At 44.7% G+C, this 217905-nt stretch overlaps 1 protein-coding gene across 2 annotated transcripts; it reads right to left on the bottom strand.

Moving 5' to 3' along the window:
- Window positions 1-4702: 4702 nt before the first annotated feature.
- Window positions 4703-200260, bottom strand: srgap3 (SLIT-ROBO Rho GTPase activating protein 3). 2 transcript variants are annotated; one of them, XM_055647783.1, is made up of 23 exons: window positions 199498-200260; window positions 198370-198950; window positions 117404-117599; window positions 98951-99113; window positions 78071-78133; window positions 75166-75351; window positions 69382-69510; window positions 64146-64367; window positions 57713-57814; window positions 55329-55526; window positions 54440-54524; window positions 51829-51856; window positions 48130-48232; window positions 39943-40003; window positions 37165-37242; window positions 34653-34787; window positions 28746-28851; window positions 27759-27986; window positions 26321-26400; window positions 24043-24223; window positions 19814-19963; window positions 17956-18283; window positions 4703-15948 (listed from the first exon to the last, which is right to left on the bottom strand). In XM_055647783.1, the coding sequence occupies exons 2-23, from the start codon at window positions 198434-198436 to the stop codon at window positions 15529-15531; spliced, it is 3309 nt and encodes a 1102-aa protein (XP_055503758.1). In that variant the 5' UTR covers window positions 198437-198950; window positions 199498-200260; the 3' UTR covers window positions 4703-15528. The 2 variants fall into 2 exon arrangements, with proteins under 2 accessions (XP_055503758.1, XP_055503760.1); XM_055647785.1 differs by lacking the exons at window positions 48130-48232; window positions 199498-200260 and adding an exon at window positions 44634-44664 and having other exon boundaries at window positions 198370-199083.
- Window positions 200261-217905: the final 17645 nt, after the last annotated feature.

The raw sequence follows: 217905 nt of genomic DNA, 5'->3' as shown, positions 1-217905 counted from the left end.
GCTCAGTCACTCAGGCCTGGTAGGCTGGCAGCTCAGTCACTCAGGGCTGGTGGGCTGGCAGTTCAGTCACTCAGGACTGGTGTGCTGGCAGTTCACCCACGGCTATTCCTTGAAATTCCATTTCAAGCAGAGTGCAGTCCACTAAATTCAATTTCAAGCAGAATGCAGGCCACCAAATTCAATTTCATAGCATTTCAAGCAGAGTGCAGGCCACCAAATTCAATTTCATAGCATTTCAAGTAGAGTGCAGGCCACCAAATTCAATTTCATAGCATTTCAAGCAGAGTGTAGGTCACCAAATTTAATTTTATAGCATTTCAAGCAGAGTGCAGGCCACCAAATTCAATTTCATAATTTCATAGCATTTCAAGCAGAGTGCAGGCCACCAAATTGCCAAACAACTCATTGCATTGTCATTAAGGGCTAATAAATCATTTATTGCAAGTAGATTAGATTAGATTTGTTTATTGTCATTCAGACCTTTCGGTCTGAACGAAATTTTGTTTCCTTGCAGTCATACATATAATTTAAAAAATGACAAAAACACACAATCAACACAAATTTATCATCCACCACAGTGAGTTCACCAAACACCTCCTTACTGTGGTGGAAGGCAAAATCTTAAAGTCTCTGTCTCTTCCCTCTTTGTTCTCCCTCTGCGCCGAGGCGATGGTTCAAACTCCGCGGGTGGTCACTGCCTCCGCCACAGCTCCGAGGCCGAGTCGGGTCTCCGCTACCGCTGCTGCCGCTGCTGCAGCCGCTGCCGCCGCCACAGCTCCAGGGCCAAGTCGGGTCTCCACTGCCGCTGCCTCCGCCACAGCTTTGGGGCCGAGTCAGGTCTCCGCTGCCTCCGCCACAGCTTCGGGGCCGAGTCGGGTCTCCGCTACTGCTGCTGCTGCCGCTGCCGCCGCCACAGCTCCAGGACTATTGCAGACTCGCAGTTCAGTTGATTCACAACTTAGAATCACAGTTGTAGACTCTCCCTCGTGATCTTCCATAGTGACTGACTCACGTCCAGGCATCCAGGGTTTTATAGTCCTGCCCCCCCCCCCTCCGGAAGGGGCGTACATTCATCGTGGTGATTGAGAGGCTATAGGACTAATCAGCTGATCTCAAGATTTTTTAAACACTCAGAACTTTTTTATTTTTCATCGATCAGAAATATCCTCAGGACTGCCTGAGCGGAGGAGGATTGTGAGTAAGATGGCTAAAAATCATAGCGATATATGGCAGCGCTTTTTCTAAAACCAATATACAGCGCAGACAGGAAGTGGTCAAGATGGGACTTTTTGTTATATAGATACACGCACACACATACACTGAACCTTTTTCGTTTATTGTAATTTTTACAAATTATTATATTTTCATATATGTTGTGCAGCTGCAAGCAAGAATATTATTATTCCGTTCGGGGAGATATGACAATAAAACAGTTTACTCTTCACCAGAGGCACATGCAGTTCAATAGTTGGCATGGATGAGCCACAGTAGTGCAGTTAGACAATGTCATGAAGGTGTTATTGCTGCTTTTAATACCTTGCTTTATGTGAAGTGAACACTGTCAGTAGTCCCAGAAAAGGTAGCAAGCCCACAATCTTGTGTTCTTTCCACAGCAATATGGAGGCTATTGATCAGTTTGATGAATCTATTCCAGACTGCACTGGAATCTTTATATTATTTTTCCTGACATTTGCCTTCAAGACAGAGGTGGAAAGGACCCATGGAAAATGGGGAACTCCTTAATCTGTTACTGAGCAAATAGAAGACTCAAGTCAGAAGGATATTGATCAGAAAGCTTTAATTTGTTGATGATTTTGCCTTACTACAAGAAACGAGTGATGGCCTTTGTCTTGCTCCCACCATCAGAGTAAAGGGACCAGTTGCATAAGGTCCACTTACTGTTCCAGTTAGGATTCCCCATTCAATACTTGACATGCATCCACTCCATCTTTCATGCCTTTAAATACACAGTTCAGAAGAACGGAGAAAAACACATGAACCTTTCATGGAAATCAGTCAGAAACTGGGTGAGGAACTGGTTGCATTATGGCTAGCTATGGCAATTCTAACACACAAGAACGCAAGTTGCAGTGAGTAGTGAACTCTGCTTGGCCACCATATGCACAGCCCTCCCCACCATTGAAAGCATCCACATGAAGTGCCCTCAAAAGGCATCATCTATCATCAAGGACTCTCACATGCCCTCTTCTCACTGCTACTGTCGGGCAGGAGATACAGAGCCTGAGGTCGTACACCACCAGAGCCCGAGGTCCTACACATACTTTCCCACAACTATCTGGTTTTGGAACCAACCTGCACAACTCTAATCCTACCTCGGCAAAGGAACACTATGGACTACCTCTTGCACTACCGACTTTTTCAATTGTGTATTTTTGCAATAATGTCTTGGTTTTATTTGCACACTTTCACAGTCTTGTAGAATTTACATGTATTTTTTGTATAATTTATGTTTTTGAGTGCTGTCCGAGTGTGATGATGCTGCAAACAAGATTTTCATTGTTCTGTACCTCACCGTTATTGTGTAAATGACAATAAACTCGACATGACTTGAACAGCTGCTACCATCTTCAGCATTGAACAAGTCCAAGCTCACTGTTAACACCAAGCATATTAGCGTACAAAACATAGGACTTTTCTGCATCATGAGACAAAATGAACAACTCATGAGCATTGAGAAGAAAGGGTAAATCATTCTACCTGCACTGCTTACATCAGATGTTCAATATCAAATGGTAGGGTTGGGTCGCTATCACAGTTCTTCAAAGAGCAAATTTACCGAGCATAACAGCCTTGAGTTTGAAGATTTTTGCAAAGCAATGAGATGTGGCCATGGAAGTCGGATTTGGTGAATATGTTATCAAAGATAAGAATGAAAAGAGACACCACTGAGGCAAGAGAGGCAGGCGGCCATCGTCAGAGACCAGAATAGAACTGCTGCACGGTTGTCATTCTTGGAACAGAGGTGGTAGTGAGTTCATGTCAAGTTCAAAACTGCAGGTGCTTGAAATTTAAAATTATAAAAATGCTGGAAATACTCAGCAAGTCAGCCCGCATCTGTGGGGAAATGGATATAGTCGAGGACTATCAAAACAGTTCTTATTGTGCATTTCCAGCATCAGAATGTCGGAACAGTTTTCATTTTAAAGTTCCGATTTTTTAATTTTAACAGATTGGAAGATGATTGCCTACCAAAGACTTGATCCATGAGAAGGTCGAGGGGGAGGTCTTTGACAAAGCAATCCACCCAAGACCTCAACGGTGGAACAGGCGGAGGATGATGGCTGACTTTAGTGGAGCGTCACAACGGCAGGGAAGGCGGATGAAGGCTGCAGCAGAAAAGGGTCACCGGTCGTCTTGGACTCCATGCCACTGGATCCTGACCCAGATCTGTCAAGGACCATGTGGTGGCTGTCTGTGCACCAGTCTCCCCACGTTAAACAAAGTCACGCACAGGCGTCCTCCATGAGAGGACAATCATACTCGTTTCGAGTGACCGCCGCCGATGATGATCAAAGATAGAAGAATATGAGGTTACGTAAGTTTTGCTTTAAGTATACATGCACGACATATGATACCAGCTGCGGTTGGATGGCCAATGGGAAACCCTTGCGAATGATTGGAACATGGATTGGAACAAGTGGCTTCATAATCTCCAGCATGGCACCAAAGTCATAGAGTAGGGAAACAAGCCCTTCTGCCCACTAAATCTGTGACAGCACCAAGATCAGCATCGGACCTAGGTCGTTGGAGCTGTGAGGCAGCAGCTCTACCAGTTGCACCACTGTACCCCCCCTCACCTCCTTAAAGTTCATTCAAAGTGCTAGAGAACATCAGATCTGTCCCCAGATGCTCTGTGACCCGCTACATTCCTTCAGCACTTTGTGTTTTGCTTGAGATTCCATCATCTGCAGTTTCTTGTGCACCCCTAAAGTTCAAGGCAGGAATTGGCTCTAGTAGCTTAATGAGAAAAGACCTGGAGGCTGCATGCAGCTTTTAAACTATCCAATTATCACACAGGCATTTGCAGCAACTGCTGTGGATAATACCGGTTTGTGATAGACTATTTGGCCGTGAAGAATCAATGTCTTAGGCTTCAATATTCTCTGTTTCCTTCAGTGTGCCAACAATATTCCAAAAATGGATGGAAAAGGTGGTAGTTGATCTTTTGTTAGGAGTGTTGTGTGGTAACAGTAGATGTTAAAGTATTATTGATCATTAATGTGTGTGGACATGGCTAATCCAGAAAGACTGGTACTTTTCATCATGGCACTTGAAAGTACAGGTACTTAGGAAGTAACCAATGTGACTAGAGCTGCAACATAAACACAGGGATTGTGTTTGTTAAATTAATTTTTTGAAAATTGTCAAAAAGGATTTGGTTTTACACATATTTTAAAGGCTTAGTTATACCTATCCCAATCTATTATGTTATGACGCAATCTACCCAGGTATGTGTGTGTACAGTGCTAGTCAATTTTATGGTGGTTTGGCTGAGGGATAAGAATTGACCAGGACATAACTCTTTTTGAAGATGTGTGTGATAGTGTTGTATTGGAATCTTTGAATAAACAGGTCTTATTCAGGCTTGAAGGATATATCTAGTGGAGTGCCTCAAAGATCAATTGTGGATTTATATATTAATGTCAGAAGGAATGGGTGAGGGGGGGGGGGGGGGGGGGGAATCACTGTTTGCTGATGACACAAAAATAGGTGGGAGGGCAAGAAGTGGTATTTGGACTCTGCAGCAGGAGTTAGAGAGGTGGGTGAAAACTTGGCAAATGGAGTTCACTGTAGGAAAGTGTGAGGTCATGCACTTTGGTAAGAGGATTAAAAAGCAGATTAATATCTAAATGGAGAGAGACTGCAAATGAATTAAGTACAGTGGGGCAGTAGTTTTTTGCAAGGGGTGAGATGTTTAGAAGAAGGGAAGAAGTATTACAAATGTGCAGAGCTTTGGTGACGGCACACATGGGGTATCGTTCAAGATTTTGGTTTGGAAATTGATATACTGACATTGGAGGCAGTCAAAAAGAGATTCACACAGTTAAGCTAATTCTGGGGATGAAAAGGTTGTCATGTCAAAAGTAGCCAAGGAAATTGAATTTATATTAATTGGAGTTTAGATGAATGAGAGGCAATCTTATTGAAACATAAGGGGATATGAGAAACTAGATGTGCAGAAGTTTCGACAAGTGCGAGAGGTTTGAATGAAGGGAAATAGTTACAAGTGGACGATCATTTAAACTTGAGGTGCATAGAATATGTTCTTGCAAAAGGTAGTGAATCTTTGCATTTTACTACTCCAGAGGGAGGTAGAGGCTATGCCACGAGAGGTGATACATTTTTTTAATGTGCAGAATTGAGGGATAGGCAGGTGGCAAAGAAGAGGAGATGAAATCTAGGACAGATCAGCCATGATCATATTGAATGGTGAGGCAGGCTTGATGGGCCAAGTGGCCTCTTGTTCCTGTTGTATTAGTGTGGATTCCTGCAAGTGAGATTCAAATTCAACCTTTGAACGAGGCACAAGTGTACTACCCAATGAGCCAAGGTTGAAACAGCTAATCTTACATAATCTTTAATCAAATCCAAGGTGCACACAAGACGTGATCCTGCAAACCAATTTCTTACATATTTTATACACAAACTATATTATCCTCGATCCAAGCCCTTCCTCATCTTCTTCCAACTTATATTGCAACAACACCTGCTTATTTGATAAAGCAGTTTTCAAAGTAAGAGCTGTGACCCTTAGATGAGTCATGGGGTAAGAACAGATAGGTCGCCACCTCCACTCCTTTCAATAAATGGTGGTGCTCCGACTGGGGAACTTGATTAATGGTTTACCCAGGGATAAAATGGTTTGGATAAAATGGGTCGCCTAAAAATAATTGGAAACCATAATTCTAAAGTATCAGATTACAAACTGTATCACTGCTGGGCTGTGGAAATAGATGGATATAGGAAACCAAATTCAAAGTTTTTTAGCTCAGCAGCTAGTTTTGATATTCTTCCTATCTTTTGACCCACACAGCTCCAAATTGTACGTTAAAAGGCATTTAGACAGGTACTTAAGGTTGGAAAGGTTTGGATACAAGCACAATGCAGGCAAATGGGATTGGCGCAGATAGGCATCGTGGATGAGATGACTGAAAGGACCTGTCTCTGCTGTACAGTTCTATGAATCCATTATGATCATAGCTGATGTTGGACATGTTGCACCCTGTTCATGTACCCAGCTTCTGTAAAGAAGCAGAGACACATGTAAAGATGGAGGGGCAGCAGTGATACTTAAGTGAGAAATTTAGAGATTCAGTCCAATTAGGAAGAGTTATCATTTTCCAGCTTTGTTAAACTGTAACATTGGTGAATGCACAGACTGCATTTATATCATAATTATGGATACATGAGCAACATAAGTTTATCTGTGATTGAAGACTCACATGGCACTGAAAGAGGGCATTCCATCCAATGTGCGGTGTCGGTTCTTTGTAAAAGCAATCCTAATTTCCATTCAAAGTTTCACTATTTCACCTCTTCAAGTATATGTATCCCGTTTGTAAGTACCCACTGAATCGGACTGTAGCACCCTTTCCAGATCATAGTAACTTGTTGCATAGAAAATAAATCTCATCTCCCGCTTGTTGCTCCTTCTGGGAATTATGTTAAATTTGGAGATCAAGTATTGGCAGCGGATAACAAGCATGTGCCATCAGTTTCATCTTCAGGCCAGCTCCCGCTGGAAGAGGAAACAAATACTCCATCTGGCGTCCTTAAAGTCCCGGGTTGATTTTTGCTTGATGTGTTAACATGAAATCAAAAGCAAGGCCAGTGTAAATACTTTGCATGCAACTGAGCTATCCACTTACGAATTGGCAAAGACAGGGAATGAGGGAATTGATGGAGATGTAAGACTGGGCAGCAAGGCATTCAGTAACTTTCAGGAGAATGAGAGACCCATCATACAAAGACTGGCTCACTAGAAGATTGTAATGTTTTTCCTTTCCGAGGGCAACTTCAAACATTCCTAGATTGGACATAACTTGTAGCATTCTCCCCACTTCAGTACCCCAGTCTCCCACTAGGTATGCACTTCATCTGGTTTTGAGACCAAAGTCTATGGAAAATTAATGGAGGTGGTCTAAACTTATGATTCAGAGAAGGAAATATTTGGAAGGGCCAGAAGGAAGTTACAAAGGTGTTGAGTGTAGGCGCTGTCCTGGTTCATTCATTGTCTTAGACAATAGACAATAGACAATAGGTGCAAGAGTAGGCCATTCAGCCCTTTGAGCCAGCACTGCCATTTAATGTGATCATGGCCATCTTCTGATTACTCAGTTGACTCAGAGAATTGGTCAAAAGATGCATACGGATGCCTCCACAAAGACTGTATCATTTTTCTACACTCAAAAAGAAAAGACTTTCAGTATATCTGACAGTGAATTTTATGCCCACACCAGGTGACTCACCAATCTTTCTTAGTGTTAATAATGTGCAGGCAAATGATTGATAGTGTGGAGGGAAGGATATGATTGCACAAGTTGACATGTGTTAGATTGTGGCCTGGTAAGGTCATGCACTCCGTCACCCACCAGTACAGCTACAGATTTCTTAGGCCATACGTCTTTGGCAGGGAAAAGGTTGAAACAAATGGCCAGACTGGGAATGTGAATGTGATGAACTTGGTGCTGAGAATGCTCGGTAAGTGGAGATTGTCTACTGCTAATTTGGTGGATTCTTTAGGAGTGTATCTTTAATGACTGGGGAACGAGAGGGGTGGGAAGTAGGCGAGGGTGTACTTGGGCAGGGGAATTATACTAGCATAAGGAGAGGCAAGGCTATGAGGGACGGGGACACTTCTGCAGAGATGTCTGAAGGAGAATAATGTTTGTTCCTTCCTGCCCTGCAGCTTCTGAGAAGATTGGTCCTCTCATTTTGAAGCTATGAAGTTCTTCATTCTGATGGTGTGATAGCTTGGAATGCCCAATAGACCTGCTGGCCACAGGCAGCTTTGAGTCAATATGTAGACCATGGGAACTCACTCTCCATGTGTTGGATCAGTGTGGGAAAGGAATAAGATTCATGATAAAACATTAATTACTCCCGTTTTCCCTTTGGCACCTTGATTTTGGTCGTGTCAGAGGCCAAGGTTGTCAATTAGCACTGTTGGAGTTGGGAAGGGATAGCAGAGAGGAATGAGTAAGCAAGTCTGTTTCACACAGTACAGAACAAGATTGACAACAAGACTTCTTTTATATATATATATATGTACATATATCTGTATAGCACATAATATGAACAATCATTGTGGGGAAAAAAGTGAACATCCATTCACAGTATCAAAATAAAATGTCATACGCCCAAAGGATACTTACAAAAATAATTAGAAACCAAAGGAGTTTAATTCAACACAGAAAGTGAGATTACTGTTAAACTCCACATACGTGGAGTAAAGTCACTCCATGAAGTTACTACATTATTTACTGTTAAGGATAACAAATTAGACATTTGCATTATAATTAAACATCAAGCTATTTAGCTATTGAGTGCAAAATCTCGGTGAGTGGATCAGGCTAATTCTATTTCATGTCAATTTGGAAAAAAATCTTGCTATATGTTTGACAGAATTTCCAGACTATCTGTGAAGATCTTGTACCAGAATGCAACAAGGCAGGAGGAGCTCAAAAGTAGCTGCCCCGTGAGAAGAAACGCTTGTTTGTGGAATATACTCCTTTGCTGGTAGTAACTCCTTTCCATTCCTTGCCATTGCCCCTGCCCCAGTCAGAGCTGAGGTTGGGGTAGAAGAGTGGGATATGATTCTGTTACTGGCAATAAAACAAATAAACTGGGAAAATGGTCCAGATAATTCCCCCGTGATAGTTTAATAATTGGATAAAAAGACAAAGTGCTGCTGTACCTCAGCGGATCTGGACAACATTTCCGGAGAACATGGATAGGCAACTTTTTAGGTAGATATCCTTCAGTCCCGATCCAAAATATTGCCTATCCATGTTCTCCAGAGATGCTGCATGACCTGTTGAGTTCCCCAGCACTTTGTGCTTTTTTTGTATGTCAGCATCTGCAATTCCTTGTGTCTACAATTTAATAATTCGATTAATTTCTTTTGTTTTTAATTGGTTTCCTTTAAATTGACTGAGTTACTGAAAAAAACACAAATCATTCATAGGGAAAGAAATTATGTTCTTACTCTCCCTGTCATAGATGACACTTGTCCAACAACTGCCTGAGTTGCTTTACAAGCCACCTAGCTGTATGAAACTGCTGTCACGACCACCATCTGAGGCAGCTAAGGCTATGCCAGGGATATCTGTCCTCCTGAGAATGTATTTAAAATATACAAATGTCAGCTACATTATATCCCTCACAGTCACATCGCTTGTAATTATTCATGATATGGAAGCAGATTTTATGGTTTGCAAAAGAAATGATCTGCCTGCAGCATCGAGGGCCACATGCATAGAACACGTCCAGATACTGACCACAGTTGATCTGCTTTTCGAAGTAATTTGAAATTGACAGATGGTTGTAGGATCTCAGCTCTATCATGAGGACACAAAGTCAACAATGTTTGTTTGCCTTGGAGTAGAGGAGGCTGTTTGCCTTGGAGTAGAGTGGTGAATCTCTGGAACTCTCTGCCACAGAGGGTAGTTGAGGCCAGTTCATTGGCTATATTTAAGAGGGAGTTAGATGTGGCCCTTGTGGCTAAGGGGATCAGGGGGTATGGAGAGAAGGCAGGTACGGGATACTGAGTTGGAAGATCAGCCATGATCATATTGAATGGCGGTGCAGGCTCGAAGGGCCGAATGGCCTACTCCTGCACCTAATTTCTATGTTTCTATGTTTCTGAGGGAATATTTGATAGACAAAATTGTAAGAGGAAGAACGGGGCATTTTTCCCCATAAAAGAGTCGTCAATAACACAAAGACGTGTTTAGAATGAGGAAGCAGGAGTTTAGTGGGCATCGAGGACTTTTTATTTTACCCAGAGGGTGATTGGAATCTGGAAGGCATTGCCTAAGATGGTAGTGGAGACAGAGACTCACAGAACATTTAACATGTACCAAGCCAAGCACTTAAACTGCCAAACTTTAGAAGGGCATGGACAAAATGCTGGTAAATTGGAATTAGTTTAGGTGGCAATTGATAGTGGGCACATACATGGTGGGTTGACGGGCCTGTTTCTATGCTATATGACACAGGAGAGTTCTTTGTGCTCGTGCCCATAATTCTCATCCATCCCCACAACCCTCCACTCTCCCTTTTCACCCAGTTCAGCAAACTAACTACATCCACAGTCCAAACACACATTGGATTCCAGACTCAGAGCAACAAGTTTCATTTAAAGGAACCAGTTTTGCCTTCATACCTTCTTTGACGATTGTTAAATCTATTTCTTGTTACTGATCCTCCCAATTTAGGAGACAAAAGCTGGTAACTTTAATGCCTACAAGACTAAGGGGGACCCGTTGGGGGGGGGCGGCGGCTGGGCCACGTAACTCGCAGCTCATGGCTGCGCGTTGAAAACTCTGCGCAGCTGGCCGCGAGGAGCAAAGGTATTGTGACGTCATCAGCTCGCTTCAGCAGTTAGATTTTAAAAAGATGTCAGATTGTAAAAAAAACTCGGAAAATAATTAATCAAATTTTCAGATGAGGGGATTTTCGAAATCACGAGGTAAATCTCTACCGGAATATGTAAAATTTTTACCGTTACCGTGTCGTGTTTTTGAGGAGATGTGAATCACATATGAAAAGACACACACACGCACACACACAAATCCAAGATCAGAGTTTTATAAGTTATATGATATGATGGCCATGTCAGCTGAGAGAGCAGTCTCTCTGAATTGGAAGGTTGTGGGCTCAATCCAACTCTGTGGCCTTATCAGTAGAGTCAAGGCTGCTCCTCCTGCACACCGCTGCACATGGTGGCACTATTCCAGTTGCAGTCCATATCCCAAAGGGAAACAGTGGATGGGTCAGGTAGAAAGAAGCTCAATGGAAAAATAAACCCGCTTCGTCCGTTCCAGTATATACCAGAACACAGCCCTGAGGCGTAGCCTGAGCGATCTGATGATTTGTTCATGCACTTCTTAAATGGAGCTTTTTATGTATGTTGCTGCATGTCAAGCTCATTGACATGTCCTGAGAAGTAATGGAAGATATTCACCTACAGGAAATGTGTCAGTGACAGGAAGGGCTTCTTTACAGGAAGACCACATTCTGTTTTAAACAGGTTTACCTGAATGTTCCCTTCTGTTCCCGTTGCCTATGGGAGAAATTCAGGTAAACGTGTATATAGCAAAAAATGGCTTTCCTGTCACAAACCCATTTCCTGCATTTTCCTCTAGCATTCTTTCCCCAGTTCAGCACTTGCTGAGAGGCTGTTCATGTTAAAGGTTTCCAGCTCTGAGGACAGGTCCTCGGTCCGAAACACAGTCTGTCTCTGTGCAGGGACACTGCCGGATTTGCCAACCTTTGCCTGTTTCTCTCTTGTTTCAGATTTCCAGAGGATTCTAATGTTGCAACTGGATCAAGTCACCCAATACAATCATTTAAAGTACCTGATGTGAATTTTGTGCTTATCAACTAGGATGGTTAGGGAACTGAAGACATTGGCACTTTTATAAGCCAACTGTTTTAAGCAAGCAGGTGGGGCCCATGCTACGCAGACATACAGCGGATCTCCAACTGTCCTCAGAGCAGCTTCAAATATTACAGCAATCTCTCTCACAGTCATCTAATGGTTCACTTGCTCACTTGCATCAATACGCTCTCTTTCTACATATCCACCCTTCAGGCTCTCTGGGAAAGCAAACAACAAATTGCTGAAGCCTCCAACAGTTTACTTTTTGCTCCAAATCTCAGTGTCTGCAGTCTCAGAATATGATTACTCATTGAGCACAGCTAAAGGCAGGTTTGCTCTTTCATAACCCTTCCTCCTGCCAAATTTCAGTTTCCACGGACCCAAGGAAACATTGGATCTAATGCATGGACAATCCTTACATCCCGTGGCCTTTAGAGATGGCAGTCCAGCTTGGATCAGGCCTGTGACCCTGCTACGTAGGGTAGAGCCCAGCTTACCCCTTATCTTGTACCAGCCAGACCAGTAACCTCTCCAGTGTAATGCCTGAACTGCTATCCCTGGCCACAAGGCTAGTCAAACCTGTAACCCTGCAGCCAGGCCTGGATTCCACCTAGCACAGACCAACCAGGCCACCGGGAAATCGGTTCATGGAAAAATAATGTGCTTTTTATTCTTATTCATTATGAAATGGGGTTTTAGGGTTGTCCTGGACTCTTGAGGATTGACTATTAAGACTCTGATGTCAGCAAACCTGGGACATGAAAAAAGTTTGTTCTTCCATAGTTTTTCAAGAAAGCTGCTGTGAGGTAGAATCATCAAAACTCCCGACATATCTGCAGCCAGTGTTAACAACCCTATGGGCAGCACATTTCTTTGACCTCCCTTACAATTCACAGGATTAAAGATAGTCAGGATGACCGTTTCCAGTTTGCCTTGCCTGCCCCATCTCTTTGTGCTCCATTAAAATTAAAATTAAATTCTTGCCGTAACAAAGCATATTGGATTAAAACCAATGCCCCTTCATGACTTACAATGTCATACTTCATCTGAAAACAACATGCAAACTGTCTCTGGATTTTGTATTAGACATCCAACTTACAAATGTACTACACACAGAGCACAGTGGTGCAAATATAGAACTGCTGTCTCATGGTTCCAGCGACCCAGATTTAAACCTTTGGTGCTGTCTGTATGGAGTTTGCATGTTTTCCCTGTAAACGTGTGTTTCCCCCCAAAATGTGCAGGTTGGTAGGTCAATTGACCTCTGTAAATTGCCCCTGCTGTGCAGGTGAGTGGTACAATTTGGGGGAGAGTTGTTGGGAATGTGTGGTGAATAAAATAGGATAAGCGTAAATGGGTGGTTGACGGACGGCACGGACTGGGACTGAAGGACCTGTTTCCCGACTGTATGAGTCTATGAGAATACAAGTTGCTATTGTACAGGTCTGTGTAGTGACATCATCATGTTTGGGATCGGCTTTGCCCAAGACAGATGTAGCCAAATCCATCACACAGACCAGACCTCCCACCATTGACTCCATCTACAATTCATGCTGCCTCAGGAAAGCAGCCAACATAACCAGACTTTTCCCACCCTGGTCATGTCATCTCCTCTCCTTATAAAAGCATGAAAGCGCATACCACCAGCTTCTTCCCCTGTTTTCAGGCTTCAAAACGTGAGCAAGAAAGAGCTCCAGCTCCTCCATCGAGGTTAGTGGCAGTGGTGTTGGGACTTTAGAAATTCCTCTTGACTTGTTTGCAAAGCAGAATAAACAACACTGGCCTTTCATGTTATATAGGCCATCATTTTAAACATCTTGACAGGACGCAGGGAGGCAAGGCAGTGAAGAAGGCTTTTGGCATGCTTGCCTTCATCGGTCAGTGCATTGAGTACAGGAATTAGAACATCATTGCTGTACAAGGCATAGTAAGACTGCACTAGGAGTACTGTAAGATGTCATTAAGCTGGAACGGGTGCAGAAAAAATTCATGAAAATATTGCTGGGACTGGAGCGCATGAGTCATAAGGAGAGGCTTGATGGGTTAGGTTTTGTTTTCACAGGAGTGCTGAAAGCTGAGGCCTGACCTAATAGAGGTATATAAAATCGTAAGGGATGTAGATAATGTGATTGGTCACAGTCTTTTCCCCAGGGTAGGGAAGTCAAAAACTAGAGGGCATACATTTAAGGTGAGAGGGGAACATTTTCAACAGGGAGAGTGGTGGGCGCTAGAAGCTGCCATGAATAGGAAAGGTTTAGAAGCATATGGACCAAATGTGGGCAAATTGGACTACCTTACATGCCGAAGGTCCTGTTTCCATGTTGTATGGTAGAGGTAGGTACATAACAACACCTAAAAGACATTTTCACAGAGAGGAGAGGACGACAAAATCTCAGTCCTGTTTGCCAAGAATGGGAAATGGGTAGCCCTGCCTAAATCTAGCTGCAGTGACCAGAAGAGGCTCATCTCCTTACATGGGTTATAATCTAATACATTGCAAACCTTAATGTTCTCCAAATGGTAAAGGTTATAACAACATCTAAAATACATTTGGACATGGATAGGAAGGATTTAGAGGCGTATGGAATAAATGCAAGCAAATGTGATGCTTAGGTAGACATCTTACTTGGCATGGACTAGTTGGGCTGAAGGGCCTGTCTCTGCTTTATTAATCAGGATGGCTTGTCAGTAGGTTGATGAACTTTCTCAACATGGCTTTGGGAACGGCATCAACACTTGACTAAGCACACACTAAATGCCAGGAGTCTGGTTCTGTCCCTGTCCTGTGCTGAGTTATTAGAGCTCCCAGCTACAAAGCTTGTATTGCTGTCTTCAACAAATGAAGAGGCAGAGAGTACAGAATGTCCGCAGAAACCTCCATCTCTCAGGACCTGTTTCTAGGTGAATCTTTTCTGATGTGTATGATGGTGTTAACCATGCAGCACCCATCAATCCTCAGAGAACTTCCCCCACCCCTTCCAAACCCTAATGTAAACTCAAAGAACCTTCATGACAATGTGATGTCAAAGGAGATGATGAATTATCACATTAATTATCACGCAGTGCCTTTGCCTGTTTCAGTGACACTATGTACATTGAGAACATTTTCTTACAAAAGGAATACTACATTGATTAAATGTTTCACAAAAAGTAGGATAAGTTAATCTACATATTTTAAACACACACTCTTTGCCTAAATTCCATATTATTGTTACGTTATGCCGCATTAAGTACAATTGCGATATTAATTAATTAAACTTGTAATACTGTGCTACAATATTTATATGTCATCGCCCACACCCTCCTCCCATCCCCACCTTGCCCACTACAAGCAGGTGGAGCAAAGCGCTTGCCATTGTCATCTATTTATAGCGTCGATACTGGGTGCCAGAGAGTTGATTTGTGGTGTAACCTCAACAGTTGGGTGTGGGTAAGGGAGGGCAGCTTGGGGGGGGGGGGGGGGGGGGGGAAGAAACTGAAGGACGAACTCCCACAGGTTCTCAGTCAGTGCTGAGATGATGCGTGCTTTGTTGCTTCACTCCCCTCTCATTCCGTCGTTGACTTCCCACAGCACGTGGTCCTTGTTCCTCCTTATATTGCTTGGGTTGCCAGCTCTCCAGAGCATGCTCAGTACGTGCAGGGAGAGGGCCGTTCTCTTAGGGGACCTGCTCTGTGAATTGCCAGTGGTTCCCAGAGAGGTCCGTTTCACCGGGTGCGATTGTGACTGCACATCCATCCCCGTCTAGTTGATTAAAAGGATTGGAACGGAAGTACGATGCGGGAAGGCTTCCTTCCATTGGTCAGGTGGTGCTTCAGGCTGGGAATGAGCCCGGCGTCCGGTGCTCTCACCGGAAGTAGGCCCGAGCTGTGCCCTCGGAGCGGAGCTCCGGAGGCGGTCGGGGTCACATGGTGCCGGATTTGTCAGTGCCGCTGTTGGGGAAGACCTTCTCGGTGGGGGTGACGGCTGGGCTGCCCACCCCCGAGCTGCTGCCGCTGCTGCTGGAGCGGTGCTGGATGACTGGCCGAACCGGTCTCACAGGCGGGGGCCTGAGTTGGGAGCCGGCCAGCCGTGCCGACAGGGCCGGCTTGAAGGTGGTCATCATCTCGCTGGAGGAGCTGGAGCTGCGCCGCATGGCAGCGTCGGGGTCGCGGATGACAATGGTGTGCAGCGGGCTGGCCGGCTCAGAATTGGCAGCACCAGTCTGCGGGCTCTTCATCTGCTCCAGGGTGTCCAGCACCACGTCTGGCGCCTGCTTGGCCGTGTTCTGGCGCTCCAGCTCACGCAACTCGTTCAGCGCCGTGCTCATGGTCTTCTCTATGTCCTGGTCAGAGAGAAAACAGGAACATTAGCCCCAGAACTAAAGCCACGATAACGTGCTGGCTCGAGTCATTGAATTATAGCAGACAGAAATGAGCCCTTCGGCCCAACTCATCCATGCCAGCCAAGGTGCTTGTCCACACTAAGTACCGTCTACAGTCTGAAGAAGGGTCTCGACCCGTAACACCACCCATCACTTCTCTCCAGAATTACTCCAGCATTTTGTGTTTGCCTGTCTACACTAATCCCATTTGCCTGTGTTTACCCACACCCCTTCAAACATTTCTTCTCGGTGTACCTGCTATTTAAATGTTGTATCCATTTCTACCAGTTCTTCTGCCAGCTCACATACCTACCACCGTCTGTGTGAAAAGTGCGTCCCTCAGGTCCCTTAAAAATATTTTCCCTTAAACCTGATGCTTTTAGTTTTAGGCTCTACGCCAGAAAATTGTCTTTGATCACCCACCCAGTATATGGTCCTCGTAATTTTATAAATCTAATAAGGTCACTCTTGCCTCTTTTGCTCAAGGAAAATCACTCTGTGCTTATCTGGTCTCTCTTCATTGCTCAAGCCCTCAAGTCTAGAGAACATCATAGAACATCCTGCAACGGAAAACAAGACCTTCGGCCAACGTGCCCACACCTACCAACATGCCCCATCCACACTAAGTCCCATATGCCTGAGTTTGTTCCATATCCCTCTAAACCAATCCTATCCATGTATCTGTCCAAATTTATTTTAAACATAGAGATAGTACCTGCCTCAACTACCTCCTCCGGCAGCTCATTCCATACACCTACAACTCTTAGTTGCCCCTCAGGTTCTCATTAAATCATTGCCCCCTCACCTCAAGTTCCTCAAAGATTGATAAGGTCCCACATAGGAGATTAGTGGTCAAAATTAGGGCACATTGTATTGGAGGTAAAGTGCTAACATGAATAGAGAAGTGGTTGGCAGACAGGAAACATGAGTAGGGATTAACGGGTCCCTTTCAGGCAGGCAGTGACTAGTGGGGTACCGCAAGGCTCGGTGCTGGGACCGCAGCTATTTACAAATACATCAATGATTTGGATGAAGAGATTCAAAGTAACATTAGCAAATTTGCAGATGACACAAAGCTGGGTGGCAGTGTGAACTGTGAGGAGGATGCTATGAGAATGCAGGGTGACTTGGACAGGTTGAGGGAGTGGGCAGATGCATAGCAGATGAAGTTTAATGCAGATAAATGTGAGGTTATCCACTTTGGTAGCAAAAACAGGAAGGCAGATTACTATCTAAATGGCATCAAGTTGGGAAAGGGGGAAGTACAACGGTATCTGGGGGCCCTTGTACATCAGTCTATGAAAGTAAGCATGCAGGTACAGCAGGCAGTGAAGAAAGCGAATGGCATGTTGGCCTTTATAACAAGAGGAATCGAATGTAGGAGCAAAGAGGTCCTTCTGCAGTTGTACAGAACCCTAGTGAGACCACACCTGGAGTATTGTGTGCAGTTGTGGTCCCCTAATTTGAGAAAGGACATTCTTGCTATTGAGGGAGTGCAGCGTAGGTTTACAAGGTTAATTCCCGGGATGGCGGAACTGTCATATGCTGAGAGAATGGAGCTTGTACACTCTGGAGTTTAGAAGGATGAGAGGTTATCTCATTGAAACATATCAGATTGTTAAGGGTTTGGACACGCTAGAGGCAGGAAACGTGTTCCCGATGTTGGGAGAGTCCAGAACCAGGGGCCACAGTTTAAGAATAAGGAGTAAGCCATTTAGAACGGAGACGAGGAGACGAGTCTATTATCTATTGTCTATTGCATTTGTCAAGAGGAGTGGCCAAGGGCTTCGACAATGTGCAGTGGCTCTTCCTAGTCCTCACATCCATTGTCTGTGGACCCGGAGTGGGAACACTAACAGGTCGGAGAAGACTTTGAGCCGCAGAGCCGTGGTGTTGCCCCAGCTCATCCCTGAGGCAACCGCCTGCCTTGCCCCTTTGCAATGCCTCCCTCATCTACCATCCCCTTACCTCGGCCAGTGCCTCCGCCTCCAGGGCCTTGTGATCGCCGAGACTGCTGTGGCGGGTGGAGAGAGAGGTCTGCCGCATAGGAAGACCCTCTCCCAGATTCTTCCGATCGGGATAGTTGATGCTTCCGGCGCTGCCGAAGGCGGCCAGCCGCCTCTTCTCTGGGCTCTCCATCCGGCTCCGGTTGACGGAGATCTTGTGGGGGCTGCTGGGGCAGGCGGCAGCCCGTGGTGGGGTGTCAATGGCCGGTCCAGACCCCCTGACTGGGCTGTGTGCATCGCCACCGCTCCGACGGCGCTGGATGGCGGCACCGTCCGACCTTAGTCGCACCCTGAAACAGAAAGGCAGGCATTGGTATCATTCAGATCATTGTCTCCAGGGTCACAGACAATGGAGGACAATTGAAGTGTGTTTGTCATCAGAGATGAAGCAATGTTGGGGCACAACCGCCAACTGCAGTGACGTCCATTGAAGGCTTGGTCAGGACACTGCTTTTGTTCAAAATGGTGCCGACAGCACAGCGAGTAGAGCTGCTGCCGCACTGCAGAGACCCGGGTTTGATCCTAACCTCAGCTGCTTTCTATGTGAAGTTCTCCCTGTGACCAAGTGGCTTTCCCACAGTTTCTCTGGTTTTCTCACACGTGCGGGCAGGTTGGTTAATTGGATGTTGTTAGTTGTCCCAAGGGTGTAGATGAGTGGTAGAATCTGGGGTGAAATTGATGGGAATGTGGGGAGAATAGGTTGCAGAGAAAATTTGTGGGGGAATGGATTGTTCTGTGAGCCGGCATAAACTCGATGGGCTGAATGGCCTATGTCATAAGAAAATATGGATTTAAAAAAAAAAAAAGAATTATACAGCATAGAATCAGGCCCTTCGGCACACCAGGTACATACTGACCATCAAGCACAAATCCCATACTAATCCCATTTACTCTCCAAATGTTACCATCAACGTCTCCCAGCTTCTGCCACTCACCTATCTACCAGGGGCAATGTACAGAGCCTAATTAATCTACCAACCCACTTGATTTTGGGATGTGGGAGAGAACAGGAGCAACCGGAGGAAGCCCACGTGATCACAGCGAGAATTTGCAAACTCCACACTGGCACTGCCCGGTGTCAGGATCGAATCCTAAGATAGCTCTTTGGACTAACGGAATCAAGGGATATGGGGAGAAGCGGGAATGGGCTACTAATTTTGGATGATCAGCCATGATCATATTGAATGGCGGTGCCGGCTCGAAGGGCTAAATGACCTACTTCTGCACCTGTATTCTATGTTTCTGTTTCTAACTCAGGTTTCTGGAGGTGTCAAGCAGTGGCTCTACCTGCACCATTGTGCTGGCTTTACAATAATCTGAGCGGGCAAGGAAGTCTTGGTTTCATGTCTCAGTTTCGTGTCCTCCCAAGTGAAGGGTGACTAATCTTCCAACTGAGGTGGGAGATTATCAGGACGACCACTGATATTAAACTTGTTTGGGATGGGGAGGGGGGCGAGGCCAATGCAATGTGAGAGACTATCCCCACCTCTCCCATATACCTGATGCACCCAGAGCCCCAGGAAGTACAGCTTACTACTAGTTAGTTAAACGATATGAATGACTTTTTAAATCAAACCCTTCCCCTATTCCAAACAGAGCTTCAATGACTGACTGTCTAGTAAAGAACTGCAAATGCTGCTTTAAATCGAAGGTAGACACAAAATGCTGGAGTAACTCAGCATCCCTGGAGAGCATCTCTGGAGAGAAGGAATAGGCGACGTTTCGGGTCGAGACCCTTCTTCAAACTTCTCAATCCGAAACGCAGCCTCCGAGAGCCCACAACTGAATGGACATTGTGGGCGGAGAAAGGATGGCCATACCTGCCCAGGACGCCTCCGAAGGAAAACTCTGGCAAGTTGTCTGATGGGGACTGGAGATCGTTCTTCGACGAGGCCTTATCATCCAGGAGCGGCCCACTGCTGGCCTCACTGTCCGCTTTCTGGCTGAGGCTGTCTGAGAAAGCATCGTCCCTGAGGGAAGAACCAAGAGACAAGAGTTGAATTGTCTATGTACCTGAACTGGAACCAGAGGTTAATATTCCTCCATTTAAAAACTCACATATATAAAGCAGCTTTGTAGCATTATAGTCTGGGAAATGTATCCGCTTACTGATTCACTGATTACCAGATCATCTGTTTCAGTGATGCTGGGTGAAGTGAGAACCCTGGCTAAGAGAAGGAGAGGCAAAGCAGCTAAATGATAGAGGTGGGGGTAAAAGAGGATGGTGTGTTGCTTTATTGATTAAAGAGAATGTCACGGCAGTAATCTGAGATGACATCGTTCGTCCAGTGTGTCTGTATGGGTGGAGCTGAGACATAAAAAGGCGATGATCACCTTTTGTGGAGTATACTGCAGGCCCCCAAAAAGTCAATGTGAATTAGATGAGCAAATATGCCAGGAGATTGCAGGCAGCTACAGAACTAATAACGTTGTCATAGTATGGGATTTTAACTTTCCTAGTATCGAATGGGACTGTCATATTTTCACAGGATTAGACAAGGTTGATTTTATCAAATGTGTTCAAGAAAGTTTCCTTGGACAATATGTAGAGGGCTTTACACGGGAGAGGGCAAAGTTTGATCTACGCTTAGAAAATTGGGAAGGGAAAGAGACTGAAGTGTCAGTGAGTGAGCCCTTTGGGACCAGCGACCACTGTTCTATTAACTTTAAATTGGTTATGGAGAAAGGCAGACAGTCCCACAAGTTAAAATTCTGAAGTGAGGCAAGGCCAACATTGATGGTATTAGTCAGGAATTCGCTTGAGTTGATTGGAATAGATTGTTTGGGGGCAATGGAACGTCTGGAAAGCGGGATGGTATTAAAAGTGTGATCAGCAAGGGTTTGAGGCATGCACATCCCTGTTAGAGTGAAGGGAATGGCAGGTGGCAGTTAGGAACCATGGACTAAAGAGAAGTTGAGGCTCTGGTCAGGAAAAAGAAGGGGGCATGGGACAGGTATAGACAGCTAGGTTCAAGTGTATCCCTGGAGGAGTTCTGGGAACTGAGGAGCAAACTTAAAAAAGGAAATCAGGAGGGCAAACGGGACTGGAGATAGCTCTGGCAGATAATATTATGGAAAATCCAGAGATTTTATGTACATTAAGGGAAAGAGCGTAACTAAAGAGAGAATAGGGCCCCTCAGAAGCCCAATTGGTCATCTTTGTGTGGAGCCAGAGGAGATGGGCAAGGTCCTCAATGCGTATTTCTCCTCAGTTTCTATCATGAAGAAAGACATGAAGATTGGGGATATGGTGACAGTTAATTGAAATGTCTTGAGGACAGTCCGTAATATGGTCGAGGAAGTGTATTACGGTCGGACGTCTTAAAGCGTATGAAGGTAGATAAATCTCCTGGGCCTGATCAGATATATCCGAGGATACTGTGGGAAGAAATTTCAGTCGCCCTGGCTAAAATGTATAATTAGACACAGTGAAGTGAGAAAAGGCAATGTTGAATAAAGAAGGGCTGTAAGGAAAGCCTGGGGACTTCAGACCAGTGAGCCTAACGTCTGTGGTAGGTAAATTACTGGAGAGTATTCTGAGGGATAAGATATATATGGATTTGTATACACAGGGACTGTTGACGGATATTCAGCGTGGTTTTGTGCGAGGGACATCGTGTCTCACGAATCTGATTGAGTTTTTTGAAGAAGTGACCAGAAAGATTGACCAGGGCAAAACCGTAAACGCTGTCTATATGGACTTAATTTGAGGAAGGACATTCTTGCTATTGAGGGAGTGCAGCGTAGGTTTACAAGGTTAATTCCCGGAATGGCGGGACTGTCATATGCTGAGAGAATGGAGCAGCTGGGCTTGTACACTCTGTAGTTTAGAAGGATGAGGGGGATCTCATTGAAACATACAAGATTGTTAAGGGTTTGGACACACTAGAGGCAGGAAACATGTTCCCGATGTTGGGGGAGTCCAGAACCAGGGGCCACAGTTTAAGAATAAGAAGTAAGCCATTTAGAACGGAGACGAGGAGACACTTTTTCACACAGAGAGTGGTGAGTCTGTGGAATTCTCTGCCTCAGAGGGCAGTGGAGGCAGGTTCTCTGGATGCTTTCAAGAGAGAGCTAGGTAGGGCTCTTAAAAATAGTGGAGTCAGAGGATATGAGGAGTAGGCAGGAAAGGGGTACTGATTGGGGATGATCAGCCATGATCACATTGAATGGTGGTGCTGCTCGAGGGGCCGAATGGCCTCCTCCTGCACCTATTGTCTATTGTCTATTCACTTAATCAAAGCATTTGGTAAGTTTGGAGTTCGTCAGTCAGGGTATAGAAGTTGGGATGTTATGTTACAATTGTACAAGACATCCGTGAGGTCACATTTGGAGTATTGTGTTGAGTTTGCGTCACCTTGCTATAGGAAGGATGTTGTTAAGCTGGAAAGAGTGCCAGGAAGATTTACGAGGATGTTGCCAGGACGAGCGTTTGAGCTATAGGGGGAGGTTGGGCAGGCGAGGACTTAAGAGGGGTGATCTTATAGAGATGTATAAGATCATGAGGGGAATAGATAGGGTAAATGCACAGAGCCTTTTACCTACAATTCAGGAATCAGGGGACATGGGTTTAAGGTGAAGGGGAAAGATTTAATAGCAACCTGAAGGGTAACTTTTTTCAACAGAGGGTGACGGGTATATGGAATGAGCTGCTGGAGGAGGTAATTGAGGCAGGTACTGTAACAAAATTTAAAAGGCATTTATACAGATATTTAGATAGGAAAAGTTTAGAGGGACACGGGCTAAACACGGGCAGCTGGGACTGAAGCCTCTTGGTCGGCATGGGAAAGTTGGGCCAAAGGGCCTGTTTCCATGCTGTATGCTCTATGCTATGACTCTATAACTATCAGCCAAGGTGGCTCTATATTCTGAATGCTGGTTACAGGTTCACCCCTGATTTTCCCGCATCCTTGTTTGCAGAACCTTGCCCGATTATCAGTTTTGTGGGACTAACAGAGGTCATGGCCTCCGAGAGGAGTCCAACGGTATTGGTACTGTCCGCCTAAGCCACCGGGGAGCTGAGATACCGGCCCGCAAAGTCGGCCTCGGATGTTGGTTACGGGAAGGGAGAGTTCAGAGTCCAGTTTACCGGTCCATAGTTCCAGAGCCCCAGCCACAGGGGGACAAATTCAACCCGCTGATTGGAAGTCCGTCCGCAGCAGTCCTGATGAGGTCGAGAGCAGCCACCTCACCCAGTCTAGGTTCCACATTTTCGGGGTGGGGACTTTGAGGGGGATTTTAAATGCTCTCGTCCAGATTAAAGGAGGCGCTGGATCATCAGTTGCTGGAAAATTGGTGGAGGGCCTGTACTTTTCTCTTTGCAGTACCTGTTGTATTTGTGTATGGCTTGATTATACACATGTATGGTATGATTTGACTGGATAGCTCACAAATCAGGCTGTTCACTGTATATCAGTACACATGACAATAATACACCAAACAAGAGGACATAGTCACGAGATTAGAGGCGGGTGTGTGGGAGCAACTTTTCACAGAGTGTGGTGAATCTGGAATTCTCCCCCCAGGAGTCCTGTGGAAGTCAGATTGTTGGAATTATTGAAAGGGAGGTCAATAAATATTGGAAAGATCAGGAAATGGAAGATCAAAGGGAATTGGCACATTTCCTGAGGCCTGGGGCAGATCAGCCATGATCATACTGAATAACAGGGTAGTCGAAGAGCTGTAGCCTCAACCTGTTATTTCGCTGTGTATTTTCCTTGTGATCAGGTGTCAGAAGGCAGGAGAATGGAGTTAGCAGGGAGAGATAGATCAGCCATGACTGAATGGCGGTGTAGACTTGATGGGCTGAATGGCCTGTTCCTTATGACCATATGATCTCTTGGCCTAGGAGGCTCTCCTGTGGTGATCCTACCAGTCAGAAGGTGGCAGGGCTGAGAAGTATCCATGAAGGACATGAATCCTTATTGCTCAGGTGAAGTTCTGCGTGCAGATCTTTTTAAGATCAAGTTCCTTCTCCCGTTTTGCTGGTTGTGCAGCGAGGGATGTCCACCTCGAGGAGACCGCTCTTGCCCCGGGGAGAGACACTCACATGTCCTGCACCACAATGTACTGATGTGGAATCAGACCGTCCAGCCCGTTGTGCCTCCCCTCCCACCAGTCCTCCGAGGCTCGGTGGTACAGCAGCAGAGAGGCTCCTTTCTTGAACGACAGCTCCCGTGGTGTCCGGCCAACGTAATCGAACTTGGCGATAGCTTCAATCTGCTCTATCTCTACAGAGGTTAGAGACAGTATATGTTAAACATTATACTTTTAGAAGTTTAGTTCAGTTTAGAGATATAGCGCGGAAACAGGACCTTCAGCCCATTGAGTCAACGCTGACCAGTGCTCCCCACATACTAACACTCATCCTACACACACTAGGGGCAATTTACAACTTTACCAAGCCAATTAACCTATAAACTTGTACGTCTTTGGAATGTGGGAGGAAACTGTCTAATCCTGTGAGAATTCACGTGACATTTCATGGCACTGATTTAACTTCATAATAAATCTGTGCTTTAGAATCCTTTATGGAACAAAGAGTAGAATGTTCTCTGCATCACATGCAGATACCTCAAAGGCACAACACTGTGGAGGCTGGAATACCAAAGCACAGCTGGAGAGCCTGGGAGGGATGAGCAGATCTAGCTGCGCAGGTGAAATGTACAACAAATGCAAAAGCTTCATTTACCTGTTAGCTCTGATGAAAGGACAGCACTCTGAAAGACTAACTGTGCGAGTTCATTCAAGTGCTCTCCCGAGTTTAAAAAGAAATCAAACTCGTGGTAAGCACGTAGAATGAACGTAGCGGGTACGTCGGAGCTCGGGGACGTCTCTTAGTGGCTCGTAAAGCTAACGGCAGGTACTCGGGAAGACTCGCTAACGGCAGGTAAGCTCGGGAAGAATCGTGAAGATTTTTCAACATGTTGAAAATTGTCCACAAGAACCCCAAGTACTTACGAGCGGCCATTACCGTAAATCTCTGAGTTTGAATCAGGGCAAACTCGAGGAGAACTCTTGAATGAACTCGTGCAGTGGGACAGGGCTTTAAGACTCTACAGCAGGAACATCACACTACAGGAGCAGCACAGAATGCTGAAGGTGCAGTGTGTCAGACAGCTCACTAGAGGGAAGCACACACCAGCCACCTTGAAAGAAAGAATGGCTTGTGGAGATAGAATCACCCAGCACAGGAATAGGCCCTTTGGCCCACTGAGTGTGTAACACTGAGCGAGTGTGTGTGGGACAGTGTGTAACACTGGGAGAGTGTATGTGGGACAGTGTGTAACTAGGGATGCCAACTTTCTCACTCCCAAATAAGGGACCAAAGGTCAAAATACAGGACAAATTTCCGACGGCAATTTGTTGACCGACTCGGCCGTGGCTGGGCGAATGATGAGTTGGCCCGGGTGCTGGACTGCGCACAAAGCCCAGCCGTTGGGCCAGCTGAGGAATTTTGGCCCGCAAAGTCTGGCACCCCATCCAACTCATGAACCGATGATCAGCCATGAGAAGGAGGGGTGGTGGTGTCAGCGGTAAGCGAAGGTCCAAAGGTCGGACAGCTGGTTGGACTCCCGACCGACAGGGCCATGGACGAGGCGCTGCAGCTGCATTCCATGGGCTGCACTACGTTGGGACGGGTGAGGCGGGGCCGGTCGCGGCGCTCCGACCCGACAGTCCCCTCAACCCAAGTAGTAGCTGTCAAATACGGGACAAGGGCAGTCACATACGGGACCAACCAATTTAGCCCAAAATGGGGGATGACCCGGCTAATACGGGACAGTTGGCAACCCTATGTGTAACCCTGGGAGAGTGTATGAGGGGCAGTATGTAACACTGGGAGAGTGAATGTGAGACAGTGTGTTACACTGGGAGAGTGAATGTGAGACAGTGTGTTACCCTGGGAGAGTGTGTGTGTGGGACACTGTAACACTGGGAGAGTATGTGGGAGGCTGTGTGGGTTGGTGTGTAACACTGGGCAGATTTGGGATGGTGTGTAACTTTGGGAGGTGATGATGTGTAACTTTGGGAGGCTGAAACACTGGTTTGAGCGCCAGAATTCAAGGCAATATTGAGATTGTCACATTTTTGAGAAGCCGGTGATTGTAACATCTACTCTCCCATCCAGGGTGTGGATATGAAGTCTACAACCCAGGACATGTTGGATGGGCTGCGGGAAATGTCCCTGCAATCAGCCAGGCTGCTATGCAGTGCTGCCAGTTGTGTGTCTGCTCAGAGTTGACTCTGGGGAGGGAGGTACAGCTGCATCCCACCTCCTCCTGTCAGCGTCCATGCCGCTGTTCATGGAGTGGTGGTCCTTGACTTACCGTCATCGCTGGTGTGGGGCTCGGTGCTGTTGTCGTGGTCCACTTCGTCAATGGCCCCCGGCTCACTGTGGGGACTGTCACTGCAACAGAGGTAGAGGGGGTCAGCCGGGCTTCCTCTGCATGCACTGAGTCTCATTGAGGATTAGACATGCAGCCTGTCTGAGCATTCCCACCCGGAGTTGCCAACCGAGGCACCGCTGTTCCAGGGATCAGAGGGAAACCACATCTCGGGGAGGGAGGTGTTACCATCAAACGGAGTGAGCTCCTTTCCCAGGGAATGGGAGTGTGACTGATGAGTCGAAGGCCAGGATGATGGTGTTACCCGTTTAGACTTTTGACTTTAGAGATTTTGCCTGGCAGACATTGACGCAGAGACAACAACCTGGCTGCTCAACACTCGGCTTGAGATCTAACTATTCCTTTAAATTATTTGTCATTCGCAAGAAGAAGAAGAAGAAGAAGAAGAAGAAGAGATGCAGTGCGGAAACAGGCTCTTCAACCTATAGAGTCCACACCGAGCAGCAATCACCCCGTACACTAGCACTATCCGACACACTAGGGGCAATTTAAATTTTTTTATCAAGGCCAATTAACCTATAAACCTGTACGTCTTTGGAGCGTGGGAGGAAACTGGAGCACCACGCAGTCACAGGGAAAACAGACAGCACCCATAGTCATAATCGTATCCGGGTCTCTGGCTCTGCAAGGCAGCAACTGTACCGCTGCACCACTTTGCCGCCTTACAATTGTGTGACAGGGTGTGTTTTTTTCCCAATCACGTGAGGTGGGGGATTATCTCTCCAATTGTGTGACAGGGTGAGGTTTGTGTCTTGAGTTCTGTATTCGCTGAGCTCCAGCTTTCATAATTCTCACCCGATGTTGTGCTCACAGCTGAGGATTGTCCTCACAGTGAGGACTCTGCACCGGAGAGGAGGTGACACAACAGGCCGGCCCCCATGCAGCATGGCCCAGCTGCATCGTGGCATTCGCACGACGTGGTACTGAGCTGCGGAACAAAGGGTGGAAAGGCCCCGTGGGTCTGAAGGTGGAGACTGTTTCTGCCCATGGCCATGTACGGGTGTGACGGTAACCGAGAGGCAGATAGTGGAGATCAGGAATAAAACCGCCAACACAGCAGGTCCAATGAAAGGTTATTGACCTGAAACGTCAACTCTGTTTCTCTCTTCACAGATGCTGCCGACTCACTGATTGTTCCTGGCACTCTCAGCGTTTAGTTTGAATACAACTGCACTCGGTTCCACTGGGCCAGGGGTGGACAGTGCAGCCAGTGATGATGGGCCGATTACCCTGGGAGCCCCGTGCTGCCTGCGCAGGTTAACGTCAGGGCAATGGAGGGAGGACGAGAAGGAGATGGTGTCACAGGGTGAGTTTCCTCACTGTGGGTGGGTGAATGCGGCTGCTGGCAGCCATTCCCTACCAGTATTCCTCGCCTCCGGTCATGCACTTCTCGTACACTGGCCCGTCCAACTCCTTGTGGCTGGGGAAGATGCCCTCGTGGTTCATTATGATGCTTTTGATCACCTCGTTGACGTGGGCTTGGCAGGATACAGGGTCCTGGCTGTCAGGGATGGGCATTAAGGTTGGCCCAAAGCAGATGGCAAGGTTGTAGGGGTCCATCATGTTTTCGTCGCTGTACTGGGAGAGACTGCAGAACAAAGAAACACATCACCACAGCCCAATGCTAGCCCTGTCTGACCCCCACCCCAGGTACACTCCTGGCCTCTGAACACCACAGAAGCCATCTGTCCTGCACTAAATGCCAACACTGTGCTCCCCACATTGGGCCAAGGGGGAGTTTAGCCAGTCTCAGATCCTATTACTGACTTACTTCAGTGGTATCCCATTCACAGTGTTCGCAGGGAATGGGCAAGATCTCAAGACCAGGCTCGGCAGTAAATCACCCACAGGATGAACATTAGTAGGAGGAGCGGATGCTTGGTAGAAGGGAAGCAGCTGACACAGGAGAGTCATCTAGATGGGCTTTCGGACTGCTGAGTCCATACTAACCACCAAGCTCCCATTTACAATAATCCAACTTTATTCTCCCCACATTCCCTTCAACTTCCCCTCAGATTCTACCCATCACCAACACACTCGGGGCAATTTACAGCAGCCAATTAACCCACCAACCCTGACATATGTGAGTCGTGGGAGGAATCCGGTTCACCTGGGGGAAACTCGCTTGGTCACAGGGAGAACGTCCAAACTCCAGCAGCAGAGGATGGGATCGAACCTGGGCCTCTGGAGCTGTGAGGCAGCAGCACTAGCTGCTTTGCCCCACTTTTGAACTTTCCCCAGGGATGATAATGGAATGAAAGAAATATATGATGAACGATATTCAAAATCTATGCATCGATCGTAAGGAGCAGAGGGAGGGGTCTTGGAAGCAGGAGAAGGCACTCACTGGTTGAGGAAGGCAAAGAGGTATCTCATCACGATGATGACAGTCCGTGAGAGTGTCACGATGATCTGTTGGATGTGGTGGACCCGCTCAACCACGCTCTCAATCTCTGTGGGGTGAACAAGAGGGGAAAGCCTGAGTGTTTTATCTCTTAACCAGTCCCCACTCCCAACGGCGCAGGAAGAAGCTGCTCACATTTTCACTGCTTAACCCTGTGGGTCCATGTATGATATTGGGTAGTAGATTCAAATGTAAGCTATTAGTCGATTACCATTTCTGTTTAAGTCAACAGGTTGAAAAATGGAGACATACAAATCTTTTGCACCTCCCCCTATTCCAAAACATCTAGGTCCCTTGATTGCCTTTGGCCTTGCCTTTCGATTAAACACCACTGAACCCAGGTTTTCTCTGAGTTCTGCCTTCCTCCAGCATCTCTATATTTCTTGATGAGTGGGACCTAGCTTCAAGGACTCGGAGCTCGGTATGTTTGGGTTGAAGGTTGGCATGATTGCAGGACAAGAGATTGAGTACCCCAAATCCGTATTCTCGCAGTTTTAGTAGAATGAGGGGAGATGTCCCCCAACGTTATCAAATTCTCACAGGGCTCGACAGGCTGTGTGCAAGGAAGGTGGTTCACTTTGGCAGAGGAGTCTAGGACCAGGGGCACAGTCTTAAGATACCTGGCAAAACATGTAGAATTGGGATGAAGATACATTTATTTTGCAAATCTTGGTGAATCTTTGGCATACTCTGCCCTGGAGGGAGGGAGGTTGTGTCATTGTGTTTAAAGATCAATAGATTTCACAGAAGGCTGGGGAAGTTGTAAACCGGGGTTCAAGGACAGCCCGAGGGCAATGCAATCAGAGGCAGAATGGGTCACGGGTCACACAACCCAATGCAACATGAGGAGCACCGAGTCTTACAAACTTCCTAACTCTTTCCCACTGTTGAATGAACGGTTTCCGAAGCAACATTATGTCTGCTGGATATGACAGATGTCACATGGCAAGACCATATCCTGGCTGTCCTGAGATATTTATTTCCCAATACTGATTTTGTCCTTTTATTTCCTTGCTACTTGTGCAATCTTGTTGTGTGCAAATGGGATGCTAATCCAATGTTAGGTAACTCAGCGTGTCAGGCAGCATCTCTGGAGGGTGACGTTTCGGGCCGGGAGCCTTCTTCAGACTACAATTCCAAGTGTTAATTCAATGTGTTGGAAATGTTCATGGATGCCTGAGGTCATGGAAGATGGCAAATGATTGCATTTGTATTTTCTATAATCTATAATAATGATGATGGAAGTTGAAGGTATTTTCTTGCTGTATAAAGTTTAAGAGTACGCGGAGTTGTGAATAAGAAACATAAATGCAACCTTTTCACTCTTGGAACACAGAAACCTAGAACACTACAACACAGAAACAGGCCCTTCGGTTCTTGGCAGAACACAATGCCATGATAAACTAATCTCATTTGCCTACACATGATCCATATCCCGCAATCCCTCAAACCCTGCATATTAATGTGTCCATCGGAAAGCCTCTTAAACGTTGCTATTGTATCTGTCTCCATTGTCATCGCCGGCTGCTTTTTCCAGGCACTCATCATCTGGGTAAAAAACTTGCCCTGCATATTTCCTTTAAACTTTGCCCATCTCACCTGACAGCTACTCTTACCTTCTTTGACATTTCTACCCTAAGAAAAAGATTCTGACTATCTACCATATCTATGCCTCTCATAATTTTATGTACTTCTACCAGGTCTGCCCTCAACTTCCAGTGTTACAACAAAAACAATCAAACAATCCAAGTCTGTCCTACCGCTCCTAATGGAGAGAATGGGTGACATTTCGGGTCAAGACCCTTCTTCAGATTCGACCTGAAACGTCACCCGTTCCTACTCTCCATAGATGCTGCCTGTCCTGTTGAGTTAGTCAAGCATTTTGTGTCTATATTCGGTTTAACCAGCATCTGTAGATCCTTCCTACACCTCTACCAGATCTACCTCTCTTAATAGCTGATATCCTCTAATCCAGGCAACATGCTTAAAAATGCATTTGGAATTGGTCATTATTCTGACACTGGATGTCACGAATACGAACTGTCTGAAGAAGGGTCTTGACCCAAAACGTCACCCATTCCTTCTCTCCAGCGATGCTGCTTTCCCGCTGAGGTACGCCAGCATTTGTATCTAACAGGGTAAAACCTAGGCTTGGTTTCACCTACCATGTGGAGAGGCTGGGAAGAACATTGGTCAAGCTACACCCGGGGTACTGCGTTTAGTTCTGGTGCCATGCTGTAGAATTGGCATTGCTGGAAGGGTGCAAAGAAGATTGCATTGTTGCCTAGTTTGGAGAACTTCAACTGAGGGAAGAGATTGTATAGGCTGGGCTTGTTTCCTAAAGAATGATCAAGGCTGAGGGGTGACTGATGTATGTACATGAGTTTATAAGATATATAAAAAGGGTAGATGGTCAAAATCTTTTTGCATGGTAGGGGTATCAAAACAATAGGGCAAAGGTTTAAGGTGAATGGAAGAAGTTTCACAGGAGTTCTGAGGAGTAAGTGAGAATGTATAGTAAGGAACTGCAAATGCTGGTTTACACCGAAGATATTTGCAAAATGCTGGAGTAACAACGGATCAGGCAGCATCTCTGGAGAAAAGGAATAGGTGACGTTTCAGACTGAGAATGCGAATGGTTGATAATGCGCTTGAGAATGTGCTGCCAGAGGAGGAGGTGGAAGCAGATACAGTCACTAGCGTTAAGAGGTATTTATACAGACACTTAAATAGGCAAGGCATAGAGTATATGGACCTAAAGTAGGCAAATGAGGTTAGTGTAGATGGACAAAAATAATCGGCATGGACGTGGTGGGCTGAATGGCCCATTTCTGTGCCATACAACTGTCTGATTCTATGATAACAATGCAAATTTACAGATTATGTATACATGTTCAAGAGTGATACAGGAATAGGCAGATATGTAGATGTGTTAAATGCAGATTCCAATGGAGCACAAGCACCAGCAAAAAACAGCAAATGGCCTGCTTGTGTTGGGGAACGTTTTGTGTAACTCTGTGTCTTGCGATGAGAGGCTGTGCCTTGTGCCCACACAAGCAGTCTGACAACTCTGCAATCTGTTCAGAGTCTGCTCCTTGAAGCGCACAATGGGCTGATTGTGCCTGGGCTGCACCCGGACAATCGGAATAAAGTTTGCAGCTTAAAACTGGAGGACACACATGGCCCCTGCATACTGATTGCCCAACCTTCCATCTGTTTGATGACCTCCCCATTCTCTGAAGCCTTCCTCTTGTCGGGTTCATATTACCCTCCAAATTACTCAGCCCACTTTCATTGTTCGCATTACTCAGGGTCCCCCTTTGTGCAGTGACGAGTGTTATCCTCCCCTGGGAGTTAGGGACGGGCTGCTTCCTGAGATGGCAGCTGCCCCTTTCCCCCGTGGAGAAGGCAGAGTTAGCGAATGAGACACAGTGAGGGAAGTGGGGAAACGGTGGTAATTAAGGACAGACTGCAGCAAGTACCAGAATGTTTTGGAGACAGTGCAGAGGTGAATGGATGAGATTTAGGTAATGGTTCTGATGAAATATTTACCAGGTAATTCCTACAGCCTGCTGTCAATTACCACCCACCTGGTGAAAGCGGGGTGTTATAGTGGCGTTGGCATGGTCCCAGGATATGTGGGCAGGGAGGAGAGGCAGGCATTGCAGACACACCTGCCTCAGGTGCTTCACTGAGGATGCGGGTGTGGTATGTGGGCTGACAAAGATGATTGATCTCCCTCAGCTGATGAGCCATGTGTACAGAACTGTTGCTGTCACCTCTGCGTGTACATAAACACCTGTTCCTCTGCTACACTTCCTATCTCAACACCGTTTATGATTTGGAGCCCAGCTTGGAGTCAAAGTGGGAGGGACAGAGACAAAAACAGGAGTCCTGGTTTCAGTCTCTTGAGGAAATCAATTGAAAACAGTGAAGCATCATATTGGGCAGTAAATTCCGCTGCTGGACATGGGGGGCATGGTATGGTGGAGACACCCCTCAAATTAAATTAAGGAAAGGTATCCCACGCCAGGGGGCCACATGAGTGGCACGGGTGGGGGACATTTTTTGTGGAAATGAAAATGTCAGATGGAATTTTCGCACTGTGTAAACATTGTATATATTTATTACTTGGACAGGGGCCACAGAGTGGCACGGGTGGGGGACTGTTTGGTGAAATTCGACAAATGTAAAAAAATTGTATAGTCTCCGAAAATGTCGGATGAATTTTGTTTGTTTGAATGGTTCAGGAATTGTATATATTTATCAATTGAATAAAGTCTATTTTGAAATTTAAAAACAAAATACTGGTCAGTAAATAAACCAGGGGTCCAATCTTCCCCTGCTAGGTTGGTAAGGTCCCAGGAGATGTGGGCAGGGAGGGGAGGCAGATATTGCCCACACACTCTGCCTGTGTGGCTGCACTGAGCACATGGATGTGAGAGAGCTATTACAAGACACTGCCTCAAACACTGGGGCCCACACTCATCCCATCAACAAGCTCTTGACAAGATAGATGAGGCACAAGGAACTGCAGATACCGTTTGACCAAAAAAGACACAAGGTGCTGGAGTAACTCAGTGGGTCAGGCAGCATCTCTGGAGAACATAGATAGGTGATGTTTTGGTTTGGGACTCTTCTTCAGACTGATCATCTGTCTAGGGAAAGGTCCTGACAAAGCTACAAAATAAGGAACTAATTATTCAACAGAAAGGTGTGTATAAACGTGTTCTCTCAGAGGTGATGACCTGGAATTATCTGTCTCTGAGAGTGGTGGAGTCCAGATCATTAGATATATTTAAGGTGGAGATAGATAAATATTTTAAAGATCGGGAAAGTGAAGACTACGGGGAACTAGCGCAGAAGAGGAACTGTGGCCAGCAGAGATCAGCCAAGATCACACTGCATAACAGATAGACACAAAATGCTGGAGTAACTCAGCGGGACAGGCAGTATCTCTGGAGAGACGGAATGGGTGTCGTTTCGGGTCAAGACCTTTCTTCATTCAGATAACAGGGTAGTGGGCGGTACATAGATAAGGAAATGTATAGATAAGGAATTGTAAGGTGTGGAAACAGGACAAAAGGAATAGAGATCTAGGAACATGTAGAATAGATCATTGTTAGTTGGGACAAGGTAACAACAAAGCATGAGATAAATGTAGTCGGAGACAGTAAGACTGGTCAGAGAACTGGGAAGGGGGAGAGGATGGACAGAGAGACTGAAAGCAAGGGTTACTTGAAGTTAGATAAGTCAATGTTCATACCGCTGGGGTGTAAGCTGCCCAAGCAAAATATGAGGTGCTGTTCCTCCAATTTGCACTGGACCTCACTCTGACAATGGAGGAGCCCCAGGACAGAAAGGTCAGTGTGGGAATGGGAGGGGGAGTTAAAGTGTTTAGCACCTTCTCCCAACTAACAATGATCTATTCTACATTTTTCTTGATCTCTATTCCCTTTGTCCTGTTTTCACACCTTACACTTCCTTATCGATCTACTTCCGTATCTCTGTACCGCCCACTCCCTTGACAGTCTGAAAAAGGGTCTCGACCCGAAACGTCACCCATTCCTTCTCTCCAGAGATGCTGCCTGCCCCGCTGGGTTACTCCAACATTTTGTGTCTATCATCGATTTGAACCAGTATCTGTAGTTTCTTCCCACACACTGTATAACAGGGCAGGTTTGAGGGCCTAGTAGCCTATTCAAACGCCAATTTCCTTGTGTTCTCATAGCTATGCCCACCAGATGGAGACTCAAGTGTAAGGAGACCCCTTCAGCTTGTCAAAACCCTGAAACATTTGCCAACATCAGTAAACACAAAGTGTGAATGAAAACAATGTCCGGTACTTACTGATGGAACAAATCAAATCCAGGAATCTCTCCTTGGGGAAGATTGGATTTTCCAGGCCTCGGAAATACAGCTTCAGGACCCCAGCCACTGAGTTGATATCATGTTCGTTGTGATTTTCCACAAGAGGATCTTCTCCTAGTGTGAAAGTGAAAGGCTTTGTAAGTTGTACGGTTCAATAGGGAAGTTAGGGCTGGCTCTTGTAATGTGAATGGATGATTACAGCTCCAGTCCACAGCAAGAAAGTCCAGGCCTCTGCCAACCTAAACTAAGAACAGGTCCAAAGTCCGCTGCTCAGCTGGCAGCATTCTTGCCTATGGGTTTTGACCTACGAGAGGAGGGCTAATGCCTCGTGCTGCCCATTCTGGGTCTACTGGGGGTGAGACAGGACATGATACCCTCCACATCATGACCAAAGTCTGCAACACAGGACATCAGCACAAAGAGGCAAGCTGGATCAGAAAATATAGTCTGGATAAAGCAATTTCAGGATTTGTCAAAAGGGGTCCAGTTGGAGTTTGAATACATCATTACTTGTTCCATTGTAGCAAGCTAAAAGTAAAGTACCTAATAGGTGGTTGATGGTTGGCATGGACTCAGTATGTCAGAAGCCTCTTTCCATGCTGTATCTCTCTCTGATTATGACTCTATAACCTGGTGGTCCCAGGTTATAGAGATGGGTGAACCTCAGACCACAACTGAACAAGTTCTGATTTCACTTCCCATTCGATCTCCCAAGGGATTTATTCTAGGTGAGTGGCTAATTGAACCATTTGTCAAAAACGAATTTACTAACAAAAACCAAACACTCATTAAAACTCCATTAAGATGTGTGATCTCCCTTGATGTTGGATAATGAGCCATATGTGAAGTTTTACTTTTAAAACTGTTAGTGTCAGGGAAACAAAAGCTCTCCACGTACATTCAACGCAACACCACGGCACCTGCTATAGTTCCCACCTCGATCTTGATTCCGATTTGGTGCACAGATTATAATCATAGTGAAATAAACATTGATTTTACCCTAACATCTATTAATCACAGGGAATTCCACTGAAATGTGTGGGATGTCAAAGTAAGCTTGAAATAAAGCAGTAATCCCACCATACCTTTGTCAAGTCAGAAGCACTCGATTAGAATTACACCTTGGAATCATAATTCCTTATGTCACAGAATCAGGGCATTTTGCCCATCGAGTCTGTGCCACCTCACAAAGCCATCCCATTTCTATTTCCTGTAATCTCCCCACATTCCCATCAACCATTCAGATCCACAAACGTACACACTTGGAGCCATTTTCACTGGCCAGTTAACCTACCAGTACACATGTTTTTGCGATGCGAGAGGAAACCAGAGTACCCAGGGGAAACCCACACTGTTACTGGGAGAACGTCGATAAATGCACAATCAAATAAGATGAAATAGAGTAAGTTGTCCTACAACTTTAGGCTGTGCACGCCATACGCAAGAAGAAGAAGAAGACTGGGAGAACGTGCAAGTTCTGCACCGGGAACGCCCGAGGTCAGGATCGAACCTGGGTCACTGAAGCTTCTACCCAGGGCGACCTTAAGCCGATTGGACCAATTGCTCCCCTAAGGGGGGCCCGGCCAAGAGTAATCTACTCTCGGCTCAGGTAGATCTACCTAGGGTGGAGGGGGGAGAGAGGGGTAGAACGAGAGGGGGTGTGAGGGGGAATGGAGAAGGGGGAGAAGGGGTCGTTCCCTCATGGTCCTGGGGCAGCGCTACCGCCCTTCCAGTCGCCGTGCTTCACGCACAAAGTCCCACACCCTCTCTCTCACGCGGTGAACAATACAGGGAGGGCTGGGCCGGGGGTTGGTGCAACGTTTACAAACTCGGTCTCTGCTCACATCCAGACCCCGGCACCCGCTCCTGCCCTCTCCTTCCTTTCTCTCCTTCCCTTCTCTCCTCCCCTTCTATCCCCCCCTATCTTCTTCCCTTCCTCCCCTCCTTCCCTCCCTCTCTCTCTCTTCCCATACCAGACACAGACCACCTTGGCCAGGCTCTCATCACATTGCTACCATGAGGAAGAATTTACAGGAGCCTGAGAACCGTGATCTCCAGGTTCAAGAACAACGTCTTTACAGCAACCATCAGACTCTTGAACACTGCACAATCTAATCACAATCTTAACCCAGCAACTAAGATCTACCATGATCTTTGTTTTGGCTGTACTATGTACTTTGGTTTTGTGCTACTATAGTTTAGTTAGCTTCTATTACTTACTATTAATTAATTGTATTATTGATTATATTTTATATTTATTTGTTGTTATTGCATTAACAGGCCTATAAAGCTTCAGCGTAAGAACTTTATTGTTCCATTGCTGGTACATATGAGAATTATACATTGACTCTTGACTAAATGGCAGGAGTAAATATACATTACCACTGTGTATTTACCTGAACGTCACATTATAGAATCAACGGTACATTGAGATGTCCAGAACGCTTTAACAGAGTAAAGTCCCGGTAGGGACTAGGCATCTGAAACTAACCTCTCTCAAAAGCATTCTTGATGTCATTGACTTCACTCTGAGAACCTGGAACTCGGAAAATGCCTTGTTGTTGTAAACCTGAAAACAGAACAGACATTTCAACTCAGAAATCCAGAGGGTTTGCTACTATTAACCTGGTGGAACCTAAATTAAATTAATTTCATAACTGTATACAGTAACTTTTCTGGGATGGTGCAGGGTCTTTTTACAATAACTCCAACATCTTGGTAACCAGAGAAGATCAAAAACCATCAATTTGTCTTTATTGGAAGTGGATGGTTCTTACATCTATATTTCCCTATGAAATAGGCCATTTGATCCATCAACTCTATGCCAGCTCTCAGCAATCCTATTCTCCACTAGTTTTCCCTGTAACATATTCTCTCAAATTTCCATCTATAGTATAGTATAGTATAGTATATCTTTATTGTCATTTTCCCGAGTACTCACATACCCAGAGGAAACAAAAAAACGTTGCTCAACCAGTGTCCATTCAGTGTGCAGTAAAAAATAAATAGAAATAAAAATACATATATCATGAACAAATTAAACACTCTACTCTCTACTAAACATCAACAGGCGTTCCGATTGGCAGCGGCACGACAGTGGCTCTGCTGCAGTGTGTCCAGGTTGGTGGTTGGTGCACGATACTTTGGCAGGCGGCAAAGTCCGTTTATCAGTCTTATAGCTTGCGGGAAGAAGCTGAGGAGCATCCTGCTGGTTTTGCAGCTAATGCTCCTGTACCTCTTCCCAGACGCCAGGATGGAGAATATGTGATGCGATGGGTGGTAGGGGTCTTTGATGATGGAGATGGCTCTGCTGATACATCTCTTCCTGTATATGTCCAGCAGGAAAGGGAGTGGAGCACCAATAATCCTGCTGGCGGTCTTCACAATCCTGTCTAGTTGGTGCTGTTCGTACGCCTTGCAGCTCCCAAACCAGGAAGTGATGCCGTAGGTTAATGTGCTCTCGATTGTCCCCCTATTCTACCACCCTCTGCACTTGGGACAATGTACAGTGGCCAATTAACCTTATAACCCCTCAGTATAAAAGGACATACCTTTAGAAAGGAGGTGGAATTTCTTTAGTGAGAGGGTGGTGAATCTGTGGAATTCATTGCGACAGACGGCTGTGGAAGCCGTCATAGGGTGTTTTTTAAAGCGGAGATCGACAGATTCTTGATTAGTATGTGTGTCGAAGATATGGGAAGGAGGAACGCGAATGAGGTTGAGGGAAAGATAGATCAGCCATGATTAAATGGCAGTGTAGATTTGATGGGCTCAATCACCTAATTCTACTCCTATGACATGAACTTTTGGGATGTGGGAAGAAATCAGAGAACCTGTGGGAACCCCACATGGTCACAGTCAGCACCCCAGGTCTCTAATTGAACCCAGATCTCTGGCGCTGTGAGAATGTCTACCAGCTGCACAACTGTGCTTCTAAATACAAACTCTTTATTTAACAACAGCCATTTCTTTGCTATTGGCTGTTAAATAGTCTGATTCCATATCTCAGGGACCCATATTTATCTCTTCTAATGTCTTTCATTTTGCATCACATAAAGGATAGAAACAACATGATGGGAATTGTGGAGATCTAAAATGTTTGTGTGAAGTTTCAATTAATCAATATTCATAAAAAATAATTGGTACGAGAAGCTAACAAAGCACCAGGGCCTGATAGACAAATGGCACGTTTGTAAAAGTGTTTTGATCTTTCAGATTTTTTCTAAAATCTGGAATGATCCCCATGGATTGGAAGTGAACAAACTTAACCTTTATGATAGAGAGAATGGGAGAAGGTGTATATGTCGGTTAGCTTGACATTAAGTACAGGCGACTGCATATTACAGCTGTTTGGGCTACAGAAATCCGCCCTCGCAAAATTCACAAATCTCTACCCAAAGATTTGAGATACAGAATAAAACATACTCTCAGAAAATTTGTTAAAAAATAGAAACATATCATGAGAAAAAATGTATTTTAACATGCTGTTCTTGAATTTTGCACAGAAGACCCTGCTTCACTCTATAGGACTGTGATACGGGCTGTTTTCTGGGAACCCACCTCTTCCGTAATGCAGGGATTGCCTGTATTACAAGAATCTATTACTGAGGATGTGGTGCTTGTGCACCGAAAAATGAAGTTTTATGAAAGAGAAATTTTAATTGTTGAATCTAAAATCATTGTTCTAAGCCTAATTAATCAAATGGGCAAGGGAGAGCAAATGAATAATATATTTGATATATGATATATATGTGAATAATATATTTGAACTTTCAGTAGGTATTTTATAAGCTTCTAGATGAGTTTCTAGAACTCTAGAAATTCTAGTTGCCTTCCCTCACAGTGGGAAACGTTGATTCCGCTGTGTGGGGATGTTTATGTTAAATTCTATCGTGTGTTGTGTTCTTTTTTTATTCGTATGGTAACCCAAATTTCACTGTACCAATTGGTGCATGTGACAATAAATGTAAACTTGAATTAGAACTTAATCAAATGGGCAAGGGAGAGTAAATAAATAATATACTTGAACTTTCAGTAGGTATTTTATAAGCTTCTAGAGGAGTTTGGGATACATTCGTTGGATTAATACATCGATATGGTGGAGGATTAAGACGATGGATAGAAAGCAGGGAGCAGGAATAAATGGTCATTTTTCAGGATAGGTAAAGATAGAATATACCTTACATATGTGCGAGAGCCTTTGCCAATTACGATCTATGTCGAGGGCAGATCTATATCAAGAAAAGTTTTAGATTATGAATACACTTACCGTAAAGGTTGATGAATCGAATACAGCTCTCCACCACAAGTGGGATGGGTTGTCCAGAGTCCTTAAAAACAAATAGGGGTGATGTCAGAAATGTGGAGAACTTGCAGCAAGATCACAGACAGAGACAGAGCAGAAGCAGAGGGCAGGGGAGCACTGGGTCTCTCTGTGAACTTGACATGAGGACCTCTCTGGCTTATCAGTGCCAGGAAATTTGGTCCAAGAGCTGCCATCATACAAATATCACCATTGGTTCAGAAGTGTCCCATTCTCCAACCACAGAACCCACCAAGAGTGCTCCGTCAAACACATCCAGCTTTGGTGTAGCCGGAGCTATCGTCTCCACCAACTCGTCTAATAATTTGCTTCAATGTTACCATGGAGAATGTGCTGTTCTTTTCATTCGTTTTACTTGCCTGACATTTGCGGAGTGTGATTTTCCCACTGGGAGTTGTGTGTTAACAGACAACCAGAAACTTTCACTCCATCCACTCTCAAAGCACCTCACACTCGGGGAAAGTCAAATGAACAATCTTGCTTGGATGTGAACCAGGATTCTAGAGATGGAAAGGCAACTATTCTCCCTACTGTTGGTGCATTTAAAGTGAAGGCTTGGGAAAGGAACTGAAGGATACAGAGGCAGAGAGAGATGAAACAGTGTAGCCACACATTGATATGCAGCGTGAGCACCTACATGGAGCTGTTTGCCTGAGTGGACTGTTTTTGTGCTGCAAAGACAATGGAAACAGTGTTTCTCAGTGTAACTATTTTCTGAAGGAATAAAAGGCACTGCCATTTATAATGGGGCATTTCACATCCTTGTGTTGAAGGGTTTCCAAATCAGTAAATGACTTGTAGTCACTGCAGTTATCCAAAGACTATACATATTAGGAAGGTGCCTTCATTATGAATGCTATATTTAAGAGGGAGTTAGATGTTGCCCTTGTGGCTAAAGGGATCAGGGGGTATGGAGAGAAGGCAGGAACAGGATACTGAGTTGGATGGTCAGCCATGATCATATTGAATGGCGGTGCAGGCTCGAAGGGCCGAATGGCCTACTCCTGCACCTATATTCTATGTTTCTTTTATAAAACACCACAAATCAAATCATTGATTGAAGTGGCGAGGGATATTGAGGGGAGGTGAGTAGGTGAGGATACTACTGCGGAGCAGGGCACTGAGAACCGTACAGCACAGAAGGGACCATTCACACTGTACCACCTGTTCAAGTGCATCTGTGTGTCTCACACCGCTGTGCGGGAGTGTGCGTCCATGTCTGTGCAAGTTTGCGCATGTATCTGCATGCATGTTTGTCTATTCTATATTTGTGTGTGTGTGTGTGTGTGTGTGCTTGTATGTGTGTGCGTCTATGTGGGGGTTTGCATATGTGTGTGTGTGTGGTTGTATATATGTGTGTGTTTTATAGGTATGCATGCTTGCATCTGTGCGGGTGCTTGTATGTATGTGTGTATGCTTGTAGGTATGCATGTATTTGTGTGGTTCTATGAATGCGTGTGTGTGTGCTTGTAGGTATGCATGTATGTGTGTGGGGTTGTATGTATACATATGTGCGTGTAGGTATGCATGTATGTGTGAGTGGTGTGTATGCGTGTGTTTTGTATGTATACATGTGTGTTTGTATGTATGCACATGTGTTCACTTGTAGGTATGCATGTGTGTGCATGCGTGGTAGAGAATGAATTAATCTCTGCAATATTGGCTAAACGTCTGACATGAAATTTAAACTCTTGTTTGTTTGGAAAAAGTTCTGTTTACATTAAATCAATAAAATGGCTTTCGATTCCTTTGCATAATAAGCACGCTAATTAGGAGGATATGCAAAGCACGTTGAAATGAATGTTAATTAGCCCCTGGACATTTCAGCGACGGAGATGGCACAGCAAAACTGGGAATGAGATGAATCAGTTTAATTAAATGCGTTTCAGCCTAGTGGGTTTCCATGGTGCAGCGGGATGGTAATGAGTTCTGTCTGTGAGTTGTTCAGTGGGGCAGTTGCTGACGGGGATGGAAGATAATAGGGTTCCTGCAGACACAGCCAGTGGACACTGTGTCTATAGAGTACAGTCGCTCACCGCCCTGTCCCTGTCGGCCTTCATATGTCCCAGGTCAGATTTTGCTTTGATTTCAGCAGTCCGTTGCCAATGGCAACGGCGTTACTGCCTGCAATGTAGCCGGGCACTCGCTTCTGTTCAACAATCCCCACCCCCTGAGATGCAGAAATGGCTGCCTCTCACCTTCCTACAGACGCTCCTGCCCACCCAATTTGTTTCTGGGTACACAGCCCCCCACCATTCCTGATCGCTGCAGTTTTTGAATTAGCATGGAGGGGGTGGAGGGGAAGGGGGGGGGGGGGGGGGGGGGGGTGCTGGCAGGAGAGGCATGGTTATGATACAAAAGCCAATTGGTTCATTACTGACCAATGCTGAATTGTACTTACCCAACCTGGGCAACTCCCATATGGTTGACTCAACAGTCCACTTAAGCATCTTAACAAGGAACCCTGTTGTATCAAACTGTTACACAGGGCAACAACAGATAAGCAATAAATGCTGGTCTTGCCAGAAAACCCTCATCCCAAGAATTAATTTGAAAACCCCTGATTGAGTGGATGAATTTGCCCTGTGGTCTGGCATTAGGAGGCCCACGGCTGATACAGATCTCTGCTGTCAGCAACCTTCCCCTGGATTTTGTTACTATAGAGATACTGTTTTTTTAGTGAATCAAGCAAGGTAACAGGCAAAATCGCCCAAACACCGATAATTGAACAGATTGTCCATTGGTACTTTTAGCAGAGGCCAATTCAGAGGAAGAAGTCCGTGTGCTTTTTTAAATAGTGCGGTGGAATTTTGTTTAAATTCTCAGATTGCAACGAGGTCAAGCTGAGAGTCCCTGAACTCATGATATTCTGGCTGAACCAGTGAGAAAATGTTACAAATAACCAGGTCTGGCACCTTTGAAAAATAAACTTTGTTTGGACAAAGCTTGGTGTAGGGACAGCAGGAGTTGGACTAACGTTAACCGAAGACTCTGGATATTGAAGTACTCAGGTACCATTTGGCTATGGGAAAAGATCAACGGATGGGTTTTGCTCTGCAAAATGCCAGTACAATCTTAAATAACCTGTACTGTTCTAATGCTGTAAATCTTGCAACTTTACATTCATTCTTATACCACTCAACAATTTTGGGGCAGAAAGTTTAAAGGTCAGAGGAAAGCTGTGATGATCACCAATGTTACCTCTATGATTCCAGATGGAAGTTATAGATTCTGAAGTGCCATTTTGAAGGGGGAAAGTATTTCCCACCCAATAATTAAAAATGATTTATCTGGTCACTATCCCATAGTTTGTTGGTAGGAGCTTGCGAAGCATAAACAGGGAGCCATCCATCCACCCTTACTTTAGCAATGCTACTTTACAAGCCCATCAACGGATGACAAGTAGCTGGCAAAAGGGAATTATTGAAATCCAATCGGGTTCTCTTCCTTTGTGCCTCCCCACACAGAGGGTACCCTGCCAATTACCCTAACCCTTTTTAGTTTAGTTAAGATACAGCATGGAAATTTGCCCTTTGGTTTACTGAGTCAAAGCCAAATATCAATCACCCTTTCACACTAGTTCTACGTTATCCTACTATCTCATCCAATGCCTACAAACTGGGGACATTTTACAGAGGCCAATTAACCTATCAAGCACCTGACATCAGGATTGAACCCGGGTCTCTGGCGCTGTGATGCAGCAGCTCTAGCAGCTGCACTAGTGTGTTGCCTATACACAAGATACTGACCACCAAACTATCCTAGATAGGCCTGAGTTTACTCCTTACCTCCTAAATTATAGTACATCCCATTCTCCATGCTGACACTACTCATCGAAATGCAGACCTTATAATCTCCCCTTTCCTGAGGAGATCTAACCTATTGTACAGAGATTCCAGCCTGCCCCATAGTGGACCACTTCCACCATTGGTCAAAGCTCTCCAAATTCATTCGCGGGAGTTACAAATTTTCCTCACACCCTTTAAAGTGTAAATTGAGGAGGCATCCATTTTGTGTTGCACAAACCACAACATGAAGACATTGCATTTCCTTTAAGACAGAGATCTGTTGATGTTGTTGAACAGCGCTTTACTGCGGCCCAGAAGTAACGGGTGAAGCTCACATGTGGTGGGGGTGCTAAGGGGTTCCTTCTCATTCACACATTCCCATTCTCGCCTCAATCCTTCCTCCTGCTTCCTTCTTAGAAAGTGCTCCTGTTGAGGACAATCTTGCTTTTCAAAATGGCTTCCGAAGAGTTTGGGAAGATTTCCTCTCGACTGCATGGGCTGCCCAAACAGTCTCCCCACTCCTCCCATTTCAACATTATTACAATCAAATATTTACAACAGGTAAGAAAATAAAATTTTTACTTTAGTGCCCCAGTTTTTTTTAGTTGCTTGCCACATTGTCTCTAGGACTATCTTAGCTCCAGATTGAAGAGTGTGGAATAACGCTATGTTTCTCCTTTAGCACCTAACCACTACTTGAAAAGCCAGCTCTGTCCCAATCTCATCAGAAGGTTATAGCAGCACCGTGGAAGGCAGTCCTGTGGGACAATCGCCCTCCACCCACAACCACCCTCACCTCCCCCAAACACAGCCAACTCCTTGTCTCAGAAACTATCTCACGATGTATACCTGAATCCTTGTTCGGGCATTCCTTCTTCCTCTGTTAGCAGTAAAGCAAGAGAAAAAACATAGATGAAGCAGAGAATAAAAGTAAGTTTCTCACGATCCCATAGAGGCCTCAGGACAGGTTGGAGAAGCTGGAATGCAGTGGAAGCTTATTAGATCTGGGGCTGTTGATACTTCCAATGTACCCGGTACTGTAGTGTCAGTTCTTGGAAAAACAGTCACGTTGTCGTTAAAATCTAACTAAATCTAACTCTTGAATGAACACATTCTAAACCTGTCTGACCTATGAGAGGCGCCTGCCCCAACCTTAGCTGATCTTTAAATTCAGCTTCAAGGGCCTTGCAAAGTTCACCCAAGTGCCAAAGTGAGTAGTACATGCCATCTTGTCCATATCTCCAGATTGAATATTGATGTGAAAGATGCTTTATTTACAATTGAGTAAAACAAAATTAGCAGGTTGGTTTTATTTCAGTAGTGTGCTAGAATTGTTGATCCTAACTGGGGATATCTGTAATGGTCGGGGATGGGGAAGAGTGACTCACGACTCCTGGCTCCTCCATGCTAGCTCAATACTCCATCCCATTGCCATGAATGGTGCCCCCGGAGAGATGCCAGATTCTGAATGAATGGGCCAAGAGGCTCTTCCATTGTCATCTGGAGACAGGGAGTAGGTCAGGAAAAGACAACCCAAGAACAGATCCAGAAGGAAGAGGATTGCATCTGCAAGAAAGCTACTTTCAGTACTGCAGGGAAAGATAAATTGTTAGAGTGCAGGGAAGCAAAGAAAGAGGTGATGGCAGGACTGAGAGATCGGGTCCAAGAAGCAAAGTATCAAGCTTCTGAGTGCAATGCGAGGAATGCAAGTAGAATTAGCGATGGATCGGTAATGAGGAGGACATTCTATCTGGTTCCTCTTATCTTACCTTGTGAGAATTAGGTCTAGTCTGCTTTAGTATACAAAACAAAGTCCCTTAGTTTTTCTACCCTCACACTCAAAAAAGTTAAAAGATTTGCTGATTTACTTTTTAAGTGTCTCTTTTAAACAGAGCTAACATGAAATCTTGTTTATTTATTCACCCAGTATATCATTGGCAGGCAAACATACAGTAGGACGTATTTAGTTCCCTCTCATGGTCTCTGACTCTGGTGATAACAGTTCTTCGAGTACTCATCCAGGTATCTCCTGAATATAATGAGGGTGTCTGCCTCCACTATCCACTCCGGCAGTACTCCTGATCCTCGCTACTGAGGATAACTTCCCCCCGAACCCTTCCACCAACTGATTCAAATCTAGTTATTGAGCTGTCTACCAAGAAAAATTGGTCCTTCCTGTTCATCTCATCTCAGACTCCAGAGAAAATAACTCCAGCCCATCCGGTCTACCCTCACCACTTTAATTTTCCAACGCTGGCAACCTCCCCATAAATAACCTGTGTATATTCTCAGTGTGGTGACCATGAAGAGTATACATGATCTGTTTGTCGCCAGACTTAATGTTCAATCCACTTCTGGAAATATCCTCAGTCCTCTTCAATTCTGTGACTCAGCTGACAGCTCTGAAGCCTCTTTTCTACTGGACCATAGGGATTAGTGGTCCTGCACTCCACATTCTTGGTATCTAGCACTTGTTGTTCATTGATTGCCCTCCCATAATGCATTACCCTTCACATCTGCTACTTCAGTGTCCACTGACCAACCCATGGATATCTCCTTGCAGTCAACAATGACAACCACTCTGACCATATTGTTATCATTGACAAATTTCTCAATTATGGCTCCGACATTTAAACAAAGATACTAAGGGTGGTGGGGGGGGGGGGGGGGTAGTGAGATCTGTAAACACCCATTAACACCCAGCCCTCCTGTTGCTGAAGCTCCCATCAATCACTGATCTTTCTACTTGGTTGATAGGGGTTTTACATTCCTGATCGATTTGCCACTTCTTCAACTACATTGCTCATACCCAATGCTTAAACATCATTGACAAATTGAGTTAAGTCACCTGAAAAAATGCAAGCCCACAGGATCCAGGTTTGCTGCAGTGTAATCCCACTGGTGGACTCCAGAGTTTTGCCTGAGCACCTATTCCTCCACATGTGAACCTAATAGGGTGGACAGATGGGCTGCAGGTACTCTGGTTGGCATGGAAGCCAGCTTCAGCATAGCACAGAGTGGAGATTGAAGCTAAGATATTCCAGTCAGTGTGGATCAATATCACACTGAAACTAACTGCCCATGTTTGATGACAAGGTGGCACTGGTGCATAGTGACTCTTTGCTTGCTGGTCCCAAAGGAGGATCTATCATCATCCGATACAATCGCCCTCCCTTTTATATATCTTTATCTTTATCTGCACTACATATTCTACCTGAGTTTAACTTGTTGCATTCATGTATGGTATTACCTGATTTGATGGGATAACACGTAAAAAATACCGCTTCACTGTACTTCGGTACACTTGACAATAATGAAACTAAGCTTGAAATGTATGTGCCTTAGAAATCAGACAGTGCCAGTCCTGGGCAAGCTGGTGCAAACTATTTATTTAAAAGATATTACTATTCACAATATTGTATTAATCTTTGACTGAATGTTGAAATATTATTAATCTTTTATTGGGAGGGGAGGAAGGAGTGGGCTCGGACCCGGGTTTGAGTCCTACAGTTGAGAGGCCTGGTATTGGGCCTACCAGCCCGACCTCCATGTTCTTTCGGGGAAGGTCAATGGAGACTCAGCACCTCCTCGCAGAAGTGTACCTGCTTCCTGTGTCCGACCCTTCCTTGTTGGATAGCTCATTCAGATTGGGATTTGATGGGATGAGAATTGAACCACAAAACTGCACCATCCTTCCTTCACAACAACTTCTATTTCATCTATGTCATGGGCCGTCACTGGACCGCACATGTAGCAGATGAGTAGTTATCCTTTTCACCATAAATGAGATGTAAGCATGGTTGGCACAGCCAGCATTTATTACTCATCCTTAAATTTCCCGGAGGACATGAAAGGGAGCTTCCTTCTTCCACCCCTTGCACCGCTCGGTGTGAAATGGTCTTGTCTAGGTAATGTAAATCAAAATACCGCACATGCTAGAAATCTGAAATAAAATGCTAGAAACAGCAGACCAGGCAGCATCTGTGGAAAGAGAATCAGATTTATTGTTTCAGGTCAAAAAGCCGTTGTTTCAGACATGAAACATTCATTGTTTCTCCTTCATGGATGTTGCCTGACCTGCTGATTGTTTCCATCATTTCCCCAGTGTATCTAAGAAGTTCGAGGAATTGGCCCGAAGACTTTGAAGGAATTTTCCAGCCAGGTCGAGCATTTAATACCCAGTGACCCTGGATGCAAGGCCCGATTTGGGCAGTACCTCTCTACCAAGAGCACGAGAAGTGCACCGCAGACCCAGGTGAGACAGAACCAGCAAGGGTTTGAAGAGACACAGAAAGCCATCATTCCACTCAGCGGTTGTAATCTGCCAGCGCCTGCCACCAAGTACCTGTATGAACGTCTCCATATCGCCATTAAACAACTTATGATTATACTGTGAGCGAGGCCTAGGCTTCCTCATTTTCTGTGGCTTAGGGGGAAGCGATGGGGGCCTGAGAGAAACGGAACAAAATCAACACACAGAGAAAACAAGATCTTGGATCTGAGCAACAACAGTTAATCATCCATGCAATGGCATCATTAGTCATTGACCAGCATAGAGTCACAGGTTCATATGGCGTGGAAACTGGCCCTTCGGCCCAACTTGTCCACACCAACCAACATGTCCCATCTATACTAGTCCCACCTACTTGCGTGTGCCCATATCCCTCTAAACCTATCCTATCCACGTACCTGTTTAAATGTTTCTTAAATGTTGTATACTACCGGCCTCAACTACCTCTCCCGCAAGCTCGTTCCATACACAGCCACCCTTTGTGTAAAAAAGATACCTCTCAGGTTCCAATTAAATCTGTCCCCCCTCACTTTAAACAGCTGTCCTCTAGTTCTCGATTCCCCTACTCTGGGCAAGAGGCTGTGAGCATTTACCCATTCTATTCCATTCAGGAGCACTGTTTGAGCCTTCTCTTACTATAACCAAAATGGAATCATATGTTTGTTCTCCTGACTCCTAAGAGTAGTGCTGACACCCGCTCTCTCTCTCTGACACCATGGACACTAAGCAACCCTGGAGGCCCATTCATGTAATCTTTCATCAGCTGTGAGTTTGGTTAGCAAGTATCAGCAGGATATTCATCTTCTGTAAAGGGAGTATTATGGCCATGCCTGCTCATATATTTTCATCATGGCATGCAAGGAGGCCATTCAGTCCATTAATTCTATGCAAGCTCTCAGAGCAGTCCCATCACAAATTTCCCCTGTATCCTCTTCCCTCTCTCATGTCTATCAACTCTCCCCCTGGATTCTACCACTCACCTACATTGAGAGTTAATTTACAGGGCCAACCAACATATTTACAGCCAACCCACATATCTTTGGGATGCAGGAAGTCGGAGCACCTGGAGGAAACCCACGCAGTGAAAGTGAGAATGTGGAAACTCCGTACAGATGGCATTGTAGGTCAGGATTGAACCTGGGTCTCTGGAGCTGGGAGGCAGCTGCCCAGTGTACACTGCCAATGGGTGTGGAAACATAGTGGTGAGAGGCCTGGATATTGCTTTGCTTCAAGACAAGAATTCAAATCCTATCAAAAGCAATTGGACAGTTTAAATGATCATAACGTTCTGGAGTAAAGGGCCTATATTGATAATGGTGACCAGGAAATGCTCAGATTGCTGAAACGTGTTTTCAATGAAGGAATTCTAACCAATATGTTACTCTAGCCTTGCTAATATGGTTGACTGTTAACAGCTCTCTAAAATGACCCAGCAAGCCACTAATCTGAAGTGAAATTTGGGATGGGCAATGAATGCTAACCTTGCCTGAGATGTCCACATTCCATGAAGGAATGGAGCAAAACAATACCAGCAGAGGGGCTGGTGATCACGTGGCTGTCTGGATAGACCAGTCCACAGTTGTGTGGCAGTTCGTAGCATTGTGGACCCACTGGCTTAGATGGACAGGCTCAGCACAGAGCTGGCTTCTGTCTTGAGTTGCCTCCCACGTGGTAGCTGGATGGAAAAGGGGGGATGGTTTGTTTTGGACCCAAGCCCCAACAACCACCTCAACAATTCTTGTCCACTGCATCCCCTGATTGACTCAAGTAGGTCCACAGGCCAACAGTGGGCAACAGTATAGGGACCTGACTATCAGAAATGCCAACCAGCAGCAGTCGTTATCCTGATTACATTCACTCAGTAACTCAGTGAATTACTGTGTTGTGTTTCGACTTAATAACATCGGCCTTTCTCTGTATGAATGATCAGAAATACCAAGTATTAGTCTGTATCCTACAACTGTAAATCTTCAGCCCGATAGATTAGCACATGTGGTTTATTGATTACCTATCATTGCTGAAATACTAGCATGTGGACTGTTTTGGGGGCTAGGACTCAAGCAAGTGCTTACCATGTACCTCAGTAAACTGTCCCATCTATGCCGAAACAGCAGTGAGTCGTAAGGTTGAAAGGCAGAGTGTGAAGAGGTCAGAGAGCTTGGTTTGACAGAGTTGATGGGCAATCCTGGATAGTGACATTAATGCAGGATATATTATTGGGGGCAGGTTGCAGATGGATTAAGTCAAGTTTAAGAGGGTGGGTCCTAAGAAAAAAAGGGAAAGCCTTGAGATAAAAGGATGGAATGTTTTCTAGATATGTTGACATGAAGGTTATGTTTATGGAGATAGAGAGGGCTGTGGGGATGGATCTTAAGGCAACTGTGGTTAGTAGAATTTTGAGGGTGCTACAGAGGATGTTGGATAGTGGTACGGTTGCTATACAATGTCTGGTTGGAAAGGGAGTAGTAAGTTGCCCCTGGGCTGCAGTACATAGTGACATGGCTATCTGCTTTCATTGACCAGCATTTTGAACAAAACTATAGTAATGGACGGTCATTATGCAAGATCGACAATGAAAATGTCTGCCGGGCTGGAAGATAAGAGGAAGATAGTTGAATGAAAGTGGGTGGGAGGGGGAGATTGCAATATGATAATGGGAGTGGTGTGGAAGAGAAGAGATATTAATTTATTATCAGCACTCTTACAGAAAATATAACTGAATAAGTGACAGTTTTAATATTTGACCTTTTTGCAGTATGGTGGCCTTATTTTTAATGGCGGGGCAGGGCGGGAGGGGAGATGGGAGTCAAATCACTGTTGGATGTATACTCAGAACAAAGTAAACAGGTGACTCAACCAAGCAGCAAGGTGGAAGCAAGCCGTGCTGGAGCCAGAGGTGAATTAGTTGGATTGGAGAGCAATGTAAAACTGGCAGGATGCAGTGAAACAGTCGGGCTAGAACAACGTATAAATCACCCACCAGTCTGATACTGCAGAGCTCAGAGAACCAACTGAACTCCCAACCCTTATGTTATACCAAGGAGGACATTGGACTGAAATAAAGCAATGGGTGGCCTTCCTAATATGTTAGCCCAATGTGTGAATATTGTGGAAATCATTATACCATTATCCTGACTGCCCAGAAATGCCACACCTGGCAATAGTGATCAATGATGATAATTCTTCTAGTAATCCTATAGATTGTTAATATATATTAAATTAAGAATAAAATGATTTGTGTTTACTGAGTATGGAAAACACTATCAAATTTAGATTAATTAAGCAGTGTAGTGGACACTAACATATATGTTACCAAAATAAAGAGTTAAAATCTGCGTTTTGGTGCTTTTAGTATGAATCATAAAATTCATGAGAATTTTCCTTTGTATAAGGTATAATTTGAATCCTGCAGAAGTTTAAAGGGTTATGGACAGCTCAAGAGTGCTGAATGTTGGTCAGTGCTAATAGACCAGGCTAAAGCTGCAATGCGAGGTGAATGGACTATAGTGCCTCCAGTGCCCACCCATGCCTGACCTGGTAGAGGAGAGATGGTAAGTGGGTTCCTCCTTATTACTTCATGTGATAACTTCCACTAGAGAAAGAATATGGATTCTAACTGTTGCATCTGTAGAGACTTCCTGTGAGTGAGGAACTAATCTTAACCCTATGACATAGACCATCTTTTACTGTTTGACTTTCATGAACCTCTAATAGAACTTCACTGATTAAGGATGAAGGATGTTGGTGTCCTACCTTGAAGTACCACATTCGGCCTTTTCACCTGAAGGGGGAAATAAGATAATCAGCGCAAAATAGTCAGTGTTTATTTCCCCAACACTTCAAAAATCAATCCACATGGAAAAAAGCGCATCCGTAAATCTCAGATTATTTTAAGTCATATTAGGGGTATTTTGATAAGGTGCACAATCCACAAATCTGTGAAACATCTTCCCTGAATTTTGTTTCCAAATCTGCTGCGAGAGAATTTTATAGTCCTTATATACAGCTGAGATACTTTGCCCTTTGTTGCTTTGCTGAGGCAATTCTAAACCAATCCTACATCCCCTCTTGGTTGTCCCATCAAACATCCCCATAGCAGGGTGAGCAACTCTCTCCACACAATCCCCAAAACTGGTAACTTGCAATAACTCTTTGATTTCAAGCTGTGCTGTGTGCCACTTTAGGACCGTGGTTCCAATCCTAGACCCATGCTCCCATAATTTCCCACCAGCTGAGTGTAGAGAAAGTCATCTCTGGTATGAAATCCGGGAGGGGGCGCTGTCCTGTGCATGGCATTTTTAGTGTAAAGTGTTTTTCTTTTTAAAAACTGGAGGTCTAGACTTTTTTTCTGGGGGTGGGGGTTTTATGGGGGGGTGGGGGGGGGGGGGGGGGGGGGGGGGGGGGGGGGGGGGGGGGGGAAAACTATCTTTCAGGGTCCCTACCTGGTCGGAGAGGCAGCTTTTCTCTGGGCTGCAGTTTCGACCCGTCCTCGCGGCTTACCAGCGGGCCTGGAGCGGTGTTTCCTGTCGGGGACCGCCCAGCACCTCGGCTTCGGCGGCAGCACAGCGCTGGAGCGCTATTGCGGAGCGGGCGATGCCTTGCCTGGGTCGCCGCGCTGAAGCTCCGGTGAGCCGGGTAAAACATCGCGGAGCTACGGGACTGCGGAGTGGCCTGCTGCGGGCGGCGTTGAACTTAAACATCGGTAGCCTGGGATCTCTCGATGAGATCGCCAGTGGTGGAGCTCCAACCGGCGCGGCCTTGTTGGCTTCGGAAGCCGTGGTCTCCGGTGAGGGAAGCGGCTGTTCCAGGGTTCCCATGCTGCCGAGAGGATTCTCCCGACGTACAATCATCCTCCGAGAACAGCCTGGAACATCGGGCCTCCTTAAAGGCAACTGTGGAGGCCTCAAATAGGCCCAACTATGGGTGGACATGGGATGGGGACTGGACACTGTGCCTTCCCTCATAATGGGAACCATTGTGGGGGGATGTTTTTATGTTTAAATTTCTTTATTATTGTTATGTCTGTATTCTTTCTTTATGTGCTGCATGGCAAGGAGCATTTCACTACACCTAGGTTTATGTGATCAATAAAATTACCTTTGACCTTTGAAATGGCCTTGTGGATTCCAGTCTGCAGAGGACTGCAAAGGGCTTGCAAATGGCAGTCAACACTTTGGGATTACTTCAACATTTGGATTGATTCACATTATAGAAAATTGGATTATAAAGACAATTGTGTTAATGGGGAAAATGGGGATAGGGGGCAAACTCAATAATAACATTATTTTTCCTGCAAGATTTTCAAAAACAAAGATCTTTTTAATGTTTTTTTTGTAACTGCGTTAAAAAAACATGGAAGGCTGGGTGTCACGTTGCTCAATAGAGTATCATTGCACAAGTGTCAATAGTAGCGATTCTTATCAATTCCATGGGCTCCCACGGTGAAACAATGGCATCTGATTACTGTGGGGTGGTTACATGGAAACAGGTTTTTTTCACCAAGATTTTTTTCCCTAAAACACTATTTTTCTGCTTTTCAAAATCCAAAATAACTTTAAAGTGATCTCTGGTTCCCGAGCGGAATCAAGTTACAACCAATTCGGCCCCTGTAATACAAACAGTGTTCCATAATCTGTCAATCACATTATATGCAATTAGCATTGTGGAAAGATGCATTACAGCTGAATTACCTGTATTGCACTTTTAATAACAACGTTGAGGTCATCCCAAAGTGTTTCTCAAATAATAGAATGTTTCTGAAGTGTGCCTCTGTTATTTTTGGGGAATGTTGGCAGAGCATCAGGAGAAACCCTTGCTCAGCTTCAAACAGCATCATGTGGGCTAATGTTTCTGAAGGGATGTAAATGGGTTCTCAATGGTCGGTATGGACTCGGTGGCCCAAAGGGCCTGCTTCTGTGCCATGTGGCTCGATAACTCTAATCCTAAAAGGACTACTGTTGAGGCAAGATTGACAGCTAAGGCAACATCAAACCCAGATGGTTTTCATTACAATACTTGCAGGCCTCCCCACCCTTCACACCTGCTGAATTGAACAGACTACCTGTTTCATGATTACTGGGCCTCTATGAGTAGATTCTGAGATAATGATGAGCTGAGATTTAGAATCTTTCCCACTCCAGTCCCTCCTCATCAGTAAGTGAATAGAGCACCACAGGCAAACTGACCATCCTTCACTCTGTACGGCAAGTGGGAGGAAGAAAACCGACAACCAGGGTCTCTGTGATGGTGGGCCAAACCCAGACATTGGTCCGTGAAAGACTCTGCTAATTGTCACCATTTAGCAGATTTGCAGATCCCACCCTAAACTGTGTTCTTGCAATACGGCCACTTGGCTATGACTGACCTTCACCAAGAGTTTGCTTTAGAAGGTCGTGCTTGGCCTGAAGTTTTGTGATCAAGTTGCTCCCGTTCAAATATTTCTTAAATTTCTGAAAGAGAAACAAAGGTTTTTGTTAGCACTTTACAAGTCTGTTAAAGATTTAATTAGACAATCACGTGAACATTCAGGCACACTGTGTCGAGAGGCAGCAAGGGTCAAGTGGTCTATCAGTCCCACCCTCTACCTATCCACCTCGTTCAGGAGCCCAGGTTTGGTTGGGGCGGGAGGCTTTGTTTGCCGTGGTCCTGTTGCTGCTTTCAAAACTGCACAGCCTGTTCAATGTACATACACGTCTTAGCATTGTCCCAGCAATTGCATTACTGAATTAAATCAACCCAAATTTGTGAGTCATCTGGAAATTAAAGAGGAAATCCAGGTCGGATCAATAATAATGCCAATGCATTTGTTGAGCCCATCTTGCCACAGCTGACACCACATGTGTCAAACCAGGCGTGGAGCACATTGTCGGAACCCTTTATAACCCAGAAACCAAGTACAGGCTGTCCCCGGGTTATAAATGCCTAACTTAAGGACAATACTAAATACGACCCATCTCTCATAATATTCAATTCAAAAGTGCAATGTAAATATATATATTCCTTACTACAAATGGCAGACCAGTTTCTTTGTGCTCTCCGCTTTCAGTACTTGTTCTTTCCTATCAGTCTTTTGCGCTTCCGACACCATTCATTACCGTACTGCAGAGTTATTGTTACCACATCCAGTGATTTTTGTCCATTTTCCAACACGTATAAAATCATCACGGCCGTTTATTAAAATGGGAGCCGTTCTTTACCCTGGGCTGGCCTGTGTTTTATTTTAGCCACTCCCCACCGCCCGAAAGAGGACTCACGGTGAAATAGAACACCTCGGTCTCCTGCTGATTGGCTCTCCGCTTTGCGATGTTGAATTTGCTCATGTAGGTCTCGGAAGCGACGGATTTGACCGACTCTGTGGATCGGCTGTGGTGGAATGCATCGGACACGTCAAAGTCCTCCACGGTCAGCATGTCCTGCAGTGTTTGCATGGTGGCGTCCAGTGTCTTCCTGACCTGGGGGCAAGAATGTTAGAGGTGAGGAGCAGTACCTGGATGGGTGTGCAGTACATTTTGTACAGAAAACCCTTAAGCCACCGTATGACACACAGGCTGCACCATCTACAAAACGGTCCCAAATAAGGGAATGTGCATTTCATGCTATGCATGGGGAAACCGATCCATCAAAAGCTTGACATCATCCAGGCCTGGATAGTGTTGAGTTTCTCGGGTGTTGTTGGAGCTGAATTCATTCGTAAAATGGGGAGTGTCACCTCTCTAACCTGTGCATAGTGGATGATGGGAAGTGTCAGGAGATGCATCATTTTCCAAAGGGCACCCAGATTCTGACCTGCCCTCTCACCACAGAGACTACGTGGCTGATCCAGGACAGTTTCTGAACAGTGGTAACCCATGGCTTGGATGATGAAGGTCTCAGCGACAGTAAAGCAGTGAAGTCCAGGTGGTTGGACTCTCTACGGTAGCCATACAGCATTTACTGTTCGACACCAGTGGCTGTCTTGCAGCTTCGCAAGGCTGGCATCTCATCTGTTTCAAGTATCCCAACATAGCCTTGTTACCCATGCCCATGTTTAATCTGAACCATGAGACATCATGTGGCCTGGAGTCAATGTTGAGGACTACCTCCTGCCTGTATCCTGTTGTACCAACCCATCTGCTAGGTCAAAATGTACCCGGGGATTCCCATGGAGGAGGCTGGCACTTTGTCTGTGATGTATAGAGCATTGAGTGTGAATCTCAGTTTGCTGCTTGACCAGCCTGTGGGACACCTCTTCCAATTTAGACTCTGGTCCCAGATATTTGTCAGGAGGACCTTGCACGTGGGCTGGGAGTGACTTTGTAGCCTAAATCAATGGCAGCGTTGTCTGAGCTGTATTATTCTTCCTCTGCTTGAATGCAATGAAGCAGGGTATGTTTTTATAACAATCTAATATATGTACCAAGAGTGGCTAAGAAATGCCTGCATCATGATGATTGAAGATGGTAAAGTTGCCTGAAGCTGCCAGTTGGACCTTTCGGGGTTCCTGCAGCCAGCATTATTTTGACGGCACAGTATCGCAGCAGCAGAGTTGCTGCCCTACCACGAATGCAGTGCCAGAAACCCTGGTTCGATCCTGACTGCGGGTACTGTACGGAGTTTGTACGTTCTCCCCGTGACCTGTGTGGGTTTTCTTTGAGATCTTTGGTTCCTACACTCCAAAGATGTACAGGTATGCAGGTTAACTGGCTTGGTAAATGTAAAAATTGTCCCTAGTGTGTGTAGGATAGTGTTAATGTGCGGGGATCGCTGGTCGGCGCAGACCCGTTGGGCCGAAAGGGCCTGTTTCCGCGCTGTATCTCTAAACTAAACTAAACCCCATCCTTAGAGGCCGGCACTTTAACAGTTCCTGTCATTGTTCCCTAATGTGGAGTTCTGTCCTCTCCAGGCTCCCAGTGTTTCTGCAGGCTCCCCGGTCGCTCCCCTCCCTTTCCACATGTGAGGTCCAAGACCACAGTACCATTGATTGGAATGATAGGCAGGGCTGGGCATGCTGGCTAGTGCTGGTCATACGTGGACCACTCAGTACGGCCAGAAATGCATCCAGCTAATTCATCTCTCAGTCCATCCCACAATGGTTCTAATTGTGAATGCAATGCAGGAAGATTGATGGATATATAGGTTAAATTGGTATCAATGTTGGCACAGAAATCGTGGGCTGAAGGGCCTGTTCCTGTGCAGTACTGTTCTATGTTCTTAATTAGCGTCAATATCCCTCAAGTGGTGGTGGCTTGTCGGTAACGACGATGGCGGGTTGTGCAGTCTCAATTCTGGTGAGTTCTGACGTGGCTCACGAGTCCAATTCATGAACCGCACACTCAAGGGCAATGGAGGCAGATGAAGGTCATCGCTGGCGTGTTCTGGGCAGCAGCTTTCTCCTCTGCCTGGCTTTGGTAAGTTGCTCTATGCGATGCTCCTCGTAGCTGCTGGCTGCTGTTCGCCAGCGTGTTCTGTCGCTGGCACAGTCTTCCAGTTGCTTGGGCACTAGACCACAATAGTAGAGATGGTCCTTGACGCAATCTTTGTACCACTTCCTGGGACGCCCACGATTCCTTTGTCCCTCTCTCTTCTCACTCGATACCAAGCCCTCCTCCCCCCCCCCCCCCCCCCCTGTTATGTTTTCATGCTTTAGTTTGTGGCTCACCTCTTCATTCTCTATCCTCAGAGTGGACAGGCGGGACTGCAGCTGATGATACCTCATAAGCAGCTCAGTCTGCACTGGCTGCTGAGCGCTCACCTGACACACCTGAAACAGAGGTAAGGCATAGGGTCGATCATAGTTCAGCACAGGATCCCTGTTATTTAGCTCATTACCGATTGTCGCAGAGAGCAGAGTGGGACAACACAGTGGTGATGCTGCCTCACAGCTCAAGAGACCAGGTTTGATCCTAATGTGGAGATTGTATGTTCTCCCCCTGGACTGTTCGGGTTTCTCAAAGATGCACAGGATCGCTGGTTAATCAGCTGGAAATTATTAGGCTATCATTGGCTGCTGTGCATTACCGCCATGTGCAGGTGGGTGCTGTAATTTGTGAGAAAAACTGGTTCGAGGGAGAGTTAATAGGGAATTAGATTGTTAGGCTTATAGGACAAGTATCCTCCAGTTTTGACATAAGTAAATATGGAACGTGTCTCTATCTCCATTATGAAAATAAAAATATTATTCAATGATGGTGAGGGGAGAGTTCAAAATGTTCCACTGGTGTGGGACAATAACCCATCACTCTGCTGGTTTGCAGCCCCTGAGTAACATGGCAGCAGCTGTAAGCAATGGGCAGCTGGAATGGCAAACAAATCATGGAATGTAATTTCAGAGGCCAGCCTTAAACTGTCTGATTTAAGTGACTGCCCTTTGTAAAGAGTGTGTGGAAGCCAATAAACGTCCTACAAGATATATAATTAAAACCTGAAACCTAAGAGCCATTGTTTCAAAGGATATCATCACAAATAGTTCACAGGAAAAGCCAAGGGAGCATTAATCATGTCAGAGAGGGTGCCTGAGGAATCAGCACTTTATTGGGTTAAAGTCTATTCTGTATTTCATCACTTGTATTAATCTTATTCCAGGTAAAAGATAATAAAAAGAACCTGTGTTTATTTAAGGAAGTCCAGAGGCGGCACGCACACCCCCATCCACATTAATGGGACGGAGGTGGAACGTGTTTCTAGCTTCAGGTTCCTGGGAGTCAACATCTCCGATGACCTCTCTTGGACCCACAATACCTCTACTCTGATCAAGAAGGCTCATCAGCGTCTCTTCTTCCTGAGGAGACTGAAGAAGGTCCATCTGTCTCCTCAGATCCTGGTGAACTTCTACCGCTGCACCATCGAGAGCATCCTTACCAACTGCATCACAGTATGGTATGGCAACTGCTCTGTCTCCGACCGGAAGGCATTGCAGAGGGTGGTGAAAATTGCCCAACGCATCACCGGTTCCTCGCTCCCCTCCATTGAGTCTGTCCAAAGCAAGCTCTGTCTGCGGAGGGCGCTCAGCATCGCCAAGGACTGCTCTCACCCCAACCATGGACTGTTTACCCTCCTACCATCCGGGAGGCGCTACAGGTCTCTCCGTTGCCGAACCAGCAGGTCCAGGAACAGCTTCTTTCCGGCGGCTGTCACTCTACTCAACAACGTACCTCGGTGACTGCCAATCACCACCCCCCCCGGACACTTATTATTATTTATTCAAATCGTTTGCTATGTCGCTCTTCCAGGGAGATGCTAAATGCATTTCGTTGTCTCTGTACTGTACACTGACAATTAAAATTGAATCTGAATCTGAATCTGAATCTTAATGTTTTTTCCTTGGCTTATGATGTCTCAGAGAGCTTAGATGTCTCAGATGACCCGTAGCTATTGGTGTAATGTAGGAGATGTAACAGTGTCCTACAGGAAGCCTCCTCATCCTGCAATGGGATAACAGCCAGGTAACCTGCTCCAGTTCTGATGAAAGGTAATTTGCTCAATTTCTCTCTCCACAGATGCTGTCCAACCTACTGAGTGTTTCTAGTACTCCGTTTTTATAAACTATGTTAGGTGTTGTATGCAGAAAAGCGATTGATCTCTGCTTTCTGCACCAATGCTTTCACCCCGGCACCTTCTTGTGTGATGATCTGTGTGGTATGCTGGTTATACATTAATTGGGCCAACAGGACAGTTCCTGAACTGTCCACACAATGGACTTCCCTTTTAAATGACAGATTATTTGTTCAGCACGTCATTGGTGTTTGTTGGATCTTGCAGTGCACACACTGGTGTCTAAGCATCCTACAGCACAACAGTGGGCACAACTCGAATGCACTCATGAGTCATAGAGTCATAGAAACATAGTAAATAGGTGCAGGAGTAGGCCATTCGGCCCTTCATGCCTGCTCCGCCATTCAATATGATCATGGCTGATCATCCAACTCAGTATCCTGTACCTGCCTTCTCTCCATACCCCCTGATCCCTTTAGCCACAAGGGCCACATCTAACTCCCTCTTAAATATAGCCAATGAACTGGCCTCAACTACCTTCTGTGGCAGAGAGTTCCAGAGATTCACCACTCTCTGTGTGAAAAATGTTTTTCTCATCTCTGTCCTAAAAGATTTCCCCTTTATCCTTAAACTGTGACCCCTTGTCCTGGACTTCCCCAACATCAGGGACAATCTTCCTGCATCTAGCCTGTCCAACCCCTTAAGAATTTTGTAAGTTTCTATAAGATCCCCCCTCAATCTTCTAAATTCTAGCGAGTACAAGCCGGGTCTATCCAGTCTTTCTTCATGCAGCATGTAAACAGGCCCTTTGGCCCAATTTGCCCACACTGGCCAACATGTTCCATCTATCTGCCTGCATTTCTCCCATATCCTTTTAGACATATTATCCATGTACCTGTCCAAATGTTTCTTAAATGTTGCAACAGTACCTGGCTCAACAACTCCTCGGGCAGCTCGTTCCATACACCCACCACCCTTTGAGTAAAAAAGTTACCCCTCAGGTTCCTATTAAATCTGTCCCCCATACTTTAGACCTGTCCTCTGGTTCTTTATTACCCCACTCTGGTCAAGAGACTCTGTGCATTTACCCGACCTATTCCTCTCTTGATTTTGTTCACCTCTGCACTGTGTGAGGTCCCAAGGTTGTGCAAGAAGTAAGTAAATGCACTCCTTCATTTCTGAAAGCTGTGCAAGTCCTGAATGGGGGGGATTGGCAGCTGAGATCCTGAGACAGGGGTCAGGTGGATATTTGAGAGTTCTTGCCGGCTGAGGAGACGTGGCTGTGAACAATTTGCCGCGAGTCTGTTGCTCACTCCGATACAGGTGTGAGAAAAATCAGTCTATAAATATTTAATATTAATAACCAAAGCACATTAAGCAATAAAACCCTCCAGCATCTGTGCCTCCTTCCTGCTTTCATCATGCATGAGTGACTCCAGCTGAGAGTGCTTTAACAATCTGCCTTGTACTAATTAAAGGCACAGGATCTGAGGGCTACAATGGGAGGATCTGATTCAGGATCTAAGCTTAGAAATTTATTTTGAGATTTAAAATACATTTTCAACAATATTGTGCATTTATGCAGATCTTATGCTCTCCATGGCATTAGGACACATCTAAACACTTGACAGCCAAAGAAACACAGATGTGCAGAAAATGATGGGGTAAACATGGCTCTGAATTTGTTCATGCCAGGCATATGACCTCAAGTATTGGCAGAGGCATTAAAATTGGCCACAGTATTGGGGACAATGCCCTCTTCTTCTAAGCAGTTGGCTTGAGATCTTCTCTATTAACCATACAACCTGTACGTTCTCACTGGCAAGAGGGAAACCTCCAACAGTGTCTGATACTGCAGTACCGTATTCCAATGTACTGTATTGCAATATCGGTGAAATTTGAATGGTGTCTTGTGATTTAAGAGGCAAGAGAGCTTGATGGGGAAATAAATGGCCCAAGATGCTTCTGACTCTGAGCCCTAAAACATGAGGTGATTGTGAGCCCTGGTGTTGGGTCAGCTCGGGTTCAATCTCTGAGCTGTGATGGGCCATTAACTCAGGAAGCAGCTGTGACAACTGCCACAGTGCTTTGTCCTTGGAGAACAAGAAGGGAGGGGGGTGACTGAGCTTCAGCTTCTGATTATCCACCAATCTCTCCTAGACATGGGATGCTGCCAGATCGAGTGATGACGCTTGCAAACCCCTCCTCTTGGTTGTTCATGAACAAATGCATCCCAATGAGCATTGTTCACCCATGGTCACCGACAGGCATTAGCGAACCTGAATAGATGGCCTGTGATTCTGACCTTGGATCACCTCCTGCCTGTGTCCAATTGCAGCCGTTTTGCCTTTCCTGGCTTTCAACTGCACGCTACCTTGGTTGTTTTGCAGGAAACAGTGAGGTCAGGTCATGAGGCTTTACAGCAGGTGGGAGAGTGGCAGTGTGAGGGGAAGGCGTGAGTGAGTCAAGAGCCAGTGGTAAGGGGAGTGGGTTGGTGATTAGATGGGAGCAAGATGGAATAGAGGAGCAGACGGGGGTTGGAGGGTGGTGAGGGCCAGTGTGCAGACTGGAGATGGGTGAAGATGCACTGCACAAAGGGCAGACTTATGTCTATGTCTAATGATATGAAGTGTTTGAACTCCATGTGTTGTGCATTGTTTTGAAAATATGGAACCAATTACTCTGTCTCATAAAAAGTTCCATGGAAAGTTGTAAATAATGGTGTTGCAACATGGGTCAAATAATATGATAATTATCTCGAGGTGTGTTAACAAACCACGTGCAGCTGTTATAGACTAGATCAATCTTGCTGAACGATTACAGGAAGTGGCAAATTGCAGGGTGAATTATTTCACGGCGATGTTTTTTTTGTTCCCTTGTCAAAGGAAAGTCTTGGATTTGGATAGCACCTGAAACAACTCTCAGAAACAATAGTGTCACCTTCAAATATGTAGGCAAATTTGGCAAGTACCACAGTAAGCTACCAGCAACACACAAGCATTTGCAATGCAACCTATCTTTCTTTGTTGCATATAAAAACCAAACTTTTTGTGGACTTCTCCTTACACTTCTAGTTTCTAGTGTCTTTTTTAAATCAGTGTTTCCTAACTAGATTTTGTGTTATGTTTTGTTCTCTGAATGCTACCAACTTCTGCAAATGTATCGTAGAAATCATTCCATTGGGATGCATCTTAGCTTGGTTAGGCAAGACCTCTGCTCATGTAGATGTAGACCCCTCTATCACCCAGACCAGCCTCATCTCCAATTGACTCCATCTTCACTGACTTGGGGAAACAGGCAATATAGTTAAGGCCCATTTACACTACAGTTATTCTCTCTTCTCCCCTCTTCTGAAAAGCTTGAGACCAACCTATCTTATTGCAGCCCCTGAACGTTTCTTTTATCGACACTTTCTCTGTCATTGTAACACTATATTCAGCACTCTGGCATTTTTCTCTTTGCGTTACCTGTTGTACTAGTGTGGTTAGATTGTACTTACCTTTAGTATGATTTGACTAAATAGAACACAATGTACACGTGACAGTAATAGACCAATACCAAAACTCAGATTTAAAGGACTGGAGCTGTGGACCTATGGGGATGTTGTATAGACCACACATTTCTTACACTGCCCAAGACCAGTTGAATCGGTTCTCCTTTGGCATTGTGAGAGTCAAGTGCAAGCTGAGCTATCCCTTCAGTAAAGCACAGTATAGTTATAGTAAAGCACAGCTCTGACGTCAAGTTGCAGCCACAGTTTATGCAACAGAAGCCCTTTCTAGGAAAAACATCACTCAAGTACAACTGGTGGAACTATTTGCAGTTTATAGTGGTGGAAGCACTCTCGAGTTCAGTTTCTCGAGAGTGCTTCACCACCCATTGGACTGTTGTTGATATGTGTCTCAACTCCATTGAAGTTGCTCTGCTTCACATCCTGTAATATCCTAGGTAAAGCAATCTGCAGATACTGCAAATCTGAAATGAAAGCAAAAATTGCCAGAAACACTCAGCAGGCCAGGCAGCATATGTGGCAAGAGAAACATTTTCAAGTACAAGTTCTGACCCTTAGTCAGAACTTTGTCAGATGGACAGTTGCTCTTTCCCCAGATGTTGGCGTAATATCCATTACCTGGTGGAAATTTCTTGATCTCTAACTTGAAAGCTGCTATTGGTTCACCCTCCAACATCAAAACAAGAGGGTACTGGTTGAAAGGAGACACAAGGAACTGCAGATGCTGGAATCTTAAGCAAAACATAAAATACTGGAGAAAGATGAAGGAGTTTTAAAGTGGATTTGAGGGCTATCCAACACAGAAACAGGCCCTTAGGCTTAACTCATCGATGCCGATCAAGATGTTTGCCTGAGCTAGTTCCATTTGCTTATATTTGGCCCATGTCCCTCTTATCCTTTCCTATTCAGGTACATATATAAATATTTTTTGAATGTTGAAACTGTACCACCTCTATAACTTCTTCCGGCAGCTCATTCTACGTACATCACCATATTCTGTGTGAAAATGTTGTCCTCAACTACCCTTTAAATGATTTCCCTGTGTTAATCTCGCTTGAAACACCGCCGGACCTGATCAACAGCATCATACCTCATCCCCCATGTGCGGCTGGAATTCAAATTTGGTGGGTGGACAGAAGATTTGGTTGTACATGTCCATGACCTTGTGCTTGTCACTTCGAGCATCCAGGTTGTCCACGGCGTTCTCGATGATGTCCAGTCCTTCATGCCGCGATGTCTCCAGGTTATATTCTGCTGAGAGGAAAGTCCTGAAGGTGCGGGCCAGGCTGTTGTGGAATCCCAGGTCAGAGCACTGAGGAGAAAACACAGAGGTGGGAGGGTAAGGGAGGATTCGCCATCGAAGTCACTCAAGTGTGGAACATCAGTGAGAGCAATTGTAGAAGTAACAGTAGATTAAGCAATAAAATGACCCACAGGGCACGACCAGATATCTCTCACTCTTCACAAGAACATAACAATATCTTACATTCCTACAATGGCGGCACAGTGGCGTAACGGTGGAGTTGATTGAACGATGGAGTAAATTGCCCCTAGTGAGTAGGATGCAAAACTATGATAACTGAGAACAAGTATATAGGTGATTGCTGGTCGGCACGGACTTGGTGGGTCAAAGGGCCCGTTTCCATGCTGCATCTCTAAACTAAATTAATCTAAACAAAACTAAACCAAACTAAACCAATGCTGCATTGTAATGCTTATTCCCAACATTCCACCCCCCTCAGTAATCCTCCAAAGTGTCAACCTATGATACACACAATCCCTGATGGGGCCTGAATCAATTACTTATCTGAAAATAAATCCGATTGGAACAAAACCTATCGCGAGCTCCATTCTAAAGTCAAGCTGTTGTGTGGCCAATGGTTTAAAGTTGCATTGGTTATCTGCACTTCTCCACAGTTACTCTTCAAAAGATGTTTACATCCAAAGCCACACCAGATCAAGTTCAGGTGTGAATCTATAAAGATCTGTCTAGCGTTGATTTGAATTTGAAACCTGGATTGGTGTTAACCTCAAACACACATACTTCAATCTAAAAGCATTCTAAGCAAATTCAAACCACCTAGAGGAAGAATTACATAAATTGGGAAAATAGATAATTATCGCTAAACTCATGCACTGAACTGCAACACAAGGCTGTTCTTTGAAGCTGCCACACCTAAATAATCTCTGCTTGAAAAGGAACATACTGTAACAAACTCATAATTGATTTGGTGTTAAATTAACTTCCTGTTGTGCATTCCTGTTATGAACCCAACGACTTCAATGAAAATGGAAGGATGTTATATTGCCGTTGACTGTCGACCACATTGCTGCCCAGTCATTATTCCATATTTCTCTCATGACTTGGTCCATCAACTCAATACAGACTCTCAGTCCATGAGTCTCCGCCAGATCCCATTCTCCTACTTGTTACCTATTCCCTCCCACGCTCATTAATTACACACCCACCCACCTACACTGGGGGTCATTTACAGAGGCCAATTGCCAGCATGTTTTGGGGATATAGGAAGAAACCTGGCAATCGCAGGGAGAACATGCAAACTCCACGCAGATAGCACCTGATGCCAAGATTGAACCCAGGACACCGAAGCTGTGAGGCAATGGCTCTTCTAAGTATACCACTGTGCTGCCCATCTCTGCCCAAGTTGCCAGAATTGCGAGTACCAGATCCATATCACCTTCTTTACATAATCATCTTCAGCTATAACCACCTTTAATATTAAAAAGCAAAGTGCTGGAGGAACTCAGCGGGTCAAGCTGCAACTATGGAGGGGAATGGACAGACAATCTTGCCGGTCAGGACCCTTCTTCAGACTGACTGAAGAAGGGTCCCGACCTAAAGCGTCATCTTACAATAATACTGCCACAGATGCTGCCTGACTCCCTGAGTTCCTCCAGCACTTTCTTTTTTATTCAATATCTCAGCACCAGTAGTCTCTTTTGCCACCACCTCTGATGTCTCAAATGACTTGGTGAAAGTTTGTCGATGTCAAACATTATGCTTATCCAAAAGAGTTTGTGTAAAGACTCTTGCCATATGTGTGGAGTAGACCAAGATGAGTTTAGTTTAGTTTATTGTCACATGTACCGAGGTACAGTGAAAAGCTTTTGTTGTGTGCCAACCAGTCAGCGGAAAGTCAATACATGATTACGATCAAGCCATGCACAAAATACTGTACAAATACAAGATGGGACCCTGGGTGGAAATCCACTGCCTGCCCACAATGGTGATGAACAGGAGCTTAGCCCAACCTCTCCTCAGTGCTCTCTGATGCTTTTATTGCATCGGGGTATGTTTTCTATATGAAGCAAAGCTTCCCTCTTCCCCCAGTGAGGGTGACCTACTTTGGAACAGCTACTTAGGAATCCTGCTGCATTTTTAAATCTGCATGCGAAGAATGAAAGTGATTACGGATGACAAGTCCGCTCAGGTATGTGGAAAGCCAATGTGGTCAGAGCACGTTTCATTTCCAGCAAATTCTGCCCAAATTTTTCCAAACTAGTGAACTGAGTCCCTTGAATTCTGTTTTTCCGGGACTCTGCCATTGGATACTCATATCACGGGCACCAGAAGCAAGTCCGAGGAGCAACGCGGGGCAAACAAATTTCATGGGTCTGTAAATCAATTTTCCAACTAGTTAAAAAAAACATAATTTAAAAAAGGTCACAGAATTCTCAGCAGGATTTGATTTACATTTGCAACCCATCTGTACTGTGCAGACTAAGGGAGTGAGGTGTAAATTAACCCTGCTTCGCTGAAGTAAAGCTGCGATCATGAATAAAAGAGATTACTGAGGGGAATAGAGACACAAAGGGTGAATCGCCTTCTTTAGTAAAATTATTGCGTTGAATAAGCACGGTTTGATGGGGGAGGGGGAGAAGGAAAAGCTGGAGGGGAAGCATTGAAGCAGAACCATCCCCCCTTCTTGCATTGTCTTCTGCAACCATGCACTCATTGAGCAGAGTTTAACTCCAAGTAACCCATCATTCATTATGTAATGCTTTTTATAGAAAGTCACATTACTATGGTAACAGCTGCTAACATAGGTGTGTATGTGCTCCTATTCCTTGCATATATTCAAGGGTTGGTTCACCAGCAATGTCTGGCAGGATGGATCACACAATGCTGGGCTTGTGCTTCTGAGAACACCGGGACGGGACATGGAACGGGGTTGGGGGGGGGTTATAACTCTCAGAAGCCAAAGAGCAGACGACCATCTGGGACTCTCAGTCAGCAGAAGGAACAAGGAGGTGAAGTTGTGCATGTCATTGTGAGGGAGGCAGAGGCTGCGGGGAGGCAGGCAGCCACAGGCTGGGTGGCAAACTGCCAGTGACGAACAGTGGGACAGGACAAAGCCTGAAGTTCAGCCCAGTGTGATGGGGAGCATTTGAACCCAATCCAATTCAATACAATGAGCAGGGCCGGTAACCCAGCCAACCGCAAGCCCCACGGACCTGTGCTTGAATGTTAATCCTTCAGCCAGTGGTGATGGATGCAACAGTCTGTCACCAGCCGTCCATCTCTAGTGAGACTTGTTCAACAGGAAAGAGCGAGGATGTGCGTGGCCATACAGGGGGATGTGATCCCACTGGCTGGTCTTATCTACATTTGAATAAATCAAGTGTATTCAAGAGGTTTTTGTGGGCTGACTGAAGCCGCATCATAAGTGATTGCAGTGTCGCCTCTGGCATTGGCACTCAGTTTTGTTTCGTTTAGTTTAGAGATGCAGCGCGGAAACAGGCCTCTGGCGCTAGAAGGCAGAAACTTTACTGCTGTGCCACTGTGCGGCCCCAGTTAGCTCTGCTTCATTTCCAGTCGTTGCGAGATAGCAATGACCCCGTCCTCACATTCTTCCTCAAAGGAAATTCATGCCGCGAAACAACTGCTACTTCTCCCTTGCATCACTCAGGTAATCAGGAGGAATGACGTGCTCCTGCTTCATGCCACATCTCTGCTCCACTTTAGCCCCTCTTTCTGTCCTGAATGGCTTCACCAATACTGGCTGCAGATGCAGTAATGCAATCAGAAACCAAAGGATCTGAGTTTCTATCTCACCAAACCGAGGTGGTTATGGAATCTTTGGAATACTAGGTAGGATGAAACTGCGGATGCTGGCTTATACCGGTTAGACACGAAATGCTGGAGTAACTCAGCGGGTCAGGCAACATCTCTGGAGAAAATAAATAGGTGATGTTTCGGGTTTGAACCCTACTTCAGGCTGAATGATAGAGAAGGCCAGAACAAAATAGAGCTGGCAGAATTGGAATACTTCTGGATTTCAGAGGCGGAGGTAATTTCAGATGGCAGTTTAAAATGCTGATTCAAGAGGTGAGGTTGTTTTCACTTGAGGCCTTGTCAAACTTATCAGCCAGGATTACAATTCTTGAGCTAACCATCTTGGCTCAATGGCCATTATTTATTGGCTTCCCTTGTGAGGCTGAGGGACAACCTAATGGAAGTTTATAAAATGATGAGAGGCAAAGATAGACTAGATGGTCAGTCTTTTTCCCAGGTTGGAAATGTCAACTGCCAGGGGGCTTAGATTTAAGGTGAGAGGGTGAAAGTTTAAAGGAGATTTACAAGATAATTGCTTTTACACAGAGAGTGGTGTGTGCCCACAGCACGCTGCCAGTGGAAAGTGATGGAAGCAGATATGAGAGGAACATTTAAGAAGCATTTAGACAGTCCAGTGAACAGGAAGGGAATAGATGGATGTGGACCATGTGCAGGCAAATGGGATTATTTTAAATTTGCATCTTGGTCAGCATGGATGTCGTGGGCTGAAGGGCCTGCTGCTAAACTATGCTCCATTGTCCTGCTGCCACCCCAACCTCTCCACTCCTGCCCACTCAGCCATTGCTCATGGTGTTGAGGCATTCCATAGCCTGTGTCTCAGAATTAATTGATTAGTTGAAAAATACAGCATGGAAACAGACTCTTCGGCTCATCTAACCCACGCTGAACATTGTTCACATTAGTTCTATGTAATCACATTTCTTATCCACTCCCCACTCGTTAGGGACAATTTTACTGAGGCTAATTAACCTACAAACCCACACATCTTCGGAACATAGGGGGAAACTGGAGCACCCAGAGGAAACCCACACGGTCACGGGGAGAACGTAGGAAACCCCACACAGACAGTACCCGAGGTCAGGTTCAAACCCGGGTCACTAGCACGGTGAGACAGTAGTTGCACCAGCTGTGACCACTGTGCAGCCCCTAACTGGGAGGGCATTGTGCAACCACTAGGTGTCTCATCATAACAAGCGCAAAGATAACCAGAGAAGCAATGAATACTGACGTCAATCAGGTCAGAGACATCGTGGATGTAGTATTTGGCCACTGCAGCGTTGGTTGCTGCCAGGTTAAGCAGGTAGTCATTCCTTGCTTTGGTGCACTTCAGTTTGTTCTCAGAATACTTGGCTTGCCGCTGTGGAGGAAAATACAAGAATATTTACTACATTCCTCACAACATTAGGTTTCACTCTCACCACATGGTCATCCATTGTATAAAAGTTGCTCCCATCACATTGAATTTTGAACCTCTTACCATTTACTACTTTCATGTGCAGTTCCAATGGGACAAAGTTATTCACATGTACTCCTGTTATATGAATTTTACACCCACTTTGGGTGTAAATTATAACTTTGTTGGACCAAACCCCATTCACTCCTTTTCGCCTGACCCGCTGAGGTACTCCAGAATTTTGTGTCTATCTTCTGATGTAAACCAGCATCTGCAGTTTCTTCCTACACCAATATTTCACTTGGTGTTCATTTTAAGCTAAGCAAATGCGAGCTGACTGATTCTGATTTATCCATTCTTCTAATTATCATTTCCAAACATTTGTGGCCATGACTTAAATTCCATCATCACTGTCAGTTTTGACCTGCAAATATCCTGACAATTATATCCTATCTAATCCACACCATCAAAATGCAAGTTGAGATTTGCTCAAGCTGATTAGAAGGAGGACTCCTGTTTGAACTCAAGTCCTGATAATGCAGGTAATTCACCCACCCTTCCACCTACTATTTAAAAAAACCTTGGGACATACCAATGGCATGAAGCATAATTGAGTGAAAGGTAATTATTTTCCTGCAACAACAGGAACCAGATGGATGTACTCAGCTTAATGCAGGATCCAAGCGTGCGTCTCGCTGAACCAGAGTGAATCGAGCAATGAACCAGAGTAAATGTACCAAACCAATCAACTCTGATCGCGGTCTACACAACCTCAGATCAGATGGACCATCGTCTGACAAATGTAAGTGGTGTTGGCCAAAGCAGATTGGGTTTAACCCTCCCACAACAAAAGCAAGCGAGTGAGGTGATAATGTGAAGCGGGCAGAGGAATCTCTCTTTAGGAATTATCTCTGAGCTAATAATATTCCTGCAGTAGTCTCAAATTACTTAGTGTAAAGAAGAATAGAACATAGAACTGTATGGCACAGGGCCAGTTGCTTCAGTTCACAATGTCTGTGCTGAACATGATGCCAATTTAAACTCATCTCCTCTGCCTGCTCGTGTTCAATATTCCACCATTTCCAGAATGTGTCCATCTAAAAGCCGCATAAACGCCACTATCGTATCTGTTTCCACCACCACTTTTAGATAGGCACATGGATATGCCGGGAATGGGGGACATGAATAACATGTAGGCAGAGGATAATAGTTTAACTTGGCATCAAATTCTGCACAGATCTTGTGGGCTAAAGGGCCTGTTCTTATGCTGTACTGTTCTGTGTTCTACCGTCCCTGGAATCGTATTGCAGGAACCTAACACTCTCTGTATAAGGAAACTTGCTTCACTCATATGAAGCAACACAATGGTGTAGCTGATAGAGCTGCTGCTTCATAGTGCCAGAGACCCACTTTGGATCCTGCCCTCAGATGCTGTCTGTGTGGAGTTTTCATGTTCATCCTGTGATCACATGGGTTTTCTCCAGGTGCTCCGGTTTGCTCCCATATCCCAGACATTCGGGTTTGTAGGCTAATTGGCCTCTGTATATTGCACATATTGTGTACAGTAGATGAGAAAGTGGGTTGAGATAGAACTAGTGTGAATCGGTGATTAAAGTTTAGCATATCAGACAGACAGACATGACCCAGACTTGCTGTCTAATTCAGCAGACACTTCTGACAGTGCGGCATTTCTTCAGCACTGTGTTGGAGGTAGCAGCTGGGCTTAAAGCCCAATAGAACTGCCATGAACGTCCTCGGCTCATTGGGCATATTAAGAGAGCTACAGCTAAGAGCTGAAAAATCCTCACCCGTGCCTACGATTCTCCTTGCTGGGTAGTGGTTCAAAGGCTTGTATTTAACTCTGCAAACGCAAGTGCTGTCATCCACAGAGTAACATAGACGGTATATGTACAGGTTAAAAGTATTGCAGCCAAGACACAAAGGGAAACCCCCTCTGTGTAGTCACGTCAAACTGACTAGGCCAAGTTGCGGTTACTCTTGCCAGCAGATCTTACTTAATTAAATCCCACACACACTGTGATGCATGTAAGTCCGGGATATCGAGGCTGTGTTGTTGCTGAGTGAAGTGACTAACTGAGGTAGAACCACCACCACCAGCAAGTCCTTAATTAACAGCAGTGTCTGGTACAACAATGCATCAATGGTTGTGCGCATCATATACTGTTCAAAAAGAGACATCTCTCCAGATAAAGTTGCACTAGGTTGACCTGAGCCCATCTGGAATGATGGTGGGAACCTGTTCCTAAGCCTATTTACACAAAGGAAGCCCACCGGCGTTGGTCGAGTGGGGGGCATAATTTCACTGTCAGCTGTGGGACAAGACTTGCCTGCAGGCCCAGTGAAGGCCAGTGTAGTATTGTATCTAACTCTGACAGGTGGCAGCCACCAACCACTCACCAGCAGTGACCTTTGTTTCTAAAATCCCTTGAGAACCTAGTGAGTAGATATATTCTTCTGGGTCATTCAAAGACACCTTGGGCTCCCTCAGATAGCTTGTTTACATGGTATCCATGCATATAGTATAATTTTCATAACAAATGAATGTCAAAGTGATGTGTGCATTAAGATTGTACCATTTACGTAGATATTCAGTGGGCCTTGGGAACAGGTGGATCCTCCAGAGCCTTAAGCTGGCCCAATCGTTCGGATGGAGCACATCCAATATGTGTCTCAAACTTACAATGATAAGAGGTATAACATGGAAACAAGCCCTTCAGCACACTAAGTCTGTGCCAACCATCAACCACCTAGTTTAACATCAACATTCAGTGACCAAGTGCTCATCATGATGCAAGCATTCTCTGCTTGTTTGCCTACTGATTTTCCAACAAACTTACAAAAGGGTGACATTCACAGCCAAACCCAGCAAATGTGCATGTTTGGCCCGGTCATTAGAGTATTTAAAGAAAATCAAGATGACCTTTTGAAAGATCGGTTAATTGAGGGAGATGGAAACTGGCACGGAGCTGAGGTCAGGGGCAGATCAGCCGTGGTCGTATTGAATGCTGGGCAGGCTTGAGGGACTGATTGGCTTACTCCTCCTATTTGCTTGTGTTCTTATGTTGGGACAACACTGATAAATGCCTGCCGATACTACTTTGTATTTATTTGTTAATCATAATTGGTTGAGTTTCCAATTAGCATTTGGACCATACTGCTTGAAGCAAACATTTCTCATTTCATCAGAACTAGTATGAGGCAAATGCAGATTCGTTAATTGTAAAATTACAATAACATCCATTATTGCCGTGAGCTCTTGTCAATTCCCACACCAGGTTTGAGAGCCTTACAGATATTTGGTCTTCTTTATATTGGATTGCCCTGAGAACTGAGTTGAGGTGATCCCAAACACACGGCAGATAGATGAATCATCAGTCTCAGCACAGTTGGAACCCAGGTTCCTGATATTAGGTGACTGCATATTGCCCCAGGATTCATTCTTCACTGAGATTGTAAATTAACGTTTGCCTTGAGTCAGGGCCGGAGTTGTGCTTGATAATCTAACACTCCCAACTGGCACACTTTTGCAAATGGAGCACACCCGTTTCCATAGAAACTCATGCATTTGAACTGCTATAGAGCAAGAAACAGAACCTAAACAATACAGAAATCTTTGAGCAATAAAAGGAAAGCTGCTGGAGGAAGTTAGCGGATCAGGCAGCATCTGTGGAGGGAATAGACAGTAGATGCTTTGGGTTAAGACCCCTCATTTGGATCAACACAGAAACCTTTGACAATCATTCAGGCAGATGTTACATCCTCATCCCAGACAACCATTCCCTGACTAATATATTTCCCTTTCATGGTAGTCGTGAGTTTAAAAAGACCAACCAGAGACTCGCTAAGATACAACCAGCACTCCAATGAATACACTGAAATATTGTAGTTTTCAGATGTGTCGTCGTGCTTGCCCGCTCAGGGAGCACAGCAGGCAGCCCGAATAATAGAAGATTTCTCCAAGCATCCTGTTAATTACCCCCACTTTAATCAGCACCACCAAGAACTAATTAACCACTCCATTGGAAGGTCAGCAGTGTCCAATGATGATTGTACACTGATCAATTTCATTAAAGTCTCGTCTGCAAATGCAACAGCTCATACCTACACTCAGCAGGACTGAATCAACATTCAGGCACGTGCTGACAACTGGTTGGTAACAGATGCGCTGCAGTTGTGCCAGGCAATGACCATCTCCAGTACTAGAGAATCTAACCTTGACAGTTAATGGAACTGCCATCATTTAGTCACCCACTATCAACACAGGACCAGGACCTGAACTAGACCGGCCACATGAGTTGCATGGCTACAAGAGCAGGTCATAGATTGGGCATCCTGTGATGAATGACTCACCTCCTGACACCATGACACAAAGCCTTTTCCACAATGTGCAAGGCACAACTCAGGAGTGTGTTGGAGGAGACCACAGCTTCAACAACTCTCAAGACGTTTGACAGCATCCTGGACAACACAGTCTATCAACTGGCAGCCAGTATAACAATTCATTCCTCCTATACTGGCACACAATGGCTAGCAGGTATATTGTCGACAAAGTGCATTGGGGTTACTCATTCAGACTACACCAACACCACATCCAAACTCCCAACCTCAATGCCAGGAAGGAGAAGACAGCAGATGCAAACACCACCACCTGCAGGTTCCGGTCCAAGCTGCACACCATTCCTGACTTGGAAATGAATCACTGTTCCTTCTTTGTCACTGGATCTAAATGCTAAATCTTCCACCTATATAGTATAGTGGGAGTACTTTCATCAGAAGATGTGCAGTGGTACAAGGAGATGGCTCATTGCTTCTCGGGAACATTTTGGGATTGTCAATAAATGCTGACCTTGGCAGATAAACCCAGATCCGGAAACATTTCATATTATACTTTCTTACAACAGACCATTTAGCCCATTGAGTCTGTTCTGGCTCACAACGCAATCCCATCGCTCCAATGAATTTCCCTGCAACCTATTTTCCCCTATATAGAAATAAACTGTCAATCATAAGAAAGTAAGGTGGGGAATGAAATATATATCCCCCATCCCTGCACCCAATTCCTTTACCCTCCATCATCAGCCCATCACCCACCTCTCCTTCCTTTGGATCTTGCTTTGTTCTTCCACCACCCCATACCCAATTACCAAGTATCCTTCCCTCTGACTCTACATTTTACTTCCTACCTTCTTTTATCTGATCCCATCATTTGCACCCTTTTGTCCTCTCCACTTACTACTTCCAAACTTGGTTACTATCTCCACCCTTCTCTACCCCATCTACCAATCAACCCCTCCTCACCTGCATCCATCATCACTTGCTAGCTCTTGCCCCACCTCTTCCCCTTACCTTTCTACCAGCTATCTCTCCTCTACTACATCAGGCTGAAGAAGGGTCCTGATCTAAAACATTGTCTCTGTCCATTTCCCCCACAAATGCTGCCTGATCCGCTGAGGTCTTCCAGCATTTTGTGTTGTGGACTCAAGCTGGGGACGGCTCACTACCCCGTGACCTGGTGCTACGTGCGCACATCGTCTGCCCTGCTGATTCAGGAAGGGAAAGATGGCACAGTGGAGCTGTGTGATCCTCGGCTTGCCTCACCTTCTCCTTCATTTTCTCGATTTTGCGCACGGAGCTGCGGCGCTGCGGCCTGTCCTCGTGCCGAAGGAGGTTCACGCTGATGTCTCCCGATTTGCTGAACTGCTTCTCTTCCTGCTTCTCGGCATCCTTCAACTTGCTCTCCGCGCTGATGCTTTCTGCGTGGTACATGTGGTAGGTTTTCATCACCTAACAGAGGGAGAAGGCAGTTTAGTGGCACCTTCACCAATCCACCGCAGCAACCTCCAGTTAACCTATGCCTCCATCAACATCAGGCAACTCACAGGAGTGGTTCCTCACTAAATTACCGACACTGTTTCACAAAAGAAAATATTATTCATGATCATCCTGACAAGCGTCATGACAAGCGTCCGTTCCTGAAAACTGTTCGTAACCCAAACTGTTCGTAAGTTGGAAATGCACAGCAGCAACAGTGTGCGGGAGAGGATCGCAGATTCAGCCATGAAGGTAGTGAGCAGGAGTGGGAAGAGTGGTCGCCAGCCAGCCTCATTCTCTCAGTGAATGAGAGAGTTAGTCTGCTCAGTGCTTCCAGCTCTGTTCGGTTCACCCCATCCCCCGTTTAGTTTAGTTTGTAGATACAGTGTGGAAACCGGCCCTTCAGCCCAATGAGTCCATGCCAACTTTCACATCCTACACATTTAGGGGGAATTTACAGAAACCAATTAACCTACAAACCCGCGCATCTTTGGAACATGGGAGGAAACCGGAGCACCCGGAGAAATTCCACGCGTTCACGGGGAAAACATACAAACTCTACAGACAGCACCCGTTGTCACAATCGAACCATGTCTCTGTTGTTATGAGGCGGCAGCTCTACCACTGCGCCACTGTGCCGCACAAAATTTGCTGAGATCCTGGGGTGTGAGGGGAGAATGGATGCCCTGTTCCCACCTGTATAAGGTGCCTGCAGCCTCGCAGTAATCAGAAAATCCACTCCATCCATCCTACCGGCCTCCCAAACGCTTGATCATGTGAGAACCTGTACAAAGACTAGCTGTGTGTTTTTTTACTTATATTATTAAATGCAGAATTGAGCTCAGGTGTACAGATTACTGGTCCAGTAACCTATCCACTGCACCATCCCAACACCCCACCTTTGAAGATGAAGAGCAAGGGGGCGAGCTTTAGAGAGGAGACAATGGTGGAGGCAGCTGAAGGTACAACTCAACAGTCAAACCAAGGAAGGGAGGAATGTAAACTAGGATGAACAACTAACTTTCCATCTCAGTAGCAGACATTTTACACTGATCCCTTTCTTGGCACCACCATGCTCAACAAAAGTGGACTGGGTCAATCAATCAAATTAATATTCCATCTGAAAGTTTGGGATATCATTTCTGCTTGAAATGACAGCACTGGTGATTAATATGTTGCCCGGAAGGTTTTCATTTCAGGATATTCCTTTCAATTGACCCTGGACTAAGATTACTGCCCAACCTTGGCTCTGCTCCCTCAATCTATAGAGGTAACAGTTTCATTACAGTTCAGAACATTGGGCAATCACCTTCAAGGCTACGTACGTTAAATTGAAATAAAACTTCCCTGAATGGTGTATATGTTCACTGCAAGGTGACTTTTAAGGGTAGGCATCCATCACTGATTTACAGGATGGAGAGCCAAACTGAAATATTAAGGCCTGATTATTCACAAAAGGACTGTGGCAAGGATTGAAAGATTCAAATACCTTACTCAAATACCACAAGTTACAATGGTACAGGATGTTGTTGTGGCCCTACCTGGAGTATTGCATGCAGTTTTGGTGTCCTGACCTAAGAAAGGATATTGGAGGTAGTCCAAAGGAAACTAATTCTTGGGATGAGAGGCTTGGCTTGTCAAGAGAGGTTGATTGTTTGGCGTTTATAAGAATGAGGGGTAATCTGACTGAAACATGCATGAGGTAGATGACGACAGGGTAAATGTCAAGATACTTTCATTAGTGGATGAATCTTAGAAACATAGAAAATAGGTGCAGGAGTAGGCCATTCGACCCTTTGAGCCAGCACCACCATTCAATATGATCATGGCTGATCATCCAGAATCAGTACCCTGTTCCTGCTTTCTCCCCAGATCGCTTGATTCCGTTAGCCCTAAGATCTATATCTAACTCTCTTGAATTCATCCAGTGAATTGGCCTCCACTGCTTTCTGTGGAAGAGAATTCCACAGATTCATAACTCTCTGGGTGAAAACGTTTTTCCTCATTATTGTCTTGAATTAGGGAAGACAAGACAAGATAAAGGATAGGTCATTTAAAAGTGATGTACGTAGAAACCTCTTGCAGATGGTGGAGAATCTCTGAAACTCTCTATCCCAGGTCATTTAGTGGGAGTAGGTAAATCTTTGAAACCTGAGTATTGAGAGGAGTGGAGAACTGGTACAGAGTAGGAGTTGAAGCCTGAGATGGACTTACCATGATATGATAATGGTGTTTAAAATACTTTTGTATAGGTATATGGATTTGCAGGGAATGAAGGAATATGGATTATGGGCAGGCAGATTAGAGTTGGCTTGATAGCATGTTTGAAACATACATTGTGGGCTGAAGGGCCTGTTCTTATGCTGTACTGTTCAATCTTCAATACTGTATGGCAGGGCATCTTCAATACTGCATGGCAGGGCACCTTCAATACTGCATGGCAGGGCAGGCTTGAGGGGCCAAATGGCCTACTACTGCTGCTGTTTTCTTGTGGCAGTAAGTGGGAGTAGAGGCCATGGACAGGAATAAAAGAGAATGGGGCAATGTGGAGACTCCGTACTCTAGTGTCCCTACAATGATTGAGAAGGATTCATCAGAAGCCAGCAGAGGAAGCGGCTATAGAGGGAGACTAACACTGGAGACAAATACACAAATGGGTTTGGAGCTCACTGTACTGTCCGCCTATACTCACGGTGTACAGCTCGCTGGTGACTTTTAGCAGCTCCTCGTGCATCTGCTGGCCGATCTCCTTGCTCTGTAAACAATGAAAAGCAGATGTTAGGTCCACACAGGCCGCTCCATGACACTGCAGCCTGGACAAGCCCTGGCCTGGGAACTTGCCTGCAGGCATTTATTCCAAACACATCAAGATGTGTGTGTGTCACGGTGTCAAGCGAGAGGGCCAAGAGTCATGTGTCCCAGATAGAACAATTAAATTCTTACTTGCTGCAGCACAACAGAATATGTAAACATAGTTCACTGTAAACAATATGATAAACGAGAGAGAGAAAAAAAACCACATACCCACAAGTATACACATACATCTATGTATATAACTAAAAGTCTCATCTTGACCACTTTCTGTCTGCGCTGTGTATTGATTTTAGATAAAACGCTACTATATATCGCTATGATTTTTGGCCATCTTACTCACAGTTCTCCTCTGCTGAGGCAGCCCCGAGGATTTTTTCGATCGATGAAAAATAAAAATGTTATGTGTGTTGAGATCAGCCGATTGGTCCTCTCGCTTTACAATCACCACGATGAAGGTAACGCCCCTTCTGGGGAGTGGGCAGGACTATAAAACCCCGGATGCCTGGACGTGTGTCGGTTACTCCGGTTATTAGTGGCGGCGCTGTTGAACGGCTGCGGTTTGCCTGCAGTCCCTCTGTTTTTACTTTTTTTGCTGATTTTTTTGTCTTGTTTAGTTACATTTTTAGTTATTAGACTGTGTTATGTGTGGGGGGGCTGAAACAGGGCTTTCTGTCTCTCCCTTCAGGGGAATGCGACTTTTTCTTGCCGTATCCCCCTTCTCTGCCTCCGTCTGCGCTGAGGCCTAATGGCGGAGCTGGCGGCCTCCAACCTGCGACCGACCTCGAGGCTCCGGAGGCAGAGCCAGCCAGGACTCACCAACGCAAGGCTGGCCGTCTTCGAGCTGTCGCGGCGTTCAGGCGGCGGCGACCTGAATCTGGGGCTCGGCCGCGGGCCAGTGGACGACATCGTCGGGAGCTCGCAGGTCACAGGCTAGTGCCTGTTTCCGGAGCTCCCGCGGCAACAGCTGCGCCCGCTGGACTGGATGGCGGCAGCTTCGACCACCCCGGGCCGCGGAGCTTGAACCGGCCCGTTCGTGAAGCTCGGTGAGCCGCGGGACTGATTACCATCGCCCGGTGGGGTATCGCCTCAGTGCAGAGGGAGAAGAGGAGGGAAGAGACAGTAACCCTAAGATTTTTGCCTCCATCACAGTGAGGAGGTGCCTGTTGAACTCATTATGGTGGATGTTAATTTGTTGTTTATTATTACATGTATGGCTGCAGGCAATGACATTTCGTTCAGACCGAAAGTCTGAATGACAAATAAAGGATTTAAATCTAAAGATTGCGAGGGAGAGGCCACAACTGTCATTCTAAGCTGTGAATCAACTGAACTGTGAGTCTGCAATATAGTTGCAATAAATGATTTGTTAGCCCTTAATGACAATGCAATGAGTTGTTTGGCAATTTGCCCACCAGCCCTGAGCAACTGAGCTGCCAGCCCACCAGGCCTGAGTGACTGAGCTGCTAGCCTACCAGACCTGATCTTTTTCCACAGGTACTGCCTCACCTGACCAGCATTTTACAGCTCTTCTGTTGATTTAATTGTTTAAGAACATCCAGAGGCTATAAAATCCACATCATAAATACAAGCTTCCTCTAAGTTGTACGGGGCACATATCCTTCACGAAAAACGCACATACACACTCACTCACACTCACGCTCACACTCACAGTTCTCAATGGTAATCCCAGATCATTTTACATTGAATGGGCATTGAATTACATTGCATTTTACATTGAATATTAGATTATCCCTTGCCTCAACCATGCTCAACATAGTATAATTAAATTCCAATATATTATCTTGCAACCAAATTGAATCTTGGAGGCGCCAATGCAGGCTCATAACTACACAAACAGATTGCGGACTGAATCAGACCCTCAGTCACAAACAGTGCCATCATGGAGGAAGGGTTAAACAGAACCTTTGAGACCACTGCTGCTTGCTTGCTATCTATCTATCTATCTATCTATCTGTCTCTGTCTGTCTGTCTGTCTGTCTGTCTGTCTGTCTGTCTGTCTGTCTGTCTGTCTGTCTGTCTGTCTGTCCCTTATAACTATCTATCTATCATAGCTGTCCATCTATCCTCATAACTGTCTATCTATCCTTATAACTATTTATCTATCCTTATAACTATTTATCTATCCTTATAACTATAAAACTCTGATCTTGGATGTGTGTGTGTGTATTTATTTGTTTGTGTGCAATCACATCTACTCAAAGAAACGATGCGCTAACAGGAACATTTTTACAGGTAGAGATTTATCCCGTGAAATCAAAAATTGCCTTATCTGAAAATGTCATGCATGTTGGCCTTTATAACAAGAGGAATCAAATATAGGAGCAAATAGGACCTTCTGCAGTTGTACAGAGCCCTAGTGAGACCACACCTAGAGTATTGTGTGCAGTTTTGGTCCCCTAATTTGAGGAAGGACATTCTTGCTATTGAGGGAGTGCAGCGTAGGTTTACAAGGTTAATTCCCAGGATAATTCCCAAACCATAGTCGACAAATTGTCTCTAAATTTAAGCAAAACAAAGATTATGTTATTCGGAAAACATAAAACAAACCCTCAAGGACAATTGAAAATAGATAACATAAGTAGAGAAAGAGTATATGAAAATAAATTTCTTGGTGTGATCTTAGACCACAAAATCTGCTGGAAACCACATATAAACCACGTCAAAGCAAAACTGGCAAAGTCTATAGCAATATTGGGAAAATCAGGACACATTCTGGACCACAAATCATTACATGCTCTGTATAATACACTCATATTGCCATACCTGAGTTACTGTGTGGAGATATGGGGAAACACCTACAAAACCAACCTACAGCCGTTATGCACATTACAAAAAAGAGCAATAAGAATGATCAATAATATTGGATATCTTGAACATACCAATTTATTATTCTTAAAGTCACATACACTGAAGTTCACCGATCCGGTTAAATTTAAGACTGCGCAAATCATGTACAAAGCAAGAAATAATTTACTTCCAGGAAATATACAAAAACTGTTTATGGAAAGACAGGGTGGGTATAATTTGAGAGGGGAACATAATTAAAAAAAAACTCAATGTCAGAACAACTCTTAAAAATATGTGCATAGCAATCAGTGGGCTGAATTTGTGGAATGGTCTGGAACAGGAGATAAAACAGCACAAACATAATTCAGTTTAAGAAGTACAAAAACACTTTTTTTTTTAAAGGATATTGAGATGAAGATAGGTGATTCTGAGTGGGATATTTGTTGTACTGATTGTATTGGGAAGGATGATTATAGGGTGATGGGTTGTATATATGACTAAGATACTGTATAGTATATGAGGGGTTTTTCTTTTCTTCTCTCTTTTTTTGTATGGCTTTGTAAATATTTGATTAGTGTATAAATGTAAATAATTTGGTGTACATATAGCTGCTGGTGTACATATGGTGTACATATAGCTGCTAAATGTGTATAAGATAATTATAAGCAGTTGAATAAGGGGTGGGAATTAATAAGCTTTGGCTTCTTCCTGCTCCTTTTCGGACACATACGATTTCATTTATTTGTAGATATTGTTTATGACACTTTATAAATATTCTTGCTTTGTTTTTAGTTTTTTGTATGCTGTTTCACACTTGCTTTTTATTCTTTTATTCTGTTCGAAATAAAGTATTAATTAAATAAATAATTTGCCCTCCTAATTTCTTGCTTTACTTGTATGATAACGTCCAGTGATTCACGTAGAAGGACCAGCAACTCCCTCTGAACTCCAGCAATGTCCAACCTTGCCATTTAGAAAATGCACTGTGGTTAGATGACATCAAATGTTTCAACATTAGGTTCCATCAACCCATAGGCTTGCCCATTGCCCAGTCCCAAACCCTCTGAAGCCCCTCTGCATCCTCTTCACAGCCCCCACTGGCACCAGCATTGTATCCTCAGTCCCCTCGTCCTAATCATTGACATTGTGATTACATAGAAACATAGAAAATAGGTGCAGGAGTAGGCCATTCGGCCCTTCGAGCCTGCACCGCAATTCAATATGTTCATTTCACTGCACATCTCGTATGTGTATGTGACAAATAAACTTGACTTGACTTGACAATATGATCATGGCTGATCATCCAACTCAGTATCCTGTACCTGCTTTCTCTCCATACCCCCGATCCCTTTAGCCACAAGGGCCACATCTAACTCCCTCTTAAATATAGCCAATGAACTGGCCTCAACTACATTCTGTGGCAGAGAATTCCAGAGATTCAACACTCACTGTGTAAATAATGTTTTTCTCATCTCAGTCCTAAAAGATTTCTCCTTTACCCTTAAACTGTGACCCCTTGTTCTGGACTTCCCCAACATCGGGAACAATCTTCCTGCAACTAGCCTGTCCAACCCCTTAAGAATTTTGTAAGTTTCTATAAGATCCCCCCTCAATCTTCTAAATTCTAGCGAGTGCAAGCCGAGTCTATCCAGTCTTTCTTCATATGAATGTCCTGACATCCCAGGAATCAGTCTGATGAACCTTCTCTGTACTCCTTCTATGGCAAGAATGTCCTTCCTCAGATTAGGAGACCAAAACTGTACGCAATACACCAGGTGTGGTCTCACCAAGACCCTGTACAACTGCAGTAGAACCTCCCTGATTAGCTGAATCTCCAGCACCCTTTGCCTCCTCGCCTACGAGTTCACAATTCCTCACCTGTGTTTCCTGTCCATTAACAAACCATCCCCATGCCAGAATAATCCCCAGTCTTATGCTCTAATTTCACTAAATAACCACTTTTCAAAAACCAAATAAACCACGTTCATTAGTTCCTTTTTTAAAATTCTACTAGTTATACATAGAAACATAGAAATTAGGTGCAGGAGTAGGCCATTCGGCCCTTCGAGCCTGCACCGCCATTCAATATGATCATGGCTGATCATCCAACTCAGTATCCCGTACCTGCCTTCTCTCCATACCCCCTGATCCCCTTAGCCACAAGGGCCACATCTAACTCCCTCTTAAATATAGCCAATGAACTGGCCTCAACTACCCTCTGTGGCAGAGAGTTCCAGAGATTCACCACTCTCTGTGTGAAAACTCCTAACAGATTACAGGAACAGATTACATTTCAGGAAAACTCCTAACAGAATAATCAGTCATGATTCTACTTTCACGGGTCAATATAAACTCTGCCAGATCTGTTATTATTTTATGAGTGCCCTGTTACTACATTACCATTAATAAATTCCAGCATTTTTCAACTAATTATATATGCCAGGTTAACAAGGAACTGCAGATGCTGGCTAGTACACAAAAGTGCTGGTAATTCAGCAGATCAGACAGCGTCTCTGGAGAATATGGCTGTGACTTTTCTGATAGAGATCCTGAGAACCTTCTTCAGTGATTATTGGGGGGGCGAGGGAAGAAGAAAGCTAGAAGAGGGGAGAGGCAGGCCAAAGTGTGGTAGGTAATGGGTGGATGCAGGACAGGGGGGTTGATAGGCAGATGGTTGGAACAAAGGCTAGAGATAAATGCAGAAGGTCTGGGACAGGGTTGAAGAGCTGCAAATTGTGAAGCTAGAGGAAGGAAAGTAGTGGGGGGAGAGGAGAAATAAGTGGGAGTCTAGGGTGGGCACAGGGGAGGAGGGGGAGAGGGCGGAAGAACTGATCTGTAGTTTATTTCTCCCCCCCTTCTTAATAAATGGTTGCATCCGTTATCTTGCAATCTGAAACCTTTGGAATTTTGGAAGTCGACACGCATTGCATTCACTGTCACCACTAACAAAACCCAGCAGATTTATAATCCTCTGTCATTTTCGCCATCTCCATCGGGATCCCACTACTGGCCACATCTTCCCATCTCCACCGCTTTCTGCTTTCCGCAGAGACAGTTCCCACCGTAACTCCCTGGTCAATTCGTCCCTTCCCACCCAAACCACTTTCCCCTGCAACTGTAGGAGATGCAACACTTGTCCCTTTACCTCCCCCCTCGACTCCATCCAAGGACCCAATCAGACTTTCCAGGTGAGGCAGAGGTTCACCCGCACCTCGTGCAACCTCATCTACTGCATCCGCTGTTCCAGGTGTCAACTTCTCTACATCGGGGAGACCAAGCGCAGGCTCGGCAATTGTTTCGCTGAACACCTCCGCCCACTCCATTGTTACCAACCTGGTCTCCCGGTTGTTCAGCAATTCAACTCCCCCTCCCATTCCCAATCTGACCTTTCTGGTTTACACCCCAGCGGTATGAACATTGACCTCTAATTTCTGATAGCCTTTGCTTTCTCCTTCCTTCCCGTCCTCCTTCTCCTACAAGTCCTACTGTCTCCGCCCACTTTTTATCTTCCCCCCCTCCCCGACATCAGTCTGAAGAAGGGTCTCGACCCGAAACACCACCCATTCCTTCTCTGCAAAGATGCTGCCTCACTCGCTGAGTTACTCCAGCATTTTGTGTCTACCAGCAGATTTATTGCCTTCTCTCCCTGTTAGTTTTCCCCAAAATATATTTTTATTAATTCTGATTTTACAGATGAGGACTTGTTATCCTTCGTTTTGTGTATGTCCATTTGTGAAAATACAAAATATTTGTTTAATATCTTTGCCATTTTCTTATTCCACAGTATAATTTCTCGTGTCTCAGTCAGCAAGGGACCCATATTGGCTTTAATTAATATTTTCTATGTCATACAGAAGCTTTCACAGTCTGTTTCCATGTTTCTCTGCAGTCTTCTTTCCTACTATGTTTTATGCTATTCCACTTTCTCATCCACTCCCCCTTCACATTAGGATCAATTTTGCAGAAGCCAATTAACTTACAAACCTACACATCTTTGTGATGTGGAATGAAACTGGAGATTTGGAGGAATCCCACACGGTCATACAATACTGTGGTCTCTCCGATCTACAAGCTGCGGCAGCACTTTGGACCCTTGTAGTGTATTGAAGATAGCAACATTTCCTTTCCTGAGGTAGAGCCTAGATGAGGGTTCCCCAAAACTGTTCCACTCATAAACCTCCCACTTACAACACCCCCCCCCACCCCCCCCCACCTCGACCAGAAACAAGTCGCTAACTCTCTTCCAGACAATGGTTGTTCCTGCAAACTCCTGTTCCAAATGGAGCCATTGGGATGTGCAGCCCTTGAAACACAGACTACATTACAACAGCAAGATCACTTGAATCAGTCAACAGGTTCATTAGTGACCCTGGGGTGTACATTACCAACCCAAGTAGAGCAAAGCATGGTAATGAGACACCCTTGGGGACGGGAATTACCATAATACCTTGATAGAATAAGCTTCATTACTATCAGTGGCCTGAAGCAGTGTTTGTCAGCAAGCTGTCTGATGATGTTGAAACGACCTCCTCTCCGCTGAGCCCTTTTAAAGTTCTCAGTGGGTAAATCTTCAGGCAGCAAAGCTCAAAACATGCCGATCGGATAGGTTTCTGAGAGCTTTAATTGGCTGGGGCGAGGGTACATCGAATGAGTAAATGACATTCTCTGAATTTCACGGCAATAAACCATGAATGTAAATCGCAGGCTGGGCTGTTTACTTCTATTGAATTTTCTTCTAGCTGATGCTTTTCCTTAATTTCTCTACAAATGTTGTCCCCTCCCCCTCCCCCCACCTCCCTCTCTTTGAGCCTAACTCAGGCTCTGTTTTACTGTTTATTGTAAGAGCCCATATGGAGTGTTCTTGACCTAATGAGCAAAGCTGGGACCCACTTGCTCATAACTATTGCACATGGTCGGCATGGTGGCGCAGTAGTAGAGTTGCTGCCTTACAGATCCAGAGACCCGGGTTCACTCCTGACTATGAGTGCTGTCTGTGTGGAGTTTGTATGTTTTCCCCGTGACCGTGTGGGTTTTCCCCCAGGTGCTCCAGTTTCCTCCTACACTCCAAAGACGACCATGTTTGTAGGGTATTTGGCTTCTGTAAAGATTGTAAATTGTCCCCGGTGTATAGGATAGTGCTAGTGTTTGGGGATTGCTAGTCGGGGCAGACTTGTTAGTGGTGTTCGAAAATCCACGCTGCCTCCATGGTTGTGAAATACCCTTCCTAGGATTGTGGGAAGGAATTTGACTCCACAACACAGAGAGCTACAAGTCCCTTGGTGTTAACATTACCAATAATCTGTCATGGTACACTTGGCAATAATAAACCTATACCTAGATCATGGCTGAACCTGGACTCGTGTGAAGATACTACCCATCAACAAGTGGAGTCAAGGACACCTTCCCTGGTTGCACAGGCTCCAACATTAGGGGCGTCTTGGCCAAGAGGCTAAGGCACTGTTGACCAGGCAGAAAAATGTGTTTGAAGCTCAGACCATCGCACTTCTGGAATTCCTCCTGGAATGTACCTTTCAGACTTGATTGATCTGCATTCATGGTGGTGTGGAAGGTGGAGCTACATTGAACAAAAAATGTCACTGAACTGTGTCGACATTCTTATGCACGCTCAGGTAGATGCTTCTGACAATGCTGCCATTTACTACCCATCACTAATTGGCCTTGAACTGAGGATGCAGTTAAGACTGGAGTCACCTGTAAACCAGGTTGGATAAGCATGGCAGATTTCCTTCCACGGAGAGCACCAGACTGTTTTTTTTTGCACTTACAGTGCATTCAGAAAGGATTCAGACCCCTTCACCTTCTCCACATTTTGTTACGTTAAAATGATTTAAATTCATTTTTTTTATCATTATCTACACACAACACCTCATAATAAAAAAGCGAAAACAGGTGTTCAGAAATTTTTGTAAAGTAATTAAAAATATATAACAGAAATATCACATTTACATAAGTATTCAGACCCTTTGCCATGACACTCAAAATTGAGCTTCCGTGCATCCTGTTTCCATTGATTATCCTTGAGATGTTTCTACAACTTGATTGGTTCACAAGTGGTAAATTAAATTGATTGGACATGATTTGGAAAGTCACACACCTGTCTATATAAGGTCCCGTAGTTGACAGTGCATGTCAGAGCTAAAACCAAGCCATGAAGACAAAGGAATTGTCTGTAGACCTCCGAGACAGGATTGTGTCGAGACAGAGATCTGGGGAAGGGTATAAAACAATTTCTGTAGCATTGCAGGTCCCAAAGAGCAGTGGCCTCTGTCATTCTTAAATGGAAGAACTTTGAAAACACCAGGACTCTACATAGAGCTGGCCGCCTGGCCAAACTGAGCAATCGGGGGAGAAGGGTCTTGGTCAGGGAGGTGACCAAGAACCCGACCCGATGGTCACTCTGACAGAGCACCAGAGTTACTCTGTGGAGATGGGAGAAACTTCCAGAAGGATAACTATACCTGCAACACTCTACCAATCAGGTCTTTATGGTAGAGTGGCCAGACACAAGCCACTCCTCAGTAAAAGGCACACGACAGCCCGCTTGGAGTTTGTCAAAAGACACCTAAACAAGATCATCTGGTCTGATGAAACCAATATTGAACTCTTTGGCCTGAATGCCAAGCGTCACGTCTGGAGGAAATCAGGTACCGCTCATCACCTGGTCAAACCATACCTACGGTATATGAGCATGGTAGCGGCAGCAGCATGCTGTGGCGATGTTTTTTCAGCACAGACTAGAAGGGCAGGAACCGTGCTGAGACTAGGTCAGGATATGGTCAGGGGAAAAATCAGGCACCGCTCATCACACTGGTCAAACCATACCTAGGTGAAGCAAGTACAGAGAGATCCTTGATGAGAGAAAGTCACCTCGCTCCAGAGCATTCAGGACATTCAGACTCAGACTGGGCAGAGGTTCACCTTCCAACAGGACAACGACCCTATGCACACAGCCAAGACAGCGCAGGAGTGGCTTTGTGACAAGTTTGTGAATGTCCTTGAGTGGCCCAGCCGGAGCTTGGACTTGAACCCGATTGAATATCTCTGGAGCGACCTGCAAATAGCTGTGCATCGACGCTCCCCATCCAACCTGGTAGAGCTTGAGAGGATCTGCAGAGAAGAATGGGAGAAATTACCCAAATACAGGTGTGCCAAGCTTGTAGTGTCATACCCACGAAAACTTGAGGCTGTAATCGCTGCCAAAGGTGCCTCAAAAAAGTACTGAGTAAAGGGTCTGAATACTCATGCAAATGTGATATTTCAGTTATTTCTTTTTAATTACTTTGGGAAAATTTTTAAACACCTGTTTTCGCTTTTTTATTATGGGGTATTATGTATAGATTGATGATAAAAAAAAAAGAATTTAATCCATAGGAAGTAAGGCAGTAAAACAAAATGTGGAAAAAGTGAATACTTTCTGAATGCACTGTAAATGTTCAAGGGTCCAGTTACTGAGAGAGCCTCGGTGCAGTGTAATCAATATAGGACTCAGAAGGACTGAACCTACCTATCTATGTTGAGTTGTTTGGATGTCATCAATGGGCAAGCATATGCTTTCATCAAACCATAACATAGCCTTTTATGTCTTTGCTCACTGTAGCCACTCAAATGAAGACATTTAATGTACGAGGGAACAGACAGAGCCGATCCATTTCCAAGTTATTGCGATCCAGTTAGATTATGGCTTGTCTGCACATACACAATCTTGCATGGACGCAGGCATGTGGCGAAGTGGCAGCTGTTTTCACGACCAACATGGGACTTGGATCTGTTTCTCACACAAGACAACTCACTGGTCTTCAATTAGTCTAATACATCAGAAAAGGAAACTGGAGTACATCCTAATGCAGTCACAAAATGAATTTACTGAAATTGAGTACTGAATCCATTAATCAAATGATAGATCCTTCTGTAAAGGACCCTGCTGTGATATCGAACCACATGGACCAAGAATAACCATGTCCTGTTTCTGGTCTGTCCTCTGTTAATTCATCTCCCTACAGAGTAGATGGAGGAGTTGGTTTAATCACTGCAGGACAGCGACAGGCCACGGGTCCTTATCATCAACTCAGAGTCCTGCAGGACAACATGTGCACTCGGGCAACAAATAAGGACAAGTTTGATGTCAGCTATGATGTTGCATAGTCCCACCCACCATCAGTCCACACAGGGGGGGCATTTGGCCAACAGACTAGCCGATGAAAAATGCTTCAGGGAAATGACCTGGGGGAATGCAACTGCTGGGAAAGCTCTGGGAACCAGCACAGGCACTTTGGGCCAAATAACCTACTTCTATATTAAGATAATATGAGAAATAATAGTCAGTCTATTCAACATTATTCTTTAACACTACTGCTTAAGTTTAAGTGGCCCTCATGAAGGTATTTACTCATCCAGGTAGCAACGGCCAGTAGCATGACTATACAACAGGCAGTGGTGTAAATCTGCCTGTACATTAACAGTCCATTAACTACAGGTGGAAAATTGCTGCAGAATGCTTCACAAGAGGTGAAAAGAGCAAGTGAATGCCAAGTGACAGAAATAGAAGGTCTGTTGATCGAGAGGCTAGTCAAGGAGCTGCATTTGAAGCAGTTTTATAAAGTTAAATCCAGAACACAGCACCAGGGCAACTGAGAGCAGGTTTCCAGCGATGAACGGATGTTGGGGCATCGGAGAGTTTTGGGGAGTGGCATAGGGGTGCAGTGCTGAGATGATCGTGGATACTGGAAGGAACAAACCTGAGGCACAGCCATGCCTAACTACCAGAACAAACAGAACAGGAAACAGGCACAGAATATAAAATCATGGTACACGCAGAAATGCCAGGTTCCTGGGATAATTCAGTGCTTGGCCAAAGTTATTTCCATTAGCAAATCCAAGTAGGTCCCAGAATGCAACCTACCATGTAAAATTCCAGGAAATGGCACGTTATTCTCCAGCAATTAAACGTTTAAGACGGAAAACACCTGTGACAGAGTTTAAGACGGAAAACACCGAGCAACATCCAAAGAGCTTCAGCAACAACAATAGTCCATTCAGACCAACTGGCCTGCTTTTCCATTTATCCGTTGACCTGATTTTGCTCAATTTGTCTTGACAGGTATGTCAACAAAAGCATTTAACCCCCTAAATCCTGAAACCTCCGTTGTTCAACTCCTGGAATAGCATGTGAAAGGAAGAATGCAACAAAGGAGTTGGGGGAAACTCCATTCAGAAGTGGCTTCCAAAGGCCATTTGCTCTCCACCTTCATATGGATTTACCCGCCCCAAATGTATTCGTGGTGAGCTGCAGAACCTGTACCAAGTCCTTACATGGGCGGCACAGTGGCGCAGCAGTAGAGTTGCTGCCTTACAGCGCCAGAGACCTCGGTTCAATCCCGACTGCGGGTGCTGTCTGCACGGAGTGTGGACGTTCTCCCTGTGACCATGTGGGTTTTTTCCAGGTGCTCCGATTTCCTCCCACATTCCAAAGACATGCAGGTTATAGGGTTAATTGGCTTTTGTGAACTATCTCTAGCGTGTAGGAGAGAACTAGGGTATGGGTGATCGCTGGTCGGCACAGACTACATGCGCCGAAGGACCTGCTTCCATGCTGTATCATTAAACTAAACTAAATCTCCATTCCTCTTACAACATAGAAGGCCAGTTAGCCCATTTAATCTATGCCTGGTATAAATCCAATGTAATATATTCTCTCTCACGCCCATCAACTTCCTCCAGTTCTCACATTAAAACAGCATAGAAACCATGCTAACCGTTTTGTCCATCTACATTCAACTCATTTGCCTGCATTAGGACAATTCCCTTCTATGCCTATTTGTGCCCTGTCTAAATGCTTCTTAAACATAGTAATTATATCAGATTCACCACTCCCTCTGGCAGTAAATTCCAGAAATCAACCACTCTGTAAAAGACTCACCCCTCGGATTGCCTTTAAATCTCCCAACTCTCACCTTAAACCAATGCCCTTGTTTTCTCATCTCGACCATGAGAAGTGGATGTTGACCATCTACCCTCTCATTATCTTCCATACTTCTATCACTTCACCCTCAGTCTCTCCTAACACTACTAACACAAGGGGCAATTTGCGACAGCCAAATAGTTTTCCAATATGTCTTAGGATGTGGGAGGAAATAAATGCCTCTTCTAACAGACTCATATCAGTGCGCCTGTCCCCCCAGATGAAGTGTAGGATCTTCCAGAGGCATCTCTGGAGGTAGGAGTCGAGGACACTAGGGTGTCCGCTGTAGCTGGTCCATACCTCAACTAGCGTGGGAAGAAGAATAACTTTGCAGACCAGTAGCTCGGCCCTCACTTCGAGGTCGCAGTCTTCAAAGACTACGAAGCCCGGCAAAAGCCCCACTTGCATAGCAGTCGGTGATTGTCAAGGAAGGCTGCAATGAAGGTGGCAAACAGGAGTGAACTATAAAGCACCCTGGTGTGCAGGTGAGTGGTGGTAATTTGGAGGAGTTGATGGGAATGTGAGATTAATATAGGATTAATGTACTAAGTGGTTGATGGTGGAAGCAGACTTGATGTGTTGAAAGGCCAGTATATGTGTTGTATCACAGCAGTATTTGACAAAGTGTAATTCTTTTGTTGAAATCGCAGGGCAGAACATGGAAGAAGGATAATGAAGGCATCCAGAAACAGAGATTGAGACTGGGTCTGATGTATCTGTAGGGGGATTGGGGTGAAAACACAAATGCACAACATGGGTCCCCACTCAGCAAGAGTCAAACATGCTCTCCCGCTACATTGATCAGTATTTATCAGTGAGCTGAGTATCGAGGCTCTCCATCACCACAATGAATCTTATAACTGATGCCAACATCTTTCTACAGCTTCAGAGGTCATCAGGTAGCAACAGGGAGCTCTAACACTGTCCAATTCCAAGCTGCCTCTCGGTGCAGAGTGAGTGGCTGGGTGAATGGTGTGGGGGTAAGATCTCCCAAGGAACTGCAGTCAATGACTATCTGGGAGATACTAGCTTCATGTTCAGTGGTGGGGTCATGGTTCAGAGGAGGTGTCAGAGAGCTGGCTCTGGAGAGGAAGAATGCACAAGCCAATGTTCAGTTAGCAAAAGGCCAGATCAGGGATCAAACATGGGGCATTTATATCTGCACAACCCAGACATAAACGTGGTGGAATCAATACAGATTAGGAATTGGCCTGACTCCACTGGGTCTACAAAGCCCAGACATACATTGACTTGGATCAAAGCTGAGCACAGACTGCAAATCAAGCCTGGGGTATTTTGATTTGCTTGGCATTGACACATATATATAGTGGGATCAGAACTCAGGAACCAAATCTGGTACTGGGATTACAATATGCATACATATATTCAATCAGATCTAAAGGCAGCACAGACTAAATATCTGTGTCTTCAAGGTCCAGATATACGGAAATGGTGACCTGAACTAAGTACAGTCCAGACTGGGGATGCCCCAGGCACGTGTTTTTCAGTGTGCCACTGTCTTCTCTATCTGATAGTTTGGAAAGGAAACTGGAGTAAAAATAGCATCTTGCAATACCTCACCGTCCAAATGACTTTCAATACAAGTTGACTCAAGGGACGGATAGAGTTTGCAATCTGGGAGGTTGCCATTACAGTCTGATGTACAAATCGATTATCATACTGAATTTTATACCGTAAAACATAAATTAAGATCAATAGGTAGTGTTTGCTTTCTCCAGCTCATCGGCTGGGTCTATCAGTAGCTAGATAATCAGGTCTGCATGAGGCAAGGACAGGGAACTAAAAGTACATTTTCTGGTTGGCATGGGCAAGGCCTATGATAGGGGGGGCGAGGTGCAGGAAGTGCATCGTACCCAGGCCCAGAGTCCAAAAGGGGGCCCGGGAGCCAAAGGAGGGGGGCTGGGAATTTCCTGAAATCTCAGAAAATGTTTGCATATATTTTGTGAAGACTAGGGGGCACCTCTCATGTTTTGTAATCTGGATTTTGAAATTTGGTGAAAAAAAATCTATTAAAAATCTTCACGAGACAGTGAGGGTGAGACTGATGCTCGAGGGCACCGATTGGATGAGACGTTGGTCAGCAGGCGGGGGGGGGGGGGGGGGGGGGGGGAGGTCTGGCACTGGACATGATGATTCAGCGCACTGATTGGAGGAGGGAGGCTTCAGTCAAGCGATTTCCGCCCATGTGGATGTTGTACTTTTCTTGGGAGTGTGGCATTTACTGGTTCATCTCATCGAATTGGTGATTCAAACAATGGAAACTTTTTAGGACTCATTGAACTGCTGTCCTGGTGGGATACCATCCTTCAGGAACATGTGCTAAGTGTAGAGGAGTCACAGAAAAGGAGTGAGCGGCTTCAAGTTCATTACCTGTCCCCTGACTCACAAAATTAATTTATTGCAGTGCTCGAATCTTGTGAAACAACACATTTTCCTTGAGAGGCAATCTGCAAAGTACTTTGCAGCAATAGTAGATTTCACACCAGATTCCTCCCATATTGAGCAAACAACATTTCTTTTGAGATACATACTTTTAAAAGGAACGCAGTATGAGATTCAAGAAAGATTTCTCAAGTTTGCAACAAAAGAGGGGAGGAAATTACTTAGCTGATAAATGGCACATTGAAAAAACATGCTATTCCTCTCAGTGATTGTAGAGCTTGAGCCTACGATAATGGACAAATATGGCTGGAAAATACAATGGCGCATAAGCAAAAATACAAGAACAATGCTCAACAGCAATTTTTTCACCTTGCGGTTGCCACACACTCAACTTATGTGGAAATGATGCTGCTGAATAATAACCCTTTTCGGAACAATTCAAACTGTACCACCTGTTCAGTTCTAAGCGGTGGAAATTATTAAAAAAAAACGTACTGGTTGTTCTCTTCATGGTCTTTCTGAAACAAGATAGTCAGATCGTGTTATATGTGTAAAGCCTTTTTGAAGCTCACTTGCCTGGCATTAAATGAGCACTGTAAGACCTCCTAGAAGTAAATTTGACAGCCAAAACAAGAAATGACGTCCATGGAATTTTATTTTATGTGACGTCTTTTGCCTGTGTGTTAATGTCAGCTGTGTGGTACAAAATATTAGCTGGCATAGATATTTGCAAAAAGGTCATCCAAGCTAGAGATGCCACACTGGATGTTGAAATAGCAAACATAGAAAATCTCCTCAGAGATCTGACAAAACTTCGAAACAACTGGAAATCCATGTGGAATGAAGCTAAATAAGTTGCATCAAACCTAAAGATAGAAATAAAACTCTCCCTTAGATGTGGTGGAGTTAGGCGCAAGAGGGCAAGGCTGCATGATGACAGCACACCTGATGCTAACTTGGAGGAAATGAATGACACAGATGATATGCCAGAAGAGGCCTACTTCAGAAAGTGTTCTCTTATGTTTTGGTAGACAATGTTATAGCAGGAATAACTGTCCACTTCAATGCTGTTAAGCAGTTGGCAGAAAATTTTGATTTCTTGTGGAAATATCTCACCATGTCTGAAAGTGATGTGGAAAGAAAAGCTTTATCTGTTTGTATTCTCCACCCCGTCACTAGCCTACTGCACGCCACCACCCACCTCCCCTTCTGTGCCCCTCTTCCCCTTTAACTGCTTCTCCTTTAACTGTGACAGCCAAAATGCAAACTGTAAATGCTCACTGAAAACATTCAAGGCAAGGGTGCCTATTAACTGTACCACATTAATCAATTAATGAGATGCGGGGGGGTAACTCCGAGGAATACCTCCAACCGTGCGGAGACAGTGAAGGAGATGAAAGAGCGACTGATATCAGGCAGTGCCTGATCCTGGAACCTGTCAGTATTTCAATAAGGGATCCTTTGCATATTTTTGATCTTTAATCTCCCCATCACTGGTGAACAATTGAGCTAATGAGCAAATATGGTGATAAGCCTTCAGCCTCATATCATGACTCGGAAAGCTGCAGCTTCACGTCCCACTCCAACGTTCATCAAAGACCTGGGCTAACATAATTGGAAGACAACTGCAAGAGGTTGACTGATTTCAGATGAGATATAAAAGATCATCACTGACCCTGTAAAAGAATCTGCCACATCATTTTTGAAAAAGAGTAAGATCCCACGTTACTAAGATTACAGTCAGGTCTGTATTTTGAGAGTGCAATTAGCTGTAGACAATAGGTGCAGGAGTAGGCCATTTGGCCCTTCGAGCCAGCACCGCCATTCAATGTGATCATGGCTGATCATCCCCAATCAGTACCCCGTTCCTGCCTTCTCCCCATATCCCCTGACTCCGCTATTTCTAAGAACCCTATCTAGCTCTCTCTTGAAAGCATCCAGAGAACCTGCCTCCACAGCCCTCTGAGGCGGAGAATTCCACAGACTCACCACTCTCTGTGAGAAAAAGTGTTTCCTCGTCTCCGTTCTAAATGGCTTACTCCTTATTCTTAAACTGTGGCCCCTGGTTCTGGACTCCCCCAACATCGGGAACATGTTTCCTGCCTCTAGCGTGTTCAAGTCCTTAATAATCTTATATATTTCAATGAGATCCCCTCTCATCCTTCTGAACTCCAGAGTGTATAAGCCCAGCTGCTCCATTCTCTAAGCATATGACAGTCCCGCCATCCCGGGAATTAACCTTGTAAACCTACGCTGCACTCCCTCAATAGCAAGAATATGCTGAGGCCAGACCAGATATTTAGATGCCTTTTGCAAGGAGTTATGTGTTTTCAGGGAGTGATGAGAAAATTGTATGGTTTAAATTGGAGCCTTTTGCAAGTGTTTTCTGACAAACAGCTCTAACCCTGAAGTTAAAGTTGGCTTGTGCAACGGAGATACTTCAAGGCATGGGTGTGAATAACTCAGGTAGACACTGCGATAGGTGAGGTCCACAATACCTGGTGGAAACACCCAGAGACAGACAGATATCATTGCACATGAAATGAAGGGAGAGAGAAGCCAAACCAGCTATTAAAACGGTGCAACCTCCCCAATGATGCAATCTGATGGAACTATCATAATATGCATGGGCCGCGGAACCTGGGGGGCTGCAGCCCCCCACACCTTTTTGACTAGACATGTTTTAGTGTCTCTGGCTTTGGACGAGGCGCTGCTGTGCTCTGAGTAACCTGGTCGTGGTTGTTGGAGAGCCGGGGCTGAGGGAGGGATGGAAGCAGAAGCAGTGGTGGGGGCAGATGCGGACGGGGAGCCAGGGTTGGTGAGTGTTTGCGGAGCTGGCAAACCACTCGCTGCAGCTCCGACCATGGAACAACCTCAGTGCAAGAGTCCCGGGCCGTCGGAGGCGGCCAGGCCTCGGGGCAAAGAGGAAGAGTTGTGCCGCTGCCGTGAGAGTCTCTTCGCCAAATTTGTCCTGGTGACTGGCATGGACCAGGCTGCGGCTCGATACATCCTGGAGGACAACCAGTGGTTGCTGGAAGTAGGTACCAAGCACTGGGTAGAAGTGATGGAAGTTAGTGGCCTTCAAATGGGGATGTTTGGAGAAAGCATCCTGCTTGCCTGCTAGATTTTCATTCTCACTGTAAATGGAGGAAAAATGTTCCCAATCTTGGGGGAGTCCAGAACCAGGGGTCACAGTTTAAGAATAAGGGGTAGGACATTTAGGACTGAGATGAGGACAAACTTTCTTCACACAGAGAGTTGTGAATCTGTGGAATTCTCTGCCACAGAAGGCAGTGGAGGCCAATTCACTGGATGTTTTCTGGAGAGTTACATTTTGCCCTGAGGGCTAGCAAAATCAAGGGATATGGGGGAAGAACAGGAAAGGGGTACTGATTTTAGATGATCAGCCATGATCATATTGATTGGCAGTGCTGGCTCGAAGGGCCGAATTACCTATTTCTGCACCTATTTTCTATGTTTCTATGTAACTTGCTCATGCTTGAATCTCAACCACTTGATATTGAAGCATTCATGCATGGTGGAGGTATAATGTAGTCATAGAGTGATACAGGGTGAAAACAGGCCCTTCGACCCAACTTGCCCACACCCGCCAACATGTCCTAGCTACGCTACCTGATTTTGGTCCATATCCCTCCGAACCTGTCCTATCCATGTATCAGTCTAACTGTTTCTTAAATGTTGGGATAGTCCCTGCCTCAACTACCTCCTCTGGCAGCTTGTTCCATACACCCACCATACTTTGTGTGATAAAGTTACCCCTCAAATTCCTATGAAATCTTTTCCCCTTCATCTTAAATCTCTCCTCTGGTCCTCGATTCACCTACTCTGGGCAAGCATCTACAATGCATTTTACATTTCTCGAAAGTCTTACTTTTAAAAAAGTAATGTTTCCACCAACATATACCCCCTTTATTAAAGTCATGGTTTGATGATTCTTAATTCAAATCAAAATGAAATATACGTCAAAAGGAGAACGCCTACTTTCAAAATACTCCGATTTCTTCCCCGAGCAAAACATAATTTGTATGATTATGCAAAATCAGGAAATGTTATGATTATTTCTTGTCCCTTTTTCCAACTACAAAAAAAAATAGCACTTGAAATTATAACACATTTAAAAGTTTTTTTGTTAAATTTTCTGCACCGTGGAAGGCACTGGTGTCAATCCCGGGGGGGGGGGGGGGGGGGGGGGTGGGGTGGAATGGGGGATATATCCCTCCCATTGAGGTGCGGGTTGGCCAGTTTTTGGAGGTTGAGCAATAACAAAAAAAACTGCTCCTATCTCTCATGTAGGCCCAAAAATTGAAATCATACTTCTACAATGCATTAAAACCTGATTTTAATACATCAAATTTCAAAAAGTCCCTACCATGGGAGAGGGGGGGGGGGGGGGGGGACTCCCTCACCCTCCCCCCCGCTTGGTTGCTCCGCTCCCATGCCAGCTACCCCCGAGGCCAGTAATCAGTGATCACTCAGACCTCCCACTTTCAAAAATGCTCTGTGGGCCCTGATATGAGCTTGAGGGTCTATCACCAGAATACAGTATAATCCCCCAAAAAACACCTACATGAAAGGGTGGTATATCCTCAGATATCTTGCAGATTGCAAGTCAGACAGAGGCCTCAAAGACGTACATACATGTCAGTTCTCCGTCTACCAATAATGGAGAAAAGCTTGACTCCCTGAAGATCCCTACATCATCATCAACGGGGATTGTCGATGGTGTAATGCCTGACATGGTTGGAGCTCGGCATTATTAGGCCAGTGGAGTCAGCCTCATTGTTATCCCGACCATGGCTCCCGATAACTCATCCACCATGCTTAAGCTGCATCTCCATGTTCTGAGAGACACATTACATTTATTTGCATGATACTTAAAGCAGTCAGGAGATTGAATTTCCAGATGCTTGTCTCTTTGCAGCCAGTATAACTCATGGATCTAGTTGTTCTATATGTAGCCTCTAGATGTCACCACCAGTGGCTGGAGGACGGTCTGTAACTGCATGCAAAACACAAAGCGCTGGAGTAACTCAGCGGGTCAGGCAGCATTTGTGGAGGGAATGGATAGGCTCCATTTCAGATTGGGACCATTAAACATCGCCTATCAATTCCCTCCACAGATGCTGCCTGACCCCGCTGTGTTTCTCCAGCATTTTGTCTTTTTCTCCAGCATCTGCAGTTCCTTGTGTCTCCATTATAACTGCATGCAGTTGTGCAATGTGCAATCCCACTTGGGATGGAAACTCAGAAACTACTGAGTGTGATTTTCTGTTTCTTGGAACTTAAAGGTTGATAGCCAAATGATCATAAATACTACTATTTAATCTAAGTCGTATTATTAGTCACAAACACTTTGAACTGAAGTGAAAACAGAAAGTGCCGGGGATAATGATGAAAGTTCATTGACCTGAAATGTTATCTCTGTTTCTCTCTCCCCAGATGCTGCCTAACCTGCTGAGTATTTCCAGAAGTTTTTGTTTTTACCTCAGGTTTCTTGTGTTTTTTTGCATCTACAGTTCTTTCGGCATTTCGAAGTAGTAAACTGACCTTTTTAAAGAGCCGTATGACATCCTCACTGATCTGCGTTAGGCGGACGATTATGTTGTTGGTGTAGATGTCATTGAGGGTGGCATGGTCCTTGCTCTCCCGACGTGTCTGATTGAGCACCAAGTACCAGCAGTTCACAGGTGACAGCAGATGTTGGTCTTTCCTGAGAATCAAAGAGACACAGTCTTTGTCATTGTTTATTTCACTCAGCACTCCACCTTGCGATTCAACCAAGCCCCACTGGCCTCCGCTTCCATCTTTAACTAATATCAACTACACAGGCAGGGCACAGCACCTTCAAAATTCATTTTTTTCTTAGGTTCATGCAGGTATAATGACATATAAATATAAAAACATAGAAAATAGGTGCAGGAGTAGGCTATTCGGCCCTTCGAGCCAGCACCGCCATTCAATATGGGAGAGAGCAGATGCATTGCAGATGAAGTTTAATGTGGATAAATGAGATGTTATCCACTTTGGCACACTACAAAAAAGAGCTATTCGTATAGTAAACAATGTAGGATATCATGAACACACCAATATACTGTATTTAAAATTACACACCTTAAAGATTAAGTATCTGGTAGAATTTAAGACTGCACAAATAATTTATAAAGCAAAAAATAAACTGCTACCTGTAAACATACAAAAACTGTTCAAAGACAGAGTGGGGGATTATAACTTTAGAGGGAAACCAAACTTAAAACAGCATTATGCTTGGACCAATTTAAAAAGTATGTGTATTTCCATTTGTGGGGTGGTTTTGTGGAATGGTCTTGACGAATGGTGAAGAATGGGGGTAGGACTTGACAAGCATAGGCTTATTCCTATCCCTTTTCGAACAAGTCTAATGTGTATTATGTTGAAATTGGCTTTTGATTTTTTTAATTTATGTATGTACATATATGTTATGTATATGTGTATGTGTGTATATGTGTATATGTATGTATGTATATATGTACATGTATATGTATGTATGTGTGTATGTATTTATGTATATATATATATATGTATATATATAATTTTCCTTTTATTTATTCATTTTCATCTTTTCTTTTCTACTTTTTTTTTAAATCGTTCGAAATAAAGATATCATTCATTCATAAATATATCATTCATTCATTCATTCAGTTTTGGTCTCCTAATTTGAGGAAGGACATTCTTGCTATTGAGGGATTGGAGCTTAGGTTTACAAGGTTAATTCCCGGGATGGCGAGACTGTCATATGCTGAGAGAATGGAGCGGCTGGGCTTGTACACTCTGGAGTTTAGAAGGATGAGAGAGGATCTTATTGAAACATATAAGATTGTTAAGGGTTTGGACACACTAGAGGCAGGAAACATGTTCCGGACAGTTGGGGGAGTCCAGAATCAGGGCCACAGTTTAAGAATAAGGGGTAAGCCATTTAGAACGGAGATGAGGAAACACTTTCTTACAGAGAGTGGTGAGTCTGTGGAATTCTCTGCCTCAGAGGGCGATGGAGGCTGGTTCTCTTGATACTTTCAGGAGAGAGCTAGATAGGGCTCTTAAAGATAGCAAAGTCAGGGGATATGGGGAGAAGGCAGGAACGGGATACTGATTGGGGATGATCAGCCATAATCACATTGAATGGCGGTGCTGGCTCGAAGGACCGAATGGCCGACTCCTGCGGTTATTGTCAATATGATCAGGGCTGATCATCCAGAATCAGTACCCCGTTCCTGCTTTCTCCCCAAATCCCTTGATTCTGTTAGCCCTAAGTGCTTTATCCAACTCTCTCTTGAATACATCCAGTAATTTTACTTTGGAGTCACGTGAGTGACTACGTGAAGAACCCCGCCAGGACGCATGCGTGTCATATCGCTACACGCATTGCAACGAGTCACAGCAGGGGGAATGATGTTCCCCTTAGCGGCAAAAATTGAAAGCCGGGAACAGCAGGTAAGGAGACTCTGCGTTCCAGAATTTGAAAGTCGGGAACAGCAGGTAAGGAGACTCTGCGTTCCTTCCACTTACCTTACAGGTGGAGACATGGACCAGATCCACGAAGGCTGCGGGAAAGCTGGCGGGGGAGAACCGCGGAGTTGTGGGCAGTCGGCAGCAGCAGCCAACGGCACGCCAATCTCCCGTAATGGGAACAGCTGTGCCCGACTTCGCTCCCGCCCCGGCCACAGCCGGGCGGTAGAGCGAAGCAAAAAACCAACAGAGTCGTTGACTCCGATGAGTCCGACTCTGAATAGCCGCGAGCGGCCAGTGCCCGTGCGCATTGGGGCCGGTTGGAGCGGCTTTAGGAGCAGCCGCAAGCGACCAGTGCCCGTGCGCATTGGAGTCGGTTAGAGCGGCTGGGAGCGGGGAACAAAGCAGCCGCGACGGCCAGTGCCCGTGAGCATTGGAGCCGGTTGGAGCGGCTGCAGGAACTGGAGCAGGAGCGGCTTCAGGAGTAGAGGCTTCAGGAGCAGCTGCAACGGCCAGTGACCATGAGGTGGCCAGTGCCCGAGAGCATCGGAGCCAGCTGGAGCGGCTGTTGGAGCAGGTAAGTGGCAGGCTCCGGGAGATGGAGACTAGTCACAGGGGGCAGCTAGTAAGTCCTACAGCAGTACCTCTTGTGGGGCTGCATCAGAGGGGAGTATAGGGGGTCAATTCTGGGCTGAACCTGAAGAGGGGTGCAGAACATACCCCTAATGCACATGGGGTGCAAGAAAACCTATTGGAAGACACTTACCATCAGGGAACTGCAAAACACAGAAAGTTTGAAACAACAGAAAGTTCTGAAAGTCCTAACAGCGGGATTTACGGGTTTCGCCCGCACAATAAACAAAAAAGACATGACACAAGATCACCAGGATGTACTGGCTTTATTTTGCAATTACCAATACGAGTAAACAGCATTAGGAAGAAGTGCCATCCAACCGGCTTTAGACCCTAATTTGCAGGCCTATGCAAACCTGGAACCTCCAAACCACCAATATTACTATTTGGAGGCAACTTATCAAAACAGGTAAAAGAACTTGACAAAGAGGGTAAAACCCTGGGGCTCATTAAAGCAACGTCTAAAAACTACTTCCTGGGGAATGCGCTAACCCTCAACACCGACCCAACTACAGATCCAGACACCGGCACCTCAACATCCACGGAGGATGCCGAAAAAGTAACAAACCTACTAATAGTAACCATGGAGGAAGGTGGGTCTGGTTCCTTACGAGGTTGGTGGGAGATTACAATTCTATCTGGATGCATGGAATAAATTAACTACCAACACTTATATTTTCAGAAGTATAGGGTTATACCATAGAATTTATACAAAACAAAATCCTCCAGTTCAGCATGCACCGAACCGAATATTCGTGCTTACAGGCGAAGAAAAATAAATAAATAAATAAATCAAAAGCGCATACTGAACTACAGTGCCCATATAAAAAAGGAGCAATGGAGGATATCCAACACGAATCACAGGAATTCGTGTCCAAAATCTTTATCATAAAATAGATGGTGGTTGCCACATCATCATAGATTTGACTACTTTGAATACTTTCGTACTTTATATTCATTACTAGATGGGAACCTTTGTTACTGCTAAACAATTGATTCTTAGGTTACTACATGGCAAGCATCGTATTAAAAAATGCTTACTATACAGTACCCATTAGAGGTGACCACAGATGTTATTTAACACAATGGATCATCTGCGGTTCACCCTTAACACAGTTCATATGTCAGTGACTTTGCCGAAAGAAAAGGTTACAGCCTTAATGGAGGCTTGCAGCAAAACAAAACCATCCATCAGACTGGTAGCAAGAATAATTGGCATTATAGTGGCTGCGTTTCCAGCCACACAAATCGGACCTTTACATTATCAAAAATTACAGAGGGCAAACATTCGTGCACTCAAAAATTATGGGGGTCATTCTGACAGACCAATGAAGCTACCAACAGAGGCCACAATGGAACTAAAATGGTGGAAACATAACATTAGGCATTGTTCCGATCCAAACATTATCAGCTACCCGTCTATGGAACTACATACTGATGCCAGTGCACTTGGATGGGATGCTACCAATTCCATCTCCAGCTGTGGCGGAGATGGAATGCACAGGAGGCATCATTATTACAAACACTGGGCATAAACTACCTGGGAATGTTAAGTGCATTCCATGGCTTTAAGTCATATTGTTCTGGGTTATATCACCAGCATGTTAGACTACAAATTGACAACACCACCGTGGTAGCATATATCAACCATATGGGTGGAAACATATCGACATCATGTGACAATCTGGCCAACACAATTTGGCAATAGTGTATCCAGAGAGATATTTGGATATCAGCTACCTACTTACCAGGTAAACTGAATTTAGTGGCAGACAACAGGTAATGCTAATTCTATGAAAAACACTGAACGGATGTTGGATTAAAAAAATGTATTGCTGAAATTACAGCATGGTATGGAACACCAGATATCGACCTATTCGCACCCATGCTCTCACCAGTTATCGAATTATGTTCATGGGAACCAGAACCTGGGGCAGTGGCTACAGATGCATTTTCGCTGCATTGGCGGATTATTTATTTATGCATTCCCTCATTCTGCCTCATCAGTCGGGTATTTAGTAATATATAGTAGACTCCGCGTCTGATATTTTGATAGTACCCAATTGGCCTACTCAACCATGGGTCCCGGTGATACACAACGGTTTTAGAACCATGCATTACCATCCATCATAGACCTAATTTACTGGTTCTTCCCGCAACAAGGGGTAGTTACCCATGTCATAATTATATAAACCTATTAATTTATAGAGTTGAAAGCACCTCTACTACATCTGGGACTGACGGACCGAACAGTGGATATTGTTTCAGCGGCCCACAGACAGTCCACCAAAAAACAGTACTTGGTGTCTTCAAGAACAGAAGTACTGTCACAACAATAAACATCACCCACAGATCTATGAACATCCCGTCTGTTCTGGAATTCCTGGCAAGCCTCCATTACGATGAGAGGCTCAGTCAAAGTGCCATCAACTGCGCCAGAAGTGCTCTGTCAACATACCTGTGGCAAGGAACAGAGCGGCATTCTGTTGGGACACACCCTGGTAACCAAACTCATGAGGGGCATTTTAATGTTAATCCCCAAGAACCAGGTACTCCCAAATATGGGATGTGAGCATTGTACTGACCATGTTCAGAAACTGGTCTCCAGCTACAGCTCTGTCCCTACAGAAACTGACTATGAAAACAGTCATGCTGATGGCCTTGGTCATGGCACAAGGCTGGACAACATGATTATTTCATCTGGAAATTTAACTTTTCACATCAATGAAATAGTCAAACAGAACAGACAGGGGTCAGCAGGCCTAAAAACAGAATTCAGGGCCTACCCGACAGATGGTTGTCTCTGTATTGTAACACAACTTACTATTATATATGGAGTATACTAAGATCATCAGAGGGAAAGAAAAGTCACTTTAATCAGCTACAGCCACTCAAAACAGTGACAGTCCAGACCATCTCTAGATGGCTAAAACAGGTCCTAATAAAGGCTGGAGTAGACACTAGCATTTTAAATCTCACTCCACCAGGGCTGCAGCTACATCGGCAGCTATGAAGTTGGACGTTCCTATGGGCCAAATCCTCAAGACAGCAGGATGGTCAACGGAGGAAACTTTCCAACGACTTTATAACAAACAGTCATTGAACCTGGAACATTTGCAGAAACAAATTTAAGTTCTGTAATATAATTTACCCCATAAATAGGGGCAATAATTGGTGTTAATATATTTATTGTTGGGTTTCAATATCGTATTGATGTCCAATGATGTTAACTCTATTCTCCCCATAATCAAGGCAGATGTGATGCATGGACTCGTTTCCATGGCATGAAATCACAGAGCTTTAAAATCTTCACGTAGTCACTCACGTGACTCCGAAGTAAAATAGTAAGATTAAACGAGAACTTTCCAGTTTGAAGTTTGATCGTTATTTTATGAGGAGTAACATTGAGGGAATACGTGCCCTCCGCTCCCACCCTTGATCATATACTCAACTGGTATCTCTTCTCTAATCTTACTATGTTTAGTCATTACAGTTATCTGTGATTTCACACCGCTGCTTTGAAGAATGACACGCATGCGTCCTGGCGGGGTTCTTCACGTATTCCCTCAACGTTACTCCTCATAAAATAACGATCAAACTTCAAACTGGTAAGTTCTCGTTTAATCTTACTATTGTCCTCCACTGCCTTCTGTGGCAGATAATTCCATGGATTCACACCTCTCTGGGTGAAAATGACATAGGGTCTGAAAGAAAAACATACTAAAATAGCCCCAACTGACTGCAAACATGATGCATATATGTGCATTACCCTCACCCGCTGAGTTTCTCCAGCATTTTTATCTACCTTTGATAAACACAATTTATTTTTGGCGGCGCGACTCACCCGTTGCAGCGGCCCCTACAGCCTGTCTGTCTTTTTTTTAATTTTGTGTCTAGTTAAATGTAGTGTTGGTGTTTTTTAATACTGGTTTTAAATGTGTATATGTGGGGGGCGAGGGGGGAGGGGAAACCGTTTAAAATCTCTTCCCTGTCCAGGAGACCCGACTTTTTCCCTGTCGGGTCTCCGTTGTCGTTGGGGCCTAGCACCGTGGAGTGGCCTCCAGCCTGAACGACACGGGGGCTCGGGAGACTGCGGAGCTGCGGACTACTCACCATCCGGGGCTAGCCGGCCTCGGAGCGTGGGGAGCAGCGGTGACTCGCTGCTGCGACTCGACTCCTGGGGCTCGGAGGCTCCAGCAACGCAGCCGCAGATCCGGTCGACTGGGACATCGGGAGCTCGCGGATCCGGGGGGAGAGACCGCTTCCCGGAGCTCCCGCAACGCGACTTCTCCAGCCCGTGTCGCGGGGTTGGAACGACCCGGAGCGGGGACGTACATCGCCCGGCACGGCTTCATGGCCGTGGGACATTACAGCGCCCGCCTGTGACTTTTAGACCGGGAGCGGGGCCGTAAATCGCCTGGCACGGCCTAAAATGGCCGTGGGACTTATCATCGCCCGCCTGGGGCTTGGACATCGGGAGAGACATGGAGAACAGGGGAGAGAAAAGACTTTGCCTTCCATCACAGTAGGTTCACTGTGATGGATGTTTGTGTGAATTAAATTGTATGTATGTCTGTAGGAAATTGTCTTTGTTTGTAAGGCTGTGGAAACGGAATTTCGTTTGAGTCTCACTGAGGCTCAAATGACAATAAATATTGTATTGTATTGTATTGTATTGTATATTGTATTGTATTTTTCCAGCATCTGTAGTTCCTTCTTAAACATAATGCATCTGATAAGTATATAATTTTTTTCTCCCTTTTCCTAGTTCTTTCTTTACCTACCCATTTCCTAATCAAGGTACATATTTATCTTGCTATTTTTAATACATCTACTTTTTTCCCTATTGATGCAAAGCAGGTAAAGATTCATAATTATTCACTTGTACAGACCAAGAGCTAAACACAGCCCTGAAATGGTTTAATAAATAGAGATATCAAAGTGTATTTTGCTTCATTCACTTTCTCTGTGAGACTTTGGCAGAAATAGGTACTGTTCATACTTCACATAAACGAACACCATACAGGGTTTGCAGATCTTTACCTCGTATTCACTGTTAAACATTGTTAAGAGACAAATATAATTATTTGTGAACAATGCAGGCAATTTGCACTTTGCCTGCTCCTTTTCAGCACTCCCGTTAATTCCAGTGCCTTTGAAAGATGATGTGCCTTTGATTTTAAAGCAGGATGGCTTTGAAAGACAAGATAACCATCATAACGTCATAGAGCCTGTCAAAGTCCAAATGCAATCCTGATTTCTAGCCTGCCGAGTGATCTCAGTGTTATTTGCTCTCACTGCTCTCATTGCGAAGAGTACCCGTTCATGCCACTGCATAATTGATCATTCGTTCTCATTGGTCTCTGGTGTGATTGATGGGGGAGTGTAAAAGGAGCTCCCTTTCTGTCTAAACTAGTAAGGTACACTGAGTTGCTGCAGAGAGAGTTTTAATCTCATCTGTGTGTGAGCAGTTTAGCTATCTCTTTTCCAGGAGTTGGCTTACAGATACTGAAATACATATGTAACCTAGGCCAGTATCAACCAGACTCACCTCTGACCCAAACAGAACAGTTGAGTCTATCTTCGAAATATATTATTTCAGATCTAGTGACTGACATGAATTAATGAAGTCATAGTCATAGAGTCATACAGCACAAAATGTGTCTATACTGTCCAAGCTAGCATGATCTGCCCGCGTTTGGCCAATATCCCTCTAAATCTTTCCTATCCCATCCATGTAACTGTTCAAATGCTTTGTAAAGGCCAAAGTCATAAGTCAATTTATTTCATTAATGTATGGAACAGCGCTTATGATTACACTCATTTGATCGGTTTAAATGGAAGCTATTTTGGGAGAAAAAACACAATTTCAAGTACCCCCCCACCTCCTGTAACCCTCATCTCATCCACCCCCTCCGTTCTCATCTATCCATTTAACCCCCATCTGCATTGCCCACTCCCCTGCCTCCTTCACCCATTTCTATCCATTTGCTTATCTTCCACCCCCCCCCTGAGCATACCTTTCCCTTCCACTCATCACCCTATAATCCTGATCACCCACGTTTTGCTTTCCTCAATATGCTTCCATCCCCCTTCTCATCTCTAATGAAGCTCCATGCAACCTCCCTGCGTAAACTCCTATGTAACATCAACATCACCCATTATCAGTCCTGTCAGTCCAGCATGATTAACAGATTCAACTATTTCACTGGTTTGGCTACCATCATCCCATCTTCCACATCCAGCCCTCTGCAGATTCTCCACAAATCCTTCCCCATCTCCTAACTCACACAAGGTCTCATTCACTCATCACCCTTGATCTCCCTGACCTTCACTAGCTCACAGGCAATCAACAATTGGATGTTAAACTTCTCCTCCATGTTCAAGGCAGATCCTTCATCCTTTCTTACCTCAATAACCATCTTGAGCCCAGAAAATAACTTATCATAAATAGACACAAAATGTTGGAGTAAAATGCTGGAGAAAATGCTGTCCCGTTGACAGGCAACATTTCTGGATAGAAGGAATGAATGACGCTTCGGGTCGAGACCCTTCTTCAGACTCGAAACGCCACCCATTCCTTCTCTCCAGAGATGCTGCCTGTCCCGCTGAGTTACTCCAGAATTTTGTGTCTATCTTCGGTGTAAACCAGTATTTGCAGTTCCTTCCTACGCAATAACTTTGCCCTAATCAAATTCTGCCTTCTAGCCAGGGCCGTCTTAACGTATGGGCATGCTGAGCAGTTGCCCGGGGCCCCACGAGCATAGGAGCCCCATGTTAATCCATGTATTGTAGAATGTTATTGTAGAACATGAAAACGGAGAAGAACATCGCACATGCATGACGGCATATTTGACTCGGCATAAAGAAACTGGAAGTGTAGTGGCCCCAGTGCACTGCTTTGCCTGGGGGCCTATAACGCTGTTAAGACGGCCCTGCTTCTAGCATCACTCTACTTTCCTTCACCTCTCATGTCCTTTGCCATGAGCTCTTGAATTTCTTCTTCAAACCCCATCCTCCTCATCTCACATCCTTAAGGCAAACTCTATCCCTCTGACAAAGCTGCTCTAATATCTCATGAGGCACACTGGGATTACATTTTGTGTCTTCATTTCTGTGGACGGTTTGACCACCTCCTACAAACAATGTCTTAAGGAGCAGATAATGTAGTTCAGTAATGTTGGTTCACTGATATATTTTGGCCAGCATTCACATGCTTTTCAGCAAGATGGTTCCATCAGCCCATGATATGATGCCATTAAACTAAACAGCCTAATACCCTTAAAACATGAGCTGCAGTGCTGTTTGGCGGTCTCCTTTTCCCCTGCATCAAAAACAAATTAAGCAACCAAAGGTTTCCATCAAAAGGGAATGTAAGGGTTTGTTTGAGTTAATCTGCAATCAGAAACAGCTCAGGCAAAGGCAGTGTGGATTTGTTTCCCTGCTTCCAGATCGCCAGGTGCCTTACTGCACAAACACACACTCACAGCCCTCGCACGCATCAGGTCACGCTGGAGGGAGCCACTTCCTGCTCGCTGAGCCACGTGTCGCACCCTCAGCTGACCCCTGACCTGCACAGCTGCATCCAATTAGCCTTCCATTGGGTTTCCATTGGCTGCGGCAGCCGGGCTTGCCGCCCTACTGCACATAGACCACATGAAGATGGAGCTGAGCTGCCGATAGCTAATGTGTTCCAGGCGCTCCCCATTGCAGGGCACTGGGAAGTGGCCAGCCAAGCGGCAAACATCCAGAATGAATACTTAACACAATTACAGAGCGACCCAACTATCTTAGAATGCAGCAACTAAGATCATTCCTAATCTTTATTTTCTCTTTCCCATGTTTTTCCATCCTCCTGAGCATTGTATAGAGGCTGCATTTCAAAGGTGGGAGATGATAGCTAATCACTGCAGTCGTCTCTGAGCTGCAGAGCACAGAAGGTAACGAGAGACAGCACCAGATGCGATGCGGCTTGTTTTCTGCATTACATGCAGTGTGCGTGCTTGTTTTTCCTTTTATTAGTGCTGTTCCTGCAATGTCCTGAAGGCTTCCAGGTGTCAGTTGTGGCTGAGTGGTTAACATTCTTGCCTCCAATCAGGAGTCAAAAGCAAGGCAGGATTTCTGCAGTAAATGACAGGGCCCTGGGGAGTGTTGTGGAACAGAGAGACCTTGGGGTACAAGTGCATCATTCGCTGAAAGTGGTAACACAGGTAGTGAAAGGAGGCATATGGTACACTTGCCTTCATCAGGCAAAGCACTAAGTACAATCATTGAGTTTTGTTACAGCTGTATAGGACATTGTTGTATAGGATATTGATTAGACCACACCTGGAGTATTGTGCACAGCTTTGGTTGCCATGTGACTAAGGTAGAGGGGTGACAAAAAGGTTCACAATGATGTTGCTGGGACTGGAGGGCTTGAGTTATGAGGAATGAATGGATAGGATGATACTTTTTCCCTGGAGCAAAGGAGGCTGAGGGGTGATCTTATGGACATTTGCAAAATCATGATGAGCATATATAGGTTGAATGATGACAGCCTTTTTCCCAGGATTGAGGAGTCTTAAACTGGAGGGCATCAGAGGGGAAAGATTTAAAGGGGACCCGAGAGACAATTTGTGGGTATATGGGATGATCTGCCAGTGAAAGTACTAGAGGGGGGTACAGTTACAACTTGATAATTGATACTGTCTCTCAAAACGATTCCGACAATTTCCCAGTGAAGTCACGTCACTGGCCTGAAGTTACCCAGTTTCTCTTTTTCTGTGAAACAATTGCACTGTTAGCAATCTCCCAGTTCCCTGTCCTGCTGCCAGTAACCAGAGAGCATTCAAAGTGATCCTCAGAGTCTTTGCTATTTCCTCCCATGCTTCTAGGCTGAGGTAGCTGCACAATAACCTATCTACTTTGAAGCATAACAAACTAATATTCCCACTAAATGCATTTTTGTTCCTTTTTGTCTCCCTGTTCTTTCACTACAATTTTTGCAGTATCCCCTTTTTTGTGTAAACAGTATTTTTTTCAAATCACCTTCCCCCTCCACCACCCACATCTCCATGTGTTCCATCTGCACACACCGCAGGTTACCTGTTCAGCATTGTATATTGTACTTCTGAATAATCCTTTTACCCTTTACGTGTTATGTGGGTTTTCATTTCCTCCCTTGGCTTCCCCTATATTCTTTAAACATTTACTCTTGCACTTTTATACCTTCAGGCTTTCTACATTGTTGATCTCTTGGTATCTAGCATAGGCATTGGTTTTATCTTACCAAAAAGGTTGGCTTGGACCTGGTGGTCTGAAGGACCTGCTTCTGTGCTGAACAACTCTATAACTTTACAGTCTCTCCTCATATAAACCTGCCATCCCTGGAACCAGTGTGGTGTCTCTTCGCCGCATGCCCTCTATACAATACAATACAATACAATTTATTTGTCATTTGGACCCCTTGAAGTCCAAACAAAATGATAAGTACACTCTTTTTTTGAGTAAAGAATGCTTCAACGTACCTCTCCAATACCCCCTAATTTATGATACTTCTAACCCTGGATCTCTCCACCCTGACTCTGCAATCCCCTCCCTGCCAACCTCCTGCACTGTAACCATTCCCTCACACTTTCCATCCCATCCCTGTCCCCTCCAGCCAAGGGTGAGAGTCATTTTTTTTCTCTCTCCTGACCTCACCACCACACGAGGACCGGTGAAGTCTCTGATCCAGTAGGACCTGTGGCTAACCGAATGAGGCTAGGAGAGGAGGACAGTGCTGAACTTCTGATGTGCAATGCCAGATATCAGAAAGGCATTGATTGTAACTGAACAATGATGCAGCAAAACAATAAACAACGTGGTCTTTGTCCCATGGCATTCAGGACCACCCTTCATTCATAGACACGCACACTTCTCCCATTTGGAGGATGAATACAAGTATACTGATGCTCAGTACATTACAGCTGTGGAGGTCATGGGTGCATAAACTAGTTCAATCTTGCAAGGTTGGAGCCTGCTGAAACTCACTGTCAAACCTCTCAACGGGTAGTCAGGTCATGCATCACAGTGTTGATACCAATGGATCTATAAACTTTGGGTCAACGCTGACGAATATTGCACAGATTATTTGTAATGTTACGATGCCACATAATCTCATCGCCACATGTCACGGTCCAGATTCAGCAATGACTTCAAGGCAGTTATTGGGCTGCCACTTTTCATGCCTGTTTGATGAGGGGATCTTGAACTAATTTATATATTCATAGTTAAATTTGGCAGGCAGGGACTCAAATCCATCCCACACACGAACGGTGGGAACATTATTCAAGCCTGCAGCCAAGACTTACTGAAATGCCCGCATTAAATATCTCTCACATACGAATGAATCAGTATCAGAAAAGTGTGTCAATGGAAGGAAGTACAGGCTTTGGTCCTCTGCACTGCTACAAAGATTACAAGATGGACAGTGGTGGCATGCATAGCTTCACATTGGGTATTTCAGTATTCTAAATGCTAGGCCATGATAAAGCATGGCTGAATATTCGGGAGTCATAGTGGCAAGATTCAAGAGAGTTTTATTGTCATATATCCAAGATAGAACAATTAAATTCTTACTTGCTGCAGCACAAGAATATGTAAACATAGTACTGTAAACAATATAATAAACAAGCAAAAAAGTTCAGTATGTTTATATATACTCACATATACATATATAAATAAACAGGCACATACAATACATACAAAAATATACTAGACTATGTGGGACCCGTTGGGTCCCAGCATCACTCGGGATGGCTGGTCCCCCAACGCAATATTCCACCTCTCCACCAATTTCAATATTGGTGGCCAGTGGTGGGGGCTTTCTGGAGTGCTAGTATGGGTGTTGTGGGCTGAAGGGACTGGTTTCCAGAGGGCTAGTATGGACATTGTGGGCCAAATGGATTCTTGGGCCGGCAGCTCAGTCACTCAAACCTGTTGTGCTGGCAGCTCACTCACTCACGGCTGGTGGGCTGGCAGTTGATACACGGCTATTCCTTGAAATTCCATTTCAAGCAGGGTGCAAGGCCACCAAATTCAAGTGCAGTTTCTTACCACTTCAAGCAGGGTGCAAGGCCACTAAATTCAAGTGCAGTTACATACCATTTCAAGCAGGGTGCAAGGCCACTAAAGACAGCGAGTCGTGAACTCTCCCTCCTCCATCTTGCAGAGACTGAGCCATGCCCACACTTCTGGGTTTTATAGTCCCTACCCCCTCCCACCAGAAGGGGCGTGGCCTTCATGGCATGATTGACAGGAGAGAGAAACTCAACATTTTTTAAACACTAATAACTCTTTTATTTTTTATCGATGGGAAAAACCTTCGGCACCTGATGAGCAGAGGGGGACTCTCAGTAAGATGGACACAAATCACAGCCATACATGGTAGCGTTTTTTCTAAAATCAATATAAAGCGCAAACAGGAAGGGGTCAAGATTAGACTTTTAATTATATAGAAGGCAAGACAACTTTAATTAGGCAAGGCAACTTTAATTAGGCAACACAGCTTTAGCATTTCCAAATCAAAGGCAACACAGCTTTAGCATTTCCAAATCAAAGGCAACACAGCTTTAGCATTTCCAAACCAAAACGCTGCCACCTGCCAGTGCAGATGGAATAGATTTTTGTCAAAGTGGTTTATGTAAGGTTTAAAATGTGAATAACTTTCAAAATATACCTTCAATCTGAACGACACTTGATACACCACACCACACGACCATGGTGAGTAAAGTGGGCCAAAAATTGTAACACTCTCATGTACTGTTTTGGCTTAATTTCAGGATCACACTCCTCATAGACATAGAAACCATCTAGATGAGAGTTTTAGTAATATACTAGACCAAGTAGGACCCGTTGGGCACCGTTACTCCAACGCAATATTCCACCACTCACCCATAGCCCCTAATTGCGCAGGCGCGACTGACGGGTTCCCATTGTGACACCGTGATTCCCATTGTGACACGAGTCATGGCAACCCCCCCAACTGCTCCTCACCATCCCTCTTCCTACCCACATCCCCCCTGCATGCACTACCCCTCCTCTTCACCCTCCATCTTTCCCCTCTCCTCCTCCCCCCCACTCCTTCCCTCACCCCTACCTTCAGTCACTCCCTCCCTCCATAACCATTCTCCCCTCCCTATCCCCTCCTCTCCCGCTATCCCCCTCCTCACCTCTGCCCTATCCCACCGCCCCACTCTCCCTCCTGACCTCCCCCACTACCCTCCTCTCCCTCTATCATGCACTGCACTATCTCCCCCACTCCCCCTCCTCTCCAAGCCATCGCCATATTCCCTCCTCACCTCCCCCACTTTCCCCTCCATCTCCATCCCTACCCCATTTCTCTCCACCCTATCCCACCCCCACAATGAAAATGGCAATTTTTAAAAATGAACCCCCCACCCCCATATCCCAGACCCCCACAATGAAAATTGAGATTAAAATAAAAAGTTTTTTTAATGTAAATGAAATATGGGATCCCATTGTGATGTCATTGTGGGGGTGGAACATTGCTGACGGTGGAAAATAAAGTGTTTTTTATAAAGTTTAAAATGTCAATAACTTGTAAAATATACCATCAATGTGAACAAAACTTGTTTAATTGACAACACAGGGCAATGGTGAGTAAGGTGGTGCAAAAATAGTAGTGCTATCGTGTACCGGTTTTGTGCAAATATAGGTACAAACCAGTCTACAAACAAACATAGAAACAAGAGGATGGATGGATGGATGTGAATCGACCGGTTGATCAAATGGTGCCAGCACAACAACTTGGCTCTCAACATCAGTAAAACTAAGGAACTGATTTGTAGACTTTGGAAGGGGAAGGATGAGGACCCACAAACCTGTTCATATCAATGGATGGTGGAGAGGGTCAAAAACTTCAAATTCCTGGGTGTGCATATTTCCGAAGATCATTCCTGGACCCAGCACACTGATGCAATTATAAATCAGTGCCTCTACTCCCTGAGAAGACTACGGAGATTTGGTATGTCAAAGAGGATTCTCTTGAACTTCTGCAGGTGCACAGTAGAGAGCATACTGACTGGTTGCATCGTGGCCTGGTTCGGCAACTTGAACGTCCAGGAGCGGTAAAGACTGCAAGAGGTTGTGAACACTGCCCAGTGCTTCACCGACTCTGACTTCCCCACCATCGAACAGATCTATCGGTCGCTGACTCAGAAAGGCAGCCAACATCATCAAAGACTCACACCATCCTGGCCACCCACTCATTTCATCATTGCCATCGGGAAGAAGGTACAGGAGCCTGAAAACTGTAACATCCAGGTTCAGGAACAGCTTCTTCCCTATAGCCATCAGGCTTTTAAACGTGACAACAAATAATCCCTGAACTATAACAGACTATTGCACTATATTTGTTTATTTATTGAGTATACATGCATGTGTATATATACACACTGAATTTTTTTGCTCCCATTAAATACCATGTTTACATATTCTGTTGTGCTGCAGCAAGCAAGAATTTCAGTCCTATCTGGGACATATGGCAATAAAACACTCTTGAAATATATATATTGATCCGGCCAACAGACTGAAATACACACACACACACACACACACGTACAAATGCACGCATGCGCGCACGCACACACACACACACACACACACACATCGTATATATATATATATACACACACACACGTCCACATACAAAACAAACAATAATAGTGCAATAATAACAATAATAGTCTATGTAGTTCAGCGCTTATTTGAGGTTGTAGTGTTTAATAGCCTGATGGCTGTAAGGAAGAAGTTGTATCTGAACCCTGATGTTACAGTTTTCAGGTTCCTGTACCTTCTTCCGGATGACAGGGATGAAAATGAGTGTGTGGCCAGGGTGGTGTGGGTCTCTGATGACGCTGGCTGCCTTTTCAAGCTCCTGATCATGAGAATGTGGGGTCTACGAGCGAGAGTGGTGCCTGGCAGTGAACCTGGCCGCACAGCTTGTGGAATCCTGCAATTTGCCACGTGGTACTAGTCCCTCTGTGGTTAACTTCCTGCACTATTCTCAAAGCCACAAACTCTCACCACAATTTCCTAATGTAGTTTGGGACAGGAGGGGGATCAGTGTTTGATGCAGTAGATGAGAAGGGGTTGGTTAGTTGGGAATTCAGTTTGCAGATCATAGACCCAGAAAAACATGCAGCATGGAAACAGGCCTTTCAGCCCATCATGTCCATGCCATCTATCAAGTTACCCATTTGCACCTATCTTACACAAATCCTATTTTATTCTCCATACATTCCCAGATTCTAACATCCACTTACTTACTCAGGTCAATTTATAGTGCCTAACTAACCTTTGGCAAAATTAGCTTTGTTGCTCTGGTAAGATGATAGAAAGCCAGTTCCATATTATGAGCTGTTTATTCCTGATAACACGGTGCTGTTGTGCCTAGTGTCTTGTTTCTGCACTGTAGATATAATGTAGCAGCTGAGCCAGAGTCTACTCCCCAAACTGATAAAGGTGAAGTCAACAGCACAGATTACTGTGCTAATGATTTTATTGGGAACAGTGTGGAGGCACATATTGTGCTCTGTTGTAATCCAAGTCATAGAGTATTACAGCAGAGAAACAGGACCTGCAGACCAACACGTCCATGCCAAACAAGTTGCCTAACCGAGCTAGTCCCACTTAACTGTAACCCAGCCCATATCCCTGCAAACCTTTCCTCTCCAGGTCCAAGTGTTTTTTAAACATTGTAATTATACTCACCACAACCAATTCCTCTGGCACCTTGATCCATTTACCCACCAAGCTCCGCCAGTAACTTTTTCCCCCTAGGTCCTTTTTAAATCTTTCCCCTAATCATCTTTAACCTCTGTCCTCCAGTTTTAGACTCCCCTAACCTGGGGAAAAGACTGTGACCATTCTATCTATGCCCCTCTTGATTGTGTAAACTTCTGTAATGCCACCTCTCAGCCCCCTCCACTCCTACTGCAGGAACTGTCTGCAGTGCTGCCAAACTGCTTTACACGAAGCGTTAACAAAAAAGTGAGCCCTGGAAAGGCTGCTGCCTGGCTTTTTACTGCAGTGATATTTGAGAATGATCCATTTCACTCAGCACTAATATGTGTATCAAATGCTAGTTTTCAGCAGCATCCTTACTGCAATGGTCCAATCATTTCTGTCCCACCCCACCTCTGGTCAAACAGATCACGTTTAGCTCTACGTTCAAATGTGCACATCTGTAAGCACCTCTTTGGATGTTCTCCACTCACACCCAAGTCTTTCTTTACCCCTTTGTAATTGTTTGTGAATATATGTTCTCTGCTAGATTCTGTGGGAAATGGGAAGTGCTGTTGATTCATAAAGTTTTAGTACATGTTCACGTTATCGGAGTAGAATTAGGCCAATCGGCCCATCAAGTTTACTCTGCCATTCAATCATGGCTGCTCTCTGCCTCCTGATCCCAATTTCCTGCCTTATCCACATAACCCTTGACACCCGTTCTAATCAAGAATGTGTCTATATCCACTGACTTGGCCTCCACAGCCCTCTGTGATAATCAGTTCTGCAGATGAACTACCCTCTGACTATGTAAGGAAATACATAAATTTACTCCACTAGTTGTGAAATATGAAAATAGATTAACAAATCCCTGCTTTGTCTTGTTTTCCCTTCACAAGGACAATTGGATAATCTCTCAATCGTTCCAGTACCCGAATTCTCTAATCTCAGCCCCCAGTTACTGTAGGTACCAAGCTCACTGCTTATCTTGCCACCCCACCTTGTGTTTCAACTGTACAATCCTAAAGCTACCAACCTTAGATCTTTACCAAAGCTTGCAGAGATATGGCAGAAATGGTTTATCCGGAGGGCGGGTCCCCCAGAACAACTTACCTGAACTGTTGGTGCTCCTTGGAGCTGCGGATCTTGGCCGCAAACCTCTCCGCCAGCTTGTCCAGGCTCCGGGAATACTCCACCTCGATCTCCGCCTTCCTCCGGAAGAATTCCTGTAGGTCCTGCAGGAGCTGGAGACGGGATTCCGATTGTTGCTCCAGGCATTTCAGCTGCTCCGTCAACTGTGCTCGGATTTCTACAATGGAGATGAGAAATTATCCATTAACACTGGTAGTGGGGGGGGGGAGAGGGGGTGAAAGAAATGGAACAGTCTATGGCAACGTGCAACAACTCAGGATTCCCAAAATATGGTAATTTTTAAAGGAGAAGAAACACAACTTATTTATGCACAGCAAAACCCCACAAATAGTAACGCTATAAACGGCAAGATAATCTTATATATATATAAAGAGGTGAAGACTAAACAGAAGGAGTGTCCTGGCATTTCTTCCAATGATTGCAGTGAGATCTGTGTTCACTTTGCTCCCCAGGCAGCTTCAGCTTTGTACCTCAGAAAAGGAATGGCAGCCCAGACAGTGCATCAACCCCCTCGTTGGTGCACTGCGTCAGCCTGCATTATCAATCACATCTCTCAAGTGGGACTTGAATTTACAGACTTCTGACACACAAGCAAGAGTTCCAACCATTAAGTGCGGCTGTCTCCTTAGGCAGGAAGTGACTCTGTTGAACAGAGAAGCTTCACTTGATTTCCCCTGCACATCGGAGGTGCATCGGCTAACGACTGATAGAAATTTACCCTTGTTCTCCTTCCTGTTCTTGAACCTGTCAATTTTTCCCAGGTTCCGCTTCCACAGCCGCCAGCAGCCCACTGGGACCTCAGCCAAATGCCTGTCCCTCATGATGAGGGGTAGCAGGTTCGTTAACGATGAGCGGCAGCCCGCTAGTCAATGAGGAGAGGCAACAGGCTATTCAATGATGTGAGGCAGACGACTATTCGATGATGACAGGTGGCAGGCTAGTCAAAGATGAGAGGTAGCAGGTTATTCAACAAGGAAGCAAAAGGCCATTTGGTGATAAGAAGCAAAGAGGTTATTGACAATGAAAAGCAACAGGTTATTGAATTGAGAGAGTCGATGAGAGACAGGTTATTCAATGATCAAAGGCAGCAGGTTATTTGAACAAGTCTATAACACAGCCAAGCTCTATCTTCTTTCCTCTATCTTCAGTATATTGCGTTAGTAGGAAAGCCTCACTTCCCTGAGCCAACGGTGCGGAGCCCAAACGACAACGATGCTGGTGTAGCCCAGAATGCCTCGATGGATCCACTTGTGCCTTGCCTGTGAGACTCACCGCTGTTCCCAACGGAACAAACCTGCTCTGTGCAACCACATACAAGGATGGAGATGAATAAATTTGCCGAGTAAATGGCATGATGCATCATGGTCTTCCTCTTGACACGCAGTACAATGCATGTTACCATGGTAACGCCGCCCCCTTCTCACATTGCATTGCCACGTTTGTCGGTTGTATTCCGGAGGTGGGAATGGAAACCTGCATGCAATGAGCTGGAAGCCTAGCATTGGGGAGAGCGAGGAGCCATTGAACGGAACCAGACTACTGCTGCATGAAAACAAGTGTCTGGCACAGAAATGGAGAACCAGTGGTCTCAGAATGGTGACCATTAACGGACATTAAATTGGAGGGGATAGTAAAATCCTCCAGTCCTGATGGAAGCAAATGTGAAATTGACTCAGCTCCTTAACCCAAACATAAAAGCCCATGAAATCAGTTACTGGGACATCAATTATTCCATGTCTAAAGCAGACACCATATTGACCAATGTGGGGAGCTTCCACATTGGAGAATTCAGAAATGATGTGCCAAGCTCCATCTGTATCGCTAAAAAGGTGTCAAGTCAAACCAAATTTATACAGCGTTTAACTTAGCCAGCCTGGAATCTATGTGCAGATTATTGGATGCTGCTCTCTAACAAGTTATATTTGTTGAAAACTACAAAGCTGAATGTGTGCAAACCAGTCAGTTTGACCCTGGTGACTGGAACATTCTGGAAGCAATAATTAGCGACAGAATCTGCACTCGCTTGGACAAGTGTGAATAAATCGGAGAAAGCAGCATGGATTTCTTAAAGAAAAAAGAGAGTTTTTTGATGAACGGTGAGAGGGTTGATGAGGGAGCTCTAGTTGATCTAATATACTGTGGTGTTGAGAAAGCTGTCACATAATAGGCTTGCCATCTTGAAGGTCTTGAAATAAACGCGGCATGGATAAAAAAAAAGATTAAGTAGCAGCGAAGAGAGAGTAATGTTTTAAGATTGTTGTTTTTGGACAGTGGGGAAGTGTACAGTGAAAAACCCTAGGATTGGCACAAGGATCATTACTTGTTTATACATATTAGGGGGACTTGGGTGCAAAATCCCTAAATCTGCAGGTGATGCATAATTCGGAGGGGCCGCGAGCTGGGAAGACGGTAACAGCCCAAAAAGATATAGACAAGCTGGTGGATTGGCTAGTGGCTGGCAGAGGCAATATAAGGTTGAGAAAGATCAATTTGAAGTGTGGGAGGAAACCGGAGCACCAGGAAAAAACCCACGCGATCGAGGGAGAAAATACAAACTCTGTACAGACAGCACACGTAGTCAGGATTGAACCTGGGTCTCCGGCACTGTAAGACAGCAACTCTACCATGGCGCCACCATGCCACCAATACAAGATGTGCAAACGTATTTGCAGTAAGAGCTGCTGGTACAGTCAGCATTGGTTATAGCAGCTGCTAAAAACTCTCATGCAGGACTGTGGATTCCAACATCACAGTGACCCGATACTTTTAAAGTGGAGAGCTCTCCACCTCAGTGTCTAACATCAGAAGCATTACCTGTGCAAAGGCCTGTGCTGCAGGACTGCAGCAACAATTGCAGCCCATACCCAGCAAAAGAAGGAAAGGGTGATGTTTTGGATTGAGATCCTTTCTCACCCAAAACATCACCCTTTCCTTCTCTCTAGAGATGCTGCCTGCCCCGCTGAGTTACTCCAGCATTTTGTGTCTAATTCGTGTGAGGGATCAGGTTGGTGGTCAGGGCTACATTGGCAATCCTCAGTGTCACACTTGCCTCATGTGCAGCAGCTGTGATATAAACAAGTGCAAATTTATTACCAACCTAGTTTATGTTTGAATTGCTAACAAATGACAACAGACCGATAATGGTTTCCTTATTAAAAAGCAGTGAATTGAGATTTGCGATCTTGTTTATGACAGTTTAATTTGCTTGAAATCATTTCTAAGCTTTTATTAGTCCCGGTGACTCTTATTCAACATGGGCCTACATCCAAATAATTCACCATACATTTGATAATATTCACTGCTCAATATACTGAACAAATCTTAAAACAGAATAAGTTTGCATCTCTTTCCATCCAATACTGTACCCAGTTATTTTTTATTGATATTTTGGTCACTCTGACTCAAATTTCTAATCAGAAAAAAAATATTTTTAATTGTTTCGAAGTCAAATCTGTGAAAAGTAAGAACTTCCTGATTTGTGTATCTGTTAATCTGTGCACATAATCCCACCCCTGCCAGATTATGTTTTCATGTAGAAACAAGGAACTGCAGATGCTGGTTTAAACAAAGGGACATAATGTGCCATAGTAACTCAGCGGGTCAGGCTGCACCTCTGGGCAACATGGGTAGGTGATGTTTTGGGACGTCAGAAGAAGGGTCCTGACCTGTTCACCTATCCATGTTCTCCAGAGATGCTGCTTGACCCGCTGAGCTACCCCAGTACTTTGTGTCCTTTCAGATTATGTTTCATGTCCTTCAGTTCACAAATAATTTGAGTGAATGGACCGGCTAACTGGGTTACCACTGTTGTAATTAAAATCCAACCAGATGTTCAACCCCAGTGGTGCACGAGTAAACCAGAAGGTACAAGAGACTGCAGATGTTGGAATCTGGACTATGAAACAAACTGCTGGAGGATCTCAATGTGTCGACAGCATCTGTGGAGGGAAATGGACAGTCGGCATTTCGGATTGAGACTATTCATTTGGATTGAAAGATCGGAGGCGAGATGGCCATGTGATAAGGGAGAGAGATGGGTTAGGACCTGGTAATAGGTGGACTGAGGTGAGGGGTCAATTGTCAGTTGGAGCCAGGTGGGGGAGCAAAGGGTGGAGATAGCAACAGAGGATGGGAGGTGTTAAGTGGTGACAACAATATTAGGTGCTGTTCCTCTGGTTTGCACCCTGCAGTGAGGGAGGCCAGGTTGGTGTGGAAATGGGAAATGGAATTAAAATGGCTGGAAACTGGGTGATCCAGATGGCCACATCCAAACGTGAAGATCTGATGGGCAGATTATGGCATTTATGTCAGAAATAGAAGGAGCTTCCTCTCAGGGCCTTATTATTTTTGCCCAGTGTTTTCTTTTCACTGTCTTGTAGAATTTGTGTAAATGATGTACAATTTATGTTTTTGTGCATTGCCTGAGACTCTGTGCCTGCGATGCTGCCGCAAGCAAGATTTTCATTGTACATCTAAATCACTGTACTGGTGCATATGGCAATAAACGTAACTCGACTAACCCTGTAATGCTTAATTTTTTGCCTGGATCACATGCAGGACCGGCACTGGAGAGAAAATTGAGTTTAACGTAATTAGTCTATTGCTGCAGATTCTAGGTAATTATTTAGAAATGCTGAGCAAGCTAAGGACATCCTGCTATTGCTAAATTGTTAAATGATGTAAAGCTGAATGGTGCAGAAAAGCCACAGTGCCTTCACGCTGCACTAACGATGCAATGTTTGCATGCTGGCTGTTGGCAGGTTGATCCAAATTACAAGACGTGCAGTGACTCCATGGTCGGGGGGGTTGTCAAACTTCATAAAACAACTGTGGCTTAGGGAGTTAGGTAACAGTGCTGAAAGTTTGCCCTCCAGATGGAAGGAAGCAGAGCCGACCCATATGGCGTCCTGTCTACCCTGTGCTCGCAGTCACACTGGGGTGTCTGGGATGGATGGGCAGACGAAGGGCCTGGGGGAGGGAGGGTGTGGGAGCTGGGTGCTGTGTACACACACACACACACTGGGAGAGCTGTCTCAGTAATTCACTCAGTGATCCCCAATTGCAGGCGACCACTGTGCTGTGTGAAAAATATAGCCAACACATCTCACCGCCCTTAGGATATCGAGTAAATCCATCAGTGCGTGAGATGCCAGCTCCCTCCTTACCCTCTATTGAGGCTAACAAACCGGGGTAGCACAGAAATGGGCAACAAACTAATGCTCAATCTTCATGTAGAAGCAAAGAACTGCAGATGCTGGTTAATACACAAAAGGACACAAAGTGCTGGAGTAACTCAGCATATCTGAAGAACATGGATAGAAGACATTTCAGGTCAAGGTCATTCTTCAGACTGCACAAGAATACTCACTCTCAGCCAATCTTCATTTTTTGTGGAAGTTTATAGGTTCTTATCGTCCACCTCCTCCTCCTCCTCCATTAAAGGGATTGATTCAGGAGGCAGCTCGAATGTCGGCGAAACATCACTCCCTGAAGAGCTCAATGCGTTTTACGCACGCTTTGATAGAGAGAATACTGATGCGCCTTCCCGAGCCCCCATTCGCTGTGATGGTATTTCAGTCTCAGTCACAGAGGCTGACGTCAGGAAATCCTTCAGATGGGTAAACCCTCGAAAAGCGCTTGGACCTGATGGTATACCTGGTCGTGTTCTAAAAACCTATGCGGACCAACTGACTGGAGTTTTTACGGACATTTTCAACCTCTCACTACTGAGGTCTGAGGTTCCCACCTGCTTCAAAAGGGCATCAATTATACCAGTGCCCAAGAAGAGTAAGGTGACGTGCCTCAATGACTATCGACCTGTGGCACTAACGCCTGTGGTGATGAAGTGCTTCAAGAGGTTGATCATGGCGCAAATCAACTCCTACCTCGACAAAAACCTGGACCCACTGCAGTTCGCTTACCGCCACAACAGATCAACGGTGGATGCGATCTCGCTGGCCCTCCACTCCGCTCTGGACCATTTGGACAACAAAAACTCATATGTCAGGCTGTTATTCATTGATTACAGCTCGGCATTTAATACTATCATCCCCTCCAAGCTGGTTACCAAACTCGCAGAACTGGGTCTCTGCGCATCCCTCTGCAATTGGATCCTTGACTTCCTCATCCACAGACCACAGTCTGTTTGTATTGGTGGAAATGTGTCACCGACTCGATAACAATCAGCACGGGAGCACCTCAAGGCTGTGTGCTCAGCCCCCTGCTGTACTCACTGTATACTCTTGACTGCGTAGCCGGTCATAGTGCAAACTCCATTATCAAGTTCGCTGACGACACCACTATTGTGGGACGTATCACTGATGGGGATGAGTCTGAGTATAGAAGAGAGATCGAGCAACTGTCCATATGGTGCCAGCACAATAACCTGGCCCTCAACACCAGCAAAACCAAGGAACTGATTGTGGACTTTGGAAGGAGTAGGATGGGGACCCACAGTCCCGTTTATATCAATGGTTGAAAGGGTCAAGAGCTTCAAATTCCTGGGCGTGCACATCTCTGTAGATCTTTCCTGGTCCGAGAACACTGATGCAATTATCAAGAAAGCACATCAGCACCTCTACTTCCTGAGAAGATTACGGAGAGTCGGTTTGTCAAGGAGGACTGGCACCCCAAAATCCTGGACTCAACCTTAAGTCCCAAGTTCAAATCCTTTCATAATCATTTTTTAAATAGTGTACTGATGATAACAAAGCCACTGTATTTACTGACCTGGTTCTCAGATTTCTGGTGTCTGGCGCCTTCACCCAGCCAGACCTATCTGTGACTCCACACCACGGCAAGGTGGTTGACTACAATGTTGGAGTAAGCCGACAAAGGCCAAGCAAGGATAGGCAATACATTGTGACCTTTTGCTAGACTTGCCCACATTCTACAATAATTAAAAAATAATAATAATGATAATCAGCTCATTAATAATGCTCATGACAATATGCTCATTTCCTGACAATGAGCAGCTAACTGTGTTGAGGCATTGGTTGAGTGATAAAGGGTAGAACACCAGGTGAACTGGCCACTCCATCCCTGGGGAACTTCTACTCTGGCTTCATTGAGCAGGTGGGCTTTGGTTTAATGCCACTTCCCTCCAAAAACACCTCACACTGCGCTGATGTGCCATCTGGATCATGTAGTCCAGGCTCTTGAGTGAGACACAAACCCTCCTTTGTTTAAGGTGGAGAGATGGGCAGCACAAGGGGCTACAGGAGAACCACACTGACTTAGGAGGAATGTGCAAAACCTCTGACACACGGAGGTTAGTGTCTCCGAACATCCTTGGCAGTGAACTGCCTGCCCTTTGGAGCCCAACATTGTGGGGTCTAACACAAAAGTGTCACAGAGGCCATGCCTAAGTTATTTGCTAAGTACCCCCCTCCCCCCTCCCCAACTCAGTCCCCAGCATCCGTTCTCCGATTCACTTTTGCGGCACATCGCCTTAATTATCTGCTTGGATGGAAGCTTTTCTCCAGGCAGCCACAGCCACAATAACATGAGGCCCCAAACAGAAGCCGTAGACTCTCTCGCATCTTGACCTCCGACCCTGGGGAGCCGTGCAGCAGCTGCTAAACAGGCACCAATGTGTGATTCAGTGCGCACAAGACGCAGGCAGCCTATCCACTCCACTGTCGCAATTAAATCATCAGCGTTGTTCACGGAAGCCAAACATCTCCCGCCCCACATGGCTCGCCCCCCCCCCCACCGTGTCCTGAACTGAAATTCAAACCAGATGTGTACTGGCAAACCTCAGCACAAAGGCCAGTCAAAAGTGTTGGAGAAAGGCTGTGGGCAAATGGGTAAAACTTGGACAATTAAAGGGCCAGCTGCCTTCTTCAACTTCAAGAACCGCTTTCAGCTTTAATTTCATTCAGTCTGTTCATCCAGGGTAGAAACGACCTCTGGAAGATGGTTCTGTAGGGGAAAGGATTCAGAGCAGGAGCGTACATGCCTGTAACCATGGTGACAACGCCTGCATGTCAGTCCATGGCGGATCTTAAAAATTTATCTTTGATCCAAGATTTTCCGACTTTCCTTCTTCCCCAACAGATTGGGAAATGTTTAGACAGCTGTAAGTACAGCTTGCAGACCTGCTCTAACCCCCCCCCCCCCCCCCCCAATCCCCCCCCCCCCCCCCTCACACTGGAAGGTTTAATTCATCAATCTCAGCTCTACATTGCCAGTGGAGCCCCACCCATCATGGAATATTGCAGTGTAATGGTGTTCACACTCTTCACTCTTTCCAAATGACAATGTACCAGGTTCTACTCAACAACCTTCCAAAGCTCACATCCGCCCCATCCGAGCTCAGTCATGCCTGCTGACCTATACTGGGTCCCAGATTTTTAAATTCAGATCCCTCAGGGACTCATTCATCCATCGCTGGGGCTGTATTCCCAAGCACTAATGGGAAAAGGGAGAACGGATAATCCATTTGTGGTGCAGGAAAGAGCAGGACTGAGGGATGTTGGGGTCAGTCATGTCCATGACATGAGGCTGGGCTTAAGAAGGGACTGAGGGTAGTGGGTTCTGGACTGAGTGCCTGGTTTTGGGTCAAACTATTTCTGACAGAGGTGGACTGTTCTGGTCCATTGGTATCTGGATACACTGAGGAAGATCTGGGGGTTAGGTTAGGTAGGCCTGGCCAGGTCACTTGGTACGATTAAATCAGGTTGCAAATACCTGGGATATCACAAAGGTAGGATAGAGGCTGCACTAATTTATCATTTTACAAATGGGTGCAACGCACAATGGGAGAGAAAGCTCCAAGCAGCTGTCTGCTGTAGTGCCAAAAACCCTGATTTATACAGTTGGGTCGTACAGTACAGAAACATGAGGCACCTTTTCACACGAATCCAATGCTGAACCCTTTTATTCTGCCCCCATACGAAGGGAGAAGGTCATGGACTGGTCCCTAGTTCTGGGTGACAGTGAGGAATTGGGCTGGAAGGCACTTGGCACATAATGGTGGGTTGTAATGACATGGCAGAAGACAATGTTGTGGTCCAGGGGTATAGTTACAGGTAGGAAAGGGACAGAGGGGAAAGGCCCCAGTTGTGCACTGACCTTTTTAATAGAATCCAGAATAAGCCTTTCTAATTAAACATCAACGGGCCCCAGATTGCTGAGTAAATGGCAATTTGGCACAAGAGTGTCACAGCTGATGTGCTGCTACCTCACAACTCCCGCAACCTGGATTCAATCCTGACCTCAGGGGCTAATCTTGTGGCGTTTAAATGATCTCCCTGTGACAGTGTGGTTTTCCTCCGAATGCTCTGGTTTTCCTCCCATAATCCAAAGACGTGCGGGTCGGTGGAGCTATTGGAGGTTGATGCTGGCACATGTAACTGGGTCCTGAACTTTCTATCGCAACGGCAGCAGACAGTCAGGGTGGGCAGTAGGACATCAAAAACCATAGACATGAGCAATGGCTCGCCCCAAGGCTGTGTCCTAAGCCCCCTGCTGTTTAGTCTGCTTACACACGACTGTACTGCTAGACTCAACAACAACTTCATCAACAAGTTCGCTGATGACACAACAGTGGTGGGTCTCATCAGTGACAATGATGAGTCGGCGTACAGGATGGAGGTGGAGCTACTCACAGGATGGTGCAAATCCCACAACCTCATTCTCAACGTGGGAAAAACTAAGGAGATGGTGGTTGACTTCAGGAGGGCGGGAAAACAACACCATACACCTCTGCACATCGATGGAGCTGATGTGGAAAGGGTCAGCAGCGTGAAGTTCCTAGGACTACATCTGTCTGATGACCTGACGTCCACGACCAACACCACAGCACTGGTCAAGAGAGCCCAGCAGCGACTACACCCTCTCCGAAGACTACGTAAAGCAGGCCTCCCCACTACACACCTACGAACTTTTTATAGGGGGACAATCGAGAGCACACTAATCTATGGCATCACTTCCTGGTTCGGGAGCTGCAAGGCGTACGAACGGCACCAACTAGGCAGGATTGTGAAGACCGCCAGCAAGATTATTGGTGGTCCACTCCCTTTCCTGCTGGACATATACAGGAAGAGATGTATCAGCAGTGCCATCTCCATCATCAAAGACCCCTACCACCCATAGCATCACATATTCTCCATCCTGCCATCTGGGAAGAGGTACAGGAGCATTAGCTGCAAAACCAGCAGGATGCTCCTCAGCTTCTTCCCGCAGGCTATAAGACTGATAAACGGACTTTTCCCCCTGCCAAGTATCGCGCACCAACCATCAACCTGGACACACTGCAGCAGAGCCACTATCGTGCCACTGCCGATCGGAACGCCTGTTGATGTTTAGTAGAGAGTAGAGTGTTTAATTTGTTCATGATATATGTATTTTTATTTCGATTTATTTTTTACTGCACACTGAATGGACACTGGTTGAGGTAACGTTTTTTTGTTTCCTCTGGGTATGTGAATACTCAGGAAAATGACAATAAAGATATACTATACTATACTATCAATTGGCCACTGTAAAATGCCGCTAAGTGAGTGGGAGAATCTAGGGCGAGTTGATGGGAATATGGGGAGAATAAAATGGGATGAGTGTAAATGGGTGGTTTATGGTCATTTTGGTTAGGTGTATGAGTAATAGATGAAGGGGATGGTGAAGGGGGAAGGAACTGCATAATAGGGGCAATGGAAAAGGGTGGGGGGAGGTTAGGGGAGGGTGGAAGTAGCTGGACAGGTGGAAAAGGGTGGAGGGGTTACATGTTAGGGCGTGTTTCTTTGCTGTCTATTCTGCAGACAGAATCTTGAAGCTCTTTCTACCATTGTGCCCAGCACGCATCAGTACAACTAGAAATGACTGCAGTTTATATCCTGCCTTGGGATACTCCAGGCACCTGGAGTTTGTGTTGTTTTCCGCCCTGATTTAATGCTGCTGTTTCAAGCTGGACTCCACACTCGGGTCTCCCAAGGGTCTCTGTCTTTTCCTTTATTTCCAGCTGTACATCAGGTAGCTTACAGTCATTGTCCTAGTAACTCAGCACAGGAAAGGCTAGGCAGCCCTTCAAAATTAATTCAGCACACTCTCTTCCACCAAAACACGGACTAATCTATAAAATGTTTAAGAAGGAACTGTAGATGCTGGAAAATCGAAGGTACACAAAAAAGCTGGAGGAACTCAGCGGGTGCAGCAGCATCTATGGTGCGAAGGAAATAGGCAAGGTTTGGGTTTCGGCCCGAAACGTTGCCTATTTCCTTCGCACCATAGATGCTGCTGCACCCGCTGAGTTCCTCCAGCTTTTTTGTGTACCTTCGACTAATCTATAAAGTTTGGCATTCAGAAGCATGGGGGGGAGGGGGTTAGGGAGGGATGGGGACCCAGAATAGGGATGGGTGGGTGATTAGAAATGGAGGAGTGAGAAACTGGAGGATAAATAGAAATGTATGCATGGATGGTGGGCAGGGGGTCGGAGAGGGTGGGGGTGGGTGGGGTGTGGAGCAGAAGCTGGGTAGATGAAAAAGGGTGGAGGATTTACCTGAAATTGGATAAAGCATCTGCAAATGAAGATTGGATAGGGCAATGGTTGGGTAAAGACCTCAGATCCCATCTATCAGAGTTAGATGCTTGTCTCCTGGCTCAGGGACCTCAACAGTTCCTTTTGGATAAGGAGCAATAAAGGAAAACAACTACACCATCTCCCCCAGCTACAACTCGCAACTTCATCCAGAGTAAGTAATGAGGAGATATAAAAGTCAAATGTCAGGTTTACCTCTGGGACGTTGGGACTGAAACAGATCAATGGAATATTGTAGTGGGAGCCTTACTCTGTATATCTAACCCATGCACTGGCATCGTTTTTCAAACATGGAAAGGTACTGCACAGGAATTGGCCAAGGGGTCTACAATGTCTGTGCCAAACATAATACCGAGATAAACTAATCTCATCTGCCTGCACGTGATCTATATCCCTCCATTTCTTGCATATCCATCTGCCTATTGGAAAACCCCTTAAATGCCACCACCTGCTCTAAAAAGATTTTGGCCCAAATATCTCTTTCAACTTGTTTAAGAAGGAACTGCAGATGCTGGAAAATCGAAGGTACACAAAAATGCTGGAGAAACTCAGCGGGTGCAGCAGCATCTATGGAGCGAAGGAAATAGGCAACGTGTCGGGCCGAAACCCTTCTTCAACTCTTTCAACTTTGCCTCTTCACCTTGAAGCTATGTCCTCTGGTCTAGACTTTGACATTTCCACCCTTGGAAGAAGGTTCTGACTGTCTGCCCTATCTATGCCTTATAATCTTCATAGATTATAATCTTCCTAGGGACAGTGCAGAGAGCTTGACTCTGCATCTGACCTAAACTATGCCTTCCCTGGGACTGTTTGATGAGATAGTGTAAAGGGAGCTGTACATTATATGAAACCTGTGTTGTCCCTGCTCTGGGAACATTTGATAGGACAACATAGAGAGAGTTCTACCCTGTCTCAAACAGTGCCTAGGTTTGTTTGACAGAAAAAATAGAGAGAGCTTTACTTTTCTACCAAACTTTTATTTTTATATAACTTCATTCACATATTTATGACATTTACAACATATTTTAATTAAATTGCGAAGTCTGGGATACATTCCAGCTCCTGCAATACCCACCAGACCTAGCAGTCCTGGAGCAAACTAGCTGGGAGAGTGCAGGGGCATTTTTCTCTGCTTCTAGCCTGTACTGCACCTGACCAGGTACCATTGGACCCCGAGGTGGATATCGGAATGGAAACCATTCCATCAGCCAACGTTGACATTAATCAAGATTTGCAGGTGTGTCATTAAAAAGCAGAGACCGCAGAAGCTTATTCACAGGGAACGGATTTGGCTTGGAATTATGGAACCTCATTTCAGACACGCCAACTTTCACCAGCTCACCTGGGAAGTTGTAGATTTGTCAAGGAACATTAGTTGTGACCTATTTATACAGATACCATTTAAAAAAATAATGGACATATCGTATCTTGCAGGGGAATCAATCTGCTGCATTTGTACAAGATGTTCATGAAATAATATTTGACCCTCAAAATCAAAATCCAAATTAACCAGTTGGTAATTGCTGGTTAGCTTGATGATACGTGAATGAAGTGTTCGGCCGAGCTACACAGGGCTGATGATGCCGTGTGCAACCGCCAATGCTGTCCAACCCTGTCCATTGATACCTGTCTCAGTAATCTAGTACATAGATCAGTACAGCACGGGAACAGGCTCTTCAGCCCACAAAGTACACGTAGAATATGATGCCAAGTTAAACTAATCTTCTCTATCTGCTCAATATACACCCCCCCCCCCAACTCCTGCACATCCATGTGCCTACCTAAAAGCCTCTACAATGCCACTATTGTATCTGCTACCACCACCAACATCCAATTTAATTTGGGATGACCAGATCTGTAAAGTGAATAAAAAACTTCAAAAGAGCATAGAAACAGGAGTAGACTATTCAGCCCTCTGAGACTATCCCACTATTCAATACAGTCATGGTTATGTGGTGTTTTCTAGCTACGTGCACTTGTTTGTGAATCTCACACTTGTGGAAACAAGAGTCAAGAGAGTCGTATGTCCCAGATAGAACAATGAAATACTTACTTGCAGCAGCACAACAGAATATGTAAACAACATAATAAACAAGAAATAAAAGTTCAGTGTGTGTACATACATACACACACACACACATCTCTCCTGTCAAGTCCTCCTAATATCTTATATATTTGAATACAGTCACCACTAATTCCTCTAAACTACAAGGTTTCCAAACCCAAACTTTTCAGCCACTCTCGATAGGTTTTGAGCTTGAAGACAGTGCAGTGAAAGTACAACTTTCTTTCTCTACGTTGCTGTGTCGCAGCAATGTCAGGCTGCCAGCTGTATCCTTGCCTGCTCAGTTGAGGGAGCCAGATGACTGAGCTGATGGTCAGGGCGCCTGGCCTGATTGAGCACATCCTGCCATTGTCAAATGTGGCTTCCTTCCAGAGCTGTCACTGTAATCTATCACAGATGCCTCTCCAATCCAGCACACATACTCTCCAGGAATCAATTTCCAAACTCTCGAGAAAATCAAACGCATGTGAAAATGCAGGCATGCAGAGTCTGTAGCTGGGAAGGCAGAGGGATGAGACCGGGAATCAGGGTTGAGGGTGTGGTTGGGAATATTGGTGGAAGGGAGCAGGGAACAGTGATGCAGAGATTTTAGTTTAGTTTATTGTCACGTGTGCTGAGGTACAGCAAAAAGCTTTAGATTGCGTGCTATCCAGTCAGTGAAAAGACGAAACATGGTTACAATCGAGCTATTCATAGTGTACAGATACAGGATATAAGGGAATAACTTTTAGTGCAAGATAAAGTCCAGTAAAGTCCGATTAAAGATAGTCCGAGTGTCTCTGATGAGGTAGATGTAGCTCAGGGCTGCTCTCTAATTGGTGATAGGAGAGAGGGAAAAAAACTGCAGACGCTGGTAACATTGACCAGAGGACATAGCTTTAAGATCAGAGGGGAGAGTTTAAAGTGTGTGGGCCAGGTTTTTTTACACAGAGTGTGGTGGATGCCTGTAACACGTTGCCTGGGTGGTGGTGGAGGCAGATACGATAGTGGTGTTCAACAAGATTTTAGAAAGGCACATGGAAGTGCAGGGAATGAATGAATTGTGTGCCATCAGAGATTAGTTTGTCTTGACATCATGTTTGGCACAGATAATGTGGGCTGAAGGGCCTGTTCCTGTGCTGTACAGTTCTACGTTCTATATGACCAACATTTGCAGGAAGGTCAGGCAGTATCTGTGGAAAGCCAAAGCGTCAACGTTTCAGGTGTGAGACCTTCCATCAAAACTGAGACAGAGAGAGAAAGAAAGGTGTTAGTCTAAATGGCAGAGAAAGTGGGGGAGAGCAATGGGTGCATGCCGTGTTGCATTCATGCATGGTACGATCTGCCTGAATTGTTTACAACCGAACAGTAAGCACATTAAGCTCACCAATTTTAAGTAAAACTCCTCTTTCTCTCTTTCCAATGATCTCCCCCTCCACCGTGCACACTATCCTGCTCCTCCCTCTCTCTCCCCTGCCCCACCCCCCCCCTTCCACCTGTATTCCTCCGTCTAGTTTCATATTTCACTCTCTTTGTCTGACAACCTTTTATCTCTTTCTCATCTTTGGCTTTTGTCAACCCATTTGCCACAAACCCCCTTCACCTGGACCCATGTATCGCTTGTCAGGCTTTATTCCAGCCTCACCTCTTTTCCAGCCGTTCATCCCCCTAATACAGTGTCTGAAACGTTGCCTACCCTTTCCCTGCACCAGTTGAGCAACTTTGTGTTATGACCGGAAAAGACTCATGTTGTTCTATGTTCCCGTGAGGAAGGATGCGCTCTTTCCCTGGATGCAACACTGAGGATTAATACTGCCTTTGTGTACGTGGGTTCTGAGTACAGTTACATTACCTGGCTCAGCATCTTCCCAGGTTAGCATGACCATGTGTGTGTGTGTGCTACTCTGCACTCGCTTTAATGGTGCCCCTTGCTGGCAGGATTAACATCATCGCACTCTTGATGTCCTGCAATAGGTTTAGCGGATTCCTACATAAATACCATAATTTAATCTCTGACCCCGAGATAAAGGGTCCATTTGGTAAATCTGATCGAATTTCTTTATTCCAAACACTTAATCTTAACTGCACATGTTCCTTGAAAGGGTGGGAGTGGTAAAGTGATGGGTTTCTCTTACTCATTATCCATCACATGACTAGTCAGTGCTCATGCACAAAAACTTGACCTGCTGCATCATTCCAGCATTCTGTGTTTATCTTTGGTGTAAATCAGCATCTGCAGTTCCTTGCTATACATTTTGTCTGCTCCATGCCTATTTGGTTGTAGAGTCATAATGAACAGGGAAAACTTCGCTCTGAGCTCAAAAGCATTTTGTTGCTTTTTGCTGCATGTTCATTCCCTACAGGTGTGTGCTGAAATCTCGGGAGGTACCGCACCATCTGCGGAACAACCTTAGCTACCCCATGTCATCGGCTTGTCACTGCATTGGTGACGGCCTCAACCTCCCATTCCCTAGCTGTCGGCCTTGGGCGGCGAACTTCAAACCAACCTCCATGACTCCCCGCTGAATGAACAAGGATTTATTTTCCTTCTTATTCTCCGCAAGCCATCTCCTGCACACTTTATCCTAAACTGGAAGGTTTTCTACCTCTGTTCTTGTGGTGATCATTATCTTGGTTACATGAGCGATCCACTCCTTTCAAGACTGTATCCATCGTGGTTTGGAAGTACAGCAAACACTTGACCCCATAGGATGATCATGTGTGGGACTAAGCCTCGGTGCAAGTTACTCATCAGGTACTACTGATCCCTTCGTTGATATTCAGTTGTGTGCAAGCATTGGAGAGGTCCAATGTTGCGAATAGTTTGACTCTGCTAAGCCTGTGGACATGTTTGACAAAGCGGGATGCGGGCTGTCATTGAAGTGATTGTAGTGAGATCTTACTGACTCTGGCACACCGCACCATTTTGACCACCTTTGGTACGGGGCCTACGGGAACCAGAAGCAGGTGGAGATAATTAGTGAGCAAATTAATAAATTAAGGAACCTACCCCTGCAATGAAACTCAGCTGCCTGTTTAGATGTTGCCTAATGCAATAGATTTGTAAATGGAATGGTAGACGAACAACCCTGCTGACTATGAGAAACCCAACCAGTGATCTGCTGTGTTGCTGGTTTCCAGGAGCAGCTGAAGAAGCTCCAGTCCACATTCAAGCCTTAACAACGTCCAAGGCCCTCAAGCTGAGAGCAAATCATACTGGTAAGGCCAGTTCAGCTGGTTATTATTGTTGAAATTACCATCAGTCAGTAAAAGAAAGGTCACATTTTGTCAGCCTGCAGATCCACAGCTGGGACAAGCAACAGGTCCAAGTTCCGTGACATTTCAAAGTGCCACCAGATAGGTCAACATGCCTCATACTTCTGCTCAATCCCCATCATGGATGTCAACCATTTACTCTTGCACGTCATATTATTTTGGATTTTTAGGTCAATGTACCAGATGATGGGTCATAAATCATTCATACACATGATATGGTCAGTGGTTAGAGACACTGTGTCCCACTCCTATTCAACAGTGACATATGTTGTTGTGCTTGGTCAACATACTTGGGTACAGTAGAGTCCCTCGACTATCTGTGGCCACACAAAGTCCCCATGGTACATCAGATTTGGTGCTAAAAGTTGCCACGCAATAGTCATGCCCAATTTGTGAGCTTTTCACAAAAACACGGAGAAAGACTATATGTGCAAATATATTCACAGGGCTATTTGCAACAGGAAACTATTATACGTTAAGTCTTCAAGATACCACACTGGATGTTATGGAATTTGTGTATGACACTGACACGTTATTCAAAGGGGTGTACGACATTACTCTGCTGTCCATAAGGATCTCAATATGACAACACAAATGGGCACTGAGAGACCAGTGCGCCCGTGTCTACGGACACATCACCCATAGTTTGACAAGTGCCTGTGAGTCGCACAGTGAAACTAAATGTGTGACTCTCCCACCCTAATGTATCTGCACAATACCAATTAAAAAATCTTAATGCGGAGCTCACCTCAGGACAATTTCAGGAGGAAAATGCCAGAAAAGAGATGGCATTGGTGCAAGATGGGAAATTTGGTTGTATACACCCAGATGACAACTTCCTTTTTACACAGCTTAGCAAGGTGGACAACCAGTGGAGATCAAATAAAGCAGACAATGAAGTCTTAAAATTAATATTATCAATTCACAAGGTAACTGATTATCGCAATTTTTTTTGGATTCATTTCGTTTCAACCCTAATTTCAATTGAGAAATTACAGCGGTTGAGGAACCATTTTTCATATTATTCAGATAGGTATTGAGTGATTTGTGGTAAAATGGAGAGGAGATGGTGCAATCTATTTTGCAGTGTGACACTGAAATGTTGACACCTCCAATGTTGACAACACCTTTCACAATGTCACCTGCAGGATGAAACCTCGCTGTAGGTTCTTTCACTTTAATTAAACGCATGACTTAAAGGCCAAGAGAGGCTGCTGTTCCCCTTACCAAATGTAAAGTGGCTGCTGTTCCGCGTAATATATATTATGAAAGCTGTCACTTGTCCCTGTAAGGATATAATATCATGAAAAGCATCACAAACACCCTGACAGCTCTGGCCATGTCCCTCCAACTCCAAATGCTAATACTTGTTTCCAAAAAGGCAAACAGACCAAGGAATGTTGAACGAACACACCCTGTAATCACAATATACTGCAAGCTTCCTGTACATGAATATACAATTAAATCTACAGCAGCCTGAGAAAGGAAAGGGACAAGCAAAAATAATTAGGAAAACAATCCAGGGAAATCATTTTTTTTTTTAGAAATGCACAGTCTTACTGTGTTCTAGGAGCATTCGAAAATAGCAATGAAAATTATTTCACGGTTAATGTTTAAAACGGATTGGGTAAATGGTTGAAGAAACCGTGTCAGTGGGGAGGAGGATGAGTGAAACTGACTTCATGGGTTTAGTTTAGTTTAGTTTAGTTTAGTGATACAGTGTGGAAACAGGGCCTTCGGCCCACCGAGTCCGCGCCGACCAGCGATCTCCGCATACTACCAATTATCCAACACACATTAGTTCAGTTTAGTTTATCATATAATCCTCCAACATTTTCGCTACCTACAACAGGATCCCACTACTGGCCACATCTTCCCATCTCCTCCCCTTTCTGCTTTTCGCAGAGACCGTTCCCTCCATAACTCCCTGGTCAACTCATCCCTTCACACCCAAACCACCCCTTCCCCGGGTACTTTCCCCGGCAACCGCAGAAAATGCAACACTTGTCCCTGTACCTCCCTCCTCGACTCCATCCAAGGACCCAATCAGTCTTTCCAGTTGAGGCAGAGGTTCACCTGCACCTCCCCCAACGTCATCTACTGCATCCGCTGTTCTAGGTGTCAACTTCTCTACATCGGCTGGACCAAGCGCAGGCTCGGTGATCGCTTCGCTGAACACCTCCGCTCAGTCCGTCTTAACCAACCTGTTTGTCCTGGGCCTCCACCATTTCCAGAGTGAAGCCCAGTACAAATTGGAGGAACAGGACCTCATATTTCACTTGAGTAGTTTGCACTCCAGTGGTATGAACGTTGACTTCTCTAATTTTAGATAGCCCTTGCTCTCTCCCATTTTCCCCTCCCCCTTCTTCCACAAGTCCTACAGTCTCCGCCTACTTCCTTTCTCTTTCCCGCCCCCTCCTCGACATCAGTCTGAAGAAGGGTCTCGACCCGAAACGTCGCCTATTCCTTCTCTCCATAGATGCTGCCTCACCCGCTGAGTTTCTCCAGCATTTTTTTGGAAAAAGGAATGGGTGACGTTTCAGGTCAAGACCCTTCTTCAGACTAAATCTGGTGGTGTGCATTTTCACACTTCTATACTAGAGACTATTTACAATTTTATCAAGCCAATTAGCCTACAAACCTGCACGTCTTTGGAATGTGGGAGGTAATCAGAGCATCCAGAGAAAACCCACCCAGGTCATGGGGAAAACGTACAAACTCTACACAGGCAGCACCCATAGTCAGGATTGAACCCAGGTCTCTGGCGCTGTAAGGCAGCAAATCTATGCTGCGCCACAGTGCCGCCCTTCTGAGGGTGTGGCTGGTAGAGCATCTCCAGAGAGCCCGGTTCGATCCTGATCTCAGGTACTGTCAGTTTGCACGTTCTCCCTATGACCGTTAGGATTTCCTCTGGGTGCTCCAGTTTCTTGTCATGTTCAAAAGACAGGAGGGTTGGGTTGGTCGGTTAACTGGCCACGGTAAGTTGCTCCAGAGTGTAGGATTAGAGTAAATGGCTGTTTAATGGGCCGTGTGGATGGGCATGCTAAATAATCTGTTGTCATACTGTTTGACTCTATAACATTTTCAGAGCTGGCTTATGTAGAATAACTCAAATGGCCACCTACAGTCTTAAATGATTTTATATCACAACGTCACGAATGCACAACATAAATAGATAGTTTTGTAGGAGGTCGATTAATGTTCAGTAAAGTATATACGCTATAAAAGCTTTTGATAAATGTACTGTATAAAACTGAAAAATTAATTGTTCCTATAATTGCAGTTACACTTTATACTGTTGAGTGGGCTTTAACCTGTTGTTCTGTGAGCTCTGAAAGTGGCTCATCTGTGCATTAGAGTCTTCAATCAAAGGCAAGTGGCAAAATTGGGGTTTATACATTTGGGAATAATGCATAAAATGAATATGTTTAAGAATGATTGAGAAGAGCGACTGAAAAATGTGACAGAAGTAATTATATTTAAGGGCACATTCGCGTACATCTTATAAGGCCATTATGTAATTAGTGTATACACGCATAAATCTTTTATAATACTACTGAATGTATAAATACCAGATTCATCTATCTTTGATAAATTGTGCATGCACACACAATATTTAGTGAAGACAAAGGGGACTGGAATGCTGGAATTTAGAACAGAAATAACGTTGGAAGAACTAGGTAGAGTGGACGTGGAGAGGATGTTTCCTGCAGTGAGAGAGTCTAGGACTGGAGGGCATAGTCTCAAAATAAAAGGACGTCGATTTAGAAAAGAGGTGAGGAGGAACTCCTTCACCCAGAGGGTGGTGAATCTGGGGAATTAATTGCAGGCTGGTAGGTTATTGATCCTCGATTTCTCATGACGCTGCTTAAGATAAATCAGCTGACAGATTGTATCGTAATATAGAAGGAACTTACATTTGTATTGACCTCTTTTGTTTAAACCTTTGAAGACTTTATTAAACATCAAAAGTATTAACATGTAAATATTTGTGAATGGTGGCCGATTAGGAAAGGGGGAGATGCAACGAGACCTGGGTGTCATGGTACACCGTCATTAAAAGTAGGCATGCAGGTGCAGCAGGCAGTGAAGAAGGCGAATGGTATGTTAGCATTCATAGCAAAAGGATTTGAGTATAGGAGCAGGGAGGTTCTACTGCAGTTGTACAGGGTCTTGGTGAGACCACACCTGGAGTATTGCGTACAGTTTTGGTCTCCTAATCTGAGGAAAGACATTCTTGCCATAGAGGGAGTACAGAGAAGGTTCACCAGACTGATTCCTGGGATGTCAGGACTTTCATATGAAGAAAGACTGGATAGACTCGGTTTGTACTCGCTAGAATTTAGAAAATTGAGGGGGGATCTTATAGAAACTTACAAAATTCTTAATGGGTTGGACAGGCTAGATGCAGGAAGGTTGTTCCCGATGTTGGGGAAGTCCAGAACAAGGGGTCACAGTTTAAGGATAAGGGGGAAATCTTTTAGGACTGAGATGAGGAAAGCTTTTTTCACACAGAGAGTGGTGAATCTCTGGAATTCTCTGCCGCAGAAGGTAGTTGATGCCAGTTCATTGGCTATATTTAAGAGGGAGTTAGAGGTGGCCCTTGTGGCTAAAGGGATCAGGGGGTATGGAGAGAAGGCAGGTACAGGATACTAAGTTGGATGATCAGCCATGATCATATTGAATGGCGGTGCAGGCTCGAAGGGCCAAATTGCCTACTCAATTCAATTCAATTCAACTTTAATACTCCTGCACCTATTTTCTATGTTTCTATGTTTCTATGTAATAGATTAAACAAATATTGCCATTTCAGAATTACAAATGTAAGTTTTCAAAACTGGAACATTCAAAATACTTATATACTTCAACCCTGTAACAAAACTTTCCTTTTAGGGCTTAACCCAATTTTTTGCATTGGTGGATATTGACCTCAGGACAAGTGATTGACATTATTTTATTTCAACAGTGGAGCAAATTCTGCACCACTACAACATGATGTCCGGAACTATGATCAATCTCTGCCTGAGATCAGGTGTTGTGGGGTCAGGAATCTGCAGATTAAGGTGAAGGTAGGAGAGAATGTGCACATCTAAACCACCTTGTCCTTCCCTTACCGTCCCAAAGAGATGTACAACTGGTGAAATATGTTTTTTGTGGCATGTTCACTGAGGTGATGTGGGAAGTGCGAAAGCAAATTTATGCTTCACCAATTCCATTTCATTACATCTTAGAAGGAGGCCATTCAACCCACTGGATCCTTGCTGGCTCCGAGAACAATCCCATCAATCACATTCCATCACTAGGATCCTGAATCTTATTGTTTCCAATCCTGTTTTTTTTTTTACTACACTGTCTGATTAGCAGCCTGCGCATAAGGGACAAATTACAGTGGCTTCGGGATATGAGAGGAAACAAGAGCACCCAGACGAAACCCACATAGTCACAGAGAAAAGGTGCAAAACTCCGCCCAGAGATAACCAGAGGTCAGGATTGAACTGAGTTTCTGGGGCTGTGGTGTAGAGGCTGTACCAGGCACAGCGTAACTGTCTCATAACGGCATGCGTCAAGCATTCAAGGTGACATCGCTTTATGATCCTTCAGTGTTGGCTCTTCCTATCATTGTGAGGCAGGACTCACCACATACTGGGGTGCTCACCCACTAATAGGGAACGTTAGCTGGGTTTAGATGTCAGGAAAATGTTAAGATCTGGGCTCGATATAGGCAGCTGCACTACCTGCAGAGCCGAGGCATCATCTTATATAATGATTGTTAAATCCATGTCCTGTGATATCAGTTTTGGGTCAAGAATTATCCAGAACCCACTGGAAATCACACAGTCACCATAGAGCTCCAATGCAGAGAGTGCAGATGGGAGGTGAGGAGGCCGCTCAGCCCCTCAGACCGTGCTGGGACAGGTTGGGCATCATTCACCATCCCGACTGGAATCTGCTGCCCAACCCCACTTGCCCATTCCCTGAAATCAAAAACATGGAAAAATAGCCCCCCAAAATTTCAATGCATCAAAAGATTAATTGAAGCACCTATTTTGTTTGCAAAGGATGCCAACATCCGCCAGCACCAGTGTAAAGCTGGGAGTCAATGTAGACTGTTCCCACCTTCCTCCTGCACCCTGTCAGTGTCCGGCCCCAGGCTCAGTGCACTAAGAGGTTGGACATGTCTCTCTTCTTCGGTCAACTTGATTGGGCCCAGTAACATTCACCTGCACCTGAACTTCCTATCCTTGTAGATAGACACAAAATGCTAGAGTATCTCAGCGGGACAGGCAGCATCTCTGGATGATGTTTCGGGGTCGAGACGCTTCTTCAGTCTCAACCCGAAACATCACCCATGCCTTCTCTCCAGAGGAGAGAAGAAATGTTGCCTGTCCCGCTGAGTTATTCCAGCATTTTGTGTCTATCTTTGGTTCATGCCAACATCTGCAGGTCCTTCCTACAAAGGTCTTCAGTACAAAGTCTGGAACCCATTTCACATCTTGGAACTAATGAATAGCTCAACCACCTACTCATAGTCTCCACACAACCATGAACACACCATTTGGAATCTGGTCAAAATATCCAACTGCTTCTCCAAAAGCATTCCAATAAACGTACAATTTTACACAGTTAACTGCTATCCACGTGTTTCTGGCAATTGGGTTATCAGATCTGAGCCCTGTTATTTCTACACATATTCACCAATAGATGATAGAATTATACAGGCCCTTTGGCCCAAAAAGCAATAAAGATGCCTTCCTGAGCTAGTTCCATGTGTCTACATTTGGTTGGTTGGTCGCTCTGTCTGTCTGTCTGTCTGTCCGTCTATCCATCTTTCAGAAAGTATTCAGGCCCCTTCACTTTATCCACATTTTGTTACATTACAGCCTTATTTTAAAATGGATTAAATACATTTTTTTTTATCATCAATCTACACACAATACCCCAGAATGAAGAAGCGAAAACAGGTTTTTAGAAATGTTTGCAAAGTAATTAAAAATAAATAACTGAAATATCACATTTACAAAGTATTCAGACCCTTTGCTAAGACACTCAAATCTGAGCTTAGGTTCATCCAGTTTCCATTGATTATCCTTGAGATGTTTCCACAACTTGATTGGAGTCCACCAGTGGTAAATTAAATTGATTGGACATGATTTGGAAAGTCACACACCTGTCTATATAAGGTCCCACAGTTGACAGTGCAAAAACCAAGCCATGAATTATCTGTAGACCTCCGAGACAGGATTGTGTCGAGACACAGATCTGGGGAAGGGTGTAAAACAATTTCTGCAGCATTGCAAGTCCCGAAGAGCACAGTGACCTCCGTCATTATTAAATGGAAGAACTTTGGAACCATCAGGAATCTTTGTAGAGCCTGGCCGCCTGGCCAAACTGGGCAATCGGGGGAGAAGGATCTTGGTCAGGGAGGTGACCAAGAACCTGAAGGTCACTCTGACAGAGCTCCAGAGTTCCTCTGCGGAGATGGGAGAACCTTCCAGAAGAGCAACTATATCGGCAGCACTCCACCAATCAGGCCTTTATGGGAGAGTGGCCAGACAGAAGCCACTCCTCAGTAAAGGGCACATGACGGCCCGCTTGGAGTTTGGCAAAAGACATGAGAAACGCGATTCTCTAGTCTGATGAAGCCTAGATTGAACTCTTTGGCCTGAATGCCAAGCGTCACGTCTGGAGGAAGCCAGGCACCGCTCATCATCTGGCCAATATCATACCTACGGTGAAGTATGGTAGTGGCAGCATCATGCCGTGAGGATGTTTTTCAGCGGCAGGAACTGGGAGACAAGTCAGGATCAAGGGAAAAATGAACGAAGCAAAGTACAGAGAGATCCTTGATGAAAACACAGATGCGTTCCATGCCACACAAACATACACACCACACACTCAAAGAAAATAAAACATAGAGGGTCCCAACCCAAAATGTCATGTGTCTATTTCCCTCCACGGATACTGCCTGACCCGCTGAATTCCTCCAGCACTTTGTATATTTCTCTAGATTCCATCATCTGCAGTCTCTCATGTCTCTAATACATGCAGAATACATCATAGATTCCAAAGCTCATCTGCATATAGAGTAAAAAATCATGTTTTCTAATACATGCAGAATACTTGACTCACCTCCTTTACCCTTCTGGCCAGATTTCAAAGCTGCATTACAAAAGGGAACTGCAGATGCAGGCATATAGAGTAAAAAAATATTTTTTTAAGTGCTATTCCTGACAATGCAAGACAATCTAGCTTGACTCACCTCCTTTACCCTTCTGGCCAGATGGCACTAAACTACATGGGGCATTAACCACCTGTGGGGGAGAAAACCACATGGCAAAGGCAGAGCTTATGAAGAAGGTTCACTCTTATACTTCCAACTAAATCAATAATTAGTTGCCCTATTGCTCTTACGATGTTTTGTTTAAGAAGGAACTGCAGATACTGGAAAAATCGAAATAAGACAAAAAATGTTGGCGGAACTCAGCGAGTGAGGCAGCATCTATGGAGAGAAGGAATACGTGACGTTTTGGGTCGAGACCCTTCTTCAGACTGATGAAGGGTCTCGACCCGAAACATCGCCTATTCCTTCTCTCCATAGATGCTGCCTCACCCGCTGAGTTTCTCCAGCATTTTTTGTCCACTTGCTCCTATGATGCACTGGTTTGATCTGCAAACCTAACCATTCAAAATGACAGGGAGAACATGGACATTTGCTTAATTAGCCTTGAAAGAATGCACCAGCTTCCCACCAATGGTGGGAATTCAGAATCTATTTATTTTCTTCAATAGGAGCCCTACAATTATACACAATTACAGAGGCAAAATTATAGAGGAAGTTAAATGAAAATAGAACTATTGGGAAGTTCCATTGTGAATACTGTTATGACATTATTTGGTACACTTGGTTTATCTTTAATTGCTGTATGTAAACACAGGAGAGTAAAGGCACCAAGATGAGCGTTGAGCTTTAACGTAATCAAGGAATGATAATTAGTCGCAGCCACCTCTTGCCTCGATCTTTCTTTTGAGGTTTTCCCAACATCTAACACCTCCAATCTTTAGAACATTGCTTTCCTGGCACAGTTCAACAGTCACCCCACCCACCACTGGCTCGAAGCCCACACTCAACTTCCCTTCCACTATCTGACAGCTCATTTTCCTGCAGTATTTTGCACAAAGATCTTCAATTGTAATAGGGTATGCCTCAGCCCCATCCGACAAGATTCTGCTCGAATCCAGCAGAAGTCAATCATTTTCACCCAATTATTTGTAAATCATCAACATAGTGGTGACATTTATGCAAAGGCAGGAGAGGTTCAGCGCCTAATTCACCAAACCAGGCACAGAATGACACAAGAACACATCAAAACACAAACCCAATCATTTAACATGCAATGGAAAGAAGAAAAAATTACAAAGTGTACATGTAATTTACACAAAAAACACATGACGCCTCAACCCTCAACAAAAGATATATCATACCACAATACTGCCAAAAGAATAAACCACGCACAACTTACCACAGGGAATGGATCATGCCCCCCCCCTCACCACAGACACTGAATCCTACCCCACCTCACCACAGACTGAATCATACCCCACCTCACCACAGGGAATAGATCACTCTCCAGCTTACCACAGAAGATAAATCACACCTCATCCATCACAGGAGTCAATCACGTCCCAACTCATCAAAGGGATATTTGGGGTGCCACAGTGGCGCAGCGGTAAAGTTGCTGCCTAACAGCGCCAGAGACCCGGGTTCGATCCCGACTACGGGTGCTGTCTGTATCGCTTTGTACGTTCTCCCTGTGACTAACATAGATTTCCCCGGGGGGGGCTTCCGTTTTCCTCCCACACTCCAAAGACGTGCAGGTTTGTACGTTAATTGACTTCTGTAGATTGTCTCTAGTGTGTAGCATAGAACTAGTGTATGGGCCTGTTTCCATGCTGTAACTCAAGGACTCAATCACATCCCAACTCACCACAGGGAATAACTACACCCCAACTCTCCAGAGAGAATAAATCACACCTCCACCTACCACCGGGAATAAATCACATCCCAGCCCACCACAAGACTCAATCACACATGCCTACCCACCACAGGGAAAACTACTCCCCAACCCACCACAAAATAAACCACACCCCAAATGATCTATGAGACTGAATCATACCGTACGTAAGTGATCAAAGAGAAGGAATAAATCACATCTCTCTTCAGTAATAATCATTGATTAACGAAGGTGTGTCCAAACTGGTTTATACCAGAGTGTTTAGGCAAAATATCAGTCTGTAGAAGGGGCATTCATCCTTAGTAACTTGAAGGAGCAACAGTGGAGAGGGAAGGGGTATGGCAAACTTGAAAAGGTATGGCAATAAGCAAGCAATGGCAAACCTTTAAAGAACTGGTGCATGGTTTACAGGCAATGTGTGGCTCCTTAAGGTAGGTTAAATAAACAACAGGAAAAGTGGTGCTGCCATGGCTATCAAAAGAAGTTAAAAATAGTATTATATCAAAAGAAAATACATAATGTTGCCAAAAAAAAGCAGAAAGCCGGATGACTGGGAACATTTTAGAATTCAACAAAAAAGGACCAAGGCATTAGAAAGAAAGGGGACAATGGAATAGGAGAGTAGGCTGGTGAAAAATAAAAACACCTTATGCTCTTTCTTTGCAGTGTAAAAATATAATAAAGATTAGAAAAAAAATATTGTGAGCCACTGACAGACTGAGAGGAGGGAAATTTAATGAGGAAAAAGGAAATTGCTGAAAAATTAAGACAAACATATTGTCTTCACAGGGACACAAAAGTACTATAGGAACAATCGAGGTCACAAAAATTAGCATTGCTACAAAAATAGTACTGGATAAATTAATGGACTGAAATGCAATAAATTATCTGATGATCAAGATTCCAAGCCCTTGTAGATGGTGGAGGCACCCACTGTCACCTTGAGGAGAATTCTGGACTGTATTATTAAGCAGATGTGCCAAGGGAGCTTACAAAATGCTTATAACATTGCGTAGTTAACATGGACAATATACAGTGACAACTTTGGTCGAGTTGCTGCCTCACAGCTCCAGCAACCTGGTTTCAACATTGGTTGCAACATTGAGGTTCGAAGAGCCTGATACTGCACTGTTCTATATTCTCACTGTTTAGCCTGTTTGACTTTTCCTCATAAAACAACCTGCCAATTCCAGGTATTAGTAATCCTTGTCTGAACTATCAATGCATTTATATCTGGTGTTAAATAAAGAGATTAATACTGTGTACATTACTCTCGACGTGGTCTCACTAATGCCCAACATAATGGAAGTATAACTTCTCTATTTTTGTATTCAATTCCCTTTGCAAGAGACAATAGCATTTTAATTGTTTTCACAATTACTTGCTGGAACCTGCATGCGATTTGAATGTGAACCTTTTATGATCCTTATGCAAGGACACCCAGATCTGTCTGCAGTTCATATTCTGTAATGTTTCACCATTTGTAAAATATGCTTCTTGTTTATTTTACTTTCTAAAATGGACAATTTCACATGTTCCTCATGGTACTAATTTGCCAGACCTCTGGCCATTCACACAAACTTTCTACATTCCATTGACCCTCTGCAAGCTGCGTACAGGAAAAATAAGTCTCCAAAAGACACCATATCTCTTGCACTAAATTCATCCTTGGATCACCTTGACAATAAGAACACCAATATCAGATTGCTATTTACTGACCACAGCTTAGAATTCAAAGCCATAATACCAAATGTGGCTCAGAGGTAGAGTTGCCGCTGACAGCATCAGAGACCCAGGCTCAAACCTGACCATGGGTGTTGGCTGTTCACAGTTTGTATGTTCTCCCCATGACAACGTGGGTTTTCTCCGGGTGCTCCGGTTTCCTCCCACACTCCACAGATTTGTAGGTTAATTGGCTTCGGTAAAAACTGAAATTTTTTACTAAAGTGTATGATAGTGCTAGTGTACGATATTGCTGGTCGGCACGGACTCGGTGGGCTGAAGAGCCTGTTTTCACGTTGTATTTCTAAACAAAACAAAATTAAACTTCTGGACTTTGGTGTTGGGTTCTCCATCTATAGCTGGCTTCTGGACTTTCTGATCAGCAGACCTCAGTTGGTTAGAATTGGTCATGACATTTCCTTCAGGGGAGATGCAACAAGACCTGGGTGTCATGGTACACCAGTCATTAAAAGTAGGCATGCAGGTGCAGCAGGCAGTGAAGAAAGTGAATGGTATGTTAGCATTCATAGCAAAAGGATTTGAGTATAGGAGCAGGGAGGTTCGGCTGCAGTTGTACAGGGTCTTGGTGAGACCACACCTGGAGTATTGCGCACAGTTTTGGTCTCCTAATCTGAGGTAAGTACAGAGAAGGTTCACCAGACTGATTCTTGGGATGTCAGGACTTTCATATGAAGATAGACTGGATAGACTCGGCTGGTACTCGCTAGAATTTAGAAAATTGAGGGGGGATCTTATAGAAACTTAAAAAATTCTTAAGGGGTTGGACAGGCTAAATGCAGGAAAATTGTTCCCGATGTTGGGGAAGTCCAGAACAAGGGGTCACAGTTTAAGGATAAGGGGGAAATCTTTTAGGACCGAGATGAGGAAAGCTTGAGGCCAGTTCATTGGCTATATTTAAGAGGGAGTTAGATGTGGCCCTTGTGGCTAAAGAGATCAGGGGGTATGGAGAGAAGGCAGGTACAGGATACTGAGTTGGATGATCAGCCATGATCATATTGAATGGCGGTGCAGGCTCGATGGGCCGAATGGTCTACTCCTGCACCTATTTTCTATGTTTCTATGTTTCACTGTGACCTTCAACTTGAATCACCCTCATGGTTGTGTGCTCAGTCCCCTGTTCTACTTCCTGCACCCTTGGCTGTGTGGCCAAATACAACGTAGACATAATCTTTAAGTTTACAGATGATCCCACTGTTGTCGGCTTATCTACCATGTTGCTGAGAGATTTATAGGAAAGAGATTGGGAACCTTGTGTCATCGTGTCAGGACAACAATCTAGCCCTTATGATTAGCAAGACTAAAGAGATGGTTGTTGACCTATGGATGCGAGGAGTGAACTCATTAATTACGCTGCTGTAGAGACAGTAGACCACTTCAGGTTCATGAGTATCCATATCACCAGCAACTTAACCTTCCCCCTTCACTGATGCAGTGATCAAGAAAGCGCATCAACATATGTACTTCCTTAGATGTCTAAGAAGATTAATCATATCCCGGAGGATTTTCTCAAACTTAGACAGATGCATTATGGAAAGTATTCTGACGGGATGAATCTCAGCTTAGTATGGCAAGTGCTCTGTCCTGGACCACCTGAATCTGCGGAGGGTGGTGAACACAGCCCAGTCCAGCACAGGTCCTCACTTCCTACCTTGTACTCTTGCTCTGAACTCTACCTGGTTTGGTTATTCCATATTGTAATTTAATATTCTTTCACACAGCTTGATTTTTGCAATACAATCCTATCATTCTGCTGTTGTTATATTTATTGTTGTATTTATCATTACTGTTGGTATACTGTTTACCCTGTGAGCATTAATGCTCCCTGGTGTATAAGACAATACGCTCATCTGTAATCTGAACCTTCCTACCTTCACATTTTATTTCCCTGCATATTTTTGTATCATTTTAACATTTAGCAAACATACATAATCAGATAGAATGGAAACAAGCCCTTCAGTCCAACTCTTCCATGTCAAACAAGATGACATCTAAGCTTGTCCCAATCTGCCATGTTTAGCCCATATGCCTCTAAACCTTTCCTACCCATGTATCTGTTCAAGTGTCTTTTAAATGCTATTATAATAACTACCTCCTCTGGCGGATCATTCCATATACCCCCCCCCCCCCCCCCCCCCCCCCCCCAATCCTTCGAATGAAAAAGTCATCCTCAGGTTCCTATTAAATCGTATCCCTTTCACCTTAAGCCTTTGGGTTCTTGATTCCCCTAACCTGGGCAAAAGACCTGTGCATTCACCCTATCTATTTCTCCCATGATTTTGTGTACCTCTATAAGATCATCCCTCAGCCACCTGCTCTCCAAGGAATAAAGTCCTTGCCTGCCCAACCTTCACCTATAGCTCAGGCATTTATGACCTGATAATAGGATTCATACACCTCAGCACTCTTTCCAGCTTATTAACATCCTTCCTGCAGCAGAGTGACTAAAACTCAATAACCTGAAGATAAAGTCTGATCAATAACCTGACTGATGAAGGCCAATTTATCAAAAGCCTTTATAACCACCCCATCAGCTTGTGATGCCATTTTCAGCGAACTATGTACCTGCACTCCTGGATTTATCTGCTCTACAATACTCCCCAGGGCCCTACCATTCACCTGCCTGGTTTGACTTCCCAAAATTCAACACTTTGCACTTATCTGTATTAAATACAATTAGCTATTCTTCAGTCCACTTGCCCAGCTGATCAAGATCCCATTCATTTGTGATGTCATTCAATTTTTAGTAAACAAATCAAAAATCTTAATTTGATTATGTCCCAGTTATGAAACTATCCCGCCCGGTAGGCGGCGCGGCTCTGGCCAGCAGCGACCTCTGCAGCCTGTCCGCGTTTTTATTATTTTTTGTCTGTGTTTTTATGTAGTTTTTGCTATTTTATGTTGGGGTGTGTGTGTGGTTAAAAAAGTGGGGGTGGGGGTGGGGTGGGAGGGGGGGGGAAACTTTTGAATCTCTCCCTGCACTGGAGACCCTTGACCTTTTTTCTGAGATCGGGTCTCAGTGTGTCGTTGAGGCCGCAACGAGGAGCGGCCTCCAACAGGAAGAAGCCGGGAACTCTGGTGCCGACTCACCGTTGCCGTCGCGGAGCTGGCCGCAGACCGGAGCGGGTGGAGCGGTGGAGGAGCGCTGCTGCTGCTGCTGCCCATATGCCGATGCCGCTGCTGCTGCTGATGCGGAGGCTGCTACTGCGGGTCTGCGGACGGCGGCACCGGGAGCCCGCGGATCCCTGGAGGGAGACCGCTTTTCGGGGCTCCTGCAACGGCGAATTCTCTCCCGCCCGTGTTGCGGGGTCGAAGAGCTCCTGGAGCGGGGCCTGACACCACTGCCCCGCGCGGCTGGAATGGCCGCGGGACTTTGCGAGCGCACACCGGGGGCTCCAACACCAAGACCCGGTGTGCGACCTCGCACCACCCGGCGTGGCTTCAATGGCCGCGGGACAATCGCCATCGCCAGCCGGGGGCTTTGACTTTGACTCTGACATCGGGGGGGGGGAGAGTGCAGTGGAGAGAGATAAGTTTTTTTGGCCTTCCATCACAGCTATGTGATGGATGTTTATGTAAAATGTAATTATGTTGTGTCTGGGGTCTATTTGTGTGTAATGTATGGCTGCAGAAACGGCATTTCGTTTGGACCTCCAGTGGTCCAAATGACAATTAAATTGACTCTTGACTCTTGAAACTGTGTCATTGTTTCCATGGACAGTTCTGCTGTCTAGGCTCCCCAATATCATGTCTACAACTCATGGGGCAGTACTGTTGCCGCTTTCTCACCAGCTGGAATTTCTTGTCCTTATGAGAGTGTGTAGTACACAGTGGGTGCTTTGGTGTCAGAAGCACCACCTTTTGGATGAGGTGTTACACTGAGATCACTCTTGCTCTCTCAGGTGCATATCATGGATTCAAAGTTATACAGCATGGAAACAGGCCCTTCTGCCCAACTTGTTCATGCAGACCAGGATGCCCCATCTAAGCTAGTCCCATTTGCCAGCTTCTAACCCATATCCCCCTAAACCTTTCCTATCCGTATACATGTCTAAGATTTGTTTAAATGCTGTCATTGTACCTAAATCCGTGGCTTTTTTTGGAGGAAGAGCAAGTGCATTTTGGTTTCCAAAATGTCAATATTTAGCATTCAGTTGGGCATCAAAAGCAGATGATCTAGGCATTGTCACGTCCTGCGGTGCGGGGCCTTGCAATGTACAAACAAGCTGCTACATTCCCTACTTCTCACCAGGAATGTTGCTTCAAAACATCTCAAGGCAGACTATGATTAGGAGTTAGTCTGAAGAAGTATCTCTTCCTGAAACATTGTCTACTTCCCTCCACAGATGCTGCCTGACCCGTTGACTCCACCAGCACTTTGTATTTTGCTCAGGATTGCAGCATCTGCAGTCTCTTGTACCTCACATAAATCCATTGACTTTCATTCCAACACAGAAAATAAGTCTAAAATCACCCTTTGTATGCCTCAGCTCCATTCCCCCCTCCCCCATTTCCTCCCGCAAATATTTAAACTAATTTCATTTCAACAATATTTTAAAATATTTTCCTAAAAATGTTTTCCTATTCTTTCCAAACCTTGGTGTCTCCTTCGCTGATGACTGTTCATTAAAAAAGGTGGGGAGGTGAAAACTAATTTTGTTTATAGAGCCAAGGAAACACCATATTTGACGAAACCAGATTTACATCTTGTCACATGGTCCCAATCACTGCACATCTGTCTTCCATTGAAGTTCTGGATCTTGAAGAAACTCCACAAAACAACACACAGTTTCCAAACTTTCTGAGATTCTACTACTTGAGTCTCTGTGCCTGGAATGTCCTCAAAGTGCTTGGTTTTCCTTCACTGCTGCCAGTGCAATGTTTCAATGACGCATTAATCACCAGCAACACAAGCAACAAGTCATTTCTTCCACTCTTTGAAGGCATTCAGCAGATCATGCTGTAGGGGTTTTGTACTCATTCCAATCTCAATCTCTCCTCATAAACCCTTTTATTCCTGGAAAGAATATAGAGAATCGAACTGCAGTCAACTGAATTAAGTGTATGATTGGAAGCTCCAATAGCCCAATCAATATGATTGATTGGCTTTGGTATAAGAGAAGAGTTTTGCAGACTCCCACAGCCATACGAAGAGGGAGGTGGCATCCACAGGTCAAGGGTTTCTCGATTCCAGGGCCACAACTTTGCATTCAGATCAGGCAGCGGTAGAGTTGCTGCCCTATAGCGATTGCAGTGCTGGAGACCCGGGTTCAAATGGGTGCTGTCTGAATGGAGTTTGTATGTTCTCCCCGTGACCTGCGTTGGATTTCTCTGAGACCTTCGGTTTCCTCCCACACCCCAAAGACGTACAGGTATGTAGGTAAATTGGCTTGGTAAATGTAAAAATGGTCCCTAGTGTGTGTATGATAGTGTTAATGTGCAGGCATCGCTGGTCGGCACGGACCCGGTGGGCTGAAGGGCCTGTTTCTGCGCTGTATCTCTAAAACTAAAAACTAAACTCTGGGTCTGGGACTGTGGTGATTTGTGCTCGAGCCCTTGTCTTTAGGGGGAAACGGGAACACAGGGCAAAGCATCAGTGAGTTGGGGCCAGGTGAGGAGCTCTCATGGTTGAGGGCACCAATGAGTGTAAACACATAGAAGGTGGGGAGTAGGAAACAGGTGGTTGGACTCCCATCTCCCATCATGAGTGAACACATCATATTCCCAACTCCACTACTGACAGAGAGAGCTCTATAGAGCATTCCCATCACATCCCATTAAGCCCAGACCCCGCTCTGGATAAGAGCCAAGAATGTTTAATTGGTATGTATGTGTGTGTGTGTATGTATGTGTGTATGTATATGTGTATATATATTTTTATATATATATATTATATAGAAATGGACCAATAAAACTCGTACTTGCAACAGTATAGCAATATCTATTGGGACACTACTCAATAGATAACATGAGCTTGGTAAAAAGTTTGGAGGGATTGATGTGTTGAATTCTGAGCTATACTTGATTTGTGTTTTTGTGATTTATACTTGTGTTTTTGATTTCTTGATTTTTACGTGTTTTTATTGATTTGTGCTGTTTCTTTTTTCCAGGTAAGTTCAGAATACTGTTATATTTGATCCTGTCCTGTTGTGCTGCCTGTCACAGTACAGTACCATTTTAAAAATCTGACATTCTGAGCTAGTCACCCACCTCACAATACATCTTCAACGCATTCATGTGATATCAAGATCCTAGGCTTACAGCTTGAATACAGCAAGGAAACAGATCCTTCTGCCCAACTTATCCACGCTGACCAAAATGCCCTTAGACATTGTCCCATTTGCACTCGTTTGACCCATATCCTTCTAAACCTTTCCTATCCATGTACCTGTCCAAATGTTGTTATTGTACCTGCAACAATCAATTCCCCAGGCAGCCGGTTCCATATACCTACCATCCTGTTTGAAAACGTAGCTCCTCAGGTTCTTATTAAATATTTTCCCTCTCACCCAAAACATATGACCTCTAGTTATTGATTACCTTATGCTGGGGAAAAAACGATTGTGTGCATTCACCCTTTCTAACCCGCTCATGATTTTATACACGTCAGTCTTCTACGCTCCAAATGAATAAAATTCAAGCCTCCTAACCTTTCCCTATAACTCAGTCCCTTGAGTCCTGGCACCGTCCCCGTAAATCTTTTCTGCACTCTCTCCAGCTTCATGGCATTTTTCCTACAGTAGGCAAGCATTCTCTTTGACTATAGTACATGTGAGAGAATCAAGTGGTGGAATTGGATTAGGTTTATGAATCTGCTTCACTTATTCTGAAGATGAGAGAACAGCTTGATTCCATGAATGTCACTCCTACATTGTTGAGCTTGCTGAGTTGCTTTATTTTCAAATTCACAGGCAAACGTATCTCGCTGGGACCCGAGCCACACTGCATTCCTTTATCCTGTTCCAAGGAGCTGGGAAACTGGCGCAATGCCAATTGAAATAACCTTGTTTCTAACTTCTTGACACTATTGTTCGAAAAGCACAGGAAAGCACAACAGCTGCCTATTTCTCCCTGCCAGCTATGTGTTTTCACACACTGCTCCCCTTAACCATGGGAGCTCTTCACTTGGTTCGAGGGCTCTGAGCCTTTCACCTAATGGCCCCATTCCTCCACTCGTCAGAAGGCAAGGGCTCAAGGCCACCAAGTCCTGGACCAATACGCTGGCCCTGGGACAGTTAAACCTGTAACCATTGAGTGGCCAGTGCTTCCGCCTCTCATTGTCCATGACAGCACACTGGTGAGACCATACCTAGAATACTTTCCACAGTTTTGGTCTCTTCATTTCAGGAGTAACCTTCACTGCGGTCTAAGGAAGATTCACTATATTGAATGTGTAGGAAGGAACGGCAGACGCTGGTTTACACCAGAAAAGGAATAGGTGATGTTTCGGGTTGAAACCTTTCTTCGATCCAAAGCTTCACCTATTCCTTTTTTCCCAGAGATGCTACCTGACCCGCTGAAGTTACTCCAGCATTTTGAGTCTATCTTCATTATATTGAATGCTTGTTGTGGGATTTTCTAACAAGAAAGAATGAGCTCTGTGAAATTCGGATGGAGGTGATCTCACTGAAATCTACCAGGTTCAGTGGATCTGACAGGGCAGAAGACGTGAGGATGTTTCAAGTGGCCTATGTTGCTGGGTATATTAGGGGCTGATTACTTAAGGTGAAAATGAAGAGGATTTTTGTTTCCTCTCAGAGGATGTAAATCTTTGGAATTCTCTACCCTAGAGATCTGTGGAGGACGTCATCATGTTGGACTGGTGGCTTATCCCTGCGCCCACTCCTTATGCGCGACAACAGGGAGGCAAGGAACGGCTTCCCCATTGGCCATACAGCTCGCAAATATTAAAAGGTGCACACTCAGGATCTGAGGTGCATTACGTACACAGAAGTAATATATAGGGGATGTTGCGGGTTTGTGACGACTGACATCTACATCTAGCAGATTGGAACCATAGTTACATTGCTGGGGAAGGGGAACAGGACACAAGCAGATGGTTACACAGAAAAGCTGGAGAAACTCAGCGGGTATGCTTGCTTTCATAGATTGGATCATTGAGTATAAGAATCAGGGAGTCATGATGCAGCTTTATAGGACTTTGGTTAGTCCACATTTGGAGTATTGCATGCAGCTCTGGTCGCCCCATAATAAGAAGGTTGTGGAGGCTTTGGAAAAAATGCAGGGGAGGTTTACCAGAATGCTACTTGAATTAGGCGGTATTAGCTACATGGAGAGGTTGGACAGACTTGGATTGTTCTCTCTCAGAGGTTGTGGGGAAACCTTATAGAAGTCTATACAATTATGAGAGGCAAAGATAAGGTAGACAGTCAGACCTCTTTTCCAGGATGCCAGAGGGCATAGCTTTAAGGCGAGAGAAGCAATGTTTAAAGGAGATGTGCGAGGCAGGTTTTTACAAGAGAGGGTGGTGAGTGCCTGGAATGTGCTGCCAGGGATGGTGGTTGTTGCAATGGCTTTTAAGAGACTTTGGATAGGCACATGGATACACAGGGAATGGAGGGATATGGGTTATGTGCAGGAAGATAAGAGTTAGTCTTGACATCATGTTCAGCACAGACATTGTGAGCTGAAGAGTCTGTTCTTGTGCTGTACTGTTCTAACACAGCTGAGGAAATGCACAACACTCTCCATAGTGGGGGCTGGAATGGCCATTTGAGAGTAAACAGAAGAGGCAAGATTTATAATAATTATCAAATAGAAACAGATGACCATGAAGGAGAATTTATTTCTCTTCTGGCAACGGATAGCTACAGTTGGAATGTGCTGCGTCAAAGGAGAGTGGGAACCATTTCGGCAGCAACAAGGAATTGGATGTTTTATTTCAAAAACAGTGGTGCCTGTGATGGTAATTTTAACACATGTCTCTCAAATTTGGGAGTGGCATTCTGTGGTTCTGGGGATCCACATAATCGGGGTGTGTCTGGGACCATGCTGTGCTAAGGAGTAATAGAGTCATAGATTGATACAGTGTGGAAACAGGCTTACCCACGCCAGCCAACATGTCCCAGCTACACTAGTCCCACCTGCCTGCATTTGGTCTATATCCCTCCAAACATGTCCTATCCATGTACCTGTTAACTGTTTCTTAAACATTAGTATAATACCAGCCTCAACTACCTCCTCTGGCAGCTTGTTCCATACACCCACCACACTTTGTGTGAAAAAGATACCCCTCAGATGCCTATTAATTTTTTCCCCCTCACCTTAAACCTATGTCCTCTGGTCCAGGAGCTGGTTGGGTTATCCACCTTAACTTTGTTTAGCGTTTTTTCGACGCCTTCTGTCTATTGCCTCCTGTGAGCTGTCTGAAACCTCCGCTGTCAGTGGTGGGCTCCCCGCTATTCTGGTCAGCCACTGCTTTGGAGGGGAGGCAAGTGAATTGTTTGCAGTTGTGCAGTCCCAGGCTGCCTCACTGCTTGATCACACTGGGAGTCCTGTCTCACTGCCAGCGGGAGGAAGGGAGCTGTGTACAGCAGCTGGAGTGGCAGCCTTTGATCAGAGAATATAATCAACCCCTTCCATCACCAAAGCTGCTGGATTCATCACTACAAATTGATTCATTAAAAATTAATAGGAAAATATCAAACTTTGCTCTACTTCAATAACTCCCAGCTCTATATCGAATGTGCTTGGTCCAGTGAAGGTTCGCTGAATGACACGTTTGCCATTTAAAGGGAGATTAAGCAGAATGGGCCTATGGTCTCTAGGGTTAACTAGAATGAGGTGACTGCATTGACGCATACAACATTCTCATAGGGCTTCAGAGGTAGATGCAAAGATAATATTTTCCCCCGGTTGGTCTGTCTAGAGCCAGCGGTCACTGTCTTAAAATATGAAGTTGGCTCTTCAGAACAGAGATGAGAAAAAACTCCCTCACCCAGTGGCTGGCAGATCTTTGGAATTGTGTAACCAAGGGAACAGTGAAGGTTCAGCAACAGAGATTGGTCATATTTTTGATGTGAAGGGAATCCAGGGATAAGGGATTAGTGTAGAAAAAGATCAGTCATGATTTTACTGAATGGTATAGCAGGCATTAGAGGCCGCATGGTCTACTGCCTCTAAGTGCTGCACAAAGCTAGCACAGTGGTGCATCTAGAAAACCCTGCTAACCCACAGCAGCAGGGAACGGGGTTCAATCCTAATATCCAGTGCTGTCTCCTTTGCACGTTCTCTCTGTGAATGTGTGCGTTTCCTCTGATTTTCTCCCACATTCCAATGATGTGCTGGTGGATAGATTAATTGGCCCCTTCAAATTGTCCCGAGTGCATAGGTAGGTGGTGTAATCTGGGAGAAGTTTATAGGAATGTGAGGAGAATTAAAAAATGTGATTAATATAGGATTAGTGTAAATAGGTGGTTCTTGGTCAGCACGGATATGGTGGGCTGAAGGGCTTGATTGCTTGCTGTATCTCTATATGACTATGTTCCATGTCCCCTGCTACACACTGCAATTTCCTTCTGCTGTGATTTAGTTTGGAACAGCTACAAATATCTGTAGTGCTGTCAGCAGCTGTAGGTTTTGGTCATGCTTCTGATAAAGGGCAGAGCGCAGCAGCCAGCCAGAACAAGTCACACGCCTCTGGGGATATCTCCGACTTTCTCCCGACTAACACTAAGGCACACTCTCACTCCTCTGGCCTGCAGCTATTAAAGACAACAAATAATTACCTTGAGGACAAGCTTTTGAACCATGTCTGATTTAAAGGATATGCTGTCTGGGCAACAGCCACACTTTAATGGTCTGAAAGCTATGCATGTTTTAGTGGCCACCATGTTGTTGTTGCCATGGAAACTTAGTTTATCTTCTTGCAGTTCTAAAAGTGATAAAGTTAGCAGCAGTGAATTAAGAGGCTTCATGATGCCATAAAGACACTTTCTCTGTGACATTATTAGTGGATTCTAGGGCCATTCAAGGTCCACTCTATTGGCTTTCGGCCATTTCTGGAGTATTTTTGAACATCCTTCCCCAAGAAACCACAAAACTACCAGATTGTTGCTGAAACACATCTGGTTCATTAATGTTCTTCTGGAGAGGATACATGTCGTCATTGCACAGTCTGACCTGTTTCTGACTCCACACCTATAATGTGGTTGAAATCAAAATGTTCTCTGCAAATGGCCAGAGTGCCACTTGTTATTCTATCAGCACTATGTAGGAACACAGAAAGACTAAAAATCAGATCGACCACCTGGCATTGACCTCGGTGTCAAATTTAGACATGGCAAGGTCACCTCCTGCCTGTCTGAAACCAATTAACTTACAAACCTGCATCTATTTAGAGTGTGGGAGGAAACCGGAGCACAAACTACATGCTCGCAACACCCGTACTCATGGTAGAACCCAGATCTATGGTGCTATAAGGCAGCAGCTCTACCGGTGCGCCACCGTGCCGCCCTTAAGGACATGGCTGGGAGACTGGGATTGTGGCAGGTATTGAGTGAACAAACATGAGCAATAAACCTACTCAATCACCGTCACCAATGTACCTGTGGCAGATGCACCTGTCCAAGATATAACAGGTTGAAGTACAGTCCCTGTGGAGGTAAAACCGGGTCTTCACACCGAGGGCACCCTTCACCAGGTCAGATATGCTGAACGCAATTGATTCAGAACTACTCAAAACTGGGCATCCATGAGGAGCTATGAAACATCAGCAGCAGTAGAATTGTTCATAAAGTCTAGCATTTCCCTTGCTCTACCGTTATCATCAAGCCAAGAGATTAACACTGGTTCAATGAGAACAGAAAGGCATGTTGGGAACAACACCAGGCAAAACTAAAAACCATGAGGTGCCAACAGTGAAGCTGCAACAGGAGACTTGGTGCTAAACAGCGGAAATGGGGTGCGACAGACAGAGGTAAGAGATCTCCAGCCAATAGATCAGATAAAAACTCCTCGGCCCTACCAAGTCTTGTCATGAATGTTGGTGGACATTGAACGTGGACACCTAATACAAGGAGGAGGCTTCAAGGGCATCACATCCTCACTAGTGTGCCAAAGGCATGGGTAAATAATTCACAAACTGTTGAAGGGATGATCCATCTCGACTTCCCCCTGACATCCCCATCATCACAAATGCCAGCATTCAGTCAATTTGATCCACTCTACCTGATATCAGGAAGTGCCTGAAAGCACTGGATGTAGCAAAGGCTCTGGGACTAGATAACATCTCAACTTTCGTACTGAAGACCTGCAGTCCAGAACTAGCTGTGCCTCTACCTTGTGTAACCCGACAATCAGGAAAATTGTCCAGGTATGCCCTGTGCACGAAATGCAGAGCAAACCCAATCTGGTTAATAACTCCCTTATCAGTCTACTCTCAATGATTAGCAAAGTAATGGAAGGAGTCATTGACACAGCTATTCAGTGACACCTAATCACCATCACTGACGCCCACTTTGAGTTTACCAAGATCAATTGGCTTCAGACTTCAGCAAACCCTTGGTCCAGGTGTGGACCAATGAGCTGAATTCTAAAGGTGATGCATGAGTGACTGCCCTTGAAATCAGGCAGCATTTTTACTTAATGTGACATCAAAAAGCTCTGGTAAAACGGGTCAATGAACATCGTGGAGAAAACACTGCAATTGCTGAAGACAAACCAGTCAGAAAGAAGATGGCATTGGGTGTTGGAAGTCAATGATGTCAGACCCAGGGTTCCTCGGGGCCATGCCCTAAGCCCATCCATCTTCAGCTGCTTCATCAATCACCTCTTACTCCAGCATTTTGTGTCCTGCCTGACCTGCTGAGTTATTCCAGCATTTTGCGTCAATCGGCATCTGCATTTTCTTCCTACACATTTTGTCTGATTCTCCAGAGATGCTGCCTGACCCGCTGAGTTACTCCACCATTTTGTATCTATCTACCGGTGTAAACCAGCATCTGCTGTTTCTTCCTACACACCTCTCTTCTTACCATGAGATCAGAATGAGGATGTTTACTGACAGCTGAACAACATTGAATTCTATTTGCATCTTGTCATCTAATGAAGCATCCCCGCCTGCATGCAGCAAGACCTAGATAGCATTCAAGCATGGGAAAATAATATTTATGCCACAATAGTGGCAAACCTCTAACAAGTGAGAGTCTAACCATCTACTCCTGACATTAAATATTAACATTACCAAGTCCTCCAGCATCCAAAGAATCACCATAAAACCAACAACTCAACTGGACCAGCAAAATAATACTGTGGATATAAGAGCAGCTCAGAGGCTGGGTATCCTCTGGTGGGTGACTCACCTCCTTCCTATACCTCAAAGGTACAAGATACTAGTCAGGGGTGTGATGGAATATCCTCGACTTTCCTTGATCATCCCAGTTTTGATCTAAACTAACTCAAGAGGCTCACGCTATCCAAGACAATGTAATAGTTGATTAGCACCCATAAACTACCTTAAATATTCATTCACTCCATCACTGGTGCACTACGGCTGCAGTAAATACAAGCTACTAAAACCACAGCATTATGATTCCGACAAACATCCCACACCGCCACCACTTGGAAAGACAGAAGCTTCGGGTGCATGGGAACACCAGTGCCTGCACTCCCTCAACGTTGGTATGTTACATTGTAGTTATATAAAACATTGATGAGGCCACACGTGGTTTATTGTGTTTAGATTTGATGATCCTGCCGTAAAAATATGCCATTAAGCTGGAGGGAGTGCAGAAAAGGTTTACAAGGATGTGGCCAGGACTCAAGGGACTGCGTTATCAGGGGAGGTTGGGCAGGCTGGGTCTTTATTCCTTGGGGGCATGGGAGACAGAGGAGTAATCTTATAGAGGAGCATAAAACCACGAGGGACATAGACAAGGTGAATGTGTGGAGTAGGGGAATCAAGAACTACAGGGCATAGGTTTAAGGTGTGAAGGGGTAGATTTAATAGGAATCTGAGGGACAACATTTTCACGGGGACGGTGGTGGGTATATAAAACAAGCTGGCAGAGGAGATAGTTGAGGCAGGTATAATAACAACATTTAAAAGACATTTGGACAGATACATGGATAGGAAAGGTTTGGACCAAAATGGGACTAGCTTAGATAGGAACCTTGAATGATTTGAACCAATAGAACTGTTTCTATATTGTGAGACTCAAGTCATCCTCCACCTGGAAAATATGTTGCTGGTGCTATAATGTTACTGGATGCAAATCTCACCACCATCCTCTTAGGGTCAATTATGGATAGGCAATAAATGTTGGCTTTAGGTGACCCCCCCCTCCCCCCAAATAATAAATAAATGAAAATAGCTGCTGAGAAATAGTTGGCGAGTCAAAGTAACAGCAGAGGCTTATCATCAGCCACAATAAAAGCTTTGAGTGAGGAACAGCATCCTTGCTGTGATTACTCCCACACAGGCAGGCTGGTTCACCCAGTTCTCCACTGCAACCTTGGTAGAACCTTTCAGACAGCAGATGATCACATGCTATAATTGTTAAAGGGCTTCTCACTGAATAATACACATCTTCCCCTTATGTCAGATCCCTACTTTGATAACGGGAAAGATAAATGTCCAAACTAACTATCCAGGCTCCAGATGTTCCACACTGGCACAAAGGCCCAGATACTGGGTCACTGGACAGGTATGGTCTGGAAGTTTATTTGTCACATGTACCGAGGTACATTGAAATTCATTTTTGTATACAGTTCAGGACAAGTATCACTATACACAAGCACTGAGATACATCTTAGAAAAGCATCTTACGTGTTAGGTAGATCATTGATGCTTTAGATGATTTGATGCCTTGATTTAGAAAGGAGATGAGGAAACTCTCATTCACACAGAGAGTTGTGAGTGTGGAATTCTGTGCCTCAGAGGTCAGTGGAGGCCGGCTCTCTGGAAACTTTCAAGGGAGAGCTGGACAGGGCTCTTGAAGATAGTGGAGTCGGGGGATATTGTTAAAGGGCTGGTTTGAATGCTGCACTGACTGGCTGACATTTTAAATTTCGTTGTACATGGTCCATGTTACAATGACAATAAAGAAACTATTCTATTCTATTCTATATGGGGAGAAGGCAGGAACGGGGTACTGATTATGGATGATCAGCCATGATCACATTGAATGACGGTGCTGGCTTGAAGGGCCGTATGGCCTACTCCTGCACCTATTGTCTATTGTCTCCACACAAAGCCCAGATTTCATCTATTTTCCTCTCATCCCACAGGGACCGGAAGGGCATTTACTGCCATCCCAACTCTTACCTCTCTCTTTCGACTTTACTTTCAGTCTTTAGAGACAATTTTACAACTTCCTAAGCCAATTAATCTACAAACCTGTACATCTTTGGAGTATGGCAGGAAACCGGAGCACATGGAGAAAACTCATGCGGTCACAGGGAGAACGTACAATTCTGCACCCGTAGTCAGGATTGAACCAGGGTATCAGGTGCTGTACGGCAGCAATTCTACCGTTGCGCCACTGTGCAGCCCCATATGCATCCTCAATACGCTGGGGCTCAGAGTCTAACGGACTCAAACAGACCTACACGGTTCCTCCCAGAAAAGCTGGACGTGCTCCCTGCCATTGATTGTTGGCGCATCCCCCTGTAAGTGATGCTGCCCAGTGGCCCGGCCACTGCCGGCCAGTGACCTCATTCCTTTGTAGCCAAGTTGTGGGTGAGAAATCCAAACAGAGCTTTTCTGCAGTATCTACTATTTCTGAACCAAGGGAAGCTGACAACACTGCCTTTTATTTTGTGCCATCAAATATCCCTTTGGATCCTTTTAAAATTGCTATAGGGAGACATGTAATGGCACTTTAACACCAAACAAAATGTATACAGATTTCTCAGCTAGGCCCCGAGGTTAGCACTCCCTTTCTTTAAGAAATGCATTCAATAAAACCTTGAATGCATTCTTTCTGGCCATGAATGTATTTTTTTTTATTGGCAATGAATTGAGACCAGGTCTCTGGTGTGACCAATGAGAATTCTACTGCTAAACTACCAACACTGACTGTTCATTCCTGCAGCACCACCACTTTAGCAGATTCCATTGTCGGGAGCTTGCTGTCCACAAACCCTCTGCCACACCTCCCCACATTACATTAGCGAACGTGCTTTGAATGCACTTTATTGTCTGCTGCACTTTTATGAAGAAGCTTTCAGACTCTCGGCGGCACCAGATAAATGCAAACTCTTTTTACTTCTTATGGAATAGGAAAGAGTTATCGTCATACGATACAGGGATAATGGGGGGCGGGGAGTGGGGTAATAAGGGGAAGTGGGACAGGGCTACAGGAGACGTAATTGATCCGCAAACAGCTTGTGGTTCAGCACTGGTTTTGTACATTACACATTCACGCAGAAATGGATTGTTAAAATAATATTTTGGTTGTAGAGATAAAAAAGCTCCTGCTTTGAAACAATCGCCGGCCTGCCCGCATCAAGGTCATCCGGGCCCTGTGGACAAAGGCGAAGAAGCAGCCACTCCACAATAATGAAAACTGCTAAACTGCTCCTAAATTCAGCTCGTGGGCGCTGGGCAGAGACGGGTCCAGACCAGTACATTAGCTCCCCCCCCCCCCCCCCCCCCCCCCCCCACCCCCCCCATGAGGGAGATCCCAACTGGTACCTGGTACACATTATCTCCCCGCCCTACAGACGGGCAGTGGGACCCCATTCCCCCGCACTCCCCTCTCCCCCTTAACATACAGCCCTCCACTCAATCTGCAACATCCCAGATTGGGTGATCAAACCTGCCGACGAGCGAGGTGCTATGGTAGTCTGGCGCTCTGATCTCTACAAGGCTGAGGCCACACGCCAACTCTCAGACACCTCCTACTTATCCTTGGACCATGACCCCACAGACGAACACCAGGCCACCATCTCTAGCACCATCACTGAACATCAACTCCAGTTCCCTGCCCTCCCAAGCCCCTAACCTCATCGTTCTCCAGCCCCGCACGGCCCAATTTTACCTTCTCCCCAAAGTCCACAAACCTGACTGTCCTGCCAGACCCATTGTTTCTGCCTGTTCGTGTCCTACCGAACTTATTTCCACGTACCTCGACTCCATCCTACCCCTCTAGTTAAATCCCTCCCTACCTATGTTCAAGACACCTCACACACTCTTCGGCGACTCCAGGACTTCCGATTTCTTGGCCCCCATTCCCTCATCTTCACCATGGATGTCCAGTCACTCTACACCTCCATTCCCCCACCAGCAGGGTCTCAAACCCCTCTGTTTCTTCCTCGACCACAGAACTAACCATTCCCCATCTACAGATACTCTCTTCCGACGAGCGGAGCAGGTCCTCACCCTTAATAACTTTTCATTTGATTCCTCCAAATACAAGGCGTAGCTATGGGCACGCACATGGGCCCCAGCTATGCCTGCCTCTTTGTAGGGTACGTCGAACAATCCTTGTTCGAGACGTACCGTGGCCCTATTCCCGAACTCTACCTCCGCTACATCAACGACTGCATTGGTGCTACCTCCTGCACCCACACACAACTCACTGACTTCATCCATTTCACCACTAACTTCATCCGGCACTCAAATACACCTGGACCATTTCCGACATTTCCCTACCATTTCTTGACCTCACTATCTCCATCGCAGGTGATAGACTACTGACCAACATCCACTATAAACCCACTGACTCCCATGGCTATCTGAACTACACTTCTTCCCACCCTGCTTCCTGTAAGGACTCCATCCCCTACTCCCAATTCCTCCGTCTACACCGCATCTGCACCCAGGATGAGGTGATCCACACCAGGGCATTGGAGATGTCCTCATTCTTCAGGGGACGGGGGTTCCCCTCTTCTACTATAGATGAGGCTCTCACCAGGGTCCCTTCTATCCCCAGTGACTCTGCTCTCACACCCCATCCCCCCCCACTCGTAACAAGGGCAGAGTCCCCCTTGTCCTCACCTTCCACCCTACCAGCTGCCATATACAACAAATAATCCTCCGATATTGTAGCCACCTCCAACGTGATCCCACCACTTGCCACATCTTCCCATCTCCTCCCCTGTCTGCTTTCCGCAGAGACCGCTCCCTCCGTACCTCCCGGGTCAATTCGTCCCTTCCCACCTGAACCACCCCCTTTCTGGGCACTTTCCCTTGCAACCACAGGAAATGCTTGTTGCTTTACCTCCCTCCTTGACTCCATTCAAGGACCCAAGCAGTCTTTCCAGGTGAGGCAGAGGTTCACCTGTGCCTCATCCAACCTCATCTATTGCATCCGCTGCTCTAGATGTCAGCTGCTCTACATCAGTGAGACCAAGCGTAGGCTTGGCGATCGCTTCGCCCAACACCTCCGCTCGGTTCGCAATAACCAACCTGATCTCCCGGTGGCTCAGCACTTCAACTCCCCCTCCCATTCCGAATCCAACCTTTCTGTCTTGGGCCTCCTCCATGGCCAGAGTGAGGACCGCCATAGATTGGAGGAGCAACACCTCATATTTCGCTTGGGCAGTTTGCATCCCAGTGGTATGAACATTGACTTCTCTAATTTCAGGTAGTCCCTACATTCTCCTCCCCTTCCCAGCTCTCCCTCAGCCCACTGTTTCCGCCTCTTCCATTCTTCTTCCCACCACCTCCCAACCCTCACATCAGTCTGAAGACGGGGCTTGACTGGAAAGGTTGCCTATTTCCTTCGCTTCATAGATGCTGCCTCACCCGCTGAGTTTCTCCAACATTTTTGTCTACCTTTGATTTTTCAGCATCTGCAGTTCCTTCTTAAACGCTGAGTTACTTCAGCTTTTTATGTCTATCTTCCGTTTAAATCAGCATCTGCAGTTCCTTCCAACGCAGTGCCTCACTCATTCCCCTCTCATTGGCCTGAGGAAGACTCAGACTGGTGCAGAGTCTCCCCCACCTTCCACGCCACTGGGCAGAGGGAGACTCAGCCCCAGTACCGAGGGACTCCCCTCACTCCCACACTGGGCAGTGGAGGCTCAGTCCCTACACTGAGCATCATCCACCCACCCCACACTCAGCACAGATCCCGCTGACCAGGCAAGGGCCCCTGCCTCAACCTCTGGCAATGCCCAGGCTGCGTCTGGACTGATGTACGGCAAACGTGACAATTGAACGTGGCAATAAGTGACTGGATCAGTGGATATTTCTGTCTGTGCTCTGCAGCTTGCTGTACAAAGCCAGAGGGCTCTGCTACACGGAGAAGGTTCGGTATTTGGCACCAGCCCCCTCGGGTCCGTCCATGGGAATGAGGGCATTTCCACTCGCACTCCAACCATGATCATAGTGTAGTGGAGATGAGTGGTCACATCCTCCCAATCTCTTCTCCCCCAGTAGCTCTGTAATCCTAAATCATTGGAGTACCAAAGGAGTTGCAGGCAGATCACGTGGGAATCATGGAAATATATAGTATGCCAAAAGGGACACGTGACTACATGGGATTAATCAGCAATAATTGGCGCACTCCTGGGGATGCCCTGTAAATATTGACAGCCTCGTGGAGATGAGCAACCTGCAATTAGCAATCTATCTGTAATCACAGATACATTTCTGGGATCTTCAGTGAACAATGACAAGCTCAATGACTATTCTCTCTCTAATGCCCAACAATTTCCTGATTTGTCTACCACCCACCAACACCAGGGGTAACTAACAGTCAATTAAACTAGCAACCAGCATCTGTCTGACAAAGCTCAATCTGAAGAAGGGTATCAATCCGAAACGTCATCTATTCCTTTTCTCCAGAGATACTGTCTGACCCACTGAGTTTCTACAGCATATTGTGTCTACCTTTGGTGTAAACCAGCATCTGCAGTTCTTCCCTAAGCATCCCTTTTGGATTAGATTTGAGGTAGAGGGGTATATCCAAACTAGAGGCATTTGATGCTGATGGGCTCTGATGATAGTGGTTTCCAAATGGTCATCTATCAGACATACTGCACTCCCCTTTCCACACAGTGGTCAGTAGGAGAGGCAGCACAGGTGCCTATGTCCTGAGACAAAATTATCCAACCTAACCTTGTTACAGTCACTGGTTGTTGAACCTTAACTGTGGTTGCAGAGGTCTGTGATTAATTTGCCTCTTGATTTTCTGCAAAGTGTGCATGTAATTGATTTTTCTAAATTGATTTCAAGTTCTTTGCCAAATTGATGGCAGGTGTGACGGCATTCCCGCTGATGCCAGCTCAGCAAGAGCTGTTTAGAGGAAGTGGAGTAAGTTGAAGGAGTTCAGGGAAGTAATGGGCGGTGGAGTGGAATTGATGGGAACCGGCATGCACCTGACATGCATTGTGTCGTTATAAGGATGAGATCAGTGTAAGCTAAACAGAATGTGTTGGAGTCATACCTCAGGGCAAAGCACTGACACTCAATACAGAACTGAGGGTATGGTTCCCTTACGTTCCAACTGCAGATAACTGTTACCCATATCGTAAATGTCAAAGATCATGAGGTACTATTTTGAACGCTGACCAATATTTATTTGGAAAATACATTGGGAAGTCCCAAGGTTGTTCAGTATATTTGCAGAGTGATCCTCCCCATGAAACTCCCCATTAAAGAGTAGACTGGCTTTGCTACCTCCTGCAAGCCTGGGGTGGACAGCACTTCGCTGAAGCCTTGTTTTTCTATGTCACCACCTTATTTTTCAAGCAGTGACCAATAAGCAAAAAGGGCAGTGGGCAAGTGCTATAGACCTGCACGGGAAGGTAGACTTTCCCGCCCCCATGAGTCTCGGGCAGATGGGGCTTGTCAGCCTGCGAGCATGACCGAGGGGGGCTACATGATCCAAAACAGGATCTTCTGCTTGACATTTCCCCAAAAACCTCCACAGTCTTGTATCTCCTCACTGCTGATTGTCACTGTCATTGGAATTTTCCTAGAGTTTGGAAGTGGGGGGTATACAAACTGTTCCCAATTTCTCAACAGTTATACTGGGAACAGCCCATTAAACATGCACACCTAGCTAGACCTGGCAATGGTTCAGCAGCTCTGTTTGTCGAAATGGAGAGGAACAGCTGCTATGCGAACGACAAACTTTAAGTAATGCAAATAAAAAATAGCTTAATTTTAACACATATTATTTTCAAGTATTTTAAATGTTCTGATGTTTTAATATTTCATAATTAAAAAAAAACATTTCAATATTTTATATGTTTGCAAATGTCACGAACATTTAAGGTGATTGATGGTTTTTGACAGCTAGCTTGGTCATTAACTGACTGCTAGAGAATTTCTGTGGGATTTAGGATAAGAAGGCCCTGCATCAAAAAATGGAACACAAATTTCACTGAGGGGTCTGCTTGAGGGCAATGCATGTAGATGGGTGGCTAATCCAGTCAGCATGTAGTTCTGCAGTTATTGCAGTCCAGTGCTTAGTTGCCCCCTCTCCTATAGTATGTTGTGATGAGGCAGTACATGCACCTTTGCCTTCCATTTGATAAACTCATTGAGTATCAGTTTATCGCTCCTGTTAATTGGAGGCCTTTCAATGTAAAGTGACACAACCTCATCTCTAACATGAAAGATTCCAGTGCTTATCATCAGCCAGGGAGGTTAGTTGCTCCTTGTATTCCCATGTAATGTCTCAAATATTCAATTTAGGACATTCAATTTAGGCCATGGGTGGCACAGTGGCGCTGGAGTAGAGTTGCTGCCTTACAGCACCAGAGACGCCAGAGTTCGATCTTGACAATGGGTACTGTCTCTACGGAGTTTGTACGTTCTCCCTGTGACCGTGTGAGTTTTCCCTGGGTGCTCCGGTTTCCTTCTACACTCCAAAGACATGCATGTTTGTAGGTCAATTGGCTTTGGTAAAAGATTGTAAATTGTCCATAGTGTGTAGGAAAGTGCTGGGTGATTGCTGGTTGGTGCGAACCCTCTCATCCCAAATTCCAGAGTATACAAACTCAGCCGCTCCATTCTATCAACAGATGACAGTCCCGTCATCCTGGAAATTAACCTTGTGATCCTACGCTGCACTCCCTCAATAGCAAGAATGTCCTTTCTCAAATTTGGAGACCAAAACTGCACACAATACTCCAGGTGTGGTCTCACTAGGGCCCTGTCACAACAATGGAATCCACATGCAAAGTGGAGGAACAGCACCTCATATTTTGCTTGGGCAATCCACAACCCAAGTGAATGAACTTTGATTTCTCTCATTTCAAGTACGTCCTGCATTCTCCCCCAACCACCCCCCCGCCCTCTTCCCCCTCCCCCCTCCCCATCCCCCCCTCCTACCCTAGTCGTTCTACTAGTTCCACCGTTCACATCCTTGTATCCCTGTCTTCCCCAGGCAATAATGAGCCATTATGGTCACCTTCCTGAGGTCATCTATTACCAGCCCTGTTTTGTTCTGGCCTTCTCTATCATTCAGTAACGTCACCTTTTCCTTTTCTCCAAAGATGCTGCCTGACCCGCTGAGACATTTTGAGTCTAACTTTGGTATAAACCAGCATCTGCAGTTTCATCCTACACTACATAGGTATCCATCTGGTCAAGTTGAATATGACCTGGGTATCCATGCACAAAAAGCAGGACAAGACCAATCCTGCCATTTCCTACCTCGGTGGACTGCGCTCGACCATCTGCAAGGTGTCACAGATAGTGTCACTTGCAGAACTTTTTTTTATCAGTAACTTGCCGCAGAACCAGTCTTGGTACTGCCTGAATCATTCAGCTTCATCAAGGACAAACAAACGCAGGGCCAGACTATGGGAGGAATCGCTGCCCTTGAAACCAAGGCAGAATTTGATCAAGCGCGGCACCAGGCAACCCAATGAAAGTTGGTCAGAGGGATCTGGTCCTACAAACAAAGCAAAGTTTCCTCAAGGCCAATCATCCCCGCCCCAGGACATCACTGTCGGAGTTCTCAGGCCAGTGTCCTCGGCTTCAGTCCTTTCACCAATGGCCTTCCCATCATCGGGACAGATGTAGGGATGGTTTTTGACAATTGTAGATTGATTAATTCCTTTTGCCAGCCCCTTGGGTAAAGAAATCATCCATACCCAAATGCATGAAGGTCTGGTTCACATTCAGGCAAGGGTGATATAAATGTTACTTGCCACATATCAACCCAAGTGCCAACAATAACCATCTCCAAAAAGCATGACTCTGGCTACCTTCCCTTGACATTCAGCAGCATTGCTAATGGTATATTCTCAATGCAACATCCTGCAGGATCACCAGTGTCCAGAAACCTACTCAACCAGACATATAAATTCCCTTAGGAGACACAAAATAGTGGAGCAACTCAGCGGGACAGGCAGCATCTCTGGAATGGATCTCCCGAAACATCACCCATTCCTTCTCTCCAGAGATGCTGCCTGTCCCGCTGAGTTAGTCCAGCATTTTGTGTCTATCTTCGATTTAAACCAGCATCTGCAGTTCTAACCTGCACATTTAAATTCCCTTATTCGAGGAACTGGATAGAAGCCAGTTATTTAGCATCAATTCACTTCCACTCGACAAAACCTTTCCATCATTGGCGAGACTAAACGAGTAAGATGGAATCCTTTTCATTTGCTATGAGAAGTGTATCTGCAATAACATTTGACACTAACCAGCACGAAAAGCAGCCATTTGATTAATATCCCATGCACAACTTTGACTATTCGCATATTCCCAGTTAGTGTACAATGGCTACAAACATGAGGACAGGACATTTCCAGGATTTTAGCAGCACGTTTAGCGGCACCTGGGCCACCCAATAGGACAAGGACAGCAGGTGAACAGGAACCCCACCTCCATGTAAGTTCATCTCCAACATGCAACATTGTGCCTTGGAAACATGTCATTACTCTTTCAAAATCCAGTGCTTTACTCAGTTGCATTGCCAAAGTTCATTGAGCACATGGACTGCAGCAGCGCAAGAAGATGGCTCATCATCTTCTTCTTTAGGACAATTAGAGAAGGGCAATAAATGCTGGTCCAACCAGTGAAATCCATAGGCTGGTAATTAACAATGAGAGCCTCAGGCTCGTGCTCATTTCCTTCAGCCCACCATTGGCGTTGCTTCCAAAACCTCTGGCTACACTCTGGAATTCCCTCCATAAACCCCTCCATTGTGCTCATCTATTTGTAGCCAGATTATTTGGCCCCAAGAATGAAAATTTCTCACTTGAATTCCAACCAAAATGGGAGCCAAATACGGGTGAACAGGAATTGCTTTGAGTTAGGAAAAGGGCAGCAAGGTGCAAGATTACACAAAGTGGAAGGCAAGAGAGGATTCAAGTTACCAGGGTAACTCCATGAAGAGGTCAAGCAAGGGAAAGGCTTATAATTTATACATGCTGATGTAGCAGCATCAACACAGGATACTGTGAGAAAGCTGGCAAGGTGAAGTAGTGGGAAGCATCTTGGGATTAGCTGGTACTGCTCCTATAGATGTTAACAGTACAGGAAGGGAGGCTGAGTTCTGCTAGTGCCAGCATTACTGCATTGATTTAAATAAAATGCAGCATTCGAAAGGGCTGGGAAATGGAAGAAATCCCTCAACTACGGAGAGATAAATATTTGATGCGGTGGCGATACCAGTCTTGTTTATTTGGTAGCCCGGGAGTCCTTCCCTGATTTTCAGTGTTGACCCAATTCTGACTACAGGAGTTGTGAGTCGAATGTCTGAGAAAGCAGAAGGTTCAGTGTTACTCGTGAGGTCAGGATGATTTGTGCGTTGTCAAGCAGCTCAAGAGAAGGCAGACAGTCCAACAACTCCTGACCCTGTGGTCCACTCCCCAATCAAATGTGTTGTCAAAGCACCAGTGAGGTCAGGGCTTTACTCATGAAGATGGCAAGCGGAGAACAGTTGGTCATTTATTCACATTGACTAATTTAGGAGGGTGTGAAAAACTAGACATAACCTAAACACTTTCATTGTTCTTTGCAGTTTGCTGTACAGGGGGATTTGCTCTGTTCCCTATATTGCAGTAGAATCTGCTATGGTATCTTGGCATTGGTACTACTCCCATAGACATTGTCAACTTTGCACAGTTGGGAGGCCGTTCTTTGCTGGTGTCCCCTTGGTTAGGAAGGGCAGATTGAGCAGGGTTTGTGTCCCTGATCCTTGGTATCTCACCAGGGGACTTTGGGCAAGGATAGATTTTGGTCTGCAGAAAGGAATTGCAGATGCTGGTTTATACCAAAGATAGACACAAAGTGCTGTAGTAACTCAGTGCATCAGGCAGCATTTCTGGAGAAAAAAGATGGGTGACATTTTGGGTCGGGACCCTTATTCAGACATTTTGGTCTATTGGTTGTTCACTGCTCCTGACATTACTGGTGGTCATTTTAATCTGACAAAGGGATAATGGGATTCAAGTGGCTACCTGTTTTGCATCCATCATGAATTTCCCTTTAATAAAAGAAAGACTTGCCTTTACATTGCTTCCACAACTCTAAGCAATTTATAACCAGAGAGGGTCTTCTTATGTGCAAATACCATTGTAATATAGGAACAGGAGCAACTCCTTCTGCACAGCAAACCCCCAAGTACAATGAAATAACTCAGGCAGTCACAGAGAAATACAGCAAGAAACAGACCATTCAGCCCATTCAGTCCATGTTGACCATTAACTATCCATTTACACTAATCCCACATGTATCTCATTTTTTATTCTCTCCAATGCACCTTGACTTAAGAGTTCTAGGCAGAGTCATAACATTGGCAATTTAGGATAGTCCACAGCTATCAGATCCTTTTAAGCTTAACTATGTAATGACTTTCACATACTTGAGAAATATTTCCAAACCTTAAAAAAATCAATTTGTAACAAATGGCAAATTTTGAAATATAAGGACAATATGAAATATTATGAAAAACCATAAAATACAGTTCAACCAGTTTATTCTGAAATCTGCAAAAGGGAGTCTCATAGAACGTCCTGTTCATTATTAACAATGACATTACAATGTAATATAATTATCATCAACGAAATGGCAATTAATCATGACATAATTGTGTATTAAATTACATTATTCAGCAATAAATGACAATCAACATTTTAAATAAGCAAAAGGAAATGGCTGTCTTTGAGAGGGGAAGAAGGTAAATGAGAAAGTGGGGGTGGTGATAAACATGGTTATGCTGTGGTAGGGAAAGAGGGAGTTGAGGAGGTGAGAGAGATGGAGTGGGTAAGAGAAAGAGTTGGAAGAGAGGTAGAGTGGGCTGAGGAGAGAGGGATTTCAAAAATAGAGTGGGAGGAAGGAGTGAGAAAGAATTTACTTTGTTCTCTCCACGTTTTTGGAAAGATAAATGTCAAGCTTGAAAGGGTTCAGGGAAGATTTACGAGGATGTGAGCTATAGGGTGATTTCACGAAAAGTCACTGGAGCGTAGATCCGCACCCACGTGACCGAAAATCTGAAGTGGAGGACATGCTATACATCCGGTACATGTTAGTGAATGGGAAAACACGCACTTTCACAACCGTTAAAAACATCGAAAACGGACAGTTTTTGAGCTGCAATTTACTGTGCCAGTCGGGGTGACCGTGAGGCACAGCTACCTAAATTTACAGTCCAAAAAAAAGATAGAAACTAAGGGAAAATCAAGAGGGAGCTGAAGGTGCAAATCAAGCGGAAATGACCAGCGGACATTTGCCGTGGAGATTTAAAGATCCAAAATATCGGGAATTATCGCGTTTGCTCGCTGTATTTCATCAATAAAGATAAAAAAGTCAATAATGCCTTACTTTTGATGAAATGCAGCGAGCAAACGCAATAAATCCCGATATTTTGGATCTTTAAATCTCCATGGCAAACATGGATACTATGAGGTTCAAAGTAAAAGAAGTACTGACACTTTTGAAAAATATTAAAGTGGATAAGTCTCCAGGTCCTGACAGGATATTCCCTAGGACATTGAGGGAAGTTAGTGTAGAAATAGCCGGGGCTATGACAGAAATATTTCAAATGTCATTAGAAACTAGTCCCCGAGGATTGGCGTACTGCGCATGTTGTTCCATTGTTTAAAAAGGGTTCTAAGAGTAAACCTAGCAATTATAGACCTGTTAGTTTGACTTCAGTGGTGGGCAAATTAATGGAAAAGATACTTAGAGACAATATATATAAGCATCTAGATAAACAGGGTCTGATTAGGTACAGTCAACATGGATTTGTGCCTGGAAGGTCATGTTTGACTAATCTTCTTGAATTTTTTGAAGAGGTTACTAGGGAAATTGATGAGGGTAAAGCAGTGGATGTTGTCTATATGGACTTTAGTAAGGCCTTTGACAAGGTTCCTCATGGAAGGTTGGTTAAGAAGGTTCAACTGTTGGGTATAAATGCAGGAATAGCAAGATGGATTCAACAGTGGCTGAATGGGAGAAGCCAGAGGGTAATGGTGGATGGCTGTTTATCGGGTTGGAGGCAGGTGACTAGTGGGGTGCCTCAGGGATCTGTGTTGGGTCCTTTGTTGTTTTTGTCATGTACATCAATGATCTGGATGAAGGTGTGGTAAATTGGATTAGTAAGTATGCAGATGATACCAAGATAGGGGGTGTTGTGGATAATGAAGAGGATTTCCAAAGTCTACAGAGTGATTTAGGCCATTTGGAAAAATGGGCTGAAAGATGGCAGATGGAGTTTAATGCTGATAAATGTGAGGTGCTACACCTTGGCAGGACAAATCAAAATAGGACGTACATGGTAAATGGTAGGGAATTGAAGAATACAGTTGAACAGAGGGATCTGGGTATAACCGTACATAGTTCCTTGAAGGTGGAATCTCATATAGATAGGGTGGTAAAGAAAGCTTTTGGTATGCTAGCCTTTATAAATCAGATCATTGAGTATAGAAGCTGGGATGTAATGTTAAAATTGTACAAGGCATTGGTGAGACCAAATCTGGAGTATGGTGTACAATTTTGGTCGCCCAATTATAGGAAGGATGTCAACAAAATAGAGAGAGTACAGAGGAGATTTACTAGAATGTTGCCTGGGTTTCAACAACTAAGTTACAGAGATAGGTTGAATAAGTTAGGTCTTTATTCTCTGGAGCGCAGAAGGTTAAGGGGGGACCTGATAGAGGTCTTTAAAATGATGAGAGAGATAGACAGAGTTGATGTGGACAAGCTTTTCCCTTTGAGAATAGGGAAGATTCAAACAAGAGGACATGACTTCAGAATTAAGGGACAGAAGTTTAGGGGTAATATGAGGGGGAACTTCTTTACGCAGAGAGTGGTGGCAGTGTGGAATGAGCTCCCAGTGGAAGTGGTGGAGGCAGGTTCATTGGTATCATTTAAAAATAAATTGGATAGGCATATGGATGAGAAGGGAATGGAGGGTTATGGTACGAGTGCAGGCAGGTGGGACTAAGAGGAAAAAAATTTGTTCGGCATGGACTTGTAGGGCCGAGATGGCCTGTTTCCGTGCTGTAATTGTTATATGGTTATATGGTTAAATATCCGATAAGCATTTCCGCTGGATTTGCACCTTCAGCTCCCTCTTGAATTTACCTTAGTTTCTATCTTTTTTTTGGACTGTAAATTTAGGTAGCTGTGCCTCACGGTCACCCCGACTGGCACAGTAAATTGCAGCTCAAAAACTGTCCGTTTTCGATGTTTTTAACGGGTGTGAAAGTGCGTGTTTTCCCATTCACTAACATGTGCCGGATGTATAGCATGTCCTCCACTTCAGATTTTCGGTCACGTGGGTGCGGATCTACGCTCCAGTGACCTTTCGTGAAATCACCCTATAGGGAGAGGTGGAGTAGGCTGGGTCTCTGTTCCTTGGAGTGCAGGGGTAATCTTATATAGGTGTACAAAATCATAAAAGGAATAGATCGGGTAGATGCACAGTCTTTTGCCCAGAGTAGGGGAATCGAGGACCAGAGGACATAGGTTCAAGGTGAAGGGGAAATGATTTAATATGAATCCAAGGGGTAACCTTTTCACACAAAGGGTGGTGGGTATATGGAATAAGCTGCCAGCGGAGGTAGTTGAGGCTGGGACTATTCCATTGTTTAAGAAACAGTAGACAGGTACATGGATAGGACAGGTTTGGAGGGATATGGACCAAGGGCAGGCAGATGGGACTAGTGTAGCTGGGACATTCTGGCTGGTGTGGACAAGTTGGGCCGAAGGGCCTGTTTCCACACTGTATCACGCTATGACTCTGACCAGTTTCACATTAAAACATGATTTTTTTTCAGTTTTCCAGTCAGCTAACTGAAGCATTTGTTGCACTACTCTGTTTCCCTCTCCACAGATGCTGCACGACCTGCTGTGTATCTCATATGTCATAAGTCAGAAGCTCATGAGTGATAGGTGTAGAATTAGGCCATTTGGCCCATCAAGTCTACTCCGCCATTCAGTCATGGCTGATCTATATCTCCCTTCTAACCCCATTCTCCTGCCCTCCCCATAACCTCTGACACCTGTACTAATCAATAATCTAACTATCTCAGGCCCTTCCTCTTTGCTTTATTACAGATTTCCTTCACCTGCAGTTAGACTATGTTTAAATGTCGTTATGGCTTACATCGCAAGTTGTTGAAGAGGGGATGGAGAATCAGAGATGGCCTTGGAGGACTGACAATCCAGACCATTCCACATCTGCATGATTTACCAAGACTGCCTCCAACTGAAAACACTGATGTGCAGGCAAAGTCTGATCTGTATCTGATCTAATACTCCATGACTAAACTGTATATTAAATCGCTTTGACAACCATCAGGAAACATCATGCAAACTGAAGGAGAAATCTTTAACGGTAGATTCCAGCAAAATACAGGTATCTGCATTATGGATATTGAGAGAAAAAACAAACACATTTTAACATTTTCTGATCTGGTTTCTGGAAGGGCACAAGGAGCTTGATCCCTAATGGACTCATCGATGACTGGAATTTGCTTGGTCTGGTTCTTATTTTCACTCTGGGTTTAGAGAAACCAGTCCCATCAGTCCAACTGAGAAATTTGTTGTATGAGCCACATTCTGCCGTATCTGCATAATCATTTGCCTATCTAAAGCCTTTGAAATGTCATCATCCTAACGTCTTCCACCATCACCCCTGGCAGTGCATACCTGGCACTTACGATAAAGCTCTCACATTAAAGCTATGCCCTTTGGTCTTTTACATTTACATCATGGAACAAAGGTTCTGATTGTCCACCCTATCTATGCCTCTCATATCATTTGGTCAGGTCTTCCCTCAGCTATCGATACTCCAGAGAAAAAAATCCAAATTTGTCCAATCTCTCTTTATATCTAATATCCTCTAATCCAAGCAACATTCTAATAAAAGGACACAAGGTGCTGGAGTAATTCAGCGAGTCAGGCAGCATCTCTGGACAACATGGATGGATAGGTGACATTTCGGGATGAGGCCCTTCTTCGCACTCAAATTATACAAAATGCTGGAGTAACTCAGTGGGTCAGGCAGCATCACTGGAGAATATAGATAGGTGACGTTTCAGGTCGAGATGTCTGAAGAGGGTCTTGACCGGAAACATCACCTCTCCTGTTCTTCAGAGATGCAGCGTGACCTGCTAAATTGCTCTTGCACTTTGTGTTCTAACATTCTGATAACCTCAGAAGAGCCCTTTACAATACCTCCACATCATTCCTGTAATGGGGCTACCAGAACTGCGCACAATACTCCAAATGTGGCCTAACCAAAGTTTTATAAAGCTGCAATATGACTTCCTAACTATTAAACTCAATGCCTTGATCAATGAAGGCAAGCATACCATATGCCTTCTTTATCACTATCTACTTTTATTGTAGTTCTCTGAAGCTATGGATTTGGAGCCCCAAATCCCTTAGTACATCCATGCTGTTAAGCATCTTTTTAAGCACTTTCCCCTTACATACGACCTCTCAAAGTGAACACCTTGTACTTGCTCGTATTAAACTTCATCTGCCATTTCTCCACCTATATCAGCAACTGGTCTTTAACTTGCTGTGTCCTTCAACGGCCTTCTTCTTACTTGGCAACCCAACTACTTTTCCGTCCAAGTCATTTATATATATCACAAACAACAGGTCCCTGCACTGATCCCTGTGGGAAAATTGAAAGATTATTCATTACCAGATCCATATTTTTCCTTGTAGCTAATTATAGAATGAAACACGCAAGAAGTGTCATGTAGAAATAAGAATTCATCAGGGCCAACAGGTTTAGGCAGTTGTTGATTAAGCTTCCAAATGCTCTGGATTTTTCCTTAATTTTTCGGGTTTCAAATATGAATCTTATAGATACTAATAAAACAATTTGGAATAATTAAAAATTCTATTAATTACCTACTCCTCTCCACCCCAATTTTCAACGATCATGCATTTGCATAAACAAGTAGATTATTGTAAAAATTCATCTGGTTTACCAATGCTCTTCGAAGAAGGAAACAGTAACAGCAACAGGAGCAGGGGTAAACCATTCACTCTTTTGCGTGATTCCCTGTTTATTGCTGGCTGTTCCACTATCTCAATACCGTAAAGCCTGGCAATTGATCTATATTAAATTGCCCCAGCTCTATACTAAATTGCCCCAGATAAATTACCTCAACTAGTGGGAAACTCTAGTCTCAGAATAAAAAAAACATACCTTTAGAAAGGAGATGAGGAGCAATTTCTTTAGCCAGAGGGTGGGGAATCTGTGGAATTCATTGCCACGGACAGCAAGTCTTTTGATATTTTTAAAGTGGAGATTGGTAGGTTCTTGATTATTAAGGGGTATTACAGGGCGAAGGCAGGAAATGGGATTGAGAGGAAAAGATGGATCAGCCATGATTGAATGGCGGAGTAGACTTGATAGGCCGAATGGCTGAATTCTGCTCCTACAACTTATGAACTTTCTCCCTCCCTATCACAAAAAGTCAGAAGGAGGGCCCCAACCTGAAATGTCACCGAACCATGTTCTTCAAAGAAGCTGTGTGACCCGCTGAGTTACTCTAACACTTTGTGTCTCTTTTTGTAAACCAGCATCTGCAGTTCCTTGTGTCTACACCATATTCCCATTCTCGTTCGATATCCCACGATACCGTTTGTGTGTGAAAATACTTCCTGGTTACTTTCAGCGATGTGGCCTCCATATCTTTCTATGGTGAAGAATTCACCAGGTTCATATTCCTCCCAGTGAAGAAATCTCTGCTCATCTCAGATCTAAATATCTTACCAGGATCCTGAAACACGCCATCTTTACTCACTCGGATTTATGTTTCAACACTGACTCGCTGCAATGTGTTTGACTCTTAACAGCCCTCGGTGTAGTTTGGGGGTAATAACTGTGAGCCTCGTAAATTAATACATTAACATTTTGCATAGATTCGATCGGCTGTGTCCAGGTCATCATTTGGGAAGGACAATGAAAATGAGCTGAAGATAGGATAAAATAGTCTCTCCGATGTCTGTATGTGTTTTATATATATAAATAAACGCCTGCCTAGGGTGGTTATTGAAACAGCAGGCTAATTGAAGCCTTTGAGAATGGAGCTTCCATTAGAAGCAGAAAAAAGCTTTTTTTTCTTGCAGCAGACAGAGAACATTGAGTGGTTTTGTCAAGACCACTTAAATCGGGCCATGCCATCCATGAATCGAGGTTGAATATAAAACTTTCAGCTGAATCTGAACATAGCAGCCTGTTATAATGTCTGACAAGGGGCGACAACTGCATTTACTAATTAACCACTGCAATCACACTGTTTTCTCTCACACGCATTCTACTCTGCCATTTTCTGAGCAATAATGACTCTGCCTCTCTGTCCGCGAGACAGTGGGCTTCATTCAGGAGTCCATACGGACAGATGTTAGCTTGCAATTGGTCTCAGCGACAGGCTTTAAAGCAGTACACTTCCTCAGTCAGAGGAAACTCAAATGTGTTCAGGCATATTGTTAGCCTAGAAAACTATGAATATGAGTGCAACCCACACTGAGATATACCTCGGTTACATAACGTAGGGCGGGCAGGCCATAAGAAAGCAATAGTACAAGACCATTCAGACTATCAAAGCCCATGTACGATCCCCTCAGTCCACTGCAGACAGTTACGTTTAAGAAAGAACTACAGATGCTGGAAAAATCGAAGGTAGAAAAAAATGCTGGAGAAACTCAGCGGGTGAGGGTAACTGCAGACAGTTATATGTCTTCAGGCAAGGCTTTCATCATCAATGATTTCTGCTCTCCCAATGAAACTGCGTGTCACTAGATACCGATGAGAAATGAAACCATTGCCTGGGATTTCTCTTGTCAAGCTGGTAACTTTAGTAATGGTTGGCACGGCTTGAAGGACATTAGCATGTGATGACTGGCCCTGTGTTCTGTTGACACATTGTTAGAGCAATAATGACTCTGCCTCTCTGTCCACGAGACAGTGGGCTTCATTCAGGAGTCCATACGGACAGATGTTAGCTTGCAATTGGTCTCAGCGACAGGCTTTAAAGCAGTACACTTCCTCAGTCAGAGGAAACTCAAATGTGTTCAGGCATATTGTTAGCCTAAAAAACTATGAATATGAGTGCAACCCACACTGAGATATACCTCGGTTACATAACGTAGGGCGGGCAGGCCATAAGAAAGCAATAGTACAAGACCATTCAGACTATCAAAGCCCATGTACGATCCCCTCAGTCCACTGCAGACAGTTACGTTTAAGAAAGAACTACAGATGCTGGAAAAATCGAAGGTAGAAAAAAATGCTGGAGAAACTCAGCGGGTGAGGGTAACTGCAGACAGTTATATGTCTTCAGGCAAGGCTTTCATCATCAATGATTTCTGCTCTCCCAATGAAACTGCGTGTCACTAGATACCGATGAGAAATGAAACCATTGCCTGGGATTTCTCTTGTCAAGCTGGTAACTTTAGTAATGGTTGGCACGGCTTGAAGGACATTAGCATGTGATGACTGGCCCTGTGTTCTGTTGACACATTGTTATGGAACTTGCCAGAAAGTGTTCCTGTTTTTATAAAGGAGGCCACTGTTAAAAAAGCTGCATTCTGTAATTCAAGTGCTTACCTTTGCTTTTAGTAGCTCTAACTCTTTGACCTGTAACGATACCTCTGTTTCTTTTTCCACAGCTGCTTCCTGACCTTCTGAGCGTTACCAGAAACCTATGCCTTAATTCTAGATTTCCAGCATCTGTAGCTTTTTTTTCATTACCTCTTGATCTTTTATATGCCCAAAATATTGCAAAATTGTGATGAGAAGCTTGACTAGATTATTTAAAGATTAATGCATGATCTCACTAATACATAAACCAGACAGCAAAAAGCAAAGTGCTGGAGGAACTCAGTGGGCCTGGAGGTATTTGTAGAAATGGACAGATGACATTTGGGGTCAGGACCCTTCTGCTCTTTGACCATATTCTGACCTCCTCATGGTATAAAACATACATGTTGTAGTGTTTCTGTTAACTTTAGCTTTGTCGTTACCTGAGGAGATGCTGCTGAACCGAGACAGTATAAGTACCTCTGCGTCATTGGGACATTTCTATATGACAACTATTAAAGCAATCAGTTGCTCGTTTTTCATTTGTAAATATTGTGAACTAAGATTGTGTCTGAAGAAAGGTTCTGATCATAAATGTCACCCATCCTTTTTCTTCAGAGATGCTCCAGCACTTGATGCCTATCTCCTTGAACTAAGACAAATCAGGCCAAACCTGTACAGTCATGAAATTGGTGAGGATAGTTTATTATTTACAAGACTTGGGTCTATGGGAGTGATGGGTGTGAATGAGATGTCACAGATATAGAAACAATTAAATAGAAACTGGAGATTACAGAACAAACCAATTATGCATTAGCATGCAAATTCCACAGAGGTACACATTGGTAATGGAGACATATTATTCCACATATTATGTCAAATGAACACAGTAAGAATGGACAAAACAATGTCTTAGGGAAAAATATAAAGTGCTGGTGGAACTCAGCAGGTCAGGCAGCATCTGTGAATGGAATGGACAGAGCCAAAAGTGTCAAACCGATCCGAAACTCGAGACTGAAGAAGGTGCCAAGCCATGATGTTGTCACCCATGAGGGTGTCCGAGGTTATAGGGAGAAGGCAGGAGAATGGGTAGGAGGGAGAGATAGATTAGCCATGATTGAATGGCGGAGGAGACTTGATGGACCGAATGGCCTAATTCTGCTCCAATCACATGATCTTATGCTGCCGCTCCATTCCCTCCCCAGATGCTGCCTGACCCGTAGAGTTCCTCCAGCACTTTGTGTTTTGCTGAAGATTCCTGCATCTACAGTTTCTTGCTCACACAAAATCTTAGGGAAGTATGGGAGAAACATACCGATGCCATGCATTGCTGGAAACCTGGTCGTATTGTTAAGTATGTTCTTTGAGCCACATGAGATTTGAGATGCTGATAAAAGCAAAAGCTGGAAAAGAGGTCAGGGGAGGACAACGTCAGACAAGTGCTAGGCGGATACAAGTGAGGGGGATTGATTGGCAAATGTGTGGAGCAAGTAACAAAGGCTAGAGATGAAAAGGGGACACAAGGGTGTCAGATGGAGTGAAATTTAAATCCGGAGTGCGGGATGTGTGATTGGGAGGGTGGGAGAAATGGAAGCGCAGTGGTAGGGGATGGGGGGCTGGGGAAAGAAAGTTGAGGGAGGGGGGGATATTACTTGAAGTTGCAGAATTCAATGTTCATATTGTTGGGTTGTAAGATACCCAAGTGGAATAAGGGGTGCTGTTGCTCTAGTTTGCATGTGGCCTCACTCTGGTAATAGAAGGGGGTCAGGACAGAAATGTCGGCAGGGGAATGGGAAGGGGAGGTAAAATGGTTAGCAATCGGGAGATCCAGCAGGCCACTTGAGCAAGTGTTCGGCAAAACAGTCAGCTTGGTCTCGGCGATGTAAAGGATGTCACATCGGGAGCACTGAATGTTGTAGATGAAGTTTAAAGAGGTGCATGTTAACCTCTGTCTCGCTTGGAAAGAGTACTGTGGTCCCTGGATGGAAATGTGAGAGGAGGTGTAGGGACAGGTGTTACATCTCCTGTGGTTGCACCTGGGGTGGCGGTGGTTTAGGTGGGAAGAGACAGGAAAATGTGAGGTGATGGGATCACGCTGAAGGTGGTTGAAATGCTGGGGAATGATGCGTTGGATGCAGAAGTTGGTTGGGTGACTGTTGAGGACCAGGAGAACTCATTCCTTGTTCCGTCTGGGGTGGGGGGGTGAGAGCAGAATTGCAGTTTTTTGTATACATTAGAGGAACTTCATAAACCTCAGTCTAATGTGAAGCCTGTGTCTAAAATGTCCAAATTAACATGACCCGTCTCAGTTACCATTGATGCAGGAAGGAGGAGGGCTTTCGGAACACATGAATTGTTAAACAACAAGAATGACCAAGGTGTGTGGAAGGAACTGCAGATACTAGTTTACACTGAAGATAAGACACAAAATGCTGGAGTAACTCAGCAGGACAGCCAGCACCTCTGGAGAGAAGGAATTCTTGATGTTTCGGGTCGAGACCCTTTTTAGACTAAAAGTCAGGGGAAAGGGAAACGAGAGATATAGACGGCGGTATAGAGAGATATAGAACAAAGAAATGAATCACAGAGGCGGAGCAGCGAGAGAGACCCAGAGACAGAAGAAGCTGGACACATCCAAAGGAAAATCTTAAGTTGCTGGGAAGATTCTGCAGAATGAGGAACAACGTTTTTGGTTATGACCTTTCGACTAGGATGTGGAACAAGAAGAATGTAGAAACCATTGTTTCTACCAGAGATGCGGGTTTATAAAAAAGGATACAAAGTGTTGGAGTAACTCAGCGAGTCCGGCACATCTCTGGAGAACACAGATAGGCGACGTTTCGAGTTGGGACCCTTCTTCAAGACTCAAGAAGCATCCTGTCCCGAAACATCACATCCATATTCTCCAGAAATGCTGACTGACCCGCTGAGTTACTCCAGCACTTTATGTCCTTTTTTAAAAACCTGCATCTACAGTTCATTGTGTCTTTTTTTGAAAGAAAAGGACAATCTGTGATGAACGAAAGCCAGGGTAAAACAGCCAAAGGATGATGGTGTTAGGTAGGAGATGGAAGGAGACACTATTAGTGTATTTTCAGGAATGGGGTTGATGGTCTTCTTGCCACCTTCCTTGATCAATGTTTGTTTTCATTAACTGCACCGTTGCCACCTCATTTCACTTTGTTTTATGATCGTTTTGGTTAATTAACTTTCCATCATCTCCATTACAGATCTTGCTCTCCCTTTTGCCTTCCTTCTCGCCTCCACCTCCTGATATAACAAAAGAATTGACAAAAAGCTTTTCTAAAACGTCATGCAATGTGCCATGAGTCCTATTAAATACTCCACCCGGAAGAGTGAAGCACCATGACATTCAAAAAGTTCCCCTCCACTCAGGCAAAGGAGCCTGCTTGTTCAGCTCACCATCCATACGCTAAAACAGAGTTTTTCAATACAGAATCATGCCCTTTGGCCCAACTCGTCCATGCTGACCAATGTGCTTTCCTGAACTAGTTCCATTTGTCTGTGTTTGGCCCATGTTCCTCTAAAACTTTCCTATCCAGTTACCTGTCCAAATGTCTTTAAACATTGTAATTTTTCCTGCATCTACATTAACTCCGTCCACCATCAATTCAACATGGTTGCAGTTTGGAAGATCTGCCAAGGTAACGTGGGACCCTACAGGTTCCTGGGGACACAGTCTGAGACAACAATTAACCGCTGTTGGTGGATCACTAACTTGAAATTTGCAGGTCTTCCAGTGCAAGGTAATCTGCAATAAAATGTTGCAGCCTCTTGCACTCCAAGTTCCGGGACTATGTGCAGAGGGATGCACAGAAGCTTGGTGCAGCCTCTCTGAGAAGCTGAAACCTGAGTGGTGGGTGGCATGGTGGCGTAGCGGTAGATCTACTGCTTTACAGTGGCAGAGACCCAGGTTCGATCCTGACTGAGGGTACTGTCTGTACGGAGTTTGTACATTCTCGCTGTGACCTGCTTGGGTATTCTCCGAGATCTTCGGTTTCCTCTCACACTCCAAAGATGTACAGATCTGCAGGTTAATTGGCTTGGTAGAAATGTAAAAAAATTGTCCCTGGTGTGTATAGGGTAGTGTTACTGTGCGGGGATCGCTGGTTGGTGAGGAATCGGTGGGCCGAAGGGCCTGTTTCAGCACTGTATCTCTAAACTAAACTAAATCTTATGGACTGTGTCGTTGAGTGCATGAGAAAGAACAATGATGTAATGGAAATCTTGTAAGTACACAGAACGATCTGTCTTTGACTGCAAGTGGTAACATATGAATGGACTGGTGTATAGTCTGTCCACTTTAGGAATAAAGTGCATTTTTATCGTGGGAAATGTCAAGCGAAGTACCTCATTTTTCTGAGACAAGACTATTTTTCTAAACTTGTGTAGGTCCAAGTAAGGAGTGTTATCATTGCAGGCACCCCACAGCAAATGTTCTCAGCACAGATGTAGTGCTTTGAGGGCTTGACGGACAATAAAGGTCCCACTGTAACGCACCATCAAACACTCCCAAGCCAGCTGCAGCACAGATTAATTATACAGCAAAATCTCCTCTAAAACTTCCACTATCACTTGCTGAAAATGTCAAATCTGTACACACAGAGCTGTGTAAAGGTATGTTTGCATTCGGGAATATAACGGCATCAAACAAAATGAGAAAGAGTCAAGAGTAAATTATATTGAATGATAATGAAGACTTTGGGACACCAGTATTATTTTACATCATGAACTGCATTGTTATTTTTGTAATAACCAGCATCTACAGTTCCTTGGTACACAGAAATGCTGGAGAAACTCAGCGGGTGCAGCAGCATCTATGGAACGAAGGAAATAGGCGACGTTTCGGGCTGAAACCCTTCTTCAGACTGATGGGGGGTGGGGGGGAGAAGGAAGGAAAAAGGGAGGAGGAGGAGCCCCAGGGCGGGGGGATGGGAGGAGACAGCTCGAGGGTTAAGGAAGGGGAGGAGAAGGGCTAGCAAAACTGGGAGAATTCAACGTTCATGCCATCAGGACGCAAGCAACCCAGGCGGAATATGAGGTGCTGTTCCTCCAATTTCCGGTGTTGCTCACTCTGGCAATGGATGAGACCCAGGACAGAGAGGTCGGATTGGGAATGGGAGGGGGAAGTTGAAGTGCTGAGCCACCGGGAGTTCAGGTAGGTTATTGCGGACTGAGCGGAGGTGTTCAGCGAAACGATTGCCCAACCTCCGCTACTCCATCTACAGTTCCTTGTTTTGACTACCACACCGAGTAGTTCTGGTCAAGAGCAGCGATGAATAAGGGAACGTTATAGTCACACTGCATGGGAACAGGCCTTTGGGCCCAACTTGCCCATGCCGACCAACATGCCCCATTTATAGTTGTATTAATTCATGAAGTAGAAAATAATATATGGTCCTCCTGAGGGTCTCTAAGCTGGAACATTAACTCCGCTTCACTTTCTACAGGTGCTGCCTGACCAGCTGTGAATGTGTTCAGCATTTCCTGTTTTTTATCTTGGTGCTTTTAGATGGGAAGTGGTTGCTGAGCAAAGGAGCAGACCAGGGAGTTACAGGGGATGATCTACTGAAAGGGGTCAGGAGAAGAGCAATAGTAGTCTGGTGGTGGAAGCGTTAAGTTTAGGCTAAACAGAACACACAACATCGAACAGCAGAGCAGAGGAACAAGCCCCTTTGGCCCACAATGGCCGTGCTGTGCATGACTTTTTTCTCGTCCGCCAAGTTAAATGAATCTCCTCTGTCTATATTCTCCTCGTGTGAACTATATCCCTCCATTCCCTGCATATCCATGCGATTCCCTGCATATCTATGTGTCTGACCTCATACCTGAAACTATAACTGTTTCTTTCTGTGGGCAGGTGGAACTAGTGTAGCTTGGACCTGTTGGCCAATGTGGCACGTTGGGCTGAACGGCCTGTTTCCACACTGTATCACTCTATGACTCTCCACGGGTGCTGTCTGACCTGCAGAGTGTTTCCCGCGCTTCCTGTTTTTATTTCAGATTTTCAGCATCTGCAGTTCTTTGTTAATTATAAAATAATATATGATAAGGTGAAGTGGGTGCCTGGTAGTACTGACCTGCTAGTCAGCTGCTTCCCTATTGTAGATTTTAATGAAGGATAATGACATGACCACTAGATTCATAATAATATTTCAAAGCATGAGCAGCCTTTGATGGTGGTTTCCAGAGCAGGCTACGGAGAGGAAATTATCCGACTCTCACCATTCCTTTAAAAAGTGTTGTGCAATTCAGTCCTACTTGCAAATCTTTTTTCAGTTCCAGCATCAAAACAAAATACAGGAAATCCTTTTTTTCCAGATGCTTTCTGGATTCACAGAACTGGAATCCAAAGGGACTAAAAATCTATTGTCAACATTTTACTCAGCCTTTATTGAACTTGCACAGAATTATTTTTAGTCTCTTTTAAAGTCCAGCTCTGCACCAAGAGCCAATGACGCCTCAGTAGTAAATGTTTGGTCTGCAAGAAGCAAGGCCAGAAGAACAATAGTCCAGTACATGAATCCTGAGAATTTGGGCCTAATTTGGTATTCATTGTCAATCCCCCCACTTGACATAATGCATTGCACGAAATAACCTGTCATATCGGCTCAATAAGAAACAGCCTTCCTGTGCTGTTGTTTAGACCATGTCTCTTCTAGTGAGGTGTAGGTGTCTTCTCGTCTTCTTAGGCAGTCTCTTGGTTCAAGGGTGACTTATTTCCACTCTGGAATTTTGGGTTAAGTCAAGCGAAGTCAAGTTTATTATCATGTGCACAAGTCCGATGAGGTACAGATACAATGAAAATCTTGCTTGCAGCAGCATCACAGGCACATAGGCTCAAGCGACAATAGAAACATAAGTTATATATGAATTCTGCAAGACAGTAAAAGGAAGAGACTCTGCAAAAACAAAATCAAGGCAATAGTGCAAATACAATTGCGTTGCCGGGGCCGAAACGTCGCCTATTTCCTTCGCTCCATAGATGCTGCTGCACCTGCTGAGTTTCTCCAGCATTTTTGTGTACCTTTGATTGATTAATTGGTTGGTTGATACTTTATTATCACGTGGCATGAAACAGTGAAATTCTTTGTTTTGCATGCCATTTCAAATTCGAAATGTACAATATTCATTAAGGACAGGTCCATGGTTTCTTGAAGGTTGAGTCACAGATAGATAAAGTGGTCAAAAAGGCTTTTGACACTTTGGCCTTCATCAGTCAGAGTATTGAGTATAAAAGTTGGGAGGTCATGTTGTTGTTGTATAAGACGTTGGTGAGACTACATTTAGAATATTGTGTTCAGTTCTGGGCACCATGTTACAGGAAAGATATTGTCAAGCATGACAAGGTCCGAAAAGATTCACGAGGATGTTGCCAGGACTAGAGGGTGTGAGCTATAGGGAGATTTGAGTTGGCTGGGTCTCTATTCCATTGAGTGCAGAATGATGAGGGGAGATCTTATAGAGGTATCCAAAATCATGAGAGGAATAGATCGGGTAGATGCACAGTCTTTTGCCCAGAGTAGGGGAATCGAGGACCAGAGGACATAGGTTCAAGGTGAATGTGAAAAGATTTAATAGGAATCCGAGGGGTAACTTTTTCACACAAAGGGTGGTGGGTGTATGAAACAAGCTGCCAGAGGAGGCAGTTGTGGCTGGGACTCTACCATCGTTTAAGAAACCATTAGACAGGTACATGGATAAGACAGATTTGGAGGGATATGGACCAAGCGCAGGTAAATGTAGCTGGGACATTGTTAGCTGGTGTGGGCATGTTGGGCCGAAGGGCCTGTTTCCACACTGTATCACTGTATGGCTGAGAAGTCTAGAACCACAGATCACGGTTTCAAGTGATGGCCATTTAGGACTGTGATATACATAGATGTAATCACAAAGGCAGAATGCCAGCAGCGATATTATCTGAGAAGTTTAAAGCTTGTCACTAAATACTAGACAAATTCTATAGTTGTAAAGTATCCTGACTGGTTGCTTCATGGACAGGTGTCACATTTGCAATGCTCTACAAAATAAGAGGCTACAGAGAGTAGTGGACTCAGTCCAGTCCATCACGGGCTCAGCCCTTCCCAGCCTTGAAAGCAACTACAGAAGGCGATGCCTCAAGAAGTCAGCATCTACCATGAAAGATCCCCACCAAATAGGCAATGCCCTTTTCTCACTGCTACCGCCAGGCATGGGGTACAGAAGCCTGAAGTCCCACATCATCAGGTTAAGGAACAGCTACTTTCCTACAACCATGCTGCCTGACCCGCTGAGTTACTCCAGCATTTTGTATCTATCCGGTATAAACCAGCATCTGCAGTTCCTTCCTACACATTCTTGGCAATAACGCAACTGGACTTGACTTGATGAGATATTTCTCCACTCAGACGGTGGTAAACCTTGGAGTACTGTATCTCAGAAATCTGTGGAGGCTCAGTCATTATGTTCATTTAGAACAGATTGATAGATTTCAGTGTATTAAAGAATCAAGGAATATGATGACCATGTTGGTAAATGCTATAGAGATAGAAAATCAATCATTATCATAATGCGACCCTTCTTCATTCCGAGAGTCTGAAGAAGGGTCCTGTCATGAAACGATATGTATCCATATTCTCCAGAGATACTGCCTGACCCAATGTGTTCCTCCAGCACTTTGTGGCTTGTTTTGTAAATCAGCTTCTGCAGTTCCTTGTTTCTACATAATGAGATGCAGAGCAGGGTCAAAGGGTCATCCCTTTCCTGATTTGTATGCTCATATGTCTATTTTGGGTCTGATGCCTGAACAAAACAATCCACTCAATGGGACTGACAGTTGTGAATGTATTTATGAGCTCCATATGTGTGCTGTTAACCTGGGAGAGACACTGATCCTGGTTTATTTACCTTTCCAGAACCAGAGGTTTTAGTGGAGAGTACATTGATGATATATTTCCAGTGCCTTGTGGTGCTTGCTAAAGATAGCCGTGGATTCAGCAACAGATTATTGGGCCGGGCTCAATGCTGCCCAGAACACCACACGTTTTATGTTGGATATGAGATGTTGATCTCTAAACGCAACCAAGGACTCTGCTGGCTCAATGAAGGTGACGGGAATTTCATCACCAATTTCATCCCTAAATATAAGAAGTGATTCATGCTTGAAACTTGAATGTGGGATGGCTGTGTGAAGAGGCAGTTTGGTCAAGGACCTTAGTCTGACAGACATTGATCGGGAGGCCTGTTCCCTTGTGTATTTCATTGAAAGCATTGATGATAACTTGGAACTCAGCCTCCAAACGCAGGCAACAAGTCTTTCTGTTCTTAGTGGTGCTGCAGTTTGCAAATGAGGTTCTGGAGTGAGTATGCCATAGTTGAACATTTTCCCACTAGCTCCGAGGATTGGCACCAGTCCAGTGAGTGTAGGTGTGGAAGGCTCATTGTTACAGGCACACGGCATTGAAATTGATCTTAGTGGTGCTACAGGTCTCAGGCATATCAGAATGGGATAAGCACAGTTGTATGTTTTAAACCGTGCCCCCCAGTATCCGCTTCCAACACTGTGGTCAGGATGTCAGCCACAGGCCCAACCAGAGCAGTGGGCAGGGTGTGGGGTAGTGTGGGGCAGTCCCTCTCTGAGACTCACCACCTTACCTCTCACTGAGGGCTGAGAGAGTAGAGGAATCAGGGAGGCAAAGTGGAATGATGGAGTGGGATCCAGATACACTGTCAATGTTTTCGAGAGGAGGCGAGCTGGTTCGCAAATGGAGATTGAGTCCGAGAAGGCGTAAGTGATCAGAGGCTAAGAGGGAGTGGGAGGTTGGATTTGAGCTGGTGTGGGTGATCATGAAAACAAGGAACTGCGGATGCTGGTTTATACCGAAGATAGACACAAAGTGCTCAGTAATTCAGTGAGTCAGGCGGCATCTCTGGACAAAAAGGATGGGTGACGATTCAGGTTGGGACCCTTCCCCCGACTGGCAGTTCTCCAGAGATCCTGCCTGACCCGCTGAGTTACTCCAGCACGAATATAGGAGCAAAGAGGTCCTTCTGCAGTGGTACAGAGCCCGAGTGAGACCACACCTGGAGTGTTGTGTACAGTTTTGGTCCCCTAATTTGAGGAAGGACATTCTAGCTATTGAGGGAGTGCAGCGTAAGTTTACAAGGTTAATTCCCTGGATGTCAAGGTTTACAAGGTTAATTCCCAGAATAAAACTGGAGGTGTGGAAAGGCCAGAACAAATTGGGGCTGAAAACAGATGACCAGTGAGTAGGGTGTTTAAGAAAAAACTGCAGCTGCTGGAAAAATCGAAGGAAGACAAAAAATGCTGGAGAAACTCAGCGGGTGAGGCAGCATCTATGGAGAGAAGGAATTGCCGATGTTTCGGGTCGAGACCCTTCCTCAGACTGATGTTGGGGGGAGGGGGGCAGGAAAAAGAAAGGAAGTAGGACGTGGGAGAACTGAGATGGGGAAGGGGGAGGGGAAGGAGGGAGAAGGCAAGGGTTATCTAAAATTAGAGAAGACAACGTTCATACCGCTGGGGTGTAAACTACCCAAGTGAAAGATGAGGTGCTGTTCCTCCAATTTGTGCTGGGCCTCACTCGGGCAATGGAGGAGGCCCAGGACAGAAAGGTCAGATTGGGAATGGGAGGGGGAGTTGAAGTGCAAAGCAACCGGGCGATCAGGTTGCTTAAGATGGACTGAGTGGAGGTGTTGAGCGAAGCGATCGCCGAGCCTGCGCTTGGTCTCGCCGATGTAGAGAAGTTGCAGATGCAGTAGATGAGGTTGGAGGAGTTGCAGGTGAACCTCGGCCTCACCTGGAAAGACTGATTGGGTCCTTGGATGGAGTCGAGAGGGGAGGTAAAGGGTGTGTCAGGTTGACTTGATACAAAACAATGTGGAAATGCTCAGTATGGTGCTTTACTCATGGGGGAAGAAAAATAATTGCACATTGCTGAAATAAAACCAGCCCAATGCAAATTAATTTACTGGCTTTACTCGGTGATGACCTCGCAGCCCACACTGGATGCTGAAAATGTGACATCTTTGAACTAATTTATCCCCAAGGAAAAGCAAAAAAAACAAACTGCTACAGGAACTCAGCAGCACTTATGGGGGAAAATAAGTTGTCTATGTTTCAGGTTGAGACCCTGTATCAGGACTCCCCACAGATGCTGCTCGACATACTGAGCCCCTCCAGGAGTTTGTTTTTTGCTCCAGATTGTAGCAACTGCAATCTCTTGCATCTGCCAACTAAGATCCCAACCGTGTGTAGACTCCATCTACATCTCATGCTGCCTTGGCAATTCCCACTACTCCCCTCCTCTGAATCTGTGGAATTCTCTGCCTCAGAGGGCGGTGGAGGCAGGTTTTCTGGATGCTTTCAAGAGAGAGCACGATAGGGCTCTGAAAGATAGCGGAGTCAGGGGATATGGGGAGAATGCAGGAACGGGGTACTGATTGGGGATGATCAGCAATGATCACATTGAATGGCGGTGCTGGCTCGAAGGGCCGAATGGCCTACTCCTGTACCTATTGTCTATTGATCAGGCAAGAGGTACAGAAGCGTGAAAATGCATATCTCCAGATTCAGGGACAGTTTCTTCATGCTCTTATCAGGCAACTGAGCCATCCTATCACCAACTAGAGAGCGGTCCTGAGCTACCATTTACCTCATTGGAGACCCTCGGACTATCTGTAATCGGACTTTGACTTGTATTAAGCATTATTCCCTTATACCTGTATGTGTACATTGTGGATGGCTTGATTGTAATCATGTATAGTCTTTCCGCTAACAGGATAGCATGCAACAAAAAAGCTTTTCATTGTACCTTGGTACATGCGACAATAAACTAATAAATTAAACCACAAATAAAATAACTAAAGATCCTTGCACAAATCCTAAGAGAATCTCTGAACTTATATTAAAATCCATATCACAAAGGGATTTGGTGATACCTGGCGTGATGTGGCACTGAAGTGCACCATAGAACTATGTGCCAAAGAAATGGACCATTCACCCCAGCATGTCTGAGCATCTGCCAATACCACACTCATATTCATAATGTAAGGAATTGGAGTCTACATTGAAGAGTGATTGGAGTCTGTGTTAAATAGGTGGAGGGAAATTCAATAATCGGATAATTCAGTACTTTGTGATGAACAATCTCAGTTTCATTACCATCAGAGCTTGCGCTCCAGGGATTCAGTCAGAAGGCCCTTAGTTTAAAAAAATCCACTAATACTACTGTGGGGAGTCCTCTGAGCTGACGGCTCCTGCCTCATCAAGGCAGCAACCTGACACTTAACTGTGTACGCTAGTGTTGAAATCAAGACTCATTGCACTGTCTCCTATAAATTCCATTGTCAGCACCTGCCTTGATTCTCTGCAAACACAATAATATAGATGTAGTTCTGGAACATGCACCATCTACTCTCCACAACCCCCTGAAATTCCTTACAAGTGCACCCCCTCTTGCATTAATCCCATTGATCGTTGAAATTCTGGGGGAATTCCATCGCTTTGGGGTCCAGGTTTATCATTCATTGGGGTTTGGGGTTTACAACATGATTCTTCAGTAAGGGATCTCAAATGGGGGTGTGTCATTCATCCAGGATTTTAAGCCAATTTCCCTATTTGCCTGTTCACAGGGCTGTACTTAAACAGAAGCAGGAGATGCTCTGAATCCCATCCGCTATTGGCAACACCAATGCAAACACATTAAATTATTTCAATTCTTGTAAGACGACATGGAAATGGGATAGTGTTTTTCCCCCTTTGATTTGGGAGTTAAGAACTAAGGGTCCCAGTCACAAAATATGGGGTCATCCATTCAGGAGAAAAAACAAATGACTGTACCAAAAAGACAAAGCAAATCTTTGCAATTCCCCATCCGGAAGTTTCAGTTATTGAGTACATGCTTCCAAGAGATCAATACATGGACATGAAAACAAGGGGACATGGACGGACCAGGTGAGTGATGTGGAGATTGAAGATTCTCCATGACCGTGTTGAATGGAGGAGCAGATACATAGGGCCACCTCCTGCCCCTGTTTCTTATGTTCTTGCTTATGCCCTTATCTTTGTGGGACCATCCTGTAAGCAGCAATGCTGTTTGGTACACTGCTACAGCGTTTGCCGAGCATACACACTGCCTGAAACCTATCAAAAATTTGGTGCCTTGTGGATCGAGTGCTTTCTGATTCTCATCACTGTGCTCTCTTGGCTAGGCTGTATCTCTCTTGCCTCAGAAGTCTGTGGTCATAATCCAGAGGGACCACAGACTAGGGTCCTATGACCACTGGATACTGAGGTGGAACAACCTCTCAAGCGCCTCACTGGTGCATTGTTTAAGGAAGAAACATGAGTGGTGTTGATACATTGTAAGGCTATATGTATTGGAATGCTGTTAGAGTGAACAAGTGGAAGGCATATCAATTAGTTACTGTATATGATGATGAATAAAGTACATTTTTGAAATAAAACTTTGTTTTGTCCTTACATTATGGAAGGCTCCGTGTAGAAATGATTTCTTTGTACACATGCATTACCCTTTCTCTCCAGTCATCCATGTATAAATAGTCCCTGAGTTGCCACTAAAAGCTAATGCTTTTCACCAATTAATTCATCCTACAAACCTTTCCTTCACTCCACAGTTTTCAGAGCAGACAGTAACATTTTAAAACTGTCCCCAAAGAAGGGTTAAAATTGTAATAACATATAATGAAAGTATAATGCTCCATCTGAAAATACTCAACAATTTCAATATTTCACTTTCTATAAAAGATAAACAGACAGTTTCATGTTTTCAGGTCAAGTCCCTTCAAACAAGTTAGCACTTTTTCCTTGCAATATAAATGCATTTTATTGTTGATGTTGCCATGGTCTGATAAAGAGCCCTTACATGAAGCATTAACTTGCATTTTGTCTTCATAGATTCTGACTGGTGTCAGCTGTTGTCTTACCTAGATATACTTTCACACACAAACTAACAGATGTGTCAGTGCTGGAGACCAGGAGTACAGCTAACTGTTGCCACGCAAGCCATTTTGTAACTCTTCATCCATTCATTAACACCAATCTTTGCCATCCATTGTAAACTACGCAATGGCTCAAAGACGAAAATAGTGCCATAGAGACAGGGTACCGCTGCTTAATATTGTACTATGCTATTACAAGTAATTGATCCAGTTATTAAACAAATCAATCCTGCACCATTCTAGTGGATTGAACTGTGGTTCAGTGGATAGCACTCCAGTCTCATTTGGGAGGTTGCATGTGCAGTGCAGAATGCTGAGCACAGGATGGGCCAACATTCCAATGCACCACCTTGAGTGTTGCATATGGAGACACACATTAAACTGGATCCAATCTACCCTCTCATGTGGATGCAAACCAATTCTCTGGTGAGATATTGAGGGAGACCAGGAGTTAAAGCTGGTGCCAGGACCAATATTTACTGCTCAAAGCATTATAAAACATTCTAGAATGATTGTCTATTAACGTTGCTTTTAAGTGCATGGTACTAATTAGAAGTTCTGCTCCAATGTCCTGGCTCCGGCAAGCTCCACCCTTTTACCAGGCTACTAAATGTTACCAGTTCAAAGGCTTTTGATAACCAAGATAACACACTAACATCTAATGTATTAATCATGGTTGGTTGGTTGGCTTGTCATTCATTAGATATTTTCTTCAGTCTTTAAAGGTTTAAACCTCCAGTTTAAATTCCATTTGGAATATTTTGGAATTTGGAATATTTTGGAGGACCAAGAAACCAAGAACCAAGAACCATTGAAATCTCTGTTGAAATCTATGCTGGGAACAGTATTTGGGGTTTCCAAATGATCTACCAATGCATTTTTAAATAAAGATGCCATCATCTTTTGTACCAGTAACATTCGGTTAATTGTCCCAGCTCCCTGGACTTCCATTTACAGAGATAAAGTGGTGCACAAGTAGTACAAATAAGTGCCTGGTGATTAGCAGAGACTGGTGGGCCAATGGTTTGTTAATGGGAGGTAGGATTGTGTCGAGACACAGATCTGGGGAAGGGTATAAACAATCTCTGTAGCATTGCAGGTCCTGAAGAGCACAGTGGCCTTTGTCATTCTGGAAGAACTTTGGAACCACCAGGACGCTTCATAGAGCTGGTCGCCCGGCCAAACTGAGCAATCGGGGGATAAGGGCCTTCGTCAAGGAGGTGACCAAGAACCCAATGATCACTCTGACAGAGTTCCAGAGTTCCTCTGTGGAGATGGGAGAACCTTCCAGAAGGACAACTATATCTGCAGCACTCCACCATCAGGCCTTTAGGGTAGACTGGCCAGATGGAAGCCATTCCTCAGTAAAAGGCACATGACAGCCTGCTTGGAGTTTGCCAAAAGGCATGAGAGACAAGATTCTCTGGTCTGATGAAACCAAGATTGAACTCTTTGGCCTGAATGCCAAGTATCACGTCTGGAAGAAACCAGGCACCGCTCATCACCTGGCCAATACCATACCTATTGTGAAGCATGGTGGTGACAGCATCACGCCGTGAGGATATTTTTCAGTGGCAGGAACTGGGAAACTAGTCAGGATCAAGGGAAAGATGAACGGAGCAAAGTACAGAGAGATCCTTGATCCAGGGCGTTCTGGACCTCAGACTGGGGCGGTGGTTCACCTTCCAAAAGGACAACGACCCTAAGCACACAGCCAAGACAATGCAGGAGTGGCTTTGTGACAAGTATGTGAATGTCCTTGAGTGGCCCAAGCAGAGCCCAGACTTGAACCTGATCGAACATCTCTGGAGGGACCTGAAAATAGCTGTGCATCGATGCTCCCCATCCAACCTGACAGAGCTTGAGAGGATCTGCAGCGAAGAATGGGAGAAATTACCCAAATACAGGTGTGCAAAGCTTATAGCGTCATTCCCAAGAAGACTTGAGGCTGTAATCGCTGCCAAAGGTGCCCCAACAAAGTACTGACTAAAGAGTCTCAATACTTATGTAAATGTGATATTTCAGTTATTTCTTTTTAATTACTTTGCAAAAATTTCTAGTCACCTGTTTTCACTTTTTTATTATGGGTTATTGTGTGTAGATTGATCTTAAAAAAACGAATTTAATCCATTTTAGAATAAGGCTGTAATGTAACAAAATGTGGAAAAAGTGAAGTGGTCTGAATACTTTCTGAATGCACTGTAAAACAAATGTACCACCTCTATTCTGAGCACAGAGCCTTGACCTTTCTCGTTATGTCTCAGCACCTCTTCTCTGGCTGTTATTCATCACCGGCAACATCCTGGAACCTTGGGGCCAGAATATTACGTCCCAGGTGCAGGGAGTTGTCAGCGACAAAGGAAGCTTATTCTCTCCGCACCATCAGCACTAATTCCCTCTGTAAATCATCATCCTGAGAGAGGGCGAGCGGCATTGGACAGACATGCCTGCTGCACTCCAGACCCCACTCCCATCCATACACAAAGTGGAGTTACATCACACTACCTACACCCTCACAACTCACCCTCTTTGCCTCACCTTCACCTCTCCAAAACAGAAAACTGTAGGGGAGCCTTTACAGACATGAAAATAAAGCAAGAGTTTAAAAGCAAAGCCATGTCAGGAGAGGGGCATGGGAGAGGGAAAGGTGGGTGAGGGAAAGGTGAATGGAAGGGAGGGGAAGGGAAGAGAGTGGGGAGTGTAGTTGGAGGGGTTTGGTAAGGGAGGGGAGAGGGAGAGGTAGGGGAGGTAAGGAGAGGGAGAGGGGTGGCAGGGGGAGAGAGGATGTAGGAGGGTAAGGGGTTGGGAGGGAAGGGGGTAGGGGAGGGAGGGAGAATTAGGGATGGCGAGGGTGGTGCAAGGGGGGAAGATGGAGAGAGGGAAGGACGGGTGGAGAGAGGGAAGGAGGGGTGGACAGAAGGAAGGAGAGATGGAGAGAGGGAGGGAGAGAGAGGGGGGAAGGGGCGTGGAGTGAAAGGGAGGGGTTAAGAAAGAGAGGGGAGGAGAAAGAGAGGGGAGGGGAAGGGCGGGAGAGAACGTAAGGCACTGAGATCAAATAGCTGTAATCCCAAATCCCAGTGAATTTGTTTTAGAAACAGCTGAGAAACCAACTGTATCGAGGGGAGAGGCGTCGGCCAGCTCCGCCGGCTTTCCTCGCTGCAACGATCCTCTAGAGTGAGGGTACACAAAATTGCTGGAGAAACTCAGCGGGTGCAGCAGCATCTATGGAGTAAGGAAATATACGACGTTTCGGGCCGAAACCCTTCTTCAGACTGATGAGGGTACTGATTTTGTGTACCTTCGATCTTCCAGCATCTGCAGTTCCTTCTTGAACACTCTAACGTGAGGGTGTGCGCAGTGGGAGAGTGCTGGCCACACACTCCCCGCACGGCTGCAACTGCAACTAGGCGCGGGATTTTTATCGAGGAGAGAGAGGGCGCACATTCTTCAGCCCAACCCTGGTTGCGCTCAGGCGGAGACGGAGAGTGGGGGGTGGTCTGAGAACGACAGTGGGAGCTGAACAATGAGGGGTCTCTCCTGACATCCGCGACTTCCACTGGGAACGGGGGAAATGGCCTGGGAATGGGATCAGTGTCAGGGGCGCTGCGTCGGAGAGCTGGGAGTCTCTCCGCGGGAGGAGCATTAGAAATGCCAGGTGTCGAGAGGCTGTTGGTAAACCTGGGCGAGAGGGAGAGATCCAGCTCAACAATTCTTCCTGCCCAACTCATAACTCGTCCACTACGGGTTAAATGGATGCAAATATCCAACAATATTTTTACACACAAACACACACATATCTGATGGAGGGTCTCGACCCGAAACGTCACCCATTCCTTCTCTCCAGAGATGCTGCCTGTTCCGCTGAGTTACTCCAGCATTTTGTGTCTACCATAAATATATATATTATATACATATACATATGCGTACACATATATATATATATAATCTATATATATATATATACACACAGACATATATATATATATTCACACACACAAATATATTTATTAAAAGTTATTAAAAGAGAGAATTTCTCGCAATGTGGGAGAATTCTGGCCGTCATTTTTGCTAAACAGAAAGATGATGGTAGAGAGAGGGTTGGAGGAATGGAAAGGGAAGGGCAGCATCGATCAAAGTGCCTCCGACGTGACAGGCAGCGTGTGTGACAGTGAGCGTTATGCAGCGCAGCCTTCCGCTCGCCTGCCGTCGCTTCTGGCAGTCCCCAGCTCTCCCTACACACTGCAATGCAGTTCTGAAATACGACCCTCCTCCCCGCACGAAGAAAGAAGCCCGGGCCGATATTTCTCCCAACTCGCGTGCCCACTAACCAGGTAGTTAGCGTCCCGGCTACAAATCCACCTCGTCTGTTCCCATTCCGCGGCAATAATAGGCAATACTTTGGAACTGACCTTTGACTTGGGTCTCGTATTCTGTGGTGATCTCTTTGTCCTTTTTGAATCTTCCTTGAGATGACATTCTGGTCAGTTGGTGAGCAAGTCTAACTCCTCTTCAGTTCAGCTTCAGGTTGGGAAGCCGGAGCGTTGTGTGTGTGTGTGTGTGTGTGTGTGAGTGAGTGAGTGAGAGATCAGGACTGCCTCCAAACCACACTCCGTGTCGGTTTCACGCTTTGATATTGATTGGGGAAAAAAACACACCTCCTCCTTCGCCGTCCCCTCCGTTGCCCGCCTGGTCGAGTGCGGCAGGAATCTGTAAACACACACTTCAATGCTCCTCCGTGCCTGAATTCATATCATTTAACAGGCTCGGGAGATCTTTTCGCAAAATAAACCTTCCGAGTCCAAGCTCAGCAGAAACAACGCGCATCTATCTGTCTATCTGTCCTACTGTGTGTGGATCCTGGTGGGATGCGATTCAGTGCCTCGGTTCTGGCCGGCCCCTCCGGCTTGCCCGCAGCCTCTCATCCCGCTCCGCGCTCCCCTGGGTCACGGAGTCTCCCGACCGTAACTTAATCCGTTGCAGAGCAGCCGAACTGCATTTGAGTGAAGGGGAAGGGGGGAGAGAGAAAAGATGTCTGAAGCCCGAGTGTTTGGTTACCGCAGGCAGAAGCTCCTCCCACCCGAATCAAGTCCTCGGGAGAAGCGGTATCCTACAGGACGCGCTCTGAATTACATGGGGAGCCAGGAACAATGTGACTCCACGCCCACCCCGCACTTGCCGCACCCCTCCCTCATATACTCCTTTACTCCCACCAACCCCGCTTGCGAACAGGGGTAGGGGAGAGTAGGCAGGGGGTGGGGGCAAAGCCGGCCGGGGCCAGGTCCGTGCTGTCCCGGGACCTGCGGGCAGGGCGGAGGGGAACATCTGATCGCTGTCGCCCTCAAACCCAGGCCGAACTGCGTCTGGGTGTAGATCAATGCCACATTGCACAACCATTACTCAGTCAGGGTCATACTTCGATGGACCTAACATGAAATTATCCATTTCCACCCCGGGGCCACTCCCAAGTACTCCACCCGCCAGCTTTCTCTATCTTCCGACCCCTTCCTAGTAACTCTGCCTCCCTACCCCTTGCCTACCTTCTCGACTCCCTACCCCTTACTCCATATCCGTGTTCACCTACACTGCATCCTCACCTCCCAATCCTCTCCTCGACTTGCCTGGTTCCCACCCACAAACTCCTCCACACCTCCCACATTCCACATTCCAACGAAGTGCAGGGTTGTAGGTTTTTTTGGCTTTTGTAAATTATCCCTATTGTGTAGAATATGACTAGTGTGGGGGTGATCGTTGGTCAACGTGGACTCAGTGGGGCCGGAGGGGATGTTTCCACGCTGTATCTCTAAACTAAACTCTTCCACACCTCATAGCACTTCCTTTACCTCCTGCCCAACAATCCTACTCCTGTTCCCATCCATTCTCATCCACACTCCTGCTCATCTACTCGACACAATCCCGCACCTCTGGCCCCCAGTCACCCTACGCTGTGCTGAACAACCCTATGCCTTGCCCCCCAACCGCTTACTTTACCCACTGCTCCTGCTCACCCACTCATTAATCACTTTCCCTCTCTCAATGCCTCCACCCACTCAGGTCGCTGTCCCCATCACTCTATTCCCTGTCTCCACACATCCACTGCTGATGAACTCTCCCATCCTTCTCATCTACTCTGCCTCATTACTCCTTAGTAATTAGCCGTAAAATAATGTAACTTTAGAAAGGAGGAGAGGAGGAATTTCTGTGGAATTCTGTGGTTAATCTGTGGAATTCTTTCATAGTCACAGATGGCTATGGTGGCCAAGTGATTTGGCATTTTTAAATCAGAGATTGACAGATTTCTGATTGGTAAGTGTGTCAAAGATTATGGGGAGAAGGCAGGAAATGGGGTTGAGAAGATAGATCAACCATGATTGAATGGCAGAATAGACTTGATGGGCCAAATGTCCTAATTCTGCTCCTATGATTTATGAACTTATGAAGCTTCCTACTCCCCAGATGGTCTCCCTGTCACTACTCTCGTGGGTGATGGATGTTTATCAGATCTATGGCATCTCACCCGTTTCCTCATGCCCTTCACTTTCTTGTGTGGGTATAGCCCACTCCTTGGTTCTCAAGCATCATTTTAAAGCACAATTCTCTGGCTACTGCTTATTCCATGCTGATTTAAGAAACATAGAAAATAGGTGCAGGAGTAGGCCATTCGGCCATTTAATATGATCATGGCTGATCATCCAAAATCAGTACCCCGTTCCTGTTTTCTCCCCATATCCCTTGATTCTATTAGCCCAAATCTAACTCTCTTGAATATATCCAGTGAATTGACCTCCACTGCCTTCGGTGACAGATAATTCCACAGATTCACAACTCTCTAGGTGAAAACATTTTTCCTCATCTCAGTTGTAAATGGCCTACCCCTTATTCTTAAATGGTGACCCTGGTTCTGGACTCCCCCAGCATCGGGAACATTTTCCCTGCATGTAGCCTGTCCAATCCCTTAAAAAAAATGTTTCTATAAGATTCTCTTTCATCCTTCTAAATTCCAGTGAATATAAGCCTAGTCAATACAATACAATACAATACAATACGGGTTTATTCGTCACATTGCACATAAAGTGCAAGTGAAATGAATATGTCAGCAGTCGATCCATTATTTCATCATGTCAGTCCTGCCATACCGGGAATTAACTTGGTGAACGTGCGTTGCATTCCCTCAATATCAAGAATGTCCTTGCTCAAATTAGGAGACCAAAACTGCTCGCAATACTCCAGGTGTGGTCACACCAGGGCCCTGTACAACTGCAGTAGGACCTCCTTGCTCTTATACTCAAATCCTCTCGCTATGAGTACGCATGCTTTTAATGTCTCGTGCACAAGAAACCTCTTATAAATTGCACTATGTATGGGTGTTCACTGATGTCTTGGAGAGCGTTACTAATCTTTGTGGTAAGTATTGGATTAGTTACTTTTAATTTAGTTAATTGGGATTTTTGAATTAGTTCGCTCAAGTCACCGATTAAGTGACTCATGAGTGATAATGTTCCATGTCATGTAATATTCCACCGTGCATCTCACAAATACTTTGACATCTTGAGATGGGAGTGTCCCAACATGAAAATGAATATGTCCCGACCCGTAACGTCATCTCGCCTTTTTCTCCAGAGATGCCTGACCCACTGAGTTACTCTAGCACTTTGTAGGTAGACAAAAATGCTGGAGAAACTCAGCGGGTGAGGCAGCATATATGGAGCGAAGGAATAGGTGACGTTTTGGGTCAAGACCCTTGTCTGAAGAATGGTCTCGACCCGAAACATCACCTATTCCTTCGCTCCATAGATGCTGCCTCACCCGCTGAGTTTCTCCAGCATTTTTGTTTACCTTGATTTTTCCAGCATCTGCATTTCTTTCTTAAACACTAGCACTTTGTATCTATCTTTGGTTTGAACCAGCATTAGCAGTTCTTTGTTTCTACATGGGAATGTTACAGGTCAGAAGCCATAGAAAACTATAATTTATTTTCCATGTATAGTGGTTCTACCATCACCAAAATGAATCTTTGAGTAAAGTTTCTTTCACTGCTGTTGTACGGCTAATTTTATATCTCTCCACACTGAAAATGACATGATTCCTTTTACATTAATTCCTTTGTTACTCTAAGAGTAGCTGCTTTGATGCTTTTATTTTCATTTTCTTCTTACATTGCAATATTTGGCTCACTGCTTTGGACAAAGAAACACTTGCACCATTGTTGCACATACACTTGCCCCCCTTTCAGTTTTTTTTGCTCATTCCCTACAGAGCTTGGTTATGGTGCATATTAATTCCTACCTCAACAAGAAGCTGGACCCACTACATTTTGCCTACTGCTACAACAGGTCAATGGAAGATGCAATCTCACTAGCTCTCCACTCTGCACTGGACCACTTGGAAAATAAAACACATATACGTTAGACTATTATACATATACTAAAGCTTGGCATTTAACACCATCATCCCCTCCAAGTTGGTGACAAAGCTCACGAAACTAAGTCTCTGTACATCCCTCTGCAAATGGATCCTCGACTTCCTCATCAACAGTCAACAATCTGTGCGAATTGGCAGCTTTGATAACCATCAGCGCAGGAGCATCTCGAGGCCACATGATCAGCCCACTCTACATTCATGTGTAGCTGGATACATAGAAACATAGAAAATAGGTGCAGAAGTAGGCCATTCGGCCCTTCGAGCCAGCACTGCCATTCAATATTATAATCGCTAATCATCCAAAATCAGTATCCCATTCTGGGTTTTTCCTCATATCCCTTGATTCCATTGTCCCTGAGCTAAATCTAACTCTCTTGAAAACATCCAGTGAATTGGCCTCCACTGCCTTCTGTGGCAGAAAATTCCACAGATTCACAACTCTCTGGGTGAAAAAGCTTTTACTCCAGTCCTGAATGGCCTACCCCTTAATCTTAAACGGTAACCTTTGGTTCTGGACTCCCCCAACATCGGGAACATTTTTCCTGCATCTACCCAGTCCAATCCTCTAAGAATTTTATATGTTTCTATAAAACTGGCCCATCTCCATCTTTCAAACAAATTCGCCGACAACACCACTGTTGTTGGATTAATTACAGATGATGATAAGTCAGAGTATAAGATCGATCGATTGACCAAATGGTGCCAGAACAACCACCTTGCTTTCAACATCAGTAAAACCAAGGATCTGATTATTGTCTTTAGAAGAAGAGGTTGAGGATCCACAAACCTTTGTTCATCAATGGGATGGTTGTGGAGAGAGTCAAAAGCTTCAAATTCCTGGACTGCATATCTCTGAAGATCTGTTCTGGACCCATTACATTGATGCAATCATAAAGAAAGTCCTTCAATGCCTCTACTTTTTTTTAGAAAATTGAGGAGATTTGTTATGTCAATGAATAATTTTGTGAACTTCTACAGGTGTACAGTAGAAAGCATATGGAATTCATCAGTATCATCTCAGCATTGTACTACGTCTTCATTAACAATCGCAAAATTGGTCCTTTCTGTTCACCCTATTTCATCCTCATAATTTTATACACACCGTATTTTTATCCATATCATTTCCACATTTGGCAGAAAGCAAGGGGCTCTGGAACACTATAGCTCACTGCCCTTCAGTCATCAAAGTTCCTGACCAGCACTGTCCGTGGCTTTCTCAAGCCAGGTTTTCATTCACTTTGCCACTTTCATCTGAATCCCTTGGGCTTCTTCTTTCTTGATTTCTTTGTCAACTGTTTAGCAAAAATCCATGTCTACCTCAACAAACACATGACCATGGTTGATACTCCTTGTTCTCGCCCCTCAAAAACTCAATTTGGCTAGTCAGACATGATCTTCCCGGAATAATTCCATGCTAAATGTTCCTTTATCTGTAGTTTTTAAACAACACGGCTGCATTCGCCATATCCTAATTCTCCAGTACATTGGCTACCGCCAAGGAAACTGGGGAAATGATCGACCCTGTGCTATTTCTGCCTGTCTTGTCTGAAACAACCTAGAATTTTATCCAGACCTAGTGATTTATTTATTTTTAAAGATGGTGAACCCTTTGATATAGACTGTTCCAATGTTTATCATTTCCAGTACTTATTTTTCCTCCTCAAACTCAACGTATATATTATATCCCTCTTTACTAACAGAGGTGCAAAGTAATCACCCAGGACGTTACACATCATCCATCTCCACTTACAGACAACCAATTTAATCTCTAATAGGGTCTACTCTTTCCCATGTGTGTTAAACTAGCAGTCTTGCCTGTACACTTTTGGGAGCACTGTTACTTTACCGCCTGGTTTCCTTTTCCATTTTCACCCTGCACCATTTTACGGACTTTTTGGAGTCTTGAACTCTCAATGTCTTTCAGTTTTTTTCTTTCTGCCGTCTCCTTCACTACAGGTTCCTGAACACCCACGGAATTAGAATTGGCAGGAGATTAAAGAGCAGGACCTCAAAGCCAGTCATTTTCAGAATACTATGGTGTCATGTGCCAGTGAATGTCAATGCAATTTGATGTGCAATTAAATGTGTGGCTGAAGAGATAGCACATGAGTGGGGGCTTTAGACCTGGGAACACTGCATTTTGTTTTAACAACTTGTTCTGAGTCCTCACTATTTCCATGCTGAATGCCTCCCACTATGTTGCTGTCGATGTATCTTCCAACGCACATTTTCCAATCAACCTTTGCTGGTAAAAGTGGCTTTATCCCAATTTAGCACTTTTATTCCCAATTATGTTTCATCCATTTCCTTTTTTTTTCTTTTGTTTATTTTAATAGAAGTTAATACAGCACAAAACAGTACAGTGGAACCTAATTTTAGGTGCCAACTATGTAATACCGTAATCCATTCTATGTACAACCTCTAGTTTTATGTTATGAGAAGGAAGTAAGCAAGACAAGAAAAAGAAAACAATAGAAAGAGGAAAAAGTGGAAAAATAGATGGTAGAGAGTAGAAAAACGTGAAGTGTGTATATAAAAAATAAAATGAAGAGAGAAAGTGGAAAGTAGAAATAGAAGAGAAGGCCCCTTAAAAGAGAATTTTTCAAATCTGTATTCGGAGATGTAGATCTATCCGCGTCATGAACTGAAATCAGCAATCTTTACGGTACCGCTGCATCACATGATTCCAAAAAGTCGATGAAAGGAGACCAACTCCTTAAGAATTGGTCATATTTATCTATTAGTCGGAGTCTCATTTCTTCAAGGCATGCTATGTCCATCATATTCCCAATCCACATTTTAACAGTTGGTATGGTTGTATTTTTCCAAAATTTAAGTATCAATTTTTTTCCAATTATTAACCCATAATTAAAAAAAACATTTTGATCTTTATTTAAATTGGTATCTTCTCCTATTATTCCAAATATAATCCATTCCGTTTTGGGTTCTATTCTTGACTTGAAAAGCTTTGTAAATATATCAAATCCATTTCCTTAATTATGCTAATTCTGACTGAATCAGGATCATCGCATCCAAAATGTTCTCTCGCTATGACTTTGTCCACATGCCTAGGTTTATCCCATAACATTACCTGCACACAACCCAACCCCACCCTGCATTACTTGTTGAACTCGCTGGGTATTGATGAAACATCCTCTCTGAATGCATTTTTAAAACTTTGTGCTGGCTATACCCTTCACTCCATCATTGTCTCAGAGGATGTCACTAGTGTGTGTAGGGTAGCGTTAATGTGTGGGGTTCGCTGGTTGGTGCGAACTCGATTGGCCAAAGGGCCTGTTTCCGCCAACACCCAAAAGATGTGCGGATGGGTAGGTTAATTAGCTGCTGTGAATTACCTGGCGGGTGAGTGAATGATGGATGTTCGAGGTGAGGAGACAGCGTGTTGAGGGGTTTCAAAGCAGGATGTTTTCAATAGTGCTATGAGCAGCTGCTTATTCATCATTAACCTACTCACTAATGCTCAACTTGAGCTCCACCAGAAAGATCTATCTCTAGATCTCATCACAGCCTTGGCCCAGACATGGACCAAGCAGCTGAATTGCAGAGTTGAAGTGAGACTGACATTTGTGACTTCAACTCATCATTTGGCCAAGTGTGGGTGGGCATCAAGGAGCACTGGTAAAACTGAAAATGATGGAAATCTGGGAGGAAGTTTTCCACTGACTGAGGTCATACATAGAACAAGTTATTCACGGCTGATCTGCAGATTCTGCTGCAGATTTTCCTGAAGATGTGTTGCTGAGTCCAACCATCTACAACTGACACTTCAATTAATTTCCCCAGAGTGGGGATAGTCTTACACAGTGTTCAGTTCCATTTGCACACCAGATAAGTCCACATGCAGCAAGATCTGGCCACTATTCCAGCTTTGGCTGTGAAATGGCAAGTAGCCTCTCACATAAGAAAAGTGAAAGGCGATTACAATCTCTACTCGCCTTTCCTGGACTTCAACATTAATGCCAGCGACCCCATGATCCCTCTGGCCTTGATCTCCATGAACCTCAACCAGAGCAAGACGTGGCCACAGGTACAGGTCAGTGGCTAGAGGTCCTACATTGAATACTGTACTTTCTACACTCCACTCCTCTCCATGGTATATCAGGCAGATGTTCAGCAGGAAGCTCTGTAAACAAGATCTTCTGCAGTTGCTTACCAAAGACTTTACAGTCCATAGCAAACCTCACATTTCCTCCCTGAAAGGATAAACCAAAGAGTGCAAGGGGGTCTCGCCAGTGGCAATTTTCCTTGAGAATCTCACACTTCCTTGACTTGGAAATATGTTGCACTACCATTGTTGCTGGGTCATAATTTGGGAATTCCCTACCTACCAACACTGTGAAGTAGCCGTACCTGACAGGCTACCTGACCGTAGTGGTTCAAACAGATGGCCCATCACTACCTTCACTGGGGCAATTATGGAGGGGCATTGATGTTGGCCTTGCTAATGATGCCCACTTAATAGATTTTAACATGCGTTCCCTTCTAATTGGCACACTCCCTCATTACACAGGTTCACTCTCCCACTACTGACACTCCAGCTCACTGCTGGACTTCACAATTCACCCTCTTCTATTTAGAAACATAGAAAATAGGTGCAGGAGGAGGCCATTTGGCCCTTCGAGCCTGCACCGCCATTCATTGTGATCATGACTGATCATCTACAATCAGTAAGCCGTGCCAGCCCTCTCCCTAAATCCCTTGATTCCGCTAGCCCCTAGAGCTCTATCTAACTCTCTTTTAAATGCATCCAATGAATTGGCCTCTCCTGCCTTCTGTGGCAGAGAATTTCTCAAATTCACAACTCTCTGAGTGAAAAAGTTTTTTCCCATCTCAGTTTTAAATGGCCTCCCTTTATTCTCAGATATTTTTCCTGCATCTAGCTTGTCCAGTCCTTTTATAATTTTATACGTTTCTATACAATCCCCTCTCATCCTTCTAAATTCCAGTGAATACAAGCCCAGTCTTTCCAATCTTTCCTCGTATGACAGTCCCACCATCAAGGGGATTAACCTTGTGAGATTTAGTTTAGAGATACAGTGCGGAAGCAGGCCCTTCGGCCCACCGGATCAGCGCCGACCAGCGATCCCCGCACACTAACACTATCCTACACACACTAGGGACAATTTTTAAAAACATTTACACCAAGTCAATTTACCTACATACCTGTACGTCTTTGGAGTGTGGGAGGAAACCGAAGATCTCGGAGAAAACCCATGCGGTTTTGGTCACGGGGAGAACGTACAAACTCCATACAGACAGCATCCGCCGTCGGGATCGAACCCAGGTTTGCGATGCTGCAAGCGCTGTAAGGCAGCAACTCTACCGCTGCGCCACCGTGCCACCCTATGTTTCAATCATATCAATCATCTTGTAATTTTTCACCTTTACATTCATGAACCTGTTTGTTTATGTTGTCCTTTTAGTTTTATATTCTTTTTTCAGTTTGTATTATAATCATTCTCTAGTTTTAATTTGCTCTCCTTTACCACTCTTGCCCTGAAACTTTCTTTTAATTTTACAACTGCCTCATTATGATTTCATTTCAATGAGGTTAATACTAATGATGCAATTGTGTGATTTTTAATTTCAGTTTTCATTTGCTTCATTTAGCCTGTATTCACATTCATTCCATTTAGGTTTATGTTAATATGAACATACAAGAGAGGAACACAATTAGGTTAGACAGACCCTCGAGCCAGAATAGCCATTTAATAAAATCATGGTTGACCTGATTGAAGCCTCCGCTTGGCACTCCTGCTTACCCTAGTAACCTTTCCTCTCCTTGTTTATAAAGTATCTTCCTACCTCTGCCTAAAAAACACTCAAAATACCCTGCCGCCATTACCATAGTCAAACAGCACCAAAACAGGTCATTCAGCCAAACTCGTCCACGCTGACCACGATGCTCCATCTACGATAGTCCCATTTGCCTGCGTTTGACCCATATTCCTCTAAACCTTTCCTCTCCACATACCTGTCCAAATGTCCTTTAAATGTGTTATAGTACCTGCCTCAACTACCTCCTCTAGCAGCTTGCTCCATATACCCACCATCACCTGTCTGAAAAAGTTGCCCTTCAGGTTCCTATTAAATCGTCCACCCCTCACATTAAACCTATGTCCTCTGCTTATTGATTCCCCTACTCTAGGTAAAAGGTTATGTGCATTAACCCTATCTATTCCCCTCATGATTTCATACACCTCTGTAAGATCACCTGTCAGACTCCTGTGCTCCAAGGAATAATGTCCTAGCCTGCCCAACCTCAAGAAACACCTCAGGAGCTTCTAGATTATTTCTTATATTTTCATTCTCATGTCATTTTAACTTAAAAAAAAACTATAATTTGCTTTATGATTCCTCTGTAAATCCTACAATTTTAATTCCCTACTTATTAATTATGGCTTTCACTTATTTTCGTTGTTACTTTTAAGTTAATTCTCATTGTTTCCACAGGGCTGGATTTAGTGCCTCTGGAATTGCTGATTTAGATGATTAAATCTGTCACCATTCTCCTATGCTGCACTTCAAATGAATCCTGTCTATCTGATATTTACATCAGTGTTCACCAAGGAGATGGATATGATGGAGAGTAAGATAGCAGGGAATACTATTCAGACTTCAGTCTGAAGAAGGGTCTCGACCCGAAACCTCACCCATTCCTTATCTCCAGAGATGCTGCCTATCCCGCTGAGTTACTCCAGCTTTTTGTGTCTGTTTAGGGAATGCTAATATGTGGGAATGCCAGGGCAGTTCGAAATTAAGGAGGAGGTTGTTTTGGGTCTTTTGAAGACCATTAAGGGGGATAAATCATCAGGACCTGATGGGATCTGTCCCAGGATATTGAGAAAGGCAAGACTGTAGATTGCAGGGGCCTTGACAAAGATCTTTGTATCTTCTCGAGTCACATATAAGGTCCTGGAGAGCTGGGGAGTAGCCAGTGTTGTCCCATGCTCAAGAAGAGAAATAGAGGTAATCCAGGGAATTATAGACCGGTGAGCCTCACATCAACATTTTAATCTATTTCTGTGCTTTTAAGCACTTTTGATTAACATAATTATAATTTTAAAAACTGTATTTTTAAAATAATTGACATCCATTTTGTTTTTAAAGCTCAACCATTTGCAAACTGTAAACATCCTTGGCATCATTGGCAGTGTACAAACACTCTGCTCCCAGCCTTGCCATCTCTCAGGGGCAGGACCTCACCCATGGCCCACTTTCCTGTCAGTGGCCCAGGGAGATTGGCTTTACTCCACATTGCTGAGGCCATGGTGGGAATATGTAGACCACGGCTGGTGGATTCCAGAGAGTGGATCCAGACCCACACATTTTTGACCCATTGCTTCTGCATTCAGTGATTTGTTACCTTGTCCTTTATAGTCATATGAACGGAAACAGGCCCTTCACCCAAACATGTCCATGCTGACCAAGATGCCCATCTATGCTAGTCTCATTTCCTCATGTTTGACCATATCTTTGTAAATCTTTCCAATGATTCTATGTTAAACCTACACTAATTCATCTCCTAGTTTTACACATGCCACATGCTTTAGATTAATTTGGATTCTTAAACCCAATTCCTAGAGAGCTATGGACTTGGATCTCTGTACATCAGTGGTCTTGCCATTAACTATACTTTCATTACTTGGATTAAACTCCATCTCCTATTTCTCCACCTATTTCTGTAGCTGATCGGCTGTATATCCTGCCATATTCTTTGATAGCCTTCCTCACTGTCTGAAGCTCCACCAAATTTGGTGACGTCTGCATACTTACTTACCAACATATCTACATCTCTGTCCTAGTTATAAAGACACACACACACGCACGCACACACACACACACGCACATATAAGACCACTGATATACAAAGGTCCAAGTCCATAGATCCCTGAAATATGTATATCACAAGTAACAGAGGTCCCAGCATGTATCCCTGCAGTCACAAACCTCCAGCCTGAAAACACCATTTTACCACAACCCGCAGTCTTCTATGAGTAAGTCAGTTCTGAATCCAAATGTCCAAGTCACTGCGGATCCTACACGTCTTAATATTCTGGATCAGCCTACCATGAAGGACTTTATCAAATGCCTTACAAAAATCCTTGTAGACAACATCCACTGTCCTACGCTCATCGAACACCTTCGGCACCTCTACAAAAAACTCAATCAAGTTTGCAATACATGACCTGCTGTGTACAAAGCCATGCTGACTGTTGCTAATCAGCCTATTGCCTTCCAAATGCAAATAAATCCTATCCCGAAGAATCCTCTCCAATAGCTCTCCTTCCACTGACGTGAGGTTCACTGGCCTATTAATTCCGAGATTATCTTTACTTCCCTTCTTAAACAAAGACTTTCATACTTGAACAGAGGTGCTCTCCACTGCTGGGCACAGGCATGTAGTCTCATGACTTCCCTTTTCTGCAGCCTCGATTAGTTCCTGGTTTAGTTGACATTCCGCGAAAGGTGGTTCTGGCGGCACCACTCAACTAGGTGATTTATCTTGATCCATTTGATATCTGTACATCCCTTGCAATCAAACTATTTGCTTGTTAGTTTTATAGTTAACCCACACTACAATTAAATTAATTCCCTCATTATAATTGCAATAAATGCCTTCTTTCCTCTCTACTTAATCCTGTTGCAACTTTAAAGGAAAGTACTGAGTCTATATGGAGTCTCTCATAACGTCAGAAATTCCAGGAAATTGACATTCAGTGAAGTAGATTTGGTGTGGTTGCTGTTTATAGAGGAAGTGCAGCATTATCTTTGCACGCCATAAGTTCTCTAAAGCAGGAATGTGGTGGAGACCTCTTCATCAGTTTCTTTCTAACACTGCAGAGGGACAAATATTGCTCGGCACACCTGGAGTATTGTGTGCAGTTTTGGTCCCCTAATTTGAGGAAGGACATTCTTGCTATTGAGGGAGTGCAGCGTAGGTTTACAAGGTTAATTCCCGGGATGGCGGGACTGTCATATGCTGAGAGAATGGAGAAGCTGGCCTTGTACACTCTGGAGTTTAGAAGGATGAGAGGGTTTCTCATTGAAACATATAAGATTGTTCATTGGACAGGCTAGAGGCAGGAAACATGTTCCCGATGTTGGGGGAGTCCAGAACCAGGGTCCACAGTTTAAGAATAAGGAGTAAGCCATTTAGAACGGAGACGAGGAAACATTTTTTCTCACAGAGGATGGTGAGTCTGTGGAATTCTCTGCCTCAGAGGGCGGTGGAGGCAGGTTCTCTGGATGCTTTCAAGTAGAGCTAGATAGGGCTCTTAAAAATAGCGGAGTCAGGGGATAAGGGGAGAAGGCAGGAACGGGGTACTGATTGGGAATGATCAGCCATGATCACATTGAATGGCGGTGCTGGCTTGAAGGGCCGAATGGCCTACTGCTGCACCTATTGTCTATTGTCTATTGGCACCTGAGGGTGAATTCATCTGGCCGGTGAACTTTTACACCCATCTCAGAGAGTAGGTGGGGGCTTGGATTAACATCTCATTTGTTCAACTCTCGTTACTTTCTTATTCTTATTCTTTGTACATTTATGCAGCTTTAATTGTTATTTTCACTAACTATTACTTCCATCCTTTGTTGCTTTTACTTTAGAATAGAATTGAATGCCTTTTATTGTCATCCAAACAGCTTGGTTTGAACGAAATTGCATTTCTACAGTCTTAACATTACAAAAAAAAACCAAGACCCACACTTAACACAAGCATCCATCACAGTTAATCTCCAACACCTCCTCACGGTGATGGAAGGCAAAAGTCTTATCTCTTCTCTTTGTTCTTCTCCCGCGGTCCAGCAGTCCAACTGCAACGTCAAGGCGACAGCTCTTCCCATTCTGAAGTCGGACAGCTCCGCGATGGCGAGTCTGCAGGCTCCGTGACTGGAGTCCTTAGGTTGTTCCGGCCGGAGGCCGCCACAGGCTCCACGATGTTAGGCCCAACAACACCGGAGACCCGACAGGGAAAAAGTCGGGTTCCCATACAGGGAAGAGATTAAACGGTTTCCCCCACCATCCCCTGCTTAATTTTACAATCCATTTCATTTTATACTTGTAAATTTATTATTTCCTTTCTCATGTGCTTTTCATTAATTCCATTGCTTCTTTTAATTCAATTCTCTTTTTATTGATTGTTTTATACTCCAACCCATGTTACATCTATATTCTACTTTATTACATCCGTGTTCATTCTCTGTTCCTTTTATTGATGCCTTTTACATGATTGCATTGACCTTTGCAATGTTACATCACTCACTTGTTACATTTATACCGATTCTGTTGATAATTTCACATCCATTTCCGTATTAATTCCACATCCATTCTCTTGACACTTTTACACATCACTCTAATAGTTGGCCACGTTTTTTGGCTTCTTACTTACATTTTCACTGCATTGGACTTTCATAATCCTTCCTTGTCATTGTCGGATTAATTCCTTTGTTCCTGTTGCATTTTCTTCCTTTACCATTCAAGTGTTTAGCAATTAAATCTTTCCTCTTTCACCTGAACCTATGCTCTCTAGTTGTAGGCTATCCTATTTGGGGAAAAGACTGGCTCTTCACCTTATCCACGCCCCTCATGATTTTATAAATCTCTATAAAGTCACTCCTCAGTCTCCTACATTCCAGGGAAAAATGACCCAGACGACCCAGCCTCTGTTATAACCCAAACCTTCCAGACCCAGCAACATCGTTGTAAAATGGAACTGCAGATGCTGCTTTACCAAAAAAAGACACCGTGGAATAACTCCTTGTACTCCTTATTTTAAACTGTTTCCTGTGTACCTGGTCTAATCTTTACACTATTACATCATTCACTTGTTACATTTATACTACTTCCATTGATAATTCAACCTCTCTAACTTGGTCTGACCCATATAGAACAGGCTCTTCTGCCCACAAAATACCATATTCAGTGTTGTTGCACATGAGTTAAATAATTCAGCTGGGCGCAAGCGCCTCACATTTATTTAGAGGAGATTTCTGTTGCTTGATATTGGCCAAGCGATGTGGCAGTTTATAGATTGTGGAAATACCACGAGGAGGAGGTGAGGTAGAGCTGGCTGCCATAACAGAGCATTTGAAACTGAGGATGTTGGAGGATGTTGCCAAGTGGCGTCGAGGATTTGAAATGGGATAGAGCCATGAGTGGATTTTACCAGAGACGAAAGAGGATCTGTGGGTTGAGAAATCACTGGAGGTGATTCTTGATTGAATTTGTTTGGGTTACAATAAAACCAGGGGGGAGTGTTTGCAGAGCAGAGCAATGGTGGAGAGGGGCTTAACTGGGTGTGTATAGGCTGATGTTTCTCTTGGCTGGGGTGCTGGAATCACTCAAGGCCAAGACTGAGATGAAACTAGTGTGCTTTATCCAAAGCAATCAAAAGATTTGAAAGACCATCCAGAGCTTGCAATCATAGCATTGTATAGCATAGAAATGGACCGCTTTTATCCATGCTGACCAAGATGTCCAGCTATGTAAATTCCATTTGCCAGCATTAGACCTGTAATCCTCTACATTTCTATCCAAGAAGCTGTCCAAATTGTCTTTTAAAAATTATAATTGTATATGTCTCCACTCTTTCCTCCTTTAGCTCATTCCATTTGCCCAACATCCTCTGTGTGAAATAATGTACCCCTCAAATCTTTAAATTTCATCCCTCACCTTAAACCTGTGTCCTCTAGTTTAGGAGCCCCCTGCCCTGCAAAACAGATCCTGCATTCCAGTGAGAATAAACCTAGTATAACCCATCTCTTCTTATAATGCCAACCCTCCAGTCTAGGCAATATCTCTGTGATTCTCTTCATTGCTACCACATCCTTTCTGTAGTGCAGCGACCAGAACTCTGTATACTATGGTGGGGAGTCTAGGCCAAAGGCAGTCTCAGTGTCTCCTTCATTTGTGTTGCTTTTTATCAGGATCATAGAGTTATACAGTATGGAAACAGGCCCGTTGGCCCAACTTTCCCCTTGCAGACCAAGATCTCCCATCTACACTAGTTCCTCCTGGTTGCAAATGGACCATATCCTTCTAAACCTTTCCGATCCATGTACCTGTCCAAATTTTTTTCACATTTTTTTTCTGCCTCAACTACCTTATCCTGTGTATCTAATCTGCTTATGATCGTATACACCTCTGTCAGACACCTCTTATCCTTCTACATTCCAAGGAATGAAGTCCTAGCTGCTCAACCGCTCCCTAAAGCTCAGACCCCCGAGTCCTGACAACATCCTCATAAATCTTCTCTGCATTCTTTCCAGTTTAAAAAATCTTCTCTGCATTCTTTCAGCTTCCTTCGTGAGGATAGATTATGGCCTCGTCACGAATCGTAACACCAAGTGCAACTGAATATCTGCGTCTGCTGAAACTTCAGACTTGGCAGGTAATATTTTGAAATGAGCAAATGAGACAACACTTGGAAGTGCAGTAAAGAATGAGGACGATTGTAACAGATTTTATCAGGACATGTGTAAGGTGAGAGAATAGAAGATGATATTCAGTGCTGGGATCTGTGAGGCGTCATGTTGGGTGAGAAAATCACTGAGATACTAATCATGCTGTGATACTTGAAAGGCTTCAACCATAGAGTGAATTGGGCATAATGTTTTGCAGGAGACACATTAGTTTAATAAAGCAGTTAATTATGCAGAGTGGGATTTTTGGCTTTATAAATAGGGCCATGGCCAACAATGGTCAGGACTTTATATTGAACCAAACATGTGAAAAACAGCTCAAATATTCTGTTAATTCAGACCACCATCTAAGGAAAATCTAAAGGCAGTCTCAGTGTCTCCTTCATTTGTGTTGCTTTTTATCAGGATCATAGAGTTATACAGTATGGAAACAGGCCCGTTGGCCCAACTTTCCCCTTGCAGACCATTTTAGTCAGGTACAGAAGAGGTTTGGAGAGATGACAGGTACATGGACTGCTGGGTTTATTCCCCTTTGAACTTGGAGAACTAAGTGGAAGGGTTTAAAGATCACAAATAATCCAAATATTGCAAATAGGGTATCAGGCTCCAGTGACTGAAAGGTCAATAAGATGACCTGGCAGATTTAAGACAATTGGATAAAGAGCCAGAGGCAACAGAGCTTACTAAGCAGCAAATTACTGGGGTTAGGGTGGTAGTCTCAGATTCATTACTCATCATCCAAAGCCAATAACGTTGACTCTGGAAAGAGGAAGAAGAATTATATATTCACACCCAGGTGCTGTTGACGTGTGACTGCCTTTGTTCAACAGGTGCACCTGTGATCCGGAGGAAGTGGTGAGGCCGTGACTTATTGGAATAAGTCATGAATGAGTTGGTCTGTCTGTGCAATTGCTGTGAACTGCATGTGTAAATATTGTGAACTGGGTATTGCGAACTGCGAGCTATGTGTGTATAGTGAATTGTGAGCTGTGTGTGCATATTGTGAATTGTGAGCTGTGTGTGCATATTGTGAATTGTGAGCTGGGTGTATATATGTGAACTGATAGCTGGGTGTACAGTATATTGTGAACTGATAGCTGGGTGTACAGTATATTGTGAACTGGGAGCTGTGCGTGTGTATATCGTGAATTGTGAGGTGTATGTTTGATGTATGTATCTTGATGTATGGTTGCTTTCCATGCCTTCATCTTAATGAGTCCACATCACAAGATTAGAAATTGTTCAGTCAGAGCTGAACACACCTCTCGGCATCTGCATACAATGGCTTCTTGTGCGTAGTGGTGGAAAGATTGGTGGAAACAGGGCGGTTACATGAAAGCTCTTTCCTTGACCCCCATTCCATGCCTGGTATACAAAGACACTGAGACGTTTTGTATATCCTTATTCCCTAACCTATGATCATGTCAAGTGTCAAGAATGTTTAATTGTCATCTGCACCAACAAGAGAATAATTAGATATTACTTTCTGCAACTCAACGGCCCAGTAAATGCAGATAATATATAATAGTTAAAAACCAATAAATGAATCACCATAATGTTTAGTATCTGTGATAATGCACAAATACCAAACTCTGTAGTGCAACCACAGACACAATCCATAGAAGATCATAGTTGCTGAGGTTAGAGCTGTGCAGTCATCAAGTTGTTGGGAAGAAACTGTTCTTCATCCCGGTAGTCATGGTTTTCAGGGTACTGATCCTTCTGCTCAGTGGTAGGAGTGAAATGAGAGAGTGGCAGGATGGCATGGGCCCTTGATGATATTGGATGTCTTTTTAAGGTAACGCCTCCTGTAGATCCCTTCAATGGTGGGGAGGTCAGTATCCACGATGGACAGGGCAGTGCCGACCATTCTCTATAGTCTCTGTCATATCAGACCATGTAAGTTGCCAAACCAGACTGTGATGAAACCACTGATGATCCACTGCACACCGGCAGTATTCGCCGACATATCAAATCTCCTCAATCTTTTATGGAAGTAGAGGTGTTGATTGTCTTTGTTTATGATTGCATCAATGTTGTGGGTCCAGGAAAGATCTATAGAGATATGTACACCGAGGAACTTGAAGCTGTTGACTCTCTCCACCATTGACTTGTTGATGAAAACAGGTTGTTGATCCTCGGCCTTCCTCTACTGAAATCAACAATCAGCTCCTTGATCTTGCTAACGCTGAGAACAAAACTGCTTTTCTGGCATAATTCAATCATATTTTCAATCTCCTTCCTGCACTCTGACTCATCATTACCCGTTATTCATCCAACAATGGTGTAATACTCTGGCTTTCTGTGTTTCCTGCCAAAGCCTTGGTCTTGTCCCAATAGGTCAGCCTGTTTGTCGAACAATAAATCTCCACGGACAAGCTTCTTGTCCAGCAGGCGGCAGTTTGGACGAGAGCAACATATGTCATTCTTTATACTAACAGAGTTATCACATCAATACATTTGTTTACAATGTACCAATGCTGCATGTGGTCCCCATGGAGTGTTTGAGAGGTTGTTACACAGGGCTCAGCCTCTCAGTATCCAGACGGGGTAAGAGCCCAGACTGTACTCATTCTCACACACCCAGTGTGGTTGCTGCGCGGAGCATCAGTGAGTCCCTCAGCACGTGCTCCTGCATCTTGGAACGTGCCAGTGAGCACCATTAACCTTACTGACATCTCCACTGTACTGGGAGACCCATTGGTTTAGGGCAGACCAAAGTGCGTCTTTCACTGAGTCGATGGTCTTCCATATTTGTCTTGGTGTGTGATCTGGGAAACAGCCCCTAGATCAGAGTGTCCTCTGTTGTACAGTGGCTCAGCACGAACCTCAATCAGGACCTACCTATGCCTCCTCTTCCAGATCCTCTTGGCAATAGCACTGTGTGGTCGTGTTGCTTTTACTATTTGGCACACACATGGTCCTGGTTGCAGCTTCTCTGGTCTGGCATCTCATCGTTAAATGCACGGTGTGCACCCAGTGATGTGCCAGTCTTGCTCAATGATGCAGGACTGACAGCACGTCTCAGTTTGAGAGGCTCAGGGCTACTGCTTTCATGACAAAGGCATCACTGTTACGTG

This window comes from Leucoraja erinacea, chromosome 16 (assembly GCF_028641065.1).
Source record: "Leucoraja erinacea ecotype New England chromosome 16, Leri_hhj_1, whole genome shotgun sequence".
Lineage (NCBI taxonomy): Eukaryota > Metazoa > Chordata > Chondrichthyes > Rajiformes > Rajidae > Leucoraja > Leucoraja erinaceus.
This window is presented reverse-complemented; position numbering and strand designations above follow the sequence as displayed.

Bases quoted from the DNA above. Each gene is read 5' to 3' on its own strand.
- srgap3 (XM_055647783.1), bottom strand. From the start codon at position 198,436: ATGTCATCTCAAGGAAGATTCAAAAAGGACAAAGAGATCACCACAGAA. The intron at 69,511-75,165 runs GTGAGGCAAGCC...TTTCCTCCACAG, and splicing joins TCGAGAAAATGAAGGAGAAG to CGGCAAGCCAAGTATTCTGA. The intron at 57,815-64,145 runs GTATGATGCTGT...CCTCTGTTTCAG, and splicing joins AGCCGCACATGGGGGATGAG to GTGTGTCAGGTGAGCGCTCA.